This window comes from Carassius carassius, chromosome 29 (assembly GCF_963082965.1).
Source record: "Carassius carassius chromosome 29, fCarCar2.1, whole genome shotgun sequence".
In the NCBI taxonomy this organism is placed as follows: Eukaryota; Metazoa; Chordata; class Actinopteri; order Cypriniformes; family Cyprinidae; genus Carassius; species Carassius carassius.
The window spans coordinates 6,153,633-6,440,346 of record NC_081783.1 but is presented as its reverse complement, the minus strand read 5'-3'; the positions used below and the strand labels follow the sequence as shown (position 1 = coordinate 6,440,346).

General features: G+C 36.6%; 24 protein-coding genes and 1 long non-coding RNA gene across 44 annotated transcripts in view; 11 read left to right on the top strand and 14 right to left on the bottom strand.

The window, feature by feature from the left end:
• Nucleotides 1–4,764, bottom strand: part of LOC132109482 (cofilin-2-like) — an 8,107-nt gene extending 3,343 nt beyond the window's left edge. Inside the window, exon 1 of the mRNA XM_059515583.1 lies at nt 4,607–4,764. Within this exon, the coding sequence (XP_059371566.1) occupies nt 4,607–4,609 (3 nt within the window). The 5' untranslated portion in view covers nt 4,610–4,764. The remainder of the gene's footprint in view (nt 1–4,606) is intronic.
• A 1,056-nt stretch (nt 4,765–5,820) lies between these two features.
• On the bottom strand, nt 5,821–14,764 carry LOC132109481 (atlastin-3-like). Its single transcript, XM_059515582.1, has 14 exons — nt 14,613–14,764; nt 13,201–13,428; nt 12,888–13,022; nt 11,568–11,672; nt 11,416–11,466; nt 11,030–11,086; nt 10,562–10,654; nt 10,335–10,473; nt 9,087–9,214; nt 8,943–8,999; nt 8,782–8,853; nt 7,522–7,713; nt 7,190–7,429; nt 5,821–7,089 (listed from the first exon to the last, which is right to left on the bottom strand). Exons 2-14 carry the CDS (start codon nt 13,402–13,404, stop codon nt 7,021–7,023), a joined length of 1,542 nt encoding a protein of 513 aa, XP_059371565.1. The 5' UTR covers nt 13,405–13,428; nt 14,613–14,764; the 3' UTR covers nt 5,821–7,020.
• Nucleotides 14,765–16,252: 1,488 nt separating this feature from the next.
• Nucleotides 16,253–19,287, bottom strand: LOC132110085 (forkhead box protein N3-like). Its single transcript, XM_059516675.1, has 5 exons — nt 19,113–19,287; nt 18,088–18,665; nt 17,889–18,010; nt 17,685–17,740; nt 16,253–16,916 (listed from the first exon to the last, which is right to left on the bottom strand). The coding sequence occupies exons 2-5, from the start codon at nt 18,625–18,627 to the stop codon at nt 16,624–16,626; spliced, it is 1,011 nt and encodes a 336-aa protein (XP_059372658.1). The 5' UTR covers nt 18,628–18,665; nt 19,113–19,287; the 3' UTR covers nt 16,253–16,623.
• Nucleotides 19,288–19,945: 658 nt separating this feature from the next.
• On the bottom strand, nt 19,946–23,465 carry yif1a (Yip1 interacting factor homolog A (S. cerevisiae)). Its single transcript, XM_059515581.1, has 9 exons — nt 23,347–23,465; nt 23,002–23,040; nt 22,434–22,675; nt 22,152–22,256; nt 21,814–21,892; nt 21,270–21,327; nt 20,855–21,010; nt 20,652–20,745; nt 19,946–20,564 (listed from the first exon to the last, which is right to left on the bottom strand). The coding sequence occupies exons 2-9, from the start codon at nt 23,030–23,032 to the stop codon at nt 20,406–20,408; spliced, it is 924 nt and encodes a 307-aa protein (XP_059371564.1). The 5' UTR covers nt 23,033–23,040; nt 23,347–23,465; the 3' UTR covers nt 19,946–20,405.
• A 3,811-nt stretch (nt 23,466–27,276) lies between these two features.
• fosl1a (FOS like 1, AP-1 transcription factor subunit a) lies at nt 27,277–31,369 on the top strand. 2 transcript variants are annotated; one of them, XM_059515580.1, is made up of 4 exons: nt 27,277–27,715; nt 28,496–28,753; nt 29,757–29,864; nt 29,964–31,369. In XM_059515580.1, exons 1-4 carry the CDS (start codon nt 27,599–27,601, stop codon nt 30,540–30,542), a joined length of 1,062 nt encoding a protein of 353 aa, XP_059371563.1. In that variant the 5' UTR covers nt 27,277–27,598; the 3' UTR covers nt 30,543–31,369. The 2 variants fall into 2 exon arrangements, with proteins under 2 accessions (XP_059371563.1, XP_059371562.1); XM_059515579.1 differs by having other exon boundaries at nt 28,493–28,753.
• A 6,630-nt stretch (nt 31,370–37,999) lies between these two features.
• LOC132109478 (coiled-coil domain-containing protein 85B-like) lies at nt 38,000–40,147 on the bottom strand. The gene is made up of 3 exons (XM_059515578.1): nt 39,902–40,147; nt 39,314–39,568; nt 38,000–39,199 (listed from the first exon to the last, which is right to left on the bottom strand). Exon 3 carries the CDS (start codon nt 39,037–39,039, stop codon nt 38,437–38,439), a length of 603 nt encoding a protein of 200 aa, XP_059371561.1. The 5' UTR covers nt 39,040–39,199; nt 39,314–39,568; nt 39,902–40,147; the 3' UTR covers nt 38,000–38,436.
• Nucleotides 40,148–40,788: 641 nt separating this feature from the next.
• fibpa (fibroblast growth factor (acidic) intracellular binding protein a) lies at nt 40,789–47,757 on the top strand. 2 transcript variants are annotated; one of them, XM_059516674.1, is made up of 11 exons: nt 40,789–40,918; nt 42,273–42,370; nt 42,457–42,655; nt 42,742–42,868; nt 44,872–44,972; nt 45,237–45,370; nt 45,869–45,977; nt 46,113–46,176; nt 46,252–46,338; nt 46,418–46,515; nt 47,276–47,757. In XM_059516674.1, exons 2-11 carry the CDS (start codon nt 42,286–42,288, stop codon nt 47,343–47,345), a joined length of 1,074 nt encoding a protein of 357 aa, XP_059372657.1. In that variant the 5' UTR covers nt 40,789–40,918; nt 42,273–42,285; the 3' UTR covers nt 47,346–47,757. The 2 variants fall into 2 exon arrangements, with proteins under 2 accessions (XP_059372657.1, XP_059372656.1); XM_059516673.1 differs by lacking the exon at nt 40,789–40,918 and adding an exon at nt 41,835–42,113.
• Nucleotides 47,758–49,697: 1,940 nt separating this feature from the next.
• Nucleotides 49,698–61,902, top strand: efemp2a (EGF containing fibulin extracellular matrix protein 2a). The gene is made up of 11 exons (XM_059515577.1): nt 49,698–49,927; nt 54,185–54,449; nt 54,624–54,672; nt 55,211–55,423; nt 55,911–56,033; nt 57,507–57,623; nt 59,171–59,290; nt 59,410–59,529; nt 59,668–59,791; nt 60,348–60,543; nt 60,999–61,902. Exons 2-11 carry the CDS (start codon nt 54,354–54,356, stop codon nt 61,158–61,160), a joined length of 1,320 nt encoding a protein of 439 aa, XP_059371560.1. The 5' UTR covers nt 49,698–49,927; nt 54,185–54,353; the 3' UTR covers nt 61,161–61,902.
• Nucleotides 61,903–77,421: 15,519 nt separating this feature from the next.
• LOC132110083 (uncharacterized) lies at nt 77,422–80,096 on the bottom strand. The gene is made up of 2 exons (XR_009424581.1): nt 79,957–80,096; nt 77,422–77,737 (listed from the first exon to the last, which is right to left on the bottom strand). It is a non-coding gene; the product is annotated as an uncharacterized LOC132110083 (long non-coding RNA).
• Nucleotides 80,097–81,520: 1,424 nt separating this feature from the next.
• Nucleotides 81,521–86,058, top strand: npas4a (neuronal PAS domain protein 4a). The gene is made up of 8 exons (XM_059515576.1): nt 81,521–82,022; nt 82,425–82,588; nt 82,734–82,836; nt 82,921–83,227; nt 83,329–83,438; nt 83,679–83,814; nt 83,907–85,687; nt 85,799–86,058. Exons 1-8 carry the CDS (start codon nt 81,848–81,850, stop codon nt 85,825–85,827), a joined length of 2,805 nt encoding a protein of 934 aa, XP_059371559.1. The 5' UTR covers nt 81,521–81,847; the 3' UTR covers nt 85,828–86,058.
• Nucleotides 86,059–95,895: 9,837 nt separating this feature from the next.
• Nucleotides 95,896–124,615, bottom strand: mrpl11 (mitochondrial ribosomal protein L11). Of its 2 annotated transcripts, none has more exons than XM_059515573.1 (6): nt 124,454–124,615; nt 119,815–119,981; nt 102,322–102,417; nt 98,006–98,099; nt 97,369–97,528; nt 95,896–96,091 (listed from the first exon to the last, which is right to left on the bottom strand). In XM_059515573.1, exons 2-6 carry the CDS (start codon nt 119,935–119,937, stop codon nt 95,983–95,985), a joined length of 582 nt encoding a protein of 193 aa, XP_059371556.1. In that variant the 5' UTR covers nt 119,938–119,981; nt 124,454–124,615; the 3' UTR covers nt 95,896–95,982. The 2 variants fall into 2 exon arrangements, with proteins under 2 accessions (XP_059371556.1, XP_059371557.1); XM_059515574.1 differs by lacking the exon at nt 124,454–124,615 and adding an exon at nt 120,069–120,348.
• tmem265 (transmembrane protein 265) lies at nt 110,532–115,957 on the top strand. 2 transcript variants are annotated; one of them, XM_059515571.1, is made up of 3 exons: nt 110,532–111,325; nt 111,408–111,751; nt 114,544–115,957. In XM_059515571.1, the coding sequence occupies exons 2-3, from the start codon at nt 111,702–111,704 to the stop codon at nt 115,589–115,591; spliced, it is 1,098 nt and encodes a 365-aa protein (XP_059371554.1). In that variant the 5' UTR covers nt 110,532–111,325; nt 111,408–111,701; the 3' UTR covers nt 115,592–115,957. The 2 variants fall into 2 exon arrangements, with proteins under 2 accessions (XP_059371554.1, XP_059371555.1); XM_059515572.1 differs by lacking the exon at nt 111,408–111,751 and having other exon boundaries at nt 110,535–111,325.
• A 210-nt stretch (nt 124,616–124,825) lies between the features above and the next one.
• On the top strand, nt 124,826–126,066 carry pfdn6 (prefoldin subunit 6). Its single transcript, XM_059515575.1, has 4 exons — nt 124,826–125,025; nt 125,414–125,484; nt 125,598–125,722; nt 125,805–126,066. Exons 1-4 carry the CDS (start codon nt 124,962–124,964, stop codon nt 125,923–125,925), a joined length of 381 nt encoding a protein of 126 aa, XP_059371558.1. The 5' UTR covers nt 124,826–124,961; the 3' UTR covers nt 125,926–126,066.
• Nucleotides 126,067–130,521: 4,455 nt separating this feature from the next.
• On the bottom strand, nt 130,522–132,194 carry her5 (hairy-related 5). The gene is made up of 3 exons (XM_059516671.1): nt 132,074–132,194; nt 131,770–131,865; nt 130,522–131,677 (listed from the first exon to the last, which is right to left on the bottom strand). Exons 1-3 carry the CDS (start codon nt 132,119–132,121, stop codon nt 131,162–131,164), a joined length of 660 nt encoding a protein of 219 aa, XP_059372654.1. The 5' UTR covers nt 132,122–132,194; the 3' UTR covers nt 130,522–131,161.
• Nucleotides 132,195–134,021: 1,827 nt separating this feature from the next.
• On the top strand, nt 134,022–135,592 carry her11 (hairy-related 11). The gene is made up of 4 exons (XM_059516670.1): nt 134,022–134,147; nt 134,324–134,419; nt 134,513–134,603; nt 134,729–135,592. Exons 1-4 carry the CDS (start codon nt 134,121–134,123, stop codon nt 135,337–135,339), a joined length of 825 nt encoding a protein of 274 aa, XP_059372653.1. The 5' UTR covers nt 134,022–134,120; the 3' UTR covers nt 135,340–135,592.
• A 21,890-nt stretch (nt 135,593–157,482) lies between these two features.
• fgf20b (fibroblast growth factor 20b) lies at nt 157,483–159,694 on the bottom strand. Its single transcript, XM_059516669.1, has 3 exons — nt 159,082–159,694; nt 158,622–158,725; nt 157,483–158,457 (listed from the first exon to the last, which is right to left on the bottom strand). Exons 1-3 carry the CDS (start codon nt 159,356–159,358, stop codon nt 158,212–158,214), a joined length of 627 nt encoding a protein of 208 aa, XP_059372652.1. The 5' UTR covers nt 159,359–159,694; the 3' UTR covers nt 157,483–158,211.
• Nucleotides 159,695–160,558: 864 nt separating this feature from the next.
• On the top strand, nt 160,559–175,932 carry micu3b (mitochondrial calcium uptake family, member 3b). Of its 4 annotated transcripts, XM_059515566.1 has the most exons (15): nt 160,559–160,830; nt 162,077–162,221; nt 163,946–163,977; nt 164,064–164,142; nt 167,099–167,146; nt 167,252–167,334; nt 167,415–167,489; nt 169,175–169,216; nt 170,472–170,567; nt 171,694–171,785; nt 172,077–172,248; nt 173,283–173,391; nt 173,466–173,623; nt 173,895–173,963; nt 174,399–175,932. In XM_059515566.1, the coding sequence occupies exons 1-14, from the start codon at nt 160,603–160,605 to the stop codon at nt 173,961–173,963; spliced, it is 1,428 nt and encodes a 475-aa protein (XP_059371549.1). In that variant the 5' UTR covers nt 160,559–160,602; the 3' UTR covers nt 174,399–175,932. The 4 variants fall into 4 exon arrangements, with proteins under 4 accessions (XP_059371549.1, XP_059371550.1, XP_059371552.1 ...); XM_059515567.1 differs by lacking the exon at nt 169,175–169,216; XM_059515569.1 differs by lacking the exon at nt 170,472–170,567 and having other exon boundaries at nt 160,560–160,830.
• Nucleotides 175,933–176,502: 570 nt separating this feature from the next.
• Nucleotides 176,503–192,367, top strand: zdhhc2 (zinc finger DHHC-type palmitoyltransferase 2). Of its 4 annotated transcripts, none has more exons than XM_059515556.1 (14): nt 176,503–176,910; nt 184,104–184,130; nt 184,953–185,047; nt 185,561–185,681; nt 185,875–185,944; nt 186,033–186,065; nt 186,715–186,835; nt 186,992–187,030; nt 187,378–187,510; nt 189,048–189,174; nt 189,262–189,354; nt 190,141–190,244; nt 190,369–190,446; nt 190,914–192,367. In XM_059515556.1, the coding sequence occupies exons 1-13, from the start codon at nt 176,790–176,792 to the stop codon at nt 190,425–190,427; spliced, it is 1,143 nt and encodes a 380-aa protein (XP_059371539.1). In that variant the 5' UTR covers nt 176,503–176,789; the 3' UTR covers nt 190,428–190,446; nt 190,914–192,367. The 4 variants fall into 4 exon arrangements, with proteins under 4 accessions (XP_059371539.1, XP_059371541.1, XP_059371540.1 ...); XM_059515557.1 differs by having other exon boundaries at nt 176,539–176,910; nt 190,387–190,446; XM_059515558.1 differs by lacking the exon at nt 186,992–187,030 and having other exon boundaries at nt 176,537–176,910.
• Nucleotides 192,368–192,933: 566 nt separating this feature from the next.
• Nucleotides 192,934–200,137, bottom strand: cnot7 (CCR4-NOT transcription complex, subunit 7). 4 transcript variants are annotated; one of them, XM_059515562.1, is made up of 7 exons: nt 199,936–200,137; nt 198,742–198,871; nt 195,958–196,151; nt 195,591–195,752; nt 195,219–195,363; nt 194,136–194,246; nt 192,934–194,013 (listed from the first exon to the last, which is right to left on the bottom strand). In XM_059515562.1, the coding sequence occupies exons 2-7, from the start codon at nt 198,856–198,858 to the stop codon at nt 193,882–193,884; spliced, it is 861 nt and encodes a 286-aa protein (XP_059371545.1). In that variant the 5' UTR covers nt 198,859–198,871; nt 199,936–200,137; the 3' UTR covers nt 192,934–193,881. The 4 variants fall into 4 exon arrangements, with proteins under 4 accessions (XP_059371545.1, XP_059371544.1, XP_059371546.1 ...); XM_059515561.1 differs by having other exon boundaries at nt 198,742–198,956; nt 199,936–200,135; XM_059515563.1 differs by lacking the exon at nt 199,936–200,137 and adding an exon at nt 199,762–199,920 and having other exon boundaries at nt 198,742–198,946.
• Nucleotides 200,138–201,243: 1,106 nt separating this feature from the next.
• On the bottom strand, nt 201,244–208,414 carry mtmr7a (myotubularin related protein 7a). Its single transcript, XM_059515565.1, is given in 17 exon segments — nt 201,244–201,619; nt 201,818–201,897; nt 201,900–201,919; nt 202,113–202,250; nt 202,369–202,569; nt 202,662–202,695; nt 202,698–202,710; nt 203,678–203,803; nt 203,880–203,989; nt 205,207–205,339; nt 205,425–205,559; nt 206,854–206,982; nt 207,074–207,137; nt 207,139–207,226; nt 207,390–207,552; nt 207,672–207,794; nt 208,147–208,414. Coding segments are annotated over 17 exon segments (1,941 nt in total). The 5' UTR covers nt 208,171–208,414; the 3' UTR covers nt 201,244–201,259.
• A 6,129-nt stretch (nt 208,415–214,543) lies between these two features.
• slc7a2 (solute carrier family 7 member 2) lies at nt 214,544–226,352 on the top strand. 3 transcript variants are annotated; one of them, XM_059515554.1, is made up of 12 exons: nt 214,544–214,752; nt 216,406–216,780; nt 216,862–217,017; nt 217,494–217,659; nt 217,768–217,904; nt 218,002–218,224; nt 219,282–219,421; nt 221,642–221,744; nt 222,104–222,303; nt 222,396–222,562; nt 223,644–223,752; nt 224,913–226,352. In XM_059515554.1, exons 2-12 carry the CDS (start codon nt 216,411–216,413, stop codon nt 225,065–225,067), a joined length of 1,926 nt encoding a protein of 641 aa, XP_059371537.1. In that variant the 5' UTR covers nt 214,544–214,752; nt 216,406–216,410; the 3' UTR covers nt 225,068–226,352. The 3 variants fall into 3 exon arrangements, with proteins under 3 accessions (XP_059371537.1, XP_059371538.1, XP_059371536.1); XM_059515555.1 differs by lacking the exon at nt 219,282–219,421 and adding an exon at nt 219,824–219,960 and having other exon boundaries at nt 216,393–216,780; XM_059515553.1 differs by having other exon boundaries at nt 216,393–216,780.
• Nucleotides 226,353–230,090: 3,738 nt separating this feature from the next.
• Nucleotides 230,091–234,214, top strand: pdgfrl (platelet-derived growth factor receptor-like). The gene is made up of 6 exons (XM_059515552.1): nt 230,091–230,253; nt 230,972–231,251; nt 232,494–232,645; nt 232,722–233,021; nt 233,105–233,241; nt 233,887–234,214. Exons 1-6 carry the CDS (start codon nt 230,199–230,201, stop codon nt 234,076–234,078), a joined length of 1,116 nt encoding a protein of 371 aa, XP_059371535.1. The 5' UTR covers nt 230,091–230,198; the 3' UTR covers nt 234,079–234,214.
• A 1,790-nt stretch (nt 234,215–236,004) lies between these two features.
• mtus1a (microtubule associated tumor suppressor 1a) lies at nt 236,005–265,501 on the bottom strand. 5 transcript variants are annotated; one of them, XM_059515548.1, is made up of 15 exons: nt 265,367–265,501; nt 257,698–259,352; nt 256,211–256,433; nt 255,038–255,175; nt 252,976–253,080; nt 252,567–252,638; nt 247,458–247,678; nt 243,128–243,194; nt 239,006–239,220; nt 238,639–238,744; nt 238,077–238,150; nt 237,851–237,946; nt 237,118–237,231; nt 236,897–236,994; nt 236,005–236,532 (listed from the first exon to the last, which is right to left on the bottom strand). In XM_059515548.1, exons 2-15 carry the CDS (start codon nt 259,231–259,233, stop codon nt 236,319–236,321), a joined length of 3,279 nt encoding a protein of 1,092 aa, XP_059371531.1. In that variant the 5' UTR covers nt 259,234–259,352; nt 265,367–265,501; the 3' UTR covers nt 236,005–236,318. The 5 variants fall into 5 exon arrangements, with proteins under 5 accessions (XP_059371531.1, XP_059371530.1, XP_059371534.1 ...); XM_059515547.1 differs by lacking the exon at nt 265,367–265,501 and adding an exon at nt 262,890–263,035; XM_059515551.1 differs by lacking the exons at nt 252,567–252,638; nt 252,976–253,080; nt 255,038–255,175; ... (1 more) ...; nt 257,698–259,352; nt 265,367–265,501 and adding an exon at nt 250,657–251,028 and having other exon boundaries at nt 247,458–247,702.
• A 630-nt stretch (nt 265,502–266,131) lies between these two features.
• fgl1 (fibrinogen-like 1) lies at nt 266,132–268,522 on the bottom strand. The gene is made up of 7 exons (XM_059516668.1): nt 268,123–268,522; nt 267,812–267,986; nt 267,534–267,696; nt 267,351–267,448; nt 267,040–267,128; nt 266,607–266,794; nt 266,132–266,449 (listed from the first exon to the last, which is right to left on the bottom strand). The coding sequence occupies exons 1-7, from the start codon at nt 268,177–268,179 to the stop codon at nt 266,290–266,292; spliced, it is 930 nt and encodes a 309-aa protein (XP_059372651.1). The 5' UTR covers nt 268,180–268,522; the 3' UTR covers nt 266,132–266,289.
• A 1,850-nt stretch (nt 268,523–270,372) lies between these two features.
• asah1a (N-acylsphingosine amidohydrolase (acid ceramidase) 1a) lies at nt 270,373–273,970 on the bottom strand. Its single transcript, XM_059516667.1, has 14 exons — nt 273,817–273,970; nt 273,638–273,681; nt 273,432–273,522; nt 273,253–273,336; nt 273,054–273,132; nt 272,782–272,856; nt 272,646–272,691; nt 272,202–272,346; nt 272,066–272,120; nt 271,783–271,864; nt 271,321–271,452; nt 271,110–271,233; nt 270,896–270,952; nt 270,373–270,691 (listed from the first exon to the last, which is right to left on the bottom strand). The coding sequence occupies exons 1-14, from the start codon at nt 273,883–273,885 to the stop codon at nt 270,602–270,604; spliced, it is 1,173 nt and encodes a 390-aa protein (XP_059372650.1). The 5' UTR covers nt 273,886–273,970; the 3' UTR covers nt 270,373–270,601.
• Between the last annotated feature and the right edge of the window lie 12,744 nt (nt 273,971–286,714).

Genomic DNA, 286,714 nt, shown 5'->3' with positions numbered 1-286,714 from the left:
ACAGCATGTCATGTAAGTGACAAAAAAAAAAAGACTTAGGACCATACACACTTCAAGGGCAGTGGACAGAGTCATACTTAAATAAAAACGTAAATATCCCTCTGTGGGAGAATAAAACAATGCAGGGACTTGGTTTCTATTCGCAGAATAAATAAGTAAATAAGGTCAAAAAAGGCTGATTTGAACAAGGCACCTTTCTTTCCTGGTCCCATGACAGCTCAGATATGCTTGAGCACAATTGAACAGAGGGAAGGTTGGCAACTTCCTCATAAGAGCCGATACGATTTGTGCTGATAGTCTGATTTAATGCAGGAGCATCAAATATATATATATAAACATGATAGGTAAAAATTGATAGCCTGAATGCACTGTAAGTCGCTTTGGATAAAAGTGTCTGCTAAATGCATAAAATGTAATTTAATTTTAATTACACACACTGCAAAGCATAAATTTAAAACTTAAATTCAGCAATAACTCTGTACTTAGACATGTTTGGGTTCTTTGGAGATATGTTCCAACAAGTCTGCTTGATCAGTTACCAAAGAATGTCAGATTTTTTCCAGGAAAATAAGATTCTTAAAGTGATAAAATGCTGGCAGCAGTGGAACCACTTGGGAGAGAACTGCCAGGAGACTTGTTTCTTAGCACAAAAGAGGACAATGGTATAAGAGGAATACCAAATTGTTTTAATTATTATAAGTGTTGAAATACAGCAGAAGTAACACCACTATTCAAAAACAATGGACTTATGACAAGGCCCCTGAAATAATCAGGCCTTCACTTTTAAGTTTATTTAGTGGGGAGTTTTTTTTTTTTTTTGCTAGAAAAAGAGCAGGAGAAATACCATGCAAGTGTCTCAGAGCCGACAAAAGCTGTGAAAAGAGTGACTGTTTATCTCCCAGAGTAAGATGCAGCCTGTAAAAGTGACATGCATGAATGTCATCACCACTGGAACTACCAAAGAACAATAAACTAATTTAACCATGGCCCATATTTATAAAATCTAGACTTCTGGTAATCCATACTCTAGTCTCAAGAGACCAAGTCAATCATTTTGGATCCAAAAGCATCCAAAATGTTCTGTTGCTGGAGGAGTGCTTGGTACCCAAAGTGACGTTCAGTGGTAGTAAATCCCTTCTATAGGGATGAATGAGTGCTGAAGGTTTGAGAGAGTTGTACTTTATCAATGCTGCCATGAATTCACACACTATTGTGTGATGTAATACAAAAACTTGAAGCAGAAGATGCTACCCTCTTCTCATTCCCTGCCATTTTTCAACATTACAATGATGGTATCCATTCTACCAATGTGAAAATCTTTCAGTGGACATGCATTTCACCCAATCTTAACATTGTTGACCAGCTGTGGGGGATTCTGTAGAGACGAGCTGAGCAAAACTCCCCATTAAAGACCAGAGCATTTAAGGAGGTCATCCTTGAGGAGTTGAACAGGACAGATGTGAAAATTTGTCATGAACTTGCATTCTGTGCCAAGAAAGATCAGAGCAGTATACTTTAAAGTTCTGGATAACTAGAAGATTATACATTTAGGGAGTACTCATTTCTGCAATCCTTCATTTAAACTAAATTAGCTAATTTAATTATTTTACAGAAAATATTGTATATATTTCTTTATTTTTATTAAGTATTTTTAATACATTTCAATTTTGCCATCTTTCCATGAATTATATTAGTGATCATTAAGAAAATACATCTTTTGTGTTCATTCAGAGGGGGTGTACTCATTTCTGCTGTGCACTGTATAAAAAAAATAAATAAAAAAAAAACCGTCATACAAAGCTGGCGTACAGCATTAGATCACAAAACAACGATTCTTCTGTAAAAAAAAATCAAAATGGCCTCGGTCACACCAATCCCTTAAACCTACACAGGTCTTCTGACTTCCATTAGAAACATGGCTCAATGACTCGCACTGCATTGCTATAACCAGACATTAAACATTTCAGTTCCTAAGATTTTACAGTGAGGAATGAGAAAACCATTTAAAAAAAGGCTAGAAACCTAAACCTCTAGCACTTATCCAGCTTCGGAGAAGCATATGAGGACATGTAAAAAGGTGGACACAAGGAGCCTTGCGGGGTAGATCCTTAAATGACCCACTCACAGGAAACGTACGTCTAATGAACCGGTTTGCTTGGGGTATGAATAAAAGGAACATGTTAAGACGCCTCATTAAGTAACATCCTCAAAAAAGGCCAAAAGGAGAATTAGGATTCCCACACCTTTTCAACAATGAACTATCACTTTTCGGGTAATACATACATGTTTCTTTAAAATACAAATTTAATTAGTACAGCTGCTTGTTTTGGATGAGTAAATGCAAATTCTAGATCTTCAAGTAAACAAGCAATTTCCTCCGTATCCGTCATCTACTTTCAAAATATTAAAGTGCAAAATAAAGTCTTATTTATTATCTTATAAATTTAAAGGGATAGTTCACCAAAAATGAAAATGTGATGTTTATCTGCTTACCACCAGAGCATCCAAGATATAGGTGACTTTCTTCAGCAGAATACAAATGGAGATTTTTAACTCAAACCATGGCAGTCTGAAGGTGTGAGGGAGTTGTACTTTATCAATGCTGCCATGAATTCACACACCACTGTGAGATGTAATACAAAAACTTGAAGCACAAGATGCTACCCTCTTCTGATTCCCGGAGTTGTTGGCCATTTTTTTAACATTACAATGATGGTATTCATTCTTCCAACATGAACATCTTTCAGTGGATGGTAAAGTACAAATGGAGATTTTTAACAAACCATGGCAGTCTGTCAGTCATAATGCAAGTGGATTGGAAACATGGCTTTGAGACTCAAAAAAACAAACAAAACCAAATTAAACCCTGCGGCTCATGATGATACACTGATGTGTAAAGACTCAAAACAATCGGTTTGTGCAAGAGGTAAAAAAAAAAAAAAAAAAAACTTCTCTAGCACAGACCAATCGTCTTGTGTTTTTACACATCAATGTATCATCATGAGCAGCATGGTTTAATCTGTGTATGTTTTGTGACTATCAAAACCGTGATTCCTATCCACTTACATTATATAACTGACAGACTGCAATGGTTTGAGTTAAATCTCAGTTTGTGTTCTACTGAAGAAACAGTCATGTCATCTACATCTTGGATGACCTGGGGGTAAGCAGATAACCATCAAATTTTCACTTTTGGGTAAACTATCCCTTTAAGTATAAGGTCTCTGGTAAGTCATCCACTTCATGGAGAAGTGAAACCCACAGAGAGAATTGAGCCAGACCTGTGACACAGGAAATGTGACGTCTTGGGTCCTCAAATGAAAAGAGCTTATAAGCTAAAGAAAAACAACTATTGTATAAGGCGTTTGGTCACATTCCTCTCACAAAACAGATTTTGACGTCGCTTGTGGCCTATGACGTCGCATACTGTCCACGCGACCGAGACTGGTCGCACCGGAACCGGCATTTCCTTCATCCTACACGCGGCCTGAAAAGCATTTCACAAGTATTTCTTATCTCTACAGAAAAGTCGAAGAAAGCACCAGCGAAAGCTCAAATACTAAATAGGAAGCAAAACAACTTCTAAATATTCTAAATATATACTGCACGTCATAAGCTAGTGAAACGTCATGTGCTTTTAAAAAAGACAAAACGTCGCGTTCATCAAAGTTACGTCCAACCAGGAAGAGTGCAGTAGTGCACACGCTCCCTGATGCAAATGCACAAGTAACGGATTTCAAACTCGTTTCCTTCCTTTCAGTCCAAGTATTTTTAGGTTTGTTTCGTCTGAAATCCAATTGCAATCGACTAAACACGTTCCCTTCCCAATCGAGCTTACTTTTTTGTCAAAAAAAAATTAAATAAACCAACACCATCTGTGCTTGGAGAAGGGTGGGGTCGCGATTGCAGCGTTCGTGCAAGTGCTCAAAACCTCCCCAAAATTACCGCGTTCTAAAGACGAAAAGCGCGAGGACTCGGTCTTAAAAAGTAATAACCTACGTTTTTACACACGCCCACAAACCCTTTGGTGCGGCAAATGGGAGCGATGGTGTTTTTTGACGGATGGCCGTGATCAGACAAAAGGACAGAGTCATGAAATGGCATCATCTGGCCAACGAAAAACGCGGTTAAACACACACGCACGCGGACAACGGTTTCTTTACAGCCTTTCCGCATTTCCCCGAACGATGCGATCGTATGTGGAGCGATAGGCCCTGTACGTAGCGTGTGATGAAAAGCAGCGAGGCCTTTTCTGGGCCTTCGACTCATGGAAATAAAGGAAGCTGAGCGGGGAAATGGCGCCAGTTGTTTTGGGTCCCGTTTTTGGCAATCTCATCGCATCCGAGCAGCGGAAGTCCCCATCAAACCATCGAGAACCTCGAGGATAATCGTGTTTGTTGATAAAGACGGTTAAACGACACTGCCAAAACAACCAAGGAAACCGGTTTGCAGCTATTAGACGGCGTAGGGGTTAATTAACGGATTTGATTTACATTTTATTTATTCACATTAAAAACCAACAAAGCCCACAAACTAGCAATTAAACTCTTCAAACACGCTGAAACTAGCCGTACATTGGATTAGCATTGTATAAATGCAGACATACCATGGTTGTGTATCTTTGCTAGTCGGCGTCTGGATGCGAATTGAATGAGCTGTGATGCAGTCCTTCGCTCTCGCGCACTTGATACAACACTCGGGCGCGCCCTTTTGCGCGTAGCCGTACAGCGATGGGAACGCGCGTCCATGTCACGCGCTTGTTGGGTGTTATGGGAGCTGGAGTTCTGAGCATAGGAAAATGTGACCGTGGCTACCGTAAATATATCAAAACTTAATTTTTGATTAATATTGTGCATAGCTAAGGACTTCATTCGAACAATTTTAAAGACGATTTTTGTATTCTCCCAACTTATGTATTTATTTTTGCACCCTCAGATTCCAGATTTTCAAATACTTGTATCCAAATATTGTCATATCCTAACAAACCATATATCAATGGAAAGCTTATTTATTAATCTTTCAGATGATGTAAAATATCAGTTTTGAAAAATGTACCCTTATTATTATTCATTAGATGTATTATTAATATATATATATATATATATATATATATATATATATATATATATATATATATATATTAAAGACGAAATTTTTATTACATATATTTAAATACAACAACCAACATTTTAAATACGGAACATTTGGACCTTTAGAGTTTTCTGCCCCATACATGGTAAAGTGATATGAAAGGTGCTGTTATACTACTAAATTCTGCACCGAAACACACACCACACTGATCGCAATACTCGTTGGTGGCTCGCTGCCGTTTGAGCCGTACCCTTTTTGTTTGGTCTCTGCCCCCTTTTAAGGCTCGTTTAAATCGCTTCCAAATATGGAAGCAAATGGTGACAGTCGTGAGCGCGCTTCAGCCAAAGACGCGCACATCAGGCGGCTCGCGACTCCGATCGCCATATAAGGAAACAAGAACATTTCATTTCTATAGGAAACATTCACAACACACGCTAGTGGAAGCGGTATACAGCTGCAAAGAAGGAAGAATGCGTCCCGCTTACCAAAAAGCACAGAACATGCTTTATTATCTACAGTTCGCAGTGAAAGAATAATGTGTGAATCAAAGGTTCCATTTACTCGCTTTTGTTTCATTTGTAGACTGATGCAAATGAACGGATGTTCAAACGTGGCCAGGATGCTCACTGAAACATTCTCTCAGTTTAAATCAATGCTGACACCTAGTGTACAAAGTTGAACCTTCTTCACATTTCTGCCTTCAACTGTATACAAAGACGACCCATCAGCGTATGGCATGCGTATAGCTTTATTTTTGGGATATTTATAAAGTGCATGAAACAATGAAAATGATATACAGAGACAGAGAACGATCCCAGGTAGGTCAGTTTAGGCAGGTCCACTGGGTTGAAAAAGCAAAGGTAACACATTCAAAGCCTCCAACTAAGGATCTGATGGAATGCAACAAAGAAGAGTGCCACAAATACACTTCACAGACATTCCTTGGGGGACAAATGCATATTTTCTTTGTCTTTAAAAACCTGGAAAAATGATTTCAGGTACTCTGGATTCTCCAGGTATACCATTTCACCACCACATCATTCAAGGAATGTTATGGGACAAAAATTAAAATGGAAAGTCATAAGACTCAACAGTGCTCAAATCATGCCAATAACAGAATCAAAACAGGGGTACACTAATTATTAGCAAATATGAACCTGATTACAGAATAGTTCACAATGAGCGAGCTTTCCCAGAGACACTGATGAACAGTTAATATTAGCTTTTCTATCAATACTTTAAGTTCATGTTGATGACAGTATCAGGATGGTTTTGAACACCCAACAACATGCCAGCAGTTAAGAGGAAGTTAACAGAACCAATCCAGCACTCATGAACATTGGGATGGAATAATATAAGTTTGTTACCCTGATTATGAAACCCAACACAAGTGAAACAGCTTACTGACAGAAGCACCCATTTAAATCATAGATGTGTACAAGATGGAATGCATAGAAGGCCACAATTTGGTACAAAGATCACATAATATAGTTACGCTTTTAATACTAAACATCTTATCAAGCTCATGCCTTAATGAAGTAATGGCAGTTCATGTGCAAAGATATTCCTGGCTAAAGAGAACAAACAGGTTACATGTCTACTGAGTGCAATACAAGTGCAATCTAAACATTATACAACCCTGACCTGCTATAGAGGATGTCTTTGGCTGAACAACTGTAAACATATCAATGCAGTTCTGTGGAGAGTTTAGCCCTTGCGCTAAATCTTATACCGGTCCCTGAAAAAACAGCTGCTGGTTTGTGATATTTGGTCTTGTGTTCATATTTAAAAATCTTCTTTAAAACAATCTGACAAAATGAGTCAGCCTGCATTAGAAGTAGAAATTGAAGTGCTATGTTTCGAGATATGCATTATTTTTTAACATTACTGGTGGCGCATGTGCAGTTTACTTCTCGTATGAATGAGAAGCTATCTCGTCTTTTTCTGTTGTGCAGCCACCTGACCCTGGCTTCTTGTCTTGTTTAACACATCTGTGGCCTGAAAAAAAATTGAATTTAGACAACATAAGTACATTTTTGAAACTATTTAAAAATGTATATATATTCACATGTATAATTATTAAAGGAATATTATGTACCTGCTCTAGTATTACTCCAGCAGCCTGGTCTATGACTGTGCCTACTTCTCTGTACTGGCCAGAATACCGGATAAAGGCCCAGGTCAGCATAGCGATCATGGCCAGGCCAACTACACAGTCACATGCAAAGGAAATAGTTTCCAGGCCAATGAAGAATAAAATTCCTGACAGAACATACAGGAGGCAGACCAGGACAAACAGCACTGCAGGTGTCCGGAAAGCACTAAAAACATTCTTGGACTGCAAAGACAAGTGTTCATAAAATGAATAAAAAGTTTTGAAATATTTTTCACACGTTCATTTCTTCAATGCTTTTTCTTTTCACTTGTTACCTCGTTGTGTTTGCTGAAGGACTCCCACAGCTCTTTCAGCTCTCCTTCCAGCTGTTCCTGGTAACGGTGACAGAAATTCCGCCCACCCATCTTCTTTGTGCTGGAGAAGAGATGAAGGGCCTCTTTCAGAAAGAAACGGTGCTTCTCCTCCAGTGAGTCAGGAGCCACGTAAGGCAGATCTCCACCACACACCTAACAGTGAGGGGGGATGTGTGAAAAATAAATAAAAGGACTTTAAATGGATATTGGGTTTGTTAATCAATGCAAATTAAAACAATTTGCATTAGTTGGCCGATATGCCCCATAGTCATATCATTCTATCATCAGCCTGTGAGATTGCAGATACACCATACTATCGCTCTAATATTAAAAAAAATATTTACTTCTTTTCATAGCCAGAGAATGAATCAACTTCAGGGTAAGGCTAAAGCAGCCTAATGTTAGTGTAATCTATTAACTAAATATATAAAATATATATTTTTATTAAGACATAGTATTTAACATAATTTAAAAGAAACATTGCAAGTTACTAATTATAATCCATACATTTCCCCAGTTATTCAAATAGCAGCTACAGAAAAAAACTGGAGAACATTTACATGATCAAACAACATCACTATCGCAAGTTTTTGCACTTTAAAAGAAGTGAAGCCATCTACACTGTATGATGAACACATATCTTACAATTATATCGCACATACATCTGCACTTTGTTTATGATGAGAGAAATCAGTTAGCAAGTGCGTGCACTGAACAACAAAACTCCAGTGCGATGACTCATCTGAACACCTCTGATTGGCCATTGCGTTCATAAGCTCCACAAAATCGTGTGTGATTGGTTATAACTAGGCTTGCAAAAAGGTGGGAAATTTCCAGTAAATTTTGGAAATATTCCATTAAGTTTGGAAAATTACCAGGATTTTTTGGAATATTCCAGGGATTTTTGGAAAGTTTCCTGAAATTTACCGGAAATTTGCTACCCCTTTGCAACCCTAGTTATAACATTAAAATGTGGAAAAGGAAATACTATAGAACAAAGCCCTAATATTAATTAGACAGTATTACTAGCCTGATAATAATAATAATCATCGTCTTGATATCATCAAGGTGATATCAGACTATAGTCGATACACGCTACTATTGTCTATAAGCACAACCCTAGTATTAGTATTGGTTTCATTCAGCAATAATATGTATTAACGTTTTAAAAGGAACTGTATTTACTGTACATACAGTATAATGAGTGTGTAACAGCCTAACCTTCTCCATATTCTTGTAGTACTGGTCTTTTGCTGACGCCACAGCCGCAAGGTTATTGGCCTCTGCTGTAGCCTGAATGAGTCAAAACATTCATTCAACAACATGACATCTTGTGACAAGTCATATATGAATACCAAATATCAGTAAAACGGCATTGTTACCTCGAGCATGGATTTAGGGTGTGGAAGGTCCTCTCCCTGATATATCTTGATGTATGCCTGACAGTGGAAAAAAAACCCAACTCATTTAAAATGCTGTTTAACAAAACAAAGATCAAGATGATCATAAGCCAAGTGTGAGTTCACCTTGAAGTACTCCAGCAGGCCCCTGCAGGTCACCTTATTCCCATTGATCTCCTTCACAGCCAGCTCGTCGGTCTTCAGCAGGTTGGGAATGAGTTCACGCAACTGCTCCTTGTACTCTGGAGCCACATCTGAGAGTGATAGTTAGAGAGAGAGAGAGAGAGTTAGGACACAAATAACATAAGAATCTTAGTATAAAATGACAGATGTAAAAAAGAAAATTAAGCTCACAATGAGGGATGCAGATAACAGTAAGTGGAGTGTTGACATATGATTTGCTCTATTATTTGGGGTCAGCAAGATTCTTTTTTTTTCTTTTAAATATTTTTTATTTAGCAAGGATGCATTAAATTGATCAACAGTGACAGTGCAAGTTATTAAAACATTACAAAGACATTAGATTTGAATAAATGATGTTCTTTTGAACTTTATATTCATCAAATAATCTTGAAAAAAGGTACAATGATTTTCCATAAAAATATTAAGCAGCCGTTTTCAACTGTGATAAAAATGTTTCTTGAGATCCAAATGTGTGAATTATAATGATTTCAGGTGGAAATCACATGATTAAATTACATTTCAAAATGCATGAAATAGAAAACATTAATTTTAAACTGTGATAATATTACTACTGCTTTTACTGTATTTTGAGCAAGTAAACAGCCTTAGTGAGCATACAGTGAGAAATTTTAGTAACACTTTACAATAGGGTTCCATTTGTTAACATTATTTAACTACATTAGTTACATGAATTAGCATTGAAACACGTAAAGCATTTATTAATCTCAGTTCATATTATTTGCAACATTTACCAATACATTATTAAAATCCAAAGTTTTATCTGTTAATATTAGTTAAAGGACCCAAGCTAAAATGAACTAAGAATGAAAAGTTGTACTTTTATTAATGTTAAAGATTAATAATCATATTGTAATAAATGCATTGCTCATTGTTAGATAATATTAGTTAATGCATTCATTTATGTGCAAACCAAGATTTCGTCCAATACATTAGAAACGTCTTACCAACCCCAAACATTCAGCAGTGTATGTAATTTTTGTACCAGCAGAATTAGGGATGGGCACTTTGAACAAAGTGCTATGAAATCAGAAAATTGGTCTAAAAATGTTTGATTTTTTTTTTTTTTTATACAGTTTTTAAAATGGATCATTGCTGGCACTATTAAATGCTCTGGTAGTTGTGCCCATCCCTAGGTTATAGGTGTAGTAAAACATGAATTAAGTCTAATACCACACAGCTGTCCCGTAAAAGCAGGGCTTGTTGCCACCTTCAGGCCAGGGTGTGGTAAGAGAAAACAGGATATGGAGGTGAAACAGGAGTGAATGTGCTCTCTCACTGTCTGAAGCTCCTTATGCTGAGTCGGCTTCACCTGAACATAACATAACAGAGATATCACTACAGACACAGGCACACACGACTGAACATACCAAACATGAGTATCATTCTCAGTCACATACTTGCAGACGTTTGTCCAAGAAATCACTTCCTCCCTTAAACCCGTATTTGTACTCATACGGGAAACTCCAGTCTCTGATGAGGAACATAAGTGACTGCAGGGGAGAAAGATTTGAGCCAGCATTAAAGACATAGGAACGCATACGTTTTTTTTTTATTATTTTTTTTATGGTACTACCCCAGTATTAATATTCTGGTTACAGATATAAATACAGTGGGATATAAAAATGATCATCCAATATAAGATTTCAAATACCATGATACTACCATCCGATTCCATCACTATAACTTGGTTTCATCACATTTCTTTTTAAGTCCTGAGATTATTGTGCTTATGAAGTTAAATGAATGTTTAGTAAAAACCACACATTTGTAATACAAATTTGAGCACAGATGACACGCGTCACTACAGGTATAGACATTTAAACAGAGGTGATTACAATGTCAGTATCAACAAGGTGTGTTCATACCTGAAAAGGCTTTAGAAAGATTTCATCCATTGCCAGTCGGCCATACTCTGTAAACAGCTACAAAAACCCAAAAATGACAGATGGCATTAAAAGAATAAAACCACAGTTTAAAACAAGAAAAAAAAGAACATATAACTGTGGTATACTGTACGGTCTGTACGGAACTGTTAAAAACAGATGCATCAATAATTTATTGGCAATGCATTAAAAAGACAACCTATCTCATGGGGTTTTAGCATGCTGAGGGCTTGTTCCACATAATACACAGTAAGAGCAGAAATGAATTACAATGATCAATTCTCCAGATCAAAATCGCAGGACAGTCTCAAGATAAATCAGTTCAGATTGAGACTGCTGTATTCTTGGCTAGTTGGGATTTGACTAACCTGAAGTTGCTGTAGATCATCTTCCTGAATATTCTGTGACAGGTTATAAATCTACATGAAAAAAAAAAATAAAAAAAATAAGGACTTGTGATACAATTCCAGTCTTCTTTTAAATCATTTGTTGCTAAACAGTAGAGATGCTTTGTGGAAACCTGGACAGAGCTGGTCATGGTGCTGAGGGCAAAGATAGTAGCGCAGTCTTTCACTGTGGACTGGGAATCAAATGCTCCTTGTGTGTCCATTAAGACCACAGCAACCTACAGAGAAAAACAAAATGCTCTTTTTAATACAATGGTTCTTCAATCTCAAGAGAAAGTGACCGGAAGAGATTCAAGATTGTGAAAAAGTAATTTGCATAGTAACCATTAACTTACTATGAATCTGGATGTTTGCAAGTGCAGAGTGCTTACTGGACATAAACCACCAGATAAGATATCAGATAGTAAAGCTGATAATGCAACTGCCGTAATACATTTCTGGGGAACTAAAACTGGCTAATACTAATAATTTAGTTCTTCCTTCAAACTCAGTTCTTTATTCCTACCATATCTCAAACATGCTCCACTAGTGACAGGAACTGTGAGGAATTTCACCTAAATATAACATAACACTAGAACAGATCTTTACTCAGTAATTGCTCCAGCTGATTTTGACCGATTAATTCAAAATAACCTGGTCATAATCATTAATTCAGACTAAACTGGCCACAATGCAAATTATTTGTTTTGTGACACCTTCACCTAGAGTGAATTAGAAGTAGATATTAAATATATAGATACAAAGAGAAACAATGGGTCTCATTCACTAACAATTGAGTGGATTATTGCATAAGTACAGGAAAATCTTTTTACAAAAAAGTTATGCCTAATTCACAATACACGCTTACACACATATTTGTTCTTAACCTTGTTTTAATGTTAGTGAAGTTAAAGTTTTCTACATAAGATGAAATATAAATTCAATTTTAACTACGCATATATTCGAATTCTAATCATGTTAAGATGAAATATAATTTTCATCATAACACAATTATAAGGCCACCCAGAATGTGTGTTTTTTGCATGCCTGTGGTTTCAGTTTATGCTACAATTTTTCGTCAAGTAAGAATACATTTTATGGTACTTTTACATGACAACTATATACTGCAAACAGAAAAGTTCTTCCAACAACACTTTCGAAATGATCCCCTTTCACATGTTTGTGAAAACTTTCACATGCAGATTTCACAATCTTACCTGTGCATAATAATGTTACCCATTATTCCAATGCATTATTTCTCTCTCAATACTAACTGCAAGTTCACAACTCTGACTGACTGCATTAGTGGAAGAACGCAGATGTTCAAAAACCATTAAAACCATCATGAGAATCATTAGTTTTTGTTATTTAAAAAAATGGAAGTAAAACCTTTAACCAGTTCTGAATAAGACCACATGAACACGGTTAGCTGTCTGCTGTTAGGTGCTTGTTACCTCACTTCCATCCTTCTTCCGCACAATGAAAACTTCACTCCATAGCTGGATGCCAGTGGTCTCTGGTTCTGATCCTCCTCTCCAGGAGAAACCGGTAAGAGGCTCATTCTCCTGCCCAAGCCAGTCCTCACCAGGCTGAGGTGAACAAGAGGTGAATTTACAGTGGGAATAAATATGCCTGGCTTCCTGCTCAAAAGCAGTACACCACCAGGAAGCCATTTATATTAGAAAATGTAATCTTAAAAATGGGTAAATTATTATTCAATGATGTGCTGCGTTACATGATCTGAATATTGAATGTTTTTCTTCTGACCTTCCTATACATGTATCGGAGCATGAAATCCAAAAGGAAACTTTTCCCCTTTCGGAAGGCACCGGCGACAGACACGACCACCACATCCTTATCTCGAACCTCAGGCTTCAAGAGAATTTTACCGAGCGCTTCTGTGTCCAGGTCAAAGGAGTGTTCCTCCTTGTTGACTGTCACGATCTGAACTGGCCCAGGATTGCCCCTCATCCTCTGTCCTATATCACACGCTTACTATGGGGGACAATAAAAATGTTTCAGCTCATTGGCTGCAATAAAATAAGGTCACATTCATATTCAAGTGCATGCCACAATTAGTTTTGACCTTTACAGCTAGCTGTTGGAAATATCAGACAGTGTGTTAAATCACATATCTGGGAGACATGATTGAGACAGTACTGGCGCTGTTGGCTGGCAGGACAGGGTTTATTGGGAAATTGCGATGTGGCAAGCCAGTTAAAAGGTTCAAGCATGCTATTCTCCGCTGACAGACTTCAGCTTGAATGTGATTCATTGTTTCAGTCATTCAGACTGCTTTCACTCGTGGGCAAATGAGTGCAATCAACACCGCTGTGGAAAAGTCAAACCCATTGACTTCTACATATAGTGGAAGAGTTTGCACACCGATATTTGTATAAATGAAACACACCCTGAGGAATAAAATAGACAAGATGAATATAAAAAAAGAAGGTGAGGTCTGGTAGTTACAGACAAACCTGCTGAGAAATGTCAGGAATCCCTCACGGTTTCTAAAAAAGAGCATGTAATAATTACAGATTCTTGTAGTACTGCATGCTTTTGCATGTAGTAATAAGAAACGTGGCAACTGCCACTAAGAAACTTATGTAAAATATAATAAATGCACATATGAACTTGCCCATGTCAACCATTAAACGCATTCAGAGTGGCTTCAGATTTTGTTTGGGGGCCTGTTTCATAAAACAAGTTTACCAGATAAGCCTCATGTAGTCTGACTTATTTTGAACCAAATCAACGGACAAAAAGTCAGACTAACAGAAATAAGCCTGGCTTATTTGGTAAACTTGTTTTATGAAACAGGCCCCGGGTCTAATTAAATCATAGTAAATATTCATGAGTAAATCTGAAACATTAGTGCATGCGCCTCCTCTCGTTGACTGGCTCAGTTCCAGATCCTTTATGAAATATTTTCCATATAAGAATCAGAAGTTGTTTGTTTGGCGACATCTTACAAGATGCATGTATAGGATAACAATTTGAAACCAAACTTGCTGACATAAAACTCGCTGGTTACCATCGCCTCGCCCCAGCATTGAGGAGTTTTAATCAAACCGACAACATATTTGAGAAATGGACGAAACTAAAGTAAGCCATTTTAAGTGTGTCTTGAGCTAGTTTACATGTTATCGTCTTTGAAAGCAACCAATCATTTCCAGTACCTTATGCTTCGTTTATCACTGCAGACCTTCCACTGGCTCCGTTTCAGATTACGAACGTTGCAGTTTTAATGAACACAACTTTGTTCGTCAAGGAACGTCCCACCGCGCGTGTTGCTGGGAAATGTAGTTTTGTTGGAAACGAATTCGAATGCACTCCAACCGTCAGAAGGCCACAAAAACTACAACATCCAAGAGAACCCAGAGCAGCCTAGCATGACAAGTGGCGTTTGTTGCTACGGTCCAATCAGAGGACGTACATATTATTGAGCCTAGTGATTTATAAGCGTGAAACAATATTTTGATGTTTAGTTTTAATATGAATTAAATATCACCTCTCTGATTGTGCGCACATTTACACCTGTTTTTGTTACTCAGTAAGCTAATGCTGTTAAAAACATTAACGTTAGCTCATGCCAACATGAAAATGGTACAAGCAATACTTCCCCCTTTCTTCAAAAAAGTTTTGCACGACATCTAGGGAGTGTCTTCTAGGTTTTCCATAATGAGTCACACTGGTATAGCAGCCTTCACTTTTGGTGTAGCCAGCACCCATGAACACATCTCATTTAACATTACTACATTACACAACAGCTTTTGGTTTATTCAGAGCTTGAGTTAAATATGTTTGTTGTAGCACAAGCACCAAATGAATAATTTTTGAAGGGACATTTTTGCATGCACTCATAAATTGATTCTACATCCTAAAGCTATAAGAAAAAAAATCAGTTCATTTATAATGATTTCATTCCTATTAAATGTAAATATTTGGCAATAAATTGTTAAATTAATTCACATGATTCATTAGGTAAGGGTAAGTGCAATACTATTACATTTCAAAAGATAACATACTGAAAATCTTGTGTTGACCCCACCCATACTACATCCTTATAATGATACAGTTAAGATTTAGGGTGGGGTTGTGGTTTAGTCCTGCCTGACAATATAGTCTTCCTATGGTGACAGCATATCCTGATAGATTACAAGCTGCTACTCACTTTTACAGTTCATCTATTACATTAGTATTGCATCTGAATAGTTTTCATGCCTTATGTTGTAGCTTCAAGTATGACAGTTTAAACTAATGGCGTGTCATCTCGAGTAGTTAGGTCAGATTTTCAGAACACTGGCCTTTTTCTTTCAAGCTACTGCAGAGCAACCTTTATCCAAAGTTTAAGATGTGTCATTTTTTATAAATGAATCCATATGAGAAGACATTAATTCACTCCTCAACATCCTCTGGTTAAATCTGTCATCTACTAAGAGCTTTATTCAGGTAAAGATTTCAACATAACATTTTAGTACTTTATTGCTACATGAGTTACACATGAAGAGGATAGGGTCAGAGTGTTATTTAGTGTCAGCTTACTAATATAAACGTGTGAATAAATCAAAATATGACATGCATCATACTACACAGAAAACTAATCACAACAGAACGTTGTAGCATGACAATAATCAACAATCAAGAAATAAGGGTTCGATATTAATCTTTCCATCTACCCAATCTAACAGCTGGCAGTTTATTTCAATAATACTTGAACATGTTCATAATTTTGAACAATTTCATACTGTAAAAAAACTTTGTTTCTTCAAAAATCACAACAGAACTTTATCCCTCTAATTTGAATTTAGCAAATTTAGAACAGCAAATCTTTAGAATAATCTTAATGGAAGGGATTTAAAATGGCAGGGAAGTGCATGAAATATTACTTTTCAACCATGACAGTAAACAATAAATATTTTGTTCTTTATAAAAGCATTTTGCAGATGCTTTATAACCTTTTATACACCAATACCAAGGATACCCTCACAGTGCTGTTGTCAGTCCCTACAAATGGTTTATTTAAATCACTAGATTTTTTTTTTAATTGCTTATGTTGCACCTTTCATGACAGTAAGTAAAAGTTCAGGCAGTTATAAAGTGCCAATAGTACATCAAGCCTAGAGTTCTCACAGTGTCCCCATCTCCCCATTAACCCTCCTTGCTTGTACACAGCACACAGGCAAGCTGTCAGTGGTTGCCTCCCGCGAGGTCAAGCAGTGACCCTGCAGCCTCCTGAGCCTCTGCATCAAGCTGCAGTATCTCAACCGACTCCAGGTCCAACTCACTGTCTCCTGGAAGAACCAGGTACTGATACTGCTGATACTGGTAATAGTGTAACTCAATGTAACCACTGTCTGCAAGTGGATCTTTCTCTGAATCCTCGCCGACAACCTCTGTCAGTTCCACAGACTCCATGGGGATCAGCTCCTCATGATCCGGTGTCAAAGAGCAAGGCGGGTTTGAAGACAGAGAATCTAGATCTGAGGAACAGTGAAATAGAAGAGTCTGTGATGGAATTAAGAGAAGTGTATCACACATAACCACAGTGGACTACAACCACTCTCTGTGACTCTCTTCTGTATAAAACCCACAGCTGCATATTTTCTTTTATTCACAAAAACAACTCTAATTCACGGTTACTGTACTACCGTATTATTACTATTCAATTAGTACTGTATGGTGAAAAATCTTTGCAAATGAAGAGAGAAAACGGTCTGTTATCTGAGACTTCTTTACTTAAGTGACCCTGTAGTAAAACAGCCTGACACAGAGAAGACGACCATAATGTCAACGTGGCTATAGGTTGCTAGGGTAATGTCCGGCCATTACCAAGACAACAGCTCACAAACATACCGTGTCTGGAAAAAGTGGATAAAGGCTAACAAAACAGTGCGTGCAGGAGAAACACCATATCACACAACACCATTTAACAGTTTGGGGTCATTAAGAATGAATACTGTAATTCAGCAAGGACACTTTTTTTTTAAAGATGACATTAAAGACATTTATAATGACATAGAATATATATATATATATATATATATATATATATATATATATATATATATATACTGTTCTTTTAAACTTTCTAATCAAAGAATCCTAAACAGCAGAACAACTGTTAATTCAATAATAATTCAGAATGTTTCTTGAGCAGCGAACAGGGATATTAGAATGATTTCTATTTCTAAAAAAAAATTAAACTACTAAAAAATTAAATTTAAAAGTCGTGTTCAGTTGTGGCTTACCTGAAATCTCCATAGTCTCACCCAAGGTGTTCTGCCCATTATCAGCCACCTCCAACCTGTTCATAATGGAGGTCAGATATACATATATCAGTATCCCGATGAATGAGTCATTTGCTCCTCTGCCGTTGTGCATAATACATCAATTAATTCAATATTAAGCCTTAAAAAGGCAGTGTGTATCATAAAAAACGAAATCAAACTCACAAAACAGGCTTGCTCAGCAAGTTACTATTGGTACGATGACAATAATGAGTTTTTCTAAGAACTTCCAGAAGAGCTGGCCGATATTCTGGACAAACACGCCATAATGAACCCTTTCCAACAGACTGCAAAACAAAGCAGGAATAATTCATTAAACAACTAATCAATATAGACTAAAGAGCTGACTGGAAGTCTGACGCACTTGACTCTTGTCTCGATGTATTCGTTGGAAGCTCTTGCTCAAGGAAAGGTTGTGTCGGACCGAGTTCCTCCATCCACCGGGAGCCTCTCTATAATAGGGGAAGTTGCCGACAATCCACTCATAAATACCTTTCACAGGGAGCCTCTTCTCAGGCGAATCTTCTATTGCCATGAAAATGAGACTGCTGAAAGAGTATGGGGGTTTGGCAGGGGAGAAAGGCAGCTGTTGGACGGGAATGGGATCTAACGTCTGGGGCAGTGTGCTGATTTTGGGCAGTGGCTGCAAAGGCAACAGGTTCCCTCTTTGATGCAGCCAGCTGAGGCAGGTCAGGTCATCCTGGTCAGATACTGTGGAGGGACTGAGGCAATGTGACCCTCCAGATGCCAGAGGGGTTGATGTAAAGTGAAGATAGGAGGACTGGGTGGATGGGGAGGAAGGGAAGGACGCAGGCTGTGGAAGAGAGGGAGATCGAGCTTCTGAGTTATTTTGAGGGGAATATAAAGGAGAATGGGGTGGCAGTGCTTGTGTGTATTTCTCCATTGGTCTGCCAGCTGCAAGATACAGGTCCACACATTCACCTGTTAATATTAATAGCGTAATATTAATGCATTGCACATTTACTTTTTTAAACAAGCACACATTTTAAAAAAAAATTCATAAGTAAATAACTTGAATGCGTTAAACCCAGGTAAGGAGACTGTATCAGTACTTTTTTCAATACTGATTACACAACAAGTAAATGATTGAGCAAGGTAGTCAACCGAGAAATAACATACCATTCAACTGGCGCTAAACAAACACTGGTATGATGGACAGCTCGCTGATAATTAATGCGAAATATGAATAAGAAAATTTAAAACAAATCGATTATTCTATCACCTGACAAACACAGAAAGCCAAGCCACGTGGTCTATATACACCTGAGAAAATGGCGCAAGAATATTAAGTTACATTTAGAATAATTACCCAAGCATTCATGCTCGGGTGAAGCCTTTATGTCAAGACAAAAAAAGCGAAAAACTTACCTAAACAAGTAGGAATGAATTTCTAGCATCCAGTCTCCGACTCTGTTCTGTTAGAAGTTTAAAGTCTTTGTCAAAGGTGTTTAAATATCTGCAAAAGAAGCTGTTATGTCTCGCACTATCCTGTCCTGTTTGCGCTCTGTCCTTTCCCGCGTTTCCTTGGAAACCAGAAGGACGCTTTGCAGCCGACCCCCCCCCCCCACAACCCCGTTAAAGAGACACTCATCAATTGAAACGAGTTTGTCTTTATTTTTGACATTCATTTTGGACGTTTGTACTTCTGTGTGACCATGGACAACAAATCCAAGTAATAATGGTCATTTTGTATTTATACGTCATCTGAAAACTGAATAAATAAGCTTTCCTTTGATGTATGGTTTGGCTGAGATACAAAGGTCTGAAGAAGAAAAAAATAATATTTCAACATTTTGAGAAAATGGCTTGTAAAGTTGTCCAAGTTGTCTAAGTCGTCTAAGTCCTTGGGAAAGCATATTACTTATCAAAAATGAAAATTTGATATATTTACAGTATGAAATTGTACAAAATATGTTCATGGAACATGATCTTTACTCAATATCCAAATGATTTTTGGCATTAAAAAAATCTATCATTTTGACCCAAACAATGTATTGTTAGCTATTGCTAAAAATGACTTTTTGGTTTTGTGGTCTAGGGTCAAATATTTGGTGGAAAATCATCTTATGATTATCTTTAAGTGTTTACAGCATCTGAACTGAAGCGTAATATGTATGTTGCACCTAATCTATCACGTGGTATTGTTTGTAGACTATTGGTATCATAAAATAACTGACAAGATATAAACAATTCTGCACATCTTAAAAGTCTAAATCATGGGATTTTATTTTGCTATAAAGAAGAAAACACTGCTGTTCATGAACAGAAAACCAGAAAAAGAAGGACACTTGAGTTGACCATGTGTTCACCGATTGCACATCACACAAGAATCACAGCACAGGGCAGATAAATCAGCATGCCTCTTAATGAAGTCTGGATTTTGTGACACTATAGTAGCATGGCAAAGACACAAGAGCAGTCAAACTGCTATATTCCCATTAACTCCATGTGAAAACAATGGCTGAAGAACACAATTAAATTATATTAAACAGTTGCTCTGCAGATGACAATGCTGACGAAGCCGATATTGAAGACCACATAAATCCTCCGTGAAAAAACACATCCATGGTAAGCCACTTTTCTGTAACAATGCCAAAATTTTAAACCATCCCAGTCCAGCATTGTCATTTTAAAGTTCCTTCATAGTATAAATACTGTAGGTCATCTGACCAAATGAGCGGTGAGCCAGTAAATGATGATTGGCTGAAAGGCAGCTAATGCCAAGGTAATGTACAAGCGAAAGTGGGGCTTGGCGCTCCCTCCGGCACCCATTGAGTCTGCAGAGAATGAAGACAGGATCTTCATTTTTAGAGAACGTACCTGAAGAAACATTCATTATAAAATTAATTGGAGAAATGTTTTGAAAAACGTACATATGTAAGCACCATATTTCTAAACAAAACTTACAATAAAAAACATGAGAGCACAAGAAGACCAAGCAAGAGCAACAAAGTAGCCATCACTGCCAAAGAACAGTCCACACAACACTGTGAAAATCATCCTGGGAAAAAAAAAAAACATCTTTAATGCTATATAAAACATGATCCCGTCACAAATTTGGCTCTTCCACTGTCATGTAAAATACAATATAATATCCAACCGAAACATACCCGACATATTTGTATCCACTGTAAGCAACAAGGTCAAACGTTGAGAGGTCTGTGTGAACTGTGAGCAAGTAAAGACTGAGCAACATGACAAGAACTTCAATGATGATCCAAACCAGAGCTGTGCTTGCACACAAACCCAAAACCTCTGGACTGAACCTGAACATGTAGAGAAAATGAAAAAATTATTAATCATGTCTCATATAAAACACTGTCAAAAAGATTACTTGAATGTGGCAGTGCTGAGGTTACTGATATGAATCCCATTTAGTAGGGTCGTTATTGAATGTTATAGGCTAATTTACTAATTAAATGTAATTTTTATATGAATCCCTTAGGCTGTCAAAGCACTCCAACATCCATAAAGTGGAAACATCAGTGTGTTAGTCAGTCTCCTGTAAAAACCACTACTACTCACCGTTTCTGGATTCCTAAAGCCATTCCAGCCAGTAAAATGTAAGTGATAAAAGCCATTGCTAGACGAAAGCAAAAAAAGTTTATGATGAAATCATAAGTGCAGACAACTAAACAACTTTATAAATTCCCAGATATATGGTTTCTGATCTGACTATATGGCAAAAGAATTGCAAGCATGGTACTGTTGCTCGTATTTAATGTACAGTCCTTGCATTAAATCCTAGTACTCAAGGGAGCAATAAAATCTCTGTGCCATTACGAGGAGTTATTTTTAAGGTAGCTAGGGATAAACATGTTCATAAAACCCAACTTTCTCAGCAAGATTCTCTTCAACTGATAATCTGCCATGACTTGACTTAAAACTGAAAGAGAATATTGGCAGTAGGAGAAGAAGAGTTTATTGAGAATCCACTAAAGTGGCACTTGTGGCAACAAAATGGCACAAATTGAAGATTAAGTTTGCATTCTTTAAAACAAGAGATTTAATGATGTTGCAGATCAATGATTTGTCCGGTTGCTCAGAATGATTAATAAATATTAATTACTGGGTATGTAGAGATCTGGAGCATTGACATCATGGCGCGGTATGAGGGGAGTGTCTCTGTGGTAACGTACTTCCCAGTCCTGATATCATCATAAAATACAAAATATAATAGCATACAAAAAAGTTAATTTTAAACCTGTTCAAAGAAGTGCAAGATAAAGCTTTTAAATTTTGCAATAAATTAGAATGCATCTGGGTGAAGTTTATTATAAAATGTATTATAAAGTAACAAGATATAAAAAAAACTTTACACTATATTTAATGCATATTGTAATTAAAATGAGAAAACAAAGTTAATACACAGTAATTATCTCTTTGATGCAGAAATTTATATTTTACCTGATGTGTGTATGGGAACATGAGGAGCAACAGTTTCTTCACAACATATTTGGTATCAACTGCAAAGAAATACTTCAGCTTGTTCACCGACATGAATCGGTTAATCTATAAGAGATGACAAGGTGGGAGAAAAATACAATCAATTGCACAATAAATATTGCTATTTAACATTTATCAGAAGCCAGATACAATGCATGATTGACGTCTACAGTTGGGTCAACTCTTTCCACTTCATTGACATAACATACACTGTGATACCTTAAGTTGAACATGGCATCTCACCTCTTTGTTCACAATATCCTTGCCTTGATTGGCAAGTGATGAGCCATACATCATGGCAGCACTGGCCATTGGATCAGCAAAGAGGTTTCCCACTCCGGGGTCTTGACCCCCTGCTGATGCATCAGCCATATTATATTCTGAACTATAGTAGTTCTGGCTGTTCATGGGTGGGGGCCCAGAACTGGTGTCATCAAAAAGAAGCGGACCCCCACTGGGAGGAGATGCTCTGGCTCTGGGTTTTGCTGCATGGGTGGAAAAAAAATTACTGATAAAGCAACATCACCTTTAGAGAATATCACACTTTTTTCAAATGTCATTCTTCAACTATGACCTATTATGTTAGTAACTAATAACAATATGATGTGGCAAAGAGTTAAAGTGTTCACAAAACACGTCATCAAACCAAGATATCTAATTAGGTCTAATTACTTAACAATCTGCGTTGCACTTTGACGCCAGACTGCTCGTGATGTAATCAATTTAGGCTCTGCTGATTTTAAAGTACAGTATGTTGTTGTCCACGAATCTAAAAGAGCAACAATGTTTTGCCAAGTTCTTCCATACGTACTTGCACGGTATCCATGCTGCTGGAAATCCATCTTCTCTGCTGTTTTGAATTCCAAAAACAACTTGATTAGCTTCAAATCTACAATACAACCGATTAAAGCCTGCCACTAATATGTTGCATCTGATGTCAGCATCAGACTACGTTACTAATAATACACTAGCTTGCTATGTAACGTTAGCTACTCTGAAAGATGCCTAACAAAAATGTCAGATTAATCTTGAATGCGGTACCAGAATTATTACTAAAACACTTAATTTTACGCGGATACAAATGATCGGTAGTCACCTATAATTTAAATGTAAAAGGTTGTTTTCTAAACAAGTTCTCGTGTTAGCTTATACTCACAGGTTTTCCTTCACCCTTACACCCCGTGTTGCCAGGTCCGCGGTTTTCTCGCCGAATATGGCTACTTTAACACTGTTGCCGCGGGTTGTTTTTCATGTTCGCGGGTTGAAACGACTATAGTAACATGATATTTATCCCCTGGTATGCGATTTTTAACCGGATACCCCCTTGAAACGCGTTTGGGCTAGTTTGAGCTAGTTTTGAGTAGCGATTGGGTGGGTTTTCTTGGGAAAACCTGGCAACCCTGCTTACACCCGCCTCACCTTGCTTCTCATTGGCTGATGATAAATGTGCCTGCGTGGCAGAGATTAAAAATACCCCAATTTAATTGGTTAAAATGACGATTGCGTAAACTGAAGTTCTAACATTTTGATTGGCTCTAAGCAAGGCAATAAAAAAAGAAGAAAAAAGAAAGTGGCCGGTGTAGTACAAGGCTACCGAAAGAGAAAATAAATCGTAAAACAGCGGCAAGTTTCACTCAGTTTATTAAGTTTCACACTTATTGAGTTTCACACTGGTTATCCCCTTTTCCCCCTGCGATTTTGTTTGTAGATTGTTACAATTATACTACAGTTTTTATACATTTTGAAAGACTTACAGCTTTTCATCAACTCACAACCCCCTCATGAAAACTGGTTTTACACTTGAATGACAAAAATATATGTTTGTGTGTGTGTGTGTGTGTGTGTGTGTGTGTGTGTGTGTGTGTGTGTGTGTGTGTGTGAACATTAAATAGCAAAACTAATGACACACCAGTCAGAATCTCGGGATGATATGAACACAGGTGAAGCTCACAGGTGATTATGTGTATTGGAAAATGAATCCTATTAGGAGACAAACAGGAACGAGAGGAGAAAACAAAAATGAAGGAGACGAGGTCAAATGTCATTTGTTGCTGATGAAATATAAAGCACTATAGTTGAACCTGTTGTCATGCATGGAATGGCCATAAGGACAACTGGCTCATCTACAGAGTTTTTACTCTACTTATACAGTACATTACAATTACAGTACATAGTAGAAGTTCTTCAGATGAGAGAACTTGAACTATTCTTGATACTGTACTGTAGCACACACTCTCAAACTCATGACTGTTTAATTGATTTGTAGTCAAGTATTTCTTATATGTACTGTGTCTGTGCAGAACTGAGAGTCGACTGTCTAGGAGTGGTAGAGAAAGTCTTTTGTCAGAAGACCAAGAAACTGCAATAGTATAACAAATAAGGATATTAGCAATACTGTAGTGCAACTTGGTAGAGGATACTGAATGTATTTATATATTTACAGCAACTGACAGTCTGTTCCAATGAGTTTAATGTATATTTTGATTTTCGTTTTTTTTTTTACTTTTCTCTTCTAGTTCTTTTCATGTACTGTAAGAACACTTTACAGTAGTGAAATGAAATTAAACGCTTCTTAAAGTTTATTGCTGAATGTTACTGTATTTGCACCGCTCAATTTATGCTGCATACTGTAACAGACACTGACTTGCAAAATGTTTCCTGTTTCCAAAAAGGAGGTTTTTGTAACAGTGTTTTGAATTGATCTTAATAGTGTTCTATAGGCAGAAAAATAGTCTGTGTATTTGACAGGTGTGTATGTTATCTCTGGCCAAAGTCTGACAAAAAAGAACGTGTTTTTGACTAAAATGTTTGACTTTGACCCGGGAGTTTGATGTTTGCACAAGTAGGTGTGTAGTTTTGACATTGTGTATATGTAGTTGTGAGAAAATAGTGAATTGTTTAATCAACTTTGTGTTAGCAATTGAGAAAAACTGTAAAATTTAATCTAATTCCAAGTACTTATGTGTGTGTGTCTGTGTATTTACACACTTTTTTATTGGTTAAATATACAATGAGCCATAATTTACAAAATAAAATAAAATAAAATAAAATAACAAGCTCAGTGACTATTTTTCACTTATTAGAACAAACTGGACTTATCTGTCCTCTTTATTAGTTACTGTTTTTGTGCAATCATGAATGTGAGACACTCCAGTGTATTCGTTGTAATAGGCCAAACAATTCACTAGTTAAATTTCTGATCATTTATGGCTTTTATTTGTTGAGTTGATGCATAATTATCATGTCACATTTAAATTTCCTTACTGCAAGAATGAAAATAATTTAAATAAAAACATTCATGATATTTAATAATTACACCTAAGTGTGTAAGAAATAATAAGCTTATTATCTGATATACTGTAAATTATCTGGTAAAGTGCTGGGATACTGACATTTTTGTGATAAAATAAAGAATAGCAACATATTTGGATGGGGAGTGCCCATAATTTCTAAAGTGTTCAGAACATCAACACACGTAAATTGTTTGCATCAGTACCAAGCCTTGGGTAACAGCACATCCTATCTGGGTAAGATGTACCTTGCCTGCATGTTGAGGCACGATGCAGAGAGTTGCAAAAGGGGAGTGTCATCACAGCATTCCATTGCGCTTAGGTCATAATTCACGCAATGATGCACTCACACTCTGGTTACAACCAGATCTCACTAGAAGAAATCTGAAATGTAGTACCACAATATCATATAAAAAAGAAAAAAAAGAAAGGGAGTGGGGTGGGTTGGTGGGGGGGGGGGGGGGGTTTGTTGGTAATCAAATGTAGGACAAAGGGACCGGTGAATACCAAAGGAAGTCAATTATTCCTCAAACACAAAATGGGCAACAGATCATTTAGATATGATTTCCACTTCATTCTTGTGGTTTCATTCTGACAAACATTGTTTCATTTGGCACATAGAGATCATTGTTTTACTGAACAGTTAAAAATGAGTCATAAAGATGCTGAAAAGCAGTGGACCTTGAAAAGCGGTGACAAACAACAGTGTCTGTGTTTGAAAATTAATAAACACATTAAAAAAAATAAAATAAAACAAACAACAAAGTTAAATTGTATTTTAACTGTTGTGTTTTCATGATATGTAATTCAGCAACTAAGTATGATGTCAGTGGGACCAGGGTAACTTAAAAAAAGAAAGAAATCCTCCAAATGTAATAAAGATTGATCATAGATTACATTGAAATGTCCCTTTGTAATATTTTTTGGTGTAGTTGTTGTTCAGGTAAAGATTTCAAATGAATCTTATAATTAAAAGAAACATTTACTCAGGTATGCTGAGCATGTCGCATAAATGATCACACACTGTGCTTTTCGGACACTGTAACAGGAAACTGGGCTGAGAGCAACTTACCTAAAAAGAACACGTTTGCTTCATTTATCTGCTCTGTGATTGTAAAATATTTGTGCTCAAAATACATCAGATTGCAGGTCTACAGTGAACTGCCCAACAGTTTGTGGTTTTCAAAAACAAAAAGGAAAGGTCATGAAACCAGATTTCACTGCCTGACACCATTTAGCTGAATCATTTTCCCATTTACTGCTGTAGGGATGATTCAGCGGGATGGTGAAAGGCAGTGAAAATTGTTTCATGAGCCTTCATTCATTCATGGCATTCATTCGCTGTATGGTGCTTTAATGTGGTCTCTCCACTGGAACGTGCCGAGACCTCACTGTATGTATACACGACTTGTAGTATTTACTCATGGGAAGAGTATGTGAATTGGTTGGTGTGTCCAATTAAATGTAGACCACATACTGCTTACCAAGTGTTAACACAAACCCGCGTGCTAGTACAGAATCTGTACATATCTGAACAGTTTTCCGTAAGATTACTAAACAATAAATAACGCTCAGGTTGTTGTAAAACGCTCAGGTTTCGATTCAGAGTTGTCATTATTGTGAGAACGCCGATCACTAGCTCAAACAGAAGGAGTTCCCGGAAAATCCCGTATATGGTCACATACGTAATCTTCCATGTGACCATACGTCATTGTAAAGACTGGCTGCACCAATTCCCGTAAGAAGGGAGGAGCTAAAACTGTACCGTTCTTGATCACTTATTTATATTCTGGCGAACCACCAGTCTGACAGAAAGATAGAATCGTATTACACAAATTATAAATATTAGTTTTGCATTTATTCTACCTCTGTCGGCAATATGAACATTTTAAATGTTGACAGGTACTGCTAGACTCCCCTAAGTGTATCGTGGTGGATTCGTCCGCTTTCCCGCAATAAGGTGGCTTTTTAACTTGCTTTTGAATTTCGCGTGAACTGTCAGCGATATAAGTAGGAGGGACCTTTTTTGAAAGCAGACCTAGAAAAGTAGGCAGCGACACAGAGTTCACAGCTTTAGTCAACAGTTTCCTTCGGATTACTGAAGAGTCAGCGGCATACATGTACAACTACGGAAACCTGGGCAGAGGATTCGATCGGACCTTCCCAGATAACGGCTCCGGATCAGGCTCGAGCTCCGCGACTCTCGCGACAAGCGCGGTCACAACTCCACAACAGGTACGCGTCTATCTCATGTCTATTAAAGTCATTTGTTATACTCTTCTTAAAATTCAAGATGAGTATGAGACATGTATGAATAATTTGAAACATTTTGTAACATTAAATCATGAACTTTAACATATTATGCTTTAATGCTCAAAATATCACTTAGAAATCAGTTGTAATTCATATGTCTCAACATACCATTATGTATTTTAAACACGTTTTAAATGCCTTCTCTACATTACATTTACATTTAGTAATTTAGCAGACGCTTTTATCCAAATTGAAGTCTTCAAAAACAACGAAAGAGAAATGATATATAAGTGCTATAACAAGTCACAGTTAGCTTAACGAAGTACACATAGCAAGGGCTTTTAAATAATATAATAAATAAAAAGAAAACGAATAGAGTATAAAAAGAATAGAGCAAGCTAGTGTTAGAGGTCTATTTTTGCTTAATAAAGAATAGAATTAAAATAGAATTAGAATTGGAATTTTCTGTGGATAGAGTAGATTTAAGAGCCCCTGTTTAGGATTAATGACAAAATAAATAAAGCAATAACAGAGACCAAGGCAGACAGTAATGAAGTAGTAATAATAATAGTAATAATAATAATAATAATAAGAGATTTAATGATTCAGGTTGGTGTTCATATCTGGGTGTTTCTGCAAACACAAACAACAATGGGTTTATGAGTCATAATGAGATATAATAAAGCCTCCTCCCTTAATTTCTAATGCCACTGCCTTGGTAACTTATGATATATTGTCTGTGTCTCTTGTACTTTGAAGCAGAAGTATTCTGTGGCAGGATCCAATCAGTTTGTGCCCAGTCTCAATGCCATAACTTCAAACCAGGACCTTCAATGGATGCTTCAGCCCTCCATTCTAGGCACCCCGGGACCTTCCAGGGCACTTCGACCATCCTACCCACTGCTGCCAAGAATCCAATCTATGAATCCTCAACTTTCCCAATCACATCAGTCCCGGCCAGGTGTTATTAGAGCAGCTATGGCTGTTGGCAGCTCAACGAGAAGCAGAAATGATGAACATGTAAGTCAAATTTAATAGGTGTCAGTTTGTCTACGTGATGAGGCCGTGCTTAGTCACAACGGGAGACTGTGACAGCATGATTTGTCACTATGTTCACCTGTCATCCTGTCCATTTCTGCCGGTGGTCTTGGCCAAAACCAAAACCAGCCATGCGTGTAAATCTAAAGATGAGATGAGACCCTAATCAAGGTGTGCAAGACCCAAAATGTGTAATATCCTGTTGTCTCTAGTGTGTGGCTTGGCTGTTTGCATGAACATGTTTGCTGATACATTCAGGGTGTGAATTTCATTTGGGATTATTTAAGTTTGTAACAGTTGTAAATGCTAATTTTGAATCTTAAAAAACACTTACTTACATGTAACAATCTTATAGTATGCTATTTACAAGACAGCATCAAACCCAGATTGAACCCAGATATGCTCATTCAATATTAACTCATGAAATCCTGCCTGACTCATGCATCCAAGTCTTGAATATAGCTGGGTGAGAGTGTAATAGTGAGACAGGAAATAGGATATCATGTGATTCACTGGAGTTAAATATTATGACTCATACTTGAGTCACTAGGGTGTTTGCAGGTGATTCATCAATATAAGGTCAGGAAACTACAGATGATGCCCACAAAAGAAAGAGAGTGTGAAATTAATTAAGGGAATATAAACAGATTCATAATAGAGTAATTACAGAGATTAAAAATTGCAACATTGCCTCAAAGTATTTGGTCAATTGAAAATGAAATTAAAAACCTCATCCCCTAGGTGGCAGTATTTTCGCGTTTATCAACTATAAAAATTGAGTTGACCAATTAGGTTCCGATGATTCTAATCAGACATAGGGTTTTACAATTATAATTATTTTATTTTATAATATACATTTTTTATTTTATTTATTACTATTATAATTATATATATTTTTTACTTTTTAATATTTTATTACAGTTGCGTACAATGTTAGACTACTGAATTAATATATTATATTATTTGCTTTACTTTCTCATTCCAGCTATCCCCTGAGGAACTTGAGCGGCGTAGAATTAGAAGGGAACGTAACAAAATGGCTGCGGCTAAGTGCAGGAATCGTCGACGTGAACTGACTGACACATTGCAAAATGTAAGTTAATTTTGCTTAATTTCCATGTTTTTTTTTTTCAATTTAAATGTATTTGCATTACTTGGACCCGAACTGAACATTTTAACTTTCCTTTCACAGCAAACTGACCAGCTAGAGGATGAAAAATCACGTCTGCAGAAGGAGATCGCTGAGCTTCAGAAGGCGAAAGATAAGCTTGAGTTGGTTCTTGAAGCCCATAGACCCATCTGCAAAGTCCAGGACTCGGACTCAGACTCTGACTCCAACGGTGACCTCCCGACGCTGAGTGGAATCAAGATTGAACCTGTGGACACTGATCTTCCTGGACCTTCAAGAGAATCAAAGCATCACGCCAAGCTTAAGTTTAATAAACCCAAGCCCAAAATTACCATCCCACCTCCAGCTTCAGCCTTCACCGTCACCAGCATACCTTTGGAAACAGAGTCTCTTCATACTCCTGTCCTCATCTCCACTCCATCTCTGACCCCTTTTACGGCCAGCCTTGTCTTCAGCTACCCCTCTTCTTCACTGGATACCAGCTCTGCGTCTTCATCCCAAGCTCTCAATCTCGCCAGCTCTCACAGTACCAGCCAGTCTTCTCAACACCCTCAGCCGTGTGGCGTCGCTCATCGCCGCAGCAGCAGCAGTGGAGATCAGTCAGATCACTCTCTCAATTCACCAACCATCCTCACCCTTTAATTTCTCATCTGCTGTGCGGAAAAGTGTTTATGATTTCCAAAAGTGTCCATACTACATACAAGCATATATGTTATGCTATCACCTGTTTATTCTGTTTACCTTTATTAATGGCAATTACCAAGCAACTTGAATGCATTATAAGAATACAGAAGCACCAGTTAAAGGTGATGTGTGTAACGTTTTTGACGTTAAAACACGTTATCCTAGCATAGTAAGGAGACCCAACTATGCCATTCGTAGGCATGAATGCATAACAGATGGAGTAAGTTTTCAGGAAAAGGTCATTTGGTGACGCTAGTGGAGTAGAAATGACACACTTCACCTTTAAGCATGTGTAGTGCAAAGTATAATGTACTATTATCCTTCATATGAAGTAGACTGAAATTTTTATAGCACATAAGTATGTAACACTGAAAAGAAAACCAACTGACTTTTCAGCCGTAATGTACGACTGTAGTGGCATTAATATTAGTATTATTGATTTATAGTAATTTACTTCAGCTTCTTATTTAGTGTATTGGTGATGGTACTGTAGCAGTAAAAAATCTGGCCTGTTAGCAAAAGGTTTAGAGGTTGCTTTTGAGAGTGAAAGCAGTGTAGATCTATCACCATTATGCCTTTCAGGAAGGTATGTCAGTTACTTCAGGAAAGCCATTTTTTAAAGAGAGTCTATTATGTTATTTATTATTACATTACCAATTTTAGAGATGTTAAGGTCTCAACTGAAATGTGGATTCAAAATTTGCTATGCACATGTTTGTGGATTTACACAGTGTAATGTCTTGTTATTTTATGGTTTTAAGAAATACAGCGTTATAATAACATTGTATGCTGAATAAGCTTGTTTTAAAGAAAACTGAAGGGACACCACAACACCACAACCCAACACTGAGAATGTGTACTTCAATGACAGTTCACTGTTACACTGGTTACAAAAATGATATTTTACCTTCACAAAACACTTAAACTGTTACTATACAGGATGTTTTCACTACAAGTGCAAAGGTGTGTGATTCACAGGCCAGTCGAAGTAAATTATATATACTTTATGCTGTATTGAGTACACTACTATTGCTTGACCACATAGAGTTGTATTTATTTTTGAAAACAAGACATTTTTTACTGATTTGATGTTAATTCCTTTAATAAGGAGAAATGTTGCATGCTATTTAACATCTATTAAACATTTACTGAAAATATGTGCTGCTTTTGGGAATACAAAACAATGTTATGATCCTGAGCTGTTTTGTAACATACTATGGTGCCTTGAAATGAGGTGGTCTATTGATTTTTATACTGTATGAAAAATATCAATTATATTGATTTATAGCCCTCTTATAGCTGTAATTTTATTTTTTTATAAAATAAAAGCAAGTTTAGCAAGTGATATTATAGAGAGCAAATCTCTTGCAGCACACAGGGGTACAAGAAGGGAGGAAATGAGAGGTTTAGTGCACAGTTTCCTCCTAGGATATCCTAATGATAATGTTTATATTTTGGGACTGGGAGTCCCCAACAGCAGGTTGACATGCATGCAAGGTCTTAAGTAGGGATGCACCGAAATGAAAATTCTTGGCTGAAACCGAAAACCGAAAAAGAGAAAACCAAGGCCGAAAACCGAAACCGAAACACCGAAAGAAATTATGCCAATTATTAGTACCATTGCATTTATTGCTATGACCGTGTAATAATTTTACTAAAATGAAGACATTGCAATTGCATAAATTAATATTAAAGTTTCAAAGATAATTACAATTACATAAATTATAAAAAACAAAAATACATAATTACAAATTATGCAAATATTTATTAAGCACATTGCAACAATGCACAGTATAAATTAAATTAAAACTAAAAATGTATCCCCCTCATGTGTATATTAAATAATAATGTACAGGCCTACTGGCCTGCAGAAAGGTTTTAAAATGAACTGTTCTCTCATAAAAAAAAGAGCATTTAGGTGAAGTGCATTTGAAATTGTTCTCTGTAGGACTAGAAAGTGCATTACTTCTCCAGTAGGCAAGACTGTTATCACTTCTGGGGATGGGGACTTCAGACAGATAACCATCTAGCTGTTGAGCAGTTGAGCTTGTCATCTGCCTGACATTTGAGAAATATTTGAGAGAGTGTATTTACATAGGGCCAGGGCATAAATAAACATTTTTATCAAATTAAAGCAGAAATCTAGCAAAAATAATATGTCATAATAATATAATATATATATTATATTATATACATATATAATATAATAATATGTCACATATATAGTAGCCTAAGAACAAAATAGCCAACGTATTATTATTATTTGAGGCACTTTCTTGCAGAATTCCACTGAACACATCAGACACCGAGGGTGCATGCCCCTCATCTGGTGCACAGAGACGAGTCTTTTTTTCTGTGCTCTGATCTCAGTCTCCTGCGCTTGGCGCTTCTCCGTTTCCACGCGGGTTCTCCGCACCCAGCGCGGCCTGGATCATTTCTCGTGCGCGCTGCCTTATTTCCGCATCCAAGTAATGGTCTTTATAACGCGGATCAAGCACATTCGCGATGAAGTGCAGAGGATCCGAAAAGATCTCAGTGAGACGTGTGCTGACAGACTCTATAAGACTGTACTTTTCTTTGTTTTCACTTCGTGGTCCGTCTTAATCTCTTTGTTAGGAGACGCTTTAGTGCTGCGAATAAAGGAATAAGAATAGAGAGAATGTTCTCTATTAAGACCCTCTGGTGTGAAGTGAATGTCGCGGGGAGCTCGTGGTCTGCGCTATGCAGGTGCACGTGCAGGTCGCGGTTTCTGTTTGCGTCATCACAACATTTCGGCCGTGTTGTTTCGGTGATAAAAGTCTATCGGCCCGAAAACCGAAAATGCACTTTTGGGCCATTCTCGGCCGAAAATATTCGGTGGCCGAATATTCGGTGCATCCCTAGTCTTAAGTCGCTGGGGGATATTTGTAGCAATCAAAATGAAAAGTGAAAGTCATGACATTTGCCAAGTATGGTAACCCATACTCAGAATTGGTGCTCTGCATTTAACCCATCCAAGTGCACACACACAGCAGTGAGAAGTGAACACACCCGGAGCAGTGGGCAGCTATATATCCAGCACCCGGGGAGCAACTGTGGGTTCAGTGCCTTGCTCAAGGGCACTTCAGTCATGGGTATTGAGGGTGGGTGGAAGAGAGTGCTGTTCATTCACTCCCCCCCACCCACAACTCCTGCCAGCACAGAGACTCGAACCAGTGACCTTCTGGTAACTAGTCCAGCTCTCTAACCATTAGGCCACAGCTGCCCATGATTGATTTTTCTTTTATTCCAAAAATCATTAGGACAATAAGAAAAGATCATGTTCTATGAATATATTTTGTAAATTTCCTACTGTAAATATATCAAGACTTAATTTTTTGATTAGTAATATGCATTACCAAGAACTTAATTTGGATAACTTTAAATGTGATTTTCTCAATATTTTGATGTTTCTTTTTTTTTTTTTTGTACCCTCAGATTCCAGATTTTGAAATAGTTGTATCTCAACTAAATATTTAATTCACTTAGAGCTGCTACACACTGCATGAAAGGTAATTTTCAAAAATCCATACACTGTAAAATCCAATAGTTTACCTTACTTAGATTTAATTAGTTATCTTTACTTAGTAGTTATACTTACTAGGTTTTATTAAGTTTCAGCTACTTTCAAGGCAAATAAAACTATTTACTTACTGTTTTGAGTGACACTTACTTAAAATATTCAAGTAGCCACAAAGGAACCAATGACATTAATAAACCAGTGAGAGGCAGCACTAATATGTTGCTAATTGCCTTTTTTTTTTTAGCTCACCATTATAGTGATTAGCATTCCTTTTGGTTGGGCACTTGAAACTTCATTTATGTTCCTATAATTTTCTCTCTATTAATGGAGAAATGCATCATGAAATCAGAGTTATTTGATTTCAAAGAAAAGTAATAAATAGGTTGCTTTTATAAAATGACCTATTTTTTAATTAACGCATTTTTATGTGTGTATTTAATAATGACCTTTTTGAGATTTTATTTATCATAAATATATTGATATGCTTTTTATATAATCCTTAAATAGTGAGTGGTAATGTGCTGAAGTCACACACAGATTTAAACATTCATCACGTGAATCACAACAATGGTAACAATTAAATTAAATTGATTTCATTAATTGTAACAATAGCCATTTTATTTGCTCTTTTTGTTGTGCTACTGCTGACACAAGACAGCAAATAATATTGGCAAATAAAAACAACAACTTTAAAACAAAGCAAATGCATAATTTATTCTGCGCAATACATTCTGGGAGTCAGTGAGTAGCTATACTAAGTCATGAGTAAACCTAAATGAAAGGATCAAGTACCCCCTACAGTTCTTTTTTAGTTACTAGAACTCTTGTGTAAGTTAACTATACTAACTAAGCATTTGTCAGTACAACATACTATTCCTATTTCACTTTACTTAGTTTTTTCAAGGCAATCAGTTTGCATACTTTTTTTAAGTAAGCCCAACTTATTAGATTTTACAGTGTAATAGGGGCACTTTAAAGAACAAAAGTATTAAAGTGAAAGAACATCTACTTTAAAAGAGGCCAAGTCATACTGAATATACAGAGAACAAATCAAATAAACATGGCGACCATATTTCCTCCACACTGTGCCCTCTGTTATCAATCTGAGCCACTTAGAGAAGACATGAGAACATATGATTGAGATAATGAAGAGGGAGTTTGTACTGAATGAACTGGTGAGCACATGTTTTGCTGAAAGGACCTCTGTATGCCAGTCACAGAAAGTATTACTGTTCTGGCTGTGTAAACAGCATGCCAAAAATAAACCAGTGAAACTACAGCATGACTAAGACCTCATTAAGACATTACTGGGAAATTTTCATCCATGTTATTTAGAAGTCCTTTCTGAGCTGTAATATATACGTCAACACAGAAAAGATTGCTGTAAAAATCTAATTTTTTCCTAACGGAACAGTTTATTGAGCAGTCTATTTTTATTGAAAATTTAGAAAATTTTTCTTAAACCATCATCAGCTACCAAAAATATGTCCATTTTTTTTATATCACTCATTAAGTTGTGAAAACATTTTCTAAATGTTCTCTGAATGTTCAAAATGCCGTTTTTTTTAATTATTCTAAAAAAAACATTTTCTTGGTTATACAAATATTGTATTGTATATATTAATAAATATAGCAGTAACATTTAAAAGACATGGACAAATGTTCAACTATAATGTTTCAGAAGAAATACGTTCCATTAACAGATTTTTGTTTGTTTTTTTGAGAACATTATTAAAAGAACAGATAACTCTGAATGAAAGTTCTATTAACATCACAGGAAGACTGTCCTGAAGGACAGTGCTTTTAGAATTATACTAAAAGGCCTTGCTAAAAACAATTAACTATCAACATGTCTTTATACATAAATATGTATATATATATTCATGCAGAGTGAAAGCATGAGGAAAAAAGACAAGAACAGAACATGGTGTGTCAGTCAAGTGTATTTAAAGCTATCTCACTCACAATGAGCATAGCTTGAAACAAAGCAAACGCTAACCAATCAGAGAGCTGGGTCTTGTAGTTATAAAAGTGCAGTAACTGAAATAATACTGATCATATATTTGGACTTAAAGCATGTACAACAGAACAATCCTATGTAGGGTCTTGTAGTATGCAGTAAATACAACAAAACTTACTATAATAATAACAATATCTAGCACAATCATTATAAAACTACATGTCAATGTTTTTCCCTCCAAACGTTAGTGTCAATTCAGTGTGTAATTAAAGTCTTGGCAAAGCAACAATTGAACACAAAAAGCTTTGTACAGTACAGCTGTGTAGTTAAAGTGGGGTTAATGCAAAAGATAGTTCCTTCGGGATTCAGTGCAGAGCACAGCAACATAGTTAAGTAGAGCACACGTCACTACATCTAGTGAATTATACTGTCCAGTTCAAAACAAACAAGAAAAGATCTCATATTGTAAAAAAGTGGTCTTGTAACGTGCATTTCCAGTGAATCATTCTTGGGCCTCCGTGATATAGCCATATTACGTCAAAAAACCTGATCTGCTTACAATGGAGGCTTTGCTTTCCACAATCCTTTGATACCACTATTTCCTCTCCATTGCTGAAAAAGATTCAGTGCTTTTTGTAAATGATCTTAACAGATCACTACATAGTATATGGCTCTAATCAGTAAAAATGTGAATCTCTAAAGATTCAAGATTCATCGCAGCCCTGTGATAGTGCATCGTAGGAGAAACATCAGCCTGTGAACAGATCAGTGCACAGTAAAACCTGGTACAAGTTAGCAGTATGGTTAGTTTCTCCCAATGTTGTTTAAAATGTCAGCCCCAAAACTATATAAATATTTTGCCCCTATCTACAACCCCTGTAAGAGATGAGAGGAAACATTCCTGAAACACTTGGAAAATCATACATTCAAATAATTCTATTAATAATTAAATAGACCTACTTGAAAATCTGAAGCTTTTGGAACATGGTGGATGGTTCCTAGAAAGTTCAAGCTGGAAGGCCATCTTATAGACCAATTGGTCATCTTGGTCAAAATAGTTTTTGACTAGTTTAGACCAGGTGGAAACCAGTCACCATCTTCTAAAAACAAACCTACCATCTTAAAAAGAAAGTAAATCAAAAATGATTTATTTACGTTCCTTGCAGACCTGTATGACTTTCTTCTGCAGAACACAAAAGAAGATATTATGACAAATCCCTCAGTGTTTTTGTCCATTCCAGTAATTCCCCAATTTAATTTATTTTTTATGACATGCAGCTGAACAACTTTAACCTAAAATAACTTTGACCCTTTAAGTACCCCCTTAGATAATACTTTTATAATTTAACAGGTAATTCATGTGATGTCCACAGGTTCTCTGACATGCAGGTAAACAGATAAAATATATATGACCCTGGACCACAAAACCAGTCATAAGTAGCGTGGCAACAGCCAAAAACACATTGTATGGGTCAAAAGTATCGATTTTTTTTTTTTATGCCAAAAATCATTAGGATATGAAGTAAAGATCGTGTTCCATAAAAATATTTTGTCCATTTCCTAGCATAAATATATTAAGAGTTAACTTTTGATTAGTAATATGCATTGCTAAGAACTTAATTTGGACAGTTTTAAAGTTGATATTCTCAATATCAAATTTTTTTTTTGCACCCTCAGATTACAGATTTTCTCAACTAAATACTGTTCTATCCTAACAAACCAGAGAAATCTTATTTATTCAGCTTTCAGATGATGTAAAAATATCAATTTAAAAAAACCGACCCTATATTTTGTGGCCCATGGTCGCATATTTTGTTGAATATGTGTTTAGTATTACTTTTCATAGTAAAAAAAAAAAAAAAAAAAAATAAAAAAAAAAATATATATATATATATATATATATATATATTCTTCAACACAGCTTCTTTTGTATTCTACAACAGAATGTCATACAGGTTTGGAATGACAACAGGGGGAGTAAATAAGACAAAAAACTTTCATTTCTATGTGAACCATCCTTTTAAGATGGATTAGCACGATGAGTGATACTGAAAGGAAAGGGTGTCACCTTAAAGCTTAAAAATAATTCTGTTTTGCCTGGCACCCAATAATTTCACTCAAGTGTTAAAGGTCTGCCAACTATAAAATATTAATCAATGAAATATAGAGAAACTGTATTTATGGCGTCAAAAGGCCATGAGTAAACTAGCCGGCTTTAGAAGTCTTGGTCTATTTCCACCGAAATAGCTGAGATGTCATTGTCAGAAAATGTAAACTACTTTATTAGACATAAAAAGTCTGTCTCAGCATCAAGAGAGAAGAGTAAAGTAATATGGCTCTGTTCCTCTCCTTCATTCATCTGGTGAACACACCAAGTGCATCTGGTCTGGACTGCCAACACTCCCGGTGCTGGAGCTCCCGTCACCCACGTCCCGGGCCACCATACACGGTATGTTGAGATCCGTGGAGCCACCAGGGCTGGAATCACTTCTGCTCACGCACTCTTCCTCCAGCACCAAACAAAGTTCCTTCAGATCCAGGTTCTCCTTCACCAGACCGTCCTGCATCCGCTCGAGGTCAGCGAGCTTCTTGAGGTATCCGCCGAGGTCCTCGCGCATCACTTTAGCAGCGTGATGACCGAATAGTTGCCACTCACGGGAGAGCTTCTTCACTTTCAGACGGTCGTCGTCCAGAAAGCAGCACAAATCCCTAAGTTCCTGGTTCTCCTCTTGCAGCCTCTGGTTGATGACTTTGAGTTCCCTGATTTCAAGCAGATGTCCCTGCAGTTGTTTATTGACCTCCTTGATTAATCGACCGCGCTGTATGAGAGCCGACATCTTTTCCGATTCTTCTCTGCGGAGTCGACTCACCAGCTCTTCCTTAGAACAAGCCAGCAAGTCTTCATCGGACATCTTTGACAGCTCCCGGTTCAGTATTTCACCGTCGCTCCCCATATTGTACACAGAATCACCGTCAATTGTTATTACAGCGGGTAAACCTTAAAATAACTCTCACGAGGCACATGAGATGTCAGTCACTGTAAATGAATGGCAACATTCCTCATCCAGGCACGAAGAAAACGCTCCATTTCCTCTTCGATCTGCAATTTATAACCTATAATAAGGGGGGAAACACACAATTCTTATAGCCTAGCCTATGGCTTTTTTGTCATGTTTAACGATTAAAATATCAAACACGTCTTGAGTGCAACGCACTAAACAGGCCTACCTCTCTCCTATGTGCTCTAAATTGTAACGGGCAGCATTTATTTCTGAGTATTTAGCTTCTGGGAATCTCTGAAGCACAATCGTGTCTGTTCCTGTTCCTCGGGTTGGGATGAGAGGTCAACACGGAGGTTTAAAATAATCCTCGTGGAGCATCTCTTCTCTTCTGTATTATCAGGGATCACGATGTCCGCCCGCATCCGTCTCTCTCCGCCCTAAAGCTTTTCCAGTGCACAAAAACCACGGAGCTATTTAGTGTCTAAATAGAAGAAAAAAAACATCCAGTCGCTTGCGTTATGCATAAAACGCGCTGCAAATATAAAAAAATAAATAAGAGTCGAAATCTATGACAGGCTGGATAGTGCTGCATGCGATTGCTCGGGTTTTTACAAAGAAACAATGTCGGATAAACCGAATTAACGACGCTGAAATGTATGGTGGGTGCCTTCGTGGTGATTCCTGAGGAATTCGTTGATGTTCCTTGAGATTACAGTGTTTCCTTTGGCGATGGTGGTGGTGGTTGGGGAGGCAGTGATGTCTTCCCCCATCTCCTGCTCCCCTCCCTTCTTCACCCCCTCCCCTCTTCCCTTACCGTAAAAATCTGTACTGTATCCTGGATGGTACATGAGTTCCCCTCTCACAGCTGTTTCTAATGTCTAAAGCTCACCATGCTCCTATAACACACTAAAGATACATAGCAAAGGATATTAAACCAGGTTTCTATTGAAGTGAGGTCTAGATGAGACTGCATACACACGGGACACACAAAACTAATGGAAAGGGTGACAAAAACCTTTTCTCTACTTTAAGCCGAGGTATTTAGCCACATCCTTCCGCCCAGCTCTCCAGCACAATTGCTAGCACGAGGATGTAACAATGTGGGGTGTTAACCAGGGCCTGGGGTGAGGGGGGGGGGGGGGGGGGGGGGGTTGTTGCTGGAGTGAGAATGGAAGCAGGCCACAGTTTCGGATAAACGAGAGGGAGGGGTGAACAACGGCATGCAAGACAATAGGGGAGAGGTGCAGAATAATAAGGCAGTGTTGAAAATATACTTGTGCCCTTTGGTGGATTCAGTGAGAGTTAATTGCCATTTGAATTTTTTTTAAGTTATGTTGGCTAAGCTGCTGCAGGGGATTAAACATTTAACATTATTGTAATGAAATATCCCAATAATCTGGTCATGATGGCGTGGTCATACACTTAAATATGAATTAAACAAATTGTAAATTCAGAGAATGTCTTTGTCAGTCTAATGCTTCTTAGAAATTTAAGAAATGACTTAACTGTAAACACACCTGACAGCATCATGAGTCTTTAAAAATATTCCATGATTTTACTATTTTTTTAATCTCTCCCCTTTCTATAGTTTACTATTCTAGATCATGTTTAAAACTTTGTATTGTTAATACCTCTCATGTTATTGCCTGTTTAAGATGAATCACTTGTTTTATTTCTCATTTGTAAGTCTCTTGGATAAAAGTGTCTGCTAAATGAATTAATCCAAATGTGATATTTTTCAAGATTTGGAGCCAGCAGAGTAGGCCTACCTCTCAAACAATCAAATCATCAAATGCATCATACCTAACAATAAATAATACTCTTGTGTCAGGTAAGTCCATTTAGGATTTTTAGAAAATACATGTGTTGCATGTCTTGTAATTACTTAAAACTGTAATCTATGTTAAAACTATAAATAATAATTGAATATGTTACAATTTATCATCTTGTAAAATCTTATGTTATTTCCTGGCACATGAATGTACAAGTCTAAATAAAGAAATAAAATTATCTAGTGAACTTGGTTATGTGAAAGTAAGTAGTTTAGTTAATTTGACACTTCTGACCCAGATGGTTTCGTATCATGACAGTATGCTATAGGGCAGGGAAGTTTCCTTCTAGTAAATGGCTCATGACAAAGAACTAATAGGGCAGGATTGTGATGTCATTAACTTCTCAGTTTTAACTCGGGAATTAAACGGGACAACCTACTTTCACAAAGAGGCCGCAGCCATCACTATGGATTCTTTCATTGAATGCATTTAATTTGTAATTTTATCACAATCAAAAACTTTATTAACAGTCATTTAAGTAGAATATATTAAATGATCCACAATCTCACTTTACAGCTGATGTAACTTTTCATGTTTTTTGAATTTGAATGTTTAAGCATTCCCATTTTATTATATCAAAGTCACAAACAGCACTATTTAACCAGGCCTATAAGACATAGGTTTAGTTGATGGTGGGCTCAGTTTTCAACCAGGTCTATTAGATTAATTAAAATAAAGTAATAAATTATACATTAAAAACATAATGTTATAATGTATATTCTTTGATTATATATTTTAGCATACACTTCTACAGAGATTAAAATATCACAATGTTCTTAAAAATATTAGTGGGATTTTTGTTTTTATTTTTTAAAGTGCTGTTGATGATGATACCCGAACCATCGTCAACAGAAACTACAGTATCATACAGTCACGTGAAAGTGACGTAATATGAATGCGGCTCACACACCCGGAAGTAGTCACGACTTCTGGGCTGTTGCTATGGATGTGAAGTAGTCGCTAGATGTGACAGTTTGGTGAATATTTACGTGATGGTTAGCACTTACCCATGTATGATCAGCTCGTGTTAATAATCTCTAAATAGCGTGCACGCTTACCTATGAGATAAGTTTATGTTTTTGACGAGTAACGTTAGTCAAGTCGAAAGGAATTAGACATACCAAAACAAGAGCTAATGTTGTTACATCTGAGTGTGATTAAAAACCAGCTGTCGCGTTAACACGCTTGTGTCTGGTAAGTCCGCGTAGTACGTTCTGTCAGTCTTGTAATTGATTTTAGTTTCACAGATTTAGAATCTAAATACCAGTTTTTCCATGCAACTCATTAAGTAACGTTGAATGTTACAGTCATCTGTTTAGTATTAATTAACCGTGACCATGTGACTTTGCACAGTTTATATGTCAAGATGTCTGTGGAGTTGGATGTATTTGTTGGAAACACCACCATAATGGACAAAGAAGTGTATCAGCTATGGCTGAATGGATATACAGGTAGAGTATTATCCATGAGACTGTGAGTATTGTAATATCTGGTTAGGAAGTTAATAATATATTTGTCAATGTGGTCGTCCTCATAGTTAATGATGCAGTGAAGGTGCGGATAGAAGGAGGTGTGATGGAGGAGTGTGAGGCGAGTGCAGAAGTGCTGCTCAGTGACACAATGGACCAGTACAGGACTTTCCAGATGTGCGAGAGACTTTTGCACCACCCGGCGAAACTAGCCAATCAGCTGCTATTTCAGATACCACCAGACAGACAAGCCATGCTCATTGAAAGGTATGCACTGGTTTTTGTCTTGCTAGTTTAATTTGTTTGGGTTATTATGCAATTTAAAATATTTATTTGCATTTTTGTATTTCTAGGTATTATGCTTTTGATGATTTGTTTGTTCGAGAGGTTCTGGGAAAGAAGCTCTCCAAAGGAACCAAAAAAGACCTTGATGATGTTAGTACAAAGACAGGCATTACATTGAAGAGCTGCAGAAGACAGGTGAGCTGAAGGACTACATTTAAGGATGTTTTGAAACTTTGAATTCGTTTCTCCTTGTTCTGTTGGTGCATAAAAGAAAATTATACATAAAAGTCTGTCAGGACCACTATCATCAAAATGATCGATACTCAGGATGAACTTTGGTTTGGCAATATTGGTCTCTCCTGGGCAAAAACTCACTGCCCATCCATGCAGCCTGTCATGAATGAGTAGGAAGACCAGTAATAATAACTCCCTGGGGTGAACAGAACAAGGCAGATATCATTAATGTACTTAAAGTGTACATAACATACACGGTTTCACCTAATCTTATTAGTTTAATTTTGATTACCTATAGAGTAGTACTGCATCCATCATATCGCCAAAAAGTCTTTTGTTTTATCATATTTCTAAAAGAAAAATACAGCTTTCCGATTCTCTCCGGAAAAAGCTGAGCTCCTGGAGGCGTGCCGTGGGCGGAGCTATAATACTGATGTTTCGTGTTGTTTCCATTAACATATATTCACTTATGTGCTGATTTCCAACAAAAGACAGAAATCTGACACAGTTGTACTTACATGAATGGGGTCTTTTATCACTGGGACCTCTCCATGTTTTAATAGCAAACGATGTGCAAATCCAGCGTCGACCGGGGCCTTGTTTATAAAACATTTGTCACTGAAATGACGAGAACACATAAATGCACTTGCTACACTCCGTTGCTGCACCCGAAAAACAAACTGCATCCAGTGTTCATGTAACGCTGGGTTTTTTGGGAAGCTGAACACGGTAAACTTTCCTTTGCATCCAAAAACACTCTTATTTGGAGATATTCTTGAACAAATCCTATGCAGCGCTGCCACGATTTCCAGATGAAGTGAGCTCTCCTTTGGTCGACGTGTGCGCGGGCACGCTTTTCCAAGAGAAATGGTCATATAAGGAGTTCCACCATCGTCTACGTCATTAGATCCACGATCGGAAAAAAACAGCCGAAACTTGTACCAACCCGGATGTAAGATTTTCGACACAGAAATTCTCTGTCATTCATCCAAAACATTTTTTAAAACTTTGGCCATGTTAAGCTTGAGAATCCATCTCTTTAACACTGTGAACAACTCTGAATATACAAAACACCATTGTAATGATATTTAATGATATTTAAGTGTAACACTTTATTCAAGATAAAGGAGTTTGATTTGCAAGGAATATCAGAAAGCCAAGTCTTGACTGTGGCGAAAGGTGGAGCTGGGGATGGAGGAGGGTAATTTGCTCCTGAGCAAGCTGAAAAGCTGCTGAATACTACTGAATAGAGTTTATATAGGAATGCCACGACATGTGTCGTATTCCTATAGGTAGATGTGATCAGCTGAGAATCAGCTTGACTCACTTTGACTCACGTGACCTGCCAGAACTAAGCTAATGCTTAATTTCTGTTTAGCTTAGCGTTTTGTGCTGTCGTTTTTTAATTACCAAGCCTAAAGATACAAAACAAAGGCAAATGGATAGAGCCATAACCTGGATAGATTTTATGACATATTTTGTGAACTTAGCGAACATCCGAAACCATGTACTTGGCTACATGCAGTTGTTGTATATGTGTACATGTGGTGGTATTTTTACCAGCTAATAAAATGTGTAAAGGAGTCAAAACAGATCTATAAATTCTGTTGCACACATTGAGATCTGCTGTCTGCTGTCTGTACCGAACTGTAACAGGCTTGAGCATTTTGTCTTTTTAGGGTCGCATCTTGAGACATAACTTCTTGATTTTGGTTTGTTTAGATGTCTTTGGTCCATTTAACATATATATCATGTATCAGTCAAATCATACAAGAGTTTGTTTGGAAGTACTTGTTTGGTTTAATAGAGTAATCTCACCAGTGTACAGTTAATCATACTAAACCTGCCAAGTATAAACACACCCTAAGACTATAAACTTCTTATTGGTAGCTAAGATTTATGCTTGGATACATTTCCAGACCCCTTTGGAAATGAAATGTTTGTATCTATTTCCTTAAACACAGTTTGACAACTTCAAACGAGTGTTCAAAGTGGTGGAAGAACTCAAAGGCCCCCTGGTGGAAAACATACGGCAACACTTTCTGCTACCTGATCAATTAGCCAGGTGAGAAAGTCTTTTTCTGAGAAGCTCCTTCTTTCTAAACCTTTTTAATTATTCTAGAAATCTGGTAGAAGTGAGCTCAGAAAATAAGGAACCAAACAACAACAACAAAAAAAGGAATGGTTGTTACATTATACGCATCCATTCTTCCAGTTGTATATTCATTAAAATTGTGAGAATGCAAGATCCCATGAACAGTTGCTTCAGTGTTGATTTAGTGCGTTTTCACCTTCTCTTACTAAATGGTCCTGCCAATTCCTCCTCCAGAGACTATGCTGCAATAGTGTTCTTTGCCAATAATCGTTTTGAGACGGGGAAGAAAAAGTTGCAGTATCTAACCTTCCAGGACTTTGCCTTCTGTGCTGGGCAGCTCATCAACAACTGGACTCTAGGAGCTGTGGGTAAGACCAGTTACACAGCTCTCACACAGCCATCTGCAATACTTGAAATTGGTCAATCATGGTGATTAATAGTCAAATATGTTTGTATAATGGCCACTAAACTATAAGACTGTTATGCCAGGCAGCCCATTCCCTACATTTTGATTACTTAATTATGTCTCTTGTACCACTCAGGTTATTTTATTATTATAATAATTAATTATACTGTATTATTAATAATTACATATCTGTTTATTTCTTAGGTAGCCATATATTAAATATATGAGAAAATACAGTCAACTGGTCATTGTTGTAAAACAAATCTCTTCAGAGTGATACATTAACGTCTTAATGTTATGAATTCATTTGACATTTGTTCTTGAGCATCTAGTCTGAGGTTATTAATGGACACTGTCATTCTGACCAATTGTGTAGTTTAGAAAAATACTGACATAGAAGAAAAGATCTCCTTTTATGTCTTTGTCTGTTCTTTCAAAATCCACCATTTCTCTCCTTTAGATAACTTGATGGAGGACATGGATGTAGATCTGGATAAGGAATTCCTTCAAGACCTCAAAGACCTCAAAATTCTAATCACAGATAAGGATCTCTTAGATCAACACAAAAGGTGTGTGTGAGCGAGTGATTTGGAAAGGGAGAAGAGAGATGCGGGTTTGAGGAGGGCTGTTGTAAATGTCCTAATGCTTCATGCTTACTCCCTCTGTCTCAACCGTATGAATAATGAAACCTCTCATCCACTCAGTTTAGTGTGCACTGCTCTGCGGGGGAAAACCAATGTCTACAATGAGATGGAAGCCAATTTTAAGGTAAGAGGTTTTATATTCTTGTGAAATTAATGTTTTTCTACACGATTCGTGACTTCAAAATATCTCTTGCTGAAGAATCTGTCAAGGGGCCTTGTAAATATCGCTGCCAAATTAATCAACGCAAAAGATGTTCGTGATTTCTTCATCGACCTTGTTGAAAAGGTACCTTTTTTTAGTTTAATAAAAGCATCTATCAGATCTGATATGCTCACAAAGCATTAATTCCTTGTTCTCTTTACAGTTTATCGAACCTTGTCGATCAGACAAATGGACATCAATAGACATGAACCTCTACCTTACTCATTATACTAACTCGGCACATATCCTTGACACCTTCAAGTAAGTCTCACTGTGTGTGTTGTTCAGTATGTACTGTCATTTTTTTCTTGAACAATTGCTGCATAAAGAGGTCTGTGTTCAAAGGAAATTCTCTTTGCAACCAGTGGGGGTCACTGTATCATATGCACATGGTTTAATCTGTAGTCACCTCTGTTTCCTGTCCAGTCATTTATGCGGTTAAACCACTGTGGAATGTGGTTTTCTGTTTATCCAAACAAAATCCCAAAACTCCAAATCATTTGGAAAATATATATTCATCTCAAAGTGCACTATTTTTAAAATGTTTTTAAAAGAAGCCTCTTACTCTCACCAACCTGCATGTATTTAATCAAAAATACAATAAAAACAATAACATTGTGAAATTTCATTACAATTTAAAATGACTCTTTTATATATATATATATTTTCATTCATTCAAATGGTTCTAATATGCTGATTTGAAACATTTCGTATTATCAGTGTTTGTTGACAACAGTTGTGCTGCTTAATATTCTTTAAGAAACTGAGATGTATATATATTTTTTCAGGATTCTTTGACAAATTGAAAGTTCAAAAGAACATTATGTTTTATTAAGCATTTATTAACTCTTTACTGTGACTTTGGGTAAAAATAAAGTAATAATCATCTTACTGACCACAAAATTTTCAATTGTAGTGTTTATGAAGAGAATTTCACATCAAAATAAACATTTTAAATGTCAGTTTATAAGCTGAAAAAACTGACACGTTTTTAAACCTCTCTTCCTCTTTTTTTCCTCAGGCACCATGCTGTCTGGACCAGGTACATGGGAGTTATCAAAAGTTGCATCCTTAGACTGTACCACGACTAAAGAAGAATCTCCATTTCTCTCCCTTACATTTATGCATTTAGGAGATGCTTTTATCCAAAGCGACATACCGTGCATTCATGTTATACATTTATTATTTTACCAGTATGTGTGTTCCCTGGGAATCAAACCCATGACCTTTTGTGCTGCTAACACAACGCTCTACCACTGAGCCACAAGAACAGTTAATCTTAATGATATCTCATCTTCTTGCAGTCATGCATCTGATGATTATTTGGCCTGATGTTAATTTTTTTTTTTTCAGTTTATCATCTACTTTTTTTAATCCTTTCCCAAATATGTCCCCCTACCAGCTGTCCATCTCTTCACCTCCCTCTACCCCTGCTTCATTCTTTCACTCCTTGGCCTCCAGAACTGTAGGACTTGTAAATAAACACAGCATGATTTCCTCAGACACTGTCTGCATTGTGTTTTCATTAACTCTCCTTTGTGGGTTTTCCCATTTAACAAACACACAGAAAAATAACTGTATATTTGGTAATGATGGAGGTTCAGAACAAGGCTACGCACTGATCATACTTGTTTTGATTGACATAATTTGGGGGTCTTAATGGTAAATAACATGCTAACAGTCCAAAGGATGTTGTGACTTACATGTGTGTCTTTATGGTCCAGAAACTCCTGACCCCTCTGGCTTGACTAGAGTAAGTGGGTGCATGATGGGTGTGAGGTCTGTGTGTGGGCCCCGCTGGGGCCCGGGAAAGCAGTAGGGGGCCACAATTTGTCAGACCTTGGTGGCACAATGTACATGTGTGTTTTTGCAATAATAGTATGTAATGACAGCTGTCAGGCCTACCGCGTTACTCTAAAGGTGTTTTGGTACAAGAGTAATGGCAAACAGATTTGTTTACCCTTTTGTCAATTGCAGAGCAAAACAATGTTTATTTCTTTGTATAATTTGATGAAGCTTGAATGTGATGCCTCTAACATCAGGAATGCGCAAGTAAGTTAAAGGCCTCAATTAAGCAAAGGATACTGTATGTCCCTGATATAAATATAAAAGCTATATTAGCATACTATTATGACTTCTGCCAAAATAAATAGTATGTTAGTTGCTATTCTGAATTCAGTATTACACTCTTAAAAATAAGGGTTCCAACGATTGTCATTCATTTGAGTCTTCCAGTAATTCTGTGTAGGCAACTACAGATTTATTGTTTAGCAAAATACAATTAGTAACAAGAAATTTTATATGGTTTTATATATACTGTATACATGGTTTATGTGTTTGTTTTTTGAAAGAACAGTCATCTTACAAAGCAAACATATCTGCAATAACGTTTTAAAAGGTGACACAAACTTGATACACAAGCCTCAAAAATGATGTTGTGATGTTAAGAGCTCATCCTTTTACAAAACATAACTAACAGTAGTGAAAAAACAGTTTAATGTCAGCAAAGCAATACTCCTTTAACAGCAGTAATAATATTGCTTAATATGAAACTCTTAGCCCAGATTTTGGCTAGTTGGGACAACATTTGGGGGAATTCTAAAATGATTTTCAACATTGTAGTAACACGTAAGGCACATTTCTTTGGTACTTGTGACTCAAAAGCTCCCATAAACTTGAAAATGTGCGGTATCTTATATTTGGAGAACATCTGATTGGACAAAAAAAATCTGTGTAATGCAGTAATTAATATGTAATTTCATATATGTATATCTGCTAAAAGTGAATTTTGTCAACACTGACAAGTACTTAAGCATGTAAATAGACCCAAATTTCTAATTCATGCTCTATTGAGCATGTAAATTAAAAGTGTACTAGCAGTAAGAATGTGAGTCTTTCCATTGCCTCTCATTTTTAGTAATATCAGCCTGTGAGTACCTCCAATTTCAATATTTAGACACAGCAAAAAAAGCAAACAACTTTTCCAAGCAGACGTGCGTCCTATCCTCCCTTCTTTCACTCTACCCTTGCCTCCTCTCTCTCTTTCTCTTTCTAGTTTGCTCTCTAATTTTTGTCTGCATTCCACCAGCTTCTCCCAAGCTATAAATATCCAGCCGAATGAAAGGAATAGAGAGAGCAAGAGACCAAAAAAGATGGGAGGGATGGAGGGGAAAAGAGAAAGAAAGTTGCAGGCTGTGGGGGGCGAGTTTAAATGAAACCAGGTGGGGTCTCTGCCTGTGTGTGTGTGTGTGTGTGTGGCTGGTTCATATGCGTGTATGGAGGGGGGTTGGCTGCATGTGTGTGTGTGAATCTGTATGCTGTTGTTCTGTCGTTGAGCTGGACGCATTTGGAATTTTGGAATTTGGGCCGCAGACCAGGAATTTTCATCCTGGGGGGTCAGACGAGGGGGGTCTGGGGGCGGAGGATGGCCGTGTAGGGGGGCTGTATGGGGGTCAGAATGGGCTGTCCCTCTCTCCTCTCTTCCGTCTTTCCCTCCCTTGCATACATTCACAGTCCAGCTGTCTGTCTCCACACTCACTCTGTCAGGCTGAGGAGTGAGGATAGAAGAGAAGACGTGCCACCACTGCACTGAAACAGACTAGAGAGGGATCCACCGGAAGAAAAGAAGAAAAAGCACTTCATTCAAGAACACAGCAAGAAGAAAGCCTGGCCTGTGAGTATAGCACGTTTGCGAAAGAAAATCTACTATTGCACTGAAATATAACGTCATTGTACTCCAGTAGCTGTTGTTTGCATGGGGTCTTTGGACCATCGTGGATCTCCTCATCTAAGTAAAGCAGAAGCGTCAGGCTGAATTGAAGTTATGTCACAGACAGTGTGGCAGAAGGAGAAAGCGATAAAGGGCAAACTAAGGAAAATTTCAACTGGCCAGTTTGCAAGGCTGCACACGTCACACTCACTCTCCAGCTCTCTTCCAAACATCCACGACTACAGACAGCACACTAGAGAGAGAACAATCAATCACATTATCCAACAGATTCCACTTCTCCTACCATACGTACTGGTGAAGATCGTATTATCTTATTACAGTACATCTACCAACTTGCATGCTTCAGCAAAAAATGTTGTTGCGTTTAGTTTTAACATTTATTACTCAACCATCATGATGGTTTTAAACATCTCTACACGTCTGTAGTGTTGCAAAACTTTCCAATCTCTTTTCCAACCTCTGTTTCACAACCAGATTAATGCCATTGACTGTACGTTGTTATATGAGCCCCGCAAGCGTAAAATGGGTGACTTTGTTTAGATAATGTTTCTATTTTTAAAGACAAAAAGCTGATTCATTCAAACTCCTGTCTGTTTATATGAGCTGATATGATGTGAAGGACACAGCAGAATGGGAAAATTACGCACAGACTCTCAAAGGTTTCTGAGGACACACAAAAGTCTGGGAATTTGTGGTTCGTGTATTTATAACAAAATTGTTTTGGAAGCACGGGTGTTGTTATAAGAATGTAGGCTCAATTAAAATGGCTATGTGACATCAGAACAGGGAACACTGCTTTACTGTACTTACACAGGCCACTGCTGTTACGTCACATTTGTTTATATATTCTGCTAATTACTTATGTTAGATGTTTTATTTTATATGGATGGATGCTGGCTTGAGCATTCATATAAAGGCAATGAGTGTGACAGGGAGTCAAGTAAATCAGACTGGGGCCCTCTGTTGTAGCCACATTAGCTTTCTATTTTTGGTATTTGGAAATATTAATTTGTCTTCTCAGGGTTGCTAAAGTAAGCAACGGGGAAGTAGCGAGCATCACTGATGGCCACCAAGGATCTTGTCTAGAACTTTTATAATATATAGACTACCGTTCAAAAGTCTTAATAAAAATGAAAAATTCTATTCAGCAAGGGTGCATTAAATTTATCAAAAGTTGTTACAAAAAAATTTTTAGTTTTCAAATAAACGATGTTCATTTTGAACATTATATTTGTCAAAGAATCCTGAAAAAAAGTTATGCTTTTCAAAAACATTAAGAAGCACAACTGTTTTAAATTTTGATAGTGATAAGATAGTGATAAGATACATTTCTGGAGCAGCAAATCAGCATATCAGAATTATTTCTGAAGAATCACTCTGAAGACTGGAGTAATGATGCTGAAAATTAAGCTTTTAAATAGGAATAAATTACATAAAATAGAAAACCTAATTGTAATAATAATTGTTTCATAACCGTTCAAATAAATGCACCCTTGGTGCATACTAGTAAGACCCTTTTAATAGTCAAACCCCAAATGTTTGAACACTTAGTGTACTTGTTTCTAGTTGTGGTAAATCAATATTTGAAGATAAATTTCAGTATCTGTATAATACTGCAGCCAAAATAAAAACAATTGAGTCCCTTAAAAAACTTCAGTAACTGCTGTTTAATGATATAAATTGTACAGTTATTGTGATAAACCAATATTCACTATTAACCAACTACATCTTTTGCCTCAGTAGACTCATAATTTGCTGTTTATTAACAATTAGTAAGGTAGTTGTTAAGTTTAGGTATTGTATAAGATTAAGGAATCCAAAATACGATTATGCAGAATAAGCCATTTAAATGTGCTTAAAAGTAGTAATAAACAGCCAATATGCTGCATGCTATCAACTATTTAATAGTGAGAACTTGTCCCTAAACATAAGTGTTACTGATATGTTGTATCTAATGCTGACTTTCAAACATTTTAAATAGTGGCTTAATTGAGTGTCCAATTCATTTACCACAATGAATTCATGTGTCTATGCCGTCTTTGTTACCAGTACAGCCATGGGGGTCCTGGCATAAAAACCCCACTTAGGTTTGCACAGGTGGGAGGAGAGGAGGTCGTATTCATAAAATTATAAGTGCACTGACCAGCAAAGTTTAATGCCTGAGTGCTTTGCCCACCATGAGTTTAATGCCCAGCTGAGCACGCAGAGTTAACCATAGACATGACACTGGACTAGTGTGAGTGTGTTTACAAGGGTGAACGAGAGGTAGGAGGAGAGCGTTTGTCCTTACATGTGTGTGGTCTGCCCATGAAGTCCAGTCTTTATTACTTGTGTTATTTGCGGTCATATAATCAATGCAGACTTTACAAAAGTCAAGGGACTACCAGCCAACCAAATGTTAAGCAAACAGTCGCATGCCTATTCCCATCTGAAGTGCCCCACATTTATCCATTTTGCTTCATAAGAAGCCATATAATGATGACACATCTTCTACAGAAAATTGTAAAAAAAAAAGGCTTATACAAAAGGAGGCATTCTGGGTAACCGCACTTTGACCTTTCCAGCGAACCTTGGGGGGTTTTCCTGGGAATGTGATACTGTGAGAAACACAGCAAGTGTCCGGCTGACCGTTAGTCAGAGCGCTGCCCACATCCTCTCCGCTGGCATTCCAGAAGGTCAAGTGCCACTCAGACATGATGGCAGACGATATTACCCACGCCTCCACACTGCTCACACTCCGGCCAAGCGACTGGACCCTGCTCTCGCTGGCCTCGAGTTTGTTTATGGTGGTTGATTTCAGGTTTTTCCCAGTCCAGTGCAACACCACAGGAACAGCTTGCTTTGAGATTTTGCGGGTTGCTATTTAAACCATAAGTAGCACATAGGTCAGTCAGAAGGAGCGGGTAAATCACACAGATGAGAGATTTGCGAGCATGTTTGTTTTGTCACAGCATTTCAGTTTGTTTGCGTGTGAAGTCGCAAGTGTTTCTTGTACAGTGGCTACTAAGTGGCTTAAATCATTTCATGTGGTTTGGGAGGAAAAGCAACATTTCTATCTGGAGGCTGATGCAGCGGGGATAGAATGTGCAGATTTACACGTCACCCTGTGGTTGGCTGTTTGTCACACTGAGTAAACATGACAATACTTTTGGACTGGACTCTTTGCATTTTCAGAATAGAGCTACTGTTGGACTCTGTCATGTTGCAGCATCTTGTGTTTGTGTGCACAGTCAATATCAATGTATGTCTGGATTTACAGAAAAGAAGGCCAGGAAAATAGAGTTGTGTTTAATAGGTCTGTGTGAAACCTTGACGTTAGTGAAATGCCAGAAATGTTTCATATAAATTACAGTTAATATTTAATAATTACAGTTAATAATTGCTCTTGGGGTTTTTGAATAAAGAAAGGAGCAATCGAAACTAACAAAAAAGTACTGGATGAACAATTAACAATAATATGTCTATATTTATAAATTCCGTAAAATGATACAGTTGAACCGTTGTTAGTTCATTATACTGCATATATTAACAAAAATCAACAAATTGAACCTTATTGTAAGTTATAAGTGTTATCAGATTCAGATTCATTCTTTATTGTCCTCAGAAAGAGCGAGGAAGTTTGTTTTCACAGACTACACAAGCTATACGGTCTGATAAAATTACGTAATCCAAAGGGACTTTTAGGAACTTGTCAGAATCAATATTTGTAATACGCAGTGACAGATTTATTAGACAACTAGATTAGCATATCATAGTATATATGTTAAAGTTCCAAAAAAGTATACTCTGATAAATTCATTGTACAACATTACTTTTAAGAATAGGCAAAGGGCCTATTTAAAAGTCTTATTCTCTCTGTTTATCTCACAATGCATACCATAATGCAAGTATCATAAAAAAAGAGTGATACACAATAATTAAAAATTCAGTGCTATTCAAGTCTGAGATTATGTTTAAGTCTTTTTGATTTTGTTGCATTTATAATACAACCACCAGGGGGAGTCTGGTACTCAAGCAATTTTAGCGGTCATGTGGATTGCTATTAGAGGCCCTGACACTACATTAGGCCTATACACGTAATAAAGTTGCAATAAACCACAGACATCAGTTTTGATTTTTAGATATGACTATAGTGGGGTCACTTATATGTGTTCAAACAGTGATGTGTAAAGCTAAAGTTGTTTTGTTTCTCATCCACAGATTGCTCAGTGTAACTTCATCGCAGCTTCATCTAATCCACACCAGATACTCTATCAGAGAGTGTGTATGTGTGTGTGAGAGAGTGCATGTCTGTCTGATTTCTCTTTAGTCAACGCTCTTGGAGGGGTTTTTCTGCCTGTGCTCATCAGATCGTGTAGTGTGTGTGAGGATGCGGCCCGGGTGTGTTTTGGTCTTTTGTATGTGCATCTCTGTGTTTCTCCACCGCGCTATTTCACAGCCACCCACAGAAACTGACACCTACACGGTAAGGAGGAACAAAACCTCCCCGTCTTTCTCCCTCCCTTTTCTATCTTTAAAATATATCTTCATAATATATGTTGCGTTACTATATCTTTATATCTTATATTCACACACAATGTGTAACTATGCTATATAGTTTAATTTCTACTTTAAGTGTGCTTCTTTAATTCCCCTATAGGAATGTACAGATGGATATCACTGGGATTCACAGACTCAACACTGCAAAGGTAAAACACAAAACATCCAATTAAAAAGGTCCTTATGCAGAGTTCAACACAATCTAATACCCTGACCAGGATATCTGTACAAGTTCACTTTTCTTTAAAACAAATCATCAAATACAGACAATAGTTAAATCACACAGATAAGGAGTTTTGGATAAGTATACATACACACACACACACACACACACACAAAATATACTTAATGCATAATTAAAATATGTAATAAAAAAACTATAGGTATATGAAGGAATCTCGACAAAAGGTATCTAAGCTTCAGTTGAAATTATATTTCATAACAAGAATGTTTTTGCCGTATTTTTGACACCTTTGTGAACATAACAGAAAATAATTTTAGTGTAGTTTACAGTAATGTTTAATATTATTTATTTAAAGTAACAATTTGACATACAGAAACCTCATTTTAAACGACTGTTGCAATGCTACTGTATAATTTATGTATGTGTCTTGTAACTGTTATGTAACTATTATCATATAGTGTGCTTTTTACCCACAAACACCTGCCTGTAATGTGTGTCTGCAGATATAAATGAATGTGAGACAATCCCAGAGGCCTGTAAGGGAGAGATGAAGTGCTTTAACCACTATGGGGGCTACCTGTGCCTTCCTCGCTCTGCCTCGGTCATCCCTGCCCCTGAACCCCCCAACCAGATCCACCCCAGCCTGGAGAACACAGCCAGTGAGCCATTCAACCCCTGCCCTCTGGGTTTTGAGCCACAGGGAGACAGCTGCGTGGGTGAGTGTGTGATAGGAATCCGTGTTTGCAGGAATCAGCGTTGTAAACAGTAGCCATTATACAAGGTCACTGAGTCATGTCATGTGTGTCCGGATCAAAATGGAAATCAGCTTTATCAGTGAACGGGATGATTAAAGGGGGATTATTGCATGCAGTGTTTTAGTTTTGATTGTTAGTGTTTGAATGACTCAGACAGGAACAGGTGGTCAGGGGAAATGGTCAGCTAGTTTTTGCGCTCAGACAACTGTGGGAGTCATGCTGAAGTCTTGGCAGGGGGCTGGTCTGCAGGGGGTCGAGGAATTTACTAAGACTGAGGCATCCCAGCTGTCGTCTACCGTCAAGAGGAAACAAATAAAGATAATGTTACTGATGTAGACACAGCTTTCCCATGAGCTCCAGTGCCAAAACTGAGAAGACAAAGAAAGATAAAAACTGAACCAGAGATGTGTCCACTATAAATTTTCACGATTCTGTCTCACAAAAACAGATGTGGATGAGTGTGAACAGGACAGTCATGACTGCCAGCCCAGTCAACAGTGTTTCAATACAGAAGGCTCCTTCTCCTGCCAGTGTCCAGATGGGTATCGCAAAGTGGGAACAGAATGCATTGGTGAGAAATGAAAATTGCTGTGTAATTTTGTAGCAAACCCACAACATATTTAATCTCTCCAAAAATCCATCACAAAGATGGATTTGTATTTATACTCATGTCATGTTTATTTATACTCATTTTATTTATACTTGGGTTGTTCCAAACCTTCCCTTGTGAAAAAGAAGTACGCTTAAAGGGGTAATTTACCCAAAAATTCTCTCATCATTTACTCAGCCTCAAGTTGTTTGTAACCTGTATGAGTTTTTTTCCTGCTGAATACAAAAGAAGATACTTTGAATAATGTGTGTATCCAAACAGCCATGCATTGACTTCCATAGTATTTTTATCCATACTATGGAAGTTAGTGTGGTCCATCACCTGCTCAGTTATCCATATTCTTAAAATGCAAGTCATGTGAAGCCATACGATTGATTTATGTGAGGAACAGACTCACAAAATTGAAGCTGGTTCATTTACATGCAAATATGTTGAAACCACAATGCATCTCATCAGTGTTGAGGGCATGAAGGTGTAAATGTTGACAGACTTTCATTTTGGGTGAACTATTGTTTTAAAGTTTGAATTTGGTACAATTTCAATATTAAGTAATGTTTGTGGGTAAAATTAGTTAATAAAGTGAGCTCCAGTATACCTGCAAAGTAATTTCTTGACAAGAGCTTATATATCTTTAAAGGGATAGTTCACCCAAAAATGACAATTCTGTCATTAATTACACACCCTCATGTTGTTTCAAAACCGTATGACCTTCGTTCATCTTCAGAACAAAAATTAAGAAATTGTAATAAAATCCATGAGCTTTCTGTCACTCCATAGAGAGCAATGTAACTGAAATATTCCCAGACCAAGTGAGACTTGTTTATATGCAGAGGAAAGCAATGCGCATGCATCATGGTACACTCCATAATGGTGGAATTGGAGGAGAAGAATTGTTGAATAAAGATGTTACTTTTGTTTTATTTTCGCACAAAAAGAATTCTCATAGCTTCATAAAATTACTGTTGAACCATGGATGTCACATGGATTATTTTATCGATGTCCTTACTACCTTTCTGGGCCTTGACCATGGTAGGACCCTTGCTGTTTTTGATCAGATTTAATCAAAAATAAATTAATTTGTGTTCTAAAAGATGAACAAAGGTTTTACGGGTTTGGAATGACACAAGGATTTTTGGGTGAACTATGCTTTTAAATATGATCTTTTATCTCATATAAAATTATATTATCTTAATTATGTTAATTATAATTTAGAAATATTATCTTAATATTAAATATCTATAAATAGTATTAGTTAACACCTTTGAAACAAGTTGTTGCCAGGGTTAAGTTCCAGAGAGGATTGCATTTTATGAGTATATTGTACCTTAAATGATATTAAATGGCAAGATCATCTATCAATGTCTGTTCAGTCATACCAATGAGGAATAAAATTGATTTATATGTGATCTAATTTTATGTTTGAATACTTTTCAGACATTGACGAGTGCCGGTACCGCTACTGTCAACATCGCTGTGTTAATGTCCCTGGCTCATTCTCCTGCCAGTGTGAGCCTGGTTTCCAGCTGGCTGGCAACAATCGCTCCTGTATTGGTAAGCCAACCCACACGCTCACTCCCACGCCCCGTTTTGCCATACCCTGAGTCATAGGCCAACCCACCCCACACACACACACACAAGCACTTGGAATCCAAACCCACGTACTTACACAACTCCATCCTACACCTATTTTTCTTTGAGTAAAAGCCAAAATATTAACCAGTAAAAGAGCACTTTGTGCATATTGGAAAACGAGAAATCGAGACATTAAAGTCAGTGTGAATTGTTGTTTGCAGCACACTTAGCTTTTGTAACTGGACGTGTTTCCAAGTGAAATAATATATTCAATATGAAAAATAAAGTAGGACAGGATTTTATTTTATCCATCAGGAATTGATTGGGTCATGGAAAGCGAGTGCTACATGAGAAACGAGATGAATTCCAGTTTGTTGAAGTATTGTCAAAATAGCCTTTTTGAAATTCTAATTAAAGGAATAGTTCATCCTAAAATTTAAATAGGCTAAAAATATACTCAACTTCAGGCCATACAAGTTATAGAGGAGTTTATTTCTTCATCACAACAGATTTAGAGAAATTTAGCATTACATCACTTTCTCACCAATGGATCCTTTGAAGTGAATGGATGCCATCAGAATGAGAGTCCAAACAGCTGATAAAAACATCACAGTAGTCAATCAAAACGTGTATTTATTTATTTTTTATTTTTTGAACAACACCTTCTGCATCCGCTCTGGAGATGACAATGGAGACTTTTACATCAGGGTACTTTAAAAATTATTTCACTTACTGCATATTCTGAAAGAATAACTTAATTTGGTGTATATTCTTATTATACTGAAAACTGACGTACAGTAATTTTGCAATTATTTTGTCATGTTTTCCAGTACACAATCAAAAATAGCTAAATTCACATCTTGAATAAAGTAGATTTTTTCTTACCCCATTGGCAAAATATCATCTTAAATATAAACACTAATGTTCTGGGTGTGGGGTCAATAAGTTTATTTATTTATTTAATATTAATTAATACTTTTCGGCAAAGATGCATTAAATTGATTAAAAGTGACATTATTTAAAAAGTTCAAAGGATTCCAGATAAATAAAAAGCATATATATATATATATATATATATATATATATATATATATATATATATATATATATATATATATATACATACACAAAATATGTTTTTTTTTTGAGCAAGAAGTTCTCAGAAAACTTTTGGATAAACCATTACTTTAATTATTTTAATTTCAGTTAATTAGGATGATATTTTTCTGTAAAGTACCATGCACTGATGAACTGTACACAGTAACACCATAAATGTGCATTAAGACAAACTTGATTAATTGGATGCACTAAAATTAAACTGCACTTCCTCTAAGGTATGCCTAAAACAAAAGCATTGAGTTTTTGATTTTGCTTAAGTAGCCACCTAAAATTATTAAAAATTGATTTATGTCAACAATAATAGCCATTCCTGCTCATAAAGTATCTATTTTACATAATTATTTACATCCTTCACTTTTTGCCTTATGCTTAGTATTTTCAATTACAATCCTGTCTGTTGCACTCAGATGTTGATGAGTGTGGCATGGGGGCCCCCTGCAGTCAGAGGTGTTATAACACTTATGGGACGTTCCTGTGTCGTTGTGAGCAGGGTTATGAGCTGGGGCCAGATGGCTTTTCCTGCAATGGTAAGCTAAGAGCAAACACAAACAAATGTGGAAAAACTAAAATAAATATGCATATTTGTGAAAAATATTTATGCATGTTACAACTGCAGCAACTGATCATATTCATTCTCTGTCCTCAGACATAGACGAGTGCAGCTACTCCAGTTACCTGTGCCAGTATCAGTGTGTTAATGAGCATGGCAAATTCTCCTGTGTCTGTCCTGAAGGATATCAGCTTCTGGGCACGCGCCTCTGCCAAGGTTCACCTCATTTTTTTACTCACTTCAAATTCACTAATAGGGCAAATAAGAGACTCTTATTTATTAAATAAGATTTTTAATCTTTTTTGATTTATTAAATATTATTAAATAAGAGATTCTTTCTTTCTTTGAATCTAGACATAAATGAATGTGAGACAGGAGCTCATCAGTGCTCTGATGGACAGACCTGTGTGAACATTCATGGAGGTCACAAATGTGTTAACAACAGAAGCTGTCAGGAACCTTACGTACAAGTGTCTGAGTGAGTAAACGATTTGAAAATACCACAAGAAGCATTTGCAGGCTATTCCGTTCACACACAGTTTTGCATCAAAACTTCTGAGATATTTTCCTCCCTATTAATTGTCTATTCTTCATCAGTAGTGCCTATTGAGACATATCTAACATGGTTTATTTATTTTCCCATATCTGAGACCAGTTCTTCAGTCTGTGCCTCCGAGCATGTCTCAACAGAATCTGCACTTCCACAAGCTTTAAATGAATAACAGGTGGTCAGGCATTTCTGAAGAAATATCTGGCTAGAATGATGGTATCTGAAATTTTAAGCCAATTTTCTGGACATACTTGTATAATTTGGTACAGTTATAAGTCATGCAAAAACCTGACCTAGTGGATACTTTTAAGTTTATGTATCAGTTTTATTCCAATAATTTAAGTGCAGTTCTGTTTAAGCCATGTCAAAAATTCTAAATCAGTCCAGTCCTGTAAAAGTGTATTGATTCTTTTCACTTAGATTTAGTGCTGAAAAATTTAGCTGAGGTCTGTCCTAACTGATGTAATTTTCTCTCTTTATTCAGTCGCTGTACATGTCCTATCACAAAGCCTGGCTGTCGAGACATGCCCTACTCCATCGTGCATCGCTACATGAGCATCACGTCCGAGCGCTCTGTCCCTTCAGATATTTTTCAGATCCAGGCCACCAGCGTCTTACCTGGAGCTTACAACACCTTCCGCATCCGCTCTGGAGATGACAATGGAGACTTTTACATCAGGGTACTTAAAAAATTTGATTTAACTGCATATTCTGAAAGAATAACTTAATTTGGTGTATATTTTTATTATACTGAAAACTGACATACAGTAATTTTTGCAATTATTTTGTCATGTTTTCCAGTACACCCTCAAAAATAGCTAAATTCACATCTTGAATACAGTTGATTTTTTCTTACCACATTGTCAAAATATTATCATAAATATAAACACTAAAGTTCTGGGTGTGGGGTCAATAAGTTTTTTTTTATTATTAATTAATACTTTTCGGCAAGGATGCATTAAATTGATTAAAAGTGACATTGTTTAAAAAGTTCAAAGGATTCCAGAAAAAAACAAAAACATTTTTGATCAAATAAATGCACCCTTGGTGAGCAATGAGACTTAATTTCTTAAAATGCTACCAACCCCAAACTTATCAATTTTGAATCGTGTGCCTGTCATATCTGTTTCCTCAGCAAATCAATAACATCAGCGCCATGCTTGTTCTCGCCCGCGCCGTGAACGGCCCCAGAGAGTACGTGCTGGATCTGGAGATGGTTTCTGTGAACCCGCTCGTGAGCTACCAGACCAGTTCTGTCCTGCGCTTGACCATTTATGTTGGGCCTCATGCCTTTTAGCTGAGAGAGATGTCCAGAGAGGGAAAAAGGGGGTGGAAGAGTGGAAGCACTGATTGATTCATCCAACAAGGAGGGCTTATGAGCTGAATATGTCTGGCAGCTGACAGACCTTTTTCCAAGATTGTACAAAAGTCATTTTCACGAGAGATGTACCAACTTATACAACCTCTACATCATAAATAATAAAAAGGCAATTAGAGACAGGCACTATATTTTAAGGACAAGATGTTGACAAGATAACAACTCACTATATTGTGAGATATAGAAAGTAGCAAAGTTACTAGCTGCACTATGACTCCAAACCTGCTGTACAACCAATGTAAACTATCTTCTGTCATTTCTAAAAATAGCCTCTTTCTCAGGATGAGGGCTGCAACTCTGCAGACTCTTTCCACTGGTTCGCTCTTCCAGTTCAGAAGTCAGCAATAATAATTAATCCCTCCTATTCAAATCAATGTAGCAATAACAATATCAAGGCTGTAAAAAGTTTCTCTGTATGTTCTTAAGTGTCAAAAAGCCTCTTTTAATTTTCCACTATGTATAATCCATCTCTGAGTTCAGTATTGTTTTTATTCATTGTTGTCATTCAGTAACCACTCAGTCATTCCAAACCTCTACCACACCACCATCAATAATGCTCATGTTACTTTGTGTAGTTTTTTTTCTACCATGCTGCCGTTGTTGTATTTCGATTCTGGATTTATTACTGTAATAAATATACAATTCTGGCTCCAGAACTCCATATGTTTACCTTCCCGCTGGGATGTTTTCTTGGCATTTTTCTGCTATGCATCCTCTTCCGCCTAATGGAAAGTCTCCCTCACGTGCCCTGCTTAACCCTTCCACCCACCCTTGCGATCTCTTGACTCATCTAACCATGGGATAGACTGGAACCCTACTGAGCAGCTGTCCGCCTCTCTGCAGCCTCATTAGCACAAGCCTGAAAAGAGATAGAGCTGATTTAGAGCACCGAAAACATTGTATATTCAGTATTATCTACAGCTTCTTGTCTGAGCCATTTATGGAAAATATTTAGTGCAAGATAGTGACATTTTATTTAGTAAAGTAGAACACGCTATTCCAGAACTCAGCCTTTTCTGATCAATACGAAGTTAGTTCGACTGAATCACAGATGCAGGTTAATAGAGCTTTCTGGATCTAAACCACGTCCAATACTGGCAGAAAGAGGGTTATTTCTGAATTTTCAGAATGGAAACGTAACCTTCTCTGAATGGAATTGCAGTGGCCTGAATCATAATGGAGTTATTGTACTTGAGGCTAATGGGGAAATGATGTCACAAGATTTACAGTACATGATTGTGTGAAGGAAGTGTTCTTTTTCATATTTTATTTTGCAAAAATTAAAAGTTAAAATGCATATTTTTATTAATTTTAAATAATATAATGTATTTTAATTAAAAATGGTCACCTTTTAACTGAAATTTCACTTTTAGTAGACACATAATTACAAGATAATTACAGTACATAATTTTAATTAGAATTATAGAATATCTGAATTAAAATGGTTTTCTTTTGTAATAAAAGGGCAATTTATAATAAATAATTAATAAAAAATATTACATTAAGTCTAACTTTGAAATAAGTGCAAATTTAACCAGATGTAGAAAATAATAGAATTATAAAATATAATATAATATTTGAATTAAAATGGTCTTCTGACAGAAATGTATATTTCAAGTTGACAAATGGTATTATAACAGTGCTGCCAGTTGAATACTGTATGGACTGACCTGGGCAGAAAAACGAACAAAACCCAGATCAATTAATGATCAGATAAGATACCCAATATACATTCAGACTATTTGCAGCCATACATGAATGTGCTTCTAGAACCTTCCACCAACAGCATCAGTGCTTCCGTTTGTTCTTTGGCAGCTTTTCAGGAGTGACCACAGAAAAAGCAACGGGAAAATACCCACTTTCTTGTTTCATCGTCCCCAGCACTGCTCGCCCATCCCACTGCCATCTCCAGTGCTATGTGCCAGCAAACACACACCGTTCTGCCCTCTCTGAAACAACCCAAAGATGACTCATTCCCTGCAATGTCTTACATAATTACAGGTCTGGAAACCGACTCTAGTCTGCCACATGGAGGCAGTACAGCACACCGAGTCCAAGGCCCAAAATAGACAACTTGAAGTGATGGAATCTTACAGCTGGTTTTGTAACCTAATTGTCCAGTGAACCAGATTATTTTACCTTCTTCCTGTGAACTGAGTGGCTACATGTTCCTGGGCTAGACTTGTACAACTGTGAACAGTGTCTTATACAACCATACAGTCAGACACACACACACACATACACACCTGAGAATCTAGGTGAGTAATAAGATGAGGACATTCATTGGTAAACGCAAACATACACAGATGGCACCAGCAGGTTGTTTAGATCATTACCTCATAGCAGAGATCATGATAGAGACGTGTTCTTTAGGAAGTGGGTGACGGGGATGTATGTGGGTGAGAACGTGGCATTCTCACGCCGTTTCCTGCTGGATGGCAGACAAACGGTAAACCCAACTGTGAGGCGAATATAGGAGCGAGATGTTCTGTACCGACCCAGCAGGCACAGAGAGAGAGAGAGAGAGAGAGAGAGAGAGAGAGAGAGAGAGAGAGAGGAGGGCTGATGAGCTGTGCCAAAATGCCTCCGCATGTGGAGGTGTCCTTGAGAAAAGTTGTGTGCGTGCGTGTGTGTGTGTGTGTGAGTGTGTATCTATGCATCAGTCCATGAGCGTGTACAAATGTTTTATATAGAAATGTGTCACAGTGTCCTATGGAGTGGAGGGACACTCCACAGTTCAGGCCAACTAACTGTGACCTCATTTATGGGTCATGAACAGGTGAGTGGGTGGAGTGGGAATGGACCGGATGTCCCAGGATTGAACTGTCCTTTTGCTCTAATGCCTTTTCTAATCATATATTTAGAATAATGTGAATTTTGCTAACTTTTGAACTGACTGCTGGCTATGGACACCACTAACAAAAAATGTTCTAAGAACATTTGCTAACGTTCTCATTAATTTATGAAAGCGTTTTCAGAATGTTGTCCGAATGTTCAAAAAATGTTCTATTTTTCAAACATTGGAATTTTAGCATTTTACAAACATTCTAGGAATGTTCATTTGAAATGTTCTCTGAACCAAGTAGTAAGTAGTAACGTTTAAAAAAAAAACATTAGACTGACATCCAACTAAACTGTTTCAGAAAAAAAGAGTTCCATTAACAATGTATAAATATGTTTGTGTCTACTAATGTTATGTGAAACAACATTCCCTGTTTGCTGATACTAAATGTGGTTGTCATTAAACCAAAAACTTTTTATTGTTTTTTTTCAAAATGGCTGATGGTTTTCTGCATTTGGTTCAGTCTGTATTAATTCATCACTTTCTTGCTGGGAAGGTGATTCTCAATGCTATGTCTGCAATCTCTCATTTTGTCCCCACCACAGTGAAACTGTGGCAAAAAGTGTGGGCAAATCCAAAAAAACTGCTGATCTGGTTATTTCTTTGCACGGCCAGGAACAAATGCTTTTTTTATAGTCAGATATGAGATAGTTTTTCCTTCATGCCTGAGTGCGCACATTAATTGAGACACAGGACCCCTCAGGAACTTCCCCACAAACACTGCTGCTGTAAGTCATTGAGATAGAACCACTATATTTACCTGGATATCCATTGTTATTTTTGAATGAAAAAAGGAAACACTATTGCCCTCTGCCTCGTTTTTCAAACACATTAGGCCATTACAAAACAAGCACTCAGTGTCCGTGACATCCGCTGCATTAACTACAAACAACAGACAAGTATTCATGATATATATATTTGCTAAGCATGTGTGAAGAGGCGGTGGGCAAAGCAAACAGAATTTTACATGTAGCCTTAAATATAAACACCAAATAAACATGCCAGTCTCCCAGATAACAATCGAGTTTAAACTAGTTGGAGCTGGTTTAGGTGGTTGATTATCCACCATGTCTCAAAAAAAAAAAACCGAATAACATTTTAAAGGAACAGTTCATCCAAAAATGAAAACTGCGTCATTCCTTCACTTGACACTTAAAAAAAAGGTTCTTTATTAGCATCTATGGTTCCATAAAGAACATCCATAGAATCTTGCTTTGCACAAATACAGTATTTAGAATTGGTTCTTCTAATACATTTCTATAATTAACTTAAATTTTAATTGTTCACTGAAAGGTTCTTTGGTGAACCAAACATGGTTCTTCCGCAGCATTGATAAAAATAATTTTAAGAGTGTAAAGAATATATTTTAATGTTTGTTTTCAAAAATTAAAGTAAATGAGGAACAAAACAACACTGGACACCACTGACTTTCATTGTAGGGACACTAAAAAAACTGAAAAATTATTTTAGAATATCATCATTTGTGTCATACAGAAATTTTGGAATGAAAAGAATGAGTTAATGAAATACTTACAATTTTTGTGCTAAACTATCCCTATATAACAGCACAACTAGTTATGTCCACACTCTTAGAATAAAAGGTTCTATCAGGCGCTACGTATTTGGAACCCCTAAAAGGTTCTTTTTGCATGGAGGGGGTTTGAAGCTTCATGAAAAACTATAGTCGGAGTTGGCTTTACTGATTCCTGCAAGTTAGAAAACATAAATTATTTGTGAAATAACTTAGAATCTTGCATACTTTCTTCCAAACAATTAGGGATGTGACTGACCATTTTTTACCACAGTGGTAAGGGCCAATTCACTGGCTAGGTTGCACACACAACCCACAAACAATCATGACCACAGAAACTTCAAGATCAATGCAATATTCATTAATAAAATAGATTGGATAGCATACAGAAAAACTAAAAAGCAACAATGTATCTGTTTTTGATTTAACTAAACTTGCAGCTTGATTATTGAAGAGACACTACACAAATATTATTCACACATGCAGTTTCTCACTTCCTCTCTGTTGTTAATTTAAATAAAAATGCTATTTGTTCAAGCAACATCATTTCTGTATCTGATTTAAAGCATGCAGAATGCTAGATCTAAAGGCCGGTTGCTAAAAAAAAAAATGCATCAGTGTTTTTTTGCCTCCACGTCTTTCATTTAAATTGTGCAAATGTTTTTGTGAGAAACTGAGCAGCCCTCTCTCAATTTTAACATCTTTGTATTTCTCCTGATATTACAAAACAACTGTCAATAAGAGTAAAACATTCTTCATTAGAACATTATTCTACAAGAGCAAGACATTTTTATTTAATTTTGTTATCACATTCACAGAGCTACATGCAATCAAGTGATCGTGGCTGTCAATTCTTTAAAACTATGGCATCTCAAATATCTGCTCATCACAATGAACGTCATACAGTTTGGAACTCAAGTTCAGATAATTTTCTGGTCCTTCCCAAACCACATCTTCACTTCATGTGAACCAAAAAAAGAAATAAAAAAAATAGAAAGAAAAATTCATTAAAACAATTTTGACTATTTTTATTCATACAAAATAAATGGAAAATGCAGTGGAAATACTGAACTCAAAGGAAACAACACTAAAAACAAATACTCACAAGTTGTGGAACCCGAAGAAATGGGAACATGTTCATGACCCCTCATGTTGATTTTGTCATTAAATCAACTCTTTTAAAAAGAGCGCATCTCATTAGATTTTTGATATGTTAGTGTAGTCAGGTTGTCTTTTACGTAATTCAGCATTTATCACAGTAATGTGCTCCTGAAAACTTAATTGATCTTCTCCAATATTTTCCAGGTTTAACATAATCTGAAAAAAGTATTAAATAACAAAATTTCTATTGTATATCTACAATTTTCTAGCATTACTGGTCAATAATCAAGCAATTTTATATGGAAGGCATTTTCTGCCAAATTTAAATAAATAAATGAAATGATTAAAATTAAAATTAAAACCAGATTAACGATTTCATTACAGAAAACTGTACACAAAATATGTGACAAAATTGAGAATGAAATTAAATGATTTCATTTTCACGGTGACATACCTGTCAAATTGAAAAATAAAATGCAATTGGTGATTTCACATTTCATTTTCAATACAGTCTCGAGGCAAGACTGCCAATATTAAAATGAAAAGCCAAACGTGAAAAAGAAACTACATACAGTTTTTACACAGCTCTTTATTAACGCTCACGCAATAATAGTGACACAATTCAAATTTAAATGTAAATTTTACTTGTCATTTTAATTCCTCTTTTATTTCACTGTTTTCATTTTCGTTTTCATTTTCAAAGACAACCTGCATGCAAATTATATGTAAATGAGTGGGTGTGGCTCAATTACGTTGTTACGTGGAGGAGCTATAATGGCGGTTATGGCCAGTATAGCAGCAGAATTAAACCAGCTAACAAACATTTCGGATGATAATGACTTCATTTTGCTACGAGTTGAATCTATCTTGGATACACTTGGACATTTTGCAGCCGTCACAAACTCAGCAGACAGCAGATTTTCCGGGGAGTCTCGTGGAGGCTCAGGCCGAGGAACTGCAGTGGGTCGAGGGTTTGACGCATGCTGGTCAGGCTGGTTGTTTCTTCCACGTTCTAATGCTGCAGCAGCTTCCCGCAAAAGCTCACTAACAGATTCGCCATGTCTCGATTACAATATATTCACATTTTAATGTCGTTTCACACATTGTTTCAACCACCATTCAACTCATGCACACGAGACTTCGACGACTGTCTCTAGCGCCGTTACTTGAATAAGCCACACCCACTCATTAACATATAATTTGCATGCAGGTTGTCTTTGAAAATGAAAACGAAAATGAAAACAGTGAAATAAAAGAGGAATTAAAATGACAAGTAAAATTTACATTTAAATTTGAATTGTGTCACTATTATTGCGTGAGCGTTAATAAAGAGCTGTGTAAAAACTGTATGTGTAGTTTCTTTTTCACGTTTGGCTTTTCATTTTAATATTGGCAGTCTTGCCTCGAGACTGTATTGAAAATGAAATGTGAAATCACCAATTGCATTTTATTTTTTAATTTGACAGGTATGTCACCGTGAAAATGAAATCATTTAATTTCATTCTCAATTTTGTCACATATTTTGCGTACAGTTTTCTGTAATGAAATAGTTAATCTGGTTTTAATTTTAATTTTAATCATTTCATTTATTTATTTAAATTTGGCAGAAAATGCCTTCCATAATTTTAAGACATTTTAGTGAAGAAGGATAAAACAGACAAACCTCCTGGGACTGGGTGGAAACCGAATTATCAGTACACAGAAGTACTGGAAAGTTTGCAGTCTTGCATCTTTTTGTTTGCTGAAAAGAGCAAAAGACAGTTCATATAAGTAAAAATATTTAGAAGTGACATAGCACAAATAACTGAAAATCAATTATCAGTAGAATTAAAGCATTCATTCACCCCAAAAAAAAAAAATCTGTCACCATTTACTTGTTTACCGTTGTTGTTCCAAACCCACATGACTTTTATTCATGGATGTCAAGAATAATAAAAAAACTTGTTTTGGCCGTATGTCTCATACTGCAGATTGTATGGCTGTTCTGTTCTGTAGGGCTGTTCTTCATTCAAATCTGAGTGTGCGGTCAAAAACTAGCTTAGAGCACTATCTGCAGTTAAAAACTAAGCTTAGGATCAGAAAACACAAAATTTTGTTTGCAACAAGCACAACAAAACTTACCAATGTAAGGCAACTTCTGACTTACCACAACAATATTTCCCTTCAGAACATCAATTTAAATCAGCAGACAGGATCAATCTCTTCTCGACCATTGGAATTCAAAAACGTGCACTGCACTCGCGAGACAACACAAAAATGCTCGAGCAAATGCAAACAAATTGTTGAATTAATGAAAATAATGAGTTTATTACTTCTTTTTGTTTATGTTTGGTGTTCAACAGATACAAAATTTTAATCCATAAAGCAAAATTGTTTAGTTGCGGTACACAATTTCACATAAATTCAAAGAATGAAATGAAAGAGCAGCAAACAAGACTATAAGTAAGGGGCCATTCACATATTGCGTCTTTTGCGCGCTCAAGTTCATTATTTTAAATGTAGGAAGGAATTAAAAGGAGGAATCTTTATATTACCAAACTGCACTGTTGGGAATGTTACTTTAAAGAGTAACTAAACCCTAAACCAACTTTTTTTAGTTAATGATCTGTAAGAATGGGGCTTTATTTTTGCTGTTCATTGATTCAAAGAACTTTTTTTACATTTGAGTATAAAGTGTTTTAATTCTACAATATATGGTGTAAAACATCTGCCCTCTTCAGGTTGAACGGTGGCTACTGCAGTTGATTTTTCCTATTGGATGTTGCGGTGGCAAGTGACGTAAGCGGTGGCTGGTGACGTATGCAGTTTCCAGCTCACCACGCCCCTTGGTACGAGCTACCACGCCCTTGGCAGTATAAAACCATCTTGTTCCGTCAAAATCACTGTAGTGAGTCAGTGAGTTGGAATTGCGAGTATTGAAAACGACCAGGATAGACTATTATAGCATCTATTTAGCATAGCAATTATATAGTTATTTAGATTATTTTGTGTAGCCTATGTAGTTAATTAGCATAGTTGTTAGTGTAATGTTAGTATTGTTAGAAGCATAATTAGTTAGTAGCATAGTATTGCATCAGTTAGGATAGCTTCAAGTTGCGTGGATTTATCTGTATTTAGTACAGTGGTCAGGATGGTACGTAGGTGTAGTGTTGCTGGTTGCGACAGCACTACTGGACTGCATAGTTTTCAAGCAGACTTGAACATTAGGCGCCAGTGGTTGCATGCACTTGGCCTGGAAGACCGCGAGTTCCCCCCTAGAGCTAGAGTGTGCAAACTGCATTTTATGTGGGATTGCTTCTACAATGCAATGGAGGTGGAAATGGGCTTCTCCACACAGCTCGCGCTGAAAAGCGACGCGGTGCAGGAGTTAAGAGCGCAGTTTGAACCAGCGGCTCGAATTGATATGGCTCAGGCCACAGACACCTCGACAACTTCCGCTTCAGGTGAAGGTGGGGGAGAAGTTACCCTTTAGTTACCCTTTAAAAAAGTAATTAGTTATAGTTACTCACTACTTGTTCCAAAAAGTAACTGAGTTAGTAACTGAATTACTCTATAATAAAAGTAACTCGTTACCAGGGAAAGTAACTATTTGCGTTCCTGTTTAAAAAAAAAGTTGCTTTATGTCAAAGAACAGGATTTTTTGAGCAGTTTTAACAAGTCAGTTGAAATGAGTAGAACAGACAGGTGTTTGTACATAACTTTCAATATTTATTGCACTTCAACAGACAACAAGAGTTTTATCCTGTACTTCAAGTATTATCTTTGTAAGAAAGGTGTTTTTGGCCACTAGCTTTGTAGATGCGTGTGTCGTTGTGAGATGCTTCATTAAATTAGATTTGCTTACAACGGATGTCGACAAAGTCTTCGCTCCTGGACATAATGTACATATTACATGCACGTTCTTGCCTTTGGCCACAATTAATTTGAAAATGCCAACTCTTCATAGGATTGCTCCTGACTCGCCATCTCTGCTGCTGCTGCGAATCTCTGTTTAGCTGTTGCGTGTGTGTGTGTGTGTGTGGCGTCGCTGACGCGTGTGCTGGCATGTGTGTAAAAACACTGGCTCTGATTGGCTACCATGAAACACATGACTCTGCCTTAGCCAATCATAATCGCTTATCTCGTTATTAACCCACCTCCTCACTAGCTGTGTGAGCCAGGGGACATTTGGATTATATAGTTTATTCAATCAATGCACAGTAACGCATCGCATTTAACGTCCAGTAATGTTAACGGCGTTGTAACGATGGGAAAAGTAATTAATTAGATTACCCCGTTACTGAAAAAATAACGTCGTTACCTAACAGCGTTCTTTTAAATGGCGTTATTCCAAACACTGGTTCTGATTGGTGGATGATGATGATGAGTGGATAAAGACTAGAGCAATCAAATAGTGAGAGAGTGATCTGCTCACCTGGTTATGTTCATGGATGTTTCGACGTGGAAAGTTCGGAATGGAAATATTTATATTTTATTTGTTAACAACATAATTTTCGTACCTTAAAATCAGTAAATGTTATGAAATTAGAGAACTAAGCCAATAGTAGCGCTGGCGGTGTCATTTGATTTGGATGGGAACTTCAGACTGTGAATCATTTGAGTCAGTTCGGGAGTTCAGAGCGTGATTCATTTGAGTCAGTTCGGGAGTTCAAAGTGGGTTTGCAAATCATTTGAGTCATTTTGGGAGTTCGGAGTATGGAGCGTGAATCATTTGAACCAGTTTGGGAGTTCGGAGCGGGATCGCGAATCATTTGAGTCAGTTCGGGAGTTCGGAGCGGGTTCGCGAATCATTTGAGTCAGTTTGAGAGTTCGAAGTGGGATCGCGAATCATTTGAGTCAGTTTGGGGATCGCAAATCATTTGAGTCAGTTCGGGAGTTCAAAGCGGGTTCGCGAATCATTTGAGTCAGTTTGGGGATCGCGAATCATTTGAGTCAGTTCGGGAGTTCGGAGCGGGTTCGCGAATCATTTGAGTCAGTTTGAGAGTTCGAAGCGGGATCGCGAATCATTTGAGTCAGTTTGGGGATCGCAAATCATTTGAGTCAGTTCGGGAGTTCAAATCGGGTTCGCGAATCATTTGAGTCAGTTTGGGGATCGCGAATCATTTGAGTCAGTTCGGGAGTTCGGAGCGGGATCGCGAATCATTTGAGTTAGTTTGGGGATCGCAAATCATTTGAATCAGTTCGAGAGTTCGGAGCGGGTTCGTGAATCATTTGAGTCATTTCGGGAGTTCGGAGCAGGATCGCGAATCATTTGAATCAGTTCGGGAGTTTGTAGCGGGATTGCGAATCATTTGAGTCAGTTTGGGGATCGCAAATCATTTGAGTCAGTTTGGGAGTTCGGAGCGGGATCGCGAATCATTTGAGTTAGTTTGGGGATCGCAAATCATTTGAATCAGTTCGAGAGTTCGGAGCAGGTTCGCGAATCATTTGAGTCAGTTCGGGAGTTCGGAGCGGGATCGCGAATTATTTGAATCATTTCGGGAGTTCGTAGCGGGATCGCGAATCATTTTAATCAGTTCAGGAGTTCGTAGCGGGTTCGCGAATCATTTGAGTCAGTTCGGGAGTTCAAAGCGGGTTCGCGAATCAATTGAGTCATTTTGTGGATCGCGAATCATTTGAATCAGTTCGGGAGTTCGTAGCGGGTTCGCGAATCATTTGAGTCAGATCGGGAGTTCAAAGCGGGTTCGCGAATCATTTGAGTCAGTTTGGGAGTTCGGAGCGCGAATCATTTGAGTCAATTCGGGAATTCGGAGCTGGTTCGCGAATCATTTGAGTCAGTTTGGAAGTTTGGAGCAGGTTCGCGAATCATTTGAGTCAGTTTGGGGTTCGCGAATCATAGCTGTATATGGATAGGCATTTTTAACTAATTTACTAGTTCTAATTACATTTTCCAAGAGTGTTTAGGTATGATATGTGAACACGTATTTTTTGTTTTAAAGATGTGCCTTTTAACAGTATCAAGTATATTCAAACAGTAAACAAATCGTGCCTAAAAAGTGCATGCATCTAGGCTAATGTAAAGTTACATGACGAAGTCATTCTAGTGCACGTGTGCATTTTGAGTGCGTTCTTTCACTGCATTATTCGATGTATTCAAATGCATTCATGAATGCATGTGAATAATCACAAAATTCAAGATATGGGGGTTAGAAAATGTATATATTTATATAATTTTATGTAGTTAATCAATATCCCACGAAGAGTGCCATTTCAGTTTTTCTCCAAAAATCAGCATGATTAAAATGTGATATTAAGTTACTACAAACAATAATTTAGTTACAAATACAAAATGTTGCAGAATAATGTAATATATGAATGAATAATAGCCTAAAGAACCTTTGTGCCAAAAGGGTTCTTTCTTGTCATTATAGAACCTTTTTAGCATAAAAGGTTCTTTGGAGTTGAGTAAAGAACCCTATGGTTCTATATAGAACCCCAATGATCCCTTTTTTCTAAGAGTGCACCAACTAAAAACCAGCTATCATGTCTCAAAGAACATCTACACAGCTAACAGTGGAATTCCCAGCAGGGTTGTCTAATAAAGCTGATATGAGATCAGAAATGGGCTTTATGATAAAAAGTGTCAATTGTAATGTTTTGCGACCCTCTTCAGACCGTTAGCAGGTTCCACGTGGAGTATAACCTGCTCAAACGGGTGACTGGGGTTTAAAGAGTTGCTCCATTAGTGTTTCTCATTAGCTCCAGTCCAGCGCATCCCGAATAATGGAGGATCTCCATAGAAGAGCAGACAGGGGCCTCTTTACAGATGGAAAGTGAAAGGGGACACATGTTGGTCACTGATAATTGGGCCATTTGTTTAAGGAAATTAATTTGACCTCTGAATATTACAGACGCTCCTTGATTAGGGCCACATCTGAGCTGGAGTGACTCTGATAACAAGAGTCAACTACCTCATCTGCCACTGATTGGCTATTCAGATGAAACTAATGAGGAAGCTAATTACATTATGTGGCTTACAAACTGGGAACCAGAATCAGGATTGACAGGTAATTTCAAATAAGACGTATAGCGAATATCTGGTACTTTATATGCTTGCACCTCTATTACAAAGACTTAAATATAGGTTTAATATTCAGACTCCATCTGAATTTAGTGATAGATGACTTTCATAATCTCACCACTGTAAAACATTGAATATGAGGAGCCATCTTTAAACTGGTCAGTGAAAGATACCTCTACAACCCACACTTAATTTTTTCTTCCTGCCTAAATGTGGTTACTATGATATGACATTGTGTTGCTATGGTCGCGTGGGTGTGCGAGCAGAGGGATGGCAATAAAAAAAGAGAATTCCTTCACTGAAGAAGGGAGAATATTTTTCAATCAGTAAAAACATATGAAACACTAAGCATTCAGAATCAAAATGAGTGTGACTTACTGTATCTCATGCACATATGGCCGAAGGATGCAAATATTTAGATCTGAGGCCTAATGCTTCAAAATGAGCATCAAGAGAGGGGTAAAACGAGTTTTTTTTTGTGATAAAAGATGGAGTTAGAAATTAAAGATGGAGAGAGTGAGAGAGTAAAGTGAGTCTATCCTCATGATGAGTGAATGAGTAATGTGTTAGAGACTGTCACCATGAATGAGCCTCCGGGTGAGAGTCTGACTGCTGAGTGTTAACATAGGGTGTTAAAAAACACCTTCTGTGGCAAAACGAAATGACGCTTCAGGCAGATTTAACAACATATTGCAAAAATGCAAATCACACTCACATTCCACTGCTCTGCTAGATGACTTCATTCAGTTCATAAAGCATAAAGGCATATATGATGCACATTTGGTGTAAAACACAACATATTTTATGGTCCTGCCCTTCATAAAAACCTGCCAGAAAATAGCTTGTACCCTCAAAGATAAACCTTCGTACCTTTGCTCGTTAATTACCTAAAGGGATATTTCACCCATTAATTCCTCACCCTCATAACATTCCAAACCCGTAAGACCTTCATTCATCTTCAGAACACAAACTTTGATATTTTTGATGAAATCCAAGAGCTTTTCGAATCTGCATTGACAGCAATGCAAGACCCAGAAAGGTAGTAAAGACACTGTTGTGACAACAGTAATTCAACCTTAATTTTATGAAGCTACAAGAATACTTTTTGTGTGCGAAGAAAACAAAAACAATGACTTTAACAATTTCTTCTATTCTGTGTCAGTCTCTGCCACAATCCACATCAAAACCATGACACGTGCGTGTGCATTCCTCTATTTGTAAACAAGGCGCAGTGTACCTTGGCTCCATGTCAGAAAGCCAGCTCCTGCATCAGTAGCACCACACACGTCACACATAGTACTCTAGTGAACGCATGTCGAAGATTGACACAGAAGAAAAGAAATGGTTGAATAATATCATTATTTTTGTTTTCTTTGCACATAAAAATTATTATTCTCGTAAATAAAGGTTGAACCACTGAAAGTCACATGAAATATTTTAATGATGTCCTTACTACCTTTCTAGGCCTTGAACATGGTAGGTGCGTTGCGGTCTATGCAGGGTCAGAAAGCTCTCAGATTTCATAACGACATGAGGGTGAGTGACAGCTTTTTCATTTTTGTAGTGAACTATTCCTTTAAGGCTAACTTTTGGTAATGCATTTACATTGACATATGTTGGTAAAGTTTTTTTGGCACCAAACACAGTCATAATCTATCTGTTTTTATGACCCCTTTCATACTCTCTCTGACCCTTAGACAGAATTGACTGGCTAACAACAACCACAGCCAAGCATTTGGTTTTGAGATGAATGTGAATGCTAACATATAACCCTCTAGCTATATTTAACTTCCTTGGTTTGTCCAAGAAGTTCAGAACGAACCATTTTTTGCAGCTTGCTCTAATGTAATGCAATTGATGTAAATGATGAAATGGGAAGGAACTTGAATTCTGAAAGTTACTGTATGTTTCATAATTAACTCTTTTAAGTACTGGAAGGAAAATATGAGTCCTCATGGTATGACTCCTATAAGTGCTTAGGATGTTCATTCAGCATAGATGACTCAGAGCGTGAGTTGAGCAAAACTGTCAGGTAATGGACTCCCCATTCATAAATTCATACCGATGATTCAGTGGGCCAAAAAAAAACAAAAAAAAAAACTTGCTTTTGTTCAAGTCCAGGCTTGGGGAATGACACAGGCCATTCTACTTCCCTACTTCCGACTGTGCAGAAGTGTTCATGCTGCAGAGATGATCACTAATCATGGGGAAATTATCAGTTCTCGGGGGGAAAAACATATTTGCTTGCAAAGAGAGACAGGAAAGGGGAAATTGAGGATGGATAAAAGCAATAATCATAACTTTAGCCTGGAGCCTAAAAAGGCCCTGAAGTACCTTACTTTCTCCCTCCCTCCCTGTGCATTACTCTCTTCCTCTTTCTAACCATCTCTGCCCACTCTCTTTAATAGTTATGCAATGCTTTATGAAACTTCATATTCACTTAATTTTCCACTGATTTGTTGACCTTGCATTTGCATTTTTCTAATTTCATACATATTTTATATAACAAATTACATTTATATCAGCATATTACAATTTGAGTGAATCGTTGAACTGACAAATTAACATGAACATCCCATTACATCTGATTACGGACTTAGAAAGTGTCCACAAGATATTAAAAAATTAAAATGTTCACTTGCATTTTAGAAAAGTATTTTTTTTTACTTTTTAAGGATGTTTTTAATGCTAGATTTTTAATGTGGATCCCAACAACAACAGCTACAGATGAAAAGGATAAAGAACAAACCTGGGCACTACAAAGACAGTAACAAAGACTATAGTTGCATTGAAAACACATTGCAGTCAGATCGAAATGCACAGAGATGGGCAAAGTGAAAAAAAGACACATACTGAATCATTGATCGCTACTCTCAAAGACAGACCTGAATGGAGAAGAATAATGAATCTCTTATGGTCACTAAGAGCTGCATTACTATAAGAGAAATTGCAGGATGTACAATTAAAAGGACATCTTACATTTGTGAGGTGGGTTTAAATCAGAAGCTCACAGAGGTGTTTTGTAATGCAATGCCTTTGGCTTAATATGAAATGAGATGGGAGAACTGAGTGAGCGACAGACTGAAAGGGAAAAAAATCTGCTGCTTGAGGTCTGTTTTGATGTCACACATCTACATCACGTCACCATGGCAACCTTGCATCAGCAACAACTTACGAAGGGAAAGAGAGACGGAGCGAAAAAGGAGGGTGAGAGCACAATGTGCTGGCATGTAGCGCTGGAATTGAGTAGCGAGCTTAAACAGCAAGAGGGGAAAAAAGACCTGATGGGATTATAGAACGCGTTTGCTGGACTATAAATAGATCGGTGGAAATATTTCTTAACAAAAAGAGAAAGAACTGAGATTTAAAGGGCAGGACATATGCAAAACTACAGCAAGGACTGACGTTTGTCAATGAAAAAGTCATAAATTAGTAGTCACCATTCACAGAACCTGATAAAAAGTCCACATTTTCTCACTGTTCTGAGCCCTGGGTCTAAAAATACACTGCAAAAAATAAAAAATAAATAAAAAAATTCCTACCAAACAAAACCCCACCAGCCTGCAGGCTGGGGAAGTATCTCTGACAGAGATAGGGAAGGGAGGGAGGTAGTGTGTGGGTGTCTGAGTGTTACATCTGCTCACTCACAATAGTTTATATGAATCAAGCAGCACACAGCTGAAAAATGCATTCGATAATTTATTATACTTAAATCTAGACGATTAAAATGCCACGACAGGTGCAACTTCATCAGCCTCTCAGTGGGCTATGGATATCACTGATATGCCCACACATTGGCATGATGAGCTGGCGTCTCTTGACTTTAAAGGCAACATCATACCCTACTCTTTACCTCTGTCTGTCTTATCAGTTTCATAGACAGGTTCAGTCCTTCCTCTTCCTCTCTTCTATTCCTCTGGCTTCGGCAGGAGTGGGAGGTGTTGCTAGGCGACAGGTTAGCTCCTTTCTTTCAAGAGGCAGAGTGAAGACCTTGATTCTCTCTGTGTAAAAATAAACAGCAGTGCGGAGAGAAAGAATCTTGAAATAGAGGATAAGCATACTTCAGCTGCACAAGAGGCCAATGACATTTTGTTTCTCAAAGTATTTTCTACAATTCTTCTTACTTTCAGTGCACTTGCAAAACTCTGATGGAAGAGCAGAATTAAAGTTGCACAGATGACTTTAGAATTAGCTCAACTGGTTCCAAACATAATATGTGTTTAATGCATGGCATATTTTCTCATTTTAATCTTGAAATGAATCTATTATTGGGTCGAAAAGACTAGATATTCCCATTCTTAAAATTGTGTTACTTCTCCATTTCCTGCATGGTTATTTTTGTCCACTGTGTGTAAAATCAGAGGAGGCTTCAAGTGGGCAGAGTCAACTCAGTCGTGCTCTCTGGGCACAGGCTAAATGACATCTTCCTGTTCCCAGGGACATACTGCTATAACAGAGGGATGTCATACTGGGCATTATTCATTTACTCACATCCGGCAGGCACTCGACTATTATCTTTTGCCCCTAGACGATCAGAAAATCCTGATTGAAAATCAACCAACTTGCCTTTACCTTATGTATGTAATTTAGAATAATGAAGGAAATGCAATTAAAGACATACTTCACCAAAAATAAAAAAAATTACAAATACTCAATCTCAAGCCATCTATTATTTAGATGAGTTTTTGTTTACAAGCAAAAACAGTCCAAAATTGATGTGAGATGACAACAGGAGATGTAATTCTTCACCGGAGGAAGAGTGACGGAGGCCAGAAGCCACCGTTTCATGTTAAAATGTTAAAATGATGGATTTTTTTGTGGATTACTTGAGGATTATTGTGATGTTTGCACTCTCATTCTGACAGCATCCATTCACTGCAGAGGAGCAATTTCGATTAAACCTTTACATATGCATTTGCATCTACTTTATGCACTGGAGATGACCACTCATTTAACTTATCAGAATTTGCACTCAATGGTGCTCATTGATTACGGCCAGTTTACCAGAAATGGGTTCCGAAGGAAACATCCTCAACAACAATGGTGTTCCATATTTTAGTGTCTCTGCTTTGAAGATATCAAATAGCACAGGCTATTCATACAAACTATAGAAAAAGCCACAAAAAAAGCCTTGCACGCTTCAGTGCTTCTGAATCACTCTGTGGGCCTTCTAACAGAAAAATCAACCATTTTAAGAGGTGAAATTTTTTAACGGATGACAACTGCCAGGGTTTAATCACAAATGGATGCACTGCAGATGGATGCACTATAATTACAAAGGATCATTATAGGGATCAGCTTGATCTATAACCAGCATCAGATTGCATGATTCTGCCACTAAATATGAGTGCATCCTGATTAGTCTAAGCAACTACAAGATGCCTTTTCTATCACATCAAAACGAACAAAATGTAAAACTTTAATTCAATGAATCTTGAATAGAATTCAGACTTAGTCAATAGTTAATAGTTAAGGACACTAACTCTGTTCTGTGTCTTCCTGATATTAACGCCATAGCCAAAAATTATGTATTAACGTGATAAGAACATCTCTAATGTAAAGTCTGCTGAAAAGAACACCTGAAACTAAACCAGTAAGGTGGTCTCCCATCCTGGTTAAGCTTTTCTGTTAGCTAGTTTAAGATGAGATTTGGGCTGGAAGAACCGTTAGTCTTTCCGAGACTAACAAAAACCAGCTTTGTTTTGTTTAAGGGATAGCTTATCACGCATATATCATATATAACCCACTGTCCGTTAATATTCAACCCCTAATTACTGCTACTCAACCAACTATTTTTGATCACGAAACACAAATGTTTGATTAAAAAAACTAAATGTGTCGCCGAGGACAGTAAATTCAGATTTGCGAATTGCGTTTGTCAGACACTAGCCATGGGCTATTTTTAGAAAAGCGAAATGATCAATTCGCGCGCGCTCCTCAAGCCCAACAGGTTTCAGAAACGTGCGCGTGCATCTGATGGACTGGTGAATGAGGGACGAACACATTTTGATTCCGTCTAAAATAGCATTTTAATTACAATTAAATAGTATTAATCTCAAAATGTTTATTATGTTAATTACCGCTTGGTCATTTATCACGAATGAAAATGAAACGCATGATTTATTGCATCGTTGAATAACCGCGGTAAGCCACAAGGGTAACACTGTGCTAACTTTCCTAAAAGCACTGGTGTTTCTGCATGTTGCTAAAAATAGCTCACCTTCACTGAACAGGCTACTTCGCTTCCTCTTCAGAAAACGAATCGACTCGAATGGCAGAACCGCAGCGAGGGCTCTAAACAGACTTCTGTCTGTGACACTAGGCTTGTCGGACATTATGGACGGAACAAACTGTCCAGAGAGGATGCAAAGACGCGTCAGCAGAGCTTGTGATATGAACGAGCAATTGTTTGACAGGTGTTTTAGGTTATTTAGGTGAGACCAGGGAGTGATTTCAAGTTTAACACCAGTTTGTAGTTTATAATTTGATTTGTGATCACAGTTGATATTAGATAACAGAGAAATTGGACCATGTAGACCACATTTGAGAGTCGTCGACCTTTATTTTATATTTAAACTTTTTTTTTCATATATGATTGCATGTTGAATAAAAATGTTTAAAATTAAATAGAGGCGAGTAAAATATTTTTTATCACAATGCACATTTTGTAATTTGTAATGTATTCATGCAACTTAAACAAAATGCTTCCCCGTTACAGTTGACATTTTGATAGATAAGAGTCATTCATGAACAAAATCTATTCAGAGTTATAGGCATGATGGCTAACCCTACCTGATGTCCATTTAATTCTTAAACTTGCTGTCTCATTCACACTGCCCTTGTAAGGAGCATCAAAAGTTCATAATGAAGCAACCAATTACGTGTCCCCTATTACTGCGACTACAGGTTCTCAGTGAGCCATTGGCTCTTCCTCTCAATGTCGCCTTACGCACACAAACTCATAAGAAATAACTCAATACAGCTGTTGTCCTTGTCTATGCTCGCCCATTTTCCCTTATAATGACAAAGAGAAAGCATTTAATAATAATTAAGTTTCACATGCACTGCTGCATTTAAAGTCACCATAAGCACTGCAGCGCATTGTCCCGCATGCTACTATAATCTGCCCTTTTATGAATGGAAATCCCTTGAAGAATTAATTCTATGGTCACACAGTTTGCCATGTGGAAACTGACGCAAATAATGCTGCGATGCATGAAATTACAGCAGTAATGTCAGGGATTGAATCCGTGCTTCCATGCAAACCCTTTCTGCGTCCATGCATGAACATGCAGTGGAAGACACTGGAATACAAGACAGAAATAATTTTCTGAATCATATCTCAACTCGGTCGGTTGGAGGCAATCAGCATGATGACTAGGGGAGACTGCTCCTCTATCTTGTTCGTATGCAGGTCAGAAACAGAACCCCCCTTCTCTGTACACGTCTATACACCGGAGTGCGGTGACTCCGTCTACGTTTCACTCTCTGTCCCCGCCCATTGCTCGGTTTTGTCCAAATCGGGCTTTTTGCGTCGCCGGAGCTCCCGATTTCAAGCCAACGTCATCAAAGCAGAGAGGGGATGCTGACGTCGGAGCAGAGTCAGAGCACGCGGTTTGGGAGGGGTGAGACGAGTGAGTTTCAGCATTGCTACACTGATATGAAACGTATAAATCCCCCCCGGCCCCCCTCCCCTTGCGTTTTTTTTTACGCCGGTGTTGGCGCGTTGGGAGCCCCCCTACACTGGTGAAGCCCCAGCCTATATAAGTTACCGGCTTGCAATGCTACTACACCAGATTTACGGACTCCGGATATCTGGGCGAGAGACTGCTTCAGCAGTAGCGGACAGACTCAATCTCCGATCAGGAGGAAAGATCCATCCAGCTTCCCATCCACAACCTGAGCCAGGCGCTGTGGCGGAACCGCGGGGGGACACCCGTGAGAGGCAGGCGAAGGGAGAAGAGCAGCCTCACTCTGAACAAGGGCTGAGATGACACACCTGTGAACGCGCCTAAACTCTTTTGGCAAGGAGCCTCACACTTTTCTCAACTTCAACCTCAGTCAACACTTTCAGCGAAGCTCAGAAAGAGTCCTCAGCGTTAGTCAACACAATGTATCGGTCCACCAAAGGAGCGTCGAAAGCTCGAAGAGACCAGATAAACTCAGAGATTAGAAACCTGAAGGACTTGTTGCCTATCTCCGATGCGGACAAGTCTCGTCTCTCCTATCTTCATATCATGTCGCTGGCTTGCATGTACACGAGAAAGTCTGTCTTCTTCAGTCAAGGTAAATATAATTTCAGTTGTTTTGTAAAAACAGTTGACTAAAGGCCTTTTAAGTAATCCTCAAAGCTTCATAGATCTGAGTTTGTGTTGAGGCAATACTTCATATTACGTTCTTGTTGCCGCGAGCTAAAGCAAACAGGTGCATCTTTATTATTATTTTTTTAACACTATGTGGGCTGCTCATGCTATAAAATAAAGATAACAATTTATAAGACACAAAAGAACATACACTTTAAACAGCGCTTTGAAACGATATTTCTCTCCATGGTGCTGAAACACAAACGCTGTCCATGGTGCTGAAATAAAAAAACGTGCCATCGCATTCGTAGATGATCTTTTTTTTTTCACTTTTCTTACAAATGAAATGTAATAGTTTATTCAGACTTAAAATGACTTCTTTCAGATACAGCTGCAGATAGCGGTGCTGAGGAAACTGCAGGATTCCTCACATTTCATGAACTGAATGAGTTGGTGCAAATGATGCCAGGTTTTCTTCTGCTATTGACTGGAGAAGGGAAGCTACTGTACCTGTCAGACAGCATCTCAGAGCAACTCGGACACTCAATGGTGAGTCAAGCAGACAAAAAAGTTATTCTCATTAAATCTTTTTAGGCTTCCTCTCCCTTTCATCTCAAATTATTTCAGCCTATTCATAAGCAATATGAATGAAAAAGGAAGTTCACCTACAGTGTATTCTTTTTTGAATATTTAGGTAGATTTGGTCTCTCAAGGGGACAGTGTATACGACATAATAGACAGTGCAGACCACTTTATTATGAGGAGTAATTTGGTGCCTCCAACTTCACCTGACACAGGTAAGATCTTTAAAAATGGCACGCAGATACAAAATATATATCAGATTTCTAAGTGCTCATTATTTTCGTGTCTTTCCTCCTTAGATCGTCTGTTCCGCTGCAGATTCAACACCTCCAAATCAGTGCGTAGGCAGAGTGCAGGCAATAAGCTTGTTTTAATCCGTGCCCGCTGCCTGTCACAAACTCCCAGGGAGTCTTCCCCAGGATCCTACTGGACTTCCAACCCAGTGTGGGTATGTTTCTGTACTCCTCTGGAGCCTCACACGTCCCGAAGCGGAACTGCCCCGGACAGAGAACCACCTTCATCTCCTGCACTAGAGAGCAGCTTCTTCCTGCCATGTTTCCGTTCTCAGCACAGCCGTGACATGAGACTTCAGGAAGCACAAGATAGGTAAGGTTAAATTCTTTAGGTGTTTTCTCTAAAACTGTGACATACCAATAATTATATGCTTCAAGAAAATTCTTAAACTTTTCCTTTTTTTCAACTTTCAGTGTGAATGTTTATTTGGGTGTAAATGTGGAGACTCTGCGGTCCCAATCTTGGTACAGCTTCCTGCATCCTCAGGATCTTTCACATGCCTCAGCTCAGCACTGCAGTCTATGTGAGTCTCATTCCTGAATGACTAAACACACAAAATTCAGCTTTATTTGCTTGGTTAGGCCCAGCATGAGCACTCTTTTAGCTTACAGTTGCCTATCAACATTTGACACTTACAGAGAACAATACAGAGTAATGTGCATCTGCTGTAAAAAAGCACTTCTGACCACTCGCCAAGACATGACATAAAACCTCACAAGAAGTTGAATATGTTTTGACTTACCAATCTTTTTTTCACACACAGTGAGAGAGGGAGGAGAGGGCAGGGCTGAAATGGTAGTTCGTGTAGAGACTGCAGATCACTCATGGGTCTGGCTTTACATGGTCTTGCAGCTGGAAACTGGGGAAACCCCTATTGTCAGTAACAATTACATTATCAGGTAAGACTCATCATATATCTGAAAAGTCCAGACTAACAAAGCTCAAACAAGTAAGAATTTCATTAATTCTGTGTCTTTTCTCTTTTCCACAGTGAGACAGAGGCATGGTCAGTCAGACAGCAGCTGAGCTCTGAACAAACCCAGCTCTCCTTGGTGCTGGGCTCAAGCACTTCCCAACAAGAAAGCCTAAGCTTACAGAGTCCAGAAACACTCTCAAGCCCTGACCAAGTGTTTACACCAGGAAGCAGTGGCCTCTCCGGTCAGTCATTTGACTTTAGCACAGCTGCATGCAGTGCAGGATCTACTGAGGAGCAAGGTGGCAGCTCCTCAATGGAGCCTGCACAACTGGAGAGTGGCCCACGTTCCAGTCTCTCCTCGTTGGAAGAGGAGAGCTTCTTCCAACATGAGCCCAGCATACCTGTGGCCAGTCCTGCCTCTGCATCATCTCCAATTCCAGTCACGGTTGCAACAGTGTCTGACTTGGACTTCCTCACTCAGAATATTCTGCTGCCACCAGCATTCCAGATAGATCCTCCTCTACCAGCATTGCCCCTTCCTCTTCCCCCTGTGCCTGACTCCCAGGCCCAACAGACCAAGGAGTTTGTGTGCACACCCCCATACACACCTCAACTAGGTGGAAGCAATTTCCCCTTCGGGGAACCTCATTTTAGCTTTGATCCTACTGGGGCTACCTCACCACCTCCTCTTGCTTCAACTGCAACAGTAACAACGACGATGGCTCCATCTCTTTCTCCATCTGAGCCAACGAACCCACAAGGCAGCCCACCTCCTACGACAACACTATCAACTATTTTGCCTCTCACAATAACATCTCCAACCACAGAGATCCTCTTCCCAGTGGAGCCTTGCAGTGGGTCGCTCTATGAGAAACTCCCTCCTACTCCTGACAGTCCAGGAGATGGTGACTGCACAGTTATGACTTTACCAGAAGTCCATGGTCCGCTGTATGTTGACGTCCCCCATGGGCCACTACCTTACCCACCAGAAGGTCTTCTCACACCTGAAGCCTCACCTGGAAAACAGCCCAGTTTACCCTTCTTCTCCTCACTACGTGAGAGAGAAAAAGAGAGAACAGAGGTTTCACTTTTAGCCCAACACATCAGCACACTAGTAGAGGGCTTCTACCTAGATCCACTCCTGACCAAGCTGGTTCCTTCCACCATTTCTGAACGCTCCCAGTCTCCATCTGTTGATTCTGCGGGACTTGATTCAATCCCACTGTTGGGTGAATTCTACCCACTCAAGTCCTGGAAAGGCTTGGACCTGCCCATCTTCCCTGATGATGACTCTCTGTTTGAGGAGAGTGTCTTGGAGACCCTTCTGCAGGACCTCTCATCCTCTCCTCCCCTCTCACCGACAACCTCTTCCTCCTTTCACTCCAGTCCTCCCTCCTCCCCCTCCACTCCTGAGTACTGGTGCCCACCCTTGCATTTTGACGGGGTCTGTGCTCTGAGTACCGGTCACTTCTGTAGCGTCCAATCGGCGCAATGTAACAATGAGGCCGGGCGAGGGGCTATGATGTCGTCAGTCAACACAGGCAACATGGCAGATAAGAAGGCCGCAGGCGAAGTTGCCATGGAGACAGAGGCAGCATCATCGCCTCTATTCACGGGCATACCAACATCTCCACCACTGCAACTGACTGCCTCCCCCACCTCCCCAGTTTTGTTGCCTGTCTCCTCGCCTGTCAGCCCCGCATCGCCCGGCCTGCCCTGCACCCAGTCCCTCCTCGAGGAGCTGGCCGCCCTGGAACCCATGTTTGGGGCAGATGCCTCGATCGCCCCCGGCCTGGGGCAACAACCTGAGTTGTATCAACTCCAAAGTCATGCGCCGCAACAGTGCTTCCACAAAGGTAAGCAACTTAACCTTTTTCTGATAATTTTGCCTTGTTGTAATTTTTTCAAACTGAGTAACTGTTAATGGTTTTAACATTTTGTCCCTGTTCCTTCTTTTTATCTTTCAGATGGGAGTGGAAGTGATCCTCCGTTCTAAAATAAGTCTGTGACTTACTTCATTAAGTATGGCATATTGTCATATTTCATGGAGCTACTTTTGCTGAAAAGTGAATATTAATTAACTGTATAAATATATACATTATGTATATAATGCCAAAAAAGACTTGAACTTTCCTCAAATCCACTGAGAGTAAATCGTTACGTTCATAATTGTTCATCTAATTATCCATTTATTTATGTTAATAATAGTGCAACCCTTTGGTAGCAATGGAATGGAAGTCGTGGCCTAATGGTTAGAGAGTCAGACTCCCATTCGAAAGGTTGTGAGTTTGAGTCCCGGGCTGGCAGGAATTGTGGGTGGGGGGAGTGCATGTACAGTTCTCTCTCCACCTTCAATACCATGACTTAGGTGCCCTTGAGCAAAGCATCGAACCCCCAATTGCTCCCCGGGCGCCGCAGCATAAATGGCTGCCCACTGCTCCGGGAGTGTGCTCACAGTGTGTGTGTGTGTTCACTGTGTGTGTGCATTTCGGATGGGTTAAATGCAGAGCACAAATTCTGAGTATGGGTCACCATACCTGGCTGAATGTCACTTCACTCAGTTTAAACTGACTTACAGACATGCATTTGTATTCACTTGTAGTGAAAAAACTCAGTTGTGAACTTTGCGGACATGAAAAAAAGCTTTCAGCAAGAAGCAACAGATAGCTACTAGCTCAGTGCTTGTCATCCAGCATCACACAAACAAAGCCCAATGTGTGGAAAGTATTCACATAATGATCAATATTTGGTCATTTAAAAAAATTACCAGTTTCTAAAAGTATCAATATCAGCATGTTTCCAACATCTGATTAACTTACCTCTCCAATCTTCCATCTCAGTAACTGTAATGTCAAAAACAGTATTATAAATTACATAATTCAGACTACCTTGGGCTTTGAGTTTGTGGATGCAATTCTTGGACATATCATTTCAAATGTGTTTCAATGTGATGTACAAATGTGAACAAATTCCACTTTGTGTGCAAGACAAATCAAGTTTTCAAATTGTTCTACTACTGGCCGGTGGACACAAGCTGCAGTGGAAGCCGCCATGGAGAAGGACAAAATATTGTGCATGGCTTTGCATGCACGGACATTACTGGACTTATTTCTAGCTACTACTGAGTGACGGAGTAACAAATCCATTCAACTGGCTACTCCAATGGGCATGGCTAGAAGGAATTGCAATGGAATTTTGCAGCATCAATATTTGTAATGCTAAGAGCTAAGAGAAACAGCACCTTTATTCAATGAATACCACGGTGACATCGTAACTTTGCTGTCTGCGGTGTGGAGTGGTGACAAAGACTGTGTGAATGATCGATTCTTCTTTTTTGAGAGGGGTTAAAAAAACTAAGCAAAGTTTTGTTTTAAAAAATGAGTGAGAAAATACAGATGGGGTTCTATTTCTATTCAGTTACTTATCGACACGGGTTGAGAATGATTCTAATTCCCATGGTGTCAACATGCTAACGTAGAGTTGTCTACGGTCAAGTAAAGGATTGATTCCTATGTTCTAGCTATTTACATGCTAAGTTTAAAAATATTAATAATTTTATTGTATGTATGCTGAAATACAGGGTGCTTGTGCACGTGCCTCTAGCTAGGCATGATGCGAAATGGTTAAAGATTGTAATCATTTGTACATTTGTACAAACAACGGTCTGTACATATAAGAGACATTTCTATCTTATGAGATGAAAAACATACTTGACATATGATATTTATGAAGACTGGACATTGTGGATCAGTGTTCTTTTGTGTCGCTGATAAGTGTATTTGGTCATCAAAACAGAGGCATTTATATTAAAGTGCACTTAAAAATACTCATGTGTCAGTTTTGTAGTTTCTCCCAATGCCTTCACATTCGCTAACCACTGTCCTTTCCTCGCTGCCATTCCTCCATCACCCCTGTTGCTGTATCCCTTCGTTTCAGTGCATTCTCCTCACTCTTTCCCAGGAGCGCGGGCTGCTCAGCAACAGCTCTGACGCACACTCACGATGAGACGCTATCTGACTCAGACTGACGCACACACTTGACATAGAGGCGCTCGCACAGACCGCCAGCTTCCCGCTTTGACGCACTCACGTACCGAATGCCACACGCACGTAACCCCCCCCCCCCCCCCCCCTTTTTATATCAGCCCACACTCAATGTACCTGCTATTTTGACGTCGTATGACAGCATTTTCAGACTCCATATATGGGCTTTCCTGCTCAGAGGCACCAATTTTAGTTCCCTCCTCCCTTTCCTCACAGCATCTTTCCCAATAAGGAGAGAGAGAGAGGGGAGAGCTGTGTTGCTATGCTAATGAATTTAATACACAAGGGCCATTCAGCCAATTAAAGCAACCGATGTTAAGTCAACAAAAGATGTAATTTAAAGCCTCCTCCCAATTCTAGCTCTTTTATGTAAAGCACAATCCCCACTACCTATTTTCTCTGTCTCCATCTTTCCTTCTATTTTTAGACAGACACAATGCACCTTGGGGAGCTCAAATATAATCAAGCATCATAAGTATAGTAACCATCTGCCATAAAAGAGTAGAACAGAGCAGTGCGTCAGCATGTGAACATTTTGTTCCAGCCTCTTATTGCTCCCCCATTGCAGCTTATTGAGACTAAACGGTATCACAGAAACCCAGATTGGCTCTCTTACACCATCTGGTGTCAAATAGAATGCATCTATGTAGTAATCCTAAGAATACAGCATCCTAAAATTAGGATAACAGCATTTGTTAACCATAAATTAAACCCCATAAACTGTCTATTTTATTTCACAAATCTATGTTTACAATGTACAGAAAGATCACTGAACACTGATTTATTTTTTTCAATCTGCGTATATCTGAAAATTACTATATTTAGTTGCATGGTCAAATAAAAACTACAGTAAAACAATAAAATAAAAACTACAAAATTGAACAGCCACTAGATGCATATATATATCTATCTATCTATATAGATAGATAGATAGATAGATAGATAGATAGATAGATATAAGTACAATGTAAAAACTTGCATGTATACAATAAGTGCATTGTATCAAATGGTTAATTTAAATGTAAGTACATAGTAGTTAAGGCCACTTCATATAAAGTAGGACCTAACACATTATCTAGAAAATATAACTTCTTCATATTGGACTTGCTGAGTGTCTGAGTGGATGGTCCCTGGGTCCGTAGCACCCCCTCAGGAATCAAACAAGAATCAAACAATGTTTGTTTATGGGCCATTCTACAGAATTGGTCCAAAGTCAGAGTTGGAAAGTTTTTTTTTGCCAAAAAAGCTTTGGAATATTTGTCCTCTCCCTAAATCTCTCACTACCAAAACAGTAATAATAATGTAATTAGAAGGGTTATATTAATCTATTAATATTTTGCTTTAATCTACATTGGAAATATATATATTTTTGCTATTTTATTGACATTTTTCTGAGTTAAATCAATAACAATTCAATTTTTAACAATATTTCAAGTGTAATTTATGATTTGTTGTATTTTCAATTTTAATTTATGAGATCTCTGGTATTTTGAATCCAATTTATCTTTGTAAAAGGCAAAAAGTTGATAAAATTTGATTTCAAAATTAAGGATTCATCAGTTTGAATATTGAACCAAAAGTATTATAGCATCTAAGTTGATAATTCAGTTAACTTTATTTTTGACAAAACATCCCACTTTTCCGTAGTGACCGAACATTTTTCGGTAGTGACAGTAATGCTTTCGTAGCGACCACATCTCATTACAGAATTTTAAGTCACATACTAAAACACTACTAAAATATAAAAAATGTCATAACTGTACTAAAAAAATTTTTTTTTTCCCCAAATATGAGGATTATGTGTTCCTTTTTATCTAATCAGCACATGGCTAGCTAGCACAGTTCTGAACAGTGGTAAACATATTACATAACATTTCATTTAAAAAAAAAAAAAAAAAATTGCTTAATTGCAGAAAAAAAGGTGTTCGGTAGTGACATTCCTTAAAGTTAGACACAGATATTTCAGACTTTTGAACACATTTACCTCAAAATGATGGGGCCTATCTACACACACCTTGTAGCTATGAGAGAGGGTGACACAGGAATATTTCCTGATCATAAATTTAGGGGTGTAGTTAAAATCAGTCTTGGCAAATGGACTAACACATACACTGTTTCGGTAGTGACTTTTTTACATACATTTACAAAGAAATTATTACTATTATTATTTTACTTTTTGAACTTCACTTTTTAAAAGAATAAAAAAGATACTTTTAAAATCAATAATGATTTTTTTTTTTTTTTCTAATTTTCATACAATTAGAGGTTAGGGTTCGGCAAAGCCACCTCGCAATTAAGAGTACCCAATAAATGATGATTTTATATGCTTACTAATATTTTTTATATTATCGTGGGTTTCAATAGATCATAGAATGATCTTAGTAAACATCTAAGATTTGAATACTAAAATGCTTTTTAAAAGTGTTTTTTGGTTGTAGGACATGAGTTCGCAGTACTGGCTCATATAGCAAACAGAGAAGATATTAGTAGGTACATACGAGGAAACTAAAATGCCCCCTTGTGGAAATATACAATACACACACATTAGAAAGTGGAAGCCTGAACTGAACTTATACCGAACAGACAGTAGTAGTTGACCTAATACTTTCTCAGAAATAGACCACTCTAAACGTATAGAGGAGGGACTTCCTTTCATGGCTTTTTTGATTGTGACATGGCATGTATCATGAAATTCAGCACACCAGTTGTGGGCTGGCATGATTTTCATTTATGTTATCACACAGCTATGCAATGATAATGATGACACTCCGGTTTGTCTCTTTAGCTAAAGAACTGATTGCATTCATTATGCAGAAAGACATCTGAAGTTAGTAGAGGCGGCTGACAAAGGTTAGTTGACATGAAAGTAAAGCCACTCACTGGGGCTTGAAGCCAGAAGTCAGTCAGAAGCCAAGATCAGAGGAGAAGCATCTGAGAAATTTGTCTCAGATTTTAGACAAAAGCACCTAGTTACGCCTGTTTGAAAATTATATGCACACAGGGACACAGATCAGGCTAAAGGCTCACATTTTGCTCACAGTAATATGCAAAGCACACTCCATCCAGGATGTAGAGGAGGGAGTTACACTCACCAATGGATGATTATCTGTGTCTGTTAGCATCCCACAACAGCCTTTAAAGATGTAGTGCCACCATGTGGACATTCCTTCTGTGAATAAAATAGCAATTTTATGAAAAGTCCAAAGAATTAAATGTAGCCTTTATAATAAAATAGGGGCTCAGATTTAGTCATTAAGAAAGCAGGTTTACAATAAGGATCCATTTATTAAAATCAATTAACTACAGTTATTATTAAATTAACAGTGAAAAATACTTTTACTACTAAAGCATTTATTCATTTCAGTTTGTTCATTTCAACATGTAGCCTAATACATTTTGAAATGTAAAAAACACATATTTTAATATTATTTAAAAGACCTGAGCTAACATGGAATGAAAAACTGCACTTTTATTAACTAATGCTGACAAAGAATAAGAAATAGCCTACTGTAACAAATGTATGGCTCATTGTTAGTTAATAAGTTAACTAATATTAACTAATGGGACCTTATTGTAAAGTGAAAGTATTATTCATTCTCCAGTGCGAAACCCAGTGGAAACAAAGCCAAAATGAAAAACAATATGGAAATACTGGAATGAAAAACATTTCCATGTAAAGATTCATATTTATGCTGAGACAGCGGACTTTTATTAAATGCTAAGAAAATGCATGGGTAGGCTACAGTACAAAAAAGATATAATAGGTATCAGGATAAATTCAGATGAGGAGACTTAATCAAACTGCTAATTAAAAGTAAAGGAACAGTCTGGATTAAAAAATAAAACATTATATGAAGCAAGCTGAATTAATAATATAACCCCCTTGAACCGTTTTGTTAGTGTTTTCAGAACCCCCCCACCCCCACACATACACATAATAAATAAATAAATGGGAAAGCAAGCAGAAAAATGCATTATCCTATGTATTCAGTATAATCACAATATGACATATTTCAACGTCTACCTTCTAAATAAATTGAAGCACATCTAGTAGTAAATCAATCAATCAATCAATCAATCAATGAATCAATGAATCAATGAATCAATGAATCATTCAATAATTCAATCATTCAATCAATCAATCAATCAATCAATCAACTAAGTTGCAGCAAGAGTTGCCAGTAAATGAGGTCTCATTTTAACATTCGACTAACCTGGAAAGTCTTCACTTGAGTGTCTCAATCTTTAAATTGCTGCCCATTTGGTTACACTCATCCTCTTGAGTTCTTTGAAGTGAAGCAGACATTATATTCAGCTCAAATTGCATCTTAGCATCAGTTCAGCTAATGTGGAGCAAGCTTCTTCTAATGTTTGGTATTTCTAAGAAAATTGTTCAAATGTAGACATATTCAAGAGGTAGGCCTAAATTCTTGCTATAATTTGTAGTTCCATACTGCAAATAAATATTCATATAGAAATTTACGTGAATGAGTCTGTTGCCTACTGTTTAAAGCTACAGATTTATTGCATATATTAAAAAAATTTAAAGGGGTAATGAACTGCGTTTTTGTTATTTTGTACTGTTCTCTGAGGTCCCCTTATAATTTATATAATGTTATACATTTTTTATTGCCTGTAAACGCATCCACGGTTAAATGAAGGGAACAAAGGACCAAGTTCTTACTGATGCGGTCTGGAACTTCATTAAAAATAAGTTCATCCAATATTTCCTTATGTTGTGATCAGAAGGAAGGCAATGCAAACACTGTTTTTCCTCAACTTGCCACTGCACAGCGTCTGTTATATTTCTTATTCGCCCCTTTCTTTATTTACACTACATGCATGAATTGATGGACAGGGCTAAACAGGCAGTGATGTAGAAGCAGGTGTTGATCTTCTTCTTTGAGGCAGTGTTTAGTCACATTATCATATCATAGAGTTGTCCATTCTACATGTCGTTTTGGCAGAATGGCTTCAAAACAAGCTGTTTTTAGACTAACTAGAAAGTTTTGAGTTCTGAAATTTACAGGATGCTTTTATAGTACAGTGACCTCTTATATGTGAAAATATCAAGGGAATTTTGGTTTCTCACTTCATGACCCCCTTAAAAACAGTTTTGTGGAGTTTTTGTCTATACTGTAAATTTCTTCAGAAATATGTTTTTTTAGCTGAATAATTGGCATGTTGTTAAGAGGTTAAACTACAGTACGAATCCACTAAACACACTGTACCTCTCCCAGCCTCATTTTCATTCCTATTAAAAAATGAAACATGGCGCTAGCCTGACTAAAGTCTGTGCTATATTTTTGCAAGTACTGCTCAATGCAGAGCCAAATTAACTCCAGCTCTCCCTCTCTGGATATCCAGCTCCACCTCTGTGTGAACTAATGGGTAGAGTTAGGGTGTGGTTGGGTGTCTAGCTCCACCCATTACATCCAGAGAGGGGGCGCTAGAGCTCCATCTCCTCCTATTTGGCTCTGCAACAAGCACCCTCTCCATGTGGGGTCCTGTATACTGTACTTTCTGCAATATTCGGAAGGTAGTGTAGTGTGAGGTTCACTACAGGTGTATAATAATGAAGAGGGGTTGAATCACATAACACCAAATCTCATTTGTATAGCAAAAACCCACTGCGGATCTTACAAGACCACATGACCGTGTCTGGAAAAGACTCTAAACCCCTAAAGGGCTTATGTGAGATTCTGCACCTTGACAAGCTTCATCTAATGCATGTACAGATTCTGATGTTTTTTGCTCTCTACAAACACCAAATATAACAGCCATCACTTGATAAAAGAGAGGGAGGGGGGGTTTGGGGGACAAGAGGCCAGATGAGAAATCACATCCTTTTTATGTTATCATCTCTCGTCCTTCTCTGTTCTTGTGAAATTGCAGACAGCGACATGGACAAACTCTGTCACTTTAGTCTGGATAGTGTACGGTCACCACAATCTTGTTCAAATCAGAGACAGTCTACTGCGGTACTCACGGAGAAAAAAAATCTCTGCCCTTCATTCACTTTTGACAAGCGTTTGGAAAACAATCACAAATGCACTTGACTTTAAGGAAAGTGATTTGACAGTGCTTGTAAAGTCACTGGGTCAGACGGGCTACTCCATCACAGACCAAATTACATGCATTATACATTTTCCCTTTGCCTACACAGGCAGACACTTCCAAGATTTCTTTCCCAAGCTATATCTCAATAGTCAAGTCTGTATCCCAACAGACCATTGTGATGTTTATGGTTTTAATATCTATCTATATATATATAATTTTTTTTTTTGCTGTAAATTTTACTCACCCTCAGGCCATCCAACATCTAGATGAGTTTGTTTCTTCATTTGAACAGATTTTGAGAAATTTAGCATCACTTCACAAATGGTTCCTCTGCAGTGAATGGGTGCCGTCAGAAAGAGAGTCTAAACAGCTGATAAAAATCACAATAATCCACATTATACTTACATTTATTAATTTAGCTGACGCTTTTATCCAAAACGACTTACAATTTGCAATGTATGTCAGATGTCGCACGCCTCTGGAGCAACTAGGGGTTAAGTGTCTTGCTCAGAGACACATTGGTGTCTCACAGTGGATTCGAACCCAGGTCTCTCACACCAAAGGCATGTGTCTTATCCACTGCGCCAACACCACCCCTTAAATGATGCTTCTGACTAAAATACAAATCCTCTAGCCATAATATTTATTTCTTTAGGGAAAAGGTTGTCTCCTCTGAATCAGGAGAAATATGGAAGCTCAAGCACGGTTTACAATTAGATTTTGATGTGAGATGACAACAGAAGACACACTTTTTAACTGATGGAAGCATTATTATTGATTATGAACTGCTATGTTGACCAGATGCGATGGATAATGCCTTGATGGATTTGTTCCTTACAAACAAGCAGCTTTCCGCTTAACAAAATATGGATTACTTGTGGATTACTGTGATATTTTTATCAGCTATTTGGATTCTTCTTCTGACGGCACCCATTCACTGCAGAGGATCCAGTGGTGAGCAAGTGATGTAATGCTAAATTTCTCCAAATCTGTACTGATTGAAGAAACAAACTGCTACATCTTGGATGACCTGAGAGTGAGTACATTTTCAGCAGATTTTCATTTTTGTGTGAACTATTCCTTTAATATCTTTATACCTTTTGGTTGCATTTAGCTGATAACAGCTGGGCAATGTTATAGTTTACATTTCACAACAATATAAGCAATCAAGCGGTTATTATATGCTACATAATATATCACTTTATGCGAGTAGAGTGTATATATGCAGGTAAAGGTTGTATTATAAGCTAAAGCTGTTAATGTTTGCAAATAGAGTGCTGCAGCTGTGACGTCAAAACCCAGAAGACTAATTCGTCTTGGGTTCCCTTGAGATTTTTCCTATGGGTTTTTATAAAGGGAGTTTCAAATCCATGAATAAAATAAGGTGTGTGGTAAACTGCACACACTCACACCCCAATCGGTCTCACGTAGATACTTATTACAAACATTTGTTTAAAAAAAAAAAACATAACTGCTTAAAAAAATTCATGTTTTCATTATGGGTGTGTATAATTTACTATGTAGAGCAAAACATCCAAGTATTGTCAATTTGTATTTACCACAGATCTTAATTATTGTAAAAATAAATCTGAACAGAGCCCAAATCTATATGTATAGAACCCCAAATAAATACGTATATAGTGTTAAAATATCCTTATTTGTCAATGCATATCAGGCTTTGTCACAGTGTTGCCAAAGGGAAATCTACTTCAGCGAAGATGTCAGAAGACACAGCAGTTATAAAAAAAACCTGTACTATTACCGAGAGATAGTTAGGAGAGATGGGTAAGCCAATGGATGTGAGAGAAAGAGTAGGTGAAAGTGGCTCAGAGGCCTAAAAAAAGCCTGTAGGAGGCAGAGAAAAAAAAGGGAGAGTGGGGGAGGTACAGAGTAGTCAGGAGGCAGGACAGATTCAACAATGAGAGATATTGAGAAAAAAAATACACTTCAGTACATCTGGATGCAAATGAGCAGCATTTTATTAGAAAAACACATCCATGTGAACGGGGGTTTCGTATTGATAAACAACTCTAGCACACAGCAGCTCTTCATTTCTTCTTAACTGCAGCTGCTGCCTCAGCGGCTGCTGCCTCGGCTTCTGCCTTCAGTCTCTCCTCACGCTCTCGGAGAAACTCCCTGTACTCTTCTGGTGACAGGCTGACAGAGGGATGACAGGAGAGGAGAGGGGGAGCATCGTGAGGGTGACAGAGAAGACGGAGATTAGAGGCATATCAACAAATACATCTATTTTACATTTCAAACATTTCTAGCAATCGATTGAAATGCAAGGCGAGCATTGCGGTTCCCTCATGCACAAATGATGGGTCTGGGCATTTATGCCTCAGTGACATGGTTCATTTATTAAAGAGGTTCGGTTTAAGAAAAGACACGACTCTGCTAAGAGAACAGGCTGCTTTTTTTGCCTGTCTAAATGTTGCCAAATTTCAATGGCTCAATGACATTTGATGTCGTAGAGATTGAGGATATAGAAAAGGCTCTGGTAGCGGTCAAGCAAACACTCCTCTAATGAATAGTTTCAGTACATGAGACAGCAGCATCCCTTACAATTTCTCAGCGTTATTAAGGCATTAATTATACAAAACATGAATTTTATGATTCATTTTTAAAAGGCTGCAGATCAAGTGCAATTCTCAACATTGAGAAATGGCATAAAATTCCACACGAGCACGAGAACTGAAGTCATCGGCGAGCGTGTGAAGTAAGACTTGATTTATTCAGCCATTATTTATTCACATCTCTTATTAAGGTCTTCACTAGGTGGTGGGATGTCTGCAATATTTATACAAGGAAAAGATGGATGTTTAAAACTCACAGTGGAGACCAGACATGCAGAAAACACAAAAGATGCTTGAAAATAGTTTTTAATATAAATCATGCCTACGAATGCATTTCTTAATAAAACTAATATTTCCATTAATTTTTTTAAAGAGATATACTACCTGAATATCTGAAAATGGCAAGATTTGTAATGTTTTTGAGAGAAGTCTCACCCAGGCATTTATTTGACAAAAATACAGTATTGTGGAACATTGTTACAAATTAAAAAAACTATTTTAATATATTTTAAAATGTAATTTATTCCTGTAATGTTAAAGCTAGATTTCAGTGTCACATGAAATCATTCTAATATGCTGATATATTAATACTTAATTAAATAATATAATTATAATAAATGTAATTAAAACTGATTAATGATCAATTGAATGCATCCTTGATTAATACAATGACTCATTTTTATTATACTCTACATTTTTGGCTATTACATAATTCTTGTACCTTTATTTTTGTTATTCTGTAGCTTTGAAGACTTTGCTAATGTTCTGCATTGTGAAAAATAGCAAGAATGAATCTATCCAAACGTTGTATTGTATGTTGTGAAGAATGCAGTAGAATGAAGTTTGAAGGACTCTCACTCATTGACGACTTTGATGCCGAGGGATCTGGCTGAACCGATGATGCTCTTGACAACGTTCTGCATAGAGATGTCTCGCAACTTAAAGCTGTCATCCTGTGATTTGACCTGTGCGATCTCATATACAGCCCTCACCGTCACCATACCTGCGATCTCATGCCCTGAGTGGAGGAACATGGGGGAGGGGAAAGAGAGGAACAGGTGATGAGAAACAGTAGCACAGAAAGAGAAACCAGCAGGAGGTGTGGTTGGCCATGATTGAGAAAAATGGAAGTGGAGATGGAGTAAAGGGGAGAGGTAACGGAAAGAGAGGGGAAGGGGAAAGAGTGGGCGCACAAGAAAGAATAATTGAGCTGGAGTGAAACGTATGAAAATGAAGCAAATCCATAATTCTCTTTTTTTAACATGCCACCTTCAGCGCAGCGCTCCCCTTAGTAATTGCACAGCTCTCCACCAGTGCAGCTCATCATCAATATATCATCAGTCAAAAAATTCAATCTGAACCAAAACACCCTGCAGGGGGAAGTCTGTCCATTACTGAAACATAAGGCGGTGGCGAGATATACAAATTGACTGCTGAGCGATGGAAGGAAGGATGTATGGCCAGAGCCGCCCTGACTTCAATAGGTCTCTCTTACCAGTCTTTCCGGCTCCTTTTTCAATGCCGGCGGCCTGTTTCAAGAAGTAAGACACAGTGGGCTGCCCAATTTTCAGGTCATACGTCCTGTCCGACTGGAGGAAACAAAAGAGAGGTAAGCTCAGTCAGACACATCACGCCCATTCAAACTATCCCAGGTCATTTTGGAGCCAGGTGGATTCAAAATTAAAGAAGTAAACACAAAGATATGGGGTTGGTAGGATTTCATGTTTTTTTAACCGCTCACCAAGGCTGCATTTATTTGATCACAAATGCAGTAGAAACCATCATATTAAATATTAAATATAATCACATTTTAAAATAACTATTTTCTGACTGCAACTGTTGCCCCCTCAAGAAAAAAAAAGAAAAAAGATAAAAAAGGTGTGTTCACAATAAGCCCATACATTAAAAAAGCTGTGCTTGCCATCAAAAGAAAAAGAGAAAATGTGAATTAAACCCATGTTGTGTAAATAGCAACCAAATTAAGTAAAATGTCAGTGTCATAAAATCATATAAAAACTACATAATAAATGATAAATGAAGCTTACAATATCTGAGAAAACCCTTGTCTACTGCAGGTAAATCTGCAGCATTATGGATTGCAAGTCGAGTTTGTTTTTGACGATTATCTGTAGAGACTGTGGGGAACAGAAATTTATTTTCATTTTCGGATTTGTGGGCATCAAGCTATCGCTCTCGGTCTATCTGTCTCTTCGCACATAATGGTTGGTATCACTAACACTATCCTCTTCGACAGCGAGAGGAGCTAAAATCCTATTAGCATCCAACAGAGTCTATGGAGCCTGACAGAACCTCATTGGCATCCATAGACTCTGACAGCCTCTCATAAACTTAGAGTCGAGTCGAGTGAAACCAGACGCACACATCCACACCCTCCGTTCCCCCGGCACACACCCTCGACAGTCAGGCCTGCTGAAACCAAAGCTTTAAGGCAGGGATTAGTCTGCATAGAGAGGCTCAAAACAATTGAGTGTGCAGCAGACAGCTTAATGGGACAACTGGGACTTCACTGGCAGTCTGACTTGGGGAGACAGCCTGGCTAAAATGCATTGCAGCCATCCGGCTCAAGCCTAGAGCAAGCATTGTGCTGCAAACACAACCAGAATATTCTCTACACCCCCTGGAGCTAAAGATCACGTAGCACAGGCTAATCTTCAATCCCTGTCGAATGCTAATCAGTATAGTGAGAGGACGCTAGCTTTAGGCCCTAATCTGCCTGTAGGACTCAAAGAATGAATCATAAAAAAGTATTTTTCCTTTTGTTTGGCAATGGAGTTTCATATTCCACAATATCACCCAACAAATAATCATTCTGTCATCATTTACTCAGCCTCATGTCCTTTGAAACATGCCTGCCTTTATCTTTTGTGGAACATAAAGACAGTATTTATAGCAGGATGTCCAAAACTTCTATTTTCCATGCAATGGCCTGCAATACAGTACACAAGTCATTTTGACTCTTTTTATTTTGCTCTTTTTCCTTTTTGGAGCTTGGTTATCATATCCTTTCATTGTTGAGGCTTTCTGAAGAATGCTCGCAATGTTGTTTTTCATACAAAACAAAGAAAATCACGAGAATTAGTAAATGATGACAATTTTATATTATAATACTATATATAATATTGATTAACTAACTAAATAGTGGTGTTCAAAAAATCGGATGATTAATCAAGTAATCTGAAAACTCTGACGTTTAATCGGATAATTATAATTAGTCTTTTGTAGTAATTAAAATAGACTTAAGTAAACAATAGTCTTTAAAATTACTTAAGATACATAAAAGCAATGAGGCAGTAATAATCAGTTTAAAACCCCTTAACTGTCACTCACATATTTGAAGATAGACTTGAATGTGCATGATAAAAACCTAAATTTTTATAATTCATGGTTTATACAATGGAATATTGTTTATATTCCATTGTAACAAATGAGTGCAGAGGGCCTAAAGATAGTTTTTACGCTTTACTGCACAATCTAATCCGTTTAATATTTACTAAAATACATTTAATTCAAATGTCTACTTAATCTTTAATATTTGCCATTTCTTTACAACAGAAATGCTACAGCCATTTTCTTGAATATGTGGATATCAAAACGTGTGAATTTAGAGTGAGGGTTTATACTTTTATTTTGAAATCGCGATGAAGAGCTAGCATGAAATAGATATTGATGCATGATCAAAGACAGTCTATGGCATGATGCCGGTTACTCGACATGGGTAAAATGCAATCAATATTTTTTTTCAAATCAAGTACTCGAATTTAATTGAGGAATCGTGACAGCCTTAGATATTAGTCTAATAAAGATTTACAATTGGATATGTAACTTGTATAATTAAATTGGACAGCTGGTTAAGAATAGTAGTGCTACATATCTAAACAATCAGACATGTAAATACAAATGAATAAAAGGTATGTTGTGATTGTAATCTAAAACTAAAACCTTTTTATTAACTAAAAAGCTTAAATGCAAATTTCAAAATTTTTAAAAACTTACACAAAAATTAAAAACAGGTGTGGGCTGACACATTACAATTACAAGAACTAAACCTAAAATATAATAAATAAATAAATAAAATGCAAAAGCACACAACAAAATATAAATTTTGCATTAAATTAAATACTGGAAAAAAACCTAATTCAACATAAATAAATACTAATAGTATATTTAAAACAACATTGGTAACAAGGGACAACAACCACCGCATCTTGACACTGCATAAGCAAACTTTGCATAGATGAGCACAACTCACAGACTTCAGAGTATGTAAAAAGTTGTTATTTATTTATTTATTTATATTGTAAAAACATGAGAAATGTTCAAGTCAACAAGTCAAAAATCACAGTAAGCTGTTGCATGTGCATTCAAAGAACGAATGATGAATGACAACAGCATGAGGTGCACATTTTCCTCTCTCTCTCCCTCAGAAAATGTCTTGCATCTGGTCCTGGAGCGAGAGCTGTTGTACCTGCAAAGGAGTGCCAACAACAAAGGCTGACAATTCCCACCCTCGGGCAACCACGGCTGACAGGACAACACAAAGGGATGAGCTAGATGAAGGTGACATTGTTGCTGAAAATGTCTAGTTCTACTTTATACAACAGAAGACTCTGAATTCAAACTGTGGCAGAACTGGACCACGGACATTCACTTATTCGGCTCAGAAGAAAAGATTATGTGTTTGGGTTCTGACTGAGACTGAGCATTAGACATGAGCCAGACACATTAAAACACCCCAGACTGGATTGGGTGGTAGTGCCCTAGCATAATGCGCCTATATAATTTCCTCACAATGTCTGAATCGCCGTCTGGACTGCCACAGCATCACCCCATTTCGACTTACAGACACGGAGGGTTATCGAAACTGGGACTTCCAATTGAAATCACACAAGAGCTTTTCAACAGTTCGGTAATGTAAAAGAGATGGAGACCTGTAATGAGAACTCTCATTTCACGCAGTCGTGCCACTTTAAAATATGTGAGCAATGACCCCTCCATAATAAAAAGCCATTTCTCACAAACTTCATAATGGGCATTTTGCTCAAATGCCCCTGCGCTCGGTCGTCGACTCGGCAAGCATCACTAACAGCCATCAATCCATCTTTATTTAAAAGACTGAGAATATGAGGAGAAAGTGCTAGACCTCTCATTTTGTTACAGAGGGCGGATGAAAAATAGGGAGAGACTTGATTAGAAGAGACAGAGCGATCGTTCGAGAGAAACAAAGACTAAAAGGTGTCAGGGAAAAAGCTGCTAATGCACACAACTGAGGGATCCATCAAACGGCCCCATTTCTCCAAGAAACGTGGAGTTGGAGTACATTTACAAGCTTTGCCTTCAAGCATAAAAGTGTGTCCTTGACAGAAACATTATAATAAACGTGCTGACACTCCCCGAGAAGGTGAACGGTGAGATAAACCTAGGCCAGATGAACATTACATATGCCGCATCAATGACTATTCCTCATTTACGAGTCACGCTCAGATCTAGAAAGCTCTGTTCTTCCGTTTAATCCACTTCCCTCAATACCTTCATTTGATCATAATGTCAGAAGAAGGCTTAATCCGCGCTTTGGCATTCGAGACGCATCTGATGCTGTTTGCTAATGCGCTTGGGATGCGAATGTAAACGAGCGCCTCCAGGGACTCATAAAATGAGAAAACAAGCGGCAAAACAAATGAGAGCAAGATTGATTGAAAGCAATAAGGTGTATTATGAGGCCCTCAAGACTTCACATCTGTGACTGATTAGTGTTGACATGAAAACAGTATTCCTAATGAGTGGTTACATTACCTTCACGTTGATCTTGATGGGAAGAGGAATGCCTTCTTTGAGCTCTTTGGTTTTCTCATTGAAGTCTTTGCAGAAGGCCCCAATGGGAATTCCTTTCTGGAAATGAAGGCATAGGAAAAACATTCAGAAAGGTTTAGACCCACACACATTTTAGCCCGTTATTCACTGTGGCATTCTTTTGATGAATACCAATAGCCATTTAGAGTGGCTACATGGTGTCAATCATTCGATAACTCATTGGTGCACTGTGAATGCCTCGGCATGCTTGGATGCCTGCGTGAGTGAGTGAGAAAGCGAATGAGAGAGGCTGGTGGAAGCCTATTTACCAAAGGTGTGTGTGTGTGTGTGTGTGTGTGTGTGTGTATGTATGTCAGAGTATGGCAGTCATCATGCCTCTGAGACTCCAGATAAATTAGATTCTCTTTCCTGGCCCTTGCCAGGCAGAACGCTAAATGTATAGCTGACATTAAGTCAACATTGGCTGCCATTTCTCCTGTGCGGCTTCACCAGAGCATGAGTGTTTTCTGTGGGTTGACTGCGGAGGCGGCTGCTAATCTGTAATCTTATTACAGTTGTAAAAGTTTTCCTTGAACTTGAAGGATTCATTGTGACTGGAACAATTGTTTCATCTTGTGGTAGATGTTACAGAGATTTATTTAGCATTCGGAACTATTAGGAAAGGGCTGCTAATGCAGCTTCAAAGAGAAAACACACTCAGGATCTCCCTCAGTTAATGCACTGACCGTTTGATGCACATGGCACTGATAAATGAGTGGCATTAGATCTTTGAAGCATCCACTAGTAAATATATCAATATGGAGAACTGTATTAGTGGACGTTTCAGAGTTATGTCTGTGAAATTATTTGTACTAATTACTATAAGATGGACATAAAATCTGGTTATTAAGTCATATTAACATACACTATCATTCCAGCATTTGTGATCATGTAATTGACGGATTTTTTTCAGGCAAAGGCTACATTTATTTGATCTAAATACATTAAAAAGAAATACTACAAAATATTATATTTTAAAACATGCTATTTTGAAATGTCATTTATTCTTGTGATGCAAAGCTGGAATTTTAGCATCTTTACTCCGGTTTTCAGTGTCACCTGATCTTTCAGAAATCATTCTAATATACTGATTTAGTGCTCAAGAAAAATGTATTATTATCATAGTTGAAAAATAGTTTAATACAGTACAGTTTAATATTTTTGTGGATACATTTTTTTTTTTTCAGGATTATCGGATGAAAAGAAAGTTCTAAAACAGCATTTGGAATAAAACAAACTCTCTATGAACTTTATAAAAATATCTTTATGATCACGTTTAATCAATTTCATGCATTTTTATTGTTTAAGAAGTATTAATGTCTTTTAAAAAAACCTACTGACCCCAAGACAGTAGTGTCTTTCACTAACCCCTCTGTATACATGATCTTAGACTGCTTAGCAATTATATGACTTTTTTTTCCCCCCAGAGGCATCAACCAAGGATTTGTGGAATTTAGAAATCATTAGAAATTTATATAAATGGAATTTGGATGGAAGCTAAGTCAGCATGATGGGATTAACTGAAATGGAATACAAAATTTTTCACAAACTGTTATGCATTTCAGATAAACAAACTTCCCTGAACAGCATGTTAAAACAAAATGAACCGAGCATAGTCACTTTAAATAAGTCAGACCTTTCCTGCGAGTAGGCAGTTCTTGGCCAAAATAACCTTAAAAAAATAACAGACTTTTTGGCAAAGTCAAAGATACATTCCTTATGTGATATACGGGCCAAGATAAACAGCACCTTTTGGCGCAAATTAAATTTGCAAAGAACTTCCTTCAAAGCACCAGTGAGCCTAACTTTTAAATACTGTTGCAATCTTTTCAGATCAGTTAAAGCAAACATGTTTTCCCTTTTAATATTTCCCCTTAAATCCAGAGGAATAACTGTTCAGCCACTACGTTGCATAATAATGAAAAAATTTTCAACACTAATGAAATGAAAAACAAAAGCCCCGGATGGCAGGCAGCCCATCTCCCTCCTGACTTGCTTATTAATAGTAATCCCATGTCAACCCACTAGCATCTCCCCGAGCTCTGACTTCAGCGAGAACAACAGATCTAAGTAAACAAGAAAGGCGGTGGGTGAATCCTAATTAAATATGGATTAATATTAAACCTAGGTTGTTAGGAGAGCCTCAAAAACCCGTTGGCTGTGATTCCACACCACTTCTACTTAGTTTTTTTTCCAACCGCTGCTTTATAGCTCCCTTTAAAGTTGTTGTTTTTGTCTGAAAGAAGTTCAAGCAAAGCCACTGGGTGATATGTGGACAGATCTGTGAGTGGAAGTGGGAGTATGATGATGGGGGGTGAGCAGGTAGCAACAAGAATGAAAGCTTATGGCAGTGTACCGACATCAGACGCACAAGACAGTCAAACTGTGCCAAACAAAGACGGGTACAATGGAAGAAACTGTAGTAACTGCACTTTGTGTAGTGCATTTAATATCATAAGTGTGGCCATTATAAAAATGGGAATCTGTCGTTGGTTGAAAAGACAAGGCTTGAAGATGAAGATTACTCAGGAAATCTTTACGATATAAGCTCCGGATGACCAAGACGTTGTGTCTTTAATGGCAGATACATTCACTTTCGAGCACAGGCCAAATTGCCATTCTAGCTCTCTAAAAACCAAGATCTAATCATCCTAGATTCAAGCAGTCCAATTAAACCTCCTCTTCCCTCAAATGCGTTTGATAATAGCAGGGCTGGGAAGAACAAAATGGCTGCAGTACATCACCTTGATGGAGGCGTGCTACCAACCTTGGACACTGCACATTATTTATCATCGCAGATGAATATTAAAATTGTTTATCATATCAGTATCCTCTAGGATAAAGCAACCATTCAAAGGTGAAGGTTCTGATGGAAGAAAAATGCTGGATGAATTACGTGAGAAGATAACCAGTCATAAATGCTTTCAAAATAATCATGCTTATAGAACAATTTGTTTTGAAAAATGTTTTTGGGAAACAAACAAATCTCTAACAGGGGGAATAATTTAATAATCATACTAAAAACCCCTTTATCTAATATATGTTGTGCACGGGACCTGCATCCGAATTGTGTTTGTGATTCACAAAACATCTCCTCCTTTATTCATTCTTTTTATCAGTTCTCCCACTTTGCATTTCTTTCATTATTATAACGTAAGCTTTCAGCTTCAGCAATTCTTTTTAACGAGATGGCCGCTGACATGGATGAAAGACAAAAAGAGTGAGGACAGATTCAGAATGTAACAGTTGTTTCAGGCATCTGAGGGGCACATATATAAGTGTGTCTAATAATATTGCACACACGTGTGCATATTTTCTGTGAGGACAGAGAAGAACAGTGTTTCGTTCGAGTCATGTCTCCTATGAGAGCAATAATGAAGATCAATACTAACATTCAGGAGGTCCGTTTGACAAAGCGGGTGAAAGGCTTCAGAGCGCTGATGTATGGAGAGGCCATAGGGGACCCGCATGAATAAAGAATGCATGCGTGAGGGCTGCAAGCTCATTCCATTAAAGAGAAGCAAAAGGAAAAGGAGCACGGTGGTGGGTTCAAGTGGTTCAATCACTTTACAGCAAAGCCTCTGAGGAGTAGGCATTAGAGGACAGTGTGACTTCCAACTAAGTGAAAACCTGCGTAATTAAATGCATGAATAAAAAAATTAAGCAAATTAAAAATGTTAACAGTTCACATAAGAAAGGAAAGAAGATGCTGGACAGAAGACTTCAGTGATGGGAACTGCCATATATATTATATGAAAAAGATGAAAATACAGCAAAATGAGGCATTTAAAAACTTGCGTTATTTTATGCTTCTTTCTCCCTAATGCTGGTCTAAACTTGTGTAACTTTTGTAAAAAATCTGCAAGACACAAAAGAAAGAATCTTTCCATGGAATTTCAATGAAAAGCAGCTAAAAGGTTCCAAGCTTAACAAAAATCATACAAAAGTCAAATCAAATCCATTAAAACAGTGTTATTTTAGTATTATTTATACACTAATATAGCATTTATTAACATTTTTAATGATCTTTTATTTATATATTTTCTGTTTTCATTTCAAATACTCGTTTTAGTAATTTTGTGCATGTCATTTTTTTTTAATGCATGATTTCATCAGTATTATTCTTTTTTTATATTTCCATTTAGCCTTAATTGTTTTGTTTAATCGGAGTTGTTTTTGGTATTTCCAACTTGTTTCATTATAGTTAGTAGCCGAAGCAACATTCTTGATTTTTGTTAATGTTTTTTCTTTGAAGTTAATCTAATATTTGAACACTATTTCATATCATTTCTGCTTTTCTTTCAGTTTACAAAAAACATTTTATAATTTTAGTAAACAATAACAACATTGTATTAAAGTGGCCTGTATGGTGTTATATTCAAAGTCTCATGTAATCATCCAATATCTCTGTCCGACTAATAGAACAACTCCTTTTGTGTTCGATGAAAGAAAATAATTCAGTCATAAAGTTTCGGAACAACTTGTGGGTGAGCGGATGATGACATAATGAAAAATTAAGTTTCATTGTAGAGTGGACTATCCTTCTACGATACAGACAATAAAAAGGAAAGGATATAAAGAGTAAAGAGTGAGATAAAGAGTGGGAGAGCATAACTACAGTTTCTTTCAGAGGGCTCTCTTAGTGTGGGATTTAGAGGACACGGCTCTGCATGTTCCTTCTTCGTGCGCACTGATATGTAACGGTGAGTGAAACAGAAGTGCAAAAGAGGGCGTGTGTACACAAGCATGACAGGGGACGTGGTCTCAGGGCAGAAGGCAGGATTAATTGCCCCTGGCACCCAAGGACGGGCAATTCATTGCCCATGCCAGAGTCCTGAAAGATGGGGTTGAGATGGGGGTGTAGAAGAGGGGTTAATTAAACTCTGCAGTGTGAGACACTCTAATTAATTACTTTGGTTCCCTAATTTAATGTGCTGAACTCTTCCCGTTTTCTAACATTCTTCTCTATAAGGGTGTCATATAGCTGATTAGCCTCATACCCTCCAACCAGTCAAGCCGCCATGCAGTTGGAGACCTCAGGAGAGAAATGGGCAAGGTCTTGTACTGGAAAGGGTCCTGCTTTTGGGTGCAAAAAGGATTAATGACCCACGGGTGATCACAGAATCTTTGCATCAGATATTGTGGAATCCTAACTTGTAAGTTTGTCAGAATGGCTAATGGCTTTATCTTTGATCATTCCAAATTCCCCTGTAACCTCAAACACATCTCTTTTTTTTTTAAAGTACAAACAGTAATGATTAATGCGTTCAAAGCGAATGCCACAGGGTGAGACGTACCACTGGGGACACATTATTTTCGGTTCAATTTTACGGTGCATTTTTACAGCCAATATTCATAGCTATACCCACTTCAGTCAGAAGTAAAAAATAACATGTTGCTCCTCTAGATGAGGATGCAGCCTCACCGTGTCCTTGAATATGAGGTGTGCTGCCTTGAAATCGGTTTATTACAGCAGAACAAATAGATTTATTTACGGATATTAAAACACAGGGTGAAGGTCTAAGACACAGCATGCGGCTCCGCGGAACTGAAAAGTTAAAAGGGACAATAAATGCTCTGAGGGAGCCGTATCTGTGCCGATGTCTAACGTCTGATGGAAATCAGCGAGTGTGAAAAGATTTCATTAAACGTATGTTATTAAAGTAAAGAGCCCAATTCCTCAGACCCACTCTTTAGAGAATTACATCACACCAGAGAACGTCTTATCTTATCTGAGCTCTGCAACATTGGAGATGGTTAATCAGGAAGACTGACAGTTAACCGAGTATCATTATCAGTTGAGCCAAGGTTGGTTTTAATAGTAAGATTTATAGATATCTTAAGTTCCAGAAAAAAGGAGGACTTTAAGGTGTGGATTTATGGTAAAAAAAAAAAAAGATCAGTATATCAAGCTGTGCGCTCATTGGGAGAATCTTTCAGGCTACAAGACAGATTCGCTGTGGCTGAAGAGCATGTGTTGTGTCAGCTAAGAGCTCTAATGCATAGCAGATGGATGCAGTGAGGAATGTCTTGGGATGAGCTTCTGCCAGTGCACACCTTAGGCACCAATCAGGCCCATAACATTTACAAAAGGCATTTTTTAAAAAGTCTTTACCGATTTTATGGGGGAGAAAGTGTTGACGGTGCACTGCTGGACTCTTGTTGTCTCGTTTTCTCCATCGTTCTCACTCCCTCCCTGCTGAAAGCTGGCTAGATCAGAGTGACCTTCAACCACTTCAGCCCCACGGGGACTGAGAGCGAGTGAGAGAGATGGCGATAGAGAAGGAGAGGGAGAATGGAGAAGTGGGTAGGGCTAAAAAAGGTGAAAAAAATATTGAAGGCAAGGAATGGAAAATGTCTGGAAACCAGTGGTGCGCATAGACGGCTGTGACAAGAAAGATGACTTTGCCTTCTCTATGCCTTTCTTTCCCATCTGGCTGATTAAAACTCCAAGATGACCCCTCACCATGAATAAATCAGGTGAAAACTGTAAAAGAAAAAATACAAGAGAAGTAACCTTTGATTTCACATAGGCCACAAAGAGAATGGAAACTGGCCTGTCAGAGCAGTTGTGGGAGAAATTTTTTACAGATAATGAGATTCAGCTCAATCTGCTGTCACACTGGTGCTCTGATCATGCAAGAGCAGTTCCTACCTCAAACTCATTAATATTAAGTTTCCGCCTCAACTTTACTCCTTATTATGCAAAATTAAAATGGACAGATGTGTATGGTCAAATCAGTGCATGTCAAATCAGATAGGGCTGATGTTGAACCATATTATGTTCACAGTAGGGATGGGACGATAACCGGTTTTATTGATAACCGTGATAAAATGTGCTGAAGGTTAGTAATATCGTTTAAAAATGAATTATCATTAAAATCGTGTTTGATTATCGCGGTTTTAATAACTCACTATTAAATCATGTCCAGCCAGCAACAGTCTGATGCAAGCGCAGCGCACAATGTTTTTTTTGTTTTTTTTCGAGAAGGAATGGCGAAAGTCAGTGACTTTTCTATGCTTTTCTATGCTTCTACACTTTTCATTGTAAGGAAGGAAATGCCACAGAATTTAATCTTTCTTTAAATTAAGTGCATAGAGTTGCTTGTTTTATTAGTCGTTTGTTGATTATTAAATATAAAACTTGCTGAAATGTTTTCAGTGTGAGCATCAACTATTTTTGAACACTTTCATCTCGTTTCAACAAAACCGTGATAATATTGATAATCGTGATAATTTTAGTCACTATAATCGTGATATTAAATTTTCATACCGTCCCATCCCTAGTTCACAGTTTGCTTTGTTTCTTCAGCATTTCATATTTTTTCAGCCCCCTGAAGTATTCATTATTTCTAACAAATGTCTTATCTGGGATGCCATGTTATATGATATTTCAAGAATTATGATTGCCTGGCTCACAGGAATTGGTATATAGAAAATCTTGTTGCTTCCAGGTCCAAATGATTCAACCTCAAATATTTTTATAATTAGCCCCAAAAGTTGCAAAAAAAAAAAAAAAAAAAAAGTTTCTAGGCGTGGGTGGTGTTGGAGCATAAATTGAATCCATAAAGACACAAAAGATACTGACAAATATGTTTTGATCTTAAAGCATAAGCACTGAATGTCAGTTACCATGATCTAAATGTGAGATATATTAATATTTCAGTTGGGTAAGCTACAACATGTTGATCAATTTAAGGGACTAAATTGGAACTGTCTTTCTACAATACCTAATAACACTTGTGCCTGACGAATGTCTTTTTATTCTAACACTGTGCAGATCTTATTTGTATTAGGCCTACAATACCTAAATATTCGAGCATCGAAGTAGGTCTACGTGACATGTTTCCAAAAAATAAATCTGCTTTTATTAGGCCGCTGATGTGCCTATACATGATAAAAATGTATTCTTTAAATATTAAATTTACATACAGCGATAAAAAATAGTGCACCTTATAATACAAAGTCTGCATTAGTAATCTATGCAATGCAGTCACCCGTCTTCAGTCAGACAGTTAACCCAGGGGACCATCCATGCAATTAGTTATTCTAGATAGAAAAAAAAAGTGTTTGCTAAATGACAAATAACCAATCTGAAAAGGACCTTCCAGTTCATCTCAGCACACAATCATTCGTCGCTAACAGCAGGGACATAGGGGGTGTTGTTTTCTCAAGCCTGGAACAATGTAATTATCATAGCAATGATTGCACTAGCAGCAGTAATTAGTAGCGCGGACCCTTCCGGACGGTGACTCCCATGCAATATGCACGAGGCCATTCAAATATCCCCGCCTGCTATCCGAAGTGAAATCCTAGAGAAGCAACTAAAGCGGCAGAGTTAGAGAGCGAGCGGAGGGAGGGGTACAAGTGCACGTCAGCTGCCTACAAATGACACACTGCAATCATAAACTGTCTCGCGGCGCGTTCTTTCGCGCCTTTTCGTTAGTGAAGTAAGAAGTAGACATCGAGATGCTCGGAGAAAAGCGGCTTCTGTTACTGATTTAGCGGATAAGACGTTTCTAGCGCACTTCTGGTGGACTTCTACTCCTCAGCACAAAATAAAAGCTCTATCGCAGCCGCCTGAGAGTCTGGATGGACCGCGATGGACCCTACTGGAGCTCGAGTCGAGATAACGGAATAAACCCCATGCCGATTATATAAGGATTTTGCGACAAAGAAAGTCAGGAGACAGAAAAGCTGCTTCCCTTATCACTAATTCGCCCGAATAAACAGCTCGCCAGGGTTTATATTATGGACAATGTAGTCTTTGAGCACGGTGTGCCTGACTTCTCTGGATTATTTTCCACATTTAGTTATGCTGAGCAGCCGTACTGTGTTATTACTGGCGCGATTTTGGACACTGGATTCAGATAATATCGTATTGATGTCTGCAGGTTTGCGCTGGTCACTAGATTGAGATTGCTGTGTGAAGTCTTCATGCTGTGGGGTAAATACACTCTCTACTTCATCTAATCCTTTTTACATGAAGTTCAGCTCTCTTGCAATTTGATATTCTATTATTCATGCAGCCTTCAAGTCTTAAAGTTCAAATGGTTCACTGCTGACAAGCTCGTTGGCGAGATCGACACCTGCTAATTCGGATGTGCAGACGCTAATGCACTGACACCTGTCGCAATATGGTGATATACTGAAGTGGTACAGGTCTGAACACACATGTCCTGCAGTGGCAGCAGCACGACACTTACAAGCATCAAGACAGATGATGCCATTTATTCGCGAACACTGATACTCTCACTTTACAGATGATCTTCTCTGTGTGGGAATGGTTCAATGGCACATTACCGACGGACATTTACTCGTAAATGAGGGCATGTGGCATGAGTCCAGCAGAGAGTATCTCCAAGAATGAGAGGTAGACGTGATTATGTGCACTTGCACAGAGAAATTAGACATTTACAATATTTATCACGCTATAGTTGACCCAGTAATAATGACTGTCAAGTCAGAGTGTTAATTAGGAGGAGCTTTTACATTTCTTCTCACATTGTCATACATTAGGCTACTTCATTACATTACTTCTTATCCTCTAAATAAAACACTGCAGGCATAGTTCAAAATTCTGTCATCATTTATTCACCTTCATGTCTTTCAAACCTGTATTAGCTTTTTTTTTGGTTACCAATATTCTTCAAAATGACTACTTTTGTGTGAATTATATCCCTTTAAAACTACTGAGAGTCAAATATCAAATACAGGTTAGTTATTATGTTAAAGTGTCTGATAATAAATATGGAAAATTTTGTTTTAATTCTGCTTTTCTTTAGATTGCAACATTCAAAGCATAGGCATACTGAATATTAGATGCATTAGTGACTGTACATCAAAAGACTATTCAAGGCACATCTTTCGTTGACTTACTAAATACAAGTGCAGATCAAAGAACACATTTGTACAGCAAAACTGCATAAAATTATGCACTGTAACCAGCAGCCTTAAGCCATCACTTATGATTAAGGATGCACTGACTGTCAGTGCTGATGTCTAGTTATTATGAATGTGCCTGCACAAAACAACACAGTATCTTCAAGTGACTTGATAACCTGATGAATTATGGGCTGACTGTGGAGTCAAAAGATAAGCTCTGCACCTACAGGCAAGCCTTCTGGGTTTCAAATTATTTTTTTTTGGTTTGTTTTAAAATAACTTCTATCATTTTTCTGATTGAAAAATAAATATGTCCTTTGCAGAAGCATTTTTCTTCAGCATCATGTGGCCCCGAGTTCAACACTCATAGTCTGAGACTATTAGATTCAATTGAATTCCAGGGCAGAAAATCAGTAACAGAGACAAAAATAAAGTCTACAGTCAAAATCAGATATTAGTGACGCACACTGCCTTTTCAATCCACAGAGCTCACAGAAGATTAATCATTCTAGGTCATTTACCAACATACTCCCTTCATTTCCTCCACACTTCCTCTTAATGCGTTTAATTTTTACAGTTCCCAAGCTATGAATATATTTCCATTTCCATTCTCCCCAACAATTCTCCAACATAACATCATCTTTTCCCCCAAAGCATATAGCCTGTGCTTTTTGTGTTATACTCGTCACTCTATATCCTTCTTCATTTCCCTAAGCTTATTTATGAACTATTACCATCATACCGTAACACTTTATTAGGTCTGTAAAAAGCCAAGGGAATGAATCACTATCATGCTCTCGCCATCCCTCTCTCACCCCATTCAATTTCCATTTCGCCTCACCATTTAAAACTTTCTACCTTTATATCCACACCTAATTTTCAAAAATGCAATTCTGTCATAATTTACTCTCCCTCACATCATCCATTTTTGGGAGAATTATTAATTTTGTGTAGTTGTAACATCTAATCTGAAAAATCCAATAAAATGTAGAATATCTATATCTTAAACCCTGTTGACACCTATATATCCACAACAGTAATGCGTTTTATATTTAAAAAGCCATCAATCTGAGGTGTTGACAATTTCATCAGACACAAATGGTCAGTTGGCTATAGTGCACCAGCCATTGAATTCATCCAACTGAGAAGGCCTGCATTCGATTTCACCATAAAGTCCACAATCATTTCTCTAAATTAATCAATACCAGTTTTACACTGTCCCATTCTGAAATATGGCCTGAGGAAACATGAATAAAATCAACATCAGTATGCAGTGTTATGACAACACCTCTCGGACAGTATTAAGATTGAGCATCGCCATTTTGCAGGTGGCCCAATGCACTCAGAAGCTTCATTTTGTAAAAGAAGCCAGAGAATCAGACTTGATCAAGTCATGCTTCATACAGAAACTAAAGACAATTAAATACCGCAATGTGTGACAAAGTCAGCACGGAAGGCAAGCCATGAGGAAAGGAGGTTTTTAAAAGTGTGTCTGGGTTCCCTTCAATATAATTTATTAATAAGCGAACGCAGGTTGTCATAAGTGCTATATACTATGCAGAAAACCTGGGAAACTTGAGTTGAGTTGAAAAATCAGTTAAGAAAGACACAGAGAGAAATTCTGGCATGTTCTATTATATCTGAGGCATCAACTGAGCAAAATAAATTAGACTGGAAGCAGAAAAGATATGCTTGAAGTGATGAAAAAAGACCCTGACCACTCTAACACCCTGTCTAAAACAAGCAAATGCTTTTACTCAGTACTGCCACAAACCTCATCTTGCTAATCCAGTCAATGTCACTGGCTTTGTTAACTGAACAAGCCTTTGAAATTCCATGAATTGTAAAATAGCCTAGGATTGCAAACTACATTTGTCAAGACCTTCGGTAGTGAAATTCAGTAACTACCTTTGACATTAAGGCAGAAAAAGAAAACCTCTGCAATTTAAACATTGCCAAACAATGGAGCTGCTTCAAGGGAAAGCATGAATAGTCTATTGTTGACCTGCACGTTGCAGAAAATCATGCAATTTGCTCAGTCCATAAAAATGGGCTAGAAGGCCATAAATAGTAATACGTACATGTACTTTCAATGCTTTGAAGGTATATGGCCAATTTACTCTGAAATTGCACTTTTCTCTGTACACTCCAGCCTAGTAATTGCACATAATCATGCAGGCCATGTCCTTATCAGGATATAACCTCTACAACCATCCTCGTCTCTTTTCTTAATGAGTCATCACAGTCTGACTATGTCCTTGTTTCTCCTTCTTTCTCAAGCATGTTGCCCTCGCCCCAGGTGTGCGTGTCTACTCTGGTGACAGTGAGCACGATGGCCGTGGTCGACCTCTACCTGCTGGAGCAGAGCATGCTGGGACCTCGAAGTGGAGCTCGTCCTGCAGTATGGCCATGTGTTGCTGTCGCGCTGGGTGACCTTTGTTTCCTGCTGGCGCTGCGCTTCGTTTCTGCCGGTGTGGTTTCGGAGGCTCGCTCTCCCCGCCGGGGCTTTGCCAATGCTCTGTGGTTTCTTTTCCTCTCGCTGCTTCAGCTGAAGCTTTTCTTTGTGTGTCAGAACTATAGACAGGAGAGACGACCCCCAGATCCTCTCGCCCGCAAGACTCTGACTCTTTTACTTTCGGTGTGTCTGCCCTCACTGTTTCTTATCCTGACAGGAGCTGACTACATGACTCCACTCCGCAGGAAGCAGGAGGTGCGCAGCCGGCTCCTGTGGGTGGTGGTTGACTTGCTAGATGTGTTGGATCTGCAAGCAGGGCTGTGGGAGGTGCAGGGAAGTGTGGGGGTTCCTCTTTGGGTGGAGGGTATAGTGTTCTTTTACTGTTATGTGCTGTTGCTGCTGCTGCCATGCGTGTCACTCACGGAGCTGGGTGCCACTGCGCTGCCTGGGCTCCAGGCGACTCGGAAGGAGGCCATCTATCCATGGCTTAGCCTGGTGACCATTAACCTGTTCACGCTCGTGCCCAGAGGGGTCGGGATGCTGTGGTACAGGGACCCACGAGTGTCCACGGTGTTCCTGGGGAAAAACCTACTGGCTCTTGCGGTAAAGTTGAGCTCTGCCTGGGAAAGGCACAGAAAGGGCAGCGGAGGGATGCAGGGCACAGAAGCCACCACAGGAACTGGAAATCAGACTCGAGGGGCAGCATCGGAGCAAGCCATGGAGCAGGAGCAAGAGTGTAGGTCTCCAGTGCCATCCTCTACACGCTACCACACACTCTCACGCACTCACGGACACAGCCACTCGCTCTCTCACGTCAGCCTAGACCCCACTGAGACCTCACTGGGACCGGCTTACATTTCCCATGAACTATAGAGGTCATGAAAGAGTCCTGAAACTGCCAACAACCGGAATTTGTAGGCTCATAGCTATCCCTGGAGTCTCTGTGCTTTTGGCAAGATTAGCAGAGATAACTCATCGTATTAGCACACATTGTAGTTTGTACAGCTGATGATTTGTAAAGCCAAACACGAGCAGCCTGCTGTGGTGTGAAGCTCCCAGACAAAAATGATAATGAGGCAAAAGAGGGAGCTGTTTTAATTAAGTGCCTTCTTAAAAGAGCAACAATTATAATTGTTACTCTTGTTTGTTTTGGTGTTCATCAAGGACTTGAATTAAACCATGTACTGTGAAGCATGACAACTGTTAATATTCTACTCTGTAATAAAAATGTTTCATAGACACCTGCCTCCACCATTGTTACCAGGACTCATAATCTGTGGTTCTGACATGTGAGACAGAAGCAGCTCTAAAGTAAATCTTTGCAGACATGTAAAAACAAATGACAACATTTCAAAAATAAAATGGGATGGAACTTCATTTTAAAAAATCTAATTTTTTATGGTTGGAACTCACAAACAAATGAATCCATTCTGCCATCAACTAAATGGGCATTTTATGGTTGAGCAAACACAGTAACGAAAGTATCCGTCAATCACTTTCAACAGTAAAACTTTACCCACAGTTACATACATTGAGGTCCAAAAGCCTAAGACTACAAGTGAAAAATGCTTATATTTTGCACTTTTATACCTCAACAAGTTAATTACTAAATATATTATAAGCACAGAAATATCAGGCCAAAATTGACTTTAGAAATTACATTAATCTTTACAAATGTGTACACTATCACTCTTTGGTTTTAATGACAGCAGCACTTGAACTGCATAAACTCAATATTAGAAGTTTGTTTAAAACCATATTTTGGATAATAGGAAGCAAATGTATTTATCCACCTGTACAAAGATTTCACGTCACCAATTTTTCAAAATACTGAAACTGTTTATTATTTAGAATCAAATTATAGTTTGAATCCCAGTTTCGCAATGTTGTATCAGATTTTAGACCCCTGTATGGGCAGCTGCAGGCTGGAATGGAGAGTGATGTCTCATTAATCTACAACTTTAAACATATCATAGTTACCACAGCATGAAGTGTCTTCTCCACTGTGGTTACCAATGACAGATCTGTATGTACCAGAGTATGATGTTAGAGAAACATGCACGTTCTGATGTGATGATAGAGATTGAATCCTGGTGCAGAGTATGGTGGGGGGTTGGGTATTATTCACTCTCCATCAGCAGCCTCTACCCCCCCCCCCCACCCCCTGCTCTGATAAACCATTATTACTCATATTAATTGAAATGGGACTCATTTTTCAAAGAGCTAAGAGCTTATACCGTACTTCATTTACATGGAATATTTACCGAACATAAAAGCGGAGAAACTTGCATGACAAATGCTAAAAATAAGCCTAGCTATAAATGAACTGAATTACGGAATGCAGTTCCACATGAAGCTGATTTAGCTTCAGAGGTATATCAGACATATGAACCAGACCAGAATGCCATTTCTCAGCCTTTCATCTCTCTCTCTCTCTCTCTCTCTCTCTCTCTCTCCATGTTATGTCCCCAGCTTTTCATTAATGAAAAGAAATCAGTGAAAAAGAACAGAACTATCAGGTTAGAAATACACAATGCTCACAGTAAATTTTTCACCCCAAAATTAAATTAATAAAATAGCCATTTTGTTTGCATTTTGAGGACAATCAAGCACATCCAACCTAAATTTTTATTGATGTTAATTTTTTTGTAATATATATTTGTTTTTTTGTTTTTTTTTGGGGGGGGGGGGGGTCATCTTAAGGTCACCAAAGCTTCATTTATTTGATCAAAAATACCATAAAAACAGTAAAACTGTTACATATTATTACACTTTAAAATGTTTATGTCAATATTTAATTTTAAAATGTATTGTAATATGTAATTTATTCCTGTGATAATCATTATAATATGCTGATTTGCAGCTCAAGAAACATTTATTAATATTATCAATGTTGAAATTAGTTTTAATACAATGCTTAATATTTTATGTAAACTGTGATGGATTTTTTCTGAATTGTTTGATGAACAGAGCTTTCAAAAGAACATAATTTATGTGTGTGTGTGTGTGTGTGTGTGTTTATATATATATATACATATATATACATATATATATATATATATATATATATATATATATATATATATATATATTTTATATATACTTAGTAATGAAAATAAGAGTAAAAAGTGTGAGTCAATAACACATGATGATAATTTTCAGGAAAATGATTCCACTACTGACATCAAAGAAATTAAAATTTTTCAGTGCAAAATCATGTAATAGTTCACAAATATATAGATTTTCTTTAGATTTTCAGGGGTGAAATACGATCTGGACATGTTTCAGAAATTCACCCATTTACCTCACTGAAAAAACACGGTGTTATTCTGCCTGGTCTTGATGTACAAAAAACTTGAACTATTGTATTATACGGCCCTCTTTTATCCTGTCTTCTGTTTCTCTCCTCCATCCGGCTGAGTTAATTTCTCTCTGGACTGTAATTACTCTCCTCCACAGAAGCTGTCAGTTTCCCCCCTCTCCACCGGAGCTCCCTCTTTTATTTCTCTCGTTTGTTTAAATTTGCCCCCGGCCGACAGGCAGCCTACCTCTATGCGCTTACCCTGTCAGGGATGGTTAGGCAGACGAGAGAAAAAACGAAGGAAGGAGAAAGCGGGAAGATTAAAGGGCCAGAGCTGTAAGCTGAAGGCCTGCTGGCTGCAATTTATTTACAGTTTAATACACATAAAAGTTGAGCCAAAGATGGCAGCACAGGCACAAAGGCAAAACAGAGCTCAAACAGAGCTGACAAGAGCAGGGGAAGACACATGCACAAACATGCGACTGCACGTGTTTAACTGACATATGGTGCTGCTCTGCTTGACTGATGCTCATTACACCTCATATTTAGTTCACAACAGCTTTCTTCAGCAGGAAAGCACACTAAGGAGCCAGGTTGACTTGCACTGGCAGAAGAAAATGTGTCTAATTTATTATCATCACGATGGGCAAGGGACTGTAATGACATCATTACAGCTGTAATTAGCTTGTTAGTTATGATTGTGCTTTACATATGAGAGCAGAGGTAAGCCTGTGTCAACATTTATCTAAACAGTTTTCCAAGATAGTCCCTATGGTGGAGAAAAGCACAAAACCTTAAAAGGCTGTAAATATATGAAATCAGATGTTTGTTTCTTCAGAAGACGACTTGAAATGGGCAAAGCCGTTGAGCAGCGACAGCAGATGTGCTTGTAACAGCATTGTTCACATTGTGTTGCTCTTGTTACTTTCCTAACCATTAGAGCAGTGGTTCTCAGCTTTTTTAACTCCAAAGACCACCATCATAAGCAAAAACATCCAAAGGCCAGACACTCTTATTTTCTTTCAATTTAATTTCAGAATTCCAATCATTTTTACAAAAAAAACTAAAAACTTCTTTCTGTAGACTAACCCATAAATTAGTATCTCCCTTTTTCCATAAACAAAAACCCAATAGGATTTTGGCTTTTGGATTATTCCAGAGAATAAGCTCTGTGACCAACACAAGTTTATAATATTCATCTGCTTGAATATTATCATGATAATAGAGTTTATCATGATAATCTTTACAAATTTCTCAACTTATGAATTATTAATTTTGTCTTAAGTCTTCATTTGAAAAAAATATATATTTTTTCCCCGAAAATTTGAGTTAGAATAGTTTGCAAGTGTGTGAAATAAACACAGTGAGGCTGTAAAAGCAAACGATTGAGTTTATGAGTAGATTACGTGATATTAGATGAAGTTTGCATAATTTTTTCTGTTTGTTTCCTGTTTAATACTGCAAAGCTGCTTCAAACCCATGTTTAAAGCACTACAGAAATAAAGGTGAATTGACAAGTTTAACTGTCCGGTTTGATGATGTGTAATGTCACCAACAATATCTGTAGTCCCATTTATAACAATAACAAGTATTACTGATGTATTGCATATCATATAATAAAAAAATGGAAAAATCTTTAGCTTGTGTTAACCATTTCAGTCATTTAACAAAATCCCATTTAAAAATGGGATGTGCTAAAATGAATTGAAAAAAAAGAAAGAATTGGAAAGTCTGCTAAGATAACCCTGGTAGAAAATAAAATTCAATGGTGAAAGAGAAAGGACTAAAATCTTACCTGTCCCAGGATAGGGCCCAGTGGAGGCCCAGGAGCCGCCTGTCCAGATCTTACAATTGCTCTGATCACACCTCCAGTATCCAACTTTTTCACCGCCTTGGCTGCTTTAGATATCTTAGACATTGTCTATGTGTTTGGCCTGCCACACGTCTGTCCGTCGCCTTTGCCTGTTGGGAAAGGTAATTATTGAGGTCTCCTTAATTCATAAAAAATTCAACACAAAAGTCTTGTCCAGAGGTTGAAAAGTGAGTTACACAAAAGCTTTCCAATCCATAAAAGCTCTCCCAGGAGTGCACAGCAGCCTTATCTCGAGACGCTGTAAGTGAAGACAGTCACGAGGCGAAGTGCTATGAAACCTCAGGCCCTTCAGAGATAAGGGACAAAAGCACAGGTGCGTCACGCACTCGAGGAGCTTCTGCGCTTGGCTGCCTTCAACGATTCCCTGCACTCTGCTGATCCATTACGGTTAGCTAGCTCTCTATGGGTCTAGATCAGGAAAGGTCGATGGAGCAGATTGGACAGCAGCCACCAAGCACCAAAACATGCACAGAATTAGCGTCACATGCAAGGGCAAAAGAGTAGTACCTGGTTTTTCCATTCAAGACCGAATTCAATTACATGATTCAATCAATTAGTTGAGTGGTGGAAATGGCCTGAAACATATGCGCTCAGGGAAGCATGAGTCATAAAAACCACTCCCCATAATCTGATATACACCGAAGGCAATAAAAGCCATCATTCAGCTGATCGCAGCCTGGCTAATTACAAATATGACAGTTCAACCCAGGTGAAAACAATATCTCCAAATTATTCACAGCACTATGTTCCCAGGTTAACCTGACTATTTATATATTCATAAATTCAAGGGAGATGAGGACAGAGGTGAAGTAAACACACCTCGCTAGCCACACGTTGGAACGCACCATTGGTTTTAATGCCAAGTTAATCCTCGCATCTGTGCGCGCAAGGAGACAAGCAAAGAGAGCTTTTCGCAAGCACCAAAACGTCTTGGATCTCAGAATACACAGGCTATCTGTGAAGAGCAGAAGCAGCAGATATAGGCTCCGCAATCACACTGCGTTAAAAATTACAAACTGGGTTTTCTTTAAAATGCCAATCACATGCTGGCCTTCATTTCACCGTTCAATTTCATGCTGTTCTCCAAACATATTTTTGCTGTTTTAAAAAACATGTTGAAGCTCAAATCAATTTAAGAGGCAGTCAGGGAATTTTGGGCTGCTGGTAAACCTCCACTTCTTGGCAGGAGGTCCAACCGTTTTAACATATTCAGAAGCAAAAATGGACAATCAACAATCCTGTGAGCTGAATTGAAGCAATTTATTCAGAACATTGTGTTTGGCACCAATTTACTTTTTTTGAGGGATGGTTTACTTGGTGCCAACAATAACAGTGTTTCTGACTGTTTTGAAGAAACATGCATGAAATTTATTTTCCATTTAAAGCAACTCCGTTGACTAGATGGGGATATAAAATACAAGATGAAAGAAAGAAGTGTGAGGATGAGTGACTATGGACTGCAGGCATGTTCTGTCAAACTTCACTGTGCTCGCTGGGTTTCCTGCTTTGAAGCACTCTTTGACTTTCCAAATTAGATTAAATTGCTTGAGAAAAATATTTGATATTCTTAGGAAAAAAACATGTTTTGTTTGAAGTATTATGATTAGGAAGTAAGAAACAGCATGAATGCACTACCTTTGTAGATTATGGTTGATAAGATTTCAATTTTAACAAAAGATGTTTCTTGTGCTCACCAAGGTTGCATTTATTTGATCAAAATGAACTGTTTTGATAGTTCATATTTTAAAATTCCTGTGATAGCAAAGCTAAATTTTCGTCAGCCATTATTTAGGGTTAAGTGACCCTTCATAGATCATTCTAGTATGCTGATTTGCTGCTCAAGAAACATTTCTTAATCTTCTCAGTTTTGTAAGTTGTGCAGCTTAATATTGGGGACTTGAAAATATAGCTACTGCATGACCCAGCATTTCACCCTGTGAAAATAATGCTTTGATTTGTCTACAATATCAGATTTTAGGCTCATTTAATGTCCTGGAAACACTGAAACCATCGCTGCAGGGTACATCCGTATCTGTTTGTTTGCTACAAATGAATCATTAGCCAATGTGCTATTTGATTTTTTTCTACATTGTTTGAACAGAGAATAATGAAGTAGGTGAACAAACAATTGGTTTTCTGAAAATGAATTGTTGCAGTGTTTCACACTGAAGTATCTTGGCCGTAACAATGATAAAAAGAAAATGCCAAGCTCTGGGGATTTTAAATTGCACTGGGAAAATAGGGCAATATACCATTAGCAATAAATGAATGTGGCTCAGGTTTATTTATTTATTTTGCTGAGCATTTTGTCCATTGGCCAAAAAAAACTTGGATGTTAAAAATCCCTAGACTCAGTAAAGTGAATTAATATCTTAATGCAAATTCAGAGAAAGCAGTAATACAAGAAAACCTCAAAGACGTAAAGCAGTTCTGTTCTGTCAAACTTCAGCTCAAAGGGATAAAACCATGTTTGAAGAAAATGAAACACTCAAGAGAGAGTCAATGGCATTAGCAGGGCTACATCATTCCTGATTTAAGATGACAAAGAGAGACAGGACCCTCTTTATGAAGTGATTTAAGAACCTCAAAACCATTCCCTCTGCAGCTTCACATTTACATATATAGATTTACAGTCCGACTTTTGAAAGCCATCCAGTTCATTTGGATTCTCGTTCTCTTGATATATCTGTTTTTGGTTTGAGACAAATTGAACTTGCAGACATGGGAAAACATGTTTGTTGAGGCAAGAATAGCCCATTTAAAATACTGCTGAACAAGCAATTGTGGTTTTCGCAAAGTAGACAAAAGCTGGAAAATAAATGAGGAGGAAAGTACATAAAACATTTATGCATAGCAGAAATGACTGGTAAAATGATTTAATTCCTTCTACCAGCTTGCATTTTGCACAAAATGGGAAGATATGGGAAAATTGGCTTTGCAGCTTTCAATGTTGTGTACAACATTAAATGAAAGCATTTGCTTACTAAATGCAACTAAAGCAACATAAGCACAAAACTGAGATTCTGTCCTCCTCAAATAACAAACAATAGTGTAACAAAAGTTGCAATTCAGCAAGCAGGATACTGTTTCAGAATTCAGCTCAGATCCTCTGATGCCCTCCAGGTGCATATTGATTTTGACAAGACCGCAGAGTGCAATTTGTGATAACCGCAGCAAAGAGCTAAACTGCCTCCTAATTTACAACAGCAAACTAGAAAAAGGTGGCAATACCTAAATGACATTGAAGTATCACTACTGTGTCAAATATAACATCATTAAAACACTTATGAGCATAAGTTTCAGTCAACAAATATAAAAATGGGTCAATATTATGGTTTAATTAGTGATAAATTCAGAGAGTGTGTTTTACATCAGGTATCGGCTTAGTATCTTACTTCACTCAGAAAATGTATCATTATGTATTTTTTCCCCAAGCTCAACTTTATAGTGCATGTTTGCATAAAATAGTTACCAAATTCCATTCCATCCTCTCTGAGAATAAAGCTATCGGTTTTCTGCCGCACCTTCACGAAATAGCTCTCTGTGCATGTGAAATGAGCAACAGCCCTGAGCAGTTTCTCTGGCTCTCTCACAAAAAAGGCTTGCAGGTGTGCTATTGTCTCAAAAACCAGCTCTGAAATGTGCCACACAAACTGCTACTTGAAATCATCACAGGCCTAGATAAACAACTATCCAGACCCTTAACCATAATACTTTCACTCCTGCACAAAACAATCTGTCCTAATTAACCCCAGATGATATCTTTATAAGAACCTGCCCTTTTTAGATGTATGTATTTCTGAGTGACATTACAATACTACCACACACTAATAAACTCTAAAATATCAGAAACACATCCAACCTGCAGCTTCGCCTGGATAAATAATAAAAAGCACAATAATAATAAAGAGTAATATAATGGTACTGAGTTAAACAACGTGTAACAGCTACATATATCCAGTTCATTTGAAAACGATAGTCTAATTAATCCAACTAACAACATTTGTGACCAAAATTTACTTTTGAGCCGGGATGCCCCAAAAAGAGGGCTTTTTAAACAGAGTTTTCGACTATAAATGAAAATTGACAGTTTCATCTGAAAGTTTTTACATGGCCAGTGTACACAGTCACATGACCAGAGCTGTTTAAATCCAAGTTTGACCTTTGACGCATGCTCTATCCCAAAACTCTATAAAAGGAAGCTTTAATACACATTTAACTAACATATTTAGTATATGTTAGCATAATAAGCACATTCGTAAATAGTGGAAAACAAAGATCAATTTAAATGACTGTCATTATAAAACTTTAGAATTTAAGTATTGATGTATTTTGTAGGTTTACACCGTTTTCTAAAGTATGAAATAAAACAAATTTTGAAGAAAATGTAGAGATAATGGTGACAATAATAACAGTGCTTTAAAATGATAATACATCATTGCATGCTTATAGCACATGACAGCATTTTATCTAAAGATGGTGAATAAGCAGCTTCAGGTACATTTTTTAAAACAGAAGACACACTTGATTATGATATAAGCAAAGATATCATTCACATTACCTGCTAGTGGGATAATATGCGTCCACGTACACCCGAAAAAAGACCTTCACGTTAGTATTTGAACCATGCGCGCTGCCATATTGCCTTTACTGTCACTTCAGACGGTTTGGAGAAGACAGATAGACTGCCCCACATGGACAGGAGGAGGATTACGCTTATACATACAGAAGGAATTCAGTATTTATAACGACAATACTGAACGCTACATCAAATTTAAATATTATATAAAACTATATATTTTTTATTATTGCCTATTTCACAGTGTTTATTTGAAGTGGCGTCACTGAAAACAAATGAACTTTGTATTATTTGGCTTCATTTTCAACACTAGATGGCGAAGTGACTCTTTTTATCGACTGTTGAAACTCCCACGTGAGCATAGCGTCATTTCCCGTGTCTGCATGATCCGTGTGTAACGTTACTGGCTAACTGCTTTTGTTATACGCTAGTTCTGTTTATTAGTAGTTAGAAACATATAAAGGGATCCGTGATTAGAATAGCTGTTGTGATGGCTGAAGCGATTCAGAAGAAATTACAGTCAGAGCTGGAGAAATATCAACAACTGCAAAAAGGTAACAACGCTAGCTAGACAGCTATCCATGTTAGCAGTCCTTCCAACAGTCTCTGCATGTGCATATTGATGTTCATTTTAGATAAAAAATTATGCATTTGACTACAAAGCACAAAGAAGTACCTTTTGACACAAATCAGGCTTTCAAGATGGACTGATTTAGCTTGTTAGTCAACACAATAGTCCAGAGCTGTCATAATGATCCTCTTTCTTGATACACAGTCACTAAACAGTGTTTTTTTTATTCTTATTCTTGTTGAAACGTGTAAGATTCATGTAATTTACATGTTAAATAGTTTCTGTTGTATTTGTATGTGCATAATACAATTATTTTCTGTAATTTCTGTCTTGTGAACGTAGAAACTGTTAACTTGTTATATTTTTCGCAGATGTCAGTAAAAGTATGTCAGCAAGACAGAAACTGGAGGCACAGTTAACTGAAAATAATATTGTTAAGGAGGTAAGAACATAATTACAGGGTATCTTCCACATTTGCATGTTCATTTTTGTCATGCTAAAATATATACACTTTCATGTATGTTGATCTTGTTTTACCACGTCATCCCTCTGTAGGAGCTTGCATTGTTGGATAGCCAAAATACAGTTTACAAATTAATTGGACCAGTTTTGGTCAAACAAGATTTAGATGAAGCCAAAGCAACAGTGAGCAAGAGATTGGAATACATCAATGGTGAAATGTATGTATTGCATTTGATTCTGTTGTAATTGAGTGTGTAGTTCACATAGGCAAACCCCTAACTGATCTCTTCTTCATCTCAGTCAGCGCTATGAAACTTTACTGAAGGAGATGGAGAGAAAGTCTGAGCAGCATCGGGAAGTTCTCTCCAGCCTGCAGCAGGAGTACCAGCGCGCTCAGGGTCAGGCCGTTGGGAAAGTCTAAATGGATTATGATTCTTATCCAGCAAAACTCAGAGACTGAATATGCCTGCTAATAACACATGCTTGTTCACATGTATATTAACAGAATTCTGTAGATTTTTAGTTTGATGCTTTCAGGCTATCAATAAATTGTCTTTATTTATGTTTAGCATCCTCTTTTTTTGTTCTTGCAGTTAATATGTTAAAAGTGTTCATTTTGACATAAGTGGACCCTTTTCACATTTCCGAGATTCTCAAAATCAGAAGTCCCCATAGTTGGGAAAACTTGAGGTGAACATAAACTACAAAAATTATCACTTGCGTTCCTGTTTGCTCTAATAGCAAATTAAAAAGGTTTGTGTTTAGTGTTTTTCTTAAGAAAAAATGTGATTGACGTCAAGTTTTCAGCACTGACGTCAAGTTTTAATTTTTACAATTGTATATACTGTTTAAAAAATATAGATCAATTACAAGAACCTTGCAAGTAAAATAACTCCTAAAGGTAAAATGTCAAGCATTCACTGTATACATTTTTGGTTTATGATGATGTATTGCAGTTTTTAAGAAACGTCATGAAATATATTGATGCTTTAAGGTCAAATCGTAGGTTAGATGTAAATAAACATAATGTTTCTTGGATGTGTCATAAAGTAAACTAAATTGAGTAAAAGTAACTAAAAAATCAGTTTAAAAGTTCCCATATGTCAACTTTATACAGTAGAGGAGATAACAGATACAAAAAAAGTAAACTTACAGTTATTCTACTTTGCTATTTTTTATGGGAATGAATGCCTGAATAATGTGTATAAATGTATGGGCTTTATCATCACCTCATTGAGGGAAAGAGTCACTGAAAAAAACAGGACACTGTGAAGTTAATCATTAGTTCATTTCTGAGTTTTTGTTTTCACAAATAAATGATGTGTATCTCTAGGTCATAATAAAAGTACAACTATTTATTTTTTTAATTAATAATACAATTGAAACGTATACACACAAACTTACACATTCTTGAAAGCACAAGCCCTTGGTCAGGTAATACCTCACACTGCTGTGCATCACTATGCACCAAGGCCTTGAGAGCCAGTGAGGCGACTCGTTTTTCTAATTAAAGGGGCAGGCGAGTGGTGCTTGCGGCCAGATGTTGCTCAGGGTAATGTCATTGAAGCGCTCGGTCAACAGGGTGTGTATACGCCCCTGCGCAACAGGCCATCAGACGCGCAATGGAGAAGCGCTGAAGCACAGACGTCCGCATTGTGGATGCTTAGCTCCAATTAATATCCCGCGGAGGGGGACCTGTCCCCCTTCATTTCCCACCCGCCGGGGATTAACGCATATGAATAAAAGGCATTAGAAGAACGGCGCTACTTGTAAGGGAGCTGTATACGCTTTAAAATCAGGTTGCAAACACACCCTCGCTAAGTCCAAATCGTAAACTGTGGCGTAAAGCTTCTAAAGGGATTAGCTATTTATCTAAGCAATAATATGCAAAGCTAATTAAACAGACAGATTTTGAGGTATTATTCGCCTTTGTGAAGTAGCTCGACCTTTTGGACTGAGTAGGGTGTATTATGCACAGTAAAGTGGGAATGAAGATTTATATTTCCAGGCTTTGATATGCCACAAGCCTCCGACATGTAGCCTACATATATAATAACAATATTAAATGTAATGATTGTTGAAAACAAACAGACACTGCTTTTCATTTGAACTCTTGTTAGAGTGTGATACCACAAAACGCGCGCGCGTGTCTCGGTCGTCACCTAAACTAAAACGTGTCTTCTGCACTTTCATAACCAGGTCAGGACACGCGTCGGTTTAATTTTACAGGTCTTTGCCAAATGGCCAAAAGGAACACATGTTGTACTAGTAAAGTGGGACGATAGCTTTGCTATAAACGTTGTTCCCATGAGATAGGTGACAATCAGAGAGAAAGGCAGCACCTTACGTTCGTGCGTAATTTGGCAACATCTGACAACAGGTCCACAGCGAGACGTGTCTCATTACAAGGCGCAAAACCTAAACCACAAATTACTCTTTTACTCGAAAAGGTTGAAGTGTGAACTGTTTTAGTAAAGTCCCGGGTCATGTTTACTTATAAGGTTTATTTAGCCTATTTGTTTTTTGCTTATTTATTATTTTTTGTGAGATGGTTTTTGTGCTATCATCTTGCAAAGTTGGTACAGTAAAGTAACATCATAGTTAACAAGTAGGCCTACTTGTTTGCATGGGATATGTGTGTGTGTGTACAATGTATTTTATATTATTAAGGCACTTCTTGGCTATAGTTTGACATGCCATGGGAAGACAATCGCCTGGAAATTTAGAACCAATAGCTACAATATGACACAGTTCTCAAATAAATGTATAGGGGAAATCTATTCTCCTTTAACCGATTATTTATTGTAAATTCTACAAGTTAGACTAAATGTTACCCAATAAATTAGCCTACAATAAAACGTAGTAAATGTGGGCAAGAGTAGTTTAAAAATATTTTAATATATGTCAGTGCTGGTTTAGGAGGCCTACTGTTCTCTCCTCTTTTCACCCGTCTTTTTAGTTTATTTGCCTTCTTTAGATATTGTATTAGACTTTCTCTATAGCATTTTAAAGTGGCTGTTTCTCAAATATTTCAAATAGATCACATATTTGACCATCAGGTTCGGGATAGGAATGGCTTGCGCAAATCTCATCACTCTTCTTTCGCTCGCTGGTGAACGTGCAGAGTAGCCTAGGCCTATGGTGATTTCGCGTGCAGCTCGTGCTCAAATAAAATAATGCGCTTCAGTCATGTGTTGTGCTGATAAGCCAGCTCCGTTCAGTTCGTACGTGAAGTTAGCGCTTATAATTTTTTTCATATATATATATATATATATATATATATATATATATATATATATATATATATATATATATAAGAATTCATAGTCTGATTAGAGGATGGGGGTTGGGGGTTCACTTGATAGTTTTTGTTATTGGGGGGGGGGGGGGGGGGGGGGTGTTGTTAAAAACGGTAGGCTACTATACATTTCAAACGTTAAGATCCATCCATTCATTTTCCAAGGCGCCTATCCCTTGGGATGTCGTTAAAATATATTAAACTAAAAGTAAGCTTTGAAATTCAATTAAAATAGCCTATTTGTAGGCTAAAAAAATAAAAATACCTACTTTAGAAGTGATGGAATTATTAAGTGATAAAAAAAATGAAAATGCAAACATAAATATTGTCTAAGAAATAGATTTAAGGTTAAACAACTTTACAGTTAAACAACAAGGTCTGCTACCTTCTGAGGTCTGAATGAATTTGAATTGAATTGAAATAGTTTGCTAAATCGAATTAAGAACTAACTGTAGCACAACATTCAATACTCGAAGTATAATTCACAGGACTACTTCACATTACATCTACATTTTATAATTGTAGCCTACGTTTGATATACTTGGCTGCGTGCATTGCTCTTTGCTCGTTGCTCTCTCAAAAGCACACATCCGGTCTGGATAATCTATTTACACCCTTTGTGTTGAATGGCATTTGGGAGACTTATCTGTCTGTAATAACCGGTTCAGGCATCTGCCGGTGCATGGCATCTTTCAAAGGTCTAATCTCATTTCAGCTCAAACTCGTTTATCTAAGAGCTTACCCAAAGCGACAAAGCGAAACAAAGCTGCACATGAAGGTTGATTTAGGGGAGAGTATGAGCGTTAAGTACAACTAAGCCATTATATCTAGTGGTAGCCTAAATCTACTTTCCAGGTCATGGTTTTATGACAACTTTTAGTCTTTAAATACTTTATATTGTAGGATTTGGCATGTAGATAGCAAAGTTAAAGTAATAGACTTGGCTTAACTTTTACTATTTTAAAGCCTAATATAAACTATATTGAAAAACGACCTCATGATTTAAATCACAAATCGTTTGTCGCGTTCAGTCGAATTTTCCAAAACATTTGGGCACACAGGTGATATGTTGATAGGCATATATGTTGATAGGATAATTGAGATCAAAATTTTGGTTTTATTAATTAATCCAGTTAAAAAAAATTATATTAAATTTCATGCTGGACTCTAACTTATTGTGAGCTTGAGATACAGACAAGAACGATAATAATAATAATTAAAATAATTCATTTGATTTGTTGCATGTAGAAAAGTTACTTTAAATAGCTTTTCCAAACTTTATTTACTTAAATATCTGCGACAGTTTTATAAACTGTCCGTTATATTATTGGTCAGTGACTTGAACTTTTTGTCATCGTGTTGGATCGAGCATCATAGGCCTAGAGAATATTGAGGCATATAAATAAGAAAAGTTAGCCCTTTTCCAACATCATGTTCTGATAAATCAAACATTTGCTCTGACAAAGGCCCGTTTAGACCACACCTAAGCGATCTGCACCTCAATGCATGATATCTTTCATAGATTAAGTGCAACATTACAAAGATGACCAAATAATTGCCCAATGAAAATCTGCAAATGTCAGGCCTGTTATCGAGTTATCTACCGTTATCACGTTGGAACGCTGAACATTCACACCGTGTCTGAAGAACAATGCCGTTCAATGCGAAACATCTCTCAGGAAATGAATTTAAGGAAATGCAAATATTAGGCCAAAGATAAAAGGATAAATCCTTAGAGAGGTTTAATTCTTTGTTCAAAGTATAAGAAAATACTTTATGAACAACATTTCACGTTTTGCTGACATGAAAAATAACAGCAAATAAAAAGCCTTATTTTGTTTCAACAAAAACTGAATCTCTTGAATGAAATGAACATTTTTCAATGTTTCAGAAGAACACAAATATATGGCAAATACCACAAAGAAAAAATAAAAATGACATGAACTTGTGGTCTGAAAAGTTTCTTGGCACTCAAGTTCAAAAAACAAAAAAACATTGAAATGTTCTCCCTGTTAAGTACATGATTCTCCATCAAAAATGGATTTTGTAAAAAAAATCTTGAAAGAAAATTCTGGTGATATAAAAACATCAAAGTGAAACTAAGATTCATCTCAACACAAATGTGTATCTTGATTGTTTGGCTGTAAGATCACCAAACACACTATACAGGCACAGATTTCCCAATGCCTTTTTTTATAACAAAATAAATCTTTGGCATTCTACTGTACAAAATCCACATATTTACACACTTCACAGTCTATTGACCCAGTGCTGCTCTAACACTGCTGAATCATTAATCACTGAAGACCTGGTCTTTTCAGTCTTTAGAGAGCTTTGCAGGGACTTTGGACATGATCTTCTACCAAGGTCTCCAGACAGCATCACAGAGCACTGCAGGTTGCTTAGGACTTGAGGTCATGGTGGGAGCAGACAGAACAGTTCTTTGTGCTAGCTTCGCACAGCCAGATGGTGTGCAAGAATTGCTCAGTTGGACACAAGTGAGATGCTGCTGTGCTGGCAGTGATGAGTCCTCATTGAGATGCACCTGGGTTTCTCTGCAGGATGGGGTGGACAGTAGCTGGGCTTGCATTGAGTGTGATTTGTGAAGGTTTCCACATGCTTTCTCCACTCCCTGTCCAAACTCATGGCTCTTGCTAGCAATAAAATTGCTGACTCGTATCAGACATGTCCTCATTCCATCATGGTAGCTCTGACATTTGCTAGGTGAACTCAGGTCCTCATCAGACTCCTCTGTGCGTGCTCTTTTTCCTCTGGTGATTTTAAAAGGGTCAGTCCCCAGGCCTTGGTCAGCTCTTAAGAAGTGCACAACACTTTCCAGGATTTCAGCCTTTTCGACTTTAGGGTTCTTGAGTTTCTATTAAAAAGAAGGAAAAAATGCGGTCAGATAAATATATATTTTATACGGGCTACATTAAGGTAGAGTCTTTATTTAGTAACCTAACTTACCTCATCGTGTGTATTCTCAATTAAGAGCATCCTCAGAGTTTCTAGGCTTTGATTAATGCGATCTCTCCTTCTTTTCTCCATGAGAGGTTTTGGGACCTGTAACATTAAAAGTAGATTAGTTTAAATATAATGGTAAAATATAATTCCTAAATGCTTTAATATAATTAGTAGCAAATCGACATATCACATTGACACAAAATAAAACATGATAGCTCAATATGTAAAGCTTATAGGCTACGTGATTTATAATTATATTTCAGAGGTCTGAAAATACATTGTGAAACAAATAAAGTTTGTTTTTTACCCGTCTCGAGTCTTTTTGTTCTGGTATGTCAGCAGCTTGTTTACTCATGTTGGCGATTAACCAGATCCTTAAGTGAGATTATGTGTCTCGTTTTGGAGTTGTGGTGATTTATGGTACGGTCAGTACACGCCCAGTCTTCTCATTATGAAAAATAAAAGTAGACGAACCTATCACAGGCGTCCTTGAGCTAGCCCCTCATTAATATTCACAAACAAGCTGGCTGCTGTAAATAATGTCCATTGTGAAGTAAGAGCCAGTAATGACCATTTAGCCCCCCACTGGGATGTTTAAACTATAGCTATTCAGTTAAGGTATTGGCAAAGATTTCCAAAGAAGATTTGAACCATTCACATGCATTATAAGGCCTATTGAAAAGAACCAAATGAAAGGCGATTAGGCATATTACCTGCTGTGATTTCAAATCGTTATGATTATCGATAGACAATAAAGTGCATAGCCATTTGGACAGTTATAACACTGCACCGCAGGCTTTTACTGTTTCTGAAGGTTGTGTAGCTATTTAATAATGCTATGTGAGAATATTTAATCCAGGATAAAGTGCGTTCATAGACTAAATATTGACTTGCAAAGTCCATCTATCTTGTAAATTCAATCTCAAAATAAAAACGAAGTAGCCAAAGGTATTTGACTTCTTTCAGCTGGTTTACATTGCTTTTTTCATTAGTACAGAATCGGGTCGGATCACAGCCTTTTCCCCGAAAGAAAGCGTCAAAGAAGAACGTGAAAAAAGAGAACGTGTTTGACTCGGTTAAGTCAATGAAGTGTGTCTTGAATTGAAAGTGGTCTTTTGCTGGTCTTTTGATGTGTGTGGGGTCTTCTCGTGTGTTCGTAAATAATTTTCCTGCATAAGGAATGAGGGCTATATATAGCATACAGTTGATTTCATTTGGAAACGGCTTTTTATCAAAGAAAATGGACGTGGAAGCTTTAAAACAACTTATAAAACGTATAAAACTTGTTAAAACCAACAAACATTGTACTCTCTTCCAATAATCAGTTTCAAAAAGTTTTGCTTTGCTTAATTCCTGAGGATCCACTTGATCATTCCAACAATTTACAAGTGTAAGCGTGGGACAATGATGGTTGGCCGCCTAATCGTTCACACTTCTATCAAAACAAAACCTTACAGCACACTTAACAGATTTGCTCGAAAAGCCTGGGCATCACACCTCTTCACATCCCCCTTTTCACCGTAAAGCAGGACGCGCGTGTACTTTACACTCACGGGCACGAGCTAATCTCACTTGGCGCGCGATTTCAAAACTACATTGCATTTTCTCTATTAAAAAAAAAAGATATTCGTATAGAAATAGTTTCCATGGCCTACACATTAAACAGAATTTATATGCCTAAATTTTTTTATCATTTTGATATAGGATATTAGTCTCCACTCATAATTTACCACAATGTAGGGCTATATGCGATTTCTGTAGGCTAATTCAGAGCTTCAGTGTTCAGTGTTTAAAAAGTGCGATTCTTTTACCATGCAGATTGCCACTGTTGCATCACTTTGGTTTTGCGTCTCAACTTACTTTTCAATTTCAGGCTGACAAAATTTTTATGCTACCTTTAATCACCAAAATGTCAGGACAAATGCCATTTGTGCCTATATGTGTTTTAGCAGTTCACCCCAATCATTGTCCTTAGCTGTTTATATAAAACCTTTTGCTGATATTTGCTTTTCTTCCCAGATCCAATTGCGCCATCAAGTGTTTCTAAATATGCTTAAAAATAAAGTTTCAATCTATTTTCCTTTTCGATGGCTGTTTTAAATATTATATATTTAAATATGATATATATTTGTTTCTGTTTTGCTTGTTCAGATGTCATAAGTAACACATCTGTTTATTGATTGTTTGGTTAATGCAATGGAACGCTGGGTGGAAAGTTCACAGTGCCGACGTCACTGTCACCTCTCCACCAATCAGATGCCACCCAGAGGCTTAAAATTCCCGTTTGGCTCGATTCCAGCAGTTTCCCACATCTACGAATTTAAGCTTGAAGAGCGAACTGATCAACTCTGAACATGACTAAGACAGAAAGCGTCAAAAGAGTAAGTTCTTTAAAAGCAACCTTTTTTCTCCCAAAAATGATTTCTCAAATTCTTTATATTTAGCCTAATTTATGTTTATTTGATTCCACGCTACAGGCTAGTTAAATCTTAAATGTTATGATAGTATTGGAAACGTAAAACTTACTAACAGTTTTAATTTGTAACTTTTTTTAAAGAAGTTAAAGCCTGTGATAGAGAAGAAGAGAAGAGACCGAATCAACCATAACCTAAATGCGTTAAGAGATCTGCTTTTCAAGAACACTGCAGACACGGTGAGTTTCTACCCTAGATTTGTGATGCATTATTCGCATTATTTCTGCACTACTTCCTTAACAAACCCCTAAAACTTCTCTCTCCTCCCACAGCGTTTACAAAATCGCAAACTGGAAAAAGCAGAGATTTTAGACCTTGCAGTTCAGTACATCAAAAAGACCACAAGCAAAACTGAGACAAAGGGTTTGTTTTTACTGCTTTTACTTTTTACTTCATCGATCTGAATTTACTATTATTTACTATTTAAAGCTATTATTTATTAATAATAATTTGCCTAATTTATGTAATGTTTTTCTGTCTTTCTGCAGTGACTTCTAAGTGCACTCAGAAGCAGTCTGTTTCTACGGGCCCCATCTACGCCAGTGACTTCTATGAACCAGATTTCAATGGGAGGTTTAAATCATCCGAGCAGAAGGAGGTTCTTCTGAAACTGGGGGTCAACCATAATAACCTAACAGGTGCTTCCAAAGCAGGAAATGAACCAATGGCGCATACGGGCTTCCCTCTATCACCATCAACCCAGAACTACCAGCAGGATCTTCTTTTTCACCCTGAATCATCTTTGGATGGCTCCAAACTTTTGCATCAGTTGACTTCTCCCCCCAGTTCATTATCATCATCATCATCATCATCATCACCACAATGTAGTTCCCCGTCATCATCTCCCACTTTTACCAGTTTATTCGCCTCTCCCAGTAACTCCCCTCCATGTCTATTCATTCCTTGTCCTCTACCTGCTCCTTCTGATTCACTGTCACCTCTTTTAACACCACTTTCGCTCCACAGGCCTGTTACTGTGCTTCAGTCTGTTCTGCCAAATATGTCTAGAGATTTTACCCCACCGCAATCTCCTGTACTGGCTTTTAGACAAGAACCTTTTTCTCTTCCAACCCAGTCCATATGGAGATCATGGAGCTGAACTCTTACATTGGTGTGTTTTTCTATTTTACTTAGGGACTGCTCCAATGGAGAAATTACCTCCCAGAAAGTCCTAACGTGACATATGGTGTGGCATGAGCATAGGGTTATCACTTGTGTTGCCTCCAGTTACTATTACTTTTGTCATGTTTTCAATGACTTATACTTTTCACTTGACTATTTATTGTTTTTGACCGATGTTTGTCTTCCCTGGTATACCTGTAGCAATGAAATAAAGTCTTTTTTTAAATCAATCATTGTTGTTTTTAATCGGTCCCTAAACATTTGCCTAGACAGTTTTTAGAGATGCATAAAATATATATTGATAAAATACTTTTAATAACTAAAGAATATTCACACCAGTCATAAAACACTATAAGAGTTTTTAAGCCAAACGGTTCAGAAGAAGCTCCGGAAGCCATACCATTAGGATCTTAAATGTATGCATTGTGAGTACTAAAATAAGTTCATATTATTATATTCTTTCATCTTAGAAAATAATAATAATAAAAAAAATTATGAATGTCACATAGCCTACATTAATCAAAAACAAAAATGTTTAGGCCTATAAGTTTTGTACTAGATTATAAGATTGTAACATTTAACTTTGACATTAATTAAATAGCCTACACAAAATCTTACAAATGTTTTAAGACACGCTTTACAATACATCATTTCAGAGGTCTTTAGACTCTCCCAGTATCGAACCAAAAAAACTCTCAACTTGTCGATCCGAGACAGTTGGGAATCTTACGCTGAAGATACACTCTCAGAAAGAAAGGTACAAAATTATACCTTAGGGTACAAGTTTTAGTCACTAAGGTGGTACCACAAAGAGTACAGTTTTGTACCTCTAATTAGAGTTGAGCTCGGTTTTCTAACCTTGGCTGAAACTAAAAATAAAAGTGTCATTATTAGTGTATAAGTGTAATAAAATCTGCACACTTAACTTAGCCTACTGCAATTTTAAGTACTCTACTGCCATCTCGTGGTTTCTATGAATGGAGAAATACCTTTTAAAATAATGTTTTGCGAGCGAGTACAGCCTAACTATTTTCAGTATGAATAAAATACAGCATTTGTATAAGTCAGCCAAAATGTTAAAATGGTTTCTGTGATTTACAATTAATGTTTTTTTTTTTAATAATTCATGCCGTTAGACTACAGTGCATTTTTGAGTCCCGCTTAAATTTACAAACAACATATTTGTTCTCATGTCAGTGTTTTGCCAAACATATCAATTGTGTTAAATTTTTCCATAACTTTTTTTTTTAATTATAGTGTAGGCTACATGTTGAAACATGTGACATGAAAACCTAGTTTAACCCAGTACTGACAAAAATATGCTGTGGTTTTACATTAGGAAAAGTGAACTATTTTCTCCAAAGATTTGCACTGTTTCAGCCTACTGGTCAGTAGAGGGCAACATAAGATAGAGCTTAACAGGTTCAGTCCATAATTGAGCTTTGGCTTGTAGATACAGAGAGCATGGTGTTGTTACCCATGTTCCTGGGCGGTAAGCCGAGGATACATGACTTCTCTCTCTCATAAATGTCAGAATTTTTCTCTCACCTCTGCAGTCCTGGATAAATCCGTAACATCTTCCCTATCTTCCATCCACATCTCTATTACAAAGCCTGAATATTTTCTGAGTAAGGCAGCAGGGGATTTGGCTGGAGAAAACAGAGTTTCTGACATGACAGAGCATGTTTTTGGATAATGGTTATTTTTTTCTTTCTCCTTCTTCTGTCGTCTTCACATTCAGAAGCTTCTCTCTGTACCAGTGCCATTATTTATGAGATGGCCATTGTTCATTGTGAGGTAAAAGAGCACATGATGCACATTTGCTGTCTTTCTGCAGGTTTTGATCACTGCAATTAGTCACAATCAAGGAGTGAAGCACAAATTAAAGAGGACGCTCTGCCTGGACGGAGGAATGCTGCCTCAGTAATTGTAATTGAATGTGGTGGGGAAGAAATCACCTCGGAAAATGCAGGACAAAAGCCTGAAATCCCTGCAGAAGCTTTCTCAGGTCACACTGATTAGAGCTGATCCTGTTACCTGTGTAGTCTTAGTCTTGTTAATAGTGAATGCAACTCATGCATTCCTGATCTGGTACAAAAAGGGGAGGGAGAGACTTAAAGAAAACATTGACAAGGATCCAGCTCAGAGATGTCACTGCTCCTGCCACGGTTTATTGGACTCTGAGTTAAATACATTTGTGTTGGCACATCTCAAAAGCAATTTGTCGAGACAGGGCTGCTGTCAAACACTTTCATCACACGTGCACACACTTGTACATGCCCCGTCCTTCAAAGTGTGCTCTCACCGGCACGCACAAATGTTGTGGTTTCATTGAAAATGGATCCCACTTTGTGCAAAATTTCTCTGTATAAGTCTTTGTGGTATGAATATCCATTGAGTGATGTCCCGTGAATGTTATTTTAGTCAGAATCAACTGTTTTAACTTGGAAAAAGAGATTATTTCATTCTCAAACCTTACGTGCATGTGCTCAATCTTAATGTTTAGCTGTAAGGTCAATGAGTCTTCATTAATGATTCCAGCTTCCTTGTAATGTTGACAGATCTGGTTAATGGGGGTCTATTTCATTTCCTCATTCCATAGATTCTGAAATCCTTTTGTGAGATTATGTCAGAGCCACAGGGCATTATGTTTAAAAGATGTTGTTAAAGAAATGACTTAATAAAAAACAAAAATATGTGTGTTTATATGTCTTTAAGCCATGATGATCCTTGCCCTCAGTCTTTTTAAAACATTTACAGATGGATAGTTTCAGTAAAGGAGGTTTATATTGTAATATTGCATAGTAATATAAATTTATGTAAGCAATATTGATATACTAATGGTTGCAAAAACATAAAAAAAATTGTGGAGCTGTACAATGAAGACTAGAGTTGCTCTCCCAGCTAACATGGAACATTCACAGAATTTTAGCTTACGTTCTAGCAAGGTCCACCTAAAGTTATGGAAAAATGTTATTCCAGAACGATAATAGAACCTTTGTTCAAAGTTATCTAGTCTTTGATAATGTTTTCAAAACTTTAGCACAAAAGTCAATTTTTCAATTTTTTTCTGAAACGTTTTAGTTAGTTTAAGTTTAAGTTTAAGTTCATCTAAGATAAAAAAAAGTTTACTGCTTGTATCAGAATTGTTTAGAGAGCATTCAAAAGTAACATTGTCTTAAAGGAGTCATGACCCACAATTTTCACTTTTCCACGAGAATCAATGTATGTTATGATTGCTTAACGATTATACACTGGCTGGGAAGCCGATATTTAAAAGTGAAGCGTTTGTTTACCTCAGGGTTTGTAAAATTGCCCACGTGTACGCGCACTCAAATACGAGATTTTGATTTCTTTCCCGTCTTGACGTCAAGACGGGGCAGGATATACCATATATGGACACCGCAGCAGGAAGCTCACCCCTTCCCCTCTCCCCCTCATATTCAGTCGCGAAAGATGCTGGAGTAGTGCACACGTGAGTTGCTCTGTGGTTGACTGCCAGAATCAACATGTAAATGTGTTTTCTCTACCAAGAACGGACCTAGCTGGGTGATTCTCTGAATTGGGTGCCCTTCAAGTCCCCCAAACTTACTTCAAAGATTTTCAATTGAAGGAAATCACGAAATGCATTTTAACGCTGTCAATTAATAAAACCAGGTGCCTTTGCATTATAATGCAACACAATTGCTTTTTTAAAATTTTAATTTAAAGATAATGGGTTGCCTAAGTAGTAGACAACAAGCATGTTTGCATGTCCTCACTAACCATCATTACATTTTCATTGAATATCAAACAAATAAAAAATGCAATTAATACCAAAATGTTTCTGCTAATATGATCATATGTTGGTCTATTTTAACTAAAAAATATATATATATATATATATATATATATATATATATATATATATATATATATATATAAATGCATTAATTATATATGAAATTGCAATATTTATACATGTCCTCCAGTTTGTTTTCAACCCCGTCACGCCATACAATTTACCCCCCTATAAAAAAAATGGATCAATCCCTGTGGCATCACTTCAAGGAAGTGACATCACGCAAGTCTCTTGAAGAACATGCTGCAAAGAAAGGCAAGTGTCAGTATCTTTTCTTACCTATATTTCATGTTTTTGACTGTCAGATTAAGATTGTCAGGCTCAACATTTCAACTCTGTTGTATAGCTAAATGATAGTAAACAAAGGTTTAAGAAGAATTAAATAATAGTTTTGCAAAACATTATAATTTTATGATGTACTAAATGCCATGTGGTGCTACTGGCTTAGCTAAGTATGGAGTTAGAGATACTGTTAGCCAAAAACTTCAACCCCGTCACATTCAACCCCGTCACATTTTTTTATTATAACAGGGTTGAATCGTTGTGACAGGGTTGAATGTTTGACACTTCTTAGTATATTACTCAATTGTAGACTTGTTGTATTGTGATATGAACTGTCAGAAATAATCGATTTTTTCGATTTTTTTCCATAAAGTATTTTATGTTCAATATTTTCAGACATCCCAATGGCAAAAACAGCAGCAGAGAGGCAAAGACAGTACAGAGCAAGAAGGGATGCAGACCCAGAGAGAAGGGAAAATTATCTCCGCATTGTTAAGAATATGCCAGATGCTGTGTCACAGAGGCAGACACAAATCCATTGGGAAGACCCAGAGGTGCTAGGCCAGTGGTGTGTGCTCGCATATGATAAAGATTTGTTTCCAGGAATAATACTTGCGATGGATGAAACGCATGTGCAAGTAAAATGCATGCACCGTGTCGGGCCAAACAGGTTCGGAATAAAGAATGAATTAATGGACATGTTACAGTCCTGTTTTCAAAGTTCAATGTTAAGCACTTAAAACAAGATTTAATCAAAATGAGATCCCAGCAAGGTAGTTTTCCATAGTCTGTTGTTTTTATAAGGGATTCTTTTGGACCAAATGGAAAGATCGATTGATGTTTGTGATTAATTAATGCTTTTGATTTAATGTTAAACACTTACTAAAATGTTTGTTTTTGCCAACTTTAATAAAATAAAATGTTATTAATGTGATATCATTAATTTTACAGGTAAGAAAACCATACTATATTGAAATAATGATCATCACTTCAACCCTGTTATCATTTTCAACCCCGTTATGCTGAGTTCAACCCTGTTATTTGATAGTTTTTATTAATATTTTCGTGATAAGAAGACAAATTAGGTCAATGTTTCTTTTGCTGTGTGCAGAACTTACAAGACAGTCTGAAAAAATATAAAAGCCTGATTAAATCCTAATGTTAATGCATATTTTGTGATAAGATATGAAGACCAATGTTAGATACAGTTTTCATGACCTGATTTGGTATTCAAATGGTGAGTATTTAAAAATAAAATTCTACATCCAATAAATGATATCAAACTAGGGACATCTCATTGAAAAGCTTATACAAGAATTTACTTGAAAATCTTTTTAAATCATATTTAAACAGGGTCCAAGTGGTCTGTGACGGGGTTGAACTCCAAAACAACTTTCTGTAAGAAAAAACACTCAATATCGATTAGAATTTCATGCCTGAGGTGGGAAAATTTATTTTCTTAAAGGTTTGACTAATCCACTATCACATGAAATTATCAGAAATATAACTATTTAAAGTATATATAGAAAAAAAACGTATGACCCAAAAGGCACCCATCTCAGAGAATCACTCAGCTATCAGAGACCAGTGGATTAAATTCATTTTTAATGACGCGGTTCCTTCAACCCTTCCACTGGCTTATCGTTACGTGTTTGTGCTAAACATTGTACGCCGAAATCCTTCACAAATTTGGGGCAATATCAGGCGAAGTTGGCATCGAAGCTCGGGAAAAGCGCCATTCCAGCAAAATTCCCCGCAATTGAAACGGTAAGACTGTGTTTTTATTGCTCTACTGTGTGTAACAAACAGCACCTAACTGCTAATGCAGCTGTTGTATGCTATTGCGTCTGTCACTAGACAAATAAACGAAAGACTGGAGGTGAAGTAATTATTTATGTTCCCTGTAAACGGACTGCAAAAACGGACTTTTGACTGCATTATAATGATTTCTTAATTCAGAATATGATCAAGATTGCGTAGGTTGATGTGTTCGGGGAATTTGCCAGTTAATAGTAACATTTAAAGCCCCTTAAATGAACGAAATGACTCGAAAAAAGATTTGTTCATTTTGATGAACGACTTTGAACAAGAGACTCTGGCGTTGCCAGATTGGGTGTTTTTTCCGCTACATATTAAGGCCGGTTTACGGTGGGTTTTAGGTGGGTTTTCGCCTGGAAGGCTTTATAGAAATCTGGCATCCTACTGAACGAAGTTAACCTGAGAGAGCGTGGCGTTCACAGACACCAGAACGAACGACTTCACAGTAACGTTCATCAGGCAGTAATGCGGTACGTTCAGTTCATGTTCGCCCAAAATATGAACGAGTTCATGAACTATCGTTCAATGAACGCGTCCAGGCACAACTCTGGCGGGAGCATTAGCTTCGAGGTATGGGGAATGGCTGCTAACGTACTTTGCAAAAAACAAATGACTGAGATCATCATGAATTCGGTTATTGATTATTTATTGCCTAATGCTTACATGAGGCCCCGTCTTGTTTGTGTGTGTGTGTGCTCACGTCTTATATTTGTGTGTGTGTGCTGTGCTCACGTCTCATATGAGTAACTTTATGTGCGTAGATAGTTCATATACATGTATGTGTGACTAGTACTTAGTATATATGCAAGCGTGTTTCATATGTGTGCGTGAATGAAGTTTGATTTAAGCCCTAAACGGCGCTGGCCGGGAAGCCGGTCGCGTTCATTCACAACTTGCGCCATGATGTCAGTTTGTAATGATATGCTAAAGCGTTACCTGCGGTGTCAACCCCCCTCCTTCCTGCAACCAATCAACGTGCCCCTCATTTGCATTATTATAATGACCGTCCACGACAGCCAAAATATCGCATCAGATCTCGCGAGACAATAATGCCTACAGAGATAAGGGTCTGAGGAGCTCTGTGTTTATTTTTTTTCCAATTTTCTTTTTTAGAAGGGCCTGAAAGACTATAATACAGCCGTAGGTATCCAAGGTAATACGAGGGTATGACTCCTTTAAAGTTTGATAAATGATCAACTGAAATGTGTAAACAGGACATTTTTAAACATTCAGTAATGTATTTCTCAGAACTTTATGGAAACATTAGCAAAATATTTTTGAACATATTTCTGTTTGCTGGGCTCTTATAGCGCTTTGTCCAGTGATTTTTCTGTCAGTGACCATGATAAAGAAATGTTTTTTGAATTCCTTACACTTTTTTTTTACACATTTTAATCAATATTTATATAAAAAATGATTTAGCAAATGTAAAACAAAATTACAAAAAATAAATCAATACAATTTAAATAAAAGAAAAAACACTTATCTTTTACAGTTTAAATGTAGTTTTCAAGGTAAAATTATTATAATATTTACATATAGAATATATATTTTTTCGTTAATGAAATAATTAACTATACTGATGAATTGTGTAATTTTTAAAAGCTTTATATTTGTTTGGTGTTAAAACACATGCCATTTTGTAAAATGAAGGAACATTACAAGATGAAATGTTGTCATAAAAACATGGATTATCTGATATTTAAAGAGAGGGGTCCTCACTATGTTAGAATTTATGTTTGTTTGTGTTTTTTTCCCTGTATGTTGATTGGACCACATGAGTTTTAGGAAATAATATTAGGAGTTTATTATTATTATAGCATTTTATCTTCTTTATGCTGGGGTCATTGTGATATTATTACAGTGTATCACCTTGATATTTTTTGTTTTGTTTTATGCAACCCCCCACCCCCCAAATATAAAAGAATATCAAAATTAACTTTAATTCAGAAATTCATCCTTTAGGCGGGGTATATGTGCATTTGCATTGTGCATATGTTTGCATGTTTGAATTATTGCGAGGACAAAAAGTACAACTGGTTGCAAGGACACCACTGAGATATGGCTTGGTGTACCTGGAGGAAGACACTCCATACGCACAGTCCATCCTGGTCCTCAAGAATTCAATCTTTCACTACTCACAACTAAACACCATTTTCCCCTCTTTCATTTGTCTTTTTTCCCTTCACAGGAGCTTTTGAAGTTAACGGAGAAAGGAGCACTGACTATAGCAAATTACCTGGGCTGAAACATTTTTGACATAAGTCCTAAGAGGCGGGTGAGCCACTTCTCCTGTAGGCCCCATCGGGAGCGTTTAATCTCGGGCCATGAGAGGCAGTGTTGCTGAAAGAGTGACAGGACAGCTGGACATGCTTCCAGGCATCAGTGACGGACACGCCAGTTTTCGGAGCAGGGCCACTGCCCATGCATCACCACAAAGGTAAGCACCTGACAGGGTGTGGAGACCAAAACTACTGCAACAGTGATCACACCAGATATTGCAGCAATTTCATCAGTTTTAATAATGGTTTACAGTTTATATTTACGCCTTTTAGAAAGCTCTAGGTCACAACAGCCTTCTAAGAACTTACTTCAGGGTGGAATCCAAGCAACAGAGGCCTATTTAGCCATTCTTCATTACCATATGTCAGCCAGGAAGTCTTGCTGAATATTGTCCTTATCACAGATCCCAAATCCTTAATAGCTGTTCTATGGGCAAAAACTGTTTTTTATAAAGCACTGCAGTAGCGAACACCGCCCAGTTCTGTAACAGAGAGTAAATAGATGTGATATACTCCTCTATTCCCAGATAGTCAAAACAAAAATGTGGTAACAATAGCTTTGGAGACTAGCAATTGTGTTGCTGAGACACTATTTGACATTTTCTTATTGCTGAATAATGTCTTTCATTGGGGAGCCATACAAACGCTCTATTAATTTGGAGAGTCAATTGTTGTATAATTTGCCTGTGAATGCGTAAAAAATAAACTCTTTCACAATGTTCTGCACAATTAGTCCTTCGTACTGTATAAATAGCTCTTTTGAAACCAACAATGTGTAATTGTGTCCACTTTGAGCGATGAGCTCACAAATATAGAGCTCTTTCCATGTTTATCGCTACACACTGCATTGTTAAAGCATTTGGCATGAACAGAGGTTGCGGTCGACGTGGAGTTGGTCGTGCCCTGAGGTTGTGTGTTAACTGAGGAGTCTCTCTGGTGTCTGAAAGCAGTGCTCCCTGCTGGCTCCTCTGACCTAGAACCCCCTGCAGTGGGTGGGCCGTGACCCAGGTAGCCTAAAGCCATGCTGGGTAGCAACTTCTGCTCTAGAGTTCTTGTAATCCGTCAGGATGTACTTCAGCTCAAAAAGAAGGTTGCACTCTTCTACCGCCACTAACACCCCTTTTAAAAACCAGGAACAACTTAACAGTTCAAAGGTCAGTGCAGGAAAAAGCTGGCGGCAGTTAAAAATAGTGTGTGTTTTTTTTTTTTTTTTGGCTAAAAATACTGAGAGGTGGTTTTGAGCAGGCCTGAAAAACAATGAGAGGTGTAAAAATGAAACGAATGAACTGGAAAATGTATTTTGTCCTGAGAAAATGTAGGATATAAGTACGCTACTGTTTTCCCAGTCATCATGCAAAAGTCTTTGAAATCATTGTGAACTCCAGTGTTGTGTTCCAATGAAGCATTGTATCTGCGTCACTATTTTATGACAGTTGTATCACCCTGACAGTTTTTAGTTCATGCACTCTAAAAACAAACATTAAGATAAATTTAAATCAGAAATTTAAAACAGGCCTGTAAAGCAAAATGAATGGAAAGATATAAATTAATCAAGAATAGTTTTTTAAAAAGAAAAAAGAAAAGGGATTTAATTATGGTACAGTTTTTCTAGTCATCATGCAAATGTGTTTGACCTCGTACTCAGTGGTCCAACAGGAAATGTTCAAATGTAAAATTTGAAACCACTTTTGTTGCTGTTTAAAAAATGAAATGGCACTTTGTGCAAACTTATGTTTGTCATTCACAAGAAACTTGCAGTAGAAACTAAAAACATTTAGTTAACACCTGGCATCTCTGCTGCAGCAGTTTGAGAAAACAACCTTTGGCCTGGATGAGGGGTTTCCCAAAGCTGCACTAGTGGATTCAATCGGGAAAGTGCCATAGTTAAATTTGGAAAGTACAGGCTGGCTTTGAGCCAAATACAAATGCCTTTTATTGTGTTGTAAGTGCATATGGCTCATCATAACCACATTACAGCTTAAAAGGTTTGCTCAGAGATTCAGCTGAGAGTGAATACAGATGCTGCTATACAGAAAATGGTTGTAGAGGCATGTAGGTTATTATTTTTTAAATTTTATTAAAGGGATAGTCTGCTAAAAATGAAAATACTGTAATCATTTACTCACCCTCATGTCATTACAAACCTGTATTAATTTCTTTAATTTGTGGAACACAAAAGAACATTTTCAAGAATGTAGGTAACGAAAGAGTTTTGATGACACTGAGACATTTCTCAATGTCATCAAAACTCTGAGAGTTGAAGACAAACAACACCCATAGTTCACCCAAAAAATGTAAATTTTGTCATCAATTACTCACCCTCATGTCGTTCTAAACACGTAAGACCTCCATTCATCTTCGAAACACAAATGAAGATATTTTTGATTAATTCCTAGAGCTCTCTGACCCTCTATAGACAGCAATGTAATTACCACAATCAAGGTCCAGAAATGTAGCAAGGAGATCGGCAAAATAATCCATTTGACATCAACGGTTCAACCATGATATTACGAAGCTACCAGAATACTTTTTGTACGCAAAGAAAACAAAATTAAAGACTTTATTGAACAATTCGTCTCCTTCGCATCACCCTAGCACCATTTTGGAGAACTCAACTCAAAAAGCGTATGCTATTCTGTGTCAGCTGCACCACACGGATACGTGGTTTTCATTCAAATCAAAGCGTAAATAACGTAGTACACGTTACCTACATTCTTCAAAATGTTCTTTTGTGTTCCACAAATTAAAGAAATAATACAGGTTTGTAGTGACATGAGGGTGAGTAAATGATTACAGTATTTTCATTTTTAGCAGACTATCCCTTTAATAAAATTTAAAAAATAATAATAACCTACATGCCTCTACAACCATTTTCTGTATAGCAGCATCTGTATTCACTCTCAGCTGAAATATTATATATATATACATTTTACTTCTTATCTTAAAAAGATATGTAGGGGAAAAATTATATATATATATATATATATATATATATATATATATATATATATATATATATATATATATATACCTTTTTTACAAATTGTAGTTTTATTTCTGACAATTATTAATATACACAATATAATATATGAGTTATTTATTTCAATCTCAGACATTGTCATGACTTATGAATGCAAAGTGATTTTTTTTCCTTCTTGCACTCCATTTGAAGAGAGCTTTTCATATGAACTTGAAACAGCACCTTTAGGCAGATCCACATTAAAACTGACAGGAAAGCACCTTCCAGAAGGGGCTTTTAAACGCACAGGGGGGCTTTGTGATCCATCTCAACCCCAGTCACCTTCATCTTACCCTCTGTGTTTACGATACACATCTTCTAACAGCCCGTCGAGATCAATGGTCAATGCAGGATGATTGTGCTTCGAAGAAGGCTTTGCAGACACGGATACTTGTCCATGAGCATGAGAGCCACAAAGATCTCAAAGCCGTTTAACAATATAAAATCATCCTCCAGGTGGTCCAGATGGAACAAACTCATGGTAGTCAAGAGACTGAAGGTGCGGCTGGGTCTTAAGTGTGTGAATGGAGCTTCACTCGTCTTTTGAAACGACTCATGCCCGCTGTTTTTGCGGTCCTGTCTCCTTTGATGTTTGAGGTCGAGATGTTACACCAAAGAAAAGCTTTGTGGGAAGTTTTCCATGTGCTGGTATGTCAGCTGAAATAATGGCTGTTTTGACATGACTGGTGCAGAAACTTTAATCTTGGCATCATTCATGTGTCATTCACTGAAAAAAAAATTCAAATGAATGAAATTGCATTTCATGTCAATGCACAAAAAAAAAAAGCACAAACCGGATGCTCGGTTGTTCTGACCGCAGCCCGCATTTCTGTGGCATTGTATGTGCTGATGAAACATAGGCCATTATTGTCTTATCTTGAAACCAACACCACAATGTATCCATCAGCAACGTAAGAGTAGCGTGCTAGTGTGTGTCTCTGAGGATCTGCGGCAAGACTTTGTTCTTCTTTATTTGTTAAACCAATGTTAAAACACCAAGATATCTCTTTAGGATAAAGGCAAGCATCATCATGTGGCATTCAGGCTAGATGTGTGGACCACCAGGCGGAGGTCTTCACATACAGGAATAAAGGTAGTGTGATATGAGTCTAACTCCTTATGCTAAGAGTGATTATGCTCTGATTTGCGGTATAGGGACTGGTGGTGCTTTGTCTGGCTCATCTAGATTTTAGATAGAATGCAATGATAAGTGTCATGAAAGGAGCTTGTCATCAGTTTTTTTTGTGTTATTTCTTCCCCACAGCACCATGATGATGGCAGCAGGGGGCAGCTGAAAGGGCTTGGAGTTGGCAGAGATGCAGCATGGGTTGACAGGCAGGCACTCGCTGGTGACAGAGCACTGGAGCTTCTGTCTCTTTGAAGTTTCTTCTCTGTAAGCATTTCTATTCCCAACTCACGTCTTTAAGAAGAATATAAAAAAGAAATTATTAATTTTATTCTGCAAGAACGCATTAAAATGGGCACAGCTCTTGAACGTTCCATTAATCAGAGAATCCTGAGAAAATGTATCACAGTTTCTACAAAAATAATAAGCATGACAAATGCTTTTAACACTGATTATAATATGAAATGTTTCTTGAGTAGCAAACCAGCAATGTTTTTTGAAGGATCATGTGACATTGAAGACTGGAGTAAATTCAATCTTGCATTAGAGGATTTAAATGCATTTTTGAAATATATGAACATAGAAAAACAATTTAAGTGAAAAGTTGAATTGAGAATTTCAGATTTTTTTTTTTTTTGCTTTCAAATAAACAAGAGAAAAATCAAACAAAGAATACCACTTATATTACTGAAATTCCCCTAAAAATAAACCATACAATGGATTCATTCATTGTTAACACTATGATAATATTCAGGTCAAAAATGGGCTAAAGCAACCAACTGGAGTGTACACTTTCACAAAATCAGATGTTTGCTGTTCTTCTTCTTATCTATACAGCATAAACAACATTAATGCCATCTAATGTTTCCCCCATATATCCCACAACACACACTAACCCTATGTTATCAGTTCTGCATGTCAATGTCAAGCTCAAAAAGGCTATTTCCTCTTACCTAGAATGTTACCTGTATGTACCGAGGCCAGTATTATAGCTGTCATCTCTGCCCAGTGCTCCCTGCATAAAAGAACCTTTTGTTCCAGTTGTAATTTAGACATTATTCAGCTATCAGGTGCACACACACAGCAGGCAGCGACGAGGAACACTATATCTGCTCTTGAACATGGCATGACTGTTTCTTGTTGACAGAGTGGGATTTCTCAGCAAGACATCACTACATGTTTAATTCCATGCTTGTTTTCTTGTAAATGCGGGGAAACATGGAAATGCACATACATGACCATTGCGAGCAAGGAATGTATTCCCATGATCACCGGTGCTTTTACATTTAAAGCAAATCAAAAATGCTTTAGCCTTTTTCTTTTTTGACAAGCGCTCAAGAACGTAAGAAGAAAAACATATGATGTCTTGAAAGTGACAACATAAACCTTACTGTTTCTCGCCTCAAGGCAACGGATTGTGCACACTGTTGTGATTGGTCACCTTCTCTGAAGCTCATCTTGGAGCTCACACCCCTTTCTCAAGGGAGAGAGATGCTTTTGTTTGATGGTGACAGGGGGAATGTCAGACTAAGCAGCGCTTCAGCTCTTCAAAACCTCAGAAAAGCCTTAATGTGCACACAGAGCTACTTTGATCTGTTGATTTTTACACATCTGCAACAAGCTTGGAATAAATCTGAATAGCTGTCACTGTTTTTCGTGTTAGAATGGGCCATTCTGGAATCATCGGCTGTGAGAAAGAACATTCCTGTAGATGTTTGCAAAGTCTAGCTGCTTTTTGACAAATAAAAGTTTATTTCTTTGAGACTGCTCAGAATCTGTACTATTTATGGCATCCCGTGAAGGAATCTCTTGGGACCAGTGCAGGAACAAATAATGTTTTATTTATTTGGTTGGTTCTACACAAATTGTCAGCGTTTTTGGGCAAAATCTGGTGAAACTCATTCCTTGAATCTAATTTTAGGAATGTAGCTCTCCTACTTTTATTTAACATTTATTCCAAGCAAAGTCTGTTCTTTCTGTCATGCTAAAATAATAGTATTGCAGATTGTTAACTGGAGACAGTGGAATAACGCCTGCAATAAATGTGTATTTATATAATAGCAAATATTTTATATGAAATAAATACAGAATTAATCATTATTCAGGTTTTTTTTTTTGACAGGGAATGGCGGGGCAGAGGGCAGAGGGGGGTGTGCATACATTACTGTGGGATAATTAACATCTAAGCACTGGGTCATTCTGAGTCCTGCTGTGTAAGGAAACGCTGGCACATGCATTCTTCAGCTGCTCACTCGTCTTAAATCATTCGCGATATCTCCACTGGATCTATATGGGAAGGGTATTAAAAGATTAACTGAAACTTAACCAGAGTAATGACTTTTGATTTAAAATCTATATTTGGAGCAAGAGGATGTCAGTTAAACGCTTATCTATTCCCTGAGACCACAGCGCTGTTTGTTGGTGGGAACTCCATCTATACCTGTCTGCCTAACCATTTCCCCTTCAGATAATTGCGGCTGGGGTCAGATTGGTCTCAGAAGCCAAACCTCAAATCAGATGACAGGACGTTTTTCTAAGCACTTCTTAGAAATACAATTTTAACCCCAAATTAAAGCAGTTCAGTTCAAAAGTAAACACAACACATCTAAATGATCTATTGTATTTTTTAAATTGCTTGGTAATAATCTTATTTCTTTATTATAACCTGTTTTTTATTATAGCCTTCAGTTTTAGTATCTAAAATATAGAAAAATGCAAAGTAGAGCTGACCACATATTATATACTGTTCAACAGAATGGGGTTTGTGAGATTCAATTTATGTTTTTGAAAGAAGTCTCTTATGCTCAGTAAGGCTGGTTTTGTTGTTGTTGTTGTTGTTTTTTTTTTTTTACAATATATTATTACAATTTAAAATACGTTTTTCTCTTTTAATGTATTTGAAAATGTAATTTATTCCTATGATCCGAGGCTGAATTTTCAGAATCATTACTCTAGTCTTCAGTATCACATGATCTTTCAGAAATCACTCTAATATGATGAGTTGCTGCTCCATGTTTATCTTTATTAAATAATATATATTATCTATATATAGATTTTCGGATGAATAGACAGTTCACAGGAACATAATTTATTTTAAATAAACTAAATGTATTTTCTCTCACATGTAAATGTATCTTTGATGAATCAAATATATATTTATATATATAAATATTTCTTGCCCACTTTTGAACAGTGGTATAACCACATTTTAACTCTAGGCTAATATCCCCAAATCAGATATTAGACTGGGAAATGCCCATAAAGACATCTGACCTGAACTATATTTAATGAATGACCTTTCCATATCAGAATCTCACATTTCTAATTCTCCAGGTTCCCTCCAGAAATTCTTCTGCATGTCAGATGGTATACATCTTATCACCTTGCGCAGCATCTTGTTGTGGTAGCTTGTGTTGCCTTTGATATCGGAGAACATAGAGGTTTCACCAAAATAAAGGCCTCCTTTGTACTCCGCTGATTAACTTCTGTACCTGAGCTCCCTGATAAGGCCTGAAAAAAAAATCCATCCTCAAGAAGCCGACAACCGTGGATCCTGTTGGTTTTATTTATTGAGTTTTCTGTGACAAGCTTTGGATTTTGTTCAGTGCTTGAAAATGCCAAATCATATATTTGAAATCACATCATAATAATGAATATCAGCTTTTTAAACTCTTCCTCACTGGAAAAAACTTTGACAAATCTTTCATCCAATGTTTATATCTTATTTTCTTCTTAAGAATACCTGTGGTCTTCTGAGCTCTTTAGGAGACTTTAATGTGTGTTATGAACTACACTCAGCAGATAAAAACTACAAAGCACATGTAAAAAAAAGCTGCTTTGATAACCTGCTGTGCACATTTGATCTCAAGCCTTTTGAATTTGTCAGTGTTCGTTGTTCTAATGAAATGTACAGGCCTAAGGGCATGTACTCCAGCAGCACAGAAGGGAGATCACATCAAATTTATTTTGATGCTGGTTTATCAAAAAAAGCCAAGGATTTTGGTTTGGCTCATTTACATGTTCTCTTTTTTTGTTGTATAAATAATGTGTGTTGACAAAGTGATGGTAAATGGAGGTTTGCATCTCTATCTTGCAGTAAAATTGATTGCACAAGTCATTTTTGCTTAAATGCGACATGTTTGATGCACAAATCTTGAAACACTCTTACTTTTGTCTACACAACTTCTGATCAGGGTGATAGGACTTTCATGTGTGAACACATAAAGTGTGTTTTTGAAGTCCCTCACAACATCAGCTTACACTTCTGCAGGTCACAAACCACAGTCAAATGTGTTTTTGGTTTGGACAATCAGGTCTTATATATTCTCTTACTTTGACATCTTTGTATGAGAGATGAGGGATGCTGTCATGTTTGAAATGAGTGTTTATTTCTTCATTCATTAAAAAAACTGTATACTATTATATAAATATAGCTCAGTGTCAGCTCACATTTGTGCACTTTTATAAGCAACCGCTGTACTTACATACATTCACTCTCATTTGTCAGACACTCTTATCCAAATAAACTTTCCTGGCAATTGAATCCATGATTTTGCTGCTACTGTTTGAGCTACAGGAACACTTTTGGCTTCTCATGAAATAAATAGCTTTTTTTGTACTATTGCTCATTTGAAAGTTGCTTTGGATGGAAAAGTCTGACTTTTTCATTTGCAAATAAATATTAATTAATTATTAAATATTACATCCAATCCATCAATCTACCATTTTATTTAAAGAATTAAAAGTGATAATATCATTAGGGTATGATCGTTTAACCCCTGACCCTTTTGTCATCTTCCCAAGCTGCCTGTGATAGTGTTTTCCTACACGTCTGATGTCTTGTTAGAACCTGCAGTTCTCAGCCCTATGATTTATAAAGTGTCTTGATGAGAGCGTTTTAATTGCATATGTACACATTGACAGGTGGCCACTCTTTTTGATATTTACGCTTTGATCTCTGTATATATGATCACTGCAGGCCATGACAAAGAAACCAAGACTCCACACATGGGATTTCACCAAGTAAAAACATCCTCTGGATTTCAGGTGCCACTACAGTTGATGTAGACGGAAAATAACACATGGTGTTTTGGTTTAATTCAATTGAACTGAGCCATAACAATCACTGTCAGAACAGAAGCATGAGACTTATTTCCTCACATTGACTAAAAGCTGGGCTTTTATTTCCATTTTTATTTGCAGCTAAATTTAAATTGATTGATATATATATATATATATATATATATATATATATATATATATATATATATACACATTATTATTTAATTAGTTTGTCATTTTGTCATTTTACACATACACATTAACATACATATTCAATGCATATATAATATATCAATATACATACATATTGATAAATTGATAGTCATTTGTCTGTTTACCCTGACAGTTTCCTTTTACACTTTTTCCTTTGAAGTTTCCTTTCTGAACAACAAAATCAAGCACCGTCCCAATAAGGGAAGAGACTATTGATTTAAGCAACTGGAATCCTGGCAAGTGCTTGACAAGCGGAAATAATTTCTTCTCAAGAGATGTCAATAGGTTCTGATGGGGTTATTAAGGGGAATCAAAGAAATTTGCATTTAGACAACGAGCATATTTGTCATGTTAACTGACATCTCCTCTCACCCTTGAATGGAACTCAAAGGAACTCTAGTAGGAACTGAATAAAAGTTAATCGGAAAAACACATGATGAATGAACTGCTTTAATGCCGAGCCAGGTAAACAAAGTAATCTCTCAACATCCTCATTGATGTAATACGTTTGTAGAGTCCTTTTACTGTTTTCTGATGTACAATTAATGCTTGAAGATTACACTTGGGGTTTAAGGGCAGAGCATTAAAAGCTTCTGCATGCTAACATTAGATACTGGAAAAGGTATGAAGAGATTTTGTGACAAAATCCTAAATGTTTTCTTCTGCCATGCACTCTAAAAAAAATGAAAAATTCCTCTAACCTATCAGTTTTCCTTGGCCTACAAGGCAGTCCTCTGCTAAACCCTCCTTTATTTTGTGCTCTTCTTGTTTTGTTATTTTACCTGGCAGTCCAGGTGTGAAAGGGTGAGGCCATGGAAAACATTCAGTTCTGCAGGCTTGTCATGAAAGAATCCATTGATTGACCTCTCCATCAAGGAGCACAATGACAAATGGGTTAGCAATTTTCCACTTCACTTATGGCCAACAATGCACATTTCCACTTTCACTTGCTAGCGTTGAGTGTACAGTGCACATGCCTCTGCAAACTCTGCATCGCCCTTTTTACAAGTTTTCCCAAATAAATTTAAATTTGTAATTTATGTTTCATTGACCTCCTCAAATAAGGACCCACGTTTGCAAAGTGTTAATCGCATAGTTGTTTTTGTATTAGCATGTAAAACAAACACTAATGATTTTCTATTTCACTTAAGGATGTTATTGCATGTTCTAGCGGCTGATTGAATTACTCAGATTGCTTTAGGTATGTTTTGGGTGGAAATTATGGAAATTAACCAATTGACTTTTGTGTTGACCTTTAGGTTAAGGGAGCTTTGTGGGAAAAGCCTGCTGTGGACAATCAAAGACATCTATGATGCCATTACAAAATATTTTTTTTCTGCATTTAAAAAATGAATATGAATTTTAATAGCACATGAATAAATGATGGAATCTGATCATTTGTTTTATATATATACATATATAAAAATCAATGGTTGGTTTATCTTATTAAGGTAAGTAGTTCCTATTTAGATTCTTAAAGTCATCTAATATCTCTGATACTTCTGAGGGCTGCAATTTTCAGGCCATGAGTAGCTTCTGTCCTCAGATCAGACATGTCCTATAGGGATAAGCTGTCACACTGCTGGGAGCCTAATTGATGCCTCATGCTTTCGAGGAGCAATTATGGTGCCCAAATGTCAAGAGCTAATTTGTGGCTTTATAATGTGGACACATGGGCCAAGGAGAGGGCCAGATCCGGGCCCCTCTGGGAGAATCTGAGTAGTTTGCTCAGCAGATGTGAGATGGTCTAAATAAAAAGTCTGGGGGTGGGGAAGCCTTTCAGATGATATGAAGTCTACTGCAGAAATACTCAAAATGACTGTTTAAAAAAAAGTCACATTGATCTGAGCTGTTTTGCTCATTATGATCTTTGGTTTTAACATACATCATTTTCACACTCTGAACTGTAGGCCTATTGTTTATTCGTTTGCAAAAGACGTTTGCAAGGGCCAGTTTCTAAATACATGATAGAAAAAGACATGCAATGCTGTAAGAGGTGTTTAAAAGTCTTAAAATGCATAACCACTAGTTGGATCGTGTGAGTTGCTCCTGATGTCTCCATAGTGATGCAAACAACAGAACAACATTTTAGCTACAGTTGACAGCTTAAGAGTCAAAAGTCAATAGAAAAACATCACGTCTTCATTGCCTACTTGAGGAGACATACAGCACAAAATGTGGCAAGGTGATGTGCCAAAAAGGTGTGAAAGGATATTATTAACTCCTCTACACCTACAAGATGTGACTCTACACAGAAGGATCCTCAGGAAACCTTGAATTTAGTTGATTCACTGTTACTTCTTATTTTTTAGATGTTTTATTAAAAGGTTTTGACTCATAAGAACCATTCTTTAACAGATGAGCACCACTTTTTGCCCTGTGAACTGTTGTGAATGCATCAAGGAGATTTAAAGTCATATTGACATAATCATATACTTTCTACTGTAATAAAAAGTGTTTTTTTTATTGTAATAAAACCTTATTTATTTAACCCTAATGTATTATTCAACTGATTGTTCAGCATTGTCCTTTGGCTTTAAAGAGGTCATTTATGCAGAATGGTTCCAGATAAACAGTTGCTGAGGATATTGTCAGACACCACCCATGTGCAAACACAAATCTGCCCTGAGACTACAACTTAAAACACCAGGTGAGACTTTGCCACTTCCCCCAGTCTGTAAAAATATGAATTATGTACTATTGTAATCCACACGGACTACAAAGCTACCGAGGCTGTATTTCCACGGGTTTGCATGAACTCCTGCCCCATTTTCGCAGCTGACAAACACAGGGCCTTGAAGATCAGAGACCCGGGACATGCTGACATGTGCTGTGGGAACACCTGCAATGTCTGATTGGGCCACAGAGACAGATCCCTCACTTACACACCTGTCTGTGGACCCATGCCACTCACACACACACACACACACACACACACACACACACACCTATCTGATAGGGTTTCTTTGAGGCCACGTCTGAGGTGATGAAAATAAGGGTGCATCCATTAAGTGCATGAGGCAGGACTAAGAGAGGGCATGGATGAAGGATTTAAGTGTTGCCTGTAAAGTGCCTCAGACCACCTGCTAGAAGGACAGACAGAGGCATCTATTTCAGCTCAGACAGACGGAAAAACATTGGTTCTTCAAGTGCCAGGGAATATTTTGTGACACGATCTCTCTCGCATTAAAGTGGTAACCTAATAGCTACAGTGACATTTGCATAAAAAAAACAAAATAAGTATATGAAACTTAGGGATTTTTTATTTATTAAACCATATTTTACAGACTTAATCAAATTTGTATATTATAATAGAAATAAGAGCACTTTAATTTTACAATTGTCTTTCAGTTCTGAAATGGAGCGAAGCTCATATATTCCCTCATATATATCCTCCACCCTCATATACCTGTTGTTAACAGTCACTCTATGGTTTTAAAATGGGGAAAATCCCACATTGTAACTCTGGTAAAATGTTAAAGGTACACTCCCATCTTAAGACAGAGCCTGGCTCACCATCACAGAGATGCTGAGATCACAGACTATATCTTCATGCTTCAACATAAAATGTCCACTCATCCATTTAGAAACTGTATAGATGTGCCTCTTTAGTCATTGTTGTGGAAATGTCTCATTCAGCCGTTAAACAACATTCAGGAAGGTTTAGCCTGTGGTGTTAAATCTCATATCATCTTCCCCAGAGCTTCTTGCTTGCTTTCATGTGAAAATGCTGGTACTATCTGTCAAAGAAAATAGAAAGCCGAGTGGGGTTTATATATGGGAGGAATTAAAATAATATTTGAAAGTGTATTTAAACTTTTTTTGATCTCATTATTCTTACAGACTGCACAGCAGACACATTTTCTTTTTATAAGTTTGCCTGATGTATTTAGCAGGCATCATTACTAAGCATCAGCTGAGATTACTCTAAATTTGGGTTTGACCCAAAAGAAAAGGTCAGTTTTTATTTCACTCAGATTCAGTCATTGTGTAGCTGTTACCTGAGAAGGTCTCGCAAAAGAACTTTGATGCTGATGAGTGCAGGACAACCCTGGGTCTCAGCTAAACAGCAGCTTAGAGAGATAAGTTCAGCCAAAGATGAAAATGTATTCACCCTCAAGTTGTTCCAAACCTGTGACTTTTTGTCTTCTGCAGAACACTGAAGCAAGAAATATCCTATTAATAAGATAGCATTTAATCTTTTTGCTTTCTTTCATTACCTTTATTATTATTTATTTATTTATTTTTGGTAGTAAAAAAAAATAATATATATATATATATATATATATATATATATATATATATATATATATATATATATATATATATATATATATATATATATATATATTTATTTATTTATTTATTTATTTTCAGAATCTATGGTTGTCATATAAGTTAGAACTCTAATTATTATTGGATCTTTTATGTTTTCCAGATAATAATAATTTCAGAATTAAGAAATCATATCAGACAAAACAAGCTTTTTAATGATAATACTTGATTTAATGGCCTGTAAAATATACTGTGCAGCATGCCATTCCGGGAAATCGTGCTTGAAAACAAATCTATTTAAATCTCAGAGTCTTATGGCATTCTTCATACATTTGCAATAGGAAATCACAATCTTTCTTGCCCTCCATTACATTATAGCAGTGATAAGTAACTCATATAAAAAGAACAGCTTTGCCACTATTTCAAATCACCTTCTACTGTTTGGTCTAATAAAAAAAAAATCTACTTTTAGATGTAAAAATATATATTTATATTTTCAAATAAATAAATACATACAATAAATATGTGTATCAAGAACTGTATAAATAACATCATGTGAGATGGCATGTCCTGTTCTCCACTGTCCCAGTTCTGTCATCTCTGAGCATCATGTATGCATTGTTCCTTCAAGTCCGTCTAAACCCATATCAAATATATCCAGAGCAAAGCAGCACCATGTTAAAACCTCCAAAACCCTCAGTTTTGGTTTTCATGGACATGTAATGCTACTAGTCAGTTGCAACCAGCAACAAAGACACCAACTGCACCGATGTAGGGAGTCTTTTGAGACTGTTGTCTTCATCGTCAGTACTAGCCCATGCATTTCCAGAGCACATCTCAGGTTTGGACACTGTAGCTGAACTTTAGCATCTCCACATTATGTAGAGAAGAAACTAGGCATCCCTCTCGTCCTTTAACTGGGACGGATGGTCTCAGCTTTGTCCAAGCAATTCTTTGTAAAGTTCTGGGACTTTTTCAGGGTCCACTGGTCTTGGAAGAAAGTGAGTGAACTTTTGATGTCTCCTAGATTTTGTCCCATCACGTGGCGTGCCGTCTTTGTTAAGAGCCACAAAATATCTCGATCCTCTCTCTCCATGCTTGTAGAGATTAGAAGAGTATGTGTTGTACCAGTTCTCCTCAAACTGCTCACGGAAGACACATTCTGCTGTGAGCTTCTCCTAAGAAACAAAAAACATGTTAGTGAAATAAATCAAGCATAATTGATAACACATAGAGAGGTGGTCAAAGTGCTAAAACATATATGCCATCTACTGGGCTTGAATAAGAACAACAATCATGCAGATACTTTTTAAATATCTTTAAAAGTCAAAATCCTGCTTACAGAGCCATAAAGTTCTCCCTTGTCATTCATCCCAAGGTAGAGACCACTGTCCACTCCACGGATGCTTATTAATCCAACTGCAAGGCTTATGAATTCCAAAATACCTGGAGAAGAATAAATCAATTGTTCAGGAGATGTTCTTTGAAGTCTAAACCCTCATCACACATTGTGAGAAAGATGAATTGCGATGCATTTCCCATCTGCATAGACTATTGTAGAGTTAAAATAAATGTAATTTAAAGCAAATGTTCTTCAGTATTTCTTACACATTTTACCTTTTTCATATAAAGTTATTGAATTTGTGGGTTATTTAAAATTGACCAGAACGACTCTAAGATGATCTACAAGAACTATAAAAACGGGAGAACACATGTTTAAAAGCTTTCGGTCAATGCTACATATTACGATTCATATTCTTTTTAAACAAACCAGTCATGCTGAAAAGAAAGTGGGAAATTACCAAAACGACTGTGGTCCTTTCTCGTGCCCTGAACGCTGCCATTCGGGAGTATTTCAAGGTGAAATCCAGTCCTGCAGTACAACTGTCTTCTCCGCAGGATCCCTTTCAAGTGCGTTAGATCTGCGGAGGTGCTCCGTGACAGTCTCTCTGCTGGAACTAAATGATCATTCAACAGCCCGAGGTTTTCTCCTAGAGGTGGCAGGAAGAACTGTGATCCGACCTGTCCGAAACCCTCCAGGCTCTGTAAAAACGTCCCGATCTCTCCCATAGCTGCCATCACGAACCGCCAATCCAGCAAGAACTGTCAGAGAAACTGGATCTGGATATATATGGTGAAGCAGTCGTTCAAAGATATACGTTACGACGAATAATATCCATGCGAGCACGTCACTTCTAGTGGATCCATGCTGAGCGCATATGAATGATCACTTGACTCCTGTAGATTAGGTATACAGACATATCCAGCGGGCAAGAAACTTAGTCACTGCAAAGATCTGACTTCAGACAAGTCCTTTAAATTCTGCTCTTATGCCTCGTCCACATGTTTGCCGGTGGTGCTTTCTGACATGAATAACTGTGGAGCAGGTATGAGGCAGCAGGTACCTATGTGTTATTGTGGGAAGTGCTTTGCGCACTGAGTGGCTGCTGTGCGCGCGGGGCAGGTGCAGAGATCGGGCTTCTGTGGGCGGGACATCGGTTTGGTCCAGCCTTGTGTTTTTGCGCACAATCTCAGTTATTTGTTTTAGTTGAGGTCTATGTTTGTATGTTACATCTCACAAGCAGAGTACAAATTACACCCATCTACATTATGGGGAGCAGGCGGAAAACAACTTAAACATTCTGAATAATTGTGTTGAGATTGTGGTGAAGAAAAAAAAAATCTATATCTATAGAAATATATAGTATATAAGAAGTATAAAAAGGTATATACTACTTATTACATATTTATTTCACTATAAATTCCTAAAAATATATATTTATATAAAATATTTATTTATTTTACTGTAGGAAATACAGTGTTATTATTAGTGTGTAAATAATATAATGTACTTCTGAACCTATACAAAAATTTGCATTGGACTCTGAAAAGACAGCATTTAACACATTCACAAACACTGTTTTTATAGGTTGTATGAGTTTTTATTTGTTTACAATTTTCAATACAAATGGGTAGTAATTATGGGCAATGGCATAATTATTCTGAACATGTGAGTTTGCCCTCGACAATAATAATAATAATTATTTTTTGTTATATATTTCTATATTTAATTTGTAAAAAAAAAAAAAAAAAAGAAGACGAAAGAAAGAACAACCTTTTGATGGACGTTTTCTCCAAACGTTAAAACATAACATGTTGAGGTCTGAGGGTTTTAACTATGACTTCTAACTATGACCTGAATAGAAAGGGCAAATGACTGTAAATACAGCTGCTAATGTGTTGATGCACCATTTGCTGTTGCAGCGAGGTCACATATTTCATCTCGCGAGGAGTGAGCGCGGTCTGCCCGCGGTGACACAGTCATGATGGCCGCCATGCGTCGGTTTCTGGCTCTGCGAAACAAGTTCACCAGCTCTACAAACGGTTTAAGCCTCTATTTTAACAGCAGACAGTCATGGAGGGAAAGAGCAGTTATAGCAGGGACAGGACTGTGTATCACTGTCGGTGGATTCGCTGTTGTTTACTACCAGCACAATGCGAGTCTGCGTGCATTGATTTCTCCGTTGCCCACAGTTGCTGCAGAAGAGAAGGTATCTAAATCTTAGTAGGCTACAATTTGAAATGTTCACGTTTGTATTTACATCAAATTGTTATGTAGCAACCCAGTTTTTTTTATTATTATATTATATTATATTATATAAAAAAACTTAAAATGGGTGCCATCAAAACTGTCGCTCTCCACTAGAGAGGTGCTGAATTCGGTTTCATAAGTCAGGTGATACACTGTGATTCCATAAAAAACACATATTAAAGAAAGGTTGGAACAAATATTATAGGTGTTGTGCATATTGTACATTTTATAGATATATTCTGCATGTGTAGTATTGACTTATGCTCATTTGACTTATGGTCATTTTACTAGGCATGCAAATACAGTCAACAACCATTTCTCCTGTATTGTCAAAATATCTTGCCATTTGGCTTTCAGTCAGATTTTTTTGGTTTACATTAGTACATCAGTATTTGATCTGCATTGGTGTTTCCTAAACTACAATATTTTTCTTAGACTCATATTGTGATAGAGTAATGCCATTAGTCCTGTTAGGCCTTTTAAAGTCACTTTTTTACAAAAAAGAACAAAAACTATGTGAGGAAAACTATATTCTGTTACAAGGGTCATCCACACATATGTTTGTCTTATAACACATATTTACTTTTTCCTTAAAAATGTGCTTTTTATTCATGAGATTAATTACATTAATGATTCTATTTTATAGGTTTGACATTGCAAAAGAACCCTCTAGATTATGTTTAAGTGCCTCTGGTACACATAGGCTACTCTTGGTTTTGACAGTTGTCGAAAAAGCATTTATCAGACTGTCATCAGATTGATCATTAAACCATACAGGATTGAATCAGTCTTGTGTGATTCTGTCTGCACTGTTCCCTTTTGTTTTTATACTCTTATCTGCTTGGGTCAAACGTAACCTTGAGTTGTGAATTGAGACACAGGAATCCAGGGTTGAGGTAACTGGACACGGCAGCTTGGCAGCCGGGTCGGCGTTTGATGGGGGTAATAAGTAGCAGGGCACACATTCCCAGGGTGTTTGCACAGTGCCCAGTGGGCCTGGCTGCCGGCCACTGTAGAGTGAGAAGAAAACTGTCCTCTTGATATTTCTGCTTGTGGATGTTTGTGTTTTTTTTTTTTTTGTACAGGAGGAGGCCATCCAATGACAGAAGGAAACAGAAGATGGCTAGCTCTTTCTTCAATGTCACACCTGCCTTATCCTGTGTTTCTGTGTTCTCTAATTGAGATGTGAATTTGCTTAATTATAGGCCAGTGCATCTGCTGAAAATGAAGAGGTTTCGATGTCAGCCCATGAGCACAGGTTCAGGCGCTTCAGTTCACTGGAGTATGATGGACAGCTTTATATGACTCCCCTCGACTTCATTGAGTCCATCACTATGAGCGAACCAAAGAGTGAGTTACACAAGCAGTTAATAATCCTTCTTTGAGCTCATTATATGATTGTGTAACTATAGACTAACACATGAAGCACTCAGAATCCTAGTGGCTGACAAATGGCAAGTAACACTGATTGAGATAAATAATTGGCTCAAAATGATATTTTTTTATTTTTTATTTTTTTTTACGAATAACAAAATTTGAAAGCTGATATGAAAGGGTGAATTACCCAGCTAACAGGAAATGTGCTCAGAACTTTGACTAATATTCTGGAAAAGTTATGAACAAACGTTCTTTTAGTAACGTTATTAGAATGTTTATTCAGAGTTATCTGGTCTTTAATAATGTACTCAAGAAATTAGCTCAAAAACATTAATGCACAATGCATCATTCAAGGAACAGTTTATTTCGTTTAATGTTTTCATATGTTTCTACTTGTTTCAGGATATTTTGTGAACTTTTAAAAGCAAAGTTCCTGTAATGGTTGTAAAATGACAAAATAGAATGTTACCGTAATGTTTGCATAACCATAAAAACCCAAAAAGTTGATGATTTTTCTGTTGATCAAAAGTGAAAATTGAAGAAAGTGCTAGTTGCTGTGTTCAATGGAGCATTTAAGCTTCAAAAGGAATTTAAAAGCACCATAAAGAAAAGTTACAGTGGCTAGGAATCACAAATCATTTACAGTAGTGTTTTTGATAACCAGATCAACCAATTCGTTGATAAACCAAACTCAAAAGGAAGTATGAATAGCATATTCTTCAATTGTGGATTTCAAACAGCATGACATAAGCAGTAAATAATGACAGAATTGTCATTTTTGGGTGAACTATACCTTTTATCAGCAATATGTGCCTCATTGAGGAATAACCCATTTATCTTAAAAGCAAGTAACCCTCAGGCATAAAATCAACATATGTAGCTGCAACACCTGCATGAAGATAGTCATCTCTCTCTGCCAGCATCACACTTATGACCTATTTCTGTAGCCAAAATCTGAAACCAGCTAGACAGACAACTTCTAAACATGTGTGTCAGGTACCGTGGATCTCATTAAGTTCATATCTCACATAAAGTGGAAAGGCACTGAGATCGGTCCAGATGGTAGAGTTGATATGCTCTATAAATGTATTTTCAGGACCCAGCTATACTTGTAGGGGAGTTGTGTTTCAACCAGTCATGTTTGCTGCTATCTGAAACTTGGACTTCCTGGAATGTGCAGACAAGAATAAAATGTGAACTGTAATATGGCAGGCAAACATTGCATCATCATCTTTAATGGCATATGCGTGACGGAACGTATAGTGGTATTTATGGTTTTATGCTGTGGCTGTAAAACACAATTTGACTGCATTAGATAAACAGAAGCTACAGCTTGTATTTGAACCTTGTATAGTTGTTTGGTTTTAAGTGCTTTTATATTTGCTTACCACTGTAAATATTTGGATTTTAATTTTAATTTCTATATTTATTAAATTGTATTGAAAACAGAAATGAAATGTATTCAATATTATGTCTTTTATTTAATAAAGAATAATTCTATCTAGCTATCTTTGGCAAGTAATCATGCATTTCAGATACGAAAAAGACTTATTTGTCATTAACACAGAATTCTTGTACATAAACTAGTGTGTTATGCTATATATTTTGACACATTTTTTACCTTTTATCTGCTTTCATTTAGAAGTAGTTTTAATGATACCATAACTAATTCTTACATCCGTCTTAATTTTTTTTAGAAAAGAGGTTTTGGAGATCCCTCACAAAGCAGGTTTGATTTTTCTTCGACTGAATATTCATCTACTTGAGTTTAGAAAATCTGAATGATACTGAATATATGTGCTTTTTTAAAAAAAGGATCTAGACAAGATTCTGTCAGATATGCCACCTGTTTGGAAAGGATCATCCCGTCTGTTCCGAAACCTGCGGGAAAGAGGTGAGATCTAATAATCTTGCTATGTAAATTGATTTGTATTGTATAATGCAGTGTATAATACTTTGTCATTTGATCATTGTTTACTACAGTAAATGCCTCCAGGCAATTTGACATTGAGAGGATCTGCTTTCAAACTGCCGCGTGTGTGGCTATCATTCTAAATACAGAGTTAATATACAGTAATGTGCAAATTATGGATGATGTACTTACAATTAAAACAGATATTGTTATGTAGGTGCAATTAGGATACAGTTTTTAGCGTGCAGATGCTTAGGCCACCCAAAGACCCAGTGTTCTGAAAGTCTGGATCCTGAAACTGGCCTCGTGTGGCAGGAGAGTGCACAGGCTGTAAATACTCTCTTATCTCTCAATCAGTCTGACATTACTGTGACTTTGCTCTGGGATAATCACAGATAGGAAGGTGAAAAAAAAAAACCAGCATTACATGTGGTATGCGCCACGCTCACACATTCATACTAATCCATAAATTAACAATCTTAATATTATCCTGAGGCCTTACTTTCTAGACGTGCTCTAAGAAAAAGCAGTGTTTGCTTATTGTACTTGATTATCGGCAAAAATAGAAAAATTAAAAGGAAATTTATGGTATTTTTTAATGTTTCTTTTTTATAGAGAACATTCATGTAGTTTATAATTCAGCTTTTAACGAGGGGGTTTCCAAGATGCTAACAGTACATTCCTTGTAATGTTCTTTCTTACATTTTAAAAACTCCACATAGTGCATGATATCTATGCTCACCGTTGCTCTGCTGGAGTGCCAGTGCCTGGATTTGGGCTTTTAATCCGGCTGTTAAATGTTAAAGCTGCACTTAGGTTAAAAAAAAGAAAAGAAGATAGGCTTGATCTGTGAACAAAGCCTTACTTCAGAAAATGAAAAGAGCTGTTTGAACTTTGCAGTGTTGAGACTTGTCCTGGTGGCAGCCCTGTATCACTCTGGACAGTATGAATTCTAAGAATGGAGTTGGATTACATCTCCATCACTGACACTCTATATGAATTGTTTCTGTGGAAGTCTTTGTGTTCTGACAACTGTTTGAGCTCTTGGGCTGGGTTTCTTTCTGCAAGACTGAAGGTGTGTGGCTCTAATGAAACCTGTCTGTGATCCTAAAAGACTAAATGCACAGGCAGCCGTCGATCCCTTAACTAAGTTTTGAATAGTGTGGGTATACAGAGGGCAATCAATTTATCACAAATAATCACATAAATTAATATTTGGTGAATAAAGCATGTAAATTAAGATAATAAAAATACTTATAGCAGATGAAGCATTGAATAGATATTACGAAAAGTTGTACTTCAGGCCTAAATTGCTCTAATGGCATTGATTTATGAATCTGGGGTCATGATATTTTTTAAAATGCATTTAAAATATCTTATCTAAAAGTACTGAATTTAATATATATATACATGAATTTAAATTCAAATGAATATAACATGAATTTTTATTCAATTAAATGTAAAATATGTAATAAATTAACACATTAAAGTCACATGAATATATATGTATGTATGTATATGCTTGTATATGTTAAGTTTATATATATTACAGTAATATTAGTTTTTACTGACTTTTTGATCAAACTAAGTAAAATTTTATTAAAAAATCAATCTTTTTCTATTTTAATATATATAAAAAAATCCTATGATGTCAAAGCTGAATTGTCAGCATCATTACTCCAGTCTTCAGTGTCACATGATCCTTCAGAAGTCATTCTAATATGCTGATTTAGTTCTCAAGAAACAATCACCATTATTATCAGTGTTGAAAATAATTGTTGCATAATACATTTGAAATTAACACCTTAAATTCACAGCATTAGTTATATACAAATACAAAATAGTGGTGAATTCATGAACATATACATCAGGACCAAGGTGGCCTGAAATGTGACCCTGGACAACAAAATCAATCATTGGGGTATGTTTTTTGCAATAGCCAAAAAAAAAACATTGTATGGGGTCAAAATTATAAATTTTTCTTCAATGCCAAAAATCATTAGGATATTAAGTAAATATGTTCCATGAAGATATTTTTTAATTTTCCTACTGAAAATATCTAAAAAAAAAAATTGATTAGTAATATGCATTGCTTAGAATTCATTTGGACAACTTCAAAGGCGATTTTCTCAATATATATATATATATATATATATAAATATACATTTTTTTTTTTTGCACCCTCAGATTCCAGATTTTCAAATAGTTGTATCTTGGCCAGATATTGTCCGATACTAATAAACCATTCATCAATGCAATGCTTACTTATTAAGCTTTCAGATGATGATGTATAAATCTCAATTAAAAAAAACTGACACTTAAGACTGGTTTTGTGGTCCAGTGTCACAAATGTGAAAATGTATCTTCTCTATTCTGTTCTCCTTTACCTTTCTTCATCCGTTTCCATAAACATTCCGAAGTCCGTTTCCCACAGCACTCAAAGAAGCCCTCCTGAACTATCTGTGTCCAAGTCACTATCATCTCCTTCAAACAAAAGCTTGGGAATGCTTTCAGTGGCAGGAACAATTCTCCTCAAGTCTCTTCTAGACAAGAGACCTGACAGTTGCTCTTCCTTTCTTCTCCTCTCACACAACAAAAGACTAACAGACCTCAAAAAGCAAAACAAACCCACATCAGGCATTTGCAATCAGTTACAGATCACTTGAGAATGTTTTACACCTAGGAAAATAAACAGAGGGGAACTCAGGAGCTCTAATTTTGTTTGGGTTTGTGTCCAGCCTGGTTATTTTACATTTTAACGTCTCTGTTTGTGCAAAGAGAACACCAGACAAGAGAAAAGAACGGGATCCTCTTAGATCTTATCAATGTAAAAGAAGAAAGGATCTCTAGTTTAAAACGACATTTGATAGTAAAAGTTGTTCTGGGATGTTGCTTTGTTTGAACTCTTAAAAGCAAATGTTTATGTGCTTTTTTTCAGGTGTCATCGCTTACACAGAGTATCTGTTTCTCCTTTGCATTTTGACAAGTAAGTTTGTCTTTAGGTTAAATTCATGCTTGTTTAGCACAAACAATGGTCATGAGAAATATAGCCTTATGGAGATGTGTTATGAGTGTTTCTTTTGCTTTCCAGAGCCACATGCAGGTTTTAAAATTGCTTTCAACATGTTTGATGCAGATGGCAATGAAATGGTGGATAAGAGGGAATTCATGGTGGTACGGTTGGTTTTGTTGTTGTTTATTATTAATAGGAGTGTCAGAATGCTTAAAGATACATTTCTACTTCTTTCATTTAGCTGGAAGAGATATTCCGTAAGAAAAATGAAAAGAAAATAGAGCGGGGAGGAGATCCTGACAGGTACTCTCAACTGGTAAGAAATACATTTCTGCCTTCCTACCAAAAGCATTTTACAGTCCTCTGTTTCATGAGCATATTCTTTTGCCATATCTTGATTCGATGTGTAGGCATCTGAAAGTAATCTAAGGAAATAGTTCATCCAGAAAAAGAACATTCTGTCATGTTTTCTCATGCTCATGTCATTCCAAACCCTTAGTTCTTTCTTATTTGATTGATTAACATCTGGCAAGACTATAGCTTGCTTAGTAGGGATTTAATAGTCTTACTTAACCGATTAATTTACAAGTAAAAATTGAGTTACTTTTCAAATTAATAACAAAAGTTTCTTTATTTTCCCATTTATTGACTGACAGCCCTCCTGTCCAGTGTTGAGAGAAATCGGGAGTGCAGAGGCATTGCGTGTGTTGTGTCACCATGAGACTTACTGTAGTTCTAGACTAAATGTGAATATGCATTTACTCATCTCATCTGCACAAAAACAGATTCAGTTTTCCTCAACATGTATAAAAACACTAAAACGCACTCGGAATATGACGCACACCTACAAAAATGAAGTATGTGAAATAATACAAATATCCTTTATGTATTTAATCCCATTTTATTAAACAATGTCTTTGCTGCTGACATTTGATGATCTAGTTCAATCATACTAATAAGCAAAAATGACTTTTACATTTTTTTTTAAGTAAGGTTAGTTTGAGCTGCGCCCTCTACTGTGCAGATGTGAATTTCCATCTCCTTCAGCTTGAGGCTTATTCATTTCACTTTTGGTGTGAAAGCGCTTTTACATTGGCCAAAAGAAGAACTTTTTATAATGAAAACAATCAAGTAAGCCCAGCCCAGAAGCAATGCAAAAGTAACACAGTGCATTGCATGCCATAAAAAGTAAAAAAGTAATTTAATTACTATTGCTGTCAAAAGATTAATCCTGATTAATAGCATAATCGCAAAATAAAATATTTTTTTTAAATTATATTTAAATACAAATACTTGCATGTATATATTTAAGAAAAAATATATATTATATTTTTATAGAATATAAAATATAAGAATATAAATGTATATACATATAAATATTTTTTTAAATATATACTGTATGTCTGTATATTTACATATACATAATAATTATACACAGTACACATATATTAAACAAAAACTTTTAGTTTGAATGCGATTAATCACGATTAATCATTTGGCCGCACTAGTAATTAGTTACTTTTTTAGTGAGTAACACAATATTGCAATGCATTACTTTTAAAAGTTACTTTCCCCAACACTATTATCATCTATATCTATCCATTATCTGCTATGAATTTCACCATGTTAGAAGGACATGAGTGAATGATAATTTTTGGATGAACTATATCTTAATTTTTTCTACACATCTGTTAAAATAGAAATCCATGAATTGTTTTTATTGTTGCATGTTCTTAATCTCATTTGAATTTGAGAGATGTTGTAGTGCATGATTCATGCATGTTCATTTGAACAAATTTGCATGGTGTAACAAGACTAAAATAAGTCTCTTATCTCTAATGCCGGGGAAATGCAGATTTTTATAGATTGTGTTTTGAAAAACACATTCAGACTTCTTTGTCTTTCACCGTTCCTTAGTGAAGTATGACAGATGCTGAATGGTGATTTGATTTGATTTCTTTCCTGTTGTGCACGCCATCATCATAATCTTCGATGTGTGAGAGCGTGGAACTGTATGGACATCAAGGATCTGTCAGCAGCAATGTATGTATCTGTGTACTAAAGAATCCTTAAGTATGGCATGTTTTCAGCATGCCATTAATGTGGTATGTGCTTGATTGAACTTGTACAGTCACGATCAACAGCAACCATGCATGCTCGTCATAACCACTAATGTTTATGTAGCTTCACCCTAATTAGTGCTCAATAAACCAGAAGGGTTACATCCAAATTCAGTGGCTTCTTTCAGACAGTCATTGAGCAATATTATTGTACATACTGAAATGTTTGGATAGGGCGTTACAGAGTGACCCTCACGCATGGCTCACCTCCAGAGAGGAGGGACAATGCAGCTCTAATGGGGCTGAGTCTGAAATGCAGCTCTATTGTCAAGGAGAGCAGAAAAATCATCCAGAGGCTGAAACAGATCATTTATGTTGCTTGTCTACTGTCAGGAGCTTTCTGCCAAGGAATGGTCTCACAGAATCACATTAAAAGGCCCTCACCTAAAGAATAGCAACTCTTCCTGGACCCCAGTGTTTTATTTTTACAGTTGCTTGAAGAGTGGTATTTGGGTTTAGGTTACTTCTTGCAACGGCTTGAGCTCCATGAGTTTTGTGAGAGTTGCAGCTGAGGAAAAAAACAGTCTTAGCAACAAACATGAGAAATGAGAAGCTCTTTCAGCTCTGTTCAGTCAGTGTTTGTCTGTGTAAACCACAATATACTTGTGCTGATTTTAAATATATAATAATACTGAACACAATCCACTGTTTATCTTGGCTAGGACATAACTGGATTGATTCAGAATGCTTGTTTACTGACTGAAGCACTAAAGTCATGTTCACACAGTTAGCAGAATATGATTGTCTGGCCTGTATTTTAGTGTTTAATACGGTTACACTCTTATCTTGTTTTGTTGTTTGTGAGAGTTAACCAAACTCATACCCATACCTTTTCAGGACTCACAACTGCATTTCTGGTGAACTGTAGAGGACAATTAGTTCTACTTGACACTGCACGTATCTTGTGTGTTGTCATCTGTGGTTTTTCTGACTTATAGCCAGAAATTTGAGCTGTGTTTTATATTGATTAGTTTGAAAGCACAGTTTACATTAACTGAAAACTTAAAAAAAACTTAGAAAACAAAACTATAACAGATCTAAGATAAAACAGCACTGATCACATAAGGAGAAATTTATTAGAAGGGTGCAATGACGTTTACTTCACATTATGTTACTTTCACTGTATTATCTAAATCTTGTTTTGTTAAGCCTTTAATATTTTTACCTCTGATATGCAGGTACTTAAAAAAGAGCAGCCTCAGTCTGAACCCAGAAGTTTCTGGGATGTTCTAAGGCATGGTGCAAGAATAGTTCTCTTTTCAGATCTGATGGAGGTACAAGTATCCTCAAGCTCACGTTTTTCTCATTTGAATCTCGACTCGTATTACCCTTGGCCATTCCCTGTCCCCCATCCCATGTGAGGTTCTGCCCATTGTTTCATGTTTTTTCTTTTTTTGTGGTATCACCATTTTCATATATTAATGTCTCTACACTACTCTACACTGTTGTTACAGTTAGATATTAATAGATCACTCAATAACTTAAATTGCATATGAAGATAACTGAACCGCACAACAAAAGAGATTTGGTTTTATTTATGCATGTCAATAAAAATTATTGTTTGAAATAAAATTATTGTTATTATATGATGATATCTAGAATATCATGTTAATGCAAGTTTCAAAAATACTTTGTAGTGGACATTTGAGGGCATCTTTACTAAAAAGAATATGAGATACAGTATCTCTTTTGTTTTTGTAATGATACATTGCTGCAAAGGAGCATTGAGGTATATCTTGTATGCAGATTTTCTGCACGAGCAACCTGTTGTTTGCGTGGCATGAGATGATGTCCGCTGCACCATTATGTGTCTTTGCGCTATCAAACATATTAACTTTCCAAAACTTAATAGATATGACTAGTTCATCCAAAATGAATTCTGTCATCATTTACTTGCCCTCATGTTGTTCCAAATCAAATTTTTTTAATTCAGTTCTAGTTTACATTGAATGTAGGGACAGGAGCTTTCAAGATGCAATAAGTACTATTAAAAATATCTCAAGAATGTGCTAAAGAGAGCTAGAGTAACATCAAGAGTGTAAAAAACGATGACAGAAATTTCATTATCCCTTTAATAAATATTCACAGCTATCTGAAGTGCACCAAATCAAATGACAATTGTTAATGTGTGATTTTAAGATGTATGATAGAGATTTAGCTTTTTTCAAGTCTGATCTCAATTGCTTTTTAATTAATCTTTTTATATTTTTCTTTGCCAATTTACATTTATTTGTGTTCGTGTCTGTATCTGTGTTGGTTATGTTGTGATATGTTATGTTTATGGCTGTACAGTAATATCCTCATCAAGCTATTTTTGTCTACACTTATTCTGTGACACGTTTTGCTCCCTTATTCAGTTTTTACAGCTGAATAATGCGTTTTCGTAACTTGCTTTCACAGCATGAACCAGAAAATGTCACCGACACAACTCTGCTGGTGCATTTCTTTGGAAGAAAGGGCAAAAGTGAACTTAACTTTGATGACTTCTACAGGTAAGTGACAGATTCAATGGCTGTGATTTTATGTGATTTCCTTAGTCTTAAATTAAGATGAACTCCATCATGAAGTTAAGTTTCTGTAATACAGCCTCAGGTTTCTTCAGACGGTTTTTATACGTTATTAATGCATGGCCTTTAAGAAGGAGTTTGAATGGCCTGAGGCCGTCCGTGAGGATGTTGTATTGGTTTTAAAGCATCTTGGGATGGTCCAGCACTTAGTCTAGTGTCCTACTGAGCAAGTGATGGCATCTCCTCTTAACACAGTGTGTCATGCTCTGTCGGCAGATTCATGGACAACCTGCAGACAGAAGTCCTTGAGATTGAGTTTGTCGGCTATTCCAAGGGAATGACCACCATCAGTGAGGAAGACTTCGCTCGGATCCTGCTGCGTTACACCACAGTGGAGAACATCACAGGCTACCTTGAGAATGTGCGTCAAAGCATACCCGATGAGAAGGTAATACATTTGCTCTGATCACACACACACACACACACATTCACAACCATCATCACTCAGGAAAGTCAAGAGGCTTTCCAATCAAGTGCTATAGTCAACGCATTTAAATTTGATGGCAATTTGCAATTGCTACTCGTTTACCTTTATCTATGTTGATGTATTTTTCATGAACGAGTCTATTCAAATCATTGCATAGTAAACAAATACGACCACATAGTAGAGAGATACAGATATTTATAATCTGACTGATGCTAGTATAATTTTTTCTTCAGGTTGTTTCCCTTTTTACACATTGACCCTTACATTATGAGGTTAGATTCTTTTCAGCTGCTCAAAGAGGCTGTTGGTGGATGGCCATTGCTATATAAGTGGTTTTTATTCTTAAGTTAAGAGATATTGCAATACAGCTTAACTTGTAAAACCACCAAAGCGTCACATATTACTCATTAGATCATTTGTAAAACAGTTGTTGTTGGTTGCAAGAGAGGCTTCAGAAAAAGACGTGGGTCTAGTGCCTGGAAATGGATGAGTGGAAATCAAAAGGGCCGCTGTTTGGGTAATCTGCTAGCGCTGAGATATTTTGGACACATCACCTTTTGTTTTTATGTATGCAAGTATCAGGTTAATCTTCTTTAGAAGAGTCGACAAGCTACCCGACCTCTCCTTAAACAAAACAATCTAAAGGTGTCGACAGCTCAACCTGTATAGGAGCAGGAGAGATGTGTGCTGGGATTGTTTGACTTTGCTGTTTTCTGTCTTTGGATCTGCTATCGCTCTTCAAGGTCCCACAGACACTTAAGGTGTCCTCCTGGTTGGAATAGTTGTGGCATGATGCAGTATTTGTTTGTGTTGCATTTATTATTCTGAGACCCTAGCTATATATTTTGAAATTCATCATTATATGTACTAGCTCTCTGCATGAGTGCTGTCCTATTTTAAAGATTCTGTCATAATTATCTTTCTTTTGCCCAAAGGTGCCTCTTAAAAGAAACATTGATGATTTCATCTGATTTAACGCTGATCTTCTCTTCTAGGGCATCTCGTTTGAAGAGTTTAGGACCTTTTTTCAGTTCCTCAACAACTTAGAGGATTTTACCATTGCCATGCAAATGTACAACTATGCAAATCGCCCAATTGGACAAGGTAAAGATAGAAGCCATGCATATAATCCATTTACTCCTGAACTGCTTGTGGGTAATGATGTTTGGTTCTCACAGATGAGTTTGCACGGGCAGTCTATGTGGCCACTGGCCTGAAGCTGACACGACACCTCGTGAACACTGTTTTCAAGATCTTTGATGTGGACCATGATGACCAGCTGAGCTACAAGGAGTTCATTGGGATAATGAAGGACCGGCTGCATCGTGGCTCCTGGGTAAATATGGGGGGAAGGTTGATGGTTTTCTCCAGTTGGAGAAATCCTACAGATCCCAAACTTCTGTACATACAAACCCTATACTGCTGCCTTTTTCCCATTGTTATTTCAACAAAGTAAATGCTTCTTGTTGGTGCAATTTTGCTGACCTCTAGTGGCCATTTATTGTTCCTCTAGTAGTCTCAACAACTAAATGTCAGCATTTTGAAGATAATGTTTCTATTGATGATGTAAAACCAAATGATCCTTTATATTATCCACGTGAACCCAGGGATATAAAGGTGAAGAGAGATTCACATCCTTTAAAGCCTGTATGAGGAAGGAACTCACTGCTAAATAGGTAAGTTCATGAAAAAATGAAGTGGGAATTATGCAATGTTTTAGTTTTGCTTCATGATATTGCCTTGGAGAATTCTAAATTAATGATACAGAAGTACAGAGCTAGCACTGCTCAGCATTCAGCCAAAGCTCTTTCTCCAGTATCAGACTACTCTGTAAAATTAATGTCTGCTATCCAGAGATACAAGATACCAGCCTAACACAGTAATAGAATACAGTGCCCAACCCACAAGAAAAGGGCTTACACTATAAAACACCTCAAAACAGGGAACAATTAGGCTTTTTATGGGAATATTTGCAGTTTGAGTGAAATAAACAGGTGTTGCTATTGTTGGAAAGCACTTTGTATTCAAAGTCTGACCTGTTGGATTGAGTTATGATGTAGATAAATCATCGTTTGATATGCTGTTCTTCTCTATTTCTTTGATTTGAGCAGGTGAAAGTCCCGTTGAGTGTTTCTCTTCAGCCTCACATCACACTGAAGACATCCCAAGTTGGATTAAAGTTCTCAGTTACTCGATGCAATTATCTACCTGACCTGTGTCAAACTCTGTTAGATACAAATACTGCCATAATTAGATTAAAACGCTACCTCCCTAGACTCTAGTCACAGCTTTGTCACTCGGCTGGCACTTTAAAAGCCATTAACTAAAAGGGATAACACTTTAATGGAATAGCCATAATACTTTTATTAATCAAAGAGTTATTTATTAAAGGTCTTATAAATTTAAATGGGTCCAGTGCCCACATTTTGGGATAAATTAAGTAGTGTCTTTAGATATAATGACATATTACTTCATAAATTTATAGGGTGTTTAAGTGAAAAGTGACTGATGGCATGTACAGTTATTTATTCTATTTATTGACCTATTTTGTGTAAAGAAACAGTTCTCTTGGGTTTTAATGCCTCTGTAGTTCTGTATTGGCAATGCATTGTTCTTTTTGCTTCTCTAGGAGTTATAAGCCAGATAATCTTTCCTTACAATGAGCACATTGCTAACATAGTTTCTCTGAGCTTGTCCACTGCCCACCACCCAGATCAGCTTACACAGGGTCTGACAGTGCTGAGTGCACACAGCAATAATGAGTCCTCAGTAATCTCACAATGTGCTACACATACAGATCCCTCTCTACACCTCTTTCATGGGTCTCTTACACTGCCACTCCTTTAAGAAACATCCTGCGAAGCCAAAACAACAAATGAGAAGAAACTGAATCCCACTGAACTCTATAATCAGGCCTGGTTTCATGTAGGTTTAGAGATATGATAGCTTTCCTTGTGAATCATTTTATAATGGTTTTAACTGACTAATCTTCACAATTCTGACAGTGTTTTAGAGTATGATTGTTCTTTTAGGTGATTAAGCATATTACAGTGTGCAGTTTTTATTATCATTGTCATATGATATATTATAGGGGATGCCAGGGCTAGTTGTCACACATTACTCTGGTGAATAATTCTCAGGGTTTTTAAATCAACATCTGTGCAGATATTTTAAATCATTGGCAACAAAAAGATGTTGAACATTACCAACATAATTGCCCAGGAAATATGATACTTAAAAAAAAATTCTATTGTAAGACAGTTTTGAACCCACATAAAACAGGACAGGCATTTGTTTATCTGGATCTTTTACTCAAAACTTTGTTTAATTATTACCTTTTGTGACAACTGCCTTGCGTGAAAATTCTCACTTCAATCTCACTTATGCTTTTCTACACAATATAGGCCATGTTTTAGAGCTTTAAAACCTAAAATACCGTAGCTATCATTATCTATATTATAATTTCATTATCTATTTCATGTAAATCTTTTAAGAAACTAAAACCATATTTTTCAGTCTTTTTGACTTCTATATTACAATGTGCATCTGTCATTACCATTATGTGAAGTATACTTTTTATGCATTAGTGTATTCAGATTGCTTAAAAGGTTTGAATAAATTTAAAAACCATAATCAGAATAACAATTTGTGTCATTTCTGGTCTGTGCTTTACAAAATCAACCATGGTTTTACTGTATTAAAAGTGTAGTAACCAAGGTTTTTTTGTGTTTTTTTTTTGTGGCATATTGATTAACGTTTGTATAAATAGTTTTACTACAAATACCATGTTTGAACTATGGTGTAGCCAAACCATGGTTAATTTGTGGTTATACTATAATATAGCTATAGTTACCATTGTTTTTGGTTTTATTTGTATTAAAACAATGGAATGGTTGCTTGTGTCAGAAGACATGTCTATAACTAATAGACATACAGAGTTATTATTAATATTTGTTTATTTAAACGATGAAGCCATTACAAGATTTCGGGGTTCCTCAGACAAGCAAACCGGCCTTGGATTGTTTAAGCTGTTTTTATCAGCAGAAAATGAACTACTTAATGTGTATTCACACGTTTTTATCACTATATTATTGTATTATAGTGTAACAATGTAAAGTGTTACTGAACGCTGGTCTGGTGTGACATTTTTAATCCTATTTTGTACTGTGAGGACACATCGCGGTATCAGTAACATTTGACATATAATAGATATTGAAAACCTTTGCTTAATTATAGCAGACAAACCTAGGTGAGACAAACACGGCAGAATCAGGCTTTAGTGTAGTAACACCTTCACTGCATCGCGAGAGCGTCGTGTAAGTTTGTAGAAAGGGGCGGTACCGATCTGCTACACTGCAAACAAGAGCGACCGGAGAACCGGAGGATGGAGCAGCAGACGAAGAGCAGCTGCACGCGGAAGACGATATGATGTTTTAGAAGCAGTGCAGGCTCGGTGAGGCTGAAATTGTCGTTTTGGCTACTTTTGGTCATCAAATAGAAAGATGGCGCCGTCGGGTTCGCGTAACGTTGACTGCTGGAGAGTTTTATACTGGATCCCTGTGCTGTTCATCAGTCTGATCGTGGCATGGTCCTACTACGCTTATGTAGTGCAGCTCTGCATAGGTAAGACTGGAAGCAGCTCTATGGGTGAAGTTGGAGTGAAACGACGAGAGAATGAATAAATAACACATGGCCTCGACCATGTGTTATGCATATGTCTGCTTCTCTTACTAGAGCAATATCTCTGTTACTGAGGGACTCCATTTGCTTATAAACATACTAAGTGGGTCATGATTAGTGTCAGGTGGTATGAGATGAATTTATTTAACCTCTCTCTTTATATGTGCATGTGTTTCTGAAAGTGTCTGTATAAGAACCCTTAATATTATAATACTGAGCATGCCTCTGCACCTTAACTACAAAACTGAAAACATATGGGTCAGTGAATATATATATATATATATTATTATTTTTTCAATACATAAGTCAAGTTCCTAGAAATGTAATATTTGTATTATGTTAGTTTCATACATTTTGGAAAACATACTTTTTAAAAATCAGTTAAAAAGTACAAACACATCTATATATCTAGTCTCTGTTTCTCAGATGTTACAAATATCATGATTTTTTTTTTTAATGATGATGAATAAGTAATGAATAAGTAGTTTATTAGTAGTTAAGTATTTTGTATAAATGCTGTTCTTTTTAACTTTTTATTCATCAAAAAATCATGACAAAAGTAGCAATGTTGCCAAAAAAGAAATTAATTACAGTTTAACATGTAGTGACATAGAAAAGAGCTGTTTCTAAATTTTAATAATATTTTGCAGTATGACTTTTTTTTTTGAATAATCAAATACAGCCTTAATGAGAATTTGTATGTATTTATGTATTTATTTATTTTGTATATATATATATATATATATATATATATATGTATATATATATATATATATATATATATATGTATATGTGTGTGTGTGTGTGTGTATGTATATATATATATATATATATATATATATATATATATATATATATGTATATATATATACAGCTTACAAACTCAAGTGTAGGGTCCAGCCTCTGTTTTATGGATTTCTTGTCTTCGTTAGCAAAACGATGCATCTTTGTAAGAAAAATATCGTTATATTCAAAACTTATTAATCACTTTAATGCGCACAAAGAACACATACATCATACGTCATCCGCCCGGAGCTGTTTTAATGTACAACAGTGAGCGCAAGCTAGATTAAATTGATTATTACGTTTTAAATATGGTTATTTTTCTTACAAAAACGCATCCATTTGCTACAGGAGGACTTTGTTAACCCCCCAGAGCTGTGTGAGACACTTTTTATTAAGGATGGCCACTTTTCATCTCACTTCTTTTGGAATGATGCACTGCAACACCTGCTGAGTGCCATTAAACAGCTTGGAAGATTAAAGACAGTTTTTAATATAACTCCGACTGGATTTGTCTGAAAGAAGAAAGTCATACACACCTAGGGTGACTTGAAAGTGAGTAATTTATAGGCTTATTAAAAGTTTTGGGTGAACTATCCCTTTAACTTGACGTTAACTAATGAAGCTCTAATGTAATGTGTGTCAGTTGTAATCTGTTGTCAGAGAGTGAAAGTGTGCTTTCATCCAGTGTCTTCCGCCATGCGCTTCTTTTCCGTGATTGTTTACATCAGAGTGCGCATGTGTCTTTCACACCAGTGTTGTGCATTTTGATCGGTGGATGGGGAAAGTATTCTTAAAAATTAATTCAAAATTCGAAATAATTTGTAATATATAATTATTCACAGTATTTAGAAGTGCCCACGATAACAATATCATGCATATTTATTACTGTGCAGTATTGCATTATATTACCGAATACCGGCACATGTAAACTGTAAACAACTGTAAAAAATATTTTCAAGCTTTGTTATGTACTGTGTCATTTGCTTAGACTGTGGCTTATTTATGTGTGTGCAACAAGCAAAGGGTTGTGTTTACATTAACTTCAGAACAGCATTCACTCCTTTGATAACATCTGCTATCATGGTCCCATAAAACAGCATGAAGAGGCGGTGGTTGATCATGTGGATGCCCTGGTTTTCACTGAAGACTAATGGTGTTTCTGTGTTTGAAGTCCTTTTAATAGAATCAAATGACACTCAAATATTTGTGCATAAAACGGCAGCTTTGTGATGTTCCTCAGAGACTACACTGAGTGAGTCGTCTGTGGCCAGGCCTCACTTCTGACTGCTGTTCCCACTGGCAGTTCATACCAGTTTATGTTGAACCACAAACAGTTGGTCTTCGTATGCTTGCTTTGTACTCAAACTGAGCACTTGACTCCAGGATGACAGAATGAAAATCATAAAGGCTTAATTGTCTGAATTTGAAAGCTGCTAGTTTGCATTGGTTCAGGAGGATTATCTATTTGGCTCATTGCAACAAGCATGTGAATAGCCAAAGACCCATTACAAACAGTATTGGTTTAAAAGATCCATTCACTTGTTAATGCTGTCTTTGCATCTATCTTAGCAAGCCATGATAATGAGAGGTCAATGAGTCTTTACTAAACCGTATGTGACAAATGTTGTTATAAATGTACTGTCTACAGATCCTTATGTCTCAAAGCTAATCTCAGCGCCAAGCTGTCAAACTCAACCTCACCAATCTCTACTTGACCTATTTCTGCTGTCAAATCACTTGTGCTGCACACTGAGTTTAGCAACAAACACATTTGACATTTCTTAGACAGCAACACAGACACCTTAAGGGAAAGAAACTGTTTAATTGTTGAAATGGCTAATTACAGGTGGCACCTCAATAAATTAGAATGTTGTGGAAAAGTTAATTTATTTCAGTAATTCAACTCAAATTATAAAAACTAGTGTATTAAGTAAATTAAATGCACACAGACTGAAGTAGTTTAAGTCTTTTGTTCTTTTAATTGTGATGATTTTGTCTCACATTTAACAAAAACCCACCAATTCACTCTCAATCTCAACAAAATAGAATATGGTGACGTGCCAATCAGCTAATTAACTCAAAACAGGTGCAAAGGTTTCCTGAGCCTTATAAATGGTCTCTCAGTTTGGTTCACTAGGCTACACAATCATGGGGAAGACTGCTAATCTGACAGTTGTCCAGAAGACAATCATTGACACCCTTCACAGAGAGGGTAAGCCACAAACATTTATTGCCAATGAAGCTGGCTGTTCACAGAGTGCTGTATCCAAGCAGGTTAACAGAAAGTTGAGTGGAAGGAAAAAGTGTGGAAGAAAAAGATGCACAACCAACCGAGAGAACCGCAGCCTTATGAGGATTGTCAAGCAAAATTGATTCATAAATGTGAACTTCACAAGGAATGGACTGAGACTGGGGTCAAGGCATCAAGAGCCACCACACAACTTGCTACAGTTGTCGTATTCCTCTTGTTAAGCCACTCCTGATCCACAGACAACTTCAGAGGCATCTTACCTGGGCGAAGGAGAAGAACTGGACTGTTGCCCAGTGATCCAAAGTCCTCTTTTCATATGAGAGCAAGTTTTGTATTTCATTTGGAAACCAAGGTCCTGGAGTCTGGAGGAAGGGTGGAGAAGCTCATAGCCCAAGTTGCTTGAAGTCCAGTGTTAAGCTTCCACAGTCTGTGATGATTTGGGGTGCAATGTCATCTGCTGGTGTTAGTCCATTTTGTTTTTTGAAAACCAAAGTCACTGCACCCGTTTACCAAGAACTTTTGGAGCACTTCATGCTTCCTTCTGCTGAGCAGCTTTTTGAAGATGCTGATTTAATTTTCCAGCAGGATTTGGCACCTGCCCACACTGCCAAAAGCACCAAAAGTTGGTTAAATGACCATGGTGTTGGTGTGCTTAACTGGCCAGCAAATTCACCAGACCTGAACCCCATAGAGAATCTATGTGCTATTGTCAAGAGGAAAATGAGAAACAAGAGACCAAAAAACACATATGAGCTGAAGGCCAATGTCAAAGAAACCTGGGCTTCCAGACCACCTCAACAGTGCCACAAACTGATCACCTCCATGCCACGCCGAATTGAGGCAGTAATTAAAGCAAAAGGAGCCCCTACTGTACTGAGTACATGTACAGTAAATTAACATACTTTCCAGAAGGCCAACAATTCACTAAATTTTTTATTTTGTTTATTAGTCTTATTAAGTATTCTAATTTGTTGAGATAGTGAATTGGTGGATTTTTGTTTAATGTGAGCCAAAATCATCACAATTAAACTTACCAAAGACTTAAACTACTTCAGTCTTTGTGCACTGAATTTATTTAATACAAGAGCTTCACAATTTGAGTTGAATTACTGAAATAAATGAACTTTTCCACGCCATTCTAATTTATTGAGATGCACCTGTATGTATCTCGTCAGCTGTTGATGATTTTTATTACACTAATGGAGAGGGTTATATACCAGTAGACTTTAGACATAGTAGCTCCATACTCACTGGATTGAAAATGAGGCTGTGAAGGGATAGAAGAAATGTGTGTTTTTTAAAGGCACCTATTATGCAAAATTCACTTCGTTGAACATAAATGTGTGTTGGCAGTGTGTATACACAACCACCCTAGAATGATAAAAATCCACCTGCTCCTTTTCTAACCCCCATAAATTAGAAGTGTCTCAGAATGAGGCTTCTGCAGAATCTGTAAAAAGTGACATCATATTTTACAAGCCCCACCCACTTTCTGTTGACAGACACCCTGCCCTGAGTGAGACGCACACAATCTGCCATGTTTATCTGCATGCTAGAGCATTTAGAAGCAGCACTCGAGTAAGAAATGTCTTCTTATTAAAGCTACCAAAGTTATTCAGTCTAGATCAGTGAGTGATTTTCCATTATTATTTTATTGTTTGGGTCATATTAACAGCATAGGCAGCAGTAGATACTGTGTATTAGGCCTAAAAAAAAAAGTTTGGTTCCGGTTAGTTGTCAGTTGAGGTCATTAGTCGGTAGGGATTTATTATTTTTTTTAATTTATTTATTTTTTTCTCCAGTGGCAGTTTTACACACACACACACACACACACACGCGCGCTGATTTTAAATGTGTGTACCGGTACTTTTACGACAGTGATTCTGTATTCCCGTTTAAAGTCTGTTGTTGCCATAGACACGCAAAGCGCACACACACACACAAAAAGCCTTCGCGGGAGTTTGACAGGCGATCTCATAGTAGATTAACATGGAGGATTTGAACTTGAAAACGGAGTGTACAGACATCTTTTTGTAGTCAAACAACATTCTTTGTTATGTTCATTTATGTGGTTTATTTGATTTTGATGCTATAAATTAACTAGAAGCAAGAGACGATCAGTTAGTTTTAACTGATGATCTAACTTACAGCGATCTGTTCGACACATTCAAGAGCCACAAAACGGTATTTATTGTTTACATTTCTTTAAAAAATGACCACATTTGAAAGGTGAAATAACCAAATGAGACTTTGTTTCATATTAAAAGTAAGCTGGTAATGTTAATGTCCTGTCTGTCAGCATGTTGTCAGTGCCCTCTCTGTTCCGCGATATATTGTTGACTCCCCCCTCCCCCCGTGTTTCTCTTAATGTTACGATTTCCAAACCTTAAGTTATAGCTCACTTTAGGAATTGACAGTTAAACGGTTTTGATGCAATACTTATTGGTTTTTAACGGATTACTTAAGTGTAAAACAGCATTTAAAGGAAACTGTAATTTAATTAACGATGTGTGAAAGACCGTTCTTCCCCAGTCTCATAAAATAAATTTGGGTCGCACATAAATTGACAGGGTCGGTCGGAAACCGGAACCAAACAAATTTTTTTTTTAGGCCTTATGCAGCTTTCACTTAACTCACTTAATCAGCATAAACTCGTGTGTATTTGACAGTTTAAGTGCAATAAGACATGCAAGAAAACTTAGTTTAGTAACTTGCATGCTATGTGACAGCTGTTTTCTGTGCGCGTGCACAGTTTATACTGATGTGGCTTTAAAACACACGATTTCACCGCGATCGAAATTATAATCAAAACCAAACAGATGTCTTTTTTAGCAGAGTATCTGAGGTGCTAGCTGTAAAGGCACTGTCCTGTCCTGGAAAGGGGCGGGGAATAGCAGCTCACTTTCTTTTTTAAAGATACAGGCATGAAAATAGTGTGTTTCTGCTTCCACTCCAAATAGGCATTTTCAAAATGATATTATAAATGATATATAGGGTATTTTGAGCTAGACTAAACAGACACATTCACACATGTAAAAAGGGGCATATTAGGTGCTCTTTAATGGAGTGTACTGTTGTGTAACAACATACAGATTGTTCAGCTGACAAATGTCTTTCCAAAAATACTTATAGTTAGTAACACAATCTCCATAAAACATTGAAATGTGATCTAAGAGTTTTATACAGTGTATGCATTGTTCTTTAAATCTATCCCCCACAGCCTCATTTATATCTGTGTTAAATGAAAATGGTGTTTCACCTGACTAAGGTCTATGTCAGGGTGTTAGGATAATGGCCTTTTTACAGCATATAATTTGTACTCACACTTGCAGTAATTCTTTACATGCCTTTGTGTACTATTACAAAATCATGAAAATCTTTATAATGCTACAAACGGTTCACAGTTTTTAAGTTTGCTCGAGTGCTCCCTAGGGTACACATACTCAGTTAAAATATCTGTTTGGAGATGCACTGGATTCTGGGATTTCATTTCTGCTCTGTGCTTCAGAGGAATTGCATTTTTCTACTTTAGTGCCAGGCACTCTCATCTTTCAAACAGCATATTTTGGATAGAGAGTAGTGCAGCCCAACCACATTAAATAAGAAGATAATCTAATGAGGCTTTTAGGACACTGCAACTTCACAGTAAACTTAAAGAACTAGATATTTATTGAAGAAACTATATGCTGCTTACTCTCAGAAAAAAAGGTACAAAGCTGTCACTGAGGCGGTACCTTCTGTGTCATTTGTGAGGGTGGTCGTATCTTGTTTTTGAAACTGAGCTCTTTTCCTGTGTGGTTATGGTTAGTTTCTCTAACTTCATCACCACAATGTAGCTCATCGTTCTGAAAGCACACTAGTTGAAAAGATGCAATTATGAGATAGTGAATTTGGGCATCTGATCAAGAGTCTCTGTACAGCAACAGTGATCAGAGAACTGTGCTGAGAACCATCTGCTGCTCACTGACCTTCTATGAAATGCACAAGGAGTTTCTGACCTACTGTTTTATACAATAATAGCCAGTGTAGAATTAAAATCATACAGCATTAACAAATTTGTAGAGAAAAAGTTACTTTTCTCTTTCTCTTTCCTTTGCAGATACTATTGAAAACATGGGAGAGAAAAGTAAGTCAGCTTTTTCTTAAAGAGTTTTTACTTGTTGGAAACTATTTTTTGCATTTTCTAAAGGAAATGTAAGTGGGACTTTTAATGTAGGATACCATTCAAAGGTTTGAAGTCAATAAGATTTTTTTTATGCAGCAAGGAAGCTGTACAACCATTTTCAACACTGATAATAATCAGAATTGTTTCTTGAGCAGCAAATCAGCATATTAGAATGATTTCTGAAGGATCATGGGACACCGAAGACTAGATGCTGAAAATTCAGCTTTTCTACCACAGGAATAAATGTCATTTTAAATCATATAAATTATATTAACATAACAAATTGTAATAATATTTCACAATATTACTGTTTACCATATTTCTGATAAAATAAATTAAGTTCTGGTGAGCATAAGAAACTTTAAAAAGCATTAAAAAAATCTTACTGACCCCAAACCCTTGAACAGTAGTGATGGGATGTCAATGGGATATTTTCACCCATATTTTAATGTGTGTGTGTGTGTGTGTGTTTAAATGATTATTTACCTGCTGAAAATTGAAAAACAAAAAAAACAAAAAATAAAAACCAGAATGAGTTACATGCCAAAGTTTAAGTTTGATAATCCTTCATCACAATCTTAAGCAATAATAGTGATAATAATAGTAATAATAACAATAATAATAATAGTGAAGCTTTAATTACATAATATAAAAATTTTATTCAAATTATACAAATATTTTAAAAAAGACACATTGTCAGAAATATTATAATTATGATATCTCTCTCTTTTTTTTATCCCCTTTAAAAAAATATATTTTTTATTTTATTTTTTTGTATCACAGTAGTTTACCTCCTGGTATATCATGTGCTTTTCATCATGTTTGTGTGGTCATACTGGCAAACCATCTTCACAAAACCTATGAACCCACTCAAAGAGGTGAGTATTTTTAATTATGGAAATAAATTATTTATTAATAGATATTCATTTCATAGTAAACATTATGAGGGATGAATAGAAGACACTTGAAGAGACTAGATTATGGTCATCTCTAAGTAAGAAATCAATTTAAATGTTATTGCACAGCATATACTCAGCATGATTTATGAGGTGTTGGCTTATAATAGATATTATTTCCTGCAGGCAGAGATTACTATGTAATATTTGTAAATATGTGGTATAACTCCCATTAGGATGAGTCGTTGGTTACACATATTGAAATAAACAGCATGTTGCGTTGTAAATTGCATGCGATTGTTGCTGTAACCATAGCACCTCACTGCAAGCGGTTATTATTTCAAGCCGAGAGTATCAGAAACAAACTGAAATAGAGAAACCACATATGGCTCATACTGGCAATCAGTCATACTCCTCTCACATCTCTGAGTGCAGAGCGTGCTGCTTGTCACACAGAAATATCAAAATGTTTTGGTTTTCGTCTGTTCCTTTCAGTTTCACCTGTCACATTCTGACAAAGAGCTATTAGAGCGTGAAGATCGGAGAGAATCTCAACAGGAGATCTTGAGGAGAATTGCTAAGGATTTGCCCATTTACACACGCACAATGTCTGGAGGTGGGCACTTTTCTTTAAGTTCAGCACTTCCTAATTGTGCCATGATTAGCAGGCCAAGTTTCTAACGGTCAATTCAGCCCAGATTTAAGTTCAGTAACAAATAATTGCCACAGACAATTGCATTTGTTTCAATCTGTCTTCAGTCTTCAGTGAATCCTACCGATCTGTGTCTTAACAAGCTGTTTTGATACAGCTATCCGCTACTGTGATCACTGTCTGCTGCTGAAGCCTGATCGATGTCATCATTGCTCAGCCTGTGATATGTATATCTCTCTTTTTTTTAAAAGCCACAACACATATTAGATTTTGCTGTGCTGCATTTGAACAGCTCCTCCCTCTGCTCTTTTACAGGTGCATTTTAAAGATGGATCACCACTGTCCATGGTATGTACTGGCTCAGTAGATTAAATGCAAAGCAAGGATAAATAGCTTTTTGTCTCGGAAGGAACACATGCACCAAACATTTCTGGGTTTCTGCTAGACCAAAAAAACTATCTTTTTTTTTTTTCAATGAACAATATTCGGTTTTGTAATTTAAAGGTACAATGTTGCTTAAAATATATATTTTTTTGTAGTTGTACTATATGCTTAGGCCCTACTGACAATTTAGAGGTGAACCTTCATGCTTGCATTTTTTTGTTGTTTGCAATTCTTTTTTTTTTTTTTTTTTTTTACAAATCACATAATATTCAAACAAAATCATACATCATTACCATAAACGAATTAAAATTGATTAATAAATAGTTCATTTTAGTGTTTATAAATTTTATGCTTCAGCTGCAAGAGGGGCAAAAGTTACAATATGTAGCTAGTAAATATGCAATACTATATTCGTTTTAAGTCAAAATTATTATTTAAATTTACTGAATTAATCTGATTAACTACATTTTACAGAAAATATTAGGGTCAAGAAAGGTAACAACTGTGCATTTTCCCTTGTTCCAGTGTATATTGGGCAGTATTTTTCAATCCAAATAGATATTAATATCCAATTTTATTGAGGCTAGTAGATGCTTTTTATCTTCTTTGACAGGGTAAACAATTGCGTGGGCTTCGCCAACTACAAGTTTTTCATGCTCTTCCTAGCATATTCTTTGTTGTACTGCCTCTTCGTCACTGCCACCGACTTGCAGTATTTCATTCAGTTCTGGACTGTAAGTATGAATTATTAATTTCTTCGGCTTATATTAGGAAACAGAAATAATTTGAATGTGCAGATAGTCTGTCTGTAATTAAATAGAACACCAGCGCGAACAATATCATGTTTTGATCATTGCTTTTCAGTAAAAAGTGTGTTTTTATTTTGAAAGGTTGATGGTAAAACACATGATCGTCTAATCCAATATTTGGTAGGACCGAGTCAATCTTAGACATTATTGATGTGCTTTGATTGACTGATTCATTCCTCTAGTTCCAGTAGTTTGGATCATTTCCCTCAGCATAACACTTTAGTTTTTGCAATTTCTGTTAGATCCAGTAGACAAGCAAACACAGTCCGTAGGGACCATGTATCCCTCTTCTGCTTGCTCCTGCTTCTTCAGTTTAATATTTTCAACCTTTACGATGTGAATCGAGTGTTCCACACATTATATTCTGTAAATATCAACTAGCTTAAATTAATAACAGGCTGTCTTTTGTTTAATTGTTTTAATATCTGTTTGTGGTGCATTTAGAGTCTTTTCCGTGTTTCTCACAGAATGGTCTGCCTGATACCCAAGCCAAGTTTCAAATCATGTTCCTGTTTTTCGCTGCCTCCATGTTCTCAGTGAGCCTAGCGTTTTTGTTTGCTTATCACTGCTGGCTTGTCTGCAAGAACAGATCCACCTTGGGTGAGTGGGCTGTGCTTTAATTACCCTTGGATTTCAGTAGTAAACTCTGGCTCATCAATAGTGTGTATCCGTCAGTCCACGCACTGCCTGATCAAATACGTCTCACACATCCAGTGGCTCAGATCTGGGGCAGGTAGTGTTTAGGTCTTCTTGCAGTCTGCCCTTTGTGGCAGATCCTCAAGGGAACATGTATCTGTGACAACATGCCCACTCTTCTGGCAAAAGCAACTGTGTCAAGATGCATTACGGTTGAAAATGTTGAAAATTAATCTCAGCAACAGACATATTCTAGTCTTAGCCCTGTGAAGCCTAGTGTGTCATATTTGATATGTGAATTTCTAAGGCCTCTAAATGATTTGCTTGATCAAAGCTTTACTGAAAAACCTGTTGAACACAATCTATCACTTGTTTCAGTCATCTTATTAATAGTTTACACTTTTTTTAGCAAGTAAAAGGACTTTTAGTATAATTGAAAATATGTCACCCTTTCAATTTGTGGTTTATGTGTATTTTTGCAATGAAAACTAGTGTTTTATTTTTTTTTATAAAGTAAATGTAAGAATAACTTTTATATTGTTTGTAATAAGATGTACAATTACAGGGCAGAAGCAATTTGATATTCCATACATATTTTTTTTTGAAAATGGTGCTAAACTGTGAGTATCACATATGTGACCCTGGATGCACAGTCATAAGATGCACAGGTATATTTGTAGTAATAGCCAACAATATGTTGTATGGGTCAAAAAAAAATATTTTATGATAAAATCATTAGGATTTTAAGTAAAGATCATGTACCATGAAGATATTTTGTACATTTCCTACTGTAAATATATAAAAAGGTAATTTTTGATTAATAATATGTGTTGCTAAGAACTTAATTTGGGCAACTTTAAAGACGATTTTCTCAATAATTAGATTTTTTTTTATGGCAACCTCAGATTCCAGATTTTCAAATAGTAGTATCTCGGCCAAATATTGTCCAATCCTAACAAACCATACATACCAATGGAAAACTTATTTATTCAGCTTTCAGATGATATATATAAACCTTAATTTAAAAAAAATAAAAACTGACAGTTATCTCTCATTCATTTAAATATCATCTTACCAAGACATATTATTGGGAGATGTACAGTGACAACTGATATTTAAATGCATTTTATGTCTGCTATAGTGTTATAAAGATCATGTTGATGTACATTGCAAGCTTCATCATAATTTTTGGCCATAGATACATCAGCAATTGACCAAATTGCATATTTTTGCTTGGTTTGGGCTTTTGAATAAAACTGGTGTTTTTTTTCTCCTAGAGTATGAGTTTCATATTATCCTATAAAAGCCTATAAAAATGTATCAAATGTAATATTCAACTTTTTTATTTTTTAGATCACAAATTTTTTATTTAAAGGTTCAGTATACTGTTGTATAAAAAAATATTTCATATTTTAGGCTTAGCAGCATTCAGTGTTTAGAGAAAAAAATAAAATAAAATCAGGTTAGTAGGTTTGTATATGAAACATGTTTCTCTTGTCAGAGGCTTTCAGAGCTCCTACATTCCAGCACGGACCAGACAAGGATGGCTTCAGTCTAGGAACAAGCAAGAACTTTCGCCAGGTGTTTGGAAATGAAAAGAAATGCTGGCTGTTGCCTGTTTTTTCAAGGTATCAGTTATTGTTCAGTAGCACTGAAAACACTGGTGTGATTGTTCTGTGATCTCATTTCCTCAGCATCAAATTGTGTTTCTGCAGTCTGGGCGATGGCTGTTCATACCCTACATGTCTAGTGAACGCAGACCCCGAACAACCCTCCTCACCCTCTGGACGCAACCCTTCAATTAAAAGGTTCATGGCTCAGAATGAATTATTCATTTAGGAAACTGAGTTGTATGTCCTAAATAACACTTTTTAGTTGTTTTTACGTAATGTAAAATTGGTTGATTGTAATTGTAAAAATCTTGTTACTCAGAAAACCCTAGTTAAGATAAATTGATTGTTATTTGTACCATTATGTCGAGCTAGTTTATACTCCACAGCATGCATTGCTTCAGAGGAGTAAATGTTGAAATGACCTGTTATTTTATGTGTTTTCGCACAAGATCAATATAGTTAGTGTTTAATGTTCTGTTTTTTTTTTTGGTTTCTGTTATGTCTGCATATTTGGTAGGTTATTGTGCTAAGGAGGATGAGGATGGGTTTGCAGTGAATGTTACATTACTTAGCTCAACTTAAATTAATGAGTTAAATTTGAATAAACACATACAGTAGTATATTTAACTTGATCACTTTGATAATGAATTAGTTATTGAAACTAAAATGTCTTTTTTTTACTCAGTTTTTAAGGCAATCAGTTTGCATGCTTTAGTTAAGGCTAACATTAGATTTTACAGGGTATAAAACAAAATGAAAATATATATAAAAAAAAAAAAATATACATATATATATATATATATATATATATAGGAAAATGTTAAATTTTACATTGCAATCAAACAATGAGTCAAGAAAAAAATTTGTTGTAGATATTACTTCTGGTTCTTATATAGCATTAGAAATGCAAATTGCATTGTGGGATACTGTATTGATGATATGCAGAACCCTTTTATTCATGCCTTTTTCATTGTTTTCTAGTGCTGGAGAATCCCATCAGTTTCCACCTAAACCTCTGCGAGAGTCTCAGAGCCGACTGCTGAATAACGGACAGTCAGAGGGAAATGAAGACAGAGACAAGCGAGGTGATGCGCCACATCTGAGATCAACACAAAACACTGCTAATTTAAATGTTCTGTGTGCCTTGACTATAGATATGAAATAAATTTGAAGCTATGAATGTGCATTATAATGTAACATAGTGCTCAGGCCGTATTTTTCTAACAGGTACGAGCAACCCAGCCCTAACTATTGAGAAGGAAACTTAGGAGTGCATTAATGAAACAGGTTTGGTACTTTTATGTGTACTTATTTTGATAGGATATGACATATTTTTCAGATAGTTCAACAAAATGACAGTAATTTAACATACACTACCGTTTGGGGTGAGTTTTGACCTCTAATGCACTCCAAGTCTTCATTGATTTAATTAAAAATACAGAAAAAAAATCAAAATTTATTTGTGATACTTTTAAAAAAAAATTCTTTTAGGAATAAAATGTTCAAAAGATCAACATTTATATCAAATGGAGATGTTCTGAAACATTTATAAATGCCTTTACCATCACTTTTAATTAATTTTATACATGCCTGCTGAATAGAAGTATTAATTTTTTAAAACATTTTTATTTTATTTTATATAACTGATCCCAGACTTTTGAACAGTAGTGTACCTACCACATATAATATAATATTCTTGGAATCCATGAATGTCTTAATAGCTTCTTCTAAATGATCTTACTTTCTTTCTCTAGGAGTTTTGTGCTAGAGATGTCTGTTGTCAGTGGAACAGTGAGGACGTCTCCTCTGCTCTTGCACAGACTTGCACTGCCCATCTACTCTCTACCTAATGAGCTGACAGTGCAGGGTTATGCTGTGTACTGTACTGTACATACATGCAGGGCCACAGAGTCTCTAGTCCTTCTTGCGAACTCTATGACTATCTTAACGTGCCTAAAGATGCCCACAGATGTGGTTGAACATCTGGTAACATTACTGTGGTTCCTGCAAGACCCACATTTTTTAAAATGTAGAAGTTTGTATGGTAAATGCCTTGAATATAGCTTGCGTGGTGTAGGCAGTGCTGAAGAAGGTGGCGTTTTTGTTAGTCTGGAAAATGTGAAGTATTTATGCATGCTGTTTGATGGTGGTACGTAGTCGTTTGTCATGTTTGAAATGTGAACAATGAAAAGCCCAAGTGCTTTTGCACTAGACGAATTTGACCTTGTTTTTGATCCTGCATTGTTGAGATGCTGCAGCATCTCTTATTTTATTCAATACCATACAGATACATTTGCACATCATGACTATAATCTGTTTTTATTTTTAACAAAGTGTCAGTGAGGATCTTGTCCATCACATTTAAGTCTGGATCCCAGCTGTCATGAATTTTGCAAAGGTCATACACAGGCAAAATGACTGATGTAGCAAATATTTTAGGCCATATTTAGCACTGGATATTCAGCCTAAAACAGTTTATTCAGGTTTTTACCTGACAAGCACAGGGAAGACAAAACTACTCTACTCTATATGCACTTTGAACAGCGCTTAAAGCTGCAAATTATTTCAATTTTTAAATCATCTTTGTCCTGATGGTTGCTTGAAGGTTGTCGAAATTAAGTGTGCAAAGTATATAAGGTATTGTGTTAACTCCATATTCATTATTACACTGCAGAGAATATTTCACCATTAAAAGTCAGTATATTTGATTATTTTATCACCGTTTGTACAATTACTGCAAAAATGTATAAAGTTGTGCTTTTGTATCACATCTGATGCATCTAAGGGCTCTGATAATGTATATTTCTGATCTGTTTGATTCAGCAGTTATTGCATGTAAATGTAATTGTACTTGTACTTGATTTCGTCAGGTGTGAACAAAACCTCAGAAATGCCAAGACTTGTGGTGTGTTGTCCGTTTTGTAGTTTTTATGGAAATGTCTGTTGTTTATTTTGTGATTAGGTTCACACACCACATTAAAAATAAACTGTGATACAAGATTTCTAATTGTTCTTGCTTTTGTGTATGTAGACCAGCAGATTGTTGTTGCTGCTTTTGTTATTTTTGAGAGTATGTAAAATACTGCTGGTTATATGTGTTGGTAGCTTAATGTGTTTATAGATAAAGTAAGACTCTGTATGATAATGCCATTGAATGATATGCCTTGAGTGTTACTGTAAGAAAAATAAAGTGATATTTTATTAAGTGCTACAGTGTTGTTTCAATATTGTTTCAAACTGTGTTACAGCTCTATATTTATAGCATCTGTCCGTTAAAGTAGTTCAGCCAATAAATGAAAATTTGCTGATAATTTACTCTGACCCTCAGGGCCATCCAAGATGTAAAAGAGTTTGTTTCTTCATTAGAACTGCGAAATTGTTTTTAATCAGCTGTTTGGACTCTCATTCTGACGGCACCCATTCACTGCAAATGATCCATTGGTGAGCAAGTTATGTAATGCTCAATTTGTCCAAATGTGTTCTGATGAAGAAACAAACTCATCTAAATCTTGGATGGACTCCTAAAGTTCCACCATATTTTTATTTTTTTTTGCCGACCTATTCCTTTAGGAATGGTGAAATAAAACTGTAACGGCATAAATCTGAACAGATTTTGGATATGTTAGAAAAATCTGGCTTTTATTTCCAAATGCTCTAAAAACAGCCAGTCTTTATATTGCTTAATACCAATGTGGATACTGTACACATCAAGATGATAGACAAAGGAGGAGGGACATTCAAGACATAAAAAAAGAGAAAGTTTGACAAGCTGTGTTCATGCGATTCACATATTTATAAAAGCTCAGATTAGTTAACACAGCATTTATTCAAATGTTGCAGTACATGCAGCAGATATAGGCGACACAGAATTGTAAAGCAATACAATACAAAAAAAGAGAGGAAAACCCCAAACAGCACAAAATGTGCACCATTGAAAAACCAGCACTACAAGTAAAACTAATTCCACTGATACTGAGTACTTGACTTGGCTAAGATTTCTTTTAAGAGGCATTATTTCTTAAATGAATAAAAGGCTTTGAACTTCTTTGATACTAAAATACTACAAAACCTTTAAATCTCTTTTAAAAATGAAAATGGAAAGACAATCTTGATCCAGAAGTATGAGGTGACCTCAGTTCACTTAAATAGTGGCAGTTACATCATCACTCTTAATTTACTTGTGTGGTAAAATCTGCGCTAACCCAACGTAAAGGGTAAAATCAGTGCAAGGCTTTGCTTTAGAATTAAGTGCTTATATTTATCTGTGTGTCTGTGAGATCCTCCATCTGCCTAATGCTATTGCAAAGAGTGAGAAATCAGTACTCCCGTGATCAGGGAATGACAGTTCACGTAGTTGACTGGTGCACTCGCTTTCGCCAAATTAGTCGAACTACGCAACTGTACACGAGAAGAAACGAATGCAATAAATTAACGATTAAAAAAAGAACATAAAAAATAGTTTAATATTAAGGCTGAGCTGTGTGGGGAGGGGGGGGAACTAAAACACCAAATGGTTCCTCCTCTTTAACCATAAAATATGAACATTGTGTGAGAAGATTTAACCCAGAGAAGGCAACAAAGGGAAGTTCTTTTCTGTTGGATGGGAGCTTTAAAGTGCAAAATCCTATCTAATCTTTCATGAAAAACAAAACAACAACAACTAAAAACCCATGTTTTGAGCCCTGTATATGAGATTCTTTATGGTGATGGATTCTTCTTGTGTCACGACTGATGCTTGTTTGCCTCCTCCTCATAAGCGTTTCCCGTGCCGTTCTGGACATACGATGAGCCTGAACCCAGTCCATACAAGTGACCACAATACTTTGCATCATCAATGTGATCCTCAAAAAACATCTGCAACGACAAAGATGCTAGTCAGTACAAATGCTGCATTTAGTGCCAGTTTAAAAAAAAATAGACATTGAATAAGCATAACACTTTGTCTTTGATTATATTTTTTTCATCTCAAAGCACACCTCTCTCATCTTGAAGAAAGCCATTCCTGTGAGGAGTGAGTCAGAGCCTGCCTGATGCTGAGGTCCAATTCTCTCCAGCTCAAGCTGCTCTGCTACCTCCTGCAGACCGCCCTGACATCACATGACAGAAATCAGGCACAGATTCCTTCTATTCACACAGACTGCTACAAATTAGAGTAACCACTGATATACTTCACAGCAAATTCTGCAGTGATGACAGCAAAAAAAAAGTGTGATGCAAAATGATGAGATCTACAATGTCTATAAATAAAAAGCATTCAACCCAGTTTTCAGGTTTTTACAATAACACTGAACCACAAAAATTTCACTATGTAAGCATTTAAGTCAGTTATTAGTATATGCATCTTGGACAGTGATAATGAGTCTTAGGTTTAGTCTTGGTACTAGCCTTGGGGTAATAAGGATACGTATCAGTCAGTGCTGTTATATTTGAACTAAAATTATTACAAATTAATTTATAATTTTTTTTTTTATTATTATAATTAATTATTTATAATTAAATTCAAATCAAATTAATTTAAAATAATTTTCAGTAACTTAAAGCTCAAATAAAATATAAAAAAACCCAGAAATTCTTCCTTGCCAACTAAATAAAATAAGTTTAAATACTAAAACTAAACCGGATAATAAAGATAAATATAAATATTTTAAACATAATAAAAATGAAAAAAAAAAAAAAACATTAAAATGTAAACTGAAAATAAAAGCTCATTTAAAATAATATTTTTGTTTGTTTGTTTTTTGCTCCTTAGACTAGACTATTTAAAGATTTTTAATTTATTTAAACTAAAGCTAAATAGAAATATAAAAATGAATAAAATTTACAAAAGCACAAAATTACTAAAAAGAAAATCTAAAAAAGCTAAATATGAATACACACTGCAACAGCATATATATATATATATATATATATAATACTAAAATCACACTGATCAATTCCGAATATCTGTGCCATATAAATTGAAAATGTACTCTTATTGCTATGAAATACTGATGAATAAGTCCATGAGTGTTTAAATACTTTGTAAAGCTTGTATTTAATGCATTTAAATGCTAAAATACCTTCAAGTTCTTACAGCTCTTCATGAGGTATTTCACATCATAAATGATGGGAAAAAATAAACGAAGAATCTCGAAGAAGTCAACCTCTTCATCTGGCAATTTTGAGTTGGACAAAATTTTAATCAGGTACCCAAAGTCATAGCCACTGTTCAGAAAAGAGATAAAAATTAACTTGAAAATAGATTGCATTATTCACTGAACCACAGTTTTGGATGTTTACTATAAGCAAGCACAAAAGAGTAACACATATTTAAACACTACTGTACATTTTCTCAAGATGTGAAGAACCTTCCAATTTTAATGGAGTTGTGGTTTGAATCAGCACTGAAACACTGTGTTCATTTCACTGCGTGAATATTACTGTAAGATTACCTATGGAATGAGAGCCACTTGACCCCCTCACAAAGCACCACACCTGAGGTCATAAGCAGCTCAGCAAAGTACAGTGTCTCAATACCCTCTTCCTCATGCTTCTTAAACTGGATACCTGACGAGGTGAGCAACTCAATGGAATCCTGTGCATACATATCTTCCCTGCAAAAGACAGTACCGTTGGTGTAATGTCCAGCTTTCATAAAGAATCACACTGATGGCTATGGATACACCTGAAGACAAGAAAAGTCATCTTGTCATATGTCTTCAACATGGACTTATAAACATAAAAGTGAGATCATCGACTGATGCATTGTTGTTAAAAATATGTGCCATACCTCTTAAATGACAAAAGAGCAATGCTTACGTGAGGTTAAATTTGAAGTTGAACTGCCACGTCGACGTCCCTGGAGGGTATTCCCCCTGTTCGTTCATAAATGTAAGGCCAAGCTGGATGATCTTCAACAGGTCAACATTACACCGCAGCAGCTGGTACTGGTAATCAGCATTGCTTCTAAATTCACCGATCGGTCTTGCAACCACACCTGGAAATTCTGTGTCCTACAAACGCAACATGGATATTTGTATATTTATGAGTATAAAAAGGGTTTTGTTCAGACAGGCAGGAAATAGTTTAAAGGATTAGTTCACAGAAAATGAAAATTATGTCATTAATAACTCACCCTCATGTAGTTCCAAACCCGTAAGACCTCCGTTCATCTTCGGGTCACAGTTTAAGATATTTTAGATTTAGTCTGAGAGCTCTCAGTCCCTCTGTTGAAACTGTGTTTACAGTCTACTGTCCATGTCCAGAAAGGTAAGAAAAACATCATCAAAGTAGTCCATGTGACATCAGAGGGTCAGTTAGAATTTTTTGAAGCATCGAAAATACATTTTGGTCCAAAAATAAAAAAATTACGACTTTATTCATCATTGTCTTCTCTTCCGTGTCTGTTGTGAGAGAGTTCAAAACACAACAGTGTAGTCATATCCGGTTCGCGAACAAATCATTCGATGTAACCAGATCTTCTTGAACCAGTTCACCAAATCGAACTGAATCATTTAAAACGGTTCACGTCTCCAATACACATTAATCCACAAATGTCTTAAGCTGTTAACTTGTTTAATGTGGCTGACACTCCCTCTGAGTTCAAACAAAACAATATAGTAATTCATGTACTCAAACAGTACACTGACTGAACTGCTGTGAAGAGAGAACTGAAGATGAACACCGAGCCGAGCCAGATAACGAACAAAAGACTGACTCGTTCTTGAGTCAAGAACCGTTTCTGTCAGACGCGTCCGATTCGAGAATCGAGGCGCTGATGATACTGCGCATGTGTGATTCATCGTGAAGCAAACCGACACACAGAGCGTCTGAACCGAACTGATTCTTTTGGTGATTGATTCTGAATTGATTCTGTGCTAAAGTTATGAGCACAGGTAAACCGAGGCTTGAATCAAGGGCAATCATCGCAAATGAAGTCATTACGTCGAGCGAAAAAGAACCGGTGAACCGTTTTCTTCAACCGGTTTATTGAATCGAACTGTCGGAAAGAACTACTGGTGACACTTAAACCGATGCAACTGGTTCTTGACTCGTGAACGAGTCATTATCTGGCTCGGCTCGGTGATCATCTTCAGTTCTCTCTTCACAGCAGTTCAGTCAGTGTACTGTTTGAGTAAATGAATTACTCTGGGATATTGGTTTGTTTTAACTCAGAGGGAGTGTCAGCCACGTTAAAAAAGTTAACAGCTTAAGACAATGATGAATAAAGTCGTAGTTTTTGCTATTTTTGGACCAAAATGTATTTTTGATGCTTCAAAAAATTCTAACTGACCCTCTGATGTCACATGGACTACTTTGATGATGTTTTTCTTACCTTTCTGGACATGGACAGTATACCGTACACACAGCTTCAGTGGATGGACTGAGAGCTCTCTAACTAAATCTAAAATATCTTAAACTGTGATCCAAAGATAAACGGAGGTTTTACGGGTTTGGAACGACATGAGGGCGAGTTATTAATGACATAATTTTCATTTTTCAGTGAACTAACCCTTTAAGTCTCAGGAAATGTGTTATGTACTTCTGGAATTTTTGTTAGTTTAAAATACTTTTATTTAGCTTTAATCCATTTTACTCCAGTATTCATTTTCATAATTTTTGTACTTCAACCGAACCTCATTATTTCAGTAAAACATTTTTTTAAAGTCTTTTAAGTTTACATTTTACAATCTATAATTTATATATATATATATATTTATTTTTTTTTTTTTTTTTTTAATGATCAAATGATTCTTAAATTGCTTTCATTTTAATAAACAGTAACAACACTGGAACAGTCAGACTGGATTTCAAATTATTATTATTATTATTATTATTAAGGATGCAATGAGAGTAGTAGTGTTTACAGCGGTCAAAATTCACTCATTTTGCTCACATTATTCATTGTGTATTAAATGTGACCCTGGACCACAAAATCAGATTCGAAATTGATAATATAAGCTTTCCATTGCTGAATGGTTTATTAGGATCGGACAATATTTGGCCAAGATATTTGAAAATCTAGAATCTGAGGGTGCAATAAAATACTGAGAAAATCCCCTTTGAAGTGGTCCAGATGGAGTTCTTAGCAATTCATATTACTAATCAAAAATTAAGTTTTGATATATTTATGGTAGGAAATTTACTAAATATTTTTACTTAATATCCTAATGATGTTTGGCATAAAAAAATCGATAATTTTGACCTATACAAAGTTTTTTTTTTGGCTATTGCTAAAAATATACCCCAGCGACTTAAGACTGGTTTTGTGGTCCAGGGTCACAAATATGCACAACAAACAGGAAATTAGTGACTTGATATGATTTGCTGTAATATATTTGACCTTTTTTGATGTTGTCTGAAGCGCCTCCCAATTGTCCCATTTTTCCTGTCCTCTCCTTCCACAATGACAGAAGCTTGCCATCAAGCTGACTCTTAAGTCATTACTATGGCAACTGCCATAGACCTACCTTATATTAACACTGCACTGTCTGAACATATGGATCTGATTCCATAGCTTAGAAAATGACTGTCAGTTCGAGATCACATTTGAGAAATGAAACAGAACTGATTTGAATAAAGCATTAGGAGTTTGAAACTCACCATTGCAATATAGTTGAATTTTCGGGTCACCTGTCGAATCCTCTTCATCTCCTCATCCAGGTTGCTGGCCCAAACCTCACATATTCTTTGACTATGATCCACAGTGGCTGCGGGCATAGTTCCAGGTTTACTGCATCAAAACCAAAAAAAAAAAAAAAAAACAATCCCCAGGGGATATTCTCAGGAAATAATAATTGCTTGTTCCCTCTTTTTACCTGAAAGAAAAAAAAACATCACAATCAGAAAGCTACTGATTTAAGACCATTTAAAAATGTGCAAAAACCAAACTTCTAATTGCAGAGTAAATGGAACTAAATATATTGAATGCCTATTTTATATATATATATTATATTTAAGCATGACCAAACTGTTTATTTTTGCACCAAATTGTATTCTCTAAAATGGTCAATAACAGCTCCACATATATTTTCAAATGAGCATTTATCTATGGTTTGTGGTTAATTCTTGTGTCATGGCCTAGCAGATTGACTATGGTAAATCATTAGTCGTTTGTTTACTGACTTCAAACTAGATATTAGATTAGTTCATCCTTATCACTCCAGACAGCATCATGAGGACTGTAAACAGAGAGAGATTGAGATAACTTCAGTCTTAGTAAACATGACTACTCATCTACTATTCTTGCCTCATGACAGCATTGAAAGGACAATGATTCAGACATACTCATATAATGCACAAAAATAAATAAATAAATAAACTGTTACTAAACTTTACTACAAATGCCAGATGAGACAAAAGGTCGCAAGCTAACAGAAGCAGCATTCAGTAACGTTATGTCAAAAAAATAAGTGGGAAGATTGGCCCTGTGCCAAAAATTGCTTATAAACATACATGCCTATTACAGTGCCTTTCTAACCTATTCTAAGTTGTTTTATATGTCCATAAGCTATTAAATAACCAAATCATTTCTAGTAGGTTGACATGTTAGCAGCACTAGCTAGCACAACATCTGCTAAACTAAAAAAAAAAAAAAAACCCGCCAACGTCTTGAAATCATACCTACAGTCAGCTTATGGAGGTTTTTGTAAATAATTCCTCTTGTAAGATGTCAATGAGGCTGTTTGGTGTCGACGTGTTTATTTGCACATGTGGCTAGAGTGTTAGCTATTACCCTAGCCACAAAAGTTTGCCCTCTTATTATGCTCAAAGTTCACTTTTTCTGTCAGGACTTACCTTTCCTCAAACAAGGCAGTTACACTTAAAGCGTATACTGCTTCTGTAATACAAAATCGCCTTGTTTAGAAAGGACTGGGACCTTGTTCTTTACTTTTATATTGTTTTATTAGGCTTACACCGATATCAACAACCAGCTGCCAGCTCTGAACTACATCACGGCGCTCCGACGTGACGTCACGAGACGACGACGACGCTTGACCTGGCCTTTGAACTCCTTGTGGGATTTTACGTTCATAGATGTGAACTTTCGAATAGATAGCTGTTTTATATTCATGGTGACGTTTATATGTATTCTTTAAAGAACTCGCAACATTTGATTGCTTGTAAGACCCTTTTATGGTGTTTATTATAATGCAGTTTAGAACATTCCAGAATTCAGAATTCCATATATTGTAACCCTCTTAGATTTTGTTTCTCTCTGCCTGTAAAAATTGTGTAAAAATATATATATTGGGATAAACACAATAATGTAATCTAAACTAATTTAATATTCACATAGGTGTGATTCCATTGCCCCAAAACACCCACAAATAAATACAAATTAAATAAAGAAATCACAACTACCTAGTTATTTGATAAAACTATATCAGGCAAGTTCAAGAAATGTTTCTTTCTTGTAATGTTGACTTTATTTTAAATTATATCAACATTACACAACATGTGACAAAGGGAAAGGTTAAGACATGATAAAAGGTGAGCAAACCTTCAGTATGGATCTAAACTGACATAAATCCTTCAAAATAATTTAAGAAAACATTAATTTCCTAAATGTATACATGAGTATTTTATTAGAATTATATTCCTTTTGGTGCATTAAATGGAAAATATTGTTTTTGGTCTGGTTTCTTTTGGTTCCGTGCATGTGCCAGGCTCAGTTTAAAGGGCAGGAGTTATACAATATGCACCACAATGAAAGTTTTAGAAGTTGTGCACCATCTAAACTATCCAAGGACTGACCAAATCTGCTAAGTAATAAATAAGTAAACGTTACTTCTGTAGCACACCTGGAGAAATGTAAATATCATTAATTTCACAACAAACTGATTTTTCATGTATTCATGTTATTGTGCATAAAGTGCAAAAAATTAAGATCAGATCATTTATTGCACACAAGTATTCAATGCTTGAAAGAATTCATGCTGATGAGAAATTATAAATATATACTAGAATAAAACATAACTCTAGATATAGTAGACCTGTATTACACATTCAGACAGAAAGACATGCTTCTGTAATGCCAGACACATGAGAAACATGTCCACATTGTCCAATATCTTTTCATAATATGAAATACCCACACTCATATCTTGCTAACAAAGCTTTACGCTCTGTTGGGGCCAGTCTCATCTGAGTCAGGATCCTTCACGCTGTCCTCACTTGGCAGGGACTCTTCACCAGAAGAATGGGAGCTGAAATCTGCTACTCCTGACTCCTGGTCACTATTGTCAGCATCAGTGATTTTTGTTTTTTCTCCAAACAGGCAAAGCTCTGCACTTTCTCTTTCTCCTTGTTGTAAGGAGAAAACATTGGGAGCACCACCTATAAAGCTACCGATGTAATCCTGAGGATTATTGGCTAGGCTTCTATCTAAAGGTAATGACCAAAGGGCCTGCTTGCTGTCCAATACACCCTTTTGCATGTAAAGGGCTTTTGCGCGCTCCTTATCCAGAACAGCCATTTTCTGCAAGGGGAAAATATTTGATCACTGAAGGTAAAAAGGCTTTCTGTAGATTTTTTTTTTTTTTTTTTTTTGGTGAACTATAACTTTAAGTAAACATGATGATCTGATTTAAAAGAGATTCAAAGCAAATTATAAAAACCAATGAAAAATTGGTTAAAAACCCAATAAAACATTTTAGGCAAATATCTGGCATATTACCTGCTCAAAGAGAGCCAGTTCTTCCTCAAGTTGTTGCGTTTCTTCTTTCACAGTCATCAGACAATCTAGCTCATCAGACAATTATACAGCCTTCTCCGGTACCTAAACATGGAAAAGACAAGCATTTTTTGCAGTTAAACAAACATACATGCCATATATCAGTTACTCTGTAATAGCTGTATTGACTTAAAGATAGGTGGATATTTAAGACTAGAGAGGCAAATTATGCATGAGAAAGAGAATCAAAATCCATTATTTTTTTATAGAGGAGAAAAACTATTTAACATGTTCTAACATACTTAAACAGTAGGGGGCAATACAGTGCCTCAGAAGTCCCTGATTCTGGCTCTGATCAGGTTTGAACAGAGGGTTCATGAAATCCTGCTTGTTCTCCCATAAATGAGGCCATATGGAATGAGTTTTCTCATTGATGCTACAGAAAAAAAAACACATGCAATAAAACATGTTCAGTACGGACATCCGCAGTACCATAAATTTGAACAGCAAATTAAGTTTTGTCATTCATGTCATCAAATAAACAGGACAATTACCACAGATCTTTCCTCTCCTTCTGGCTGTTACAAATGAAGTTGCCATAGTGACAGGAGTAGATGTGGTTGTGGATGCTGATCAGAAACTTCTCATTGTATTCAAAAGCAAAGGGAAACTGTTCCATAAGCTGCCATACACAATCCAGGAACTGGTCTATGACAGGTGACACTTCTTTTACCTCTCCAATGAGATGACCGCATCTGAAATGCCATAAATTAAATTACATTTAGAATGAACATTTTATGAGTTAATATATCAGAAAATCTCTGTAAATTAAATGATAGAGGCCAACCTGTGTGAAAACTTATGTCCAAAAGAAACCCAGTTTTTTCAATCAGCACCTGCACCTAAAATAAAACAGGATTTTACTTAAAATGCCATTCAAATTTAAGATGGGTTTTTAAAAGAAATTCATACTTTTACTAAGCAAGGATGCATTAAATAGCTCAAAAGTGTCGGTAAAGACATTCATAATCAAATAAATACTGTTCTTTTGAACTTTCTATTCACCAAAAATTAAAAAAAACAACTTAAAATGATAATAAAAAAATAAATGTTTATAAAGCACCAAATCAGCATTTTAGAATGGATTCTGAAGGATAATATGATACTGAAGACTGAAGTAATGATGGTGTACATAAGAGGCTTTTAAAAAAATATTAAGAAATCCCTCCAACCCCAAACAGTTCTTGTGAAACGTATAATGTTAAAATGTCAATTTCCAATGTTAAGGTACTTCATATCCCAGTTTAGAAATAACTATAAGCAAGTAATTATCTTAAAACATTATCAAAACATTGATCTATTTGTTTGAGCATCCTGATCATCATGTTTAGTTGATCAATAAAAGGAGGGAACTGCTGGTAAAACCTGTTTGAAAACAATAAACTGTTTAATGATGCATGCACATTAAATGACACATTTCATCTTTGTAAATGGCTCACAGAATCGTTCTACGCATCTGCACATACTGTACCTTCTGCTACCAGTGTATCAGGAAATGAGACTGTATTCACAGACAGAACTAATCTGTGCTAGAAAGTAGGTTCTGCTTTTTATGTTGACCCCATATGAGAGCGAATTTCAAAGAAGTAAGAGAGATTTTCCAAACTGAGCCCGGCTATTGAATGAATCCTCTCCAGCAGAGATCTAGCCTCCCTCCAGCAGAGATCTAGCCAGAGTGGATCCGTACAATTAAATGAGTAAAAAAAACACTGGCAGCCTGTCAGTTATGCATCTTTTTACACTGTGAACTCTGTGACTTTTGGAGTCAAGTTTACAACTGCACTGTAGCATGCTCTCATTTACCATCAGTCCCTTGAGGGTCCTGTAGTAAGGGTCCAGAAGCACACTGGCCACAGAGCACACCTGAGCCGTCCTATCCCAGCCATCAGAACAATGAACCAAGACGCTGACCCCTTCCTCTGCCACGGCCTGTGTACATGAGAACATGAAATCAGTACTAGAGCACCCAGGAATGGACTGAAGAACTCTCAAAGAGATTTTTTACCTTAGATATGAAGAGTCCCGCCTCCATGATCGATTTGATGCGTCTCAACCAGTCTGAATTTTCAAGCCCCTTTAGAAATTCTCCCATGGAGGGAGAACGCAGAGCCGAAACTAAAAAAACGCCAACAGACATTTTGAGAAGATCCAGACAAATTCATTGCTAAAGTTAAGTTTATATATAATATGATGAAAACCAGGAGCTTTATTGAGAATTTACAATAGGGAACTGATGTGAGGAGTATTTTTGGATATCCTTAGTTTAGAGAGCTCTTCTTTAAAGTGCTCAATATTTACTTTGGCTTTGCAAAGAAAGCTGGTGACTCATATGTAGCGTCCTCTGTGAGTGTCCTCTTTATTTATGTTACTTAAAATATGCAGAACTGATAAATTGGCTTGATGACAGTCCTGTCTTATGGCTCATAAGTTAGCATGACAACTGAAAGAATTTGAATTTCTAAAAGCAGCATTGATTCTTTTTCTCCAAACCAACATAAACATTTCTTGTGAGCACTGAAAGGTTTTATATGCCAACAGTTCAAAGGTGATAAGAGTATTTAAGGCCTGGTGACGTCCCATGAGAACTCTCCAGATGAGGGCCCAAGCCAATATAATGAAAAACCGGGTCACTCTTGGTGGCAGAGACCAAACTAACTTTACAGTATTTCTAGGAAACTGCCAGGAAGAATCAAGCATGTTGTAATGAGATCTCTAACAGCCACAGAGTCTCTGCTGGAATGGTAATCTCTGATTATTAAACCAGATGACTCCCTAGTGTTTTTTGGGTAAGAATGCTATCACACCCATTGCCGCTATTATTTCTTCAACACTGGAAGATTTCATTCTCACGCCCTCCTTTTCTCAATCAGGGAAAAAGGGTCTCCAATCGTTAAGTCAACAAAACAAAGTAGGCAGGGAATAAAAGCCAGATGGATTCAAAGCACCCCTACGACACAATCTGCTTTGCCAAGAAACTCTCCTGTGGTACAATCAATGGTTCATTGCAGAATATCTTTATTATAGACAATAAAATTCTAATTAGGCTAAAGTCTTGGTTTTTTAAATGCACTATGGGAAGATCTCCTAATAGTTCAAGCTGGTCTACACTAGCAAAAACAGTTTTGACATCTATGGCTGCATGAAGATCCTTTAACACCCACATTTCTGAAAGGTTCTTTCTAGTTGAAAAAGGTAATGGAAAAAAAGTTTCTTTTAAGAACTGTTAATGGCACCACTGCTAAACTCTCCTTTTAAAACCTTAACAGAAGGATCTCCTACAGTGGTTTATAAGGTGAAATTCATTTTCTCACTTAATAAGATGGAGACAATACCCTCTATGAGTTTCTGCTGACTGTTCCTCATCACATGGATGTTTTCAATGCCAATGAACTGGAACTTAATGTTGCAGTAGTTGTCCTCATTTTCATAGCCCTTGCCCGCAGCTCGGTTCGCCATTGCATTTAGCTGGAAATACATGAGAGTCTTACATAAAGTGTCTTTCACGTGTAATTCTGCTATCTGGTCCACTGATATTATTAAGTGGACTGACCTTGGGTCTTGTGTCCACAACATACATGAATCTGCTGCCAGGATTAGACTTCATGATGGTCTGCAGCATTTGCTCATCCTCCAGGCAGCGAGCACTGAAGCCAGAAAGAGGCTGACTGCTGCGACATATCGTGGCCTAAAAAAAAAGACATCATATGAGTAGGTGTTAGCATATGTTGGCATCCTGTGGTGTCATGTTTTTTCCCCTTTTTTTGAATGGACACCAGTAATGAATGGTCCCTGCTCATTAGGTACCCTCGACAAGATAATTCATGGCAAATAAGGGTTGGACAAAATTGTTTAGTTGTACAGTGTTTCTTTAGTATGAAAGTGGTGCAAAATGAATACATTAAAATATCCATGAAAAAATATTTCGGTTTCATTATTAATACGTATAAATTTTTATTATTTTTTTCAATGATCTATTAAAATTGTGCATTGTACAGTCTAAAAGTAATTCCCAGTCTGGCTCGATAAATAAATTCAGCTTTTTTAACAAATGGGAAAGAGGAAAGCATTAAAAAAAATTTAATAAGAAAATTTTAATTTAATTATTAAAATGTATCTAAATTACTGCGAAAATATTATCTAAATGATATTTTAATACTTTTCATTCAAATTAATTCTGCTCAATCTACTAAAAATGCATTTATATGGTCTCAGAGTAATTCCCAGACTGATCCAGTCATGCTCGATTAATAAATTAAACTTAAAGAACAGAAGATCACACTGTCCTCTCTGTGGAATGGGCATTTCATGAGAATTTGGCCCTGGCCTCATAAAACTCTAAAGGCTGAGCTTGCAATATTACTTTTTTAGACAATGTTCTAATCATACTTAGGGGTTAACGAACCATGAATGGGGGAGATATTAAACTATAACTGACCCCTTTGGGCCTCACCAGCATGATCCTTATGTGGAAATCACACACAAGTTTCTCCATGTGGTTTGAATTCATGTGTCCAAAAGAAAACACAAAGACTCCAAGGGGAATATTTGACCTCAATAAAATGAAATGTCTTTTAACAGAATTCCGAAACCAAGAAGGTGCAGAAGGAACTTGACCCTGCCTTTAAAATATCCATTATTGCATGCATATGATGCATGACACATTTAGTATCTTGTCACGGTAAATGTCTTACAACTCAATGTTGAACTGACTGTTAGTTTGCTCTGTGAAAATCACTTTTTTTGTAATCAAGCTGGAGTTTAATGCAAAATCAAGCTGCATCATATTTTTGGTTAATCAGAAATAAGGTATTTTTATAAGAACACTGTGTTCTTGAACCTTGAACTCCTCAATCCAATGACAAGTATTTGGCAGGCAAGGACATATAAAGGACAGGACAAAATTCTCCACAGCCTCATTAAAAGAGGCAGATGAATACTAAGACTGCAGAGAGAAATGCCGGATGTGCAGCCAGACTCACATGGTTTTCCTTGCAGCGGTATGACAACGTGGGAAATCGACCTCTGCTACGAAACTTCGAGCTTCCTACGATGACGGGGAGGGTGATGGATTTAGGCACAAACAAGTCTGCTGGGTAAGTATCACACACCTGTGTTACAAGGAGAAAAGTTGTGCATAAAACAAGCACTTACATAATATATTGATTGCGTTTACATAGTGATGGTTGGTGAAATACTAACTCTGTACTCTCGGTTGATTGGGGTGACATGCCATAGCTTATTTGGAAGTCCCATTCGATTGTACCTTCAGATCTAAAAAGTCCCATGAATGCTCCCTTTCAGCTTTGCCAACATCGGGATTAAAGGAAAAACAATACAACTCCTCATATTTTTCTGCAAGACAGAAAACAAAATCATGACAGCAATGTCCTGGCACACAGAAATCATTTCTACTTAATTACTTTTGAAAATTCTATTAAATGTACAAATGCTGCAATGATATTGTAATCACGGTATATACCTAAAACCATGCCAAAGTGCATGCTAGATGACCCACCTGGCATGGACAGACGTGAGAGTGAAATGTAAACATCGTGGCAGTCGCTCTCTTGAGGAATGATAAACTCTATGATCTGAAAGTTCTTGCAGTAGATTAATAAAGAGTATCCACTCTGAGATGCTTTATGCTTTACAACATTACACACTAAACTGTGAAGAACCTCTGAAAAATGAACATAAAGCGTCAGCTATAGTGCTTATAAAAAAAGAAAATTAACTTATTAGTAAATATTTAGAGCATAGAAATACCACACAATTACATACTGAAAATGTCACTTACCCGTAGCTCATTTCTGTCCTCAGATCCTTCACCTACAAAGTTAGTGTGTGTAGCTGTTAGGTAGAGCATGCCCACTTGAGTTCTTCGAGAAGGACTTCTGTCCACTAAACGGACATTTTCAACCTGTAATATATTACCAAGGTAATTAGACAACATTTGCACAAACATATTAGTGGTCTGAAATGATACTGCATGTTTTAATTATCTGCGATCAAATAGCAAAACCTAAATATATGGCTTTTGAGTAATTTTCTTTAAATTATAACTAAAGTAAACAATATCACATGTAGGCCCTTGAATTTTTATCCTTGCACATTGGTCTCACTGACTGTGTTGAATTCAATTAATTAATCCATTTACAAGTAATAAAACTTCAAGTGACTAATGTTGAGCATGTGGAAGGAATGCATGGAAATGTGAGGTACATGACATGAGAAAGGGAAAGATTATCATTGTATGGATGCTGGACATTTACCTTTGGCATTCTGATGTGCTCCATCTCTGACCACTACACCTCTGGCGCGTGCAGCTTATCAGGGTACAGAAATACTTCTTAGTGTCATTACTGAACGAGTGATATTGTGTTAATTCAAACACAATAATATCTGAAGAATTGTTAGAAACGCTGAGCTGCTTTGAATCCTGGTTGGTACGGTACATACGGCTCCTCCTCCCGTCATCTGTAGTGATTCACCGTCTCTGTAAGGTCTCTGTGCCACGCTGACCGCTGCTGGGTCCTAAAGCCGAGGGTTTAGTGGTGTAAGCTAATTGTCTTTACGCAAAAGTACAATGGTATTCGTGTGAATATATAGCGTATGTATGCCGTTTTCTTAATCTACTCAAATTACATTTTACACCATTGAATATTTAGGTGATGTTTGAAGTTCTTGATTTTTTTTCTGGAGAAAAAACAAACAAAAAACATTTCCATTGATGTTGCCCAGAAAAGAAAGACACACCTTGACTTGTGTGTGGTTGACACACTACTGTAAGGGTAAATGCAATCTAGTTGCACAAAGGATGTTTTTAAGTCTTCAGAAACATCATGTTAGAACTATTACAGACATTGTTGACATATGGGATTAACATGGAGGAACACATAACACTTAAATAAACAGGAGGTTAATTTTAGATACATTTTAGGTGCAAATTGTCAGTTACTTTGTCTGTTTTTGCCATTGAAAATTGTTCTAAAGCCACAATTAACCGAACCACAACACCCAACAATATTTCTTTTTCTCTTTTTCTTTTGTTGCTGAATGAGGGTTTTTTGAGCAAATGACTTATTCACGATTGTAACAATATAATATAATATACAGGTGCATCTTAATAAATGAGAATGTCATGAAAAATTCATTTATTTCAGTAATTCAACTCCAATTGTGAAACTTGTGTATTAAATAAATTAAGTGCACACAGACTGAAATAGTTTAAGTCTTTGGTTCTTTTAATTGTGATGATTTTGGCTCACATTTAACAAAAACCAGCCAATTCACTCTCAATCTCAACAAAATAGAATATGGTGACACGCCAATCAGCTAATCAACTCAAAACACGTGCAAAGGTTTCCTGAGCCTTATAATTGGTCTCTCAGTTTGGTTCACTAGGCTACACAATCATGGGGAAGACTGCTGATCTGACAGTTGTCCAGAAGACCATCATTGACAGCCTTCACAAGGATGGTAAGCCACAAACATTAATTTCCAATGAAGCTGGCTGTTCACAGAGTGCTGTATCCAAGTATATTAACAGAAAGTTGAGTGGAAGGATAAAGTGTGGAAGGAAAAGATGCACAACCAACCGAGAGAACCGCAGCCTTATGAGGATTGTCAAGCAAAATCGATTCATAAATGTGAACTTCACAAGGAATGGACTGAGACTGGGGTCAAGGCATCAAGAGCCACCACACAACTTGCTACAGTTGTCGTATTCCTCTTGTTAAGCCACTCCTGATCCACAGACAATGTCAGAGTCGTTTTACCTGGACTAAAGAGAAGAAGAACTGGACAGTTGCCCAGTGATCCAAAGTCCTCTTTTCAGATGAGAGCAAGTTTTGTATTTCATTTGGAAACCAAGGTCCTGGAGTCTGGAGGGAAGGGTGGAGAAACTCATAGCCCATGTTGCTTGAAGGCCAGTGTTAAGTTTCCACAGTCTGTGATGATTTGGGGTGCAATGTCATCTGCTGGTGTTGATCCATTGTGTTTTTTGAAAACCAAAGTCACTGCACCCGTTTACCAAGAAGTTTTGGAGCACTTCATGCTTCCTTCTGCTGACCAGCTTTTTGAAGATGCTGATTTAATTTTCCAGCAGGATTTGGCACCTGCCCCCACTGCCAAAAGCACCAAAAGTTGGCTAAATGACCATGGTGTTGGTGTGCTTAACTGGCCAGCAAACTCACCAGACCTGAACCCCATAGAGAATCTATGAGGTATTGTCAAAAGGAAAATGAGAAACAAGAGACCAAACAATGCAGATAAGCTGAAGGCCACTGTCAAAGAAACCTGGGCTTCCAGACCACCTCAGCAGTGCCACAAACTGATCACCTCCATGCCTCACCGAATTTAGGCAGTAATTAAAGCAAAAGGAGCCTCTACCAAGTATTGAGTATGTGTACAGTAAATGAACATACTTTACAGAAGGCCAACAATTCACTAAAAATGTTTATATTTTATTTGTATTGGTCTTATGAAGTATTCTAATTTGTTGACTTGATACCAAAGTATTGTTGGACTGTTATATCAGCATGCACACTGTGGATTACGTATTGTTGGGCCTGAAACCACTGAGCAAAGATTACGTGACTGAATCATGACGCTTAACCAGGATCAAACATCATTATGACCTTGAACAGTTCAGATGATTACTTGTTTAAAAATAATTAAATGGCAGTAAAATGATGATTACTTGTATAAAATATCCAATTGACAATCATAGCATACATATTTTCTTCTTGACCTGTTTCATCTCTAATGAATCTTAGTGATATTTTCCCCCTAAACTGTTCATGATTTTACAGCACAGATTAAGTTCACAGATAACTATCTCTCATTCTTAAAACCTATCTCCCCAATCTCCCTACACAAAATACATATTGACACTTCTGTGACGTCATATGACTCTTTGAGTTAATCAGTGAGCCTTTTCAGACAGTTGATTGTGCAGTTTTGTTGAGGGGAAAATTGCGTAAAGGACTATTTCCCTTCCAGTCACCATTGCATTGTAATTTAGTTCAGTACTATTTACAGGGTCTTTATATTTTTTGTTCATTTTGATTGAATAAAGGCAAACCAGTGTTTCATAACATTTAGGAGATCTATTTTAATAGTTTGCTTATAATTTTACATATATATTACTACAGATATTTCAGATAACAAACATTTTTAGTAGTTTCTTAAAATCTGTTCAAGCTTGCAGAATCTGAGTAGGCCATCTATGTATTACAATGTATTTTGCCTGAAAACATATATGCACTCACCTGCGTCATTCCCCCTTCTTTAAACATACCTCTGATAACCACCCATGACCCAGATTTTAGCAGTAGTACAAATTACTTGTATAATATAATAATTATTGTCCATATTAACCTATAGTACACTTAATCGTATTGTATATGTAATGGCAAGGAAAGACCTGCAGGAGCAACCAATGTTAAGTGCTCTGCTCAGGGCCATAATGGTTGATCAAGCAGGATTGTGATCGCAGTAATGGCCCAGTTTCTGTAACTAAGGATTTCTCCATCAGCCTTCATAACACTTTTGTTTTTATTATATCATTAGTTGACATGCAAAATTCAACAAATGTATTTTGACTTCTGGCCTAGTTACCAAAGAAAAAAAGAAAGAAAGTTCGATACATGCTCCTTGGGGTAGTTTTCCAAAAGACCACTATGCTGAAAAGGATTAGACAAATTGAGCTCTTTTGTAATAAAAAAAGCATTAAGTAGATCTTGCAATACACAGAGGTGATCATTTCAGGCTTCACTTTGGTATTCAATATAAATAAGATTATGGGCATTAATAAAGGTTCCTGGGTCAGTATGTGAATTCACTGCATGAGGTAATAGTCACTCCTTTCTATTGCACTTAATGCGATACCCTTACTGTTATGGTACCAGATAATGCTTTCTTATAGCATAAAAATAAAGTTTTGTCATCTTACCTTCACCAGATTCTCCTTAGGAAATGCAGTTATGTCATAGATGATCATTTTCCCATGACGTTGCTTATTTTAACTGATCAGACTTGTCTAGATATTCAAGAGTCAGCCCAGTATGATTCAAGTCTAGACTTATAGTCTTCTGGTAACCATTGTAAGTTTAAGTGGAGCACAGGATCATTATTGGTCTCATTCCTTCAATCAGGCTGAAAATTTTAAAGATGGTTCTTTTTGTCCTTTAATGGAGGATGGTTAAAAGGTAACTAAACTCTTAAGGACTCCACTGTTGGTGTGTCATCAAAACAAAAGCAAGCACAAAGTGACGGTCATTGCATAAAAGTTATTTGCTCTCATAGATAAAGAGGGAGAGAGGGCAGTTCATCTTTGTAACAGCTGTGTGCATTTTGCAACAATGACACTGCATGAAACTAAAATTGATTGCACAGAGGTTTTCTGAATTGCATCCTTACATTCTTATCTGCACCCATTAGCTTGGACTGTCCTCATGTCTTCCCACTAATAATTGACTTGAACGTTTCCTGGTGACAGCTCTGTTAAGTGGTGTGGAGTGTCACTATGACAAACAGTTTCAGCACTGCTGTATAGCGGTGTTGACATTAGAACCAATATTTTAACTGTGGTCATGTGTGTGACATTGCCAATCTACTGTACATCAGTGAGGTCTGCCTGTCCTGAGAGACAGAGGAAACATATTTTAGACAACCCCTCACTCATTTTGGTAAAAAAATGGTTGTATGACCTGAAATTAATGTGCAGCTGAAAAAAATTAGCAGTTCAACTGGTTTCTTCCCATTTCTCAAGGAATCTTGTCTTCTTTTGTTTTCTCTACTGTGAAGGACTAAATTGGCAGATGAATGCAGCTGCTCTTTTGACTTGATTTTATGCCTGAAAAGGCCTCTTGGTTTTAGACTTACAATGAGAGAAGTTCGCCAGCACATATTCAGTAGTTTTTTATGCAATACAAAGGTTGTCAAAGTGAAATGGTCCTACAGGTTCTGTTCATAGATACACATCTTATGATGTTTGAAAAGTTCTTTTAGCAAGTAATTTCATCAGGTTTTTAATGTCATTTCTTTTGATTCATGTCAGGTCTGTCTTTACCTGATGATTGTGCCAGCACTGGCAAATGTGCTAAACAACATTCCCTGAATTTCTGTAAAGCAGTCTGTTCTGCTGTTTCCTTGGAAAGTGTATGAATGTTTGCAGTGGTGGCTCTTACCCATCCATTTAGGGTGGCATTTGCTTTCACTGTATTGTTCAGATAGATAAAGGGCACAGAATGGACACAGCCTTATAACTGATGAAGAAAGATGAAACAGCCTGGCTCATGCTAGAGCAGAGCAATTTAAGAATAACTACCATTGCACCATACAGTTTCAGAAACTTTCACAATTTCTACACAGAATGTGGACTGAGTAAATAACATAAAAGATGGAATTAAATATTGTAAATACACATACACCCTCAATACCCATGGCTGAAGTGGCCTTGAGTAAGGCACTGAACCCACAGTTGCTCCCCGGGTGCTGGATATATAGCTGCCAACCGCTCCGGGTGTGTTCACTTCTCACTGCTGTGAATGTGCACTTGGATGGGTTAAATGCAGAGCACCACTTCTGAGAATGGGTTACCATACTTGGCAAATGTCATGATTTTCTTCTTTTATTTTTCTTAAGCTATGTGGACGTCTTTGACTATTGGGCAGCATCATGCTGCTTTTTAAGCATCTCATACATGAGCATCACAATATGTTAAGGGGCATAACAATTCCGTCACATGCTTGAGGTATTCGGCCAATCACAATGCACTGGATAGCTGGCCAATCACAGCACACCTCGCTTTTCAGACTGATGAGCCATGTAAAAATCGATGTTTCAGAAGGCGGGGCATAGAGGTGAAACAATAATGTACAGTATGTAGAAAATAATGTGTTTTTTAACCTTAAATCGCATAAATACAATTACACCAAATACACAAAATAGTGTAGCATCATTTTCCTTTCCTTCTTTACCCTGACTAAGATCTATGGTAACTTGATCTTTAGTTCTACTCTGCTCTTTACATTTAGTTACTAGGCCCACGTATTTGACAAATACTTTCTTGTTTAAGAATTTGTGTTCACCTTTTGTGTAACTGGACTTGACTCCATTACTAAAATTCAGCCATGAGTGAAAATCACCTCGGTTTCTCAGATTTGTTATCACTATACTGTATTTCTGGAGAGGCCAACTGACCCTGTATCCAGCTCATGGGCTTATAAATAAGGGAAACAATCATCCATTAAAGCTCTTTACCTGTGACAGACCTCTTTGTCCAATCATGTCCATGCTTTTAGCAACTCTTCTTCACTGCACTGGGCAAACAGATCTGTCTGTCTCAATGTTTGTCAATGTCGATTGCTTAACCATTTATCACTGGTCAATAAGTGCACTGGCAGCTGGGACTTACTCGGCCATGAGGGTTTCTTTTTTTTTTTTAAAAGCATGTTCAGAATAAAGCATTATTCTTTTTTTTTTTTTTGAATAAGAGAGACCTGGTTGAATAGGAAAATAAGCATTGCATTGCCTCACTCTGTGTGAAGTGTCTCTCCTCCCCTTTGGCCAGACCAGTCCTCCTCATGGGGGAGGGGGGGAGGGGGGTGGTGAGGGGGCGGGGTAGGACAAGTTAAGGCAAACCAGAAAGTAGGCAGTAAACTAGTGCAGTTGTGGGGTGACATGACATTTGAGCTTGAGGAAGGAAGGAGCAAACTTTGGAAGGACTGACTTGGATCTCTCTGAGCCGTGAGGTTTTTAAAGAAATCAGTGGAGTTCCCTGAGAGGCGTGTGTACGGAGGCGTGTATGTGTGTGTTTGCATGAAATTGTAAAACATTACATTACGTCCATAAGGCAATTCTCTCATCAGGTGGTAAGTTTTAGATTTTGTGTTTATGAAAATACATAGTTGTCAATCATTTCTTTTTGATCACATGCATTTACATACACTCAAATACTTTTAGCAGATACATTGAAAATGTAATTTTAAAGCAGACTAATGTATATATGTTAATCTATGACCATTGCATGTGCAAAGTGTGTCTGTACTCCTTGCTGTAGAATAATGATATCCATTCACTTATTACAGTAAGACTTAATCAAATCTGGCCCAGCTATAAAATATGCTACGCTGTATCTGAGCTTCAGAGTTGTTTGTCAGGTTAAGCAAGATGAGCCCTCACGGCTACAGCCTCATGCATGTCAATCTTCTCTGCCTGTGTGATTTCTTAACACCTTTCACAGGTTGTAAGCAGACACGATGTAACGCTAATGCTCAGCAGTTTTGTCACACACACCACAATGTGCCAAATCATTTGTAAAAATATTTGTTTTATGTGTAAAAGAAGTTCTTTTGAAAGTAACTTCACTGCAAATTTGGTCTGCAACTTCAATTTAGACTGGAAAACAAATCTCTAAAACTGTGCTGTATAGCATACTACAGTATTTGCTTGTGGGTGTTTATATATATAAAGAAGTATTCTACCATTCAAAAGTTTCAAAAAAATACAGTGAAAAAGAAATATAGAGAAATATTATCACATTTGAAATAAACTTTCCTATAAATAATTTAATTTTAATGTAATTTATTCCTGTGATGGAAAAACTGAATTTTTAGCTTAATTCTCCAGTGTCACATGATCCTTCAGAAATAATTCTCTTAAGCTAATTTTCTGCTCAATTATTAATAATGGTTAAAAATGTTTTTTCCTGCTTTATATTTGTGTGATCATTTATACTGTACATTTTTTGTGATAATTCTTAATATTGATAGTATTTTATTTGATGAACAGAATAGCATTTCTTTGAAATTGAAATATTTTGTAACATTATAAATATTTTTACTGTCATTTTTGATCAAGTTTCTTAATGAACCCAAACCTTTGAATAGTACTGTATAATAATAATATATATGATTATATTATTTAGATATACAGTATTTAAAGAGATTGTGCTATGATATTTAATCATGACAGCACAGACCTCTGTGGTAATCTACCTGATATAAACTTTATATAAACTCATAATACTTTATACATTTATAAAGAATGTTTACCTTCAATTAACTTGATGCCAGTGGCTCATAACTAATTTAACTCTTTAACTGCACAGAAGCGCACTGACCAATAAGCGATGTGCCAAATACCTACGCCTTTCAAGATGAAAGCACTTTATCCCACTATTATGCAATAATGCCTAAGGCTTTTGCATTATTGTACATTATGCAATGCTAAAACCTGCTTTAACTATAGATGTGCAAGTAAGAACAAAGGCCAAAAGTGTTATTGAATAATACAGTGTTCTTTTATATGCCTCAGCTCTACCTTGGTTCACAATCTTGCAGAATCTAATAATTTCATTGTGCATTTATTGTGTGCAATGCTAGCCAAAAACTACACAAATGTTCACTGCTCAGATTCGGTCCTGAGTATTTAAAACATAAAAAGGAAAATAAATGGTATCCTTTCATTTGAAAAAAAAAAAGTTTGTATATTTGATTTATTTATTTGACAGTTTGTGGTAACAGGAAGAATGCTGGAACATTGCCTCACATTTGGTCGCTCCCTTGTGAGGAGGAAGAATGTGGACCAGGACTCTTTGGAAGAGTCCAAGCTGTGCCGCTGCCTCTCCACTGTTGATCTGATTGCCCTCGGGGTGGGAAGTACACTTGGGGCCGGTGTCTATGTGCTCGCAGGGGAGGTAGCCAAAGGCAGTTCAGGCCCCAGCATTGTGGTGTCTTTCCTCATCGCTGCTCTTGCATCTGTGATGGCCGGCCTGTGTTATGCCGAGTTTGGTGCGCGGGTACCAAAGACGGGCTCAGCCTATCTGTACAGCTATGTGACTGTGGGGGAGCTCTGGGCATTCATAACAGGATGGAACCTCATTCTGTCATACGTCATAGGTAATTATGGTTTAGCAATATATTAAAGCATGCAGTTCTATACAGAATTTCCTACCTAAACTGATATTTTTTTTTGAACAGGGACATCTAGTGTGGCACGTGCCTGGAGTGGGACGTTTGATGAGATTATAGGGGGCCACATTGAAAAGTTCTGCAAAATGTACTTCAGAATGAGTTTGCCTGGCCTAGCAGAGTACCCTGATTTCTTTGCTGTCTGCCTGATCTTATTACTGTCAGGTAAAGATAATGAACTTCATTCATCTCTCCTTTTTCTGGCTTGTACTATTTTATTGTATTGCCACACTCTCAGAAAAAAGGCACAAAAGCTGTCACTGGGACGGTACCCTTTCAAAAGGTACACCATTTTACCTTATTTACCATTATAGGGTGCATTTTAGTAACTTAGATGTACATATTTCCTATATGTTACATACGAGTAGCTTTTGAAAGGTTATGTCCCCAGTGACAGCTTTTGTACCTTTTTTCTGCGAGTGTAGTTCTTCTGTTACTGCTGCTTTAAGATGAAATGCTTGTTGTATTCCTCATGCGTAAGTTGCTTTGGATAAATGAATACATTTAAATGTCTTTTATCATTTAAGTTTAGCACAAATAGAAAAATCTAAAATCTCCTGAATGCATATTTGCAGCTAAATTATTACATGAATTATTTCCTAAACTGAATTGAAATGTCTGTTGCCGTAATTTCGCCCCAGGCCTTCTCTCCTTTGGGGTGAAAGAATCAGCTTGGGTCAACAAAATCTTCACAGCTGTAAACGTGCTTGTGCTGGTGTTTGTTATTATCTCTGGGTTTGTCAAAGGAGACTCGCTCAATTGGAATATATCTGAGGAATCTCTCATAAATGTTACAATTGTCAAAAGGTGAAGAATATTTTTTAAATTACTTTCCTTTTTATATCTTAACAAATTAATCCTAATGTATGAATTGTTTATGATCATAATCATTAAAATGTTAAAATCGGCTTACAGGAATCTCTCACACACTGCTAATGTCACTAGCGATTATGGGTCAGGGGGATTTTTCCCTTATGGCTTTGGTGGGACACTCGCTGGTGCCGCCACCTGCTTTTATGCCTTTGTGGGATTTGATTGCATTGCAACCACAGGTATTCAATCACTTCTTCTGTTTTATACAACAGTTAGCTTCGGTTCTTCAGTCTAGTCTTGTGCTCAAATACTTCTGATATTTGTAACTGTGACCAGGTGAGGAGGTGAAGAATCCCCAGAGGGCCATTCCCATTGGGATAGTTGTTTCCCTGCTGGTCTGCTTTCTCGCCTACTTTGGTGTTTCAGCCGCCCTCACCCTCATGATGCCCTACTACCTGCTGGATGAGAGGAGTCCCCTGCCTTTGGCTTTTGAATATGTGGGCTGGGGGCCTGCCAAATATGTTGTAGCGGCAGGATCGCTCTGTGCTTTATCAACCAGGTAAACATCTTTCTTTGCTCCTATAATACTGTTCTGCTGGCCAAGGCTTCTTAGAAGATTGTATATTGAGGCAGCATGCCGATATCAAAACACTCTGAATAGTTACATAAAAATGCTTTTATTCATTTTGTCATTTGTTTGTGATTCAGTAAAACATTTCTTTCCTAATTAATTTGTATGAAGTTCTTAGTTGGGTCTTTTGGTGGATTTATTCCTATGCTTTGCATCTCTAATGACTTTTTGATGGTGATTTGTTTGAAAGAGAGCCATATAAATAATTATACATAGCATTTAATTAACCAGATTATTATTATAAGCTTTAAGATGATTAAGGTTTATACATGCTCTCTTTCAGAACAAAATGTTCAAGTGGAATGTGGTTTAGTTTTTTCCTGGTGACATAAATCAGTAAGGACTATTGTTTGGTAATTAGCAATGCTCCCTAAAGCAGCATGAATTACAACCCACTCATTTTAACAGTATATTTATTGTATTTGCTTGAATATTAGTTCTATTCTGTTCAAAAACATCAAGGTGTGTGATTGGTAAAGTAGTTAAAGCTGTTATCATATTGCTATAAAAGTTTTATGCTTAAGACTGATAATTCTGATTTTAGCCACTACTGTAGTTTTATGAATTTACTAAAACATTTTATAGGATGATATTAGTTTAGGCTCTTGTGCAATATTCCCAGGAAAAATCAAGATGATTTAACTGTACATCTGGTCCCATTTGCAAAGTACTGACATATTTCATATTTCCTAAAGTCAACATGAAACAGCCATTTGGAAAACCATATTACTTCTGTAATTATATTTTTAGAGTAAAAAACAAACATAAGCAAACTTAATTCTGTCTATTGGGAAATAATTTTTGTGTTTGTATTTTTGAGTTGAAAATAAGTTGCAACTCTTAGATTTCATGTTGACTTTAAAATCAAAATCATTGTTTGTGGTGGCCTGTAACAGTACCCAGCAGCAGAAGTGTTTGGGATCAGGTCTGCAGCATGTAATTAATTGACCCCTTGCTTCTGCTGATGTCTTTGCTTCACATGCAGTCTGCTGGGCTCCATTTTCCCAATGCCGCGTGTAATCTATGCTATGGCACAGGATGGGGTGCTTTTCAAAGTGTTAGCCCAAATCAATCCTAAGACGAAGACCCCTCTTATTGCTACAATGTCTTCAGGTGTAGTTGCAGGTGAGAGATGGAGGCACAATTGCCATGCAAACCGCCAATGTGGTCCACCAGGCAAATGTGAAAAAGAGCGGAAATGTATAATATGAAGAATTATTCTATAAAAACATCAAATTATCAGGACTTTTAAAAATGGTAACTTCCGAGCCTGGATGAATCAAGGAAATGAATAAAATCCCAAAAAGTCATAGCAGTTCATGGCAGTTCAGTGAATATCAGTTTGTCTATGTATGCTCATTTATTTTTAAAAAACAAATCTTCCAATAATTACAAATGACTGAAAAAACATAATTGGCTGCATTTGGTCAGTTTTTGCTCCTTCACACTTGCTGGTGTTGGTTAATATGTTTTTTTCCCCCTCTAGAGTAGCAGGTGTCTGAACCATGACTCCTTTTTTGTCTTTAGCCTGTTGGGTTCTATGTTCCCTCTTCCCCGCATTCTGTTTGCCATGGCACGAGATGGCGTGCTATTCAGATTTCTTTCCAAAGTGAGTAAGCGTCAGTCACCAGTGGCTGCCACTATGGCAGCAGGCGCTACCGCGGGTAAGCTAAGACCGAGGTAGGCCTTGCATGGCCTGCTGTCCTGTTTGTGTCAGCCTGGTGAAGGTGCAGTGTGGCTGCTTAATTACAGTAGCCTGTTAATGGATGCATGCTGTGGTGGTGGTGCAAAAATTGCTGTGATTATACAATATATGATAGAAATCTCTGTGGAAGCTAGTTATTGCATGCAAAAGTGATATGTAGAAAAGAAAGGGGAATCATTCATTTTTAATATTATAAAGAAACCTCTTATGCTTTAGGCTGCATTTATTTAAACAGACTAACAGTAATATTAGTAATAAAGTAATACTAGAAAATGTTAATACAATTTAAGTTTTCTATCTATTATATATATATATTTTCCACATAAGTTTTTGCCACATAATATTTTGTGAAATATGGATGATATGTCTGTGACTACCATTCATAAGTTTGGAGAAAGATTAAAATAGGATGCATTAAATTGACAAAAAGTGACAGCTTTAAGACATTTAAAGACATAAAGACTCGAATAATGATGCTGAAAATTCTGCTTTGTATCAGAGGAATAAATCACATTTTAAAATACATTAAAATAGAAAACATTTTACATTTAGCTAAATATTACTGTTTTACTCTATTTTGATCAAATAAAAGTAGCCTTGCTCGGTGAGCATATTACATTCTGCTGTAAAAAAAAATTATAAAGCAATTATTTAAAAAATTTGAGCGGTATTGTATATCTGAACTCATGTGTCAGGTGCAGATGTGTAATATACTGCTGACAGCTGCAGGGAGAGACTCAGTACTTCCCTACAGAGTGGTAATACAGCACTTTGATGCTAGCAGGGGGTGCTCAGTGGATGCTTATGGATTCTAAGGACTTCTAAAGAATGAGAAAGCAGAGGGTAAGCTTAGTGAAGGGATGAGGACCCAGGGCAGATAATGGTTTTCAGAGCCCCCTGCACATTGCACATGTTAAGTCTATATTGTAGCACTGTATGCTTGTTAGTGTACATGGCCTTCTTACTGTGAGGGAAGTCTAAACAGCTGTATATGAAGTCATAGGTCACATCTGGTGTGGATTTCATCAGAAGATACCAATACTATTGAAGTCAGACATCCACCAATAAAGAAATATGTATTGATTACATTACATTACAGTACATTTACTGAAGCTTTCATTTACACCTGGATTACTTTGGAAATTTCATGATTAACCAATCAGGCTCCTCCAAACTGGAAGATTTATTTTATGCAGTGAACACAAATGAAATAATAAACTGTGCATGCTCTGTTGTTGTATAATGGCCTTGAAATATTTTTTGACAACCAAGCCACACTTGTAAGTTCAATGTATTAAGTATCAATATAATGTGAAACAAGTTGGAAAATAACGCACTTTTCAAGCTAAACTCAAAATCCAGTAAAACAAACAAACAAAAAAAACATTCTGGTTATCAACCTAGGAATTAATTGTAAGCATCGTTGAATTTTTTTACATTTTTCACGAGAAAATATAGGTATTTCAATTGTCATGATGCCATGCAATTAATGCATTTTAAGTACGGCTTAAGTGTCTAAATATTTGGGCCACTGTATGTAAACTACTTAATTTATAGACGTTACTGTGATATAAATATGCATTAATTCATTATTTTTTTTTAACTTCATCTTACTTCTGCTTTTGTTTACTACCCAACAGCTGTCATGGCTTTCCTATTTGACTTGAAAGCGCTGGTGGACATGATGTCTATCGGAACCTTGCTGGCATACTCTTTGGTGGCTGCTTGTGTTCTAATCCTTAGGTTAGTGTATATCCCTTGCATTCAAAAAAGTTCAAGGTGACAGCATTACTCTTTGCAATCCAGCTGTTAATACAAGGATGCAGACCAGTTGGTGCAACCCCTACAGCCAGAATTATGCAGTGAGAATTATATACTGCCATCTACTGTTCATGTGTCATCTTCCAACAGTGGAATATAAACCTATGATTTGACTTTGAACAGATTTTATATGAAAATATCTTAGGATATTCTCTGTAGAGCTTAAATGACACTGTCACATAATATGATGCATTTATCATATTTAACAAAAAAAAGATTCATTAATGTTTCTGTTTTTAATTGCATGAAGTAGCTATTTAAATCTAAAATTCACGTGTCAGGTATCAGCCGGATGCTGCGTTTGAGAGGTCTAGGATCAGTGAAGGCAAGGAAAAGGTTGGTGAGTCTGAACTGACAGAGTCTGAGTCTCACCTGAACATGCTGAAGGATGGACGCGTAACCCTGCGCTCTCTGCTCAACCCTCCACTGCTGCCCACTGAACAGACCTCCACTGCGGTCAACGTGTCTGTTGTGATCATAGGTTAGTACAGGAGCAGATAGAGACCGATTTGACTTTAAGTTAACTGATGACAATGGGGTAGATTTCTGATCTGTGTTTGTTTTTCCCTGCAGTGTTTGTTGTGTGTGTTATTAGCTCACTCAACACATACTACGGACAGGCCATTATTGCTATGGAGCCTTGGGCCCTGGGGGTCTTAGGGGCATCTTTGTTCATCTTCATCATGTGCATCCTTCTGATTTGCAGACAACCTCAGACAAGGAAGAAGGTTTCCTTCATGGTATGTAGGTTTGAAATCTTCCATACTTAACATACATGTATACTATAAAAGTTTATGGTCTCTTATACAGTAAAACTGTGAAATATTATTACAGTTTAAAAGAACAGTTTTCTATTTGATTACATTTTAAAATCTAATTTATTCCTGCAAAGGCAGAGCTGAATTTTTAGCATTACAAGTATCAGAAGATCTTTCAGAAATCCTTCTAATATGCCGAAACAATTCTTCTTATTATCAGTTTTGAAAACAGTTGTGCTGCTTAATTATTATTATTATTTTTTTTTTAAAAATTGTAAACTGCGATGCATTTTGTTCAAGAATCCTGGATGAATAGAAAGTTCGATAGACAAAAAGATTTATTTGAAAAATAAATATTTTGTAACATTATAAATACGAAAACTGTCTTGAGACTTGAGCCCAAATATTTAAACCTTATAACAATTAACATATTTTTCAATAAACATATTTTTTTTTATGAAATATACATGGTGTTCACACTCTTAAAGGGATAATTCACCCCAAAATTATCACCAAACCTGTTTTTTTTTTCTCTGTGAGGATACTGCTCTTTTCCATACAATATAAGTGAATGGTGTCCACTATGACTTCACAAGACTTACATAGTACACAGGTTATATGAGGACTGCTGTTACAATCCTTTCAATTTTAATGTATTGAAAAGAGCAGCAACAAGCTGCCTAAAATCTAAAATGAAATGATGTGAAGGTGAGTAAATAATGACAGAACTTTCATTTTGGGGTGTACTTTCCTTTTAATAAACGTGCACCATGTTGAACTGTTGCTGCTCTGTTTATCTTGATGTGTATTCTGTCCAGAAGAGCACTGGGTTTTAGGGTAATAGCCTGTATAAAATATCTGTGTTTGCCAAGCACTCTGTGTTCTTTGGAGGGCCGTATTGTGTGCTATCCTTGCTATCTAACATGAAAAACAATGTGATATGACCCGAGAGAGTCTCCATTCATGGTGTTTTTTCTGTTTTAGTCTGGGTCATTTCATAAGCGAGTGCTAAGCAGAGTGCAGTCAAGCACATGTTTGAAGTAGTGTGTATTTTTTGCTTCAGGTTCCTCTGTTGCCCTTTCTACCCATCTTGAGTGTATTTGTCAACGTGTATCTCATGGTTCAGCTCAGCGGAGACACGTGGATCCGTTTCTCCATCTGGATGGCTATAGGTACGTGCTAACTTTGAGTAAACACACAGAGGATACAATCCTGAACCACATTCAAACAAATATAAAGGGCTCATTGCAATTTCAAGGCTGTTTGCTTGAAAAACAGGCATAATCAGAAATAAAAGTAAGAAAACCCTGCAGAAAAGATCAGCTTAGATGAGCATAAGTTCTATGGTGGTCCAGGCTGGTTTTCACAGGTTAGGTTTATGTTGGTGGAAAATTGGACAGGACGTTTTATTCAGTGATGAAAATTCTGTCATTGTTTACTTAGCCTCATTTAGATTTAAACCCAGCACCCTGTTTGTTTTTTTCTTTTTCAAGTATTTAACCAATGAAGTTTGTTCTAGCATGTGACTCACACACGAGACATGTACCCCCCCCCCCCACACACACATATCTATCTATCTATCTATCTATCTATCTATCTATCTATCTATCTATCTATCTATCTATCTATCTATCTATCTATCTATCTATCTATCTACATTACTGCTCAAAGGTTTGGGATCAGTAAGATTTTAATTGTGTGGTTTTTTTTAAAGACATTTCTTCTGCTCATCAAGGCTGCATTTATTTGATCAAAAATACAGAAAAAAATCAGTAATATTGTGAAATATAATAACGGTTTACTATCTTAATATACTTTAAAACCTAATTTATTCCTGTGATAAAAGCTGAATTTCCAGTATCATTACTCCAGTCTTCAGTGTCCCACATGATCATGCTGATTCATAATCAATTTGCTGCTTATTATTTTTTTTAAAACCTGTGACATTTTGTCAGGATTTTTTGATGAATAAAAAGTTAAAAAGAACAGCATTTATTTAAAATAGAACTCTTCTGTAACAAGAGAAGTCTTTACTATCACTTTGTATCAATTTAGCACATTTTACTGAATAAAAGTATTAATTTATTTTTTATTTTTTTAGGGGAAATGACTGACCCCAAACTTTGGAACAGTAGTTTATATTGTTACAAAATATTTCTATTTTAAATAAATGCCAGTCTTTTGAACTTTTTATTCATCCATAAATTTATATTGGGCAAACTGTCCTTTGATCATCTTTTTTTTGGATGAATTGCCTTTAAGCATCCTAATGGATCCAAATGCAATGGAATACAAATTTGATAGAAATCATAACTTTTATATCGCTCCACAGGTTTCTTCATTTATTTTGGATATGGAATCTGGCATAGTGATGAACGTAAGAGGCATCTACAGAACTGTGGTGTTGCGACGGAGAAAAAGAAACTGACAGGAAATGAAGGCACTGTGGAATATGTGACGCACATAGAGAAGACTAGCCCATGTTAAAGAACAGCAGATAAACTATAATAGTAACTAGCTGTTATCCACGGCATTCACCAACCAGCTGATAGACCTGTGTTTTCAGCTCTGCCTTTACAGTCACTGCCATCATGAACAATCACTGTAACACCTCTCAGTGCTGATGCTCTCATCTGTGATGTGATAGCAGGACGTTAGGGGTGTGCAATCTGGCATTAGAAATTCAATGCATTGATTACGGAATTGATTCTTTACCCAATATAAGCTTATATTTGTGACTTAATATAAAACACACATAATAGATATAAAACATACATTATAATGAATAGTAGCAAAATAACTAAACATGAGTAGTGACCAAGTTGTGATCTAATTTTTTTTACAATTGTTTTATTTTATTAATTTTTATTAATAAATCATTAGAATAGCATTGAATTGTTGGCATAGCAAATATTTTCACCCCTGTAAGACATACCTCTGTGTTTGAAGCAATTTGCTTTTTAAATGTGTTTTGATGAAAAAGGGATAGCTTGGTTTTGTTTTTGTTTTTTTTTTCAAATTTTTTTTTTGCATGAAAGTATTTCCACAGACAGTATCCTAAGATTTCTTCCACTGTTAGTTTGTTAAAAAAAAATAATAAAAAAAAAAAAAGAAAAAAAAAAAGAAATAAAAAAAAAGAAAAAAAAAAGAAAAGGAAGCAACCATTTATAGCATTTATACTTAGTTTTAAATGTATGGGATACGTGGTAAAGTGGCATTATTAAATAATGTGGAACACCCGAAGAAATATCGGTAAAGCCATGATAATGGTGAATGTCCAGCTTCACTGCATGTCTACATGATTGACCTGTCTTGTTAAAGTGTTTAATTGTAAGATTTAGTATTAATTATTTTAACTTACAGTATATGCCTGAGATGTTAAGCTGTTTGGATAACACTATTTCATGTCTTCTTTTTATTCTGATAAACACTATTTTTTATCTTAACCTATGTTACATGTGTTGTGTAACTATCGCTGAATGTTTGACAGAGATATCTTACAATGTACAGTATTCATCTGTTGTTTAACAACCAGAAGGTCTGATGATGTTGAAGAGGAGCAAGTATGTATGTATGTTTTGTCTTGTAAAATTAACATTTTTTCCCACTTTATTTACTTTATAGATTTTTTTTACTCTACAATTAAGTAATCTAACATTTTCTGAAACACTATGATGAATAAGCAACAATCTACACTACGTTGTACACTGCGGTCATTCAATACATGACAATATGTTTAATCCAGCTGACAAAGTGATGCAAGCAGTGGCCTTAAATATGGACAGCATGAGCATCTGAAAGTGTTTCTTCTGCTATCCAGTGCTCAAGTCTTTCTCCATGTTAAATACTTAATTTTTAGTTGTAGATTGCATTGTAAATTAGTCACTGAGAGGCTAAGAATCTGGAACAACCATTAATAACAATGTGTATCTATCTATCTATCTATCTATCTATCTATCTATCTATCTATCTATCTACATTACTGCTCAAAGGTTTGGGATCAGTAAGATTTTAATTGTGTGGTTTTTTTTAAAGACATTTCTTCTGCTCATCAAGGCTGCATTTATTTGATCAAAAATACAGAAAAAAATCAGTAATATTGTGAAATATAATAACGGTTTACTATCTTAATATACTTTAAAACCTAATTTATTCCTGTGATAAAAGCTGAATTTCCAGTATCATTACTCCAGTCTTCAGTGTCCCACATGATCATGCTGATTCATAATCAATTTGCTGCTTATTATTTTTTTTAAAACCTGTGACATTTTGTCAGGATTTTTTGATGAATAAAAAGTTAAAAAGAACAGCATTTATTTAAAATAGAACTCTTCTGTAACAAGAGAAGTCTTTACTATCACTTTGTATCAATTTAGCACATTTTACTGAATAAAAGTATTAATTTATTTTTTATTTTTTTAGGGGAAATGACTGACCCCAAACTTTGGAACAGTAGTTTATATTGTTACAAAATATTTCTATTTTAAATAAATGCCAGTCTTTTGAACTTTTTATTCATCCATAAATTTATATTGGGCAAACTGTCCTTTGATCATCTTTTTTTTGGATGAATTGCCTTTAAGCATCCTAATGGATCCAAATGCAATGGAATACAAATTTGATAGAAATCATAACTTTTATATCGCTCCACAGGTTTCTTCATTTATTTTGGATATGGAATCTGGCATAGTGATGAACGTAAGAGGCATCTACAGAACTGTGGTGTTGCGACGGAGAAAAAGAAACTGACAGGAAATGAAGGCACTGTGGAATATGTGACGCACATAGAGAAGACTAGCCCATGTTAAAGAACAGCAGATAAACTATAATAGTAACTAGCTGTTATCCACGGCATTCACCAACCAGCTGATAGACCTGTGTTTTCAGCTCTGCCTTTACAGTCACTGCCATCATGAACAATCACTGTAACACCTCTCAGTGCTGATGCTCTCATCTGTGATGTGATAGCAGGACGTTAGGGGTGTGCAATCTGGCATTAGAAATTCAATGCATTGATTACGGAATTGATTCTTTACCCAATATAAGCTTATATTTGTGACTTAATATAAAACACACATAATAGATATAAAACATACATTATAATGAATAGTAGCAAAATAACTAAACATGAGTAGTGACCAAGTTGTGATCTAATTTTTTTTACAATTGTTTTATTTTATTAATTTTTATTAATAAATCATTAGAATAGCATTGAATTGTTGGCATAGCAAATATTTTCACCCCTGTAAGACATACCTCTGTGTTTGAAGCAATTTGCTTTTTAAATGTGTTTTGATGAAAAAGGGATAGCTTGGTTTTGTTTTTGTTTTTTTTTTCAAATTTTTTTTTTGCATGAAAGTATTTCCACAGACAGTATCCTAAGATTTCTTCCACTGTTAGTTTGTTAAAAAAAAATAATAAAAAAAAAAAAAGAAAAAAAAAAAGAAATAAAAAAAAAGAAAAAAAAAAGAAAAGGAAGCAACCATTTATAGCATTTATACTTAGTTTTAAATGTATGGGATACGTGGTAAAGTGGCATTATTAAATAATGTGGAACACCCGAAGAAATATCGGTAAAGCCATGATAATGGTGAATGTCCAGCTTCACTGCATGTCTACATGATTGACCTGTCTTGTTAAAGTGTTTAATTGTAAGATTTAGTATTAATTATTTTAACTTACAGTATATGCCTGAGATGTTAAGCTGTTTGGATAACACTATTTCATGTCTTCTTTTTATTCTGATAAACACTATTTTTTATCTTAACCTATGTTACATGTGTTGTGTAACTATCGCTGAATGTTTGACAGAGATATCTTACAATGTACAGTATTCATCTGTTGTTTAACAACCAGAAGGTCTGATGATGTTGAAGAGGAGCAAGTATGTATGTATGTTTTGTCTTGTAAAATTAACATTTTTTCCCACTTTATTTACTTTATAGATTTTTTTTACTCTACAATTAAGTAATCTAACATTTTCTGAAACACTATGATGAATAAGCAACAATCTACACTACGTTGTACACTGCGGTCATTCAATACATGACAATATGTTTAATCCAGCTGACAAAGTGATGCAAGCAGTGGCCTTAAATATGGACAGCATGAGCATCTGAAAGTGTTTCTTCTGCTATCCAGTGCTCAAGTCTTTCTCCATGTTAAATACTTAATTTTTAGTTGTAGATTGCATTGTAAATTAGTCACTGAGAGGCTAAGAATCTGGAACAACCATTAATAACAATGTGTTAGTGTCTCACTAAGTAATGCACATCAACTTCCATTTAAAGCCTTTGTATCATTGTATCTTATCATTATAATAATTTTTTTAATGATGTACGTAATGTGTGGATTATGCCATTGTCAAAACATTGCAAAGTGGTTGCATACGAAACAATAAAAATTTTCACCCAAAACAATGTTTCCCCCACATAATTTTAAACAGCCATTAAATCATTTTATTTACATTTTAATAGATATTTTTTCTTGGTTGGTAGGTCTGTTGAGCTGTTGATTAGTTTAGTTTTTGTCTCATCTCAGTAATGTTAATGATGATATTTGATTTCAAATTACTGCAAAACTCAACTGCCAATGGAAACAGATTTCAGCATGACGCTTCAGTAAACAAAGCACAAAACTCCCCAATTATTATTATTATTATTATTAATAATAATAATAATAATATAAAATAATTGATAAGTTGACCACTATTTGTGAAGCATAAAATAAATGACACAGAACTCTCTCACAATATTTCATACTGAATATTGTATGAATATTCTATTATTTATAAAATAGTTCACCCAAAAATGAAAATTAGCTAGCGTTTTACTCACCCTCGAGGCAACCTATGTGTACATGACTCTTCTTTCAAACGAATCCAGTCGGAGTAATATTACAAAATATCCTGGCTATTTCAAGCTCTATCATTGTAGTCAGCGGGTTATTGCAGTTCAACAGTCCACAAGTCGTCAAATAAAGCGCGCACATCCATAATAAAACATGCCTCACATGGCTCCGGGGGAGTTTCATGTAGTGAATACATGCGCTTTTGTAAGATAACTTCTGTTATCTGTCTTACGCAGAAGCAGTTCTGGCGGATGACGTAAGACGTCAGCGTTGCGTGATTATTGATGAATGTGACTCTGAGAGCAAAACAAAACGCCTGGATATAAATTAGAAGTGCAAACCGAGGATTTACGGTTGTCTGCTTTTTTGACTCTCTTTTTGACTTGCATATTATGAGTTACCAAGGACCATGGGTTCAGTTTGTGTGTGTGTGTTCTAAACAATGTCATATTTATCTTGGATGAGAAAATAACAGCAGGTTTTAAATTTTAGGTCAAATAATATTTTAAATTTGAATGACGTCTGCTGAATTGGGATTATGAGTTAAATACTGCAAATAGCTGCAGTCCAGCAGAGGGCGTTAGAGGATCGCAGGACGGGGCTCACAGACTGACACTGAAGGGGGAGTGTGCAGATGGGTTGGGGAAATTCCTCTTTTCTCACAGAGGATGGAGCTGACGGAGTGTAAACGGGACAGACAGTGGACAAAGAGCTCCTGTATTGCTCTCAGGCCCCGTGTGCTCTGTTGGAACTCTCCACTTCAGACATCATGAAGCTCTGGCTCTTCTTCACACTGGCACTGCTCTGGCTGGAGCTCCAAAATGGTGAGCAGACCTTTCTTTTATTTTTATTTTTCTTTTCTGCCTTGTTATTATAACTTCCAAACATGAAGAAAGTAAAAAAAAAAACTATCTTTCTATTGCTAGGAAAGGAAGTAAATGAATGTGTATGGTGTGCCAGTGGTGACAGTAGTGCCAATGGAAACCAAATTCCAGAGTAGAAAGGGGAGGAAAGATCAAATCAGGGCAGAGTTTTACTTAAACTTATGATTTAATTGTACAGCAAAGACAAAAGATAGAGAATCAAATATGTTTGCATCCTATCAAGGCATTTTTTAAATGATTTTTTTTTTAGGAATCACAAAAGATCTGTATATATCTATATAGAGTTTTACCAATACCTCAGTATTGTTTCATATGTGTATGCTTTTGCACCGAGAACAAGAAAGGCATACTTCCAGCATCTCTGTTTGTACAGCTGTAAGACTATAGAGCTGATTTCCAGATGGCAGAAAACTCTTATGCTTGCTCTCTCTCTCTCTCTCCTTTTTTTTTTTTTTTTTTTTGGCTCGGTCATAGGAGTTATAAAGTGTCACAAAAAGAGAAATGAAACACATATGCTGTATTATGTTTATGGCCTACTAGCAGTGAATAAATGACTGCTACTGCTCTTTAGAAGTTCCTCATGTAAAATTTGCCAGTCACATCCAAATGCTGAACCAACACGCTGTTGACCAGGAAAACTGTGTTTTGGTGTACCCAGGTGTGTGTCAGCAGGTCAAGCGTAAGAAAGTGCCTGGTGAGAACAGCATTAGACCAGGAAGAAAGAGGGTGAAGGTTCGCTACCCCAAAGTAAAAGAAAAGGAGGAAGGAAGCAAGAGCCAGTCCATTCTCACCCAGGTCCTTGATAAAGGCCGTTTTCTCAGACTGGGCGAGAGCCTTTCCTTGAGTCCTGGCAAAACAATGGAACTGAGATGCAAAGGGACTAATATTGGCTGGGCATATCCCTCTTATCTGGACACCTTCAATGACAACCGCCTCAGGTATTCTTCTTTATTATTTTATATATGTTAGAATCATAAATCTAACACATTAATAGCTCCTGGAGTATTCTCAGTTTGGAATACTAGAGTTTGAAAGTTGTATGATTAGAAACATAATTACACTATATGTGAATAAATACAAGTTTCAGTTACACTTTATTTTAAGGTGTCCTTGTTACAGTGTAACTTTACATTAAGTACTGAGTAATATTATTAACTACATGTACTTATTATGGTTAGTGTTAGGATAAGGGATTGGCTCAGGGTTAATTGCATGCAATTATGCATCATTTTTGTTAGTATAGTAGTAAATACATGTAACATGCAACAAGGGCAACTTAAAATAAATTGTTACCCAAAATTCTATTTTTATGTAAATAGCTCAATTTAAAAATTGGAGTCAAACATTTGGCAGTCTGATAAGGAATCAAATGTTAAAAATTGTGACAATTTTATTCAGTGGTCAACTGTAATTACTTCAGGAAGGTCATGTCGGACACATTGCTTTTTGGGATACAGTTTTCTGTGCTTGTGCTTGTGCTAGTAGGTTAATAATTTCATCCATTCAGAAAATTCACAATAGGTTTTTGTAGATAAACTTTTTTTGACGAGCAAAATAAAATATTATATAAAATTATTAAAAAATATGTATTTTTAAAAGAATTTCCCGAAGTATTCACTGTTAGACATAAATTCAATATATAATGTTGATTTTAAAATGAATTTAAACCAGTATTATTTTATTATCAATTAGATGTTATTATAGTTTCTTAATTAATTATTATTTTTTTATTTTCTGTTTTCATTTTAATTAAAATGATTAATGTACCCATGGCAAGTAGCTAAAATAAAATTGAATTTAAGTTTAATATTATTTTAAGTTTTAAGGTTATTTTATTTAAATTGCTGGACTTTTAAAAGGATTTTAGGTTTTAGTTAACCCTCTCACTTCAAAAGTGGACTGCATAAAATTACATTTAAGAGACTGTTTCAAGCAAACTGAAATGATTTCTAAACTGAACGAATATGCTTTCCTTTATGGATAAAATATGATCTTTCTGAAGAAAATGGTCAGAAAAAAAATATTTATCATCAGTGGACATAAAACGAAAACTTCATTTGTAGAATGAATCATGCATTCCATAGTATATTTAGGCTTATTATATACTGCAGAAACAATACAAGTAGTATGATATTGTATGCATAGCCCAGGTCTAGACTTGATTGTTTGTGTTGTTCCAGCATCAAGCAGCATGAGCGGTACAGTCAGCTGATTCTGTCGTCTCCCTCAGCTGCTGACACGGGGGAGTACAGCTGCTGGGTGGTGCTCTGTGATGGACAAGAATGTACAAAGGATGGAGAAAGCACCTCTGCTACATACATATACTTTACAGGTACAGCATCTGCTCACATATCATCTATGTGATCTTAAAACTCTAAAGACATTGTTACAATTCTCTTTGTATCTAGACAAAGAAGAGCTGTTTGTCCCCTCTGCCATCTATTTTGAGATCATCTACCTGCGCCCTGACAAGCCTGCCACTGTCCCGTGCCGGGTGTCAAACCCCAAAATCAACGTCTCGCTGCACAGGGAAGTTCCTGCAGAAGAAATTGCTGTGGATGGGACCCAGATCTCTTACAATCCCATGAAAGGCTTCATCATCCTAAACCCCAGTCCAGAACAGAAGGGCGCTTATTACTGCAAGGCCAACAGCACCACGAAAACCACTTCACAAATATCCACGAAATACCAGCTGCTGTACGTGGAAGGTAAGAGGAAAGCATAATAGAGTTAGCACACACATTGTACATAGTGTTTTTGGTAAAAAAAAAATGCATTTATTCCCTCGTAGTGCCTAGTGGCCCCCCTTTTGCGACTATTGAGGCTTCTTCGAACATAGTGAGTGGTGGAGACATCTTCAATGTTACATGCACAGTTCTGGGGGAACCGGAGATGAATGTCAGCTTCAGCTGGAGGTATCCTGGCCAGGTGAGTGCTACATTCTTTGTTTTGTTTTTAGAAAAGGTGATTTAGTCGAGATCTGAGCGTCTGATTCAGGATGATTGGGACAATAATATTTGAGTTTTTCAGTATTATGCTATTTTGTGGATGCTACAGCTTTGCTCATAACAATTATAAAGAGATACACTATTGATAAAAGTACATACATGTCTTTACTGTACCTTTTGATAAATTTAATGTGTCTTTGCTGAATATATATATATATATATATATATATATATATATATATATATATATATACTGATTTTGAATGGTAGTGTTACCACAAAAATATTAAGCAGTGCTATTATTTTCAACATTTATAATAAGAATATTTTTTCTTGAACAGCAAATCAGTGTATTAGAATGATTTTTGAAGGGTCTTGTAATACTGAAAATTAAGTACAGGAATAACTTGCATTTAAAATATGTGCAAATAGACACTTGAAAATTAAAATGAAAATTGTAACAATAATTCACAATATTACTATTTTCGCTGCATTTTTGATCAAATGCATCCTGCCTTAGCATAAGAGGCTTCTTTCAAAAACATAAAAATGTTAATTCTTCCAAATGTTTAGCAGGTAATGTTGATTCAGATAAATAGGTGTCCATGTGATGTGTGTTTCTCAGGGCCAGAGGCCGGTGAGCATTCATGACTCCTGGCGACTGATAAACCGTGGAGTGGGACACACAACACGCATCTCCCAGAGCGTCATGATAGTGGATGATGTTGAAACCATTGACTATGGAAAGTACATCTGCACCACCAAAAATAAGCATGGAGTGACATTGGTGGCCACAACGGTAAAGTCACACGAATAAGAACAACATAAAGATTATATTATTGAGCTGAGCTGGACTCCATTCAAACTTCAAGCTTCATCCTGCTTAATGAAATCATTATGAAAACCATGCATTCTATATAGGACTAGAAAATAAAGTGCTTCATTTAAACTGAGACTCAATGATGAAGCAAGTTAATGCAAGGTTCATGTTCAATGGTAAATCAACAGCATACAGTAATACAGCTTGTGATGCACCATTGTCTGTGAAAGTGTTTTTCAATCATGCTAACCTATAATACTCAGAATGGTAGGTGTTAAGTTCTATATGCATGAAATATGTCTGAGGAGCGTGAAGGCTTTGTGCTCCGCTCTAATTGACTCCGTATGTGGAATGTGCTGAGGGAGCCCAGAGCTTATTTTGGTTTGGTGCGACACATTCAAATGTTTCTCCTCCTCTCAAAGAGATTTCTATTATTGAATTATTAGCAATTTAAGAATAAGTTACAGTAGAATTCACTACACACACACACACAAAAAAAAAACAGAACACAGTCATAGACTTCCAGCCGGAACATGATGAAAAGAAATAATAAAACCAACAGATACAACAGGTTCCTGCACACATTCACTGCTTGGCTACTTAAAGAGACAGTATTATCAAAAATGAGAATTCGGTCTTCATTTACTCACCCTCATGTTGTTCCAAACTGGTATGACTTTTTGTTTTGTGAAACAAATTTTTTTGAAGAATATCGGTAACCAGACAGCTTTGGTTGCATTATAGGAACTGAAACAGTTACCAACATTCTTTGCGTTCTACAGAATCCCATACAGGTTTGGAATAACATGACAGTGAGACAAAATTGTTAATGACTAATTTTATTTTTAGGTGGACAAGCATTTCAATTAAAAAGTTATAAACATGTGGTGACAATTACAAACAGATTATTTGAATTCTTTATTAATTGCATATTTCAATGAGTTTCAGTTTCACACCAACATCCACACAAACAGCCTAGTAATACATACCAACATAGGAAAAAACTAATACTTATGCTTTTTAACTTCTTTGTAAATAGCTTGAATGTAAAGCTGCAGTGGAGGGGTTTCAGACAGAGGGGGAGCTCCAGATGCCACAAAACATGCTCGGTCATTACATTGGTCTCATGATCAGAAATAAATATAGAAACAAGGACAAACGAACACTCAAATCCGCCATAGGGCTCAATCATACAGAATGTACAAAACCCGTATTCAAGAAAGTCATTAAAAAAAAAAAAAGTCAGATTCCCAATAGTGTATGCCTTCAGTCACAGGGCTTCCCAATGACTTGCCATTTACATATCAAGCATACTACACCATTGCATCTCTGATTGCCAAGAAATTAGGAAAAGGGGTAATTCAACCCTTAAACAGGTATTAATCAAAACATTCAAGACTTCTAATCAATTCATTCTGCATCAATCACTGTATTGCATCTCTCCTATGCATATGAGAGTGATATGGAGAGCATATTTGTGATGAAACATGCATCATGATCTGGGTAAAGCTCACCTTTTTGTAGTTCTTAATGTGTGATTTAAAACAAATACCATTTACAAAATCAAAAATAAAGGCATGATATAAACAAGAAAAAAAAATGTTGCATAAGGTTTTGAGAACACCTGGTTGTGATCGGTGAATGTTTCCATTTGAGTAAATAGTAACAGTCGGTTTATGGCATGAGTTCATCTATGAAGTGCCTCTTTAGAAAAGTTCATCTGGGATCTGAAGTCCTGCATAAAGTAAAGGGAAACCAAACGTTACACGAGCAGCAGCATCTGGGAAATGTCCATTGGCCAGCTTGCATTTGGGCATTCGTCCCAGAGCGAAGATAAATCTGCGTATATACAGGTACACTTAAAGGTGTCTGGTGGAAAAGTTGATAAAGGCCCCAGTCGTGGATTCTAATGTCAGTCCCAAAAAGTCAGGACCTTCAGGGAACAAAGCAATTCAGGAGGGGAAAAAACCCATACATTTGAGAGAAACCTTCTACAAGCCCTGAGATATTTCTTTTTTCCTCCATAGTCTGATGTGAAAGGCAAAGTACGAGGGTGACCTCATTGGTGAGTGCTTCTGTGCAATATAGTCTTCAATTTTTTTTATTTTTTATCTGTACAAGAGAGTCAACAAAGTCCATTCCATATTGAGAGCCATTGACATGGTCCAGACCAGCTTCAGCATGCAGGAAGTGCTCTGTCCTGTATGAAAGTGCTTCCTGGAAGCTGAAGGCCATTGTTATCTGGGCGAGACAGGAGGGCTGGAGAACACTGCAGAGTTCCGCGGTGACTGGAGATTCAGGGACGGGGAAGGGGAGACCTTACGGGGGCTGCTCAGATCACCGTTGTGGAGCTTCCAGAGCAGCTCTTCATTCTCCATAGATAGGCGTTTGTTCACTTTGGACTCCTTCTGGAGGGTTTCCTGCAAAACCGCCTGCTCTGTGGACAGTTGTCTGCAATGGAACAAGGCAGCTCTGGTAAACCTGATTAGAGTAGTCACTATTACTGCACAAGATGAAAGAGCAGAAGGTCTCTCGGCACAAAGCTTTGCAATGAAAACACACCATTCTTACCACAAAAAGAGCACAAAGTAATCAAAGCAATTAAAGTGTCAAGCCAGAAGCAATTTTGTAGAATGTCTTGTACCACATGCAGATACAATAAATCTTCAAAGAATTTAGTTTGCTCGAGGTCTAACTGAATGAAGCCCACTGGGAAAGCACCCACATTTTAGAAGCTAGACAGGTGGATTGAGTAAAATAAGTTCTAAAATCCCAAGGGTATCATATTTATGAACACAAGTTTGTGGTAGGCTACCTTGACAAAGCAGCATGTCTGTCCATTCTGGCTTTAAGGTCCTCGTTTTCCTGTTGCAGTTTCTTAAGACATTCATCCAGCTTCACATTCCTCTCCATCTAACAATAAATCAAATCTTAGAGAGTTTCTCCAGCACATATATTGGAGCGTCAGATTTATGTTAATCTCTTTACTGTGATGAGAATGTAGACGCTTTATGCACAACAGATAATTGAGCTCACCAGTTTGTCTATCTGCATGAGTTTCTTGTTCTGTTCATGGATCTGTTTGTTCTTGAGGTCCAACACTACTTTAAGGCTTTCAAGCTCCTGCTCCAGATAAAGAGTATGCGAGTCCTTAAACATAAGAAAATAAGCAAGAGAGATCAAGAATATTTACTGGCTTTCCTAAACTGGATCATTAAGATCCAGTAAAATAATAAAATAAGTCTCAAATTCAGGATTCCACATTTGGCGTAATTCTAATTTTACCCCAAATTAGGTTACTGTCTCTAATAAAGCCTTCTCCTGTGGTGTAAGAGTATATACACAATATTGGGTGTTGTTGGTGAACAAACTAAACCCATGTGACAATGTGAAGAGCGTTTAGATAAAAGCATTTGCTAAATGCATAAATGTAAGACACTACTTTTTCCTAACAGCTTAAGGGTCGAAAGTGTCCATAGTTGAAGAAACCCTGATATATGAACTTACCCTGTGCTGGATTTTCACACTGTTTATAGGATAGGGTTTTACAGTATTATGCAGGGTAGTTATCTAAATGCCCTCGCATGCATTTTCAGAATGTTGAGTGTTCTGGAATCTCTTTAACTCTGATTGGAAAGGCCAGTCTAATATTAACCTGTCACTCATGGAAAACACACAGTCTACTTAGAGATGCATTACTATCAATAGCACTGGCTAAGTCTGTTTGATAACACCGATATTTGGGAGCTATACAGGAGTGATAACGTACCTCTGTTTTCTCAGCCAGAGCCTTCCTTCTCTTCACTTCAGCATCTAGTTTTTCTTTGAGGTTGTTATTCTCCATCATGAGCTCCTGAATTCGATTCTGTTTGAGGAAAAATGCACTGAGATGAAAATGTCTGTTACATTTTGACAGGGCAAAATACAAGAAAGGAAAAGTGAGCAGGAAACACGGATGTTGCGTGGAGAACTTTAGCTCTTGGTCACTGCCTTACAGATAACGTGTCCTCTGATTCCTTCAGTGTTGCATTGAAAGTCTGCATTTCCTTTTCATGGGACTGTCTGAGTTCTGAGAAAGTCAAGACAGAGCAGAATATATCAGAGCATGATATATTAATAGGTAATATTGATGTCTTTAAACATTATATTAACAAGTGCAACATTTACACACACTTTTGTTGAATTTTTGCGTTTGAGGTCTCCATAGACATTGTATTTACTGTACAACTGTTATATTTTATCCATTAACACTACTCCTAATCCTAACAGACATTTTATTATTTATAAACCATTTTCCTTATACAGACTTAAACTTTATCCCCACAATGTCATGTCACTTTTTTTTTTTTTTTTTTTACACTTTTATTTACTTAACTTTTTGTTTTCATAAATGATTATGTTCCCAAAAGAAGATTTAGGGAGATTGTCATCTTTAGCTTCTGGATACAAATTTGTCCCCAAAATATGGTTCAGTAGAACACACACACACACACACACACACGTTTTAGAGACCGATAAAGACCATATTAGATAAAAACAAAGCCCAATATTATTTACCTTTGAAAGTCTCTTCAAACTGTAGTTTAAGGCCATCCACCTCCTCCATATGGCTGACTTCCAGCTCCTTCTTCAAAGCCTCGTGTTTTTCTCGCAATTCTTTTAGCTAGACAAGTACAAATAAAGTAATTTTTAAAAAAAGTCTTATTGGTTTGTTTTGTGTATAAATGATGGGGAAGTCAGATACCATATGTCCAAACAACTAAAAGTGGCTCATATACCAAGGTACAAGAAAAACAAAAGCTATGAAACCACTCTACAGTTTTGAGAAAGTGATCATGTTTAATATGACAGTTTAAGACATCAGAAATAAAGTATGTCCAACAAAAAGTGTGTAGTGACACGAAAGGCCCACTGTCTTCCACACCTGCTGCTCCATCTGAGCTTTGCAATTGTCAGCCTCCTCCTGGTAGGTCTGATGGACCTTCTCCCACTCAGTGGAGTAAAAGGTCTTGAGTCTCTCCTCGAGGTCAGTGAGGTCTGAGCGGTGTTGCTCCTGGACCTTCTGTAGAACTCCATCAAAAGCAGCACGCAGCTCCTCCTTCTCCTGCTCCAGACGCTCACAGGAGTGAGCCGAGCTCACTGAGGAAAAGATCCGATTGGACAAGTTAGATCAATTAAGTGATTAATTCAGTTTACAAAAATCAATCCCCTAAAGCACCATTTAAGATGAAAGCCCTTTTTCTGGCATGATGACAGCAACACAGAAAAAAAATAGGACATCTGATATCTAATGCACCAGTTTGTGATATGAAAATATAGATATGCTATATGTAGACAGCAGTGGGATAACCAGAGCAAATGCTGAAAGGCCAACACGTCCATTTGCTGCATTGACATCAGGCCCTGCTGAAACTCGATGCTATGATTCATTACTCAAGTATTCTGCATGAGTCCCAGTTGTCTTTACAGTTACGTTATCTCGAGCAGTTCTGTAAATAATGTGTCAACTGTTACAAGGAACATGTCAAATTACAACTAAGAGAAGGTTTAGCAAAAGGAACACTAATCCTAAGAGTCATAATGAACAGAAGTTTCCTAACCAGTCACTTTTCTCTCTCAATCAGAACAGTGTCACAGATACGGCCCCTGTGAGCATCAGCCACCTTTGGTCTTATAGAAAGAAACAGATGGCACTTCACTGCCCTGCACAGGACTGCTGTGGTTTTCACACAAAGTAGCAAGCTGAATCCTGCAGCTGCTTCGGTCTTTGTAGTCTGTTACATGGAATAAGAGGCTATTATTCATTTATAAATTAATTGAACGCAAACATAAACTCATACATATAGTGATTTAAAGGAGGCACAGTGATGTTTTAGGGAGGCATGAAAACAGAAATGTCAGGGTGTTACAACAGTACTCGCATCACAAAAATGATAATAAATGGAATGAAAAGAGATTATGCCAAACTACTTTTAAATTAAATTAAAGATGTCAGTGTTTGTTGGTTATGCCACATCTCTTGGATATGGCAGTTTTTCAAATATCAATAAAGTCATGTGATGCAATGAGCATGCAAAGGCCTGTAAGTCTCTTTATGAAACTTATTTGTACCTGGTTCAGGTCACTGTAAAGTAATAACAGCAGAAATCAAGGCAGCCGTTTCAAACAGCTGACCAGTCCACTCACTTCATGAGGCTAATGTGATGCTCATATTTGTGTGAAAACACTCAGTGAGCACTTGGGAATTTATGCCTAACTTCTGTAGAATAACAGCTTAATAACACCAGATTGTTCAGCTCATTTTATCGGTTTACTGGCGGCATTAGTAGGTATTTCTGAACCTCATCTATTATCAAAGGTCAAAAGCATGTCAGCAAAATAAATTACTTGAATGAGTCACAACACAAGAACGGCTGTTGTTCTCCAGGGGGAAACTTGGGCCATCTCCCTTACTGGCACTGCAATCTAATCATCTGTATTCCGAGATGAAAACCACTGATTTTCCCCCTTTAAAAGAGTCTTAAAATGAGTTTCAATCAGAATCATTATAAAGCTGTTGTTAGGGGTTAAATGAGAACAGTATCTATTGACCCTGCTGTACAAGAGACAGTTAACAGAGCTAAACCATGAGCCAGACCCAGAGCTCGCTAATGGCTTGATGTATTTCATGAATCTGCAGTGTAATTCTATTACAGGTTATATTTACGATGCAGAGCACAGCTGAAGGCCTATAAATAATCAAAATAATGCAAACAAGAAGAAAAACAGACAGTTAAGGAGGAGGAGGAGGATCCTTTTTCTTTTCCACAAAAGAAAAAAATTAAAAGGGGCACACAGGTCATGACTCGACAGTCAGCAAAAATGACTGCGCATATGCATCCAAACAGTATATTTAGGTTATTACAGAAAGCTCTTGGCAGCAGAAAGCTTGACAAATGTGCAGTTTATGTAAATACACGTGTTTATATCCCCTTTCTGACCAAAATGGAAAATTAAACCATTTAAAAAGCCAGTTTGAATGTGCCTCAAATAAATCATGTGACATCGTCTAGACATTTAGTCTGAATGAAAACAGATGTTTTTACATTAAAACTATTGACAAAATGACACAAAGGGCACATTAAGTTAACATTCTTCATAGAGAAGTTAATAAAGTCACATGCCAAATAGCAAGCTAAATTAATTGGACACAGTTCTAGCAGGTTTTGTGTAAAGACAGCACTCGATTCACTGGAAGAGAGCAGTTGTCCTGTGTTCAAAGACACTCTTGTTTTAAAAGGGAATTCTGGGTGTGTGCCAAAAAACATGGCATGCTGCAGTATTCACAGTGACATCACTCGCTTTATGCTTGGGTGAAAGCTGAAAATAAAGCTGTCTGTGGGTAATATTGCTGATATTTTCCTGCAGCTATATTGTGACTTCAGGAGGTTCCCTGTAGAATTCTTACAGAGGTCAGGAGCCCTGGAATGTGCTAACACGCTTAAGTAGTGATTATAATAGTAAAGAGTGATCATTTGCCAGACTTTTACATTTGCCAAGTCAAAGAATAAAAATAACTTTTTCTGATTAAGCAAAAATACATGAACCCTGCTCAGACGATTCCGATACATCAGTAAAGAAAGAACAATCTTCATATCTCTCCCTGGTATGCTCAGTTTTCAGGTGGAAATATGAGCTGTGAAATCAATGCATCAGACGTCTCATGGGAAACACTGGCTGGTACTAAATTCATTTCTCCATGTTACTTTGCCCATTAGACTGCGAGGAACGTCAGACTTCTCTGACCTTGTCGACAGACACGAGCATGACCTTCACATTCCAGGACGGCTCACCCTTTCTGCTTTGAGTATGTGCTTTTTTGGAGGTGTGTCTCCTAAATGAGACCTATGTGAGGGGAGAGCGCTTCCAACAGAACCAATAAAACAAACAGACCATCCCCTATCTACAAACAAATGGTAATGCACTAGTAGGCACACTCCGTTGTAGGCAAATTCAAACATGGTACCAGTGTACATTGGATACATTATATTTATTATGTTCTAAGTAGGCATGCTTAAATGCATTTTTTTAATATATAAATTGTGCCTAAGCATTTTTTTTACATAACGTAATGGGTAAATATTACAGAATACTGAACTTAACAAGCCCCTAGTATACAGTACCACTGAAAAGTTTGGGGTTGATACGTTTTATTTTAAGATTTTGAATGTATCTAATGCTTAAATGTAAAATAAATACATTAAAAGCAGCAATACTGTGAAATATTAATACCCTTGAAAAAGCTATTTATTCCTGTGCTGTCAAAGCTGAATTTTCAGCATCACTCCAGTCTTCAGTGTCAAATGATTTTTCAGAAATCATTCTAATATGCTGATTTGCTGCTCAAGAAACAGTTCTTAAATCAATGCTAAAACCAGTTGTGTTGCTTAATATTTTTTTGTGGAAGTCGTGATAAAATTTTTTACAATTTCAGGATTCTTTAAAGAATACAAAATTATAACAGCATTAATTTGATACAGAAATATTTTGTAAAATTCTAAATGTAGTCACTGTAACTTTTGCAAAAATGTAATGCATACTTTGAGTGAAATAATAATAATAATCATAAAAAAAAAAAATACTCACCCCTTTTGAATGGTAGTGTTCACAGGAACTCTAATAAGATCTGAACAGCATCCCAAGATGCACTACTCTATGACAAGAAGCTCGGATTGTGCAGTGCTAAAATAACACATTTACCCATATTTGTGTTTTCTAAAGTGTATTACCACTACCGTTTTGTTACTTTTATTTCAAAATGCAGAGAGAAGTAAAAAAAAAGGTAAGACAGATACAGGCTATCACACTGTAGTATGAGAGGTCACTGTAGTGTGCGTGTTACGGCAAGAAACGGCACACCTATTGTTCATCCCAATGATTTCCCTGTGACCAGCAATCCAAATATTACATTAATTACAAACTGCTTCATTTTGGCAGGTCTTTCCATTCTTTCCGCAGACAGTGAAAGCCAAGAACTCTACAATGACTCACACACACACACACTTACCCAGCTCCTCACGCAAGGTGACCAGCTCCTGAGACAGCTCCCTGCGCTGCTTCATCGTCTCCTCATGCTGCAGGAAAACAGTAGAAAAATCAGTTGATCATTTCTTAATGCAACACATGCTTCATATTACTCAAATTATTCAATATGCCAAAAGAATGTCACAATAGAGCAGGGCAGTGCCAAGTGAAATCTAATGTCATGATGAACAGCTCTGAAATTCCTTTGACAGACATGAATTATGCATTAGGTTTTCCCTTCGAAGGGTGACTGTCAACCATAGGACCGGATGGATCGGAGTTATAGTTCAGTTTTGAACGTGCTTGATTGTCATGACAAATAACTGCATTAGCAAAGCAGCACAGAAGCATTAAAAAAAAACAGGCTTCCTTGTAACTTGTTGTTGCATTAAAAGAAAACACATTGTTGTGCAACAGTCGTGACATCTGCATGGGTATTCAACCACCCCATAGCTCAGCTTTGTGGTTTACACACCACTATGACAGCTCTTTAAAGATTCAATTAAAAACCAAGCATATGAATGACAACAAATGATTTTAGAGCAATGAAACCAGCAGTCTCTCTCTCTCCCTACCACTGTCTCTTTTTTTAAAGTGGAGGACAGCCAGCGGCACAGCTGCAGTGCTGTCAGCCTCCTTAACCAACACAAAGACGCTTCAAAAACCGCGTGCTGCCATCCTGACCAGCCCCTTCCCCCCAGGATCAGTGCAAACACTTGCAGAGTGACATTTACACTACAGCTATGAACTCATCATTGCATATTCATTAGAATAAATCAAACAGTGAAACAAATCAGATTAAAGAATACCCAAACTAATCCTAGACAACGGACATGCTTTGTATATACATTCACAGCTATCCCATTTCAAATGCTAATCTATCCTGCCCTGCAGCCTGCGGAGAGGATAATGTCTTTACCCTGTGTCCAGCGCAGGGAGCATTAAGGCACACTTTGCTGCCTGAGCAGCCCATGATCCCGTCTCTGTGACTTCAGTCCAGAATGCAGGACGGCAGCAGCCCAGATGCATGAACCTCTGCCACCTCTACCTCCTCTCTCTGCCGTCTCACTCAACATCGGAGGGACTAGTGGAAAAAGCTCATTGGCTCTCACCTCCTCCAACCGCTTGCCTTCTCAGTGGTGAAAAGATACCATAATATATCTAAGAGAAGGGCAATGGAGGGAGGCGGCTGTATTGTGCCTCGTAGGCTGCTACATAAATGCTGCACTTTAGGACAACCACAGCAAGTAGAGCAAAATGCAATGTCTGACAGTTGGATGATTGAGTGGCACTTAATGAAATGGTACGCGTTACAGAAGTGTGCAGTGACCTTTCCACAGGACATGAGAGGACAGAGGAGGACTGCTGTCTTTCACGCCTTCCTCCTCAGCATTTGCTAACTGAAAGCAGTGCAGGATACAATTTAACTTTCATATTTATTATTAAGTTAACAACTGGACAACACAAAACTACAGGGATGTCACTTTTAATTCGTCTATAATTAATCAAGGCTGTCAGATTCAAATTTGGAGGTTCATATCAAGTTTGTGGTTATTGTACACCAAATAAGTGCTGCAGAAAACTACAATAATTATAATAATAAATTATTATTATTATTATTATTACTACTACTAAAATACATCATAAAACAATAACAATGGTAATAAAAATGATAAAATAGGTCCTAATAATGTTATCCATTATTTTCCATTTCATAGAAAAATAATAGTATTTTATGATAATAAATTAAACCATAAAATAGTTACTATTATGAATGTTATTATAATCCATTGTTTTCTACTGCATTCAGAACATTTTTAATAATAATAGTTGCTATTTTATTGTTATGATTAAAAATACAACAACTTTCTGTATGCAGTAAAAAACAATACTTTTATAATAATAATAATAATAATAATAATAGCCTATTAAATTTGTATACATTTTAGAAAATAATGGATTGTAATAACAAAAGTTACTATTAATTTTATAACAATCCATTATTTTCTACCGCACACAGACAAAAAAGATAGTATTTAATAATAATAGGCTACTATTAGTATTAATGTTATTATAATAGTCCATTGTTTTCTACTGCATACACAGTTTTTGTATTTTTAATTATAATAAATAACAATAAAACAGTTACTATTATCATTATCATTAATATTAAAAAAAAAAATTCTGTATGCAGTAAATTTAATTTATTATTATCATTAAATACGATTATTTTTTTATGGAATAGAAAATGACGGATAACATTATAAGGACCTATTTTATCATTATTTCTATTACCATTGTTAATTATTGTTATTGGTCATTATGATGATTGTTGTAAAAAAGGAATGCTTTTTTTTTTACTGCATGAAGAAATGGTAACCTTTTTATTATCGGTTTTCTATACACAAAAAATAACAGATTCATATTTTTAATATAAACATTTGTATAACAACAACCATTTCTGTATGCAGCAGACAACAACAACAGATTATGTTTGCACCATAAACAAACAAACAAATATATAAATGTAAAAACATTCAGTTATAACATATGAATAGTGTTGTACAGTTTGGTGAGGCAAATCAATACTAAATACAATATTAACTAATACTGTATCAAAAGCATTAAATATCATTAAAAAAAATGTAAAAAAAAAAATAAGCTAAATATTTCGAATCATGTGATCACACCAAGAACTTTAGTGGGAAAATATTGAAAACACATTTATTTAGCATTATCAACTATGGTAATTAATGTTACTGCTTCAGGGAAAGCATGTGTGGCCTCTGGTAGTGAAATTATGGCAATGCACACAGTGTGCTGACAGCTCATTGCAAACAAAGGATATGAAGCAGCCCCCAGCAGCTCTCTGGTGCTTCTGACCATATGAAGACAGCAGCTGGTACACTCTCACACAGACATGCTGAAGCCCAACCTCCTAATGAACGCTTAACAGATTCCTATACAGTGCTAAAACACTACATTTACTTTCATGTTCTATATACACTATATACTATATCTTATGTTGTAGCACCCAGTATTCAGATTCATACATCTGGTGACAGTCAGACAATTTTCGAAAGCAGCACACATTGAAATGGTGCCTCGCACATTTAAAACACACTGAATAAGAACAACCGACAGGAAAGAATCATGGCTTAAGAGGAGAGCTGATGTTGTACTCTCCTTGTATAAATTGTGTGGTGGTCTGTATGGCAGAGACCACTCAAAGAAAAAACTGTGAACCTAGGACCTTAAGGTATAATTAAATAAAATGTCTAGTCCACAATCTACAGTATTAAGATAAACGTTTTGACCTTTGTATTCATAAATACACTTTTTTTAAATGGACTGATTCTTTAAGTGCCACAGCTTAATTACAGTAATGCCTTTTAGTTTAAAGTTGGTCTTGGTCCAGATTCTGCAGGAGCAGCCAACATGCACTCCAGACTATAACCCATCAGCTTCAGCTCAAACAAACTGATTTTGCACAGCGGCGGTTGTCCTTTTCTCACCATTAACCTAAACATGTACAGCCAAACTGCCTTCATATTCCCATTTTAACAAGGACAATTCTAAAATTAGCATGCTCTAATTGGTCCAGAGTCAGGAATAGCTGGAGAGATTATATGTAACCTGAGTTTTAATAGATACATCTAGGGTGGAAAGTAAATTACAAAAGAAAAATATATTTTATGAGAGATTATAATCTGAAATATTATTGAGAAATAATTTTTGGTGCCTTGGTGCACATTAGATGACTTTCCAAAAAAAAAAAAAAAAAAAAAAAAAATCAAAAGTTTTGACGGTGAGGAATAATTGACAGAAATTAATAATTTATTTGGTATACATTTACATATTGAGGACGCACCAGTAATTAATAAATTAATATTACTATTAAATGTTGTTAATAAAACGTGAAATAATTGCATAGACAAAGCTTTGGAGGGTTATTTAAAAAACAGTGCATATGGAATGAATTTGAGAAAAGCTATACAAGACAGGTCATTGGGAAGGTTAAAGAAGTAAGGTGATAATGTAGTAATAAAGAAGTTAACATTAAAAGAAAATCACTAGAACAAACAGAGAGCAGAAGGGAGTAACACAACATTACCTGACTGCAAACACACCCAACAAGTCTACAAAGCAATATAATCAGTGCTGGGTGGTCAGAACCCACCTTGATATCTAACTCTAACCAAAGAAATCTAATCCTAACTGATCAAAGACGCCATCTTCATGTATTATTCACATCTGGTGTATAGCAGAATGATTCATCATGAATTTAAGCAGTATAATCTCATAATACTCACCCCAGCACATAGATGCTTTATGACCACAGCAACTGCCTCGAACCTGCGGTTGTTGGATCGGAGCAGGTTTTCCAGCTGTTGAATGGTCTGGTTCTTCTTCTCACACACAGTTTTGTAGTACTCCACATTTCTAGACTTGCTCTCTGGTGGTACCAGATCCGGTTGCGCATTTGTCGGGGGCTGCTGGTTTCGGGAACTCGTCCTTGACTTGTTCTTGTCAACTGTAAGAGAACACGCATTCAGTGCTGTGACAACATTCAGCACTATCTTTCTGCACCGTGCTCCTCCAGTTCATAGGCCTTAGACCCGACTACGTCAGAGATGTTCATTAAAATCCAAGAGATGATCCAAAAACAGATTCAACCCTTCACCAAATGCAACCCTGAATGAGTTAACAGCTCACCCCATCACTAAATAACATCCTCTTATTTTAGCAGGGCTATGCCACAGTGGCTTTCATTTACATCATCTCATAAATATAACACCAGGACATAATCAGGGCACAAATCCCTCTCACAAAGCTGCCTTACTACTAGAGGAAGGGTACCTGAAGAAAGCTACCGACGTTTAAAATGGCACTATATAAAGCCGTAAAACCCCTGTGAGGTGTATACAGCTTTTATAGAATTTTTTTTCCCAATGCCAACACCTAAAGTCTTTATGTTGTTAATCCAGTTTGTCCTAGCAGAGTTATAACATAACAGTTCGATGAGAGTAGCCTTTGACATTTCTGAAATACCAACTTTAATAAGGCAGGGGTGGGACAACAAACCCCATAAAGCCTTTCTCTTTTGATGTCAATCCAACAGCAACTGATTTACAGCACCACATTTACATCTGCAAAGGCATTAAGATGCCGAAGAAAATTAAAGAATGAAAAATATATATATTCATTCTTTTTACATATAATAACACCACATTTTATTTATCTTTTCTTAACCCAAAGCGCTAATGTTTATATAATACGTATAACATGTATAATATAATATGTACATAATAATAAATAAAACTGAAAAATAAAGAAAATACAAAATGTGTCAAAACTACTGTCTGAAATATTGAAATTCTTAAAGGTTTCTAGAAGGCAAAAAGGAGGAAGAAACACTTTAAGTAGGAAAAAAATTATTAGCAATGATTCATGATTTTCAGCATTTTATATCATGCCTTAAGAATGCAGGAAAAAAAAAAAAACCACACAAAATACTTGAAGGTTAAATACCATTTATGCACACTGTTTCAGCAGTGTGGGTTTGTCCACACCGTATAAATACATTTTGCACAACATTTAATGCTATGAAAATGAATGTCTATAAGCATATTTTTAAATTGTACAACTAACTTCAAAATTAATCCAAGCTGGGATTCACAATAGTCCTTTTAGAGACAGTTTTTGAAGGTCACAAAACGTGCATGGTTTAACACTATTAGGAAACAGTCTTTTGAGAAACATCTAAGCAATAAGAATGGAAACATTGCCCATTTTTGAACTTGATCCAAATGTCAATAAACTATTTCCAACAGACATTGTCCAGAATTCTGAAATTTTCTGCTAAAAAAAAAAAAAAACTTTGACAATACATTCAGACTGCATACAGTATATATGAATGTTCTTCCTTTCCAGCATCCTGTTACTCCTTCAAAACAAAGTTGTAAACGGCTCTTAAGTCTGTTAGTTCACTGTACCCACCCATAAAATAAATAAAGTGGTTCAGCTTGGATTGAAGGAACTGGAAATATTAGTCCTTTTTAAAAACTTGCCTATGCTGACTAATGAAAGAGGCGATATTATGAACACTTCTACGGTCCTTGACCTCTGTTTGTGCAGACCAGTCTCTCTTGGCATGATATTAAATAAGCTAATGAAATGTAATCCAGACTGGCTTTTTAGAAACATTTTATGTGGCATACATTAAACTGAGACATTAAACAAAAAAGTCAATTAAAAAACAAAACAGAAATACACCATTAATAATGAACTTTGAATAAACTCTGAATGCTTTGGCCTTGCAAACATGATTCTAGTGGTCCTAAATTAAATTTATTTTTCATATGCCATTCTCTTAAAAACTAGCAGTGCATTTCTAAAAGACAAAAATGTAGGTCGTCGTCTTGGTGTGGCACATTAGAAATCATGTTAGCCAACACATTAAAAATGCAGTATAATTCAAACCATAAGGTGTCACTGCTAGGCAAACATCCGTGTGGCTCCCTCTGCTGGAAAACTCACTTAAGAGAAGACTGAAGGTACATTAAAGTGCAAGCACTTATAGTAACTAAATAATATTAGTTATGCAGATAAAAAAAATAAAAAAAGGATAAAGCAGAAAAAAATATCTATCAAGTAAATAAATCAAACCTATCCGTCCTGCAAAACCCAATTATTGCCTTGACAGTTACACCAATTTCAGGCTAGCCGATGTATACTGACAGAGAATGTAACTACATAAAAAGATTCCAAATCATTGTAAAGGTCAGAGGTACTATTGAAGGTACATGCAGAAACAGATTTAACAATCAATAAGGTTATCATTAATGCTATAATTCGAGTTGATATGCATTTATTTTTAGAGGGATATTTAAACTAAGGTGAAACCTTAGCCAAATACTTACTGAGATCAAATATAGTCCTCTGTGATGTTACGAACATGGAATAAATAGTTGTTTCCTTATTCACTAGATTCCTTATTTGGCCAGTCACTATAAAAAGAAGAGTTACTGCCACAAACATGTCTACTTCTTCTCAATGTTGGGAATTAATAGTGTCAAAATATTTACAAGATATTACATTCAACCCGAGTCCACAGGCCAAAATAACCTGAGCATCTGAAAACAGGAAAAATAGGTTTCTAAACCTGTGAACCAACTCGCTTGAAAAGAGGAATAAGGTAAGAATATGAACTTACTGTATCTACTGACTTGGTAGGTGATGACCATAACCCAAATCGTGGCACAAATATACATGTTATTTGCAAAAAGATCCCAGGCTCTATTTGCGGCTAGCAAGAAGATGCCTACTGGCCATGTAAAATAGCAAATACTCTTTGGCAGAGAGAGAAAAGCAGAGTCTAAAGATAGAATCAACACCACATGAGTGAAGATGGCACCTTGAGAGCTGTACAGAAACACTCTGAAACGACTATGCAGATTGAAGGAAAAGCCACAACAACAGCGTTTTCTGAGGAACAGACCTGCCTGAAACACCACAGTGCATTGCATCCTGACAGCAGCTGGAGGTTTCTGAGCAATCCCTTCGCTGTCAGCCTCACATGGATGTTGGACAGTGAAAATTTGAAAGAGAAAAACATCTTGCCGAGAAGACAGAAAGATGACAACTCTTCATAAGCAAAACAAAAAGAACAACAGCCTCGGTGAGCACGTGAGGCTAAAGCAAAAAATATAAAAATAAATACATCTGCCAAACAAATGGCAAAGATTGGGATGAAGGAAGGAAGGAGAAAACATCCATGTCTCCCCGTCACACTTTGGCAAAAACAAATGAACTGATGCAGTCTGGATTAAAGAGAGGCAGGAGACCAAGATATAAATGAGGCAGAGCAGAAAGCATTTATCCAGTTCTCATCCACTAACGCTCAGCATCTCTCGCTCTTCGCTGGGTGTTAAGGAGGTGCAGGATGCTGGGTGAACGGAAGGAAGGAGAGAGGGAAGGGAGGGCGCTGGGAGGAGTAAGCAGCAATGCAGGAGTGGGTGGGTTGGTGGGTTCACTCTCTCACAGCTTTCTCCTTCATTCACACATCGGGGAGGGTTAAAAATGGCGGGAGAGAAAGTAACAGCTTACAGAACGATATGAACCCTGATCAGGTCATCAAATCAAGAAAATGAATGAAAAAAAATAGATTTTTTTAGTATTTGTATTTAAGTTAGTATTTGAATTAAAAATAATAATAAAACCCCAAATATACATATTAATTTGTCCTTAGATGTAAATAGGATTTAAACTTCTCAAATAAGACCCATGACAAGGCCAGGGAACAGATTTCGTTGTGGTCACAAACAGAGAACCTCAAAAAAATTGTCTAACACATGCCTGTGATGCCAGCAAGAACACAGAAAACACAGTGTGCAGCCCATGAAAGACATAATTTTATGCTTGAAATATAATTATGTTTATGTGGGGTTGCTGACAGCAGTAGACAATGCATTTCTGCACAATTCAGGCTGCAGTCCAAAAACTAGAGGCTAGAGTCATAAAATACGCTTAAGAAATACAAGGCTTTCACATGAATATGTAATTTCACAAAATCCAAAAACAAAGAGTGGGGAATAAAAGACTGGGGTTAAAGGTTGAAGTAAAATGATTCTACTTTACTATTTTTAATGGTTCTATTTATCTTATCTAATTTAATAAAATATTGATTTCATTAATTAAAATACCAAATTATAAAGTTAATTAAATTACATTAAAAAAAAGAAGAGTTTGTCAGTGTGGACTCAGAGTTATGGTATAGTGGCTTATATTACATGGCACAAATCTGAATTTAGCACTTACTAAGAGTAAAACAAACCTAACTATTGAATCCATTTACTACATAAAACAATTCAAATTGATTCTGTCCAAAGGTGTAGGATAATACAATTATTTATAGTAAACTTTCTTTGGAACGAAACGTTCTCATAGATAATTGTGATGGTGGAGTCTCACTGGCTTGAAGGCATGATGCATGCATACACCCAAGACTTAATCCCTGAAAGGAATGTATTCGCCATTCTTAATTACAGTACTTATGGGTGGTAAGAAAGCACACATTACATGTGCCAGGCTGATAGAAGCCGGCTGAGACAAGACAGAGACTGTGTCAGCTGTGTTACAGACTTGGCTGTGATAAAATATCCTGCATTGCTGAGAGGGATTCACAGAGCTCACACAGTGCAAGCCAACTGCCACCCCGCTCACAGATCACAGACAAGACACAGTGTAGCAACAGGATTTATTAGAATTAGAGGGTCTTTCTTTGAAACAAATGCCATATACTGGAAATCTTTTTTTTTTAATAAATACATTTATTTAAAACACTCAGTATAGGTATTTTAAATGACAATTTTCTGTGATAACTGAATGCTTCACTTCAAATTTAATAAACTGGGTCTAACCTGTTGGAGCAGGTCTCATGGGTCGGGTTGTAGTAGGGGTTTTCAGAGGACTGCCTGAAGACCTCTCTGAACCTGGAGAACATGTGTTTTTGATTTACTCAAAATCAAACCAAATAGATGACCAAAGACCGAAAAGTAAAGAATAAGAAAAGTCAAATAATTTTTGTTAAAAATTTGACTTGTACTGAATGAACAGAGTGGGGTGCAATAATTTCACAATGTAAAAAATATGAATGCACTAAAAAGGCTTTAGTTTCTTAACATTTTCTTTTCTTGCATGATTCTTTCGATTTTGGGGGAATTGACCCAGGCATCCCCTAGCCTTTTCAGGGGATTCACTGTTTTAGCCTTCCATCCGAGACACAAAGGTTAATGCTCAAAACGACATTGAAAATATGACTCCTCATACCTGACGATACACTCCTGGTAGGTGGATATTGCAGCTTGGTCCTTAACAATGTGGTCCTGTTAGGAGGAGGTTTACTCAAGGTTCCCACAGGGGGCTCAGCATGGTCTGATTTAAAATAAATAAACAAATAAATAATTATACAACCATCAGAAATATTCAACAGTTTCTTAGTGCATAAATTAGTTTGACTTGTAAGAAAATTTCCTAGGAGGCTTTTATGTAAAGCAATAAAACATACTGTAAGCAGATTTTTATCATCCCATCTATTTTTGATGATAACCTTGGTCCTATAAACACGACCTCTCCCTGATATTGTACATTCTTTGATGGGCTGCCACTGCTGTGAGCTAATATAGTAATTTTGATATGTTATGACAACAGCACTTAAAATACAAAAAATATATATATTTTTTACAATATGACAGTGTTTGTTCATTTAAGCCAGAGAGCCTTTCTCCCAAAGTTTTTTCTCCATTTCTGTTACCTGATCTGGGGAGCTTGGCTTCCTTCTCACCACTGGCTTGCTCAGCTGGGGTTTAAAAAGCACTTAAAATTCAGCAATTTTATCAATTTGACTACACTTATTATATCAGATGATAACAAAGCTTGACTAAATGGAGCTGAATAATGATGCAGTTGTCTTCCACTTTTTAAGTGAACTGAATTTGTTCATCATAGATTCATTTCACAGCATCAACAATGTTATACCACTTCACTGAACTGAATCAATATTGAACTGACTCGAGCTGAATAATGGCACTGTTGTCTTCAGTAGAACTGCTTATAGCTGAACTTAACAGACCCATTTCATAACAAATCAACTTTACACAGTTTTCGAAATGAATTGAACCAACACTGAACTGATAAGAGCTGAATAGTCACACTACTGTCGTGGTACACCTGCTTTAAAAAAAAAAAAAAAAAACACGGAAAGAAAATACATTTTATGCATTTAGCAGACACTTTTATAAAAAGCAACTTACAGTGCATTCAGGCTAATAGTTTTTACCTTTACAGCAGGATTCTTAATGGTCTCATGTAAGTTTGCATCATTGAGTCTGTTACTTTAATCATGTAAAGCGGCTTTGGAATGATCACTACTGTATAAAGCAGCACAAAAATAAAGGTGACTTGATTTGACCACAAACAGCAATATAGTAACACTAACATGGGTACCTATATTTTATCAGGTAATACTGTAGTTATCAAAAAAATTTGGAAATATTTGCAATTCTACATCTGAACAGTAGCCTACCAAAAAAAAAAACTATACTTACTTCTCCACAACGGAGTCTTAGGCTTCCCATTAAAGGCAAAAAACAAAGGAATAATACAAAAGCGATAAGATCCGATAAGAAGACATGTCAAAAGAGTCAGATCATACGGAGCACAAGAGCTTGGCTGCAGATACAGAGTTGAATTAGTAAAAACTTGCTCTGAGATTTCAGTCAAAGTGCCTCTATACACAGACATGACCTTCCACAGAGAGTTAAACATAATGATGAGAAAATAAGGTCTGTTTGCATTGGTAGATCCTCATTATTTGGATGTGCACTGCTTTCTCATACCCCTCCAAGTGAACTGAGGTGGAACAAACCCTGCCCCGCAGACATCTGGGACTGAGTGTCTTGATCCATACAAACAACATGTCCATCAACCAATGAGAGCAGCACAATGTTCAAAAGGTAAAAGAGCATCACTGTCTAGACTGAAAAAAGCAGGCTATATTTTCATGTGTGCTACTCCTGATTAAACAGATATCAGTTCATTTAATCTAATTGGACTTAAACAGCTTTATATTTAAGATAATATCATATTTCAAAGTTGACATGTTTCAAAAATCTAGTTAAAGTAGATTGAATCCTTTAGAAGGGATTTAATCATCAGTCTTTGGATTTAAGGCAACACTGACCTAGCAGGGAATATGGGTCGAGCTGGATAAAATGAGTTTGATCTTGTCTAAGTCAGTCACTACTATCCAGAATTAGTTTTTATTTTTAATAATTATTTATAAATATATATTTTTTTTTCTCCACCGGGCTGACAATCTGGGAAGGCTCACCTTGCTTTGGATATCCATTTGTCTGAGAAGTGCTGGAGCTCTTGGTCTGTAATTTGGACTTCACGGGCAGTTTGGAGGCTGATGCTGGAGCTGCGAACAGAGCAGATCTGGACTGGGATCCTGAAACTGCACTTGCACCTACAGTTAAATGCATTTTAAGCTTAACTGCAGAGGGAAGTGACAAACAATAAATCCATTGTTATTCAGATGCACTATATAAAAAACAAAACAATGGAAAGGCAATTTAACGCATGCCTCCAAAAACACAATGAATGTTTTGTGCCAAGTTCATGGTTACAGGAAGTTGTGTTTTTCCCCCCACATTGGACACTTAACTACATCTGCTTTAAATCTTCCAAAAATGATTCAAATCTGGCTTTTTAATACCTTAGGTAGCCTAGCCCACGGTAGAAATGTGATTAAACATACTGCCCAACATAAATCTGTGACAAAATAAACTGTTTACACATGAAATTATTTTAGTATTAACAATCTATAAAGACTTAGTAAAATGAAGATTTGTTGTTCAAATAAATGCCATTCTTCTAAACGTTCTATTCAAAGGATTCTGAATAATTAAAGGCTTCCACAAAAATATTAAGCAGCACAACTGTTTTTACCATTGATAAGAAATGTTTCTTAAACATCAAGTCAGCATTTTAGAATGATTTCTGAAGGATCATGTGACACCGAAGACTGGAGTTATGATGCTGAAAGTTTAACCTCACAGGAATAAATTACATTTGAAAATATATTAAAGCAAAAAATATTATTTTTAATTGTAATAATATTTAATAAAACAACTGTATTTTTTAAAACTAATGCAGTATTGGTGAGCATACAAGAGACTTTTCTTTTCTTTTTTTAATACTCAAAGTAACTTTAGAATATCAGAGTACAAAATCTACAAATAAATCAAGTCCTCCCTAAAACTAATTGTACTGATGAAGAAACTGATGTTACAACATGCAATTAATTCTCTTTTAATGTAGCATGACACCATTGTTTTCATACAATGTAGACTGACAGGAATGACACTACACAAGACAAATAAAAAGAAAAAAAGTATGAATCACTCAAAACTTTGACCATTAGACTATACACCAACTCAGACCGTTAAAAAGCCGACCAAACAACATGAAGAAAGAGCCCTGCAGTGCAAAATGCCCTTACCATCAGATGTGCTCAGTTTGCTCCTGGGTGAAGGCATGTCCGAGGTACTGCTGCCATCTTTTCCCGCTGTACTACGTTTGAGCTTAGAGGCTGAAAGCGGTGGTCGTAAGTTTGCAGCTGGAACATGAGCAGCAGAGGCACCTCCTGTCCTGGCTGGGGATGGCTGGGAGCCAAGCCTGCTTCTACTCCACTCACATGCTGCTGCTGGCCTGGCAGACACCGGCTGCAAGAGAAGTCCCCTTTCAGCAATTTGCTCCCACGCATGCCGCCCCAAGCCTGAGCTCCCCACGCTTACAGCAGCGTTGGCCATAACACATCTGAAGAGTGAGACTGAAACTCATGCAGACTTGAGACGTGAGCAGCTATTGTAATACAGTCCCCATGGGAATTCTCAAGTCACTGCCAAGTTTTTTTTTTTCTTTCTCTCTAGCTCTGTAAACATGATTTGATGTGCGCACATGGAACACATTTTCCACAGACTCAGCTTGCTGCCCTCTTGCAGCAGTAATTAAAACAGCAATTACAGTACACTGCATGAACACTTGCTCTTTAGTTTTTTGAACTTTGTTTGAGATGGCAAAATCCAAAATAAAACCGACCTAAATCATTAAAAACTCACTCAAAAGTTTACTTGGAACTTAAAATTTTTAATAGTGGCCAAATAGGAGACATTTAATTCATCTTTATCAGTGGAGATTGGCTCTATTGGTGATACTGGATATATAAATAAACAAGGAAAGAGGAAATAAAAAAATTCTATCATCATTTACTCAATTGTATTACCACCTGTAAAACCTTCATTCATCTTTAAAACAGATTACTCTATATTTTACATTAGATATTTTTATGAAATTTTTAATGAGATTACTGTATTCCAAACAAAAGTTTGACTTCAAAACGTGAGGTTTGTCTCATTGCAACCAACTTGCTTTTGTTTACCATATTTGATGTGCTCTATATGTACTTTGTGTATCAATGTTTATACATCTATTACATTTAATCTATTCAGCATATTAAGCTACCGTGTTTCTTCAGAAGACTTGGAATAAACAACTCAAATCATATGGATTGCGTTTACCACCCATTTATGAACTTTCAAGATGTTAAAGTTTAAATAGACTTTGAACAGAGAGAAAGAAATCTGATGTTTCTTTAAAAATACCTTTTGTTATTTTTTCACATTTGTATTTTGAAGATGAACAAAAGTCTTATGGATTAATGGGGGGGGGGGGGGGAAGTAAACAACAAATCTTATTTTTGGATAAACTAACTTTAATTGTGCATGTTCATTTTCCCTATCACCTTTACCATCATCTAACGCTAACTTAAATTTATTTAATGCAATCTTTTTGTTTTGCGCTACGGTATAGTTTGAGATTTACTAATGTTGTGCTCTCTAAATCCACTTCTAGCATCTAAAAGGATTGATTGTGGATTCATTTGATCATCAAAAGGCATACATCAGTTATTTGCCAAGACATACTTACCAACAGACTGACTTTCTGATTCTTCCCACGAACCTTCATTAACTCATTCCCCTGCGAGTCCTCTCTATTTGACTGAGTTTCTACAGGTTTGGACTTTGCACCTCCTTTAGTGTTTTTTTGTGGTGTGACGAGGTTGTTCAAAACTCCATTGACCTGTGAATTCTTCTCTTGTGTTCCATCTTTACTTGTTTTTGAAGAGGTCGCGCTTTCAGACCATCGACGAGGTCGAGATTTCGAGGCTGGACCACTTTCTTGGCAAGATGAGAGAGTTCTTTTAGCTGCATTACAGATTTTTACATTTCGAGCTGGTGTGGCAGATGTGCTGGTTATTGCAGCAGAAGTGGATTTGGTAGGAGGTGACTTATGCTGGTCCGTAGTCTGGCTTTCATTAGTTTGAGGGATGGAGATTGATGAAGACTTTGGAACTGGTGTACTTGATGTCTTAAAGGGGTTGGTGGCACGTGACATAATTTTAGACTTTATACTACTGAAGTTAGGCTTCGGAAATCGTTTTATTTCAATTTTTTTGCTTTTACTTGCTGAAATCAATGGTGTTTTGGATTTTTGAGAGGCAGCACCTTGCTGCTGGCTAATAAATTGAGCCATTGGACTCACTGAATCACCTTCAACTTTATTCAGAGGTGACTCAGACAAAGATGGGAGGCAAAATGTCTTGTTATTCACAGACTGCACTGGAGTTGATGTCTGAGCATTGCCACTAATATCTAAATCCTCAGAAGCAGTAATAAGAACAGTTTTTCCCTCCACTGGTGTTGACTGATTTGATCCACTGCTGTTGCATACCAACTTTTGCACATTGAATTTTTGATAATGAACAGGTGTAACACATTCAAGTTTCTCATTGCTCAATGACTTTTCATCTATGAGAAAGGTCTTATTGTTGGCTTGGATGTAGGTACACTCCAGGCCCTGATTCTTGGGCTCTGCTTGTGGCACCTCAGCTAAGCCTTCACACACATCAGGTAACATGCCGGATACCACGCCGAGATCTGAAGATATATCCAAGGAGGTTCTGGACTCACTGATTAGTGAGACGCTAAGTGGCTGGTCATTCTCGTGCAAGACAAAGCTGCTACCCCTCATGACCATTTCACCTGAGCTCACAGAGCAGCAGTTCTCACTGGATCCACGACCTGATGGCTCGCGGGAGTCCACCTCAGACAGCTCTTGCTCTCCACAGTCAGGGGAGGTTTCCGAGCTTCTGTCACTGCCATTGCATTCAGTGTTTTTTGTGTCCACTATCATCAAGAGAGCCATATTCTCATTCCAGCTCTCAAAGTCTACAGCAATTACTCTGTTTGATTTCACTACCTTTGAGGAAGTCGTCTCGTCTTTTGTTGGGCGAGTTATACAGTCCTCCATTTCTACATCAAGAGGACTGTCTGAACCGCCACAACTCAAATTGCTAGAGCCCCTTAGTGAATCGGGAGAAGGCTCACTGGGGCAGGTGATGTTATTTCCATTTTTGTCCTCAATGGAGAAAGTAAGATTCATGGATTTACTTGTGGTCTCCATGAACAGATGCTGAGCAATTCAAAATCTACCTGAAACACCTCTTGTTTTATGAGATTTGTATTAGTCGTCCCTTCACTTCTGGACAGGTTTATTTACTGAAACCCATTCTGTGAATGTTCCTGAAAGAGAGAGAGATAAGTTGTAAACAAATGTGAAATTCTAAATGCATCTATAGTCTAAATTGATGTAAGAGGTTATAAAGGATATAAAGGTGACTCAACATATGCTGGAACTGAAATTAGAAGGGTATTAGCTGTTGTTTATACAATACTTCATTGAACAAACACAGATCCTGGCCAATTACAATTTGTGAAACCTGTTGTGTTGTTGGATACAAAAGTAACAATCTTCTTTGTGGAGATGTTACATAATCTACGGACCAATTACTTTAAGACTAACAATGAAATTGATCCCCTGTTCAATTCTTTATGTTTCCTAGAGAAACACCATTAAAAATGCAAGAGCTTACTCATAGGTTATCAACCTAGTTCTTCTTAAAATGAAACTGAAAAACTGAAGTGTTTTTAGAAATCATCTCAGAAACTGAGAGAAAAAAAAAATTATTGACCCCAAAATTGAGAACAATGATTTAACTAACACAACAAAGAACAGCCATGCAGGTGTTATTAGTCTATTCAAATGAACCTTTAATAACAGTAACTGCTGAGATAAAGCGGTCTAGTGACCTGAACTTAACATGTTCTGAGTTTGATACAAATCGTGGGTTCGATGGAGACTGGTGAGGGGTCAGTGGGAGCATGTGTATTTAGTGTATTTAGAGAAGCAGCTCTGAGTGCAAGTGAAAACACCTCACTGTGTTTAGTAGGGACAGATCTAGCTCTGTGATAGGATGGCTACACCCAGGCCCGGCGCCACAAGGGGGCAAAAGGGGGCAATGCCCCCTCAGATCTGACTTGTGCCCCCTCTGTTTCATTTTTGTATTCATGGTTAAAAATAAAATGTTCAACCTTTTGAGATAAATAATAATTGAACCATATCCCCATGGGATTTACAATGTTCAGTGTTGTGACTCGTGACATTACTGCCAGATTCAAGCGTCTTTCGCGTTGGTTGGCGCTGAGCCAGAGACGGAAGAGCTCAACGCTGTCATATATCACAACTATGCAGTGTTTTCAACCTCATAATGTTTATTTTAGATTTCATACATTTAAATAGGCTACACATAAGCACTGGTAAAACAATAGCCTACATTTGGAGTCTGTGGAAGCAGCAATAACTATCTATTCAAATATAATTTGTTGACGTGTGTTTTTCAAATCAGACAAACACAGTGGAAGTAGGCTAACTATAAAGTTTACTCTATTGTTATAAAGGTTTTTAAACGACCAAACACACTCACTTAAACATATTTGAGAATCGGAATATCAGATAGTTGATGACATGGTAAGTAAGTTTGTGAATATTTCGAATAAAAAAGGAAAAACGAAATGAAGGATAGCCTACATATGTTATACAGTTTCATTATTGTGGCTTCGGTGTTTCACGTGACAAATATGACGCGTTGCCATGGAAACATTAAGGGGGAACGTTCTAAAATAACTGTCGCCTTGAAAAATCTTACTCTCAGGAGTCAGTTAGAATATTTTAAACTTAAGTGTGAAAGGGTTAATTATTCATAATAAATGACGCTGGCTTATCTTTTGTCAACTGTGTGATTTCCTGAAAATACAGTTTTTACTAAGGAGATTCAGTGCCAAATCAAGGAGACTGCAGCTCTTCTAAAAAGGTATAGGATATGATCTATCATCATTAGGCTGTTTAAAATTTGCTAGTCTCTGGTTAACTTACCTGCAGTTGCATATGGAGTGTTTTAGGGAGCGCTGTATTTAAAAATCCATCGTTGCAAAGCGAGATCTCAGTGTGTATTAATCATTGATGCTGTAATAAAGTTAAGCCCCCTTAACAATTTTACATGCCCCCTCAGTCATTTAATCCTGCAGCCGGGCCTGGCTACACCCCAGCAGACATGCCCTTTTCAGACACAGAAAGCTGGCTGTGTCTTAACACAAACTCTAATAATTGCTAAATGTTTCACTTAATTTGATGAAATCTGATGCCAATACAGTTTCTTCAAGATTGAAGACAAAAATTAAATTGCAATCTGCTGAAACGACAATTTGTTTCTGAGTGCCAAAGTCACTCATTAATTTTTTTGGGTTATGTCTCCTCATGTTAACATCACTGCATTACTCCACAGGGGTTGAAAAGGCATGGCATACTTTGCCTCTGCTGAGGAAAAGGCCTTGCATGCTTTAATGCACTTCTGTCAAGTACAATGAGGAGAGAGGCCAGTTTATGCAGATCCAGAGACAAGCTCTCTGTCTAACTTCTTTTGAAATAACAAACTCCATACATGCCACTATAACTGTGGAACTATGTAATGAATCTGAATAAAGACAAAAATAGCAGTAAAAACATCACAGACCCAGAACATGTTTACAAGGTTAATGTGTAAATGTTCATAAAGCAATGACCAGTAACTGTCAACTTGGAATTTGATTCTAAAATGTAGACCATCAATAACTGATATTCTTATAATGTTACTCATGAAAAATCATTAACACAAACTTTCAGCAAGCCATCTGTTTTGTCATATAGTGCACTGAAAAAACTGTGTAGAAACAATTTTCACTCAAAAATTGCCAGTAAAGAAATGGCAAATAACATCTAATTAAACATTTTTTAAAGTACTGTAGAAAGACTACATTAGTATTTCCTTGTAAAACCAATAATCTTTGTTTTATTTACAATGTATAAAATGTGTAGGTTAAAGAAAATATTAATTATCCTCTATTTAGCTGCTTAAACATAATACATTCATATAAGTTAATAAAAATGGACCAAGATATTAAAACTTCAAAGCTGGATCCCATTCATTTCTCATCCTTTTCTAACATAAAAAGATCATTATAAAATAAATTCAACTCATTGAAACATCATTTTCTCTAATATTCTGATATAAAAAATGAGTGTGAAAATTTCTTCCTCGACTCGCTGGTAGAGTGAAAGGATACCTTAGGAACTAACAGTGTGCTTAGTCATTTACAGTCCGACTGCTCATGCAAGGGCTGGGCATTAAAGAAACAAGAGCCCCTCTGTTAACACTTCACCAACGCCTGGAGAATTATTGATGTATGCGTCTTATTTCAACTTCGAAGGGACATAAAACTGATATGTTAAACTCTCATAAAAAGCAACAGTGGAATACAATGGATCATTCAATCTTGAGGGTTGAAGCAGCCTATTAAGAACCAAGTCTGGAAAAATGTCACAAATGAAGCACTAAATCAGTTTATGGCATAAAAAAAAAAATAGCACATTGCATGACAAAAAAAAGCTAATTTTTTTTTTTTTTTTTTTACAGCATGTCAATTAGTGTTAAATAAACAAAATAAATCAAAATAAATAAAGCACATGCAGATGTATTTTATTAATCAAATTGCATTAACTTTAATTCAGGTCTAAAATATGAATAATTACATCTCTCCTAAATTAAATACCCTCAGCTTTTAACTGTAAAAGATGCAATAGAATTCTAATAGCATTTATGCCCTTATCTCATCTAAATCTTAGCAATTTCATGCCATCTAAAATCTTTTAAAACACATTAAAAAACAAAAATAAGAAAACCCTACCAGGCATAACATTATGTCAGTTCAGCACATCTCATTCAGGCTCCTGCAGCACTCGCAGCTCCATGTCTCAGGATCAATCCTATTAGTGCTGTGGTAAACACTACACTAAATGCACGTATATAAAGACTGCCAGCTCTAAAATACCCAGCAGTCCCTCCTTCAGCACCACTCCTGGCTCGCAGCAATGGTTTGTCTCATAGGAATGTAGCACAGTCCAGGCTGCTGTCAGAACACTTTTGGGCTGTCCCTGCATACTAAAACACGCCTCTACTCGTACAGCGCTCTTCAAGTTCCAGCCTAGGCCACGACTGAATCCACTGCAGAGCCTCAAGGCTAACTTCACAGGGGACAGTGACTGGCTACCCTATCCCAGACAAGCCTGACGTGAAGGGAGGGGCTAGGGCATGTCAGGCCAAAAGCAGCAATTGCTGTTGCTAAGCAGCCAGTAGCATTTTTTAAGGGATTTAGGTATCAGATGATAAATGAAGAGAAAAACTGGATATCAGCCATGCAGATATTTTCTACCGTGGAAAACCTCTAATGTAAAACTGTTACAAATATAAAAACGATAAAACAAACATATACACAAAAGAATTTAAATGTCATATTTATCTAGAAAAGTAATCCAATTACGCATATTTGGCATAGAAAGCGGCAACACTTCCTTTGTATTGACAAATGCGAGGTAATACCTTGACTTCCTAAAGTTATGTAATAGCAGGCATGAGGGGTATTATATCTGTCACTGGGAACAGTACTATTCTTGACTATCCCTGCTTAAAGGTCTTTACACGAGTAGGAATCCATAATCGTGGTTAACAAAAGATACCAATAAGTGTTGGACACCAGGCCACAGACTGACATAATCAAAAAAGATAAATAAAAGAATTCAACCCATTTTAATTCAGCAAACAATAGACTGTAATTTCTGCTGGCACTCAAACAATAAAACAAGCACAAAATCATATTCAATAATTAAATAACAACTAACTTTATTAAATAACTTTTTTAGTGTTTGAGACTATTTGGCAAGACATACGCTACCCTTCAAAACTTTAGGAGTTTTAATTGATAGAAATTAATACTTTTTGTCACCAAGAACATGTTAACCTGATCACAAATACAGTAGTCTATGTATAATGCTACATTTATAATATCATAAGATTTCTATTTCACATAAATGCTGTTCTTTTGAACATTCTATTTATCCTGGAATGTTTTGTACACACACACACACACACAAACTAAAAATAATTATGCAGCATAACTGTTTTCAACAAAGACAACACTAAGAAATCAGAATATTAGTATGATTTCTGAAGGAACATGTGCCAGTAAAGACTGGAGTATTGATGCTGAAAATTCATCTTTACCATCACATTAATAAATCACATTTTTAAACATTTTATTATTGTAATTAATTATCTGACAATATTACTGTTTTACTGTAATTTTTATTAAATAAATGCAGCCTTGGTGAGTACAACATAAAAACGTATCTTACCAAGACCAAACTTTTTGAATGACATTATATCAGAGAATTTTTGAAAACAGTAAGGTCAGTCATTGCTGCATGTATGCCATCAACATGCCTTCTTCACCATCATCACAAAAAAAAAAGTGATAATTTTCCATTGACGCTACTCTAAATATAATATATTTCTAAGAAAATAGAATAAATAACCAAGTTTTAGTAATCTGAAAAGTCTGCCCCTACAGTATGAGGTCCTAAAGGGCACCTGCACTATAGCCTGCTCTGGGATTCAAAGCTTCTGCCCTTTGAGCTTTTCACGGTTTCTGAACACTATATCTGTCCAACGCATAGCACACACACGTCCCACAGTACCATCAACTAATGGTGCATTTGAGCCACATCAAACCAACACGCACTTCAAATTATTCACAGAACACACCATTACATAGGCTGGCTGACGTCTAAAGCATCTTAATCACAGTATTCAATCAAAAACAAATCAGGAGACTCAGAACTGTGTTCTCAGAGAAATCTATAGAAATAGAAAAGACTATAAAAAATTAAAACAAGGTGAAAAACCAAGTTCACTGGATTCTTTTACATCTAGTAACTTTTTCCTGCTGAGCTCATGTTTCTCCCTCATAGCTCACAGTCTATTTCCTGATCGCGGTCTTTAAATTGTCTTGTGCACCTGACAGAAACATCAGAGGCCTGTTTGGGATCTCTGGCAGCTCCGTCTATAAATAACACGTAGAGAAGGCTAAACAAAGTTGTAAAGCGAAAGAAAAAAAGAAGATGCCCTTCGAATAAATGTAACGTTACACACATGACGTAAACAAAACCTCTGAAACCAGTTCACGCGACTCGAGTAACAACACAAACATGCCTCGCGCTACTAAACCAAGGATGAAATGTACTGTACAAAAGTGCGTCTGTAAAAATGTTAAATATCTACACTGACGTGTCAACTTATCTAGGTAGCATATAGAGTAGGCCTACTTACCTCGCACGTCGCAAGTGAGATAAACTGGGATTCACAGATTTGTCTACCGTTAACAGCAGCGCGTGCACTGGAAAGGTGAGAGATCAGGTGAGCTCACGCTCTCCTTAAATGACGTCACAGCATGAAAGACACGAGCCTCTCCAGTTCACGACCACTTAAGCATAGGGATTGATGTTTAAGTTAAAGAGAACTAAATATTATAATTACAAAAGATAAAAAAATAAATGAATAAATAATGTGGAAGGTTGACACTTTATACAATATCTTAATAACCATAATCTACTATAAAAACTCTTCTACTTAATGTGTTTTAGAAGTTGTTGTTTTTTTAAATACAACCTTCAACATTTTTTTTATTAATTTTTTTTAAATCTTTATCTTTAAACCTATATATTTTTGGAAAGAAAAATATTTTATACAATTTTATAAAATGTAATTTTATTTACTATATTAAAACAGTTCTCTAAACACCCTGTCAGTTTTCTAAGTACCTTGATACTGATGGTGTCTGCACTTTCTGGAGAACTTAGAATTATATATTTACTACTGGATGATAATTATTAGCTACATTAACCTTGACAGACCTTGACAGATATTGTTATAAATGATGACAAGTTTTGTATTCTATATTCAATATTTTTTTTAAATGCAACTTTAAATAAAACTTTACTCTTTAATTCTGATTTATTTCTAAATGTATTTCTTAATTTATTAACTAGGAAATGAATCAAATTAAAGATAGAGAACACATGGTTGCAGCAAGGATGTGTTGAAAACTTTATTTGCGCTACATGCAGGAGAAGAGCTTTTTTAACTACGTATGTAAATACTTTAGAAATTGGACTACTAAGCTGGACTAATGTCATTTGGCATCGTCCACAAATTAATATTTTCCTTCATTGTTCAGATAACAGATCCATGAATTAGACATCATTAGGCTCAAAGCTGGCCGGTCTGATCTTCATCTGCACAGATTTGAGGGAGTACCACCAGCCATGCCACGGGTACCACACTATTCCATCATCAGTGACTGCACTGTAGGGGCCTCTGTGGTAGAAACCATTCAGATTGGCAGAGTGACATCTAGAGGAATACATGTGAAACAACATATAAAACACAGTGGACACCTTTTGGTTGGCAAATGTTCATATTTAATGTAATGAAAAATTGCCTTCATAGATTTTGTAGTTGTCATTATTACTATAATAAGAAAAGCTCTGTCATTGTTACAGATGCAAACCTGTTAAACCACCAGCCACCCTTGTCCTCCTGAGCACAACTGCCATTATAACGGTCATTATCTCTGTCTTGTGTGCTGAACTTCATTCCTTGATGGCTGGCCCACCACTGAACCTCAGGATGGTAAGTGCCAGAGAGAGCGTCCCCTGCGTTTCCTGTGTACACGCCAAACTGGAGCCGGTAATGGTTCTGAGAAGACAAATCTGATCGTTAAAACATTAACCAAATAAACAGATATTATACCATTCAGGTCAAATGAAATGTATAAATTGTGATTTTGTGTAACACTTCTTTTTGTTCTTAATGGAAATAGAATACAGTTATACACCCCGCTGTACTGATCTATTAGAAACTTGACATGACATCTGTTAACAGGCACAGAATATTTATCCAAACACCATTTATCATAATTATGAAGAGATTAATAAAAAGACCTGTTCATTTTCCACTTTGAATGTTTTGTACACCGCAAAACGGTGGCTGCCCTCAAAGTCTTCCAGATTGATTCTCAAGGTGTAATCGTCTGTGCAACAGATGGTGTTTTATTAAAATATGTGAACACTATAATATAATATAATGAAATGTAATAGAATAAATATCAGTCCATTCTTCAAATTGCTTGTCATATGTAGGGTCACATAATATAATATACATTTATTCTATATACATACATACATATAATTATGGCCTATTATGACATATGTTTTTCAGTTTGCATGCATTTTAGATATATCGATTTACTCACCTTGAGATGTCAGATAATGCAGATTATCATTCCCTAACCAGAACTCTCCATTAGCAGACTTCATGTCACCAAATCCTGTTTTATAATCATTCCAATCTCTATACATGAACATTGAGACATCATGTTTCATTTATTAATAAATAGACATGTCTTCTCACAACAATGAAATCGAGTTCTCCGTACCTATCAAATGACTGACTGCCATCCGAGCGTCTCTGGAAGACTGTCCATCCACCCCCATCTGTCATATCGCAGTACACTCTGATCTGGGTTGGATTTAGCAGTGGTTTAATCATGTAAAACCCACTCTTATGAGTATTGCCATTTCTGAAGATCTGAGCACAGTCTGTTTGTGGCAGATTGGTTTTTGTTAGTATTATATTGTGCTTTTATAATCAGACAAGTATAACATATTTGCACAATGAATACTACATCTTAAGAAAATAATATAGAGCTTTGACCCATGTACTGTTTGTCTCCCGTGTCATAAAATGAGCCTGCTTTTAGGGAATGTTCATCCATCTGGTTGTGATTCATTAATCGTTGAATCTGTTGCTGTTGCTTTGTCTGGCGAAGTTCCAAACTCTTCAACTCTGCTCGAAGACGCTGAATCTCATCTTCACATTCGACAGGAGTCTAAACACACAACACACAGAATGACTACTTTAAACTCAACATACAAATAACACATAAACACACTTCATTTAGGTGTAACTAAATGTAAATTGAACACATAAGAAAGAAGCCAAATTAATTTTAAGACAATACTCACAGAATCTGACAAATCCAGAGTAGTACAAAGCATCCAAATGATAAGCAAAACTGACATTGTAGATGTACTTATTCAATGCTGTATTTAAAGATAAAAGATTGTAAACCAAGTGATGCCATGTGCAATTTAGGCACTAAAGAACAAATACAGTCTTAACAACTTGTACAGATGCTGTTCTGGTGCCTGACAAAGTTTCCTGTGACTGGATGTGCGCTACTTTGAGCTGAGTCACTCTGGATCAAAACAGATGTGCAGATAACTACAAACAGCTTCCGAGACGTCACAAAGAAGACTGAAAATGTTCTGTAAATAAAATAAAAAACTGAGACATTTGATCTCAATCCTTAAGTTTGTTAAAGTAAAATTCATGTAAAACAAATGAATGGCCCTCAAAGTTTAGATGTTTTTTTACACAAAAAAATAAATAATTCTCTGTAATTTACATTGATGCACACATTTAATTCTCTGTAAATCTAAAACACATGGATATTTGTTTACAAAATAAACAGAAAAATCCTGATTAAAGAATGTATGATACACAGGGAAGAATACAAATAACAAATAAAAGAAACTTACTGCAATTTGTTTAGTTAAATTTAAATCAAGCAGAGGTTTACAGTAGCAATAAAGCATGCATGGCAGGCAAGTGCCTGGGTCCCCCCCATTTTGAGGGCCAAGCATTTAAATAATCTGAAATGTTAATATTAACAAAGTGTCTATTTACACTAAGTGCTAGTCCACCTAGGCAGAAGCTATTTACACTAACTCCACCCACCAATTACTGGTTGATAGACAAAATTACACAAGATACATGATTTAAACAGTGACCTAAAATATGTAAGGTGTATGATGAGATCTTCTGATGTGATTGACCAGTGGATTTTACTTGTCCTCAATGTCTATGGTGGTTAAGGCCCTGCACAATAGCATCTATAAAGACAGCCTTCATGCTTTCAATGTTGAACTAGCCACAGCTAGACAGACATTCTTCTCAAACCTTATAAACAGTAACTTAAACAACACTTGTATTCTTTTTGCTGCTGTTGAGAGACTGACAAACCCCCCAATTCGAAATGCTCTCCGACAGCAAATGCAATGAGTTTGCTTCGGTTTTTCTGAGATCAATAATATCAGAAAGATGATTAGCACATCAAGTTATGCAGAGGCCAGACAGATTCGACAGCAATTTCAAAAAGAAGATACTATGTCTGTTTTTGAAGCAACTGAGTAAAATCTTGGAAGAAATAATACAGCACCTTAAATTGTCAACCTGCTATCTTGTCACAGTGTGCTTAACTGTTAGAAGCAGATCTATTAGAAGTGGTGAGAAGTGATCTCTTCTTTCTGGGACTCTTCCAAAATCCCTTAAAAATGCAGTGGTTAAGCCCCTTCTGAAAAAGAGCAATCTTGATAACACCATATTGAGAAACTAGTGCGAGACAGTGCTCATTAAGATGATAAATGATATTCGCTTTAATTCTGATTATGGCAAAATATCAGTGCGGGTACTACTAGATCTTATTTCTGCGTTTGACACTGTCAATCATAACATACTTCTAGAGAGACTGGAAAACTGGGTCGGGCTTTCTGGAATGGTACTCAAATGGTTCAGGTCATACTTAGAAAAAATAGGTTATTATGTGAATATAGGAGAGCTAAGTGGACCTCCATGACATGCGGAGCCCCATAAGGCTCAATTCTTGCACCCGCTCTTGTTTAGCATGTATATGCTCCCACTAAGTCAAATAATGAGAAATAAATAAATTGCCATTCACAGCTATGCCGATGATACCCAGATTTACCTAGCATTATTGCCAAATGACTACAGCCCCACTGACAGTTGGATGTGCCAGAACTTTCTTCAGTTAAACAAGGGGAGAACAAGTCATTGCATTTGGAAACAAAAATGAAGTTCTCAAGGTGAATGCATACCTTGACTCTAGGGGTTAAACAACTAAAAATCAAGTGAAGAATCTTGTTGTGATTCTGGAGACAGACCTTAGTTTCAGTAGTCATGTCATAAACAGTAACTAAATCAGCAAACTATCATTACGCATTCAACACGGTTCCAGAAAGAGACACATAAAATGTCAGTATAAATTACAAAAACAATTTTCAGCATCATTACCAAGGTTTTCAGACAAATAGACTTCCTTATATCATCAAAACATTAAAGAAAAAGGAGCAACACTCAAAAAAAAAAAGTATATATATATATATTTATATAAACATTTCCATTTAAAATTATTCAGAGTTTATTATGCAAAAGAAACAGTTATACTTTTGCACAATTGCACAAATGTTGCAGTGGTAAATCAGTTACAACAGACGTGTCCATGAAAAGAGAGATGTGCACGTTCAGAGGCAGAATTGCAACCATTATGATTTTTAACATCCTCCTTGTCTTATACACTGCCCTGTAATGACAGATCTAGAACAGTATTTCATACACCTTAGTTAATTCAGATTTGATGGCAGATCACCATGGCGTACATGGATTTGGACAATCTCTGATATAAGACTCCAGAGATCCAGCTGACACTTCCATCAGTGACGTGTAGGTTGTCAACTGTAAAGACAGGACAGAAAATTGTTTCACTATTACACTTCATATGACATTAGACCAGATGCAGAAATGTGATCAAACAGCCTTTTTTCCTCTCCGTCTCAAAAATAGTGAAAGAAAAAAAAATAACAATAATAATTAACCAAATATAAGTATGATATATGTAAGTGCAAGGCTGTTGTTAATTCAACTGAAAGGAAGACTTACTTTATTAAGAACTGGTTTTGTAGACAGAACATCATATATTGATGCCAGAGAAATATTCTGTGGAAATTACAATTTGTTATCTTCTTTAAAACATGTCTTCACGAATAATTAGTTACTATATATGCTAATTATTTTAAAAGCACTTAAAAACTTAGCCTACTCTCTTAAATACTACAACATTGCTGTTTTATTTCTAACACAAAATGCCTCATACCGCTTGTGTGGTTTGATTCATGCACTTCATTGCTGGTGTTCTGCGGTCATCAAATATCATAGGCTCTTCCCAGTGATCATAGTTTGTTTCCAGGACGTACCATCGCCCAAGCTTCATATCAAGTCTTTAACATCATTAACAACACATTTTAGGGCAGTTCAAAACATTGCAGACAGAAATGTGGTACTTCTGTGTGACATGATTTACTCACTCCCATATGTCTAATGTGTTTATTCTCGTCCTGGTTATCACACAACCCTGACCCGAACGGTTCCCACCCAAGATGAAGTAAGCTGGTGCAAGCAGTTTCGTCAGAGAGAGCTGGTCTTTGGCATCCTCATAACTGCACGAAAAAAAAAAAAAAAGGAAAAAAAAGACTTATGAGTACTTGTGTCCTCTTGTCACTGAAATAGATTGATAATTCTATATATATATATATATATATATATATATATATTTTTTTTTTTTTTTTTTTAAATAAAAATAAAGATATTTATCTACCCACAGTGCCTTTTCTGAATGTGAATGTTATTACTTTAGCTGATGAAAGCTATTTTTAAATGATTACAAAAAACGTGTGTGTGTGTGAAGGAGAACTATGTGGTGGTCATGAAAGAGAAATAAGGAAGTTGTGGTTTCATGTTAAGCTAATCTGGTGTTTTTTTTTTTTTACCTGGTAGCATTTTCCAGAACTTTCCGAGTGAGAAAACCCATCCACATTCCATCTCTCCATCCAAGAATCCATTCCAGAATCCCTGTGAGAATTAATGATGTCATCGAACAGTCAACCATCACAAACATCTAGTTGCACACATTATTTGTTGCTAATGTTTAGAAGAAATAAATATATAGTGTTGTGTAGTGTTAGTTCTTTACAGACTTTAAACATTAAAATAACTGTTTATATACCTGTCACTTACATTTCATTTGTCATAATCATTTAAAAAAAATCTTACCTACATAACCCCCATCAAGGTTGAAACGCTCATTCATTGTTAGACTGAATTCACCCTAAACAAGTAAAACAATTACTTGTTTTTCATTTACACAAAAAAGAAGCATATATGTATATATTAATCTTTATTCACTTACAGGTCTAATTCCAGTAAGTATGCCAACATATCCAGCAAAGTTTGTTGATTTAAAGATGGTTTTGTTGCCTCTTTGGAAATTGATATTCACCACAAGAGGCTTAAGCTTCTCTGTTAAAGTCCAGGTTTTATTCTGTCGATCCCACCTTTATGAAAAACACATCATTCTTGTGACATGATATAAAGTATGTATGCAAATATAAATATTTGAAAGGTCAGAGCACGCACATCCAAAAATGTCTTGGCCAGGTGCAAGATCAAAAGGTACATCAAACAATAGGAAAAAAAATCTGCACACTGTTATTCCCCCTTTATTCAAAAAAACATTAAAAGTGGTAACGTTGCCACTTTGTAAAAATTTTTTTTAATATAGGGAGAATATTAGGAAATAATTTCCTATTATTTCCTAAATATTTGCCAAAAAATAAATCAAAATAAATCCTACCCCATAAACAGTCCAAAGTCCAAATTCCGGGCATGGTAAATATTTCCTAAAAGAAAAAAAAAATATATGCAATTAAATGTTTGTTAAAATTTAATTTGATTTACAACATTATGCAAACTGATTTACATTTTCTCACCATTAAAGTCTTCAGCAACAATAGATGTGCAAACAGTGAAAACCTCATAAAAGATATTGAACAGTGTAATTTCACCTAGAGAGACACATAAAATAAATTTACAAAAAAATTCTAATTAATAAATTACATTTGCAATACCTTTTTAAAGAAATGGGCACAATTAAGAATAAATAAGGAGATTGTTTGAGCTTTAATTTATCTGATTGCATGCATTTACCATAATTATTATTTAACAAATAAAACAAATAAAATCTAAAGTGATAAAATCTTACCTAGAGGGATGCCAGAAACAGCTGCTATTCCCTTAATTTCATCACTGAAAGGTTGTGGAAGTGTATCCACAATCAAAGGCTATAAAACAGTGAGGACATAAATTATAGCAAAAAAATAAGACATCAAAATAAATACCATCAAAATATTCAAAATGCATTTTTAAGAAGTCTGAATTAATTCATACATTTAATTGCTTACCAGCTCCTCGTCTACTAAATCAACAAGTTTTCCATCTAAAAAGCCCTTGGCCAGGTCTTTTATTGTTTGTACCATTGTGATCAACTGTAATGCAACATTATTATTTATAAAAAATATATAAACAATCAAAGTCTTCTTGTTTAACAATAAAAGACATGAACAATATTAAAGAGTTTCACCTCTGTGTTTTTATCTTTGATCACTTGCGTCCATCTCTCACTAGGAGGCAAATCGAGATTAACAGTGTACCAGGTCACATTACCTTTAAACCTAGATAAACCAAAAAAAGTGTTATTAAAGTCAACATATGAGCTCCACATAGTCAAGACCATCTGAAATGAAGGAACACATCAAACTGGATATTTGAAGAGAGTAACAGCAGTACGTTGGTCCTTTAGGTGGATACATTCCACTTCTGCAATCCTCCAGCTGCAAATACAGAAATACAGACAATAATGAGGAGCGCGTGACACCAGCACGAAGTGAAACAGCTCACAAAACAGCCTAATAAACTTTGTAAGGAAGAACAGGTCAATCAGGTGCAGAAACAGCATTTATTCTTACCCCTCGAACAAACTGTGAAAAAAGACATAAAGATATAACAATAAAGTCATGAACTGAATTTGGCTTCATTGTCTTTCCGCGAAGTTTTCTAAACGTTCAGTTATTCCCTGCGGAAGGAAGGTAGTGCGCCAAATAAGCTTCGCGACGGAATGTACCATCATGTAAGGGGTGCTCAGATACAGTAAATTATATGTATGCGTTATTTTTAAGGAAATGTTTACATGCGTTTTTCTTCTTATAAATATTAATTAACAATATAATTGAACAGATTATTTAATTGGATTTAGTTAGGTTGTGGTTGTTTATGAGTACGCACACAACACGAACACCCCCCGTCATTCTGCTGCTTGAGCTTCTCTCGGCAAGTAAACACGGAAGTTCAAGTTAATTTGTTCAATGTTTTGATTTGTCCGTTGTGAATCATGCGTGACAAAGAACAAGGGATCACGAGTGAGCTTTCACGACACCGGTCTACCAGTCACCACTACACGTGGAAGAAGAATTGGCTACTCCGCATAGACCCTTAAAAGGAAAACAAAACATGTCGGAAAGAAAGAAAGAAAGACCGAGAGACGAAGTCTATGAAAATAACTAGGATAATTCACTTCAGATGAAATGATTCAGTACATCCAGCAGGAGGCAGTATAATACTGTTTAGATCACAAAAACATTAAAGCAACATCATGAAATTATCATTCAAACGGACAAAATGGTTTACTAAATGTAGCAATTTATAAACTCACTTCAAGCATTTCCGTTATTGGTTATAAACAATTCAGGTTCCTGTGGAAACAGATTTAAAATACAAGCACAGCCCCCTGCAGAGCGGTGAATGAAGCACAGAGTGGAGTTTGAGTTATGAGCCTTTCACAAACAGGTGATAAAAGCAGACTGGCTGCTCAGCCAAGTGAGAATCCTCAATTAATGAAACACTTCCCAGTGATTATGCCACCTGATAGAACTTATCTCCAGAGTCAGGGCTGCACACCAAAGTCCTTGGCTGCACCCACCTTATGGGCTGTTACATCAAAACACAAACACAATGTGATGCATTTCACTTCGTATCTGCTGGGTTTATATACTTTAAAATACACATTAATTAATGAATTTGATTGCAGATTTCAGTTTGACCCAAAGGAGAGCTGATTTCTCTGACTCTCAGGAAGGCAAACAAGCTTAAAGGAAGATGAATGGAAAAAAGATTGGATGGAAAAAGGTTTGCTTTTCAAACCTTTGAGGTCAGCAACAATTTTTTTTTAAAGAAATTAACACATTTATTCAGCAAAGAGGCATTAAAATGATCAAAAGTGACATTAAAGATCACAAAAAGTATTTTAAATAAGTGCTGTTTTTTATGTTTGTTAATTACAAAAATTAACTTTTTCTACACTGATAAAAAAAACAAATGTTTATTGAGCAGCAAATCAGAATGATTTCTGAAGGATCATGTGACAAGACAGATTATGAGCAATATATATGGTTATTTAAACTGTAATAATATTTCACAATATTACAGTTATTAATATAAGTTTGATAAAACAAATGTAGCCCTGGTGAGAATTATAGGTTTAAAAAAAAAAAAAAAAAAAAAAAACAGTACAAAATCCTACCCATCCCTATATTTAGCAATAAATAAATAAATAATAAAATAAATAATAATAATATATATAATAACAATAATATATATTATAAATAAAACACAATTATTTGAATATTTGATGTTTTGTGTTTATACAGAAATAGACTTCCCTGAGATTTATTCACTAGAGTGAAAGGTGTGAAAACTAGCCTCAAACTTCATATTTACACTGGGCAAAACATTGTACAGTAGATTACAGAAATGCAAACTGCAACCGAAGTGTAATGACATATACTCACAATTTCATCACTAGTGCCACAAACAGCACTTTACTCATGATTGTTCACCACAAAAAAGCTAAAACTGTTGCCTACACAACACCGTCATAGAATGATGCACTTTTTTCAGATTTTTCCTTTTTACAATATCAATTTGTGCCTGTTCTCAGGAGTATGGGGGCCATTAGATACCGAGACACTGACTTTTACTGAGGTGTCCCTGGATTCCATTTCCTCTGGATAATATTGATGATCCCATCGACTTCGTTTGGCATGATCACTTTGAATCAGTAACAGCATATACAAACGTCTGTAAGAATGCATGTGTCTGTGATTCAAGGGTAAAGTTATTATGTCATGCCTACAGGAGGTTTGTCACTCTCTGACAGATTACAGTGTGTCTAAGAAAGGAAAGCTGCCCACTCTGCTTTGTCTTCTTGTGTTTCATTAGCCCTTTATATGTGGCCATTCAAATCACCTTGTCACTTAGCATTAATGGAAGGTGACCCTGTGCATGCACTGAAATACACTGTATGACTTCTGAAGGTAAAACTAGCAAAAAACATCCATCATGCTCAGATTTCAGAGGACGTTGCTTTAACAACACAATGCAGGCTGCATGTTAAACTAATACATATCATATCTGACTACACAGTGAACAGATATTAGGCATTAACGATATAGCTGGGATATCTTAACTGTGTCTGTATGCTGTGGTTATACATGTAGGCCTATTTGATGCAACTTTAACAACTTTCTCTAACCTTGTTTACCTGAAATGAAATATATCACAATAATGTGTATTACTTACAACTAACATTGTTTTATGCATTCTGCTTCATGAAAACCATATAAAGACTTGATGATTTCTATACAGCTGAAGTGTTTGTAGTTTTAAACCTGTTCACTGTCAAAGCTGAAAATGATTCAAGCATCTGTCGCCGGGCAATAAATCATACACAAATGGAAGCTTTAAAGCTAATGGCTTTGTAGCATTGGAGAATTTTCATTTGACTCAAAAGTCTCCTGGGCCTCAAACGTTTTTCCGACATTATGAAATGTTGCCATGTTGCAAATTGAACACTTTCCAGTTGAATTCCTAGTGCTGACATTCAAAATGAAACTGCATATTTTTCAAAAGTTACACATGATTACACATAATCACAAAGTTTCTTATGCCTATAATAAGAATTAAATGCTTTGTGGAAATTGTTTTGTCTATGTAACCAGGTACGTGAAACGTGAAACTGTTTCTAACTCAGAGTAAAATGATAAATGTGAAACTAAAAAAAGAAATACTCACACTGTGACAGATATACAATGAGAAATGAAGTCATAATTGTGAGAAATTAAGTCTCAGTTATTAAATTGGCTTCCACAGGTACAGTATGTCTAATTACATTCATTACAAAATTACATTACATTAAATATCCACTAATTCTTCTTCCTTACAAATGTAGACTAAATGCAAATCTTCTTCGGTGCTAATCTAGGGCTTGCGAACTCTAAGCAGATCAGAAGGACAACCACCTGGACTTGTTGGATGTAAATCCAGTTAAAGTAAAAAGCTTTTGCAAGCTCAGAAGTTGTTTTGAAGCTTAGGCCAGCTCCAGACAGGAATTAGATGCAGTTTATTGGAACAATGTCATGTCACATTAAAGAGTTAACTAAGCAGTGCCATGGGGACTGGTTATCTGGCTAGTTGCCGAGGTGGTAATCCAAGCCTCTGTAAGCATCAGTCAAATGTTACAAAGTCTCAGGTTGACACACCGTTTTTGCCTTCACAGTGTCTCTGAGGTAAAGGGAGAAGTGAGGTGAAATGTGACACTTCTGGCATCTGTTTGGCTCCATTAACACAAAAAGAACAGGGTTTTAGTGTGATGCATGAAGCACCAACACCACTTGAGCTGCCACGGAAGTGTTATTAAACTACTATATAAAATAGCTTTCCTCTCAGGAGTAGCAAGATTAAACCTTCAAGATCTTACCAGAACTGAACTGTAGTGTAGCAACTTGCTTGCTAAATGGTGCCTCTCAAATCGACTTTTGTCACAACATGGAAATGACATCGTGTTAGTGATATAGTGATTGGAGCCATATTTATTGACATATTATGTACTATTATTATAAAAGAAGTTATTGAGAACATTTAAGTGACATACATGTGAGATGTCAACATAGTACTTAGTACTAAAATGACACAAAATTCACAAACCCCCCCCCCCCCTCCTTTTTTTGTCTTTTCATGCATCTTTATTATTTATAAAATATTCTTTCCTCATAAAGATAAACAGCACATATTTCTGTATTAAAAACATACCTTTCACACCCTGAGTTCAATTCAAAAGCTGCTCCATCAGTTTAGTTGATCTCACAAAAAGACTATGAAAATAAAGTATGTGGTTTCGATCTTCAAGTGATGGATTGCTTCTTTGTTTTTGGCTTCTCTAAGTTGGATGATTTTAAATCTGTTTTATTTATAAATAAATAAATACACGTAAAGTTAGTGCTTGTTTTTATTTACCAGAAATGAATTATTGTTAAAAAATGGTCTTTTCATGAAAGATGGTTGAAGGTAAAGGGGTTGATGATACTGTAAAGTCATTTCAGAGGCAAAGCAAGTTACATTTTAATGAGATATGTCAATGATATTTTTTTACTAAAATGCATTATCAGCCCAGGAACACTCATAAATGCATTGAGTCCAGTAAATGAGGTAAATTTTGACTTCAAATCCCATGAAAGTGATGCTGCAGTGAAAGGCTAGAAATATATTAGAAGAATATGACACTCTTCACTCAGAATCAGATTTTTTAGATTTTTCTTAAACACAAAATTTAAGAAGAAAAGAAAGACCAAAAATGCGTGTAAAAAATAATACATTTTCAGAAGTGAATCTCAACTTGCCATGTTGTAATTGCTTCTGTCTGAGTTCAATGAGTGATGCACTTATAACAAACTCATTAATTAGAACAGACACCTGCACAATCGAAAATTAGGAACATATTGCATCACAGATATTCACAATCATGCAGAGCCTAATTACCAACATGATTTCAGATAAATTAAGCTACTCATTTTCTATTACGATCTGTCAGAAAACATGACACTAATAGCACATCAAGTTTGTTATTAACCTTATCGCTGTCCTTGGTCCTGACTGCTGGCCGTGTGCACAGAAACCATAATTAAACAGCAGCCTCTTCAACACCAGAACATAATGAATCTCAATGATTCAAAACAATGAATGTAATACTAATATTATATTTATTAACTATTTTGAAACATTACACAAATGCTAGTTAGTCGGTGGCTTAATGAGTGGCTATGTGTGTTGTTTCTATGGCTGGCACAGAAATAGAAAGGAGAATATTGTATCAGTTTGGTTCTTTGTCAATGTCCCCCAGTGACAAATGATGTATGGACAGAGACTTAATGAAAATGTCTATCAGTGCGGGGTGGAAAGCGCACCTCCAGAAGCTCCTCCAGTTGTTCTGATAGGGAGGCTCTCATCTGTCATTGTCTGGAGGTTCCTCAGACATGTACTAAAGTTAGCAGAGGTATTTAGGTTTATTGTATTTCAAGGGGCAATAACTCCTGTAATGTTCCATAGGAGAACCTCTATATGGAATGGAGGGGAGAAAAAATAAAAGATATATGTTCTCTAGACAGAAATGCATTGGGAAGGGCTTTGACGGAAGGATTCCGGATGGTACTGAATAATGGCCTTCCTAATTAGCAGACAGTTCTAGAAGACAAAAGACATCATGACAAAAAAAAAAATGAATTACTTCAGTTTCAAATTACAGTGAAATAACAGAACATCTGGCGTGGCCATTAATAGCTTAGCTGTTATGAATTGGAAAATAGGCACTGTAGTAACTGGCTAATAATAATGATAATAGTTACATTGAGAGAAGAAAGACATTGTATTTAATGTGTGCCATTGTTATCATTTAATACCGCACAATGAAGTGTGAAATCGTGTTAAAAAGAGGAGGGGGTAATTAAATTATTTTGAACTATAAACGTATTATGAGTCATCCATGCATGTAATTGTTTTTGGCTTTATTCTACATTATGTGACTACAGATTATGTCAGCGTGCCAATATAACCCTGAAACTTCATTAATTCAGACACACGAACACAGAGGTGAAGCGCCCCTAGGCAAAGGAGGAGTGTGCAGAACATCCAAATGTAAACGGATCCTCTTGTGTGTTCTTAAAAGTGTAATTCTCAAACTTCAAATTAGGTAAGATGAGGCCAGCATACTAAAGCCCTATGTAGACAGTACTAGTTTTCTGGAAGAGGATAAAGAAATTCTTGCTTACCACACATACAGTACTTTGCAGATTCAAATGGTTCCTCTATGGAAGCCTGTTTCTGTTATATGGAATAAAAAATATATTTTTTACTATTTTAGTTTGGACCTTTTCCTGCAATTCTGAGATGTTAACTCTTATTTAAATATCCAATTCTGAGTTTATATCTAGCAATTTTAACTTTTCATTTAGCAAATTAAAGGGACTGTAAGTAGGAATTACTCCCATCTAGTGGTGAAATTGTATTTTGCATTCAAACTAATTTTGCTCTCCAGCGCCTCGCTTTTTCAAATGCGCGTTGCATCTACGGTAGGCGATATGTACCAAAAAGCTTTGACAGGATGTCTTCTAATAGCACTTCGTTTTGGCGACGATGTTTTCTTCTCCTGTGGCGCGGCATATGTATGGTCCATAATAAGAATGCAATCCAGACTTTTAAACTTGCCGGTGCAGTTTCAAGCGCCTCTCAGTGCTCTGCACCTGCGTTTCTGGCTCTGACCGAAAACGCGTTGTGGAAACGCGTTGGCTTTGTACTTTTTGTCCCTCTCTGCTATTATAGTTTTGCAAGATAGCGGAACTACATGGAAGCCTCCGTCGACCTACCCGTCCCATGTATATAAAGATAATAAATTCTTCATTTACGAGGATTAGTTTAAACATTGGCATAGGTATTTGTACACCATTGAGGGCATATTTATGAATAAAAATATTGATTTTAGATAATAAAATACCTAAAAAGTTACTTATTGTCCCTTTAAGAAATGTGAGAAAAACGTCTGAATTGTTAGAATTTTTTTTTAAATCTTGTGGCAGAAACAGGCTTCCATACGAACCTGATCTAACATTTGCGCTCTAATTTTTCAGCTTTCAACATGGATATCATCCTTAAAGAAACGTAATATCATTTTATAAAATTAAGGAGATCCACGATGTTCAAACATTTAGTATCAGCATCAGGAAAGACACATGCACAGATTTCTCTGCTTGGTTACTAAGGTTTATTATAAAAAGCAACTTCTATAAAGTTCTAAGATCTTAAATAATTTGTTTAGAAAACTAGTCCCATTCGAATAGAGCTATACTTCTGAAATTATTACTTGGAAGGAATTTTAACCATATAAGTTTTACTTTATACCAGCTAAAGCAATCATCAGAGATTGATTGAGCTTTTCAGACCTGAATGCAAAGGCACCACATGTTGTGATTATTCAGCTGTTTTGTTCACAGAGAACATAATTTAAATAAAGCACTAGAGACTCCCAGTGCCATTGTCCATCCCTTGTGGAAGTGATTATTAATGCATGATTAATTCCTTTAGAATAAATTATCACTTTAATACCAGGTGACCAGCGATCCATAAACAAATAAAAATATCATGCAGCCATCAAGCAGCTCTTTGAAATGATGATCACACATGAAAAACAACAACTCCCTAACAGATGGTATGATAAAGCCTCTTGACAGTACACAGTTTCCTTCCCTGACATTAGAACTCTCAAAACAACATCTTGATGCATCATTAGAAAATATATTTGACTTCTGATGACCATAGATATTTGTTCATTTTGCATATGTGCAGTTAGTCCTCAGAGTTCCATTATAAATCAAAGGCTTCTCTACAACAAAGCTTCTGATCATGGCTGCTATTTTTTCTGTTTCCTCTGAGGTCGGAAAGAAATGAAGTACAAAAACATTGCACAAAATCACCTTTTGATAAAACACAATGTATAGTGGAAATGGAGCATGCAATGAATTAAATGAATCACTGGTGAGTCACTGTCTGTGGGCATAAAAATACTAGCATACATTTTTTGTGTGAAATGGCAGATGCATAAATGGGAGCTATTTTCTTTGGTGAATTTAGGTGTTGCATACTATTGTTTGGAAAGAGTGTAGCAGAGAGTGTAGAGTACAGAGACAGATGGTGTGTATTCATCATTATTTATTTTGCTCGTTCACCTTGGATGAAAGGCCTGAATGCATGGATTGTAACATGGGAACATAGTCATCCGAAAGCTTCCACTGGACTGACAGATAATCTTTTGCTCGTTCCTGTCAACAGTAAAAGCACAATCATCTGTAAGACATTATTCGACATCAGCTGTCATTTTATCATCATGCATTGTGTTACATGTCAAAGATGAAGTGAGAAATTCTGGATTTTTCTTACACTGAATCACATTAGCCTAGTGAAATAATTCATATTTAAAAAGGAAACAGATTTAGCTATCATAAAATCATCGTGCAACAGTATAATTATCAATTAATTAATGTACCTTCAATATACATGAATTGTGAAACAATTTTTAAATATTCAATTTCATATAAATGTGTTAATTTCATATTATATAATGATTCATAAATACACAAGCTGATGTCAAAGATTTCTACTCTAGTATATCAGCTTCTGTATTGTTTGAAAAAAAATCTTCATGAGAGCTAGAACTTCAAAAGATAATATCATTTGTTCATTTAAACTGGCTAACAAGAGTCCGAGACAACTGGTGAGAATAGATGAGTCACTTACACAATTTATCTATAAAAAACAACAACAGCAAAACATCACCCAGAATTTAAGTCATCACCATGCCATACCACCATGTGGAAGCATTACATCAGTCTCTTCTGATGAAAAATACATGAAAATGCATCATATCTAGCCCAGACCATGTCCTAAAAGGGAGAAAAAGATAAAAGACAATTTGTTCTCTGGGAGAGAGTTGGGAAGACTGTAGGAAAACTCCCCCGCTCTGTAAGGCCATGTTCATGTAGCAATACTGTTTGTCACTGCATCTTTAACAATATTTTAATAGCAATACTCCAGTTATTAAATCACAACAGATTTGCTTTTCTTTCAGTACTTTATCCTAGTCACTTATAAACAAGGATCAATCCATTAGCCACAAATAAAACCACTACCCTAACAATCATTACCCAAACACAAAAGTAGTCAAGTCAGTTTAGACACGACAGCCCTGTGTATTAAAAAAAACAGCACAATTACAAGTGTGATATCAAATGATAGACATTTTAGCCACAGTATTGCTAGTTACTTTGTATAGTTTTGCTCCACCAAACAGTTCCAAATAAAGAAACAGCAGAGACTTTTGAACATCTTCTAGCAATAGAATAGTTGTATTTCATTCTAGCCTTTTTGAACAAATCGGTCAAGTAAATAATTCAATGACTCATTCACAATGACGTTGTTGTAGAGCTTATGTAACCATGACCCTTTTCAGCCCTGCCTCAATTGTTTTCTGTGTTCTGTTTATATTTCCACAGCATGAAGGTAAGGTCGTTAGAATTTATGAATGAACTGCACATTCAAAAATCTTCCCGGTTTAATGACGTTGAACATGACATCCATTTTGTATATTACAATGTTCACTATAACGTTCGTTAACTCTCTTCACCAGCTAATGACTCTTTAACAGGGATGCTATAGAGCTACAGCAAAAACAGAAGTTCAAAGACAAAATTCTAAAGATGGCTGCAAGTTTGTTTCTCTGATGCATAAGGTCTATATCAGAACTCTTGGAACACTGACCAATCAGATTTCATGTCCTTTTTTAACTGTTGTATGAAGCCTTAAAATGCATACCATATAAGACATAATGTTAAGTGCAGGTCTTTACAAGCCAAAACTTAGTATCTATAGCAAAATAAACCCAGACAGGTTAATCAGGATGGTGATGCAAAATGGTACTTTCAATTCTGCAGCTAATTACATGGCTACTTAACAAATAAGTAAATTAATGAACATAAAATATTGATTTGAAGTGATTACGTGAGGGGAAAGAGACTGCAGAGACTGCTGAAAATATACTCACCCTCAAGCCATTCAAGAGGTAAATTAGTTGTTTCTTTCTCAGAACAGATTTGGAGAAATTTTACGTTATATCACTTGCTTGTCAATGGATCCTCTGGAGTGAATGGGTGCCATTAGACTGAGAGTCCAAACAGCTAATAAAAACATCACAATAATACACAATGTGACTTCAGTCCATTAATTCGGTTAGTGAATAGTTGTGTGTTTGTAAGAAAACGAATCCATCAAGACATTTTCAAATGAAGACTGTAAAATACGAATCCTCTATCCTCTGCACAGTTATACATGAAACCAAGTGTATGATGAAAACCAATATAAAGTTCTGTGTTAATTAAAAATTATTTAAGTGCTGAATGATACAACTGATCAACCAGATCAGAGAGCCATAACATAACATTACATTGTAGCGCAAGGCATTAAAACAAGCATAAAAATCAACATAAAAGTTATAAAGAATTCAACAAAACAAATTGAGTTGAAAATGCTAATCTATTTATCTGCAGTCCACATATTGTCCTAAAGCTTCTTTTGAAAACTAAATGATTTGGTTTTTGTTTGCAGGTTAGTCTGCACAAATCATATATTATTACTAAGCTTGCAATACTTTCACCATAACAGAATAAAATATATCTCACTTCATTCAATTTCATTCACATTCCACTCCAATTATGTATATGTTTACTGTCATCTGAGTACTGAGTAGATATAACCGAGGGAAGGCATGGCTGAGCCCACAAATCCATCTCCATGCGGCATATCATCTCTGACTGAGCTCGTGCAGAGTTGTGCTCCATGCTAAATGGAACGAAGTCAGGCGAATATGATGGTCCATTAGGAGTGGTTCAGTTGGGCAGCAGGTCAGACTGTAGCAGGTGACAGGGTGATGAATAGCTTTCGGCAGGAGTCGGGTCGTATAGATAGCAGAGAGAGCAAGGCTGTGGAAATAGAGAAAACTGCAGGTTAAGCCCCAGTGCCGGTGTGATTGAGTCTACATTTGGCACAGCAGCTGGGGCATTCACCACTGGAGTCCACAAGTCAGCAGCTGAATCCGGAGTTTCAAATGCAATGAACTATATTGTTATTCCTCAACAGGAGCACACAGGCTATGCATAGCTTTTCCATTTTAACTTTTTTAAGTGATTATAATAGTACTTTTCCTTAGGTAGGGTGTATAATTCATGACTCACTTGTTGAATAACATAGGCCAAGATGACCTAGAAGTCATCCAAAAGTTTTATAAAGCTTAAACTCAACCCACACAAATCCACAGTGTAAAATGAAATATAATTTTATCTCTTTTTTTTGTTGTTTCATTTTATTTATTTACTTATTTTAAGCAAACATCTTCAAGGAATAGTTTACCCCCAAATGATCCAATAGCTCAATGCGTTTGTTTCTTTCTCAGAACAGATTTGGAGAAATTTAACATTAAACCACTTGCTCGTCAATGGATCCTCTGGAGTGAATGGGTGCAGTCAGAGTGCGAGTCCAAACAGCTAATAAAAACCTCACAATAATCCACCACATGACTGCAGTCCATCAATTTGCGAAGTGAAAAGTTGTGTGTTTGCAAGAAACAAATCAATCAAGACATTTTTCAATTCAAATCATAAAATACGAGTCCTCTATCCATATTATTGCTTTCTCCAGTATATATTTCAAGCACCGTTTACCAGAGAAAGCAGAACAAAACAGTTCTAAATAAATATATCAGTGGATTTTGATGTGAGAGAAAAACAGGAAATAGACTTTTTCACTGGAGAAAGCAATATTATGGATTATGGACTCATATTGAAAGTTGAAAACACCTTGATGGATTTGTTTCTTACAAGACATTGTAAGACATTAATTGATGGACTGGAGTTTCATGAATGATTTGTGGATTATTGTGATGTTTTATCAGCTGTTTGAACTCTCATTGTGACGGAAACCATTCACTGCAGAGGATCCATGATTGGTGAGCATGTGATGTAATGCTACATTTCTCCAAATCTTTTCAGATTAAGAACAAACTCATCTACTGTATGTGACTGTAATTTTTTTTTATATTTTTTATTACATCTTAAAAAGATTTCTATTCAAATTGTTCACCATGTTTTCAACGAGAAGTATACTTGTCATGGGAATAAAAGTAATTGTCTTAAAATAATGATAACATCACACGAACACTCACCACATGAACACTAATGAGGCTAAAGATGCTCAAAAAATACCTTCGAGTGCCTCTCACAGACTGATAATCATGAACAGACTCTCCTGATGCCAGTAAAAGTGACAAAAAACAACATCAGTGAATATAAAATCATATGCATCCACATTAATAATTAATGCCTGGTACATGGGACTAAATCAGAATCAGAAAACCAATGAGAAAAAATATACTTAAAGTATAAAAAATATATATAATAAATCCTGTAAATCTTTGTATTTTTTTTAGCTTTGTTTAGCCAATTTAACATTTTTTTACAGTGTATTTTCTACACACAAGCATTGCAGATATTCCCCTTTCTAAATATGTTGTCCAAGTGCATTGATTCATCTACAATTCAATAAGATGAGTGATTTGAAGAGAGTGATTAGTAAGGAGTGTGCGAACTAGAACATCGCTCAGTTGGCATGACAGCTGTGAGTGAAGAGCTGGCAGTCGAGGGGAATGTCTCGTGATGTGATTACTTAACAGATCCCCACCGTTGCTTGTTAAATTGCGCATTACTAATAGACCTGTTCAAGGACAAATTTGTGTTGACATCTTTGATGGAGAACATGCTTCAGACCTGCAAGTTTAGGTTGATGGTTACCCATTTCCAAGTTGATCAGATCAGAGAGTTCATAAGAACGAAACTCCTAAAGAGAGGGAGGAGGATGCTGTTGGTCAAGACACTTCCAAGC

Coding starts and splice junctions, on each gene's coding strand:
- fibpa (XM_059516674.1), top strand. CDS start 42,286: ATGTCTGTGGAGTTGGATGTATTTGTTGGAAACACCACCATAATGGAC. Junction 42,869..44,871: donor TGAAGAGCTGCAGAAGACAG/GTGAGCTGAAGG, acceptor CCTTAAACACAG/TTTGACAACTTCAAACGAGT. Junction 46,339..46,417: donor TCATCGACCTTGTTGAAAAG/GTACCTTTTTTT, acceptor TTCTCTTTACAG/TTTATCGAACCTTGTCGATC.
- fgl1 (XM_059516668.1), bottom strand. CDS start 268,179: ATGTCAGTTTTGCTTATCATTTGGATGCTTTGTACTACTCTGGATTTG. Junction 267,987..268,122: donor CTCTGGATTTGTCAGATTCT/GTGAGTATTGTC, acceptor TTGTGTGTTTAG/ACTCCTGTCGAATGTGAAGA. Junction 267,697..267,811: donor GGGAGACAAACAGTACATGG/GTCAAAGCTCTA, acceptor TGCCACAAACAG/ACTGTGCTCAGATCTTCAGA.
- her11 (XM_059516670.1), top strand. CDS start 134,121: ATGACTAAGACAGAAAGCGTCAAAAGA. Junction 134,148..134,323: donor AGACAGAAAGCGTCAAAAGA/GTAAGTTCTTTA, acceptor CTTTTTTTAAAG/AAGTTAAAGCCTGTGATAGA. Junction 134,420..134,512: donor TCAAGAACACTGCAGACACG/GTGAGTTTCTAC, acceptor CTCCTCCCACAG/CGTTTACAAAATCGCAAACT.
- asah1a (XM_059516667.1), bottom strand. CDS start 273,885: ATGAAGCCAAATTCAGTTCATGACTTTATTGTTATATCTTTATGTCTT. Junction 272,121..272,201: donor TACTTACTGGAATTAGACCT/GTAAGTGAATAA, acceptor TTACTTGTTTAG/GGTGAATTCAGTCTAACAAT. Junction 271,234..271,320: donor AACACATTAGACATATGGGA/GTGAGTAAATCA, acceptor ATGATGTTAAAG/ACTTGATATGAAGCTTGGGC.
- fosl1a (XM_059515579.1), top strand. CDS start 27,599: ATGTACAACTACGGAAACCTGGGCAGAGGATTCGATCGGACCTTCCCA. Junction 27,716..28,492: donor CGGTCACAACTCCACAACAG/GTACGCGTCTAT, acceptor TGTACTTTGAAG/CAGAAGTATTCTGTGGCAGG. Junction 29,865..29,963: donor TGACTGACACATTGCAAAAT/GTAAGTTAATTT, acceptor TTCCTTTCACAG/CAAACTGACCAGCTAGAGGA.
- pfdn6 (XM_059515575.1), top strand. CDS start 124,962: ATGGCTGAAGCGATTCAGAAGAAATTACAGTCAGAGCTGGAGAAATAT. Junction 125,026..125,413: donor ATATCAACAACTGCAAAAAG/GTAACAACGCTA, acceptor TATTTTTCGCAG/ATGTCAGTAAAAGTATGTCA. Junction 125,485..125,597: donor AAAATAATATTGTTAAGGAG/GTAAGAACATAA, acceptor ATCCCTCTGTAG/GAGCTTGCATTGTTGGATAG.
- slc7a2 (XM_059515554.1), top strand. CDS start 216,411: ATGCTGGAACATTGCCTCACATTTGGTCGCTCCCTTGTGAGGAGGAAG. Junction 217,018..217,493: donor CCTGATCTTATTACTGTCAG/GTAAAGATAATG, acceptor ATTTCGCCCCAG/GCCTTCTCTCCTTTGGGGTG. Junction 221,745..222,103: donor GCTTGTGTTCTAATCCTTAG/GTTAGTGTATAT, acceptor TTCACGTGTCAG/GTATCAGCCGGATGCTGCGT.
- zdhhc2 (XM_059515556.1), top strand. CDS start 176,790: ATGGCGCCGTCGGGTTCGCGTAACGTTGACTGCTGGAGAGTTTTATAC. Junction 186,066..186,714: donor ATGGATCACCACTGTCCATG/GTATGTACTGGC, acceptor CTTCTTTGACAG/GGTAAACAATTGCGTGGGCT. Junction 190,245..190,368: donor TGAAGACAGAGACAAGCGAG/GTGATGCGCCAC, acceptor CATAGTGCTCAG/GCCGTATTTTTCTAACAGGT.
- LOC132109481 (XM_059515582.1), bottom strand. CDS start 13,404: ATGAGGGGCAATCCTGGGCCAGTTCAGATCGTGACAGTCAACAAGGAG. Junction 10,474..10,561: donor TCTTGGACAAACGTCTGCAA/GTATGTGACTGA, acceptor TGTTATGTTCAG/GTGAAGCCGACTCAGCATAA. Junction 9,000..9,086: donor GCCTGCTGGAGTACTTCAAG/GTGAACTCACAC, acceptor TTCCACTGTCAG/GCATACATCAAGATATATCA.
- pdgfrl (XM_059515552.1), top strand. CDS start 230,199: ATGAAGCTCTGGCTCTTCTTCACACTGGCACTGCTCTGGCTGGAGCTC. Junction 232,646..232,721: donor TACATACATATACTTTACAG/GTACAGCATCTG, acceptor CTTTGTATCTAG/ACAAAGAAGAGCTGTTTGTC. Junction 233,022..233,104: donor CCAGCTGCTGTACGTGGAAG/GTAAGAGGAAAG, acceptor ATTCCCTCGTAG/TGCCTAGTGGCCCCCCTTTT.
- tmem265 (XM_059515571.1), top strand. CDS start 111,702: ATGAGGGCATGTGGCATGAGTCCAGCAGAGAGTATCTCCAAGAATGAG. Junction 111,752..114,543: donor AGTATCTCCAAGAATGAGAG/GTAGACGTGATT, acceptor TTCTTTCTCAAG/CATGTTGCCCTCGCCCCAGG.
- her5 (XM_059516671.1), bottom strand. CDS start 132,121: ATGAGTAAACAAGCTGCTGACATACCAGAACAAAAAGACTCGAGACGG. Junction 131,866..132,073: donor AACAAAAAGACTCGAGACGG/GTAAAAAACAAA, acceptor TTAATGTTACAG/GTCCCAAAACCTCTCATGGA. Junction 131,678..131,769: donor TTGAGAATACACACGATGAG/GTAAGTTAGGTT, acceptor TCTTTTTAATAG/AAACTCAAGAACCCTAAAGT.
- cnot7 (XM_059515562.1), bottom strand. CDS start 198,858: ATGCCCGCAGCCACTGTGGATCATAGTCAAAGAATATGTGAGGTTTGG. Junction 195,753..195,957: donor AACTTCAAATTTAACCTCAC/GTAAGCATTGCT, acceptor TGTCTTTTGCAG/GGAAGATATGTATGCACAGG. Junction 194,247..195,218: donor AGAGCTGTAAGAACTTGAAG/GTATTTTAGCAT, acceptor ATGTGATGTCAG/GGCGGTCTGCAGGAGGTAGC.
- mtus1a (XM_059515548.1), bottom strand. CDS start 259,233: ATGGAGACCACAAGTAAATCCATGAATCTTACTTTCTCCATTGAGGAC. Junction 247,679..252,566: donor CATGAGACCTGCTCCAACAG/GTTAGACCCAGT, acceptor GTTCTCTTACAG/TTGACAAGAACAAGTCAAGG. Junction 239,221..243,127: donor CACCTTGCGTGAGGAGCTGG/GTAAGTGTGTGT, acceptor TCTTTTCCTCAG/TGAGCTCGGCTCACTCCTGT.
- micu3b (XM_059515566.1), top strand. CDS start 160,603: ATGATGGCCGCCATGCGTCGGTTTCTGGCTCTGCGAAACAAGTTCACC. Junction 170,568..171,693: donor TCTTTTCAGATCTGATGGAG/GTACAAGTATCC, acceptor TTGCTTTCACAG/CATGAACCAGAAAATGTCAC. Junction 173,392..173,465: donor AAATCGCCCAATTGGACAAG/GTAAAGATAGAA, acceptor TGGTTCTCACAG/ATGAGTTTGCACGGGCAGTC.
- npas4a (XM_059515576.1), top strand. CDS start 81,848: ATGTATCGGTCCACCAAAGGAGCGTCGAAAGCTCGAAGAGACCAGATA. Junction 82,589..82,733: donor AGCAACTCGGACACTCAATG/GTGAGTCAAGCA, acceptor TTGAATATTTAG/GTAGATTTGGTCTCTCAAGG. Junction 85,688..85,798: donor GCAACAGTGCTTCCACAAAG/GTAAGCAACTTA, acceptor TTTATCTTTCAG/ATGGGAGTGGAAGTGATCCT.
- efemp2a (XM_059515577.1), top strand. CDS start 54,354: ATGCGGCCCGGGTGTGTTTTGGTCTTTTGTATGTGCATCTCTGTGTTT. Junction 55,424..55,910: donor ACAGGGAGACAGCTGCGTGG/GTGAGTGTGTGA, acceptor TCACAAAAACAG/ATGTGGATGAGTGTGAACAG. Junction 57,624..59,170: donor CAACAATCGCTCCTGTATTG/GTAAGCCAACCC, acceptor TGTTGCACTCAG/ATGTTGATGAGTGTGGCATG.
- mrpl11 (XM_059515573.1), bottom strand. CDS start 119,937: ATGTCTAAGATATCTAAAGCAGCCAAGGCGGTGAAAAAGTTGGATACT. Junction 102,418..119,814: donor TGGGCCCTATCCTGGGACAG/GTAAGATTTTAG, acceptor CTTCATTTCCAG/AAAGGAATTCCCATTGGGGC. Junction 97,529..98,005: donor AAAAGGAGCCGGAAAGACTG/GTAAGAGAGACC, acceptor TCCTCCACTCAG/GGCATGAGATCGCAGGTATG.
- yif1a (XM_059515581.1), bottom strand. CDS start 23,032: ATGGATTTCCAGCAGCATGGATACCGTGCAA. Junction 22,257..22,433: donor AGGATATTGTGAACAAAGAG/GTGAGATGCCAT, acceptor CATCTCTTATAG/ATTAACCGATTCATGTCGGT. Junction 20,565..20,651: donor GTGCTCTCATGTTTTTTATT/GTAAGTTTTGTT, acceptor ATGTTTCTTCAG/GTACGTTCTCTAAAAATGAA.
- fgf20b (XM_059516669.1), bottom strand. CDS start 159,358: ATGGCAGCTATGGGAGAGATCGGGACGTTTTTACAGAGCCTGGAGGGT. Junction 158,726..159,081: donor AAAGGACCACAGTCGTTTTG/GTAATTTCCCAC, acceptor ATTCTTCTCCAG/GTATTTTGGAATTCATAAGC. Junction 158,458..158,621: donor AGGGAGAACTTTATGGCTCT/GTAAGCAGGATT, acceptor TTTGTTTCTTAG/GAGAAGCTCACAGCAGAATG.
- LOC132109478 (XM_059515578.1), bottom strand. CDS start 39,039: ATGGGGAGCGACGGTGAAATACTGAACCGGGAGCTGTCAAAGATGTCC.
- LOC132110085 (XM_059516675.1), bottom strand. CDS start 18,627: ATGGAGAAATACACACAAGCACTGCCACCCCATTCTCCTTTATATTCC. Junction 18,011..18,087: donor TACATCGAGACAAGAGTCAA/GTGCGTCAGACT, acceptor TTTGTTTTGCAG/TCTGTTGGAAAGGGTTCATT. Junction 16,917..17,684: donor TGAGACTATGGAGATTTCAG/GTAAGCCACAAC, acceptor ACTGTTCCTCAG/ATCTAGATTCTCTGTCTTCA.